This window comes from Bos grunniens, chromosome 4 (genome assembly GCF_055505025.1).
Source record: "Bos grunniens cultivar Pamir isolate PY7600 chromosome 4, Bosgru_T2T1.0, whole genome shotgun sequence".
Classification (NCBI taxonomy): Eukaryota; Metazoa; Chordata; class Mammalia; order Artiodactyla; family Bovidae; genus Bos; species Bos grunniens.
In genome coordinates, this window is record NC_141168.1 from 85,719,918 (window position 1) to 86,008,275 (window position 288,358).

The following is a 288,358-nucleotide window of genomic DNA, read 5'->3' on the forward strand; positions in this document are numbered from 1 at the left end:
AGGCAATTGCACTTCATCTCATACTAGTAAGGTTATGCCCAAAATCCTCCAAGCTAGGCTTCAGCATGAACTGAGAAATTCCAGATGTTCAAGCTGGATTTAGAAAAGGCAGAGGAATCAGAGATTAAATTGCCAGCATTCACTGGATCATAGAGAAAGCAAGGGAGTTCCAGAAAAACACCTACCTCTGTTTCATTGACTATGCTAAAGCCTTTGACTACATGGATTGCAACAAATTGGAAAATTCTTAAAGAGATGAGAATATCAGGCTATCTTACCTGTCTCCTGAGAAACCTATATGTGGGTTAAGAAGCAAGAGTTAGAACCCTTTATGGAACAACTGACTGGTTCAGAATTGAGAAAGGTATACAAGAAGGCTATTTATAGCCTTTAAACCTATTGGTTTAACTTACACACAGACCACATCATGGGAAATGCTGGGCTGGATGAGTTACAAGCTGGAATCAAGATTGCCAGGAGAAATATAAACAACCTCAGATATGTGGATAATACCACTCTAATGGCAGAAAGCAAAGAGGAAATAAAGAGCCTCTTGATGAGGGTGAAGGAAGAGATTGAAAAAGCCAGCTTAAATCTCATTATTACAAAAACTAAGATCATGTCATCCAGTCCCTTCATGGCAAATAGAAAAGGAAAAGCAGTGACATTTCCTTTTCTTGGGCTCTAAAATCACTGCAGATGGTGACTGTGGTCATGAAATTAGAGGACAATTGCTTCTTGGCAGGAAAGCTAAGACAAACCTAGACAGAGTGTTGAAAGCAGAGACATCACTTTGCCACCAAAGATATGTACGGTCAAGGCTATGGTCTTTCCAATAGTCATGTACGAATATGAACGCTGGACAATAAAAAAGGCTGAGCACTGAAGAATCGATGCTTTCATACTGTCGTGCTGGATAAGACTCATGAGAGTCCTTTAAAGGAGATCAAAACAGTCAATCTTAAAGGAAATCAACCCTGAATACTCATTGGAAGGACTGATGCAGAAGCTGAAGCTCCAATAATTTGCGAACAGTTGACTCTTTGGAAAAGACCCTAATGCTGAGCAAGATTAAAGGCAGAGGAGAAGAGGACGACAGGATGAGATGGCTGGATGGCATCACCGATTCATTTGACATAACTTGGGCAAACTCTGTGAGATGCTGAGGGGCAGGGAAGCCTGGTGTGCTGCAGTCCATGGTGTCACAAAAAATGAGACATGACTTGGCAACTGAACAAAAAAATGTATGTATAATTTAAATACTTGGCCTTGCTGATAAACTAGCTATGATTGGAAAACCATTAGCTTACTTTAAGAACTTTATGTTCTCTGAGGCAAGAATATTTTCTCCTCTTCTACTGACACTTGGATCATCTGTATTGTGATTTTACATTAGCAAATTTCAGAAAAACTATCAAAGTATAGCTAATTTAATATACAGCTTTTTTTTTTTTTGGTAGTTCCCATTAGCAATCCGAGGTTTGATGGTTCACTATGAGAATTCACAGGATTCTAATAGTCTTATTCACAGCTCATTAAAGTGAAAGAATACAAAACATAGTTGACAATGAGAAAAGTCTTATGGAGCGAAGTTTGGGGCAAAATAGAAACCAGCTTTCAATGATCTTCTCCTAGTAGAGTCTATAAGGCACACTTACTCACCCCAGTAACAAGTTGTGAACATATATGTAAAATTTGTGAGAGACCAGTGAGCAGAGATTTTGCAGGGAGCTATTCACATAGGCAGGCCCTGCTGGAAGTAATCCAAATTCCAGAGCCCCAGAAGGAAAGAAGGTGTTTATTTAACATATACCATACTGTTTGTTCAGGGCTTTCCTGGTGGCTCAGACAGTAAAGAATCTGCCTGCAATGTGGGAGACCTGGGTTTGATCCCTGGGTTGGGAAGATCCCCTGGAGAAGGAAATGGCAACCCACTCCAGTATTCTTGCCTGGAGAATCCCATGGACAGTGGAGCCATGTGGTTGCAAAGAGATGGACACGACTGAGTGACTAACATAATATAACATAATACTGTTTGTTCAAGGAGTTTAGGCATAGTAAGTCACTCTTATCAATTAATGTCAGGGACGCTTCCCAAATCCAAGTTCCCAAACAGCAGCCAAAGGCAAACCTTGAGAGCAGGCCTTCCAAAGATAGCAGTCAAACCTTCTGTGTTAATTCTTTTTTGCACATCCTAGTATTCACAACTTAAAAATATAACTGAAAAATAACCAAAGCTGTTGCCATTGATGTTAGCATCTAAAGTTCAGGCAATTCCTGTTACTTTAGGAATGCTGTGGAGAAAGAACAATGCTTCACTCCTTCTAGGATCTGATGAGATCACAATGCTATGTATAATAGCTGGAGAGCAAATGGAACAGCAAATATATTTTCCAGTTGATACACATTGGTTTCACAGTTGATTTTCCAATATTAAGTACTCAATGAGATGGTTTAACTTGACTTACAGTATTGCATTCTGGTTGATTGTTTTTTGGTTTTTGGTTTTTTTCCTTCTGATTTTGGAGTTTTTAATTTTTTACATTTTGTTTTGGTCTTATGAAAATAGAAAAATGTGTATATCACTGTTGTCGCATGGTTCATAAACACTATAAAACCAAAAACACAGTTTTACCATCTTTTCCACACCTGCTTAGCAGTTAGGTATTTCCTTCCCTGGTACCTGCAGCTATCTGAATGTTTCTGTGATTATATATTAAAAATGTTGTTATGTGAAAATTCATTATTGTGTATCTGTCTTCTCCCATCCCTAAGCTGTGAGTTTCTCAGAGATTATGACTGGATCCAGAATTAGTACATCCAGAAATAGTAGCTACTACTAGATGTTCAAAAATACTTATTCTCTAATGAGTGAACTATATATATATATATATATATATATATATATATATATATATATTTCTGTACTAAAGTAACAGCTGCTGGAACAAATAATAGTCACTGGAAAAATAATAAATCAGGCCTCATAAACCTAAACTAAAAATAAGGAGACAAATAGAAAACGGATAACAGACTAAATGATATATTGAATATATCCAGTGTCCCTTTTGTGTTACTGCATGATTTATTTCAAATAAGAAAATGACTGATCTTTAGATATTTCAGGATTGTTATAAGAAGTTGATATTACGGTAAAAGATGACAAATATTCTTGAAATATTTAAACTGTAAAAATTCAGAGAAAGTAAAATGATAACTTTTATAACCCCAACAACTAGAAAGAATACAGTGCAAATTACTTCTAAGTAAATTGTGGTTGGATAAAGTGGAGAGAAGAATTCTCTCTCAAATTGGAAGAATGTTCACTTTCCACCAAGAGCCAGGAAATCTTATATAAGCCCTCCTACAACAGCAGACATTTAGATTCAAACACTCCTTGGTATTTACGAACAGCTGTAGCTAGCAGAACTGGAGGAGAGATCTACCTCCTGGAGTTTTAGAATTTGCAAAGATCTGTGCATAACAAATAGGAACAGAAATAACTAGAGCTATGAAATGAACTTGATGAAAACAGTTCTTAAAATTGGTACTTGAATCAATTTCAATCCTGGAGCCCAAACATTCATGGCATTTATAATGAAAATCTTCGTACAACAACATGACCAGTTGATAAGGCGCTTTATTGGATGCATCAAAACAAGGGACATGACAGATTAGAAAAATGGACCAACAGATTGTCTATTTCAATAAGCACACCCTGGTTGAAGATTTTTATAGATACCTAGCATATAATTTTGGTAATAAATATCAGAACCCCATTACAATTACATTTGTTTAAGTTCATTTAAAAATGAGTAGCCATTAGTTCTTTCTTCCCCACAAACCATATACTATGGCTGGGGTTTTACTGATGGCTCAATGGTAAAGAATCTGCCTCCCATGCATGAGAGTTGGGTTCAGTCCCTGGGTCAGGAAGATCCCCTGCAAAAGGAAATGGCAACCCACTCCAGTATTCTTGCCTGGAGAATCCCATGGTCAGAAGAATCTGGTAGGCTACAGTCCCATGGTGTCACAAAAGTGTTGGGCAAAATTTAGCAACTGAACAACAATACTGCGGCTGCAATCTGCGCAGATTCTTCAGTCTTCCAGTCCCCTATACCCCAGCTTTATTGAGGTGATAATTGGTATGTAACTTTGTGTAAGTTTAAGGTATACAATGTGTAGTAATGCAACATAATTACCACGATAGGGTTGGTTAAACATCTGTAACTCAATTAATTACCTTTGTATGTGTGTGTGATGAGACCAATTAAGATCTACTCTCTTAATAACTTTCAAGTATGTACGGCAGTATTGTTGACTATAGTCACCAAGCTGTACATTATATCCCAAGAATATATTTATCTTATAACTGAAACTTTGTACACTTTGGCTGACATTCCCATTCTCCACACCCTGAGATCATGCAGTATTTATTTTTCTCTGATTTATTTTGCCAGCATAATGGCATCAAATTTCAACCCTGGTGTTGCAAATAGTAGTATTTCCTTCTTTCTCATGGTTGAACAATACCTTATTGAATAAATGTGAATATTCATTTATCCATGGATAGGCTTAGGTTGCTTCCATGTCTTGACTATTGTGAATGGTGTTGCAATGAACATGGGGTGCATATATCTCTTCAACTTAGTGATTTCATTTCCTGAGGAAATTCCTTAATGATTTCATTTCAGTCCATATCAATGTGTAGAGCTGCTGGGTCATCTGGTAGTAATATTTTTAACTTTTTGAAAAACCTCCATACTATTTTCCTTAGAAGCTGTACCAGTTTATATCACTACCAATTGTCTACAAATGTTCTCCTTTATCTACATCCTTGCTAACATTTATCTTTTGTCTTTTTGCTAATAGTCATACTAACATTCTAACAAGGGTAAGGTGATACCTCAGTATTTTACATGCCTTTCCCTGATGATCAATGCCATTGAATACCTTTTCATGAACCAGTTGACCATATGTATAACTTCTTTGGAAAAATGTCTATTCATATCTTTTGCCCACTTTATAATTTGACTTTTTTTTTCTTTTCTTTTTTTTTTTTTTGCTGTTGAGTTGTATGACTTCTTCACATACTTTGAATGTTAACCTCTTGTGGCATATATGGTTTTCAGATATTTTCTCCCTTTCTGCAGGTTGTGTTTTCACTTTATTAGCTTTTCTACTTTCTGTGAAAAAGCTTTTTACTTTGATGTAGTTCAAATTGTTTAGTTTTTATTTTATTTCTTGTAATTCTGCTGTCATATCCCAAAATTTGTTGACAAGACCAGTATCAAAAAGATTTTCCTTTTTTTTTTTTTCCAAGCAATTTTATGGTTTCAGGTCTTGTTCCACTTTGAGTTAATTCTTGTGAGTAATGTAAGATAGGAGTCCAGTTTCATTCATTCACATGTAGATATCTAGTTTTCCCTGTACCATTTAACAGTCTACTCTTCACAGTAAGTATTCTTGACTCTTGCCAATTATGAGTTAACTTAAGTGTTCAATTTTATTCATCTTTATATGCTTAACACATCTTTTGTTTCTTTTCTTATAAAAATCTAGGTATAAGCTATGTGTTTTCGTCCACTTGAAGGTTATTTTTTTGGGATAGAGGAAAATTTTCTTATATTGCACTGGACTCAGTGACTTGGTAGCTATTCCTCCTTCTGCTCATTAGATCCCCCACCACCACTGCTTACCCTGTGGCCTTTGCTCTGGGAATTCCTGGATTTCAGTACTCCTGATATTATGCTAAAATACTTTTTGGGGCCTTCGAGGGGTAGAAGTGTGGGATAGACCACACCTAACATAGTCTATTCATTCACATGTTTAACTAAAAAATATCTACAAACTAGTAGAACTGAATAGTTTATATTTAAAAAAAAAAAACAGCAGTTTTCTTCTAGATTCCTCTTTCTTTACTCTCACTTCACTTTGAGAATTTTTGTTTGTTTGTTTTTTGAGGTAGCTGCATCTAAATCTCTTTAAAAATGTATTTGTAGTATTATTCTTTAAGTTAGTACATTCTGACTTATCTATTGGTTTTTCTATGTCAGATGAGGCTTTAGCTACTGAATTATTACTCTTCTCTTGGAATGCCTACCTTCGTAGTATTGCTGTTACTTTTTATTCACTTTTCCATTTTTATAGGTTTAAATGTTTATAATGTATTTCTATTTCCTTTAATGCCAACTGTACAGAGTCGGACACGACTGAAGCGACTTAGCAGCAGCAGCAGCAGCAAACAATACTGTTTTACATTTCTGTTTAGTCCATTTTGTCCACTATAACAAAATACAGTGAACTGAGTGGCTTATACAACAGTTATTTATTAATATTTCTCACATTTCTGGAGGCTGAAAATTCAAGATGGAGGCACCAGCAGATTCAGTGTCTGGTGAGAGCCTCCTTCTTGATTCACAGATGGCTAACGTCTCCTTTTGTCCTCATATGTGAGAGAGACCAGGGAGCTCTCTGGCACTTATATATGGATACCAATCCCGTTGGGGTAAAAGTGAAAACAGTAACAGATTTTATTTTCTTGGGCACCAAAATCACTGTGGCCTGTGACTGCAGCCACAAAATTAAATGATGCTTGTTCCTTGGAAGAAAAGATATGACAAATCTAGACAGCATATTAAAAAGCAGAGATAACACTTTTCTGACAAAGGTCCATATAGTCAAAGCCACAGTTTTTCCAGTAGTCACATATGGATGTGAGAGTTGGACCACAAAGAGGCTTAGTAATGAAGAATCGATGCTTTCAAACTGTAGTGCTGTAGAAGACTCTTGAAGGTCTCTTGGACTGCAAGGAGATCAAACCAGTCAATCATAAAGGAAATCAACCCTGAATATTCACTGGAAGAACAGATGCTGAAGCTGAAGCTTCAATACTTTGGCCAACTGATGAGAAAAGTCAACTCATTGGAAAAGATCTTGATACTAGGAAAGATTGAGAGCAGGAGTAGAAGGGGGAGACAGAGGATGAGATGGTTGAATGGCATTCACCAACTCAATGGACATGAGTTTGAGCAAACTCCAGGAGGTTGTGAAGAACAGGGAAGCCTGGGTTGCTACAGTTTATGGGATCCCAAAGAGTCAGATACAACCTAGAGACTAAACAACAATCCCATTCATGAGGGCCCCACCCTTGTGACTTAATCATGTTCCAATATCATCACTTTTGAGGTTAGGTTTCAACATGTGAATGACGGGTGGACACAAACATTTAGACCATAGTGACTTTACTCCAGAAAACAGATAGTAGTATTCTTTTACCGTAATTTTGTTTCTTTTTCTTGCCATTTATTAAATTCTGTCATCTGTGCTTGTCCTTTAATATGCCTCAAGTTAAGTCATATTTCCATTCTCTTTTAAAACCACATGAAATCTTTTTTTATGTCTAGTCTGATTGTGAAATTCCCAAATCAACAAAATTGTCTAGCTAAATATGTCTATGTAAAAATCAAGGGCATGTGTGCTATGTATCCGACTCTGTGATGCTATGGATCATAGCCAGCCAGACTCCTCCATCCATGGGATTCTCAAGGCAAGAATACTGGAGTGAGTTGCCATGCCCTCCTTCAGGAGACGTTCCTGTCTTCCTGACCCAGGGGCTGAACCTGCATCTCTTATGTCTCCTGCATTGGCAGGCGGGTTCTTTACCATTAGCACCACCTGGGAAGCTAAATATATCTATGCAAAAATCAAGGACAATAGAACCAAATGATGTACTGTGATAAAAAGGTGAAATATGGCCATATATATATACACACACACACACATATATATATGTATATATTCACATTCTTTTCATTGACAGTGTGGTTGAAGACTCTTACTTGAGTCAGTCTGGGCTTTGTGACTATTTTGACAAATAGAACATGGCAGAAGTCATGGAATGTTGGTTTCTAGCCCCAGAATTTAAAAGATGGCAGCTTTCATTTCTGTGTCTTAGAAGATCATCTGAGATCCCTCATGTGCCAATGAAATACTTCCTGCTTCACTGCTGGAAGAGAGGATCTGTAAATACTTTTTTGACAGTCACTGTGGGACCTGCACTTTCATCCATTTCTTCCAAAATAATAGATATATGAGTGAATCAGTCTCGTACCCTCCATACTAGCTCATCTACCATCTGAGCACCACTGAATGACCTCAATTGATACTACATGGAATAGCAGAATTATCCAGCTAAACAGTGTAGGCATTCCTAATCTATAAAATTGTGAGATTAGTACACTGATTGTTGTCAGTCACCAAATTTCAGTATTTTGTTCTTTTATGTTGCAAAACATAACTAGGAGAGTTATTTCCTTATTTGTTCAAGATTTTTCTTTTCCCAAACTCTTTATTGGATTTTCCTTTTAAAGTTGCCAAACCTGTATCTATTATATCATGAATTATTTTCAAATGATCCATCATAGCACCTATTCTCAGGATTCCTCTTAATTCCTGGAAATCCCCTTCCACCTGCTTGCCATCTTCCTTCTACAAACTAAAATATTCGATTTTTAGATCTGTTACAAATCTGTCACCTTGGGACTTCCTTTTGCTTCCCTCTTTAAATGAAGTGAAAATTTCCTGAATCCTATATCTTCCACTTTCATGTTTTACTTACTTGCTTTGATAGAGTATGTTCAGGAGGAATTTGCTGAGAGAATGCTTCCAAGGTAAATGTTCTTATTCTTTGCATATTGAATATATTTTTGGCTCTTGCCTGTGACTAAATGGATTTGGAATTTAAGATTCAAGTATATTTTCTCTGATCTTTGAAATATTTTTTCATTGTATTCTAGAATACTGCATGCATTTTATATGAGAAAATCAATGTTAGTCTTATTTTTATTCCTTCTAGATAATCTCTTTTGTGCCTCAGGTGTCTCTTTTCATTTCTTATACTGGGCTATTTTATTATTTTATTAATAGCAAGTGAATTTTAGCAAGTGAAGAGGTTTTCTGGCATATTCAAGTAATAGATAAAAGGAGAAAAGCATCCCTGCTACTTTTCTCTCTCTCTCTCTCTCTCTTTTTTTTTTATTGTTGTTTCTTGCAGTGTGTAGAAATTGTTTTAAAATTGTGTTTGAAAAAATTAGTGTTATGGATCTGCTATGAGTTGATGACTGATTGAGGTGGTGATTACTGTAAAAATGACTTTTGAAAAAGTAGAAATTAAGAGCTATTCCACAGGCTATTCCATTAACATCATTACACACAGTCAGCGGCTAGCGGCCCTGATTAAAATCAAGATGCTTTACTCTTGAAATACACCATCTCACTTTACTAGACAGCATGATGCCCTCTCAGAAGAGATGGTATGTTGTTTCTGAATGACTTAGTGGATCACTGGAAGGACTGTGAGTAATGACAAAGATTTTAGGAATTATTTAATACATTTTCCATGCTTATATGAATAATCTTGAGTTCCCCTCGCCTCTCATTTCTGTTATTAAATATTTGCTTTTCCTTCAAAGCTCATTTGAGAGAGCTTGGCGAGGTACATAAAGTCCTACATTTGTGAGGGTTTAGCATTTTGGAGTTGTAGACCACTCTGCTTTTCACACTTTAAAGGGCACTAATGCTCAAGAGAAAAGAAAAAAATAAATAAAATGAATTCAAGTGGAAGATATATAGGATTTCAATTCCAAGCAGATGTTGGTAACATAGACAAAAATAACAATAATTAGCCAAGACACATAAAAAAAGAGCCAATGAATCAACTGGTTATAAAAAAGAGAAAATGAATGCAATGCAAGTCAGAATAAAAAGAGGTAAAACTTTCAGTTGCACACATTATGATTAATGTGCCTTGTACACACAGAGTTAATTGTTTGGCATTACCAAAGGCAAACCTCATGAATAGAGGTTAAAAAAATCAAAGTTACAATGAATTAAGAATGCATTCAACATTTCTTCTTCCCGTCTTTTAAATGAACTTTTTTTTTTCTTCCTCCTTTTGCTTTTTAAACCATTTTCCTGTCTTCTAAGCTAAAAAGTAAGATACTGATTGACTCTCCCCGTTAAATAAATTTTTTTTTGTTTTGGTCTTCAAAAATGACTGCTTTTACAGTTTTCAATCAGAAAACAATTTACTCCCATATCTGCAACTTCTAGTCCTCCATTGGAAGAGAAAATATGGAAAACTCACTAATAATAGAAGATGTAGAAAATAGATTATAGTTATCAGAAAAGAGGAGGGTTAGGGTGGTTGAAATGGGTGAAAGGGACAAACTAAGTGGTCGTAGATGACAATGGTGATGATCACTTTGTAGTGTTTATACATGCTGAATTATAATACTGCATATTTGAAACATATATTTCAAATTATATATTAAAAATAAATGAATATGTAAAATGAAAATTGATGCTGAGATACTGATAGAGGTTTACAGGGTTTTGTATGATGATTATTTAAGCAAACTGATTTTCATAGATCTTTTAGCAAATTTCCATCTTCAGTCTTCCTCATCCTCACCTAATACCCAATACATATTGCAAATATTTACAAGTATAATTATCAGTAAAGTTTTGAGCTACAAATTTAAAAATATCAACCCTTATGTGAAATGCCATTAAATACATTCCTTCTTCTAACTTGAAAAAATATTAGTTGCTCAGTAGTGTCTGACTCTTTGTGACCCATGGGGCCTATAGCCCACCAGGCTTCTCTGTCCATGGAATTCTCCAGTCAAGAATACTGGAATGGCTAGCCATTCCTTTCAACAGGGGATCTTCCTGACCCAGGGATTGAACCTGGGTCTCTTCCATTGGCAGGCAGATTCTTTGCCATGGGAGCCATCAGAGAAGCCAATTCTAACTAGAGTCTCCACCAAATAACTGTAAGGATTATAAAATAATATATAAATGAAAAACTTTTAAAATACAAGTATCATATCACTCTAAACTGTTTTCTCTTTTATTATCTAAGATTTTCAGCAAAAGTTTTGAAGAGAAATCATGCTACTAATGAAAAGGAAGGCAGATAAGATCCCTGATCAAGTCTATTGAGAATGCTAAAGATCTTTGTAGACTCTTCCTTGGACTGAATAAGGCCTAATTCTTGTAAGCCTCCTCACCACACATGTATCCACTGCTCCTGGCCCCCAAATATAGGTTATTAGTGAGGTGTTAGGGCCACTTTAGAACCCTCTTAGTCTTTATTAATAGTTGGTCTTAGAGTGTACCCTGACACTTGAAGTCAGAGGAAGGCCATCTGGGTTTCAATTAACTTGAAAGGCATATTAGAACGTATTTGAAATACCCCATCAAGTTGTAGTGGTTGTTTTACTAGCATCAACTAAAATAAGTTACTCTTTTAGTACATATATCTTCTCCAGCAAAATGAAGGATACATAATCTCCACAAGTAGGAACTATTTGATACACTAAAAAAAAATAAAGGCAGCCCTAAAATTGTGTCCAGTGATATTATTAGAGTAATAAATACTTATAAAAACTGTATTGCCAGGCTGTAAATATTAATGGAAAGCTATCCATGTCTTCAGTCAAAGTAAATTGACCTTTAATTAAAATGATATACTTTTTGTCTCTCCCATGACTCTGTACACAAGTGATGAGTCAGTTTGTTCTTGATTTATCCCTCTTTCACCTCAGTGTATACCCTAGTATTCCCTGAATACCCAGATCCTAAATACTGAATTTAACACAGCGTCAATAAATATTAGTTGAATTGAACTGTACTTATTAGGCACTTAATGAACTTTAGGATGGAGACATTATACTTCGAACTTTTTGGGTGAAGGATGGAATTATATTGATTCTCTGACTGAAAGCTACCATGCTCACATATTTGAACTATTTGAGATTTCAAAAGTTCCCAGCAAATGATTACTAGCAAATCCATTTCTTACAATTAGTCTCTTTTCAGCCATATCTTAATAGCTGCTCCTGTTGCTGACAGGTGATCTATCACTTTGTCTCAAGATATTGTAGCGACAGAGTGAAAATTGCTAAGTGAAGCACTGATATGATGTAGAAAGAAGGGGGAAAGTGAATGGACATAGTTTGTAATTGCAATGTCACTTCACAAATCCTGAGGCATTGACATTAAAGAAAGTACTGTTTACTGGTTTCTAGAAACCAAGGTACATGGCAAGACTATTATCCTTTTAGAGATTATGGATTACTTAACCTGATTCCAGAACTATTTTCTACGTATTTGAGGCATTTTTATGAAAAGAACACTATTAATTATTGATAAACATGGCAGACAGCCAGCCCACCTGGTTATAATCCATGTCTTTATTGTCATATTCTTTTCCATTTCATTTAATGAATAGTTCTTTTTCACTTGATTATTTCCATTTTCTTCCCTCCTAAATAATTTCTAAAAACCTTTAAACTTTTTTATTTATTTATACTCCAATCAGTTTCTAAAGGAATTTAAAGCTGCTCCATTCAAATAGAGAGAAATAGCCATGCACAGACTTCTGCATGGTAATGTTAAAATACCATATTTGAAATTACAATAGCAAGGGAACATTATTAAAAATATACATTTAATTACTATTAATTTTTTCCTGAAAATATTTGCAGACCACTAATTTTAAGATGGTGAAATTTAGCAGTTAGTCTAAAGACATTGAGATAAAAATGACATTGTGCTAAGGTTTGAATCTAGGTTCCAAAATGCCTTTCTGTATGACTTTACACAAGTCATTTAACCTTCTTGGATCAACTTCCTTAGGAGAACAATGAATGAGTTTATAATAAAACCTACCTCAGATTCTTTTTTTTTTTTTTCATGTGGGTGAAATACACATCAGCTTCTTAGAATGTTATTAAGTCTTTAAGAAGTTAATAAATATTTTCTGCACTCATGTTACTTATACTTGATCTGAGTTGTATATCCATTAAAAAAGATATTGTCAGAAAAAGAAGCCTTCAGAATGGGAGAAAATAATAGCAAATGAAGCAACTGACAAACAACTAATCTCAAAAATATACAAGCAACTCCTACAGCTCAATTCCAGAAAAATAAATGACCCAATCAAAAAATGGGCCAAAGAACTAAATAGACATTTCTCCAAAGAAGACATACAGATGGCTAACAAACACATGAAAAGATGCTCAACATCACTCATTATCAGAGAAATGCAAATCAAAACCACTATGAGGTACCATTTCACACCAGTCAGAATGGCTGTGATCCAAAAGTCTACAAGCAATAAATGCTGGAGAGGGTGTGGAGAAAAGGGAACCCTCTTATACTGTTGGTGGGAATGCAAACTAGTACAGCCACTATGGAGAACAGTGTGGAGATTCCTTAAAAAACTGGAAATAGAACTGCCTTATGATCCAGCAATCCCACTGCTGGGCATACACACTGAGGAAACCAGAAGGGAAAGAGACACGTGTACCCCAATGTTCATCGCAGCACTGTTTATAATAGCCAGGACATGGAAGCAACCTAGATGTCCATCAGCAGATGAATGGATAAGAAAGTAGTGGTACATATACACAATGGAGTATTACTCAGCCATTAAAAAGAATACATTTGAATCAGTTCTAATGAGGTGGATGAAACTGGAACCTATTATACAGAGTGAAGCAAGCCAGAAGGAAAAACATAAATACAGTATACTAACGCATATATATGGAATTTAGAAAGATGGTAACAATAACCCGGTGTACGAGACAGCAAAAGAGACACTGATGTATAGAACAGTCTTATGGACTCTATGGGAGAGGGAGAGGGTGGGAAGATTTGGGAGAATGACATTGAAACATGTAAAATATCATGTAAGAAACGAGTTTCCAGTCCAGGTTCGATGCACGACACTGGATGCTTGGGGCTAGTGCACTGGGACGACCCAGAGGATGGTATGGGGAGGGAGGAGGGAGGAGGGTTCAGGATGGGGAACACATGTATACCTGTGGCGGATTCATTTTGATATTTGGCAAAACTAATACAATTATGTAAAGTTTAAAAATAAAATAAAATTAAAATGTGAAAAAAAATGTGAAGAATGAGGGTTACATGGAAATGCATGCAAAGGCTAATACCTTGCATGTTGAATGCAACCTTAATACTGATTTAGTTTAATTAAATTAAACCAACCTTGGAAAACCCAGAAGTGGCTACAGGATTGGAAAAGGTCAGTCCTCATCCCAGTTCCCAAGAAGGGCAGTACTAAAGAATGTTCAAACCACCAGACAATTGCGCTCATCTCCCATGCTAGTAAGGTATGCTCAAAATCCTGTATGCTAGGCTTCAGCATTATGTGAACTAAGAATCCCAAGATGACCTAGAGGGGTGGGATGGGGAGGGAGATGGGAGGGAAGTTCAAATGGGAGGGGAGATATATATATATATATATATATATATATATATATATATACACATATACCTATGGCTGATTCGTGTTGAGGTTTGACAGAAAACAACAAAGTTCTGTAAAGCAATTATCCTTCAATAAAAAATAAAAAAAAAAGAATTACAAAATGGTTTGAGAAGAGGCAGAGGAAACAGGGATCAAATTTCCAACATTTGCTGGATCATAGAGAAAGGAAGTGAATTCTGGAAAAACATCTACTTCTGTTTCATCGACTATGCTAAAACCTTCAACTGTGTGGATCATAACAAACTATGGAAAACTTTTAAAGAGATGGGAATACCAGATCATTTTACCTATCTCCTGAGAAACCTGTATACAGGTCAAGAAGCAACCGTTAAAACTGTGTATGGAAGAACTGACTGGTTCAGGATTGAGAAAGGAATATGACAAAGCTGTTTGTTGCCACCCTGTTTATTTAATTTACAGGCTAAGGGCATCATGAGAAATGCTGGTCTGGAGAAGTTACAAGCTGGAATCAAGATTGGCAGGAGAAACATCAACAACCTCAGATATGCTGATGATACCACTCTAATGGCAGAAAGTGAAGAGAAAATAAAGAGCCTCTTGATGAGGGTGAAGGAAGAAAGTCAAAAAGTCAACGTAAAACTAAATATTAAAAAAAAAAAAAAGATCATGACATTTGGCTCAATGACAAATAGAAGGGGAAAATGTGGAAGCAGCGATAGATTTCCTATTCTTTGGTTCTAAAATCACTGTGGATGATGCCTGCAGCCATGAAATTGGAAAATGATTGCTTCTTGGCAGGAAAGCTAAGAGAAAACTAGACTGTGTTAAAAATCTTTGCCAACAAAGATACAAATGGTCAAGGCTATGGTCTTTCCAGTAGTCACATACAGTTGTGAGAGCTGAATCATAAAGAAGGCAGAGCACCAAAGAATTGGAGCTTTTGAACTGTCGTGCTGGAGAAGACTCTTGAGAGTCCCTTGGACAGCAAGGAAATCAACCCTGAATACTCATTGCAAGGATTGATGCTGAAGCTGAAGTTCCAATATTTTGGTCACCTGATGTGAACAGCCAACTCATTAGAAAAGACCCTGATGCTGGGAAAGATTGAAGGCAGAGGAAAAGAGAGTGTCAGAGGATGAGAAGGTTGGATGGCATTACTGATTCAGTGGACATGAACTTGGGCAAACTCTGGGAGATGTTGAGGGACAGGGAGGCCTGGCATGCTACAGTCCATGGGGTTGTAAAGAATCAGACACAACTAGGCGACTGAACAACATCAACCACAACAACCTTGTTTGAGTATGTGTTACATCCTGGTCCTTGCATTTTTCAGATGAGAAAACTAAAGCTTGATATAACATAAGCACTTTCTCAAGTTAGTAGAAAATGTATAACACCACTATAAGCTACAGCCCTCACTTAGCTGCCTCTTAGGTAATCTCCTTCTGTAAACTTTACGTGGACCACTGGGAAGGCCACATTAGCAAATTTTCTTTCAAAAGCCCCAGAGCAATTTTCCTGAAGCAAAGAGAAAATGCACTTGCACTCTGAAAGTATCGCATATTGGATTGCATATGCTACTCTGGTATTTGAACTTAAACAGGTCATTTAGCTTGTTTGGATCAATTTTCTGAATAAAAACAACCACCATAAAACAGGAAAAGATAAACCTAAGAGTAGATATCTCAAATATTTCATAAAAAATTGTTGTTTAGAAAAGGGTGTTAGCCTCAACAGGGGTAGTATGAAAGTCTTACTTGAAGTAAAATGATTTTTTCACCCCAGGATTCATTTGTACTATCAAGGGACTTAAGATCTCCCTGTAAAGTATTTGAATTTTTTTCTGTATTTGTCATTGCTATGAAACAATGAAATTGCATACTGTTTCCAATAGTGCCAATATTCACTTATTATGTACATCAAAGAAGTGAATATTTTATACTGCTAAATAATCTTTAAATGAATAATCATAATAATGCATCTAATTCATTTTAAATCTCATTTCAGCACACTTGATTTCTCAATAAAACAACTTTATAAAGGAAAATATTTAACTGGTTCTGTAAAAAATATAATATTCATTTACATGAAAAACAAACTATTCTATGTGCTTTTATGATGGATATTATTAGTCTCATATAGGCTCTCTATATATCCATATACATATTATTCTTATATCTGCTTACAAAAAATACTTTTCTATTTTAAGTTACTGAAAGCATTTAAAAAACAAAGTTCATTAATTGTATATATTTCAGCTATATAGCTGGAAACTCGTTTTACCTGTACCAGAAACTCTCCTAAACTGTGCTAAGTCACTTCAGTTGTGTCTGACTCTTTGTCACCGCATGGACTGTAACTCGCCAGGCTCCTCTGTTCCTAGAATTTTCCAGGCAAGAATAGTGGAGTGGGATCTTCCCACTCCAGGGATCGAACCCAAGTCTCTTATGTCTACCAGTATTGGCAGGTGGGTTCTTTATCACTAGCACCACCTATGGAGCCCCTCTCCTGAAAAAGATTCAGTTAAAGAAAATCAAAGATCAGTAAGTTAGAAAACCAAGAATAGGTACATTTTAAAAAGTTGAGAGTATGTTTTGATGTCGCATAGATCTCAGCTTAAAATATGTTTGTTGCTACTTTAGGCTATTTGAGCCTCAATCTCCATCACTCTAGAATGTGAATTATAATGTAAGCACACTGACTGATTCCCCAGAACCAATTTCTCTCTTGCCTCTTTCCAGTAATCCATGGTTTTAACTTGCAGAATCTGGTGGTGGCTCTATCTTCTTTCTAAGGGTAGAAGATAGACAGAGACTTAATCAATTAGTGCATCCCTTCTCCAGTTCAAGTTTATGACCTAAATTGCTCAACTCAGAGTGAAAGTTAGCAGCCTGGCTTGATATGTGGGAGCACAAAGCACTGCTTCTCTCTGTAGACAAAGCAATCCCCACAGCTGCTATGAACTGTTGATCCTTGAGCCCTCCTGAAAACTCATCTGGATAGGGGCAGAGCTCAGAAAATTCCAGGGGGAAATTTAGAGCTTTGATATCACTCTGATCCATCTTTTGTGAAGCCCATTCTACTTCTAGTCTTTTCAGTAATGTGTACCAGTACTTTTGCTTTATCTTTTCAGAACATTTGAGATGAATTTTCAGGTATTTGTAATATAAACACTTGACTTAGTGAGAAAATAATCCCTCCAGTCTGTGGGTTGTAAGGTTTAACAATACAGGTTGACAGTCCTCATCTTTATTCTCAGAGGAAAGGTATGCTTTAGAATTCTTTCTTTTTTTTTTCTTATTTTTAAACAGGCAATGTAGCTCGTATACTATACAATAGCTAACACCGCCAGAAGGATAAGTGGCAGAAACCTATAATCAAACTGAGCATTTCTGCAGGAAAATGTGTGAGCAATCACAATTAGTTTTCCTCTTTTTTTTTTTTTAAAGGCTACAAATAGCCTAGTGATTGTTCATTTCAGGCTTTGCTAAAATGTGAATTTTGAAGAAAATTCTTGATGTATAGCTCTCTGGATTTTATATTTACATCTAAGGATATGTATTCCTTCTCTGTCTCTCTCCTCTCTATACACACACACATGCACATATCTACATATGTAAACATATGTGTGTGTAAATGTAATACTATAGGTTCTTATTTGGTATATAAAAATCATTTTATTAGTTCAGTTACTCATGATAAAGAATGCTTTTTATGAATAAAATTTATAGCCAAATTACATCATTATTTTCTCATCATCTATATTATCAAAAAGATGGATTATAATTTACTCTATCCTGTTTCTGAAATGTACCTAGACTGAACTAAGAGCAGAGTTTGCTGCAATGTTAAAAAAAAATGTTTTGGTCAGATATATTTTAATTGGAGTTTTCACCGTTTCCTTCCTTTGACACAAATCCTATTAAATATCATTCTGACATTCATTATGATAAGTAACTGAGCTCTTGGCAAACATTTGCCATGTAAGCAATGTTGGATCTGTTTCTAATGACTGGTAAAATGACACGTTAGTCCTTGTTAACAAAAATTTTCAGCAGATGAAAAATAAGATTTTTACTCTTAGAGCAGTTTTTTCCTAATAAAATCATATGAATTATGCTAAAATAGATATAACATTCATGATATAGCTAAGAAAACTGGGAACAAAGGAGTAAATATTGTTTTCAGAGAGTAATAGATAAACTAAAACTTTGTATTTTTTCTATTATCTATATTGATCATTTTTAAAAATTTAATCTGTGTATTAAGGAATAATATGACACTTAACCAGAGATAAACAATACTTTTTTCAAAGTTTTCTAAAACTTTATTAGTTACTCCCAATAATCCTGGATGTCTCATTATTATTTTTTTATATAAAGAACTATTAAATAAGAAAACAAATGGCAGTATACTTACTCTGAATGTATTTTCTTATATAAATTTAAACAGTATTTGTAACCTAGAAGAAAATAAATTTGCCCTAAAAGATTGTGGTTGTCCTTATTAATAAAATTATATGGCAAATATCTAGTTTTAAAAAAAACACCTGTCAGAGCAGCGTTCTAACCTAGCTTGAATTTTGCCTTTCAAATAGAACTAATTTGCTTTTTATACTATTTTGCTCTTTGAAGGGCTTTTATTCAAGTCTCTACTCAAATATTTAGTATTCTAACTATAGCTGTCTGGACATAATTAAAAATCATAAATCCCACTTAGCTAGTTTAAGCAAGACATAAATTCATTAAAATGTCAAGAGGGTCTAGCCAATATCCTATACTGCAGAGAACGAGGCCGCCACGTACACAGCCAAGAACAATGAGCACGTGACACCACTTGTCCGCCCTAATGAGCAATCTGCTTCCGTGGCTGCTCAAGAGATGAATGACAGCCTCTAGCAGCACTGCCAGTCTGACCTTGCACATTGCTACACCTGCACATTGGCTGTTTCTCCACCACACTCATGAAAATGGATTCCCCTGTAGTGTCTCATTTATGTACCTCTCCTCTTAACCAATATTCCAGGGGATGTATGCAAACTCTGAAGCCGGTATCAATTATCTGAGCTTGGCCTCAAGGGAAATGGAAATAGGTTGCTGGGTTTAACTTTACAGAACAGACATTCTTAAAATGGATATTCCTAAAATTTAGAAAAGCATTTCAAATTCCTGGATGACTAGATAGCAGAGGCAATTGTGGTCAAAGGGCTTCCCAAGGTTCACTAGTGGTAAAGAATCCACTTGCCATTGCAAGAGACATAAGAGATGGGTGTTTGAACTCTGGGTCGGGCAGATCCCCTGAAGGAGGGCCTGGCAACCCACTCCAGTATTCTTGCCTGGAGAACCCCATGGACAGAAGACCCTGGCAGTGTATAGTCCATAGAGTTGCAAAGAGTCGGACATGACTGAAGCGACTTAGCAAGCACGCATTGTGGTAAAAATAAGAAGACTTGAAAATGATTTACAGCTAAAAAGAAAAAGCCTAAAAATGATATGATTACAATGCTGATGTGGAAACAGCAGTGTTTGTAGTAGAAATATTAATTATAAAATTGCCATGTTGGTGGTGGTGTTGTCTATGCAAAGCCCATGCCAGGTTGGACGGTCATGTCATTCTGATGACAGGGTAAGTGGATATGTTGGGTAAGTTGCATATGTTGTTCCTGGGCTTCATTGCTCTTACCTGAGCAAATTTCAGCCATATCTTAATCTTGGGCAATGATAAATTTGTCTTTGACATCAGCAACAAAACCATTGTTTTGACAGTAATGAGAAGTGATGGCATTGTTTTTGATGGTCAGTGGTAAAAGAGCCTCATGTTTTCCCAGAACTAAAGTGAATCATCCATAGGCAGGCCAGCATTGCAATTACAAGTACTTGACATATTGAAAAGAATTGTTTCTTGGTGAACTAACAGGACTCCTCTGAAGGACTCTAGCATTGTTTGGAAGGAAATGGTGGGAAAGTTAAAGTCCCCACCAAACAGCTAATGTTCATTTTGTTTCAATCCCATGATACATGAGTTCTGACATTCACATTGATATCAGTGTTTCAAAGTGACTGCATTTACATTATGAGGAAAATTATTACCAGTAAGACACAGTCTCTGAATCTCTAAGTGACTTGAAAATATTTAGAGTTGTGATATACTATACTGACTTTTAAATACTTTTAATAAAATTGAAATCTCATATGTGAGGCCAATTTAGAGAAGAGCTAAATGGAAAGGGTCTAAGTGCAGAACTTCTCTGGAAAAATCAGGATTTAGGGGTGTGAGAAAGGATATCACTCCCTCCACTAACCTCCACTTCCCAATGTCTTTCTCTCTTCATCACACTCTCCATCTCCATTTCTTTCTCCCAACAGAGGTTTCTGGGACACTTCTCAGGAACATCTGCAAAAATTAAAAACAAGCAAAAAACACAGAATCCCCAGTGGCAAAGTAGATTGAAACTGGAGCCTCAAGGATGTGAAATGCAATGTGGAAGGGAGGAGTCCCGTTTGTTCTGTGTGAAGAGTATAGGTTTTGGAATTCAAAGCCAATGGGAGTATATTTCAACTTAACAGAGAGATGTTGATAACTTACAGAGCTTTCTAAAAATGAAATTGGTAACTTTATGAGATTAATTCCCTGACTACTAAAGATACTCCAAGACCAGACAGTCACTAATGGTGTTCAAAGAGATTTAGATCTCAGAAAGTGGTTGTCTTTAGGTTCTAGCATTATATGGAGTCATTGTCTATATCATCTGCAAAATGATCATACCTTAACTTCCTGAATGAACATCAAGTAAATTAGAAATATTTTAAAAAGTGTTTCCATGTATTTTATACATCTTAAAATTCCAGTGGTACACTAAACTCCACTTGGCTTTTTTTCTTTCTCTTTTTTTTCACTACATGAAGACCTTTATTTTTTGATAATCTTAATTATTATTAGAAATAATAAGTATTGTTTTGTAGATGCTTCTAAGAAAAGTAAACTGTAGGTAGAAGTATAAAATGTCAGTGCATTTTCCCACAAATACTGCACTACTATGCCTATTTTTCTTATTTGAGAATCCTTCCAAAGGAAAGAGAAGAGAACATTTGTGAACAAGATGAGATGAACTGAGAAGCACAACAGCATTACACGATAACATCAATTTAACCGATAAACCAATTCAGGAAGCACTTTAATTCTGAAAGTAATAGATACAGAATTGTCAGATTACAAAAACACATTGTGTCTTTCTTGTTTTGGAAAAGATAGGAATCTTTTTCATCTGTGATTATGCCACATAGCTTTGCTTTAGGAAAAATACAAATTCTTGCTCCTATACTGTCTTGCACCACTATAATATGTCTATTTCTCCATGAGTTTTTTGGAATAAAGTATTCATTTTATGTAAGATATAAGAAGAAACATTGTAATCACAGGATAGAAAATTTATCAGAGAAACATGAAAGTATGATAGAGCAAACATTTTACTTGTTGATGTATAGCTTTCATTGATTTGTTATAACAATCTAAGATTTAACATTAATTTTTAAAATTTCTTTGAAGGTGTCTTCTTAATTCTGCCTTTAATCAAACTTTAGTTCATTAAAAATAAAAGTGATTATATTTCACATTTTGCTTTAAATTGATATCATTTTCTGTTTCTAGAATATATTTGTATACAGCTAAGGATGTAATAAAAGAGTTATTCTAAGAACCAAGAAAATAGTGATTGAAAATTCTTTAAAGAATGAAAACTTAATACTTGTGAGAATAAGACCACTGTTTTAAAGTATCATTACTCTAAGGTACCTCTGTCAGTGGGGCTATTAGGTCATAGTATACATACATGCATACAGGAGGTATCATGGAACAGCATGGTGGAGGGCAATTTTATAATAGTGGTTTTTCCAATAAAAATATAATAGTGATTTTTCACTTTGCTTTAGAGTTTATAGATATCCTATTACACCACTGTAGCAAACAAACAAACAAACGTATTTGATGATTGAATCATACCCATTTTTAGCATTCTGTGATTTTATCTTTCAAATCCTTCAAGTTTGTTAATTCCCTTCTCTTTTACAAATGTTGAGGGTACATGACTAAAGGTCTGGATATTGTCATAAATATATTGAATAAGTGACTTAAAGTTTTATGTGCCCTCTCACTAATGCATATAAGCATTTATATATTTTAAAGTTAAATTCCATATTAATTAAGTTTTAGTTGCACATCATAGAAAACTACTTCGATATAGGCAAAAGTGCATTCTATTAGCAGAATACCCACTTGCAGATGACAAGAACCATTAGAGAAGGCGGGACCTAAATACCATCCAGAACCACTGTAGCAAAAACAGAGGAATCTCAAGAGTGTGATTTAGTTTAGTTCAATCCGTTTGTGTCTTCTGTCAAGCTTCAAATTGCATAGAGTGATAACTCTATTTGAACCAGTTTGGGTTGGATATTTCTAACTCCACATTAATCTTTGGAGGATTTAACTACTGAAAAGAACAATTAGAAATCAGTGAATCAGGCCAAACTATAATAGGTCTTTACCTTTCATTTGTTTTTTTGAACAGCTGTATTGAGATATAATTTACATAACAAAAAAATCAACCACACTAGTATACAATTCAGTCATCTTCAGTATATTTATAAAATTGTGAAACTAGATCTAGAATTGACTTTTAGAACATTTCCAGCATCCTTAAAATTCCCCGTCAGCTAGCTTACAATCTAACCTTGCTTCCATTTCCAAACCCAGGCAACCACTGATCTCTTTCTACCTCTATAAATGTGCTTGCCAATTGTATGTAAACATACAATATGTAGAATTTTGCATCTGGCTTCTTTCACAAAGCATGAGTGTTTTCAGTTATGTCCATGATGGATGAGTATTTGGCTCTCTGTATGGCTGGGTAGTATTTTACTGTAGAGATGCATCACATTATGTTTACCAGTTGATGTTTATATCAGGTCCAGATTTTAGTTACTATAAATAACATAGTTATGAGCATTCACACACAAAGCTTTTTGTGAGCATAAATACTTTTTTTCCTCTTGGATAATATTCATAGAAATGAAATTGCTTTATCATATGATAAATTTATGCTTAACTATTAAGGAAACTGTTAGAGGACATTTGATTTTATTCCAAGGTGATTATACCAGTTTACATTTCCACCAACATTATATGAAGATTTTAGTTTCTCCATATTTCTGGCCAAAAATTAGCATCGTCTATTATTTTGGTATATCCCTTCTAGTGGGTAGAACATTTATGTCATTGCACTTTAAATTTGCATGTTCCAAAAGAATAATGGTGTTGAGGACCTTTACATGTGTTTATTAACTGTTTATATATCTTCTTTAGAGAAATGTCTATTGAGTTATTTTCCTCATTTTTACTTGGAATATTTGATGTTTTGATATTAAATTTGGAGGTTATTTATGTATTCTCTATCCATTTTTATATAGTTTAGAAGATATATGATTCATTTGATTTATATAGCTTGATAATAAATTACCACAAATTTAGTGGCCAAGCATCACACACATTTATAATCTTGCAATTTCCATGGGTCAGAAGTCTGGGCATGGCTTAGCTGAGTTCTCTGCTCAGGGTCTTAGAATGATGAAATCAAGATTTTGACAGGACAGTAATTTCCTCTGGAAGCTCAAATGGGGAAGAATCTGCTTCCAAGTTCATTCAGGTTGCTGGTAGAATTCTTCTTATTTTTGATGTATGAGTGTTGGTCCTGGTTTATTGCTGGCTGGTGGCTGGTGGCTGGTGTCTTCTCAGTTGCTTAATACATGAACTTCCTCATCACGGCTGTTTAGTTCATCAACCCAGTAAGGAGAAGCTTGCCATCTGCCAAGAAAGAATCTTACCTAACATAACTAACACTGAGTGTTATTTCATCACTGTTAGATATTTTAAGTTGCAAGCATGAAAATGTGCTGCCTACACTGAATAGAAAGGAATTAAACAAAGATATAGATATCAGGAGGTAACTATGGGGGTGTTATCTAATGTCTTTCTCCATGTATTATTTGCAAATATATTCTCCCAGTCTGTAGCCTGTGTTTTCATTTACCTAAGGGTACTTTTTGAAGTGTAAGATTTTACTGAAGTCCAACTCATCTTTTTCTCCCCTTCATTTAAAGTTTATACTTTTGGTATTGTATCCAAGAAATCTTTACCAATTGAAAATCATGAAGGTTTTATCCTTTGTCTCTTTCTGGCAGGTTTGATATTTTAGCTCTGAAATTTAGGTCAATGATCCAGTTTAAGTTCATTTTGTATATAATGTAAGCTTAGTGTTTAGTTCATTTTATTGCAGTTGGGTATAAAAATGGTCCCAGAACTATTGATTGAAATGGCTGTCTTTCTTCAATTATGTTTTTCTTAGTACCTTGTCATAAGTCATAAATGTGAGGGTTTATTTTAGACTCTTTTTTAAAATATAAATTTATTTATTTTAATTGGAGGTAATTACTTTACAATATTGTAGTGGTTTTGCCATACATTGACATGAATCTACCACGGGTGCACATGTGTTCCCCATCCTGAACCCCTCCTCCCACCTGTCTCTCCATCCCATCCCTCTGGGTCATCCCAGTGCATCAGCCCCGAGCACCTTGTCTCATGCATCGAACCTGGACTGGCTATTCATTTCACATATGATAATATACATGTTTCAATGCCATTCTCCCAAATCATCCCACCCTCACCCTTTCCCACAGAGTCCAAAGGACTGTTCTATACATCTATGTCTCTTTTGCTGTCTTGCATATAGGGTTATCGATACCATCTTTCTAAATTCCATATATATGCGTTAGTATAGTGTATTGGTGTTTTTCTTTCTGGCTTACTTCACTCTGTATAATAGGCTCCAGTTTCATCCACCTCATTAGAACTGATTCAAATGTATTCTTTTTAATGGCTGAGTAATATTCCATTGTGTATATGTACCACTGCTTTCTTATCCATTCATCTGCTGATGGACATCTAGGTTGCTTCTATGTCCTGGCTATTATAAACAGTGCTGTGATGAACATTGGGGTACACGTGTCTCTTTCAATTCTTGATTTCCTCAGTGTGTATTCCCAGTAGTGGGATTGCTGGGTCATATGGCAGTTCTATTTCTAGTTTTTTAAGGAATCTCCACACTGTTCTCCATAGTGGCTGTACTAGTTTGCATTCCCACCAACAGTATAAGAGGGTTCCCTTTTCTCCACACCCTCTCCAGCATTTATTGCTTATAGACTTTTGGATCGCAGCCATTCTGACTGGCATGAAATGGTACCTCATTGTGGTTTTGATTTGCATTTCTCTGATAATGAGTGATGTTGAGCATCTTTTCATGTGTTTGTTAGCCATCTGTATGTCTTCTTTGGAGAAATGCCTATTTAGTTCCTTGGCCCATTTTTTGATTGGGTCATTTTTCTGGAACTGAGCTGCAGGAGTTGCTTATATAGTTTTGAGATTAATTCTTTGTCAGTTGCTTCATTTGCTATTATTTTCTCCCATTCTGAAGGCTGCCTTTTCACCTTGCATATAGTTTCCTTTGTTGTGCAGAAGCTTTTAATTTTAATTAGGTCCCATTTGTTTATTTTTGCTTTTATTTCCATTACTCTGGGAGGTGGGTCATAGAGGATCCTGCTATGGTTTATGTCAGAGGATGTTTTGCCTATGTTTTCCTCTAGGAGTTTTATAGTTTCTGGTCTTATGTTTAGATCTTTAATACATTTTGAGTTTACTTTTTTGTATGGTATTAGAAAGTGTTCTAGTTTCATTCTTTTACAAGTGGTTGACCAGTTTTCCCAGCACCATTTGTTAAAGAGATTATCTTTTCTCCGTTGTATATTCTTGCCTCCTTTGTCAAAGATAAGGTGTCCATATGTGCATGGATTTATCTCTGGGCTTTCTATTTTGTTCCATTGATCTATATTTCTGTCTTTGCGCCAGTACCATACTGTCTTGATGACTGTGGCTTTGTAGTAGAGACTGAAGTCAGGCAGGTTGATTCCTCCAGTTCCATTCTTCTTTTTCAAGATTGCTTTGGCTATTCGAGGTTTTTTTGTATTTCCATACAAATTGTGAAATTACTTTTTCTAGTTTTGTGAAAAATACCATTGGTAGTTTGATGGATATTGCATTGAATCTGTAGATTGCTTTGGGTAGTATACTCATTTTCACGATATTGATTCTTCCAATCCATGAACATGGTATATTTCTCCATCGATGAGTGTCCTCTTTTATTTCTTTCACCAGTGTTTTATAGGTTTCTATATATAGGTCTTTAGTTTCTTTAGGTAGATATATTCCTAAGTGTTTTATTCTTTTCGTTGCAATGGTGAATGGAATTGTTTCCTTAATTTCTTTTTCTGTTTTCTCATTGTTAGTATATAGGAATGCAAGGGATTTTTGTGTGTTAATTTTATATCCTGCCATTTTACTATATTCATTGATTAGCTCCAGTAATTTTCTGGTGGAATCTTTAGGGTTTTCTATGTAGAGGATCATGTCATCTGCAAAGAGTGAGAGTTTTACTTCTTCTTTTCCAATATGGTTTCCTTTTCTTTTTCTTCTCTGATTGCTGTGGCCAAAACTTCCAAAACTATGTTGAATAGTAGTGGTGAGAGTGGGCACCCTTGTCTTCTTCCTGACTTTAGGGGAAATGCTTTCAATTTTTCACCATTTAGGATAATGTTTGCTGTGGGTTTGTCATATATAGCTTTTAATTTTGTCCTATCCACATGCTATTTTTATTACTATAGCTTTGTGATAAGTTTTGAAATCTGGTAGCTTAAATCTTCCAATTTGCTCTTCTCTTTATAAGTTGTTTTGACTATTCTAGGTCCTTTGCACTTCTCTCTCTATGTATAAATATATATACATACATAAATATGTATGTATATATATTTTAGAATTAACTAACCAAGTATATTAGAATTCTTGCTGGAATATAGATAGTGATTCTACTATATCAGTACATTAATTTGGGGATAATTACTATCTTAATATCAAGTCTTTAGCATACAGTATTAAATGTCTTTATAATTTTTCTTACATATTGATTTTGTTATTATGAATAAAATTATTTTGTTGGTATTAATTTTGTTGTTAGTTGATTTTTTTTCCATTGTTCAGTTGCTAAGCCATGTCCAAACCTGCAACCACAGGGACTGCAGTACACCAGGCTTCCCTGTCCTTCACTATCTCTTGGAATTTGCACAAATAAATATCAATTGAGTTGGTGATACCATCCAACTATCTCATCCTCTGTTTCCTTCTTTTCCTCCAACCCTCAATCTTTCCCAGCATCAGAGTCTTTTCTAATGAGTCAGCTCTTCGCATTACATGGCCAGAATTTTGGAGCTTCAGCATCAGCCCTCCCAATGAATATTCAGAATTGATTTTCTTCAGTATTGACTGGTTTGGTCTCCTTGCTATCCAAGGGATTATTAAGAGTCTTTTCCAGTACTACAACTCAAAAGCACCAATTCTTTTGCACTCACACTTCTTTATCATCCAACACTCACGTCCATACATGACTATTGAAGAAACTACAGCTTTGACTATAGGGACTTTTGTCAGCAAAGTGACATCTTTACTTTTTAATATGATGTCTAGGTTTGTTATCATAATAGGTCTGTCTAGGTTTGACATTATATGTCTAGGTTTGGAGAAGGAAATGGCAACCCACTCCAGTACTCTTGCCTTGAAAATCCCATGGACGAAGAAGCTTGGTGCAGGCTACTATCCATGGGGTCACAAAAAGTCGGGCATGACTGAGCAACTTCACTTCACTTTCTAGGTTTGTCGTAACTTTTCTTCCAAGGAGCAAGCACTTTTAATTTCATGGCTGCTGTCATTGGGCACAGTAATTTTGCAGATCAAGAAAATAAAATCTGCCACTGTATCCAATTTTGCTCCATCTTTTTGCCATGAAGTGATGGGATCCGATGCCATAATCTTTTTTTTTTTTTTTATTTTTGAGTTTTAAGCCAGCTTTTTCACTCTTCTCTCTTACCTTCATCAAAAGGCTCTTCAGTTGCTATTCGCTTTCTGCCATTAAGATATCTGCCATCTGCACATCTGAGGTTGTTGATATTTCTCCCAGCCATCTTAATTCCACCTTGAGATTGGTCCAGCTCAGAATTTTACATGATGTAGTCTGCATATTAGTTGAATAAGCAGGGTGACCATATACAGCCTTGACATACTCTTTTCCCAATTTTGAACTAGTCCTTTGTTCCATATATTGTTCTGTTGCTTCTTGACCTGCATACAGGTTTCTCAGGAGGCAGGTACAGTGTTCTGGCATTCCCATCTCTTTAAGAATTTTCTACAGTTCATTGTGATCCACACAGTCAAAGGCTTTAGCATAGTCATTGAAGCAGCAGTAGATGTTTTTCTGGAATTCCCTTGCTTTTTCTGTGATCCAACAGATGTTGGCAATTTGATCTCTGGTTCCTCTGCCTTTTCTAAATCCAAATTATACACCTGGAAGTTCTTGGTTCATGTACTATTGAAGCCTAGCTTGAAGGATTTTGACAATTATCTTGCTAGCATGTGAGATGAGCACAATTGCACAGTAGTTTGAACATTCTTTACCATTCCCCTTCTTTGGGATTGTAATGAAAACTAACCTTTTCCAGTCCTTTTGCCACTGCTGAGTTTTCCAAATTTGCTAGCATAGTGAGTGCAGCACTTGAACAACATCATCTTTTAGGATTAAAATAGCTCACCTGGAATTCTATCATCTCCACTAGCTTTGTTTGTATTATTGCTTCCTAAAGCCCAATTGACTTCACATTTCAGAATGCCTGGCTCTAGGTGAGTGACCATATCATCGTGGTTATCTGGGTCATTAAGAGTTTTTTTTTTTTTTTTGTACAGTTCTTCTGTGTATTCTTGCCATGTCTTCTTTTTTTAAAATTAATTAATTAATTAATTTTACTTTACAATATTGTATTGGTTTGGCCATACATTGACTTGAATCCACCATGAGTGTACACGTGTTCCCCATCCTGAACCCCTCTAATCTCTTCTGTTTCTGTTAGGCCCTTCTGTTACTGTCCTTTATTGTGTCCATTTTTGCATGAAATATTCCCTTGGAATGTATGATTTTCTTAAAAAAAGATCCCTAGTCTTTCCCATTCTATTATTTTCTCTATTTCTTTGCATTGCTTTCTTAAGAAGGCTTTCTTATATTTCTTTGCTATTCTCTGGAACTCTGCATTCAGCTGGGTATATTCTTTCCTTTTCTCCTTTACCTTTCATCTCTCTTCTTTTCTCAGCTATTTGTATGGCCTCCTCAGACAACCATTTTGCCTTTTTGCATTCCTTTTTCTTGGGGATGATTTTGATCACCACCTCCTGTACAATGTTATGAACCTCTGTCCATAGTTCTTCCAGCACTCTATCAAATCTAATCCATTGACACTTACACTGTATAATCATAAGGGATTTGATATAGGTCATACCTGGATTGCCTAGTGGTTTTCCCTATGTTTTTCAATTTTAGTCTGAATTTTGCATTAAGGAGCTCATGGTCTGAGCCACAGTCAGCTCCAGCTCTTGTTTTTGCTGACTGTGTAGAGCTTCTCCATTTTCAGCTACAAATAATATTGTTCCTATATATAAATATATATTTGTTTTAATATGTGTGTACACACACACACACACACACATATATATGTATGGCATTCTGTGACCTCTCTAGTGTATTAGTTCTAGCAATACTTTTGTGGATCCCTTAGGATTTTCTACTTATAAAATAGCTTATCTTTCTCTCTCTCTCTGTCTTTCTCATTTGTCTCTGTCTCTGTCCCTCTCTCTTTTTTGTTCTTTTCTCACATCTTCTAGTACCACCAATACAATGTTGAATAGAAATGTCAGGAGTTGACATCTTTTCCTTGATGCCAAAGAGAGTGGGAAAACACTGCCCCCATTCAGTGTAAGATACATGCCTTTCAAAAGTGGCCATCCTCAGGTTGAATAAGTTCCCTTCTAGGTCTAGTTTGTTAAATATTTTTACCATGAAAATATAGAGAATATTTTCAAATGCTTTTTCTGAGCTTATTGGAAATATCATGTGGTTTTGTCATTTATTCTATTTCTGATGCTAATGTGACCTTGCATTACTAGTAGAAATTATGGTTGGCCATAATTTATAAACCTTTTTATGTTGCTGGACTCCATTGGCTAATATTTTATTAAGAACTTTGATTCTATTTTCTTAAGGGCTATCTATAATTTTCTTTCTTTTAATATCTATATCTCTCTTTTTTATGTAATAGTAATACTCCCCTCATAGAATGAGTTTGTGAATGTTCCATTTTTTGTGTGCTTTCTGAAAGAGTTTTTGAAGTACCAGTATCATTTCTTTAAATACTTCATTTCTTTAAATACTCTAGTAGAAATATCTGGCTTGGGGTTTTCCTTTGTGGCAAGATTTTAAAAAAATAATTCAATATCTTACTCCCTGCTGCTGCTGCTGCTGCTAAGTCACTTCAGTCATGTCCGACTCTGTGCGACCCCAGAGATGGCAGCCCACCAGGCTCCCCCATCCCTGGGAATCTCCAGGCAAGAACACTGGAGTGGGTTGCCATTTCCTTCTCCAATGTATGAAAGTGAAAAGTGAAAGGGAAGTCGCTCAGTCGTGTCTGATTTTTAGCGACACCATGGACTGCAGCCTACCAGGCTTCTCCACCCATGGGATTTTCCAGGCAAGAGTTCTGGAGTGGGGTACCATTGCCTTCTCCGTCTTACTCCCTAGGAAATTCAAAATTTTCATTTCTTCTTTAGTTAGTCAATCTTAGATTTTGTATTTATCAGGCATTTGTTCATTTCATCTAACTTTTTGCAGAATGTTGGTCATAATATGTCATTATAATCTTTTTGACTTCTGTACCTCATAGTGGTTCCTCTTTCATTTCATTTTAATCTTTTAAATGTCAGTATGCTAAATGTTTGGCAGTTTTCTTGATTTCTTAAAAAAAATCTTCAGTGTACTGATTTTTCTCAGTTTTGTCTGTTTTTCTCTATTACATTGCATTCTGCTTTAAGCTTTATTTTTTCCATTATTCCTGCTTGCTTTGAAATTTGTTTATCTTTTTTTTTTTTCTATTTTTCCTTCAGTGGAAATGTAGTTTATTGATTTGAGATGTTTTATCTTTATTGATAGAGGAGATTACAATTATGAATTTCTCTCTAAGCACTGCCACAGCTGTACCTAATAAATTCTGATATATTATATTTTCATTCTCACACAGATTAAAATATATATTTTAAGCTTATTTTGTGATTTCCTTTTTTACTCATGGGTTATGTAGTAGTGTTTTTAACTTCTAAATATTATAGGTTTTCCCTGATATTAATAGAACCATTCTCTCTCTTTTATAGTCATCACATGATTTCTTTTTTCCTTTAGTTTCAATTTTCTTTCTCACTATATCTGAGTAGTGTTTCTTCTAGATATCATATATTTGAGGTTAGCTTTTTATTAAGTCCATTAATATCTCTTTTTTCCTTCTGAGTGGAGTATTTAGCCCACTCACTCTTTGTGTCATCACTTTAATGGTGGATTTCAAACCAGCTATGGCCTCTTTGCTTTCTATTTTATTCATGCAGCTTTTGCTCACTTCTTCCTCTAAAAGAGGAAGAAAAAATATCCTATTTTGTGTCAAAAATATTTTTGTCTATTTCTTCTGCTGATTTAAAAAAAAACAAAAACCCTTTCCATTTATTTTCTTTCTCATTTTTGAGGAATTAAAAATAGATCTTAACATATCATACTTTAATTAGGAATAATACTGACTTAATTCTGTTAAAGTATAGCACTGTTGTTTCAATATATTTTCTTCCCCTCTCCTTTGTGCTTTATTCATATATGGTACATCTATATATATAATAAACCCCACTATAGACAATTATACTTATTGCTCCATACAATTTTATAATGTTAATGAAAAAAATGAGAAATATATCTATAGATTATTTTATACTCACCCTATATATATGATGTATCTGATTTTCTTCACTTCTACTTAGAAATTCATGTTATTTCCTGATATCACTTTCTTTAGCCTGAAGGACAACCTTTAGTGTTTCTTTTAAGATAGGTTTGATAGTGACTAGTTCTCTAAATTTCTTTTTCTGAACATAATGTTATTTTATCACTTTTTAGGGGAAGGGGGTGTTGCATGTGGGATCTTAGTTCCCTGACCAGGGCTTGAACCCATACCCTCTGCAGTGGAAGCACAGAGTCTTAACTACTGTACAACCAGGGGAGTCCAAATTTTACCTTTATATTTTATAGATAAAATATTTTCCTTCCACCATTTAAAAAAAATCTTTGCAATACATTTTAACTTCCATTTTTTTTCTAATAGAAAGTCAATCCCAAATTACAGTTTTGTTTTCTTATACATGATAATTTGTTTTCATTTTATTGCTGCTTTCAACATTTTCTTTTTTTCTTTGAATTTTATCAACTCATCTGTGATGAATTTCTGTGTAACTCTTTCTTAGTTTATTTTCTGAATCTTATCTTTTAAGCCTGGTTTCCTGAGGTTATCCCTGTGTCAGCACAGCTGGTGACCAGCCAGAAGTTGACAAGAGACTGTGCAAACCCCTAAAGTCAACAGGGCTCACACTCTGAAGATAAATCTGTGTGCGTCTTATAGAGTGTATTCAAAAGCCAGGCCATTTTTAAATCTTTCCTTTAGTATTTTAGTTTCTCCCAAGCAGTCTCATCTCTCGTTCTCTCTCTCTCTCTCTCTCTCTCTCTCTCACACACACACACAGACACACACACAAGTTGTTCAACCACACAGAGAGAGTTGGGGTGAGATATGGGAAGAGTCTTCCTCAAAGACCACTGTAAGACTAACTCATTTTTAATGCAAACTTTTAACAGTTTTCAAGAATAAATACCTCTTTGTATATCTTTAGTTAATTTCCAATATGCTGAAATACTTGTTTATGACAGTTTCATCCATGTTTACAGTTGCTTTCTGAAAAAAAAAAAAAAAGACTGTCCATTTTCTCTTCCCATAAGGTAAAGGTTCTCTACATGTTCAACTAATTAAGGTTTAATAAAACTAATTAAAATCTAATTAAATTAGTTAAAATCTAATTAACTAATTAAAGCCTACAACTCTTAATTACTTCAATGATACCAACAAACAATGTGAGGAACATGAGGAGCCCAAGCAAAGATTGTGAGTAGCCAAGGTGCAATACTAACAAATAGGTCCTATACTAGTAGAAATTTTTCTTGTTAGAGGGAATTAAGCACATAAAAAAATGTAGGGGATTTTGTTACAATTAAAAATGTTTTTATGTACATTTCCTAGTACCTCTTGCTGGTATTTAAGTATATAATTAGATGTCATATATTAACTTTTTATACAATAATTTGTTTTTAATTCTTTATTTTTTTCAAGTCCAATAATTTTCTTTAGCTTATTTGAATCAATAGTGTGAAATTTTTCATTATTTGAGCCAATTTTACTTCTTATTTTTGCATTCTTTTTGTTGGTTATCCTTTCTTGTCTTCACATATTAATTCCAATGTCCTGCAACTGCTAAATACAAATGGTGTGAGCAAGTATGTTAATTTTTCCCCTTGTTTTTAAAAGAATGTCTCTAACATATATTATCATTAAATATGATACTAATTGTAAATTTAGGATAGACACATTTTTTCCCCAAGAGAAGGAAGTCTTGGTTTCCTGAGAGATTTTATCATGAATAGATGTTATATTTTAACATCTCTATAACAACTGAGATAATTATGTGCATTTTTTTCTTTTAATTTATTAATGTGCTAAATTACAACTTATGATTTTGTCTTTTTTCAGTTCATAAAATTTATTGCAGTTAGCATACAGTTTAAAAATTCACCAACACACCAATAATACAAAACCAAACCAGCATTATAAGTTATTCCTCCCTCAGGAAAATAGAACATACAATGACAGTTAAAGCTAGCTGTCAGTCTAAGTTTTAGAACAAAGGAAAAAGTGAAATTAATAAAAGGAAGAGGTCATTTCACTCATAATGACCATGAGAGGAAATCCAAAAGCCAATTTTTTCATAGACATTATCTTCTCTATATTAATGACATTTTATATATATAATATATATTATATTTTAAATATAATATAAATATAAATATATAAATTATATAGGAATGCAAGGGATATAAATATAAAATAAATATTAATATATTTATATTAATCATATATTAATTAATATATTCATTAATTTTAACATAAATTGTATTTTTTAAAAACTAGAAACTCTGCAAGTAACTAAAAATAATACTCCAAGGCCATTTTCACAGATTTTTTTGTTTGTTTTAAAGGCCATTACTGCCAAATTAACACACATTTGACCAAATATTTCCAAAACAGTCCAGCAACACACAACGGAGTTTTCCATTCAGTATCTTAAGCACAAAAACAGGCTGTTTACAGAAGTGAAGGTGCTCAAATTCTAATATTAAATTATCCTTTTATTTTTCATGTAAATCAAATGTTCTAATGTGTATTTCTATATACATTTTAGTTATACTATTTATGAATATTTTATTTAGAAATTTTGCATCTACGTACATAACAGGGTAGGTCAGAGGTTATCTATTCTTCTGCTAATCCTATACTATATTGTTTATACTATACTTGTATTAATTTATTCTTTAAATATCTACAAGAACTCTTTCATATATATTTGGATGAGTAATTGTTGACTTTGTAAAACTTATTTCTAGATCATTTTAACCTGGAATAGTTTTGAGGTGTGAGATGTATAGGCATATATTTTCAGTTCAGTTCAGTTCAGTCATTCAGTCGTGTCCGACTCTTTGCGACCCCATGAATCACAGCACACCAGGCCTCCGTGTCTATCACCAACTCCCAGAGTTCACTCAAACTCATGTCCATTAAGTCAGTGATGCCATCCAGCCATCTCATCCTCTGTTGTCCCCTTCTCCTCCTGCCCCCAGTCCCTCCCAGCATCAGGGTCTTTTTCAATGAGTCAACTCTTCGCATGAGGTAGCCAAAGTATTGGAGTTCAGCTTCAGCATCAGTCCCTCCAATGAGCACCCAGGACTGATCTCCTTTAGGATGGACTGGTTGGAACTCCTTGCAGTCCAAGGGACTCTCAAGAGTCTTCTCCAACACCACACTTCAAAAGTATCAATTCTTCAGTGCTCAGCTTTCTTCACAGTTCAACTCTCACATCCATACATGACCACTGGAAAAACCATAGCCTTGACTAGACGGACCTTTGTTGGCTAAGTAATGTCTCTGCTTTTTAATATGTTACCTAGGTTGGTCATAACTTTCCTTCCAAGGAGTAAGCATCTTTTAATTTCATGGCTGCAGTCACCATCTGCAGTGATTTTGGATGTACTGATTAAATGTATTTAATAGTAATGTGTGGATTTTACTTTTCAATTAACCTATTGCTTACTTGATATATATTGTTGAGGTCCTTTAATGGACCAGAACCTGGTGGTCCAGGATCGACGATAAGAAAGTAAAGGAGAGACAAAGAGGCTGATATTCCTTGGTTTATACAGAAAACCAATAAAGTCCCTGACATGGGGCTTGCTCTGTTCACGAAGGCCTCAGGCGCCCTCTTGATGGGGTGAAGCCACAGAGCACCTTCTCGAGAGGGTCTTAGAAGCCGGAGCAGGAAAGTGAACCCAGATGGCCTCTGTGCTCCAGAGAATTAGCCTGACAAAGAGAGAGAGAGAAAGAGAGAGAGGAGGAGAGAGAGAGAGAGAAGACACAGGGACCAAAGCTCTGATGGAGCAAAGGTGTTTTAATCAACATGGTGTGGGCATATATACTGTCTTACAAGGTAGCTATTCTCAGCAAAGATAAAGATTACAATTTCAGACTTACAAAACATAGGCGATCCATATTAAAGAAAGAGAGTTGTAAACAATCACTTTTACTGTATGCTTCATAAGAAGGAAGAGGGAACTTATTACCGTATTGAAAAACTAATGAAGGAAATGCCTGGATTCCTCAGCCCCGGGAGAGGCTTGCCGCTCCTCTTAATTCCTGAATATTCAGGAATTAATAAGGAACAGAGGATTCCTGACAGATCCAAAACAGCACACAGGGAGCCTCCTGTTAGATGCTTCCTGACAATATATAGTATTTAATTAGTGTTACAACTGTGTATGTTTTTGTACTTATTTGCTTAAACTATTTTATATATTATTACTCATTTAATCTATCTGTGGTTTATTTTTTTTTAATAGTTTAGAAGATGTATGTTCCTCATTCTGTCTCATCGAAATTCTCAGTTTTTTGTCCATTTCGTTGATCCTTTCAAAGAACCAAACTTTGGCAGTTTTGAACTTCTCTATTACTTCTAAGTTTCATATGCATCCTGTTTTGATGTCATAACTTTTCTTTTTATGCTTTTTTTCTCAGTATTTTCAAGTTTTATTATCATGTTTTCTTTACACTAGCAATTATATAAGAATGTTTACTTTGTAACTTATATATACACGTATGTATGTATCAGTTCAGTTCAGTTCAGTTCAGTCGCTCAGTCGTGTCCGACTCCTTGCGACCCCATGAATCGCAGCACACCAGGCCTCCCTGTCTATCACCAACTCCTGGAGTTCACTCAGACTCACATCCATCGAGTCAGTGATGCCATCCAGCCATCTCGTCCTCTGTCGTCCCCTTCTCCTCCTGCCCCCAATCCTTCCCAGCATCAGAGTCTTTTCCAATGAGTCAACTCTTTGCATGAGGTGGCCAAAGTACTGGAGTTTCAGCTTTAGCATCATTCCTTCCAAAGAAATCCCAGGGCTGATCTCCTTCAGAATGGACTGGTTGAATCTCCTTGCAGTCCAAGGGACTCTCAAGAGTCTTCTCCAACACCACAGTTCAAAAGCATCAATTCTTTGGCGCTCAGCCTTCTTCACAGTCCAACTCTCACATCCATACATGACCACTGGAAAAACCATAGCCTTGACTAGACGAACCTTTGTTGGCAAAGTAATGTCTCTTCTTTTGAATATGCTATCTAGGTTGGTCATAACTTTCCTTCCAAGGAGTAAGCGTCTTTTAATTTCATGGCTACAATCACCAGCTGCAGTGATTTTGGAGCCCAAAAAATAAAGTCGGACACTGTTTCCACTCTTTTCCCATCTATTTCCCATGAAGTGATGGGACTGGATGCCAAGGTCTTCGTTTTCTGAATGCTGAGCTTTAAGCCAACTTTTTCACTCTCCACTTTCACTTTCATCAAGAGGCTTTTGAGTTCCTCTTCACTTTCTGCCATAAGGGTGGTGTCATCTGCGTATCTGAGGTTATTGATATTTCTCCCAGCAATCTTGATTCCAGCTTGTGCTTCTTCCAGTCCAGCATTTCTCATGATGTACTCTGCATATAGGTTAAATAAACAGGGTGATAATATACAGCCTTGACGAACTCCTTTTCCTATTTGGAACCAGTCTGTTGTTCCATGTCCAGTTCTAACTGTTGCTTACTGACCTGCATACAGATTTCTCAAGAGGGAGGTCAGGCGGTCTGGTATTCCCATCTCTTTCAGAATTTTCCACAGTTTATTGTGCTCCACACAGTCAAAGGCTTTGGCATAGTCAATAAAGCAGAAATAGATGTTTTTCTGGAACTCTCTATATAGGTATTTATTGAAATAACTATATATATGTGTGTGTGTATACATATATATGATTTTAAAGTATCCTATATGCATACTAATTTGAGGATACTGTTATAACAGTTACTGTGATTGTTGTGCTATAATTTCCCACTATGTTTGTGTAACACTCCATTTTTCTTTTAACTGTGTCAATTTTTTTCTCAAATCTTTCCATATTCTGTGAGGCCAGAATAAGGTTTCTCTCTCAAGAGGATTTCCCTCTACCAGCACCCTTCAGTTCAGTTCAATTACTCAGTCATGTCTAACTCTTTGCAACCCTATGAACCGCAGCACGCCAGGCCTCCCTGTCCATCACCAACTCCAGGAGTCCACCCAAACCCAAGTCCATCGAGTCGGTGATGCCATCCAACCATCTCATCCTCTGTCATCCCCTTTTCCTCCTGCCCTCAATCTTTCCCAGCATCAGGGTCTAGCACCCTTACAATGCTATAAAACATTAACAAAATTTAAATTGACTTTGACTGATATATAGTCAAGAATTGTAAACTCAAACTAATGTCTACCTGAGGTCACCCATAGCATTATGAATGGTCAACAAAATTTACTTTTCTATATTTTAAAATCTGCCTTGATATAATTTGTTGTTGTCAGATATTATCTGTAGGACTTTTTTATCCATTCTTTCCTGACGTTGCATGTCTGCAATGTTCTTCTTTTAGGCAGAAGTCTTGTTTCTAAGTAACCACCTTACTGTGCCTGAAGCCTTGACTTGTGTCCCTTATACAGATGCTCAAACCCAAAATTCAGCTACCAAACTCAATAAATGCCCTCAGGGCATTCCTGATTTCAGGGCTCACTAAATGCTCCAGTTTTCAGCTTCTTCTTCATTTTCTGCTTCTGGGAATTTCACTCAACATTTTACAAAGTAGCTATGCATTTAGAAATGGCATTTCTAGACATTTTATACCAGTAGTTTTGTTTTTGCTTTGGTTTTTCGGGGTGTATGGTCAGCACTGTTACTGGAAATAGAAGTTACAATACAGCTTTTCAACCAAAACAAAAAAATTTTTTTTCAAGCTGTGAAAATAACTATTTTTAAAAATCTTTTATGAGTTCTCATTTTTAAAATTGTAGACACTAACAGAAAGAAAAGATAAAATATAATGAAGAACATTTGTAGATTATCACTTGTGACTAAAGTGGCATTCTTATTCCATATAACTGGATATTTCCTGTTTGATTTAGGAATTATTCACAGAACTTTCCTCGAGATTAAGATAGGACTTCTGGGGACATAGGGTAGAGTGATAAATCTGATGTGTATTTAATTCCATACTAATATTTGTGATTAATGATTACAGTTTAAATACCTTTAGCATGCTTTCTTATTATGTGTAAATGGTTTGACATTTTACAGACAATTGAAATGGGAAGCTCTCAGCATAAAACTTCACTCCTTCTCTGTCCACCCATATCCCTTGGTAGAAGAAGTTCTCTACATAGGATTTCTAAGCCATCTCAATTATCACTCTTTCAATGAAGCCTCAAATTTTTCATATAAATAATTATGATTACTTTCTAAATAACCTCTAAAAACTCATAAATATCAACAATATCAGGCTATGTGGAATATATATATATATATATATTACTATTCAATATCTCTGTAAGAAATTAGTTGCTTACATCTCATATGTTCTAACATATTTGGCTGATGCTGGGTTATGTTATTTTTCCATATCTACCATCGTCAGAGGAAATCGATGTTGTTTTAAGCAATAGTAATGTATTAATAATAAGACTTTCCCTTGTTTCCCACTCCTCTATGACCTAGGCAGGTGTCCCGGAAAAACTGATATAAACAACCAAGGTGAGCAAATAAAGCAGCCTATCATGCCCTGCTTTCACTGCTGACAAAAGGAGAGTAGTAAGAAAACATTGCATTCAAATAAACTTTGTAGATTTGACTGTCCCTGAAATGAGATTATACTTGTGATCAGAAATGACAGGAGGAATTTTTGTCATCTGAGCACGACTGTGTAAATCATTGAACATGCCCTAGATTTTTTCTAAGGTCAGGAGAAAATGGGACAGAGGAAAGGAAAGAGAAAATAATAATCTTGGTTTCTATTCATACCCTTAGGATTTGATTTATAACAGTTACTTCTATAATGCTAGGACCCAGCATAGAGTATGACATGTAATAGACACTTGAGAAATTATTTATTGATTGAATGAGTTATTCTATTCTGTACCATCTAGACCAAGTTTCTGTTCAAACCATAAAAGCCATTTGAAAATTAAGATAATAATATTTGGGTACATTAATGAAGAAAGTAATACACTTCTCCACTTTCCTCTGTTAACATATTCATCCTAGGAAACCAATCAACATGTGGTGAGGGCAGGTCACCTGGAGACACTGCATATAGGCCTTGCAGCAAACAGCCTTAGCTAAGATCCAGGCTGACAGCCAGTGTCATTGGCGGGTGTGAGTGCTCACGTTTGAGTGAATGAACTTTCAGACAACAGGCAGCCTTTAGGCACTGAGTCACCCTCTACAACCTAGTGTAATTATCTCAATAGGAAACCTATGAACTCATCTCAGAGGTCAAGAATTAGAACACTGACAACATCCCAAAAGCATCCTCATCACTATGCCTCAGTCCTCTGAGGCACTAATTACTACTTAGACTTTTGGCACTATATTTGAATTTTGCTGTTTTTCAACTATGCATCAGTTCAGTTCAGTTCAGCAGCTCAGTCATGTCCAACTCTTCATAACCCAACTATATATAAACTATTTCAAACAGTGAGAACATTTTTTATTTCTAGTTACATTTGCTGAATATTTTTAAAGAAATCTCTTTCTTTTGCCTATAATTTTGGCTTATTTCCATTATGGTATATTCCCTTTTTGAGTAATTTATGATTTTTGTGCATTCTGCTATTTAAGGATATTTGGTTTCACATAAATAGTTTTGGTATACATCTGTGTGTGCAAATGTTCAATATGTTGTTGGATGTACCTAGTAGTAGATTTGTTGTCTTAGGAGCTAACTGTGGCTCAGATCATGAACTCCTTATTGCCAAATTCAGACTTAAATTGAAGAAAGTAGAGAAAACCACTAGACCATTCAGGTAGGACCTAAATCAAATTCCTTATGATTATACAGTGGAAGTGAGAAATAGATTTAAGGGCCTAGATCTGATAGATAGAGTGCCTGATGAACTATGGATGGAGGTCCCTGATATTGTACAGCAGACAGGGATCAAGACCATCCCCATGGAAAAGAAATTCAAAAAAGCAAGATGGCTGTCTGGGGAGGTCTTACAAATAGCTGTGAAAAGAAGAGAAGCGAAAAGCAAAGGAGAAAGGAAAGGTATAAGCATCTGAATGCAGAGTTCCAAAGGATAGCAAGGAGAGATAAGAAAGCCTTCCTCAGTGATCATTGTAAAGAAATAGAGGAAAACAACAGAATGGGGAAGACTAGAAATCTCGTCAAGAAAATTAGAGATACCAAGGGAACATTTCATGCAAAGATGGGCTCGATAAAGGACAGAAATGGTATGGACCTAACAGAAGCAGAAGATATTAAGAAGAGGTGGCAAGAATACACAGAAGAACTGTACAAAAATGATCTTCATGACCCAGATAATCACAACGGTGTGATCACTGACCTAGAGCCAGACATCCTGGAATGTGAAGTCAAGTGGGCCTTAGAAAGCATCACTACAAACAAAGCTAGTGGAGGTGATGGAATTCCAGTTGAGCTATTTCAAATCCTGAAAGATGATGCTGTGAAAGTGCTGCACTCAATATGCCAGCACATTTGGAAAACCAGCAGTGGCCACAGGACTGGAAAAGGTCAGTTTTCATTCCAATCCCAAAGAAAGGCAATGCCAAAGAATGCTCAAACTACTGCACAATTGCACTCATCTCACACGCTAGTAAAGTAATGTTCAAAATTCTCCAAGCCAGGCTTCAGTAGTATGTGAACTGTGATCTTCTAGATGTTCAAGCTGGTTTTAGAAAAAGGCAGAGGAACCAGAGATCAAATTGTCAACATCTGCTGGATCATGGAAAAAGCAAGAGAGTTCCAGAAAAACATCTATTTCTGCTTTATTGACTATGCCAAAGCCTTTGACTGTGTGGATCACAATAAATTGTGGAAAATTCTGAAAGAGATGGGAATACCAGACCACCTGACCTGCCTCTTGAGAAATCTGTATGCAGGTCAGGAAGCAACAGTTAGAACTAGACAAGGCACAACAGACTGGTTCCAAATTGGGAAAGGAGTACGTCAAGGCTGTATATTGTCACCCTGTTTATTTAACTTACATGCAGAGTACATCATGAGAAACGCTGGACTGGAAGAAACACAAGCTGGAATCAAGACTGCCGGGAGAAATATCAATAACATCAGATATGCAGATAACACCACCCTTATGGCAAAAAGTGAAAAGGAACTAAAAAGCCTCTTGATGAAGATAAAAGAGGAAAGTGAGAAGTTTGGCTTAAAGTTCAACATTCAGAAAACGAAGATCATGGCATCCGGTCCCATCACTTCATGGGAAATAGATGGGGAAACAGTGGAAACAGTGTCAGACTTTATTTTCTTGGGCTCCAAAATCACTACAGATGGTGATTGCAGCCATGAAATTAAAAGACGCTTACTCCTTGGAAGGAAAGTTATGACCAACCTAGATAGCATATTCAAAAGCAGAGACATTACTTTGCCAACAAAGGTCCATCTAGTCAAGGCTATGGTTTTTCCAGTGGTCATGTATGGATGTGAGAGTTGGACTGTGAAAAAGGCTGAGCACCAAAGAATTGATGCTTTTGAACTGTGATGTTGGAGAAGACTCTTGAGATTCCCTGGGACTGCAAGGAGATCCAACCAGTCCATTCTAAAGATCAGTCCTGGGATTTCTTTGGAAGGACTCATGCTGAGGCTGAAATTCCAATATTTTGGCCACCTCATGGGTTCACAAAGAGTTGGACAGGACTGAGCAACTGAACTGAACTGAATGTACATATTCCCTTAACCTTAATAAATAAAGCTGTTAATGATGTCTGAGATGACTTCACAGTGTTCCTAACTGAGGTCATTATGTTGTGGGAGGGTGACTCAGTACTTAATGGCTGCCTGTTATCTGAAAGTTCATTACTTCAAATGTGAGCACTCACACTTCACCAGTGATATTGGTTGTCAGTCTGGACCTTAGCTAAGACTGTTTGTCGAATGACCTTTATGCAGCCTTTCCAGGTACCTGGGTTCATCATATGCTGATTGGTTTCCTAAGAAGAATATCCTAACAGAGGACAGAGGAGAAGTCTATTACTTTTCATACTTAATCCATACATCACCATTTCTGTTCTATTATCTCTGTAAAAGGAGTCAGGATACCCCAGCAAGTTTCAATGGGAAGGAGAATTGTTGTTTTTCAATCACTGAGTTGTGTCCAACTATTTGTGACCCCATGGATCGCAGCACACCAAGGCCTCCCTGTCCCTCACCATCTCCTGAAGTTTGCCCAAGATCATTTCCATTTCATTGGTGATGCCATCCTGTCATCTCATCCTCTGATGCCCTCTTCTTTTGCCTTCAATCTTTCCCAGGATCAGGGTATTTTCCACTGAGTCAGCTCTTTGCATCAGGTTGCCAAAGTATTGGAACTTCAGCTTCAACATCAATCCTTACAATGAGTATTCAGGGTTGATTTCCTTTAGGATTGACTAGTTTGATCTCCTTGCTGTCTAAGCGTCTCTCAAGAGTCTACTCCCTTGACAAATAGCTAAAAGAGAGAGAATAGAAGCCAAATAAAGATTGGGAAGTGACAAGTTTCTAGAAGGTCATGTATGAACTGAATATTGCTTGATCTGTAAAAGAACTATCAATTATTGATAGAATTTAGTAGTACAGACACAGGGTCTTTTGTGTTTGAATTATAAAATTCTGAGAACCTTTTTAAGTGTTTAAGACATGGCAAAGAAAATGCTAGAGGAGTCTCTAGCAATAATCAAGGGAAAGGTAAGAGACTGAAATAAGTCAGTAACCTTTAAATTTTACATAAGGAGATGGAATTGCAAGATATCAGGTAACCAGAAGCAGTCAAACCTAGTCATCTATTTATGTCAAGATTTGAGTGAAGAGGAAAAGAAAAGTTTTCAGTTTTCTGACATGGGTGATTGAACAGATGGTAATGCCATGTGTTCAGATACAGGAGAAAAAAATAGATATTTTTAGATATTCAAATCGAGGATTTCCCAGGAAAGCCCAAAAAGAGATGTGAACAGCTAGATATGTGAATCAGAAGACTGAAAATTTTTGGATGTAGCAAATTTCCTGTCTTGAGAATACAGATAGTTTTTAAAACCCCAAGAACGCATTAGATAATCCAGAGTCTGTGTAGAGTAAGATGATCAAAGACCAGGCTTTTGTGAACAACAGGTAAATAGATAAGAAGCCTGCCAGAAAGACTGAGAAGGACCTATAAGAAAGAGGAGAATCGTGGCAGAGAGAAATAATGAAGATAAGAGAGGGATCTTTGGCAGGGAACAGTCACTGGTGTAAAATATTGCGGTGTAGTTAAAGCCTGAAAAGACCATTAACCCTTTTTTTCCCTTTTTCTCCAAAATTTCTGTAGAGGATTAAAAATAGTTCAGGTGGCAAAATATGCATTCTTCTGGATTGAAGTGAATATCTAGAGTGAGAAATTAGAGACTGTAAATGTATATTAGTTTTTTTAATCAATGAATGTGTGAATGAATGAATGTATAAATACATACATGAATGAATGAAAGTAAGTGTTCATAGTTATTTCATGGTGGTTAGAAAACACCTTAGAAGGTCACAGTGGAAAATTTTAAATGAAGATTATGAGTAACGTTATAACAGGAAATTTTGTTTTACTTTATTTAATTCAAAAGTTCTCCAATTTAAATCTTGTCATTTTGTCATGAAATATTTGTAGAAGTATTATTTTCCTAAAAAAAATACTGGCATTAACTGGGCTTAACATTTTTTGAGCCCAGCAACTCAACACTTTGAGGAAGAAAAAACAGCAGTAGATAAATGGTGTTTGTTAGAATGCAGAACAAATTCATTTCATTTTATTTTATTTTGTTTTATAATGGGAGAAATTTAAGATTATCATTATCTCTGGAGAAAAACAAATAAATTTATAAGGAAGTTGAAAATATGGGGGCAAAATTACCTGATAATGCAAAGTTCAGGGACCAGACTGGCACCATAATAAGGGTGCATAGTGCCATTTGGCAATTTGAAGTTTAGGTATTTCATGGGAAAATAAGTTACTTAAGTGATCAAGAATTTCACCATACACTTCACAGTTATAAATCCAAAGTTGTCTCTAGCCAGAGGTCAGAGTGACAGCTATAACCCACTCTTCACGTAACTCTCAGAAGAATGAACACTAGGACACAAGCAAAATTATTTAAATGTTTATCACATGAAGAAGGCCAAGCAATTAAATACCAAATAAGAATTGATTGTCGTAATCCTATCTTCCTTAAAAGTTTCTCTCCAGTTAGACAGCAGCATTTGCCCCATTCCTTGAAAATATCTCTTCCAGAGAAGTTGGGAATTGATGAGTTCTTTTTTCAAAGCTGACTATCCTTGTTTCTCAAGTCCACCTAGCAGTGAGCTCTCTCTTGGTAACTATATGTTAGAAGGGAGAAGACTAACTTCTGCTACCAAACCAGCAAACCAGCATTACCTGCACATATGTACGTTTGTTTGTATGAGTTTCGATTCTTAAGGTGAAAAGACCACCTAAATATAAAAATAAAAATGGGTTCTTGTTTTCAGAAACATTCATATATAATTATTTGATCAATCAAGGCTATTAAAAAATAATATGATTCTCATTGAATTTATGAAACATTTTAAAACAACTTGATTGCTACCTAAATTGCACTTAAGTGCTTGCACATTTAACCTTTTTTAAAAAATTTTATTGTTTAGGTATAGTTGATTTACAACATTGTGTTAATTTCTGGTCACAGCAAAGTGACTCAGTTATACATATATATTATTTTTCACATTCTTTCCATTATGGTTTATCACAGGATGTTGAATATATTGCATATGTTATACAGTAGGATCTTGTTATTTATCCCTCATATATATAACAGTTTGCATCTGTAAACTGAAGCTCCCAGTACTTCCCTCCCCCACCCCCACTCCACTTGGCAACCATAGGTCTGTCCTCTTTGTCTGTGCTTCTGCTGCTGCTGCTAAGTCACTTCAGTTGTGTCCCTGCGACCCCATAGACGGCAGCCCAACAGGCTCCCCCATCCCTGGGATTCTCCAGGCAAGAACACTGGAGTGGGTTGCCATTTCCTTTTCCAATGCATGAAAGTGAAAAGTGAAAGTGAAGTCGCTCAGTCATATCTGACCATTCGTGACCCCATGGACTGCAGCCCACCAGGCTCCTACATCCATGGGATTCTCCAGGCAAGAGTACTGGAGTGGGATGCCATTGCCTTCTCCCTTTGTCTATGAGTCTGTTTCTATTTCATAGATATGTTCGTTTGAGCTGTATTTTAGATCCCGTATGTCAGTGATATCAAGCGGTATTTGTCTTTCTCTTTCTGACTTACTTCACTTGGTATAATAATCTCTAGGTACTTCCATGCTGCTACAAATAGCGTCATTTAATTATTTCTAATGGCCAGGTAATATTCCATTGTGTATACTGACCGTATATTCTTTACCCATTCATCTGCCAATGGACATTTAGGTTGTTTCCATGTCTTGGTTATTGTAAGTAGCACTGCTATGAGCAGTGCATGCATGCATCTTTTAATTATAGCTTTGTCTGGGTATATGCCCAGGAGTAGAATTGCTAGATCATATTGTAACTCTATTTTTACCTTTTTGAGAAACCTCCATACTGTTCTCCATAGTAGCTGCACCAATTTACATTCCCACTAACAGTGCAAGAGAATTCTGTTTGCTCCACACTCTGTCTAGCATTTATTATTTGTAGACTAGGGTGGTACTATATTGTAGTTTTGATTTGGCTTTCTCTAATAATAAAGGCGAAAAGGAAAGATATATATACCCATTTGAATGCAGAGTTCCAAATATAGCAAGGAGACATAAGAAAACCTTCTTCAGCAATCAATGCAAAGAAATAGAGGGAAAAAATAGAATAGGAAACACTTGAGATCTCTTCAAGAAAATTAGAGATACAAAGGGAACATTTCATGCAAAGATGGGCACAATAAAGGACAGAAATGGTATGGAACTAACAGAAGCAGAAGATATTAAGAAGAGGTGGCAAGAATACACAGAAGAACTGTACAAAAAATATCTTCATGACCCAGTTAATCAGGATGGTGTGATCACTCACCAAGAGCCAGACATCCTGGAATGTGAAGTCAAGTGGCCTTAGGAAGCATTGCTATGAACAAAGCTAGTGAAGGTGATAGAATCCCCGTTGAGCTATTCCAAATCCTGAAAGATGATGCTGTGAAAGTGCTGCACTCAATATGCCAGCAAATTTGGAAACTCAGCAGTGGCCACAGGACTGGAAAAGGTCACTTTTCATTCCAATCCCAAAGAAAGGCAATGCCAAAGAATCCTCAAACTACCTCACAATTTCATTCATCTCACTGCAGATGATGATTGCAGCCATGAAATTAGAAGACACTTATTCCTTGGAAGGAAAGTTATGACCAACATAGATAGCATATTCAAAAGCAGAGACATTACTTTGCCAACAAAGGTCTGTCTAGTCAAGGCTATGGTTTTTCCTGTGGTTATGTATGGATGTGAGAGTTGGACTGTGAAGAAAGCTGAGCACCAAAGAATTGATGCTTTTGAACTGTCGTGTTGGAGAAGATTCTTAGTCCCTTGGACTGCAAGGAGATCCAACCAGTCCATTCTGAAGGAAATCAGCCCTGGGATTTCTTTGGAAAGAATGATGCTAAAGCTGAAACTCCAGTACTTTGGCCACCTCATGCAAAGAGTTGACTCATTGGAAAAGACCCTGATGCTGGGAGGGATTGGGGGCAGGAGGAGAAGGGGATGACAGAGGATGAGATGGCTGGCTGGATGGCATCACCGAGTTGATGGACATGAGTTTGAGTGAACTCCGGGAGTCGGTGATGGACAGGGAGGCCTGGCATGCTGTGATTCATGGGGTCGCAAAGAGTCGGACACGACTGATCAACTGAACTGAACTGAACTGAACATGCTAATAAAGTAATCCTCAAAATTCTCTAAGCCAGGCTTCAGCAATACATGAACTGTGAACTTCCAGATGTTCAAGCTGGTTTTAGAAAAGGTAGACAAGAGATCAAATTGCCAACATCCTATGGATCATCGAAAAAGCAAGAGAGTTCCAGAAAAATATCTATGTCTTCTTTATTGACTATGCCAAAGCCTTTGACTGTGTGGATCACAATAAACTGTGGAAGATTCTGAAAGAGACGGGAGTACCAGACCACCTGACCTGCCTCTTGAGAAACCTGTATGCAGGTCAGGAGGCAACAGTTAGAACTGGACATGGAATAACAGACTGGTTCCAAATATGAAAAGGAGTACATCAAGGCTGTATATTGTCACCCTGCTTATTTAACTTATATGCAGAGTACATCATGAGAAATGCTGGGCTGGAGGAAGCACAAGCTTGAATCAAGATTGGCAGGAGAAATATCAATAACCTCAAATATGCAGATGACACCACCCTTATGGCAGAAAGCAAAGAAGAAATAAGAACCTCTTGACGAAAGTGAAAGAGAAGAGTGAAAAAGGTGGCTTAAAACTCAACATTCAGAAAATGAAGATCATGGCATCTGGTCCCATCACTTCATGGGAAATAGATGGGGAAACAGTGGAAACAGCATCAGACTTTATTTTTTTGGGCTCAAAAATCACTGCAGATGGTGACTGCAGCCATGAAATTAAAAGACCCTTACTCCTTGGAAGGAAAGTTATGACCAACCTAGACAGCATATTAAAAAGCAGAGACATTACTTTGCCAACAAAGATCTGTCTAGTCAAGGCTATGGTTTTTCCAGTGGTCATGTATGGATGTGAGAGTTGGACTATAAACAGAGCTGAGGGCCCCAAAATTGATGCTTTTGAACTGTGGTGTTGGAGAAGACTCTTGAGAGTTCCTTGGACTGAAAGGAGATCCAACCAGTCCAACCTAAAGAGATCAATCCTGGGTGTTCATTGGAAGGACTGATGTTGAAGCTGAGACTCCAATACTTTGGCCACTTGATGCAAAGATCTGACTCATTTGAAAAGACCCTGATGTTGGGAAAGGTCGAGGGCAGGAGGAGAAGGGGACGACAGAAGATGAGAATGTTGCATGGCATCACCGACTCAATGGACATGAGTTTGGGTAAACTCCAGAAGTTGGTGATGGATAGGGAGGCCTGGTGTGCTGCAGTTCATGGTGTTGGAAAGAGTCAGATGCAAGTGAGCAACTGAATTGAACTGAATAATAAGCAATACTGAGAATCTTTTCATGTGCCCATTGGTCATCTGTATGTGTTCTTTGGAGAAATGTTTGTTTAGGCCTTCTGACTATTTTTTGATTGCTCTTTTTTTTCCCTGCTGAATTGTATTAATTGTTCATATATTTTGGAAATTAAACCCTTATTGGTTGTATCATTTGCAAATATTTCCTCCTAGTATGTTATCTTTTCTGTTTATCTTCTCCTTTGCTCCTGTGCCAAAGCTTATAAGCTTAATTAGGTCCCATTTATTTATTTTTGCTTTTATTTATATTGCCTTTGAGTCTGACCTAAGAAAATACTGGTGTGATTTATGTTAGAGAATATTTTGCATATGATCTCTTCTAGGAGTTTTATGATATCTTGTTTTATATTAAGTCTTTAAGCCATTTTGAGTTTATTTTTGTGTGTGGTGTGAGGGTGTATTCTAACTTTATTGATTTATATGTGACTGTTCAGCCTCCCTACATCACTTGCTAAAGATACCATCTTTTCCTCATTGTATATCCTTGCCCCCTTTGTTAAAGCTGAATTGTCCATAAGTGTGTCTGTCTTTCATTTTAATTATTTAATACCAGATCCATAGCATGTAACAGTTCACTTATCTAAATCCACTAAAAAGGCAAATTATTGTGAGAAATTTGGCTCCATAGAAAACATATAGATTTTTACAGTTTCTAATCAAATAAGAGTTTTACAGTTTGAACTTTCATAGCAACATTTTCTTGGTATAGGTAAGCAAAGCAAGGTGAGTAGTGTTGTATCAATCAAGGGTCTGACTAGTAGAAGCTGATGGGATCAAAAATGACTTGAAACTATTCACCTAGAGTGAAATGCTAACAACTGCAATGAAGTAATAATTATCATCTTTTGATTTTACCAGGGAACACGTTCTTGACTGAATAATCAATTAAAAAATGACCTTTTGTTATTTATTTTTAGAGATGTGTGGTCCTTACTGAGGTTAACATGGCAGTAAAGTTGTGTTTTTTATTTTGACTTGTGGAGTGTTTGGTGGAATGGCAGGTTGAGAAAAATCCAAAAGCATTTCCTTCTACAGTGTGAAGGCAGTCAATTCAAAACCACAAGGCTGATTTAAATTACATGTATGGTGATCTAGATAGTACGTTGATGGCTTTGAACGTTTGTACTGGCCAGAGTTTTTCACAGAATCAAGTGGGATGAAAATAAGATAGAGTTAAGGGGTAAAACTGAGCTAGCAGGTACATTCAAGTGAAAGAGGAGTGATAGAGATTGAAGCGATGTTTTCTTTCAGATACTCTGGGGTCATGACTGTTCTCTGTACTTCCTTAATGATCTATACATAGGTAATCGGCTTGATTTGAAATTCTGAGTATCTAGGGGTCTGGGAAAAGTATCTGGAAAATCTGTTAAAAAATAAATTGAAAGTAACAGTTGGTCAAAATTCTAGATAAGAAGTTAGCTAATAAATAGAGGGTATGGGAGAGAATTCAAATGAGTAGGCTAAGTCCTGAAAATACTTGACGCAGGTTGTCATACAGAAGATTATAGACTGTATTTAGTAAATAATATAAAATCAACTCCAAGATGCTGTACATCTTTACAACTTTCAAATATATAATACAATATTATTAAGTATAATCACTATGCTGTACATTAGATCACTAGAACTTACTCATCTTTTAAATGTAACTTTGCATTCTTTGACCAACATATCCCCCTTTTTCCCACCCCCCAGCTCCTGATAACCACCATTCTAACCATGATACAAGTGTAAGCTAATATTATGATGGTAGTTATTTTACAATATAGATGCGTATCAAATCAGCGCTTTAAACATACATAATGTATCAATTATATTTCAATAAAGCTTGAAAAAATGGGTGCTTACCTCATAGTGTTGTTTCAGGATTAATAGACTGCTTGTTATAGTGCCTAGAATATACTAAGCATTCATAATAACTCTCGTTTTTGCAATGACATCAGGACTTGGAGTTGAAAAGCATTAATATTAACTGAGAGAGTGATAAAATAGGCCAATAGGAAAGTACATCAAAAATAGGCAGTGGTGAAAAGAGAACAGAATCCCCTGGTCTCTTGATGAAATGCCATATACTGGAAGAATATTGTGTTAACTGTCTTTTTTCTTCCTCATTTTTTGGGTATATGGAATAAGGACTATGCTTCCATGGAAAGGGGTGTGGTGGGATATGGTATCATGGTAATTGCATTACAAAGTTTATGAGGACATAACAGGAGGTGAATTTTGGAGGAGAGTTATTTTTAGTATTCTACTCTAAGCACAATTATGGGGAGGGTCTGAGGCACAGTTGTTAAATTGATGACATTATGCCTGGATGGAACATTGAATTAGAAGGTCTTTTTTTATTTTTGTAGCCACATCTCAATAATCTGTAGAAGAACATGGACAATTTAAAATTTTCCAACTGTCTGTATCTTTAGTCACTCATTTGCTTCTTTCAGCTGCCTAATAGTGTCTACTTGATGAAAGATGAGCTAAGCTGAGTTGTGGATTTTAAGGACATTTACCATGTCATAAAATAATTTAAAAATGGGAATATTGTGAAGAAATAGATTGGCTTCAAGAAATGGGTAACAAATGTAGTACAGATATTAGGTGCTATTGTAATTAAAGGGAGAGAGAGAACTAGCATTCTGGGTTGCACACCTTGAAAGTCTTCACCAAAACACAGGAACTCCAAATTGTTGTAAAGCAGATCTGAACAGTTATACCTAGTTTCTATTCTAGGTAGAAAATATTTAATAGAAGGTCTTGAGAGCAAAGAAATTGAAACTAAATCAAAACAAGACACCAGGTGTCCCCTCCTAGACATCCCCACCCCTCTAAGAAAAACCGCCACCTGACTTCTAACATCAGAGATTTGCAACTAAAATTTCTAAAAAAATAATGTTTCTGATATTTATAAGTCAGGAAATCTGCATTTCTGTCATTCTTTGAGGCAATCAGATGCTGTAACTCTGGGCCATGCATGCCCTCTGGGCCGCTGCCTGCAGCAGAGTGGTCCCTCAGTGGCGGCATGGCCTTTCCAGGCCAACCCGACTCACTTCCTCCTTTTGTCAGTGTAGGCTTCCTTGTGGAAGAGCTTGCAACGTCTGCTTTTCTCCATCTCTTGATCCCGATTTCAGTGTCTTTGTAATTTTGACCACCCTGAGCCTTCTGTATAAAAGGTATTATTAGATAAGTAAATAAGTAAATTAAAAGCTAGTAAAAAAGTATTTCCTGTCTCTTTTTTCACAAACTGCACACACCCATGTTCTCAGCCCAGATTCAAACAGGACACATTCCTGGCAAAACCTCCTGGCTTCAGGCATTCAGATCCTGTCACTATGGGCCATGCATGCCCACCAAGGGGTTTTGCTAGGAATGTTTTGTGTCTGGATTTAGGTTGAGAACATGGGTGTGTGCAGTTTGTGAACATTTCATGGAGAACCACATTTACAATTTGTGTCTCCCCTGAGATAAAAAGGTGAAAAAAAGAATAAACAGAATCATTCTAAGATACGAACACCGCAAACATAAACGTTCAGTGTTTTGCAACTGTTGAGTTATTGCTAGTTTTATTGAAACATTAGACATTTGAATGCTTTATATTATAATTATACACAAGCCTGCAGGTCATGTTTGTTTACTCGTGACTCTCATTTGAATGAGAGAGTAACATAAGCAACTGAACAACATCCTGAACAAACACAGAAAGCAACAATCTTAGTGCTAGACCCTTTTTTGGCTAATATTAATACTTATCACTACTTGTTGCTGTTCTCTGTGATTCTTTTGGATTGTCTGCTAACCATTTAGCCTCAAACTGACTAAATTCCTGACTAGCCCTTTGTTGCTACTTAAATAAATTGTGTGTGTGTGTGTGTGTGCGCGTGTGTACCCAGTCACTCAGTTGTGACCGACTCTTTGTGACCCCATGGACTGCCATGGACTGCCATTATAGACATTCGCATGAATTAGTTTGCTGAGTCATCTTTATTGTCATTTTGATTTCTGTTAATGGACCAATTTCTGCCTTGACCTTCACATTTCACTTGATATTCACTTTCTTGGTTTCCTGTGATATTGAAACCTTAGCAAATTTTATCATGGATACTCTTTTGATAATGTCCAAATTAAGTGTCGGAGAAGGCAATGGCACCCCACTCCAGTACTCTTGCTTGGAAAATCCCATGGATGGAGGAGCCTGGTAGGCTGCAGTCCATGGGGTTGCGAAGAGTCGGAGACGACTGAGTGACTTCACTTTCTCTTTTCACTTTCATGCATTGGAGAAGGAAATGGCAACCCACTCCAGTGTTCTTGCCTGGAGAATCCCAGGGATGGCGGAGCCTGGTGTGCTGCCGTCTATGGGGTCATACAGAATCGGACACGACTGAAGCGACTTAGCAGCAGCAGCAGCAGCAAATTAAGTGTAGATTCGTGGCAGCTCTGTAAAAATGACACCTAAAGGAAGATGTGACTGACAGTTTGTCCACCCCAATCATTGAGAACACTGACAATTTTTACATTTCAGCAGGAGGCTAGAAAAAATATGGATAAAATGAATGTTTTTATGGCATTCAGTTTGAAAAAGAATAAACAGCATGTAAATAAATGAACAGCGGCAACAAAGATAGAAACTTGAGCAATCTCTCTCTTCTGATAATCTAAAAATGTTCCTTTTGATCAAAAGAGCCAAAGTAGAATATAGCTCAGAGAGCAAATGCACACCTAAGCCTGACAAAACCTGAGAGAAGGTTGAATAGAACTGAACCTGGAGGAATGCACACACGCATATGCACACGCACATACCCATAGAATTAAGAGTGAATGTATCCATGCATTCATTCAACAGATAGTTATGGAATGCCCAATATATGTCATCTGCCCTACTAGGCATGAAAAATTTGAAAAAAGAAATATGAATAAAACAATTCCTAATAAAAAGGAATTCAAATATGTGTCTAGAGATAAGCACACGCATTAACAAGCAATGCAGCTTTTACAGTAATAGATAAATGTATGTATTAACAAGGGAGCACTGTGGAGAGGCATGTAATTTAGTTTGGTGGTACTAGGGGAGAAGCACGGAAGCCCTTCTATAAGAGTAGGCCAAAAAAGTTAAACTTTAAAGATTTCTTTCATTTATTCATTTCTTGAAAACAAATTTTTTTTGGAGTACCTACTATATGCCAGACAATGTTGCTGGTAATATGGCAGTGAAATAAACACTCTAGGGGATGACTTATATTTACAGTTTACAATTTAGTGGATGAGAGTCGAATGAGGCAAATCACAGGATACAAGTGAAGAGAAATCACCAGGTGATTTAATCTGGGCCTTAAAACACAAGACAAGGAGCAATGAGAAATTAAGCAGGAGGGTGGGGAAGGAGAGTGACATTAACGTGGAAAGCATGTAGCTCATGTGAGTGTTTGGTATTGCTAGGAATTCAAATCACATATGGTTATGCATATATAATAGTAAATATTTATTAGCAACTGTCAGAGTCATATTATTTTTCTGATTGATTCCCTTAGGAATTATATGGAGTATGACAGGAATTATGGAAGAAGTGTATAAGGAGCCATGTAACAGTATATTTCAGCATCTGCATATTAAATCTTCACAAGTTGTCATCAAGTCATCTGCTCTTTAAACAATCTCTTAAGAATGAGGCAAAATATGAGAATCTCTGGTTGAAGAGACAAGAACTACATGGACGCATAATGCACGGTGTTCTCTCAAGGTACTGTAGTAATTTATAATTGCAGGATTGCAGAAATCTGATGTAGAAGCCTGTTACAGAATATGAGCAATGAGAGGGTGTTATAGCACCCAGAGTTTACTAAACAGATATACTTTTCTTTCCATGGCACCATGTTATTTTGCAACAATTATATAAAAAAGAACAAAGTAAATATTTAGATGCTGATCACTGGACTAGATCAAAATATAATCCAATGTAATGCTTATAACACTTGCTTTTCCAAAAACTTTGAAGTGTTTGGGTGCAAGAGCACATCATCCAATCTTGTCCCTGAATCGATCCCATCACATATGTTTAAAAGCGTTCAGGCCAGACAGCATCTTTTCCAGAAACCTAAGATGTTTGATTGCCAGGGAATTATATTCAGACTTGTTTCAAGTGTATCATTTAATAGGATACAGAAGACATCCTTCTAAACTGCTACTGGGAGAGGGCAGTCCTGACCAAGAAACTTGACACAACGTGGTTGAACTCTTCCGAAGAACTCTTTAACTGCAAATTGTCTAATGATGGCATGTCTAACATAGAACAGGACTTCAAAGAGTAAGCAATCAATAAATGTTGAGCTACAGCAGTCCACAGTAAAATGGTCCTTAAAAAAAAGTGAATCAACTTCACTGCCACCAAGATCTACTTCTTGAAGAGCAAAGGTGACGCACACAGATATTCATCAAGGCATATATATTGAAACAAAACAAATGAAAAAAGAAAATATTTATAAAGTTAGGGATTGAATACCTAATTTTTCACCAAGTTAGTGCTGCTTGTTTTTTTCCATGGAATATGACCCTTTTTTAGTGATATTGGTGTTATGGCTATTTCACAGACCAGGATCTATTTCATAGATCTTTAGATGTTTGATAGGCTCTGGCATACATGAAATAAATTTCAGATAATTTATACCTGTATCTGTCTATCAGTCTAGTCTTGATAACACTTTCATTTCCTGGCTGTCAAGGGCAAGATATTTGAGAAACACTGACAAATTTCCAATGGAAAACTGGTTATGATTTTTACTACTTAATTTTTACCCAGTATCGCACATATAAAGAAGGGCTCTCTTACATATACTACCCGTATGTATCATAGTTAGTTCTAAACATCAAGCTGTAGTTTTACAACTTGAGGGAATGCCATAGTCTTTACTTATTTAAGGGTCATCTGGGGAAAAAAATCAGGAAACCTGTAAACTTGTAGAAAATCAAGAAGCATCTTTTATTAATGAATATATATTTTATATTCTGTCTCATAAAGCTTCAACACAAAGTTTATTCTTATTGTAATAGTTCAAAGTTTCAACACTAAAATAGTCTGTTATTCACTACCTCTTTATTGTGAACCTTTGTAAATGCTTGGAAATAGATTTTATTGACTCATGTATCATTCTTCCACTCACTTTTTCTCATCTTTTTAAAAAAGTTTTTAGAATGTATTTTACGTTCCTACATACATAATCAACTACCTTTATACTTCGTTTTGCATTTAAATTCTCAGCTTTTAAAACTCAATTCATTAACATAAACTGTCTACCTACTTCTCAGCATATTTACCATTAGTAATTCCTGTTATAACATTGTTAAAATACTCACTATTTGAAATGCTACTTTATATAACTCATAATTTTTGAGGTTGCAGTCTAGTTCATGGTGCCAGCATCTGAATTATTCAGCCTTCCCTGCACTCTTCACAGGAGGAACCATTAAAACACATATCTTATTTTATTTCCCATCTGTGCCCAGTTCTCAAAGTTAGTCTCATTGGTTCAGAACCAGTTCTTACTAATGCTGGAAGCTATTGTGTTGCTCTAACCATAATCATGTGATATCTAGACAGTGTCGCACTAAGACCTGGGCTCCTCAGTGATAATCAAACTGCTTAGATATTTGCTACCAACAGGAGTGACGACCCAGGTCTCTTGTAATGGGGCTCTTGGGAGGATCAAAGCTTTTCCTATTTCCAAAATTTTCAAGTAAAATAATCTGCTTTTGTATCCTAGAACTAGAGACATATCTTGAAAACTTGTCCTTGTTTTAAGATGATCAGTTTCCTTTCTTTTTGTCATTTCCTCTTATTAGAAGATAGCACTATTTTTCACTTCCAAACTCTTTAGAAATTCAATTCCAGGTACTTTATTTTCAAAGATTAGAAAAGTGAGTTAAATGACATTTTGGAAATGTTTCAAAATGATGAGACTTTAAATAGAGATTTGTGAATCAGATTTATGTCCTATAGATTACTTGGTTCAGAGAGGTTCATAGTAATTCTGAATATTAAAGGGTTCAATTTTCATTGAAATAATATTCATAAATCTTACAGAAAAAATCAGATAATAAGAAGTTAGAGAATAAGGTGGATGTGAAGCAGTAGGAGGGGAAAGGCGAGAAGGAAAAGAAGGAAAAATAGGGAAAGCAATACTCTTTTTAGTTCATTCTGAGAGTCCTTTTTATCCTTAAGCTTTATATATTGTGTAATACTAACATCCCTGAGACATTAGCCACTGTCTCCACTACTTTAAGGAAACATAAAGTTGGGAGTTAGGATGTGCTCAACACTACTAATTGGTAGTATCTATTTCACAGTTGGTTTCCAGTATTGGAAAAAAGTTCAGAACTTCATAGTCTATCATTTACTACATGAGTAAGCAGCTGGGAGCTATTCATCATGAATGTGACTGAAAGTAGAGGCAATTCAATACTTCCTTAAAGATTGCAGTGTGTATTTATGATTTTAAACCTATTGATTTTTGAAAAGTGTACCATCTTTCTTTGATTTTATATAGATTTGTCTTTAATTATCTTGTAGTTCATGTTCTGATATATCATTACTGTGAAATGCCACTGCTGATCTTGTTCTCAGACTGAAATGACTTTGTCTACCCAGTCATTTCTTATTTCATTTATTTTTCTGGGATGGTGAAAATGACAAGTGCTAGCCAACTTCTGTAGATTGATGGAAAGGAAAATTAAGAATGATTTGGACTGGCACTAAAAATAACTCACTAAATCCTCAAAGTGTCAAAACACTATATTCATGTCCTCTGAAAATTTGTTTACTTTAAGGGATACATATTTAACTTTTTTTTTATTATTTTAAAGAGTAGAGCTGCATTTAGACAAACTGACATAAAGGTTTACAACTTCATTTATGCATTAAAATAAACTGTCATTTAGGGAGAACGTAGTAACATAAAAAATAATACAAACAACAATATGATTAAACCTCATATATTTAACCAGTAAGTGATATCACACATGTAACTCGCTTCAGACTATTAATTTTTTCTTCCCTCTTTACTGTATTTTACCTTCGTTTTTGTTGTTACGAACAACCCTGAATCAAAAAACACACAAGTAAATAGCAATTGTATCCTCAATGAGCACAATATGGAAAAATAAATCCATAGTCCTCCAAAGGATATGAAATGCTTTGATTGCTATGAATGTCTCTTCTCCAATCACTTTCAAGCTTCTAGTATGAATGTCCCCAAGAGATTCAATTTCCCAAGTATATCAGTTAAATTTTGTTCAGTATGCCACCACTCCAACACTTGTGGTTTAAATCAATAATTTTATTTTGGTGGGAGGGGGTGGTAGTGGCGGTCCCAATTCTATGAATTCACTGGAAAGTTCTAATTCAGATAGTCCAGCTGATCACTGGTTAGTAGGCAGCTTGACTGGGTCACTGATGTCCCAAACCATGTCTGACAGCATATTCAGTGTCAGTTTAAGAATGAGGATGATTCGGGTAGTGTTTCTCGTCATCCAGGTGCTGCTTGCCTCACTCACAGAGTAGCTGGTTGTGGAGTTCCCAGGAGCAGCGAGATCAGGCATGCCTTGCTCAAAGCAGGAGCTCTTTTTCTTTCTCTGTGTCACATTTCCATGAATCCAGTTAAGTCACAGGGCTAGAGGTACAAGTCAATATGGGACAGGGATATGCAAAGGCAGAATGAAAGGGTGGGTTATTGTTATTTTTTTCAAATTCATTTTTACATTCATTGGGAGATACGATTGCTAGAAATATTTACTTAATATTTATTTAGTATTTAATAATTCTATTACAATTAAAATATTCCTAACATATGCTGGGCTCCAGAGAAACATTGGTAAAGATAAAAAATATGCAATGGATAGCCTGGGAATTATAGGTTTTAGTATCTTCAATACCTTTGACAAAAATACATCTTACATGCCAAATGACAGTGTATTCCCAAGATTATATGATTATTGAAAAACTCTTTATACTAAAATGTCACTAACTAAAATGTCTACAGAAGCAAGATAGCATGAATTTTGTCAGTCAAACAAGGTATACGATGAGGAGGATAGGTGAAGATATTTTGATCTATTGAGTATGGGTTCTGTGTATTATTTTAAAAGCAAAATTTTCAAATATTGAGACCTCTGAGAAAAATGTGATGACAGAATAAGATTCACATGCCACCAGATGTGATTTATATATATATATACATATACTGAATACATATATTCTTTTTCAGATTATTTTCCCTTGTAGGTTATTACAAAATATTGAATATAGTTCCCTGCATTATACAGGAGGTCCTCATTGGCTATGTATTTATATATAGCAGTAGGTATCTGTTAATCCCAACTTCCTAATTTATCCATCCCTAACCCCTTTCCCGTTTGGTAACTATGTTTGTTTTCTATGTCTATGGGTCTATTTCTGTTTTGTAAGGTCATTTGTATCATTATAAGATTGTACATATAAGCAATATCGTATATTTGTCTTTCTCTCTCTGGTTACCTCACTTATATGACAATCTCAAGGTCTAACCACATTGCTATATATGGCATTATTTCATTTCTCTATGGCCGAGTAACATTCCATTGTACATATATATCCCATCTTGTTTTTCAAGTCATCTGTTGATGAGCATTTAGCTTGTTTGCATGCCTTGGCTATTGTAAATAGTGCTGCTGTGAACATTGGGTGCTCTGTTGTTCAGGCGCTCGGTCATGTCTGACTCTTTGCAACCCCATGGACTGTAGCACGCAAGGCTTCTGTGTCCTTCACCATCTCCTGGAGCTTTCTCAGACTCATGTCCATTGCCATCCAACCATCTCATCCTCTGTTGTCCCCTTCTCCTGTCTTCAATCTTTCCCAGCATCAGTATCTTTTCCAATGAGCTGGCTCTTCACATCAGGTGGCCAAAATATTGGAGCTTCAGCTTCAGCATCAGTCCTTCCAATGAATATTCAGGGTTGATTTCCTTTAGGATTGACTGATTTGATCTCCTAATACCAGAGTTCAAAAGCATCAATTCTTCAGCACTCAGCCTTCTTTATGGTCCAACTCTCAAAACTGTACAAGACTAATGGGAAAACCATAGCTTTGACTGTATGGAGCTTTGTTGGCAAAGTGATGTCTCTGCTTTTTAATATGCTGTCTAGGTTGGTCATAGTTTTTCTTTTAAGAAGCAAATGTCTTTTAATTTCATGGCTGCAGTCAACATCTGCAGTGATTTTGGAGCCAAGAAAATAGCCTGTTACTCTTTCTATTGAAGTGATGGGACTGGATGCCATGATCTTAGTTTTTTGAAAGTTGAGTTTTAAACCAGCTTTTTCACTCTCCTCTTTCACCTTCATCAAGAGGCTTTTTTGTTCCTCTTTGCTTTCTGCCATAAGAGCAGTGTCATCTGCATATCTGAGGTTACTGATATTTCTCCTGGCAATCTTGATTCCAGCTTGTGCTTTATCCAGCCTGGCATTTCACATGATGTATGCTGCGTGTAAGTTAAATAAGCAGGGTGACAATATACAGCATTGACATGCTCCTTTCCCAATATTGAACCAGTCTGCTGTTCCATGTCTGGTTCTAACTGTTGCTTCTAACCTGCATACAGGTTTCACAAAAGGCAGGTAAAGTGGTCTGGTATTCCCATCTCTTTAAGTCTTTTCCACAGTTTGTTGTGATCCACAGAGTCAAAGGCTTCATCTTTTAGAATTTGAAATAGATCAGCTGGAATTCAATCACCTCCACTCGCTGTGTTCACAGTGATGCTTTCTAGGGCCCACTTTATTTTGTATTCCAAGATGTCTGGCTTTATGTGAGTGATCACACCATTGTGGTTATCTGGGTCATGAAGATCTTTTTTTGTATAGTTCTGTGTATTTTTGCCACTTCTTCTTAATGTCTTCCTCTTCTGTTAGGTCCATGTTGCTTCTGTCCTTTATTGTGCCCATGTTTGCATGAAATGTTCCCTTGGTATCTCTAATTTTCTTGAAGATATCTCTAGTCTTTCCCATGCTATTGTTTTCCTCTATTTCTTTGCACTGTTCACTTATGAAGACTTGCTTATCTCTCCTTGCTATTTTTTGGAACTATGTGCATTCAGATGCACATATCTTTCCTTTGCTCCTTTGCATTTTTCTTCTCTTCTTTTCTCAGCTATTTGTAAGGTCTCTTCAGATAGACATTTTGCCTTTTTAAATTCATTTTTCTTGAGAATGGTTTTGATCACCACCTCCTGTACAATGTTAGGAACCATTTATCAGATCTAATCACTTGAGTCTATTTTTCACTTAACTGTATAATTGTAAGGGGTTTGATTTAGGTCATACCTGAATAGCCTTTCTCTGGGATTGGAATGAAAACTGACCTTTTCCAGTCCTGTGGCCACTGCTGAGTTTTCCAAATTTGCTGGTATATTGAGTGCAGCACTTTCATAGCATCATTTTTCAGGATTTGAAATAGCTCAACTGGAATTCCATCACCTCCACTAGCTTTCTTCATAGTGATGCTTTCGAAGGCAAACTCGACTTCACATTCCAGGATGTCTGGCTCTAGGTGAGTGATCATACCATCGTGATTATCTTGGTCATGAAGCTCTTTTTTGTACAGTTCTTCTGTGTATTCTTGCCACCTCTTCTTAATATCTTCTGCTTCTGTTAGGTCCATATCATTTCTGTCCTTTATGGAGCCTATCTTTGCATGAAATGTTCCCTTGGTATCTCTAATGTTCTTGACGAGATCTCTAGTCTTTCCCATTCTGTTGTTTTCCTCTATTTCTTTGCATTGATCGCTGAGGAAGGCTTTCTTATCTCTCCTTGCTATTCTTTGGAACTCTGTATTCAGATGCTTATATCTTTCCTTTTCTCCTTTGCTTTTTGCTTCTCTTCTTTTCACAGCTATTTGTAAGGCCTCTTCAGACAACCATTTTGCTTTTTTGCATTTATTTTCCATGGGGATGGTCTTGATCCCTGTCTCCTGTACAATGTTATGAACCTCCATCCATAGTTCATCAGGCACTCTGTCTATCAGATCTAGTCCTTTAAATCTATTTCTTTTGTATAATCATAAGGGATTTGATTTAGGTCCTACCTGAATGGTCTAGTGGTTTTCCCTACTTTCTTCAATTTCAGTCTGAATTTGGCAATGAGAAGTTCATGATCTGAGCCACAGTCAGCTCCCAGTCTTGTTTTTGCTGACTGTATAGAGCTTCTCCATCTTTGGCTGCAGAGAATATAATCAATCTCAATTCGGTTTGACCATCTGGTGATGTCCATGTGTAGAGTCTTCTCTTGTGTTGTTGGAAGAGGGTGTTTGCTATGACCAGTGCATTTTCTTGGCAAAACTATATTAGCCTTTGCCCTGCTTCATTCTGTACTCCAAGGCCAAATTTGCCTGTTACTCCAGATATTTCTTGACTTCCTACTTTTGCATTCCAGTCCCCTATAATGAAAGAACATCTTTTTTGGGTGTTAGTTCTAAAAGGTCTTGTCGGTCTTCATAGGACCATTCAACTTTAGCTTCTTCAGCATTACTGATTGGGGCATAGACTTGGATTACTGTGATATTGAATGGTTTGCCTTGGAAACGAACAGAGATCATTCTGTCGTTTTTGAGATTGCATCCAAGTACTGCATTTTGGACTCTTTTGTTGACCATGATGGCTACTCCATTTCTTCTAAGGGATTCCTGCCCACAGTAGTAGATATAATGATCATCTGAGTTAAATTCACTCATTCCAGTCCATTTTAGTTCACTGATTCCTAGAATATCGACGTTCACTCTTGCCATCTCCTGTTTGACCACTTCCAATTTGCCTTGATTCAAGGACCTAACATTCCAGGTTCCTATGCAATATTGCTCTTTACAGAATCGGACCTTGCTTCTATCACCAGTCACATCCACAACTGGGTATTGTTTTTGCTTTGGCCCCATCCTTTCATTCTTTCTGCATCTCACACACTAGTAAACTAATGCTCAAAATTCTCCAAGCCAAGCTTCAGCAACACATGAACCGTGAACTTCCAGATGTTCAAGCTCGATTTAGAAAAGGCAGTGGAACCAGAGATCAAATAGCCAAAATCCGCTGGATCATCAAAAAAGCAAGAGACTTCCAGAAAAACATCTATTTCTGCTTTATTGGCTATGCCAAAGCCTTTGACTGTGTGGATCACAATAAACGGTGGGAAATTCTGAAAGACATGGGCATACCAGACCACCTGACCTGCCTCTTGAGAAATCTATATGCAGGTCAGGATGCAACAGTTAGAACTGGACATGGAACAACAGACTGGTTCCAAATACAAAAAGGAGTACATCAAGGCTGTATATTGTCTTCCTGCTTATTTAACTTCTATGCAGAGTACATCATGAGAAATACTGGGCTGGAAGAAGCAAAAGCTGAAATCAAGATTGCCAAGAGAAATATCAATAAACTCAGATATGCAGATGACACCACCATTATGGCAGAAAGTGAAGAGGAACTAAAGAGTCTCTTGATGAAAGGGAAAGAGGAGAGTGAAAAGTTGGCTTAGAGCTCAACATTCATAAAATGAAGATCATGGCATCCGGTCCCATTACTTCATGGGAAATAGATGGGGAAACAATGGAAACAGTGTCAGACTTTATTTTTCTGGGCTCCAAAGTCACTGCATATGGTGATTGGAGCCATGAAATTAAAAGACACTTACTGCTTTGAAGGAAAATTATGACCAACCTAGATAGCATATTGAAAAGCAGAGACATTACTTTGCTAACAAAGGTCTGTCTAGTCAAGGCTATGGTTTTTCCAGTGGTCATGTATGGATGTGAGAGTTGGACTGTGAAGAAAGCTGAGCACCGAAGAATTGATGCTTTTGATTATGGTGTTGGAGACGACTCTTGAGAGCCCCTTGGACTGCAAGGAGATCCAACCAGTCCATTCTAAAGGAGATCAGCCCTGTGTGTTCATTGGAAGGACTGATGCTAAAGCTGAAACTCCAATACTTTGGCCACCTCATGCGAAGAGTGGGCTCACTGGAAAAGACCCTGATGCTGGGAGGGATTGGGGGCAGGAGGAGAAGGGGATGACAGAGGATGAGATGGCTGGATGGCATCACTGACTCAATGGACGTGAGTTTGAGTGAACTCTGGGAGTTGGTGATGGACAGGGAGGCCTGGAGTGCTGCAATTCATTGGGTCGCAAAGAGTCGGACATGACTGAACGACTGAACTGGAACTGGAACTGGATAGCCTAGTGGTTTTCCCTACTTTCTTCAATATAAGTCTGAATTTATGAATATGGAGTTTGATCCTGAGCCAGGGTTAGGTCCTGGTCTTATTTTTGCTGACCATTAGAACTTCTCCATCTTCAGTTGCAAAGGATATTATCATTCTGATTTTGGTATTGACCATCTGGTGATGTCCATGTGTAGACTCATCTCTTGTGTTTTTGGAAGAGGGTGTTTGCTGTGACCAGTGCAATCTCCGGCAAAACTCTGTAGCCTTTGCCCTGCTTCATTTTGTACTCCAAGACTAAACTTGCCTATTACTCCAGGTATCTCTTTACCTCCTACTTTTGCATTCCAGTCCCCTGTAATGAAAAGGACATCTTTTTTTTGGTGTTAGTCCTAGAAGGTCTTGTAGGTCATCATAGAACTGTTCAACTTCAGCTTCTTTGGCATTAGTGGTTGGGGCATAGACTTGGATTGTTGTGAAAGTGAATTTTTTGCCTTGGAAATGAACAGAGATCATTCTGTCATTTTTAAGATTGCATCCAAGTAGTGCATTTCAATGTCTTCTGTTGACTCTGTGGCTACTCCATTTTCTTCTAAGGGATTCTTGCCCACAGTAGTAGATATAATGGTCATCTGAATTAAATTCGCCCATTCTAGTCCATTCTAGTTCACTGATTCCTCAAATGTCAATGCTCACTCCTGCCATCTCCTATTTGACCCCTTCCAATTTACCTTGATTCATAGACCTAACATTCCAGGTTCCTATGCAATATTGTTCTTTACAGCATCAGATTTTACTTCCATCAAGAGTCACACCCACAACTGGGTGTTGTTTCCTCTGGCTCAGCCTCTTCATTACTTCTGGAGCTATTTCTCTGCTCTTCTCCAGTAGCATATTGTGCACCTACCACCCTGGGGAGTTCATCTCTCTATGTCATATCGTTTTGCCTTTTCATACTGTTCATGGGGTTATCAAGGTAAGAATGCTGAAATGGCTTGCCATTCCCTTCTAAGAGGATCACATTTTGTGAGAAGTCTCCACCATGATCCATCCATCTTGAGAAGTCCTACACAGAATGGCTCATAGTTTCATTGAGTTAGACAAGGCTATGATCCATCTGATCCATTGGTCAGTTTTCTGTGATTGTGGTTTTCCTTTTGTCTCCCCTCTGATGGATGATGATAAGAGGCTATGGAAGCTTCCTGGTGGGAGGGACTGGCTGTGGGAAAAACTGGGTTTTCTCTGTTGGGCAAGGCCATTCTTAGTCAATCTTTAATCCAGTCTTCTGCTGATGAATGGGGTTGTGTTCCTTCCCTGTAGTTTTGCCTTCAAAAGGACTTATGCCAGCACACAACTATTGTAGTCAGTGCCCATGACCCTGTGGCACAGCACTATTGACCCATGCCTCTGTCGGAGACTCCCAGACACCCACAGGCAAGTCTGGCTCAGTCTCTTATGGGGTCATTGCTCCTTTCTCCTGGGTCCTGGTGTGCCCCAGGCTTTGTTGTGCCCTCCAAGAGTCTGTTTCCCCAGTCCAGGGGAGGTTCTGTAATCAAATCATACTGGTCTTCAAAGTCAAATTCCCTGAGGATTGTCAGTCCCTTTGCTGAATCCCCAGGTTGGGATATCTGTTGTGGGCCCTAGAATTTTTGCAACAGTGTGACAACTGCTTTGGTATAATTGTTTCCAGTTTGTCTACTCAGCAGCTCCATAGTGGAGCTTATGGATACCTCCTCCAAAAGGACTTATGCCACAGGCCATGCTTCCCAGGCCTGCAGCCAGAGCCCCTGTCCCTGCGGCATGCCACTGCTGACCCGTGCCTCCACAGGAGACACTCAAATACTTAAAGGCAGGTCTGGTTCAGTCTCTTGTGGAAGTGACTGCTCCTTTTCCCTGGGTCCTGGTGTGCACAATGTTTTGTTTCCACCCTCCGAGTATCTCTGGCGTGTCTGAAATTTGATTTTAAACATGACTGTGTCCTTCCTACAACCTTGTTGGGGTTTCTCCTTTGCTTTTGGATGTGGGGTATTTTTTTTGGTGGGATCTGACATTCTCCTGTCCATGGTTGTTCAGCAACCAGTTTTGATTTTGGTGTTCTCTCCGGAGAACATAAGTGCATGTCCTTCTACTGCACCATATTAGATTATCATTGGAGTGCATGCATCTTTTCAAATTAGAATTTTCCCCAGATATATACCCAGGAGTGAGATTGCAGGATCATATGGTATCTCTACTTTCAGTTTTGTCAGGAGTTGCCATACTGTTCTCCACAGTGGCTTTACCAATTTGCATTCCCATCAACATTGCATGAGGGTTCCTTTTTCGCTACACCCTCTCCAGCATTTATTATTTATGGACATTTGATGATGGCCATTCTGACTGATGTGATGTGATACCTCATTGTAGTTTTAATTTGCATTTCCCTAATAATTAGTGATGTTGAGCATTTTTCCATGCACGTGTGTGTCTATTTAGAATGATACAATAACTTCTAAGTACAAAATCATTTCATAAAATGTATGATGAGATGATTGCAAAGATTAAAAACTCTCAAAAAGAAGTAGCCAGGTAGTTTTGGAACATTTACAACTAGATAGGCAAAACCCATTGCTTAAAAGCACAAATATATTTGTTAGTCTTATTTAGGAATGAAAGGGCTTCCCAGATGGTGCTTGTGGTAAGGATACCTGCCTGCCAATGTAGGAGGCATAAGAGATGCAGGTTCAATCCCTGGGTTGGGAAAATCTCCTGGAGAAGGGAATGGCAACCATTCCAGTAATCTTGCCATGGACAGAGGAGCCTGGCAGGCTATACGGTCCATATGATCCCAAAGAGTTGGACACAACTGAAGTGATTTAGCACATAAGGGATGAAAGGAAAGTGAAAAATCAGAAGATCCAAAAGTCTTCATTAGATTTGTGAGGAAATCAGGTTCTTTAAGATTTTTAATATTTGTACTGGCTGACCTCCTTGCCCTTCCCCCAATAAATATATCCCCATAAAAATAAAGCTGAGAGATACATGTGTATAGATTAATTTATGAAGCTTATATAAGTAAGATTATTTATTTTAATATACTTTATCTTAGAACAAATATAGATGCCACAGGCATACTGCATGTGCCAAGATAGTAGAGCAGAATGTTTTTCTAGACATTTTTTTGTGCTCTAGTTTGTTGCATATGAAAGAATTTTCTATCCTTCCTGTATTAGTGAGGATACTTATATTTGGACAGAACATCAACTTAAATTGGCTTAAACAAAAGCGATAATTTATTGATTTATTTAATTAGAAATTCAGAGAACAGCCTGGCTTTCACCATGCCTGTCTGTATCCAGATCCTAGGACTTGCTTTCTTTTCCTGTGGCTTGCTTTTCAGGCATGCTTCCATTATATTTATGCTGGCATAAATAGGCAGCAGTGGCTCCAGACTTATCTGTAACAATGTACCAAACTCAGGGAAAGAAAGAAGCAAAATTTGGGGATGGAATCTGATTTGGTTTAGACTGGATAACCCAGCACCATCTGACCTAATCACCAAGACCAGCATAATGAAATGTGCTGATTAGCCACACGGTATGTTGCTCATGTCTGGAGATGAGGGGTGTTTCGAGCACCATTCAATCCATTAGAAATGAAAATGGGAAAGAGAACCAGAGTATTGTTACCAGAAAGGCCACAGAAATTCGTCAGGCAAATACACTAGGCTTTGTAAAAAATATAAAAAAACATGATATATATTCAAATTCATGGTTTACATTTATCTTGGTATTAAATGCCATAACAGAAAAATAAACAATAGAAGAATGAAGTAGTGTATCACTTATAGTGCATTTCCACTAGTATGAATAAAAAGCTAGTATGGTGGGATTTGTATAGATATATATTGAAAAAATAAATTCCAGTGAAATACAACTGTACACTAATATGAGGTATTTTTCAATCATATTATTTTTCTACTCTGTTGCTTCTATTTTAATAGGCTAGTCAGCACAGTATTACTTAAGGGCATGGCATGATACTTAATAGCTGCTAAAAACAATACTTCCTATTTTAATTACATGAATACTCTAATTCCCATCATATCAATATATTTTCATTTAAGAAGCTGACAACTCTTTCATTAGGAAACACAATTAATTAATTGAACTCTCATCTAATTATGTAATTGTTCCTTTTGACACAAAAACTAAAGCTTCTATTTCAGAATGTAGCTGAGAAACAGAACTCAAGAGGTCAAATATTAAAAATTTTGACATCTTACATGTATTGGATTTAATGATTTAACATCATTTAATATTGTACATTCTGGGGTATGCAATCATTAAGTCTTTCATGTGAGTATATTAAAAATAAAACACATCAAAATGAAAAAAATCTACTGTATTTAGTGTAGTAATACTTAGTAATTATACTACTTTTTAATCTTAAAATCTAAATGTCTATGATTGTCATCTTTCTCCTGCTGCCAAAAAAATTCTCAGCCAATCTACAATGTTAAGTAATAACTAATCCCCAATTTCTTTTTTGTGTGTGGGGGAAAGTACATTTTGATGCAGATGCCTTTCATTCAATTTAAAATATGTGATATTTATAGAAATATTCTAATGCACTTTCTTTACTTAAAAAAATTTAGAAAGTCTTAGATGATGAGAAAACATATTTACTTCTCTACTGAGGCCGATAAAATTCTTTATTTTCCCTACTTTTATATATGTACTATATTTATTTTAAAATGTTAGGTACCAAGCACACAATTTGAGTACTCAGCTACTCAAAACTTATTGGTGTCTCCAGCATTCTGCTATTGCTTTTAGTATTCTGAACTATTAAAAAATAAAAATGATGTGCATATAATGCTTACATAGCTCATTTATCAAAGATATATCGTGTTTATTTATCAAAGAGAAAAAATGAAACACATTTTGGCATTTTATCATATGCCAAAAGAATTGCTTTTGGAAATATGCACTGAAGAGTAGAACTCTTTAATGATTTCATGATACCCCTTCTAAAAAAAGTAGACTGATATGACTTTTCATATTCCTTGTCATGACAGTAATAGGACACATGCATATTTTGGTTATTTGAGAATTTGAATTACCACATGCAGTATATTTATTTGGTTCTCTTCTAGGTATATGATTTTTGTCTCTCATAAAAAATCTCTCATACTCACACACTATGAGTATGATGAATGCTATCTCTTCTCTTATGTGTATGTATCTTAAATGTGTATTTCTCCTCTGATACAGATGTTCTTAAATCTGTTTTTGTCCTGATAACAAATAAGTGAATCTGCTGCCATAAATACTATATAAAAATACTATATAAAAATGTATTGAAAATTTGTTTCTCCCACGTACCATGTCAGAAAGTCTACATCATTCATGATTTCTGTCACAAAAATTAAAGGTATGAATTACAATTTCTGTTTTACACATAAGGAAACCAAGCTTCACAGAGGTCAAGCAACTTATCTAACTTAGATGTCTTACTAAATCCTGGAATTAAATAATAACCCAAGTTTCAGTGACTAAAATCTACCTTCCTTCATGTGACATCTTTCCTCTTCTGAAAAACACATGCCTATATTAAAAAAGAAAGATGTCAAATCAGTAAACTAAAAAAAAGAACAAACTAAATTTAAAGCAAACAGAAGGAAATAATTAAAAATATTAGAATGGGAACTAATGAAATAGAAATAGAGAAATAGTGCTCAGTAAAGCAACAAAACTGATCTATTTTTTAAAAGATTAATAAATTGATAAAACTTTACCTGGCTTTACTAAGCAAAGATAGTGAGATAGCAAAAGAGCAAAAAAGCAAGGGAGAACAAGGCTAAATATTTAAAGTCAGGAATGTAAGAGGAAAACCTATTACTAATATAGAAACAAAGAATGCTATGAAAATAAGGGGATAATATTGAGTTTACTCTCAGTCGTGTTCAATCCTTTGTGACAACATGGACTGCAGCAGGCCAGGTTTCCCTGTCCATCACCAACTCCCTGAGCTTACTCAAACTCATGTCCATAGAGTTGGTGATGCCATCCAACCATCTGCTGTCCCCTTCTCCTCCTGTCTTCAGTCTTTCCAAGCCTTAGGGTTTTCTTCAATGAGGTCAGTTCTTCACATGAGGTGGCCAAAGCACTGGAGTTTCAGCTTCAGCATCAGTCCTTCCAATGAATATTCAGGACTGATTTCCCTTAGGATGGACTGGTTGGATCTCCTTGCAGTCCAAGGGACTCTCAAGAGTCTTCTCCAGCACCACAGTTTGAAAGCATCAATTCTTTGGCTCTCAGCCTTCTTTATGGGCCAACTCTCACATCCATACATGACAACTGGAAAAACCATAGCTTTGATTAGACAGACTTTTGTTGGCAAAGTAATGTCTCTGCTTTTTAACATGCTGTCTAGGTTGGTCATAACTTTTCTTCCAAGGAGCAACTGTCTTTTAACTTCATGGCTGCAGTCACCATCTGCAGTGCTTTTGGAGCCCAACAAAATAAAGTCTGTCACTGTTTCCATTGTTTCCCCATCTATTTGCCATGAAGTGATGGGACTGGATGCCATGATCTTCATTTCTGAATGTTGAGTTTCAAGCCACCTTTTTCACTCTTCTCTTTCACTTTCATCAAGAGGTTCTTATTTCTTCTTCTCTTTCTGCCGTAAGGGTGGTGTTATCTGCATATCTGAGGTTATTGATATTTCTCCCAGAAATCTCAATTCCAGCTTATGCTTCATCCAGCCCAGCATTTCACATGATGTACTCTGCATGTGAGATAAATAAGCAGGGTGACAATATACAGCCTTGACATACTCCTTTCTGGATTTGGAAACAGTCTGTTTTTCCATGTCCAGTTCTAACTGTTGTTTCTTAACCTGCATGAAGAGGCGGTCTGGTATTCCCATCTCTTTCAGAATTTTCCACAGTTTGTTGTGATCCACACAGTCAAAGGCTTTGGCATAGTCAATATCAGAAGTTGTTTTTCTGGAACTCTATTGCTTTTTTGATGATCCAACAGATGTTGGCAATTTGATCTCTGGTTCCTCTGCCTTTTCTAAATTGAGCTTGAACATCTGGAAATTTACAGTTCACATACTATTGAAGTCTGGCTTGGAGAATTTTGATCATTACTTTGCTAGCGTGTGAGATGAGTGAGATTGTATGGTAGTTTGAACATTCTTGGGCATTGCCCTTCTTTCGGATTGGAATAAAACCTGATCTTTTCCAGTCCTGTGGCCACTGCTGAGGTTTCCAAATTTGGTGGCATATTGAATGCAGCATTTTCACATCATCATCTTTTAGAATTTGAAATAGCTCAACTGGAATTCCATCACCTCAACTAACTTTGTTCATAGTGAAGCTTCCTAAGGCCCACTTGACTTCCCATTCCAGGATGTCTGGCTGTAGGTGAGTGATCACACTATCATGGTTATCTGGGTCATGAAGATCTTTTCTGTACAGTTCTTCTGTGTACTCTTGCCACCTCTTAATATCTTCTGCTTCTGTTAGGTCCATACCGTTTCTGTCCTTTATTGTGCCCATCTCTGCATGAAATATTCCCTTGGTATCTCTAATTTTCTTGAAGAGATCTCTAGTCTTTTCCATTCCATTGTTTTCCTCTATTTCTTTGCACTGATCACTGAGGAATGCTTTCTTATCTCTCCTTGCTGTTCTTTGAAATTCTGCATTCAAATGGGTATATCTTTCCTTTTCTCCTTTGCCTTTAGCTTCCCTTCCTTTCTCAGATATTTTTAAGGCCTCCTCAGACAACCATTTTGCCTTTTTGCACTTCTTTTTCTTGGGAATGGTGTTGATCCCTGCCTCCTGTACAATGTTGCGAACCTCCATCCATAGTACTTCAGGCACTCTATCAGATCTAATCCTTTGAATCTATTTGTCACTTCCGCTGTATAATCATAAGGTATTTGATTTAGGTTATACCTGAATGGTCTGGTGGTTTTCCCTACTTTCTTCAACTTAAGTCTGAATTTGGCAATAAGGAGTTCATGATCTGAGCCACAGTCAGCTCCCAGTCTTGTTTTTGCTGACTGTATAGGGCTTCTCCATCATTGGCTGCAAAGAATATAGTCAATCTGATTTCGGTATTAACCATCTGGTGATATCCATGTGTAGAGTCTTCTCTTGTGTTGTTGGAAGAGGGTGTTAAAGTATACTAACAAATTAGATAACTTAGATAAAATGGATAAATTCTTGTTAAGACACAAACTATAAAAACTGACAACCTGAAAGGTAATCTAATTAGATCTAACAAGTAAAGCAATTGAACTGATAATTTAAAAACTTCCAAGAAAGTAAAGCTCAGGCATGGACAGCTTAATTAGTGGATTCTACCAAATGTTTATTGAAGAATTAATAACAAACCTTCTCAGACTTTTCCAAAAAGTACAGGAGGGTCACTTTTCCATGGAATCTAAGAGATCCATATGTAACCTATACCAAAGTCAGACAAAAACCCAAAATTATAGTCAGTATTTTTTAGACATAAAAATCTTCAACACAATACTAGCAAAGTAAATCTAGCAACATATAAAAAGGATTATACAACATGACAAAGTGAAGTTTCTCCCAGAAATGTAAGGTTTGGTTAGCATATGAAAATCAATGTAATGCACTATAGGACAAAAATCTGCATAATCCTCTAGATAGACTCAGAAACAAATTTTGACAAAATATACACCTCTAAAAAAAAAAAAAAGGATTCAACAAAATAGAAATAGAAATTAATTTCATCCTGATAAAATAATGTATGAGAAAACCACAGCTAGCAATATGGGAAAGACTGAATATATTGCCCCTAAGATCAGGAATGGGACAAAAATGTACTCTCCTGTCACTTCAGTACACAGCTGGATTTACTAAGCAGCGCAATTAGACAAGAAAGAGAAAAATGGTCTAGATTGGAAAGGAAGAAGTAAAACTATTATAGAAATACAATGAGATCTAGGTATGATCTCATATACAAAAACTCCTTAAAACCCATAAACATTTGTTAGAAGTTATGTATGAGTTCAGCGGATTTGCAGGATAAATATCAATGTATAAAAAAAAAAAAAAAAATTGTTTTTCTATATACTAGCATAAATACTGGAGAAGGCGATGGCACCCCACTCCTGTACTCTTGCCTGGAAAATCCCATAGATGAAGGAGTCTGGTGGGCTGCAGTCCATGGGGTCGCTAACAGACAGACACGACTGAGTGACTTCACCTTCACTTTTCACTTTCATGCATTGGAGAAGGAAATGGCAACCCACTCCAGTGTTCTTGCCTGGAGAATCCCAGGGATGGGGAACCTGGTAGGCTGCCGTCTATGGGGTCACACAGAGTCGGACACGACTGAAGCAACTTAGTAGCAGTAGCATAAATACAATGATGAAATCAATTTTATCTGTAAAAATGCCTAAAGTGCAGCTTCTAAGTAGTATGACAAGTAATTTTTTTAATTCTGTAAGAAACAACCTTACCCTTTCCAGTTGCATTCAGTTTTACCAGCTTTATGTTTTGAGTATCTATTACAGGCTAGGCTTATTTCAGACTATACTTTAAGGAGCTTGAAAAAAAGCAATGCATAAAACATTTTTCATGTAACATTCTTGTTGGAGGAGATACTTAACAAAATAAACAAGCAAATAAAATATATCAGATCTTAAAAAATGCAATACAGATAAAAAAAAAAAGATGAGCTAGGAGCATAAGGAATGTGGGAGTTTGGAATATTTTTATAGTAAGGGCAAGGAAGAGCTTTGGGAGAGGACATAGGTAGAAATTAATCTCATGTAGTATAAAGTTTTAAATGTTCTTATTTCCTGATGCTTCAGTATCCCAGTGAACATCTGGTGAGCACCCTGCCCAGGTAACCAGATGCAGCACTGTGATAAGTTCCCCTTCTCACTCTCCCTGACTTTGACCTCCTGACATTCGCATAGGCCCATGAAATCCCCTCATGCCGCTTCCTTGTATATTTCACTCTGCCCCACAATAAAGGCACTTGCCCATAGTCTTCACTCTCTCATGGCTCCTTGGAACCCATTTCACTCACATGGTCCTACCTGACAGTTCATCTTAAAACCCATTTAAATTATAAAAAGTATTCCTTACAACACACCTAGGCTATTTGAAAAAATCAAGTTCCAGATATTCCTTGACAAGTATAGGGTAATTTCCTCAGAAAGCTTCAGGAGCAGGGCTCTCCTGGCCACCAGGCCCTTGAGGCAGAGTGCCTGGAGCCCACAACATTTTTTAGGGACCCATAAAAATTTTACTATTTAATTTCTTCTAAAATCATGGAAAAATTAATGTATCAGGTCTGATGTATCCTGGAAAGAAGCTGAGTGCATGAGGGGAGTGAGGTATAGAGAAATTCAAATCGTTGAGAGATTACTGGGAGAGATCTTTAAGGCTATATTTACACTTGAGTTTTTACCCTGAGAGAGATGAGAAGCAATTAGAGAATTCTGAGCATAAATTAACATTTTAAAACAATTATTATTGCTGTGCTGTAGATAGTAGATTGCAAAGGCAAGTGTAGTATTGAAGATGCAAAATCAAAGTGAAATCATTCTCTGGCAGAGATGACATAAAGTAGTCAATTACTGAATGCATTTATTAGTGTCCAACATCCAGAAATAGCAAGACTAAAATGACCATATCATTAAAATAGTAATTAGCAATAGTTTATTGTGCACATAAAAACAGTTCCTGGACTGGAAACTCTCAAACCCTCATGGGAATGAGGCTCAGAGGTATTGCTATAGGAAAGCTTGCAAACAGGGGCTGTTTATGCCGTATAGTAATAGGTGATAGCACTGGCGCTCCCCTACTGACAGGGGATTGTTTAAATGTGGACACCACTTGCCAATTTAGGGGAATAGCTTAAGTTCTGTTTATGACTTTTAGGGGCATTTGCAAGAAGTCAGTATGTTTTGTTGGTTCTGTAAAGTAAGCTAAGTTAAGTTATGCTTATGTGGCTTAATTGGTTTTGCCTGTTTATGGAATTTTCAAGTCTGGTCTCTAATTTGTACTTTAGCATAAGTGAGAATTAAAAGGATTTGCAAATTGTTTTAGTCTGGAGTCATGAAAAGAACAAGAGTGTAAAGAGATGTACTTAGTTCTTCCACTAAAGGAAAACTAAGGTCAAACACTGTCTGCTTTTAACTTCTCCAGTAAAAGGCCAAAGATCTTTAGCATCAGCTGCTGCTTCTATATTCAGACAAATAAATGCAGAAATATAAACTAAAAGTGTGATAATGATTGAATAGTGACAGTGACAACAAAAACTGTGGTCCTTTCTCCAATCAGAAGGCATTTTTGCATTTAATTTAATGTTTAGTCGCTCATGATGGTGTTAGAAGCAGTATTGGTGCATATCAGATGTTATCAACATTGATGTCCATGCCAGTGATTTTCAAACAGAAGAACACTATTGTCACTGCAGAGGGAATGGGATTGCTGAGAGAAGTGTGTTAAGGGCATAGCCCAGAGGGAGTAACTGGGGGACAAGGTGGTGATGGGAGAAAAAGATGGGGTGCCGTGTGGAATGGAAGAGCAGAATTGCCAGGGGAAGCACACTGACTGAAACCGCCCACTCTGACCGGGCACCATAGTAACTATTTGCATGAGTTGTTTTATAACAGGAGGTTCTGGTAAGGAACACGGAACTAATAAGCCACCACCAACCAGAGGAGTTCGGGAGGTAAAAGGAGACACCACAAGTCCGACCACTTCCCAGAATCCTTCTCACTGGCATCCATCTTGGCTGAACAAGGCATGTACCAACAGGAAGGACTCTGAGTCAGAATGATTGGCTAAAGACAACCTGAAAACTAATTCCATCACCATAAAACTGTGAGCCATGTGGCAGAGTGGTTCTCCTGGGCTCCCTTACCCTACTGCTCTCCGCCAGGGTGCCCTTTCCTGATAAAATCTCTTGCTTTGTCAGCCCAGGTGTCTCCTTGGACAATAAATTTCTGAGTGTTGGACGAGCCCACTTTGGGGCTGTGGAAGGGGCCTGCAACAGAATGTCTGGTAGTATCTGAACATTTTACTTAGGATGTGCTCGTTCCATTATAAGTAACAGCCCACTATCAGCATTTATATTAGGTTTCATAGTGTTTCTTTGATCTAACTCATTCTCTTCCCCTCTTGTGGGAGAAAAAAATATATTCAATAGTATTCAAGTCAGATTTCCAAGGGAAAGAAAAAGAACAGTAAACTCTCTAAAATGGACATTGAAATTATAGTTTCATTAGCAGAATACTCAATGAACTGAACCACAAACAAGACTCACTTTTCTGTAGATTAAAACACAATCAGAATGACTTCTGAAATTTAAGGTTTGCTTGAGAGTTGTGGGCTATCGAAATTGTTGCCAAGAGATTATGAATTTACATTGTTTTCTGGTTAATGATGGAAAGCCTAATGGGAAAAAAAAAAATCCTCCAGGGGATGACATTCTTAAGCCTAACCCAGTCAGCCGGTCAAGAAACTTCTATCATCTTGCAGTAAATTGATTTGTTTTAATTATAGCTTAAAGGAATTATTGAGGAAACACCTAGAAACACAGTAATTAGTCAAAAAAGATAGAGATGCCCCATTAAATGTTTTATTTTTAAGAAGATGTGTTTCATATAGAACAAGGAGCCCCAGGTGCTGATGATATAATGAGAGCACTTTACAATATTAAGGCATGCAGTCTCCAAAAGAGAGAAAGACTCTAGCCACTTCTGACTTTTATACATATTTTGTCACTTACTGGAGTTTGCTTTAGTTTCTGGCTTTTCTGTTGACTTGATTTAACTTGGTATTTAAATTTTATTTATTTATTCATTACTTGCTTCTGCCAATTTCCAAAAAAGGATTTCAGGTGAACTTAACTGGAAGGGCCTTCACAGAATGCTGGCATTGTTCCTATTTGTAATTCAGAAATCATCCACACCTTTGTAGAAGATGGCCTTATCAGATCTCAGGACATTTGCATTTTATACACGGTATTCAGACACGACTGAGCCACTGACCACCTGAGATGTTCTCTCTGCGCATTTCCTTGTAGTTCTGATGTTTCATTTGGCCTCTTGGATTTACCTGTTCCACAGGAACACTTTCATTTGTTTGAATGCTTTCGCTCATGCTGTCCTACCTCCAGTGGGCGTGGTGGGGGAGGAGGCGGAGTCAGCGGAGGCAGAGGTACTGGGGTGTTGGGGGCGGGTTGCAGGGAAGCCAAGAACTAGAGAGCAAGCGGCTGGGCAAGTTTACTGGCGCAAGATGGTGAGAAGGAGGGGCCTACCTCAAAGGAGCCAGGTCTCCAGGCTGGCCCGCAGCAGGCACGGCGGACCGGGACTTGCTCACCTCTGAGACCCAGTTTTTGCCGAGCTTCCAGCTCAACCGGACTGGCTGCACCTTCTTCCTGGACACGACCAATTGGAAGCTAGGAGCAGCAGTTATATGACTTTGAGAGCCCAAACATCACTGTCCCCTCTGCGTCCTTTGTTGAAGATGTCACCCTGGGAGAAGAGGAGTCCATACCTCCTGATGCTCAGTTTATAAAAACCTGGCAGATGGAGAATTCTGGGGCAGAGGCCTGGCCTCCACGGGTTTGTCTTAAGTATGTCAGGGGAGACCAGATTGGATGTGTGAACGTGGTGATAGTGACATCGCTGGAGTCCCGAGAGATTGCAGGATTCAGCGTCCGGTGTACAGCCGGGGAGCAGGGATGAGTCAGGACCGGCGCTGATGAGCGCTGCTGCAGGCTCTACCGTGGAGGCGCCAGCCGAGTCCTCCTTGTGGAGGTGGGTGGACTTTTAGGAGTGAGAAGTGTCACCTTTTGAAACAGTGTGCGACACGCAGCCCCATCATAAGGGAGAGCGAAACTTCAATCTGTTTGCCTCGCCCCAGAAGAACAGAAAGTCAGGTGAAAAGAATTTAAAAGACGCCGGGGATTCTGGTTGGAGTCCATCAGCAAAAACACCTGGGCTCCCGCACCTGACCAAACCCAGCAAGATGAGAAGAGACACTCACAGAGCTCTGTAAATCTGTCCCCTGGCCGACACACACACAGCTTCTCAGTAAGGTAGGTTGAAGACGAGAAGGGGGAGGTGGTGGGCCTTGTATTTTGCGATACTCCTTCATGGCAAACTGAGAAGCCTAGAATGTTCCTTAAGACGGCTTAGCTCTCCTGCCAACAGCAAAAAAAACCTCCTTCCACCCCATCTCCATGTACTGTGGATATACTCACTCCATCCACGTTTGTAGTTTACTTCTGCCTCTCTGCTCTGGTTTGGGTGTTGAAAGAACAAAGTTCTTTACCTTTTGCGTTAAAAAAGAAGAAGAAGAAAAAAAAAAAAAAAAGTCAAGAATATCACCAGCCATTCTCCCAGTGTAAATGTGTACTAAGTGTTGAGCAACAGCACTCCTTTGGAATTCATTCCTACTGTTTCTTGTTTGTTTGTTTTTTTTGGTGTGGGGTGGGCTATTTTTTCTGAGGAAAAAGGCTCAGTTATTTATCCTAAATGTTGTTGAGCTTCCCCTTTACCTTGTTGGTGTGTCTTTTGTTGATACCCTCACCCACAGTCTGTCTGGAATGGCTCAAAAGATATTTTATATTTTCATGTGTGACAAGTTAGTGTGAGAATTGTTTGAGTTAATCATAATTTTAAGTACTCTGATTCTTCTATGACAGTCTTCTGGGTATTTGATTTCTTGTTCTATTTCTGCCTATGCTTCCTGATTAAACAGTGCCTTACATGCTCTGCTAAAGTGATGGTGGTTGGTTCCTGGTGGTTGATTTTGGTTAGTTGAGTAAAGCCTCTGATGCTGAGAGCTTTAAAAAAAGAAAAAGTTTTTAAAATTCATAATCTCTCTGACAAATTATTTAGTAGAATAGCAATTTATCTTATTTAATTTGGCATGCATTTGGAGAAAGAAGAAAAAAAGTTTAGACCTTAGCACTCAAAGAGCATCTGACCTAAGTTAACTATATTGAATTCTCCTTCCGTGAATTTAGACAGGTAGAAGCTGCTGAAACTTTTATTTCTATATTGTAGTGCAGATTGTGGTTCTTAAACTTTGACATAGCTTAGAGTCTCTTGCACTGTTTGTTAAAACACAGATTGCTGGGCTCCACACTTACTGTTTTTGACTCAATATTAGAGTTGGGTTTGGGAATTTGTTTTTCTAGTAAGTTCCTAGGGGAAGGTGATATTGCTGACCTGAGAACTGCAGATGGCTGTCGATTATATCAAGGTTTAGGATAAAAATTTCACTCTTAAAAATTGTCTCTTTGCTGAAAAAAAAAGTATATTACTCCATGCAGGCTGTTTTCCATGGTAAGTCTATACTGGGTGGCTGAAGTTGTTTAGCATTTAAATACTAAATACAAAGCAGTTTATTTCTAGGACATTTACTAGATACAGAGAGAAAAAAGCCTTGTAAATACAGAATTCTGCCTGTTGTAAGAAATAAATCATTGATTTACTGACATTTTATGAATAATCAGTAACAGTTAAGAGTAGGTAAATTTAAAATATGGTGTAAAATATAATATAAAACCAAATGTTTATAACTTCACACACCCAGAGATATTGATTTTAAATTTTAGCATTTAACATTACAGATTGTATATGTGTATATTTTGTATACATTTATTTATGTAATATATATAACATTTAAATATTTTACTCCTGATTGATTTTACTGATAATTACATAATAATTAGTTGTAATTACATTTTTTGCCAAAATATTCTTAAATAATTTTTAAGTAGTTACATAGTAGTTAAAATATATCAAAATTCCATTTCTAAACAGATTTTGGCTTTTAATATTTAGGCTGTAATGAGAATTTTATCAAACACTCTTATCACATACTTGTTGTCTATACCTGTGAAAATATCTACTGAATGCCTCATCTCTGTCTAACCAAAACTGTTTAATCCAGATCCATCACAGCCTGTAGAACTCTCTATGACTCAAAACTTGTTATTTTCTAGAATGATACTCTGATCACTTGTGAGATTTTAAATTATTTTGCTAGTTAAGTCTCTCCTCCTATGTAAAGTAAGATCTCTGTCCACACAGATCCATAGCAGCCTCAAGTAAATGTATCATATTTCTACCTGTCAATGAGCTTTGAGAACATTTCTGCTCACTTGCTCTATGACAACCTGGACACCGTGTGTCTTTGGGAAAATATAGTCCCACTTAAATGTCTTCCTTCTAAATCTCCTGTTCAAGGACAGCCAAGGTACCCATTACCATAAGGCCAGGGAGTTTTGACAATAGATCATGGCAGGGTCTTGTCAGAAACAACTCATTTAGCAAAACTTCTGGCATATGGCATTTATTCAGCTAGATGAATTTATACTCATGAGGAATGAAACTTTTCTGTCCTTATAATTTGATATTTTTGCTTTAACCCATTTAGCTCTTGGTAAGATTCTTGTATGTCTCATCTCTACAAAGAAAACATTATTTATAGTGAAGCTCTTCCAACTCAAAACTCAGCATTACCAGTAGACCCCCCTCTTTGATATACACCAGATTAGACAATGATGCTGTCTGTTATCTGGCCCACTCTCAATACAGCAAGGACATTTCTTCTGGTGATCCTTGTCCTTACAGATTTGAAATTGCCTTGAGAACTAATCTGAGAACATCAAGATTTATCTCCCATCTTGATTTGTATCCAAGGTCTAGGAAAAACTGTCCTGGAATGGTGCTTGGCACATACTAGAACAACCAATATTGGTTGAAGGAATAATTTGTTAACACTATTAAAACTTAGCAGACGTTTTATTTTTTTACAAAATTAGCTTTCAATTAACAGTGGTTCTACTAGATTTTCATGACATTGTTTACTTATGTATGAATTTACACATCATCTGCTTCCAAAAAGAATTTGAAGTACAGTATATCAATACAAGCATAATGAATGATTAAAGAACATATTATATTCCTCTTGAATTTATTTAAAATCAAAAATAGGTTTAATTTGTCTTCCACATGCAAAATTAATAATGAATGGTGGCTATTTGTGGTTAGAAAAAACAGATCAACTTTAAATAAAAATACCACTTAGTGATGGTAATTACAACACATTTTAAATATGAGTTATGGGCTTCCCTGGTGGCTCAGATGGTAAAGAATCTGCCTGCAATGCGGAGATGGGAGTTTGGTCCATGGGTTAGGAAGACCCCCCTGGAGAAGGGAATCACAACCCACTCCAGGATTCTTGCCTGGAAAATCCCATGGACAGAGGAACCTGACAGGCTACAGTCCATGGGGTCACAAAGAACTGGACACGACTAAGCTGGAGAAGGAAATGGCAACCCACTCCAGTACCCTTGCCTGGAAAGTTCCATGGATGGGGGAGCCTGGTAGGCTGAAGTCCATGGGGTCGCAAAGAGTTGAACATGACTGAGCGACTTCATTTTCTTTCTTTCTATAGTTCCTTTTGGAGAAGGAAATGGCAACCCACTCCAGTGTTCTTGCCTGGAGAATCCCATGGACAGAGTGGCCTGGTGGGCTACAGTCTATGGGGTTGCAAAGAGTAAGATACAACTAAGCAACTAATACACAAAAGCTATTAACACACACACAATGTGTATGTTTAGCATTTATAGAATAAAAATTATGAAAGATTTAGATATAGTGATGTTTCTAGTTTAAAATTGTAGCAAGTCTAATGTCATCAAATATGTACTGTTCTTGGCATTGGGTATGAAAATACTGCCGAGCCATATATTTTCAAAGTGTAATGTTCATTTCAGCCAATCTTAAATGTGGGGATTAAGACAGTTCTTTTTCAGAATAATAAATTTATAATTCAATTGGCTTGCATCCACAGTTTCCCCCAATATATGCAAAGGTGTTCGGATATTGAATTTGAAATAGCTTGACTTTCTATTTGAATGTTGGTGAGTTAATATTAAAAAGAAGCAAGTACCTTGGCCAAATGCCAATGTTCTGTTGGAGTTTTGTTTTAATGGAAGTTTATTTTTTATTTTTTTTTCCTCCTGGGAGATGAGGTTTAGAGTTTAACATGACCCCTATAATTTATCAGTTACTTTATGAAGTAATTTGCATTTAATTTTGAGTCTCAGTTTTATGTTTCTCTTATTCCCTTTTTTAATGGCATTTATTCTCTTTCTGCTTTTGCAGGTAGTATGTATTCATTGCAGTCACCTAGAAATACATAAAAACATAAAGTAAAATTAATAATCACCCATTATCCTCACCCCATAGAGATAACAGTCATTACCATTTTAATTCATTTCCTTGCAGTATCTACATATTTTTTAAATTGACCTACAACATTATCAGTTCTAGGTATACAACAGAGTGATTCAGTATTTCTATACATTATAAAATGACCACCACAGTATGTCTGGTTATCATCTGTATCATCATACAAAGATAGAGCAGTTATATATTTCTAAATGTGCAGAAAATAAATGCCAGCTCTATGGACAGTTATAATGATTGAATAAATTGTTACATGAAATGATTTTTCTAAATACATAAAAGATTAGTTGTCATAGTATTTCCCCCAAGTTTTATTTTATTGTCTTCTAGGATTTCTGAGGATGGGAATGGTACTAAAGCTACTTCTAAAAAATTCAGAATACTCAAACAGAGAGAAAATTAATGCAGAAATCTTGAAGAGACAAAATAGCATGGGATTTTTGAGGAACACATGTAAATTGGTAAAGCTAGAGAGAAGAGATAATGAAAGGAAGTAATCTGAATACAGTTGGAAAGTGAGATACCTTCCATTCATACCCTTTGATGACTAAACGTGTCCCACAGCGACACTGTATTTACTGATCCCAGAAACTATCCCAGTTTCCCCCTATACCTGGACTGCCATTGGTCATCTCTCTATCTGTGAATCTGGTACTGGGTACACAAAAATCCATTCATTACCTAACTTTTCATTGAGGCTTCACAGATAGAAGTAGCCTTACCTTTTTCTCCATAGTCTCTTATGTTTTAAGTTATAACTCATTGTATTATTTAACACATCCTGTATGTTTTATTTTTAGAGATTCAGCTGTATGGTCACCTCATAAATGTAAGCTTGTCTAGTACAAGTATTTAACTCCTAATCATTCTAATATTTTCAAAGCATAGATCATATTGCAGGAAGTAGATACAAGAGACATTTTTAAGCTGACTTATAAAATTTGTAATTTTATTAACAAATTGTATTATTTTATATTATTTTTATGTAGCTAATTTTTATTATTTCTGTATCCAGAGGCATGCACAGTTACTATGTGTGTGCGTATGTGCTAAGTTGCTTCAGTCACGTCCAACTCTTTGCAACCCTATGGACTGTAGCCCCCCAGGCTCCTCTGTCCAAGCGTTTCCCCAGGCAGGAACACTGGAGTGAGTTGCCATGCCCTCCTCCAGGGGATCTTTCTGATCCAGGGATTACACCAGTATCTCTTTTCACCTCCTGCATTGGCAGGCAGGTTCTTTATCACTAGGGCCACCTGGGAGGCCTGTACAGTTACTACTTATTTAAAATTAGTGGGAGAGGAAGGCCATTTTGCAGGGCATTTCTGTTACTGTTCAGTACATACAGGAATTTCACATATATGCATGCACACATACATACACACACATATATATATATAAACTATGAATACATTATTTACAGAGCATAAGATCTATCTTGTGGACTCAGGTTACAGCATTGTGGAGGAGCATTAGTAAACTTACTTGCTTGGAGAAAAATATCACCTTCTTAATCTAACTTTATCAGGAATAATAGTGACATTTTAGTCTTAATACTTCTGATTTCTCTTCCACTGCCTTTTTTCATAGAAGGGATTCATGCTATATATAGATTCCCTGCTTTGGTCAATATCATCTCAAGAAAAAACTATTATTTTTTGTTTTAGATTTATGTTTGCTTTTTAAAACGTTTTATTTAATCCTGGAGTATAGTTGATTTACACTGTTGTGTTAGTTTCAGGTATATAGCAAAGAGGTTCAGCTATACACATACATATATCCATTCTTTTTCAGATGTTTTCCCATATAGGTTGTTACAGAGATTTGAATGTCCTCTGCTATACAGTAGGTCCTTGTGGTTATCTATTTTATATATAGTAGTGTAGATTATCTATTTTATATATAATTGTATGCATATGTTAATGCCAGCGTCCTAATTTATCCCTCTGTTCTACTTTGCGCCTTTGAAAGCCTGTTTTATTTTTTTTCCCAAAGTCTCTGAGTCTGTTTCATAAATGTTTATTTGTATCATTTTTTTTTAGATTTCACATGTTCGTGTTATCATATGATATTTTTCTTTCTCTGTCTGACTTAAATCCCCTTCACTTACTCTGATAATCTCTAGGTCCATTTGTGTTGCTGCAAATGGCATTTTTTCATCCTTTTTATGGCTGAGTAATATTCCATTGTGTATATGTACCATATCTTTATCCATTCATCTGTCGATGGACATTTAGGTTGCTTCCAAATCCTGGCTGTTGTAATGAACATTGGGTGCATATCTTTCTGAAGTATGGTTTTCTCTGTATATATACCTAGGATCGATTGCTGGACCATAAGGTAACTATTTTTTGTTTTTTAAGGAACCTCCATACCATTCTCCATAGTGGCTATACCAGTTTACATTTCCACTAACAGTATAGGTTGGTTGCCTTCTCTCCACACCTCTCTAGCATTTATTATTTGTAGATTTTTTTGATGATGGCCATTCTGAACTGGTGTAAAGTGATACCTCATTGTAGTTTTGATTTGCATTTCTCTAATAATTAGTGATAATGGATCTCTTTTCATGTGTCTTTGATCATTTGTGTGTCTTCTTTGAAAAAAAATGTTTATTTAGAACTTCTGACCATTTTTTGATTGGGTTAGTTTTTTCTTTTTTTGTTGAGCTGTATAAGCAGTTTGTATATTCTGGAGATTAATCTCATCAATCACAGCTTTTGCAAATATTTTCTCCTATTCTGTGGGCTTTTTATTTTGTTTATGGTTTCCTTTGCTGTGCAAAACCTTTCGAATTTAAATTTAATTAGGTCCTATTTGTTTATTTTTAAAATGTTGTTAATCTAGGAGATGGAGCCAAAAGATAGTGCTACAGTTATGTGAAAGAGTGTTCTGCCTATGTTTTCCTTTAAGAATTTTGTATATACAGTTTTACATTTGGGTTTATAGTACATTTTGAATTCATTTTTGTTTCCAGTGCTAGAGAATGTTATACTTTCATTGCTTTATATGAAGCTATCTAGTTTCCCAGCAACCAGTTACTGAAGAAACTGTCTTTTCTCCATTGTATATTCTTGCTTCCTTTGTCATAGATTAATTGACGATATATCTGTGAGTTTATTTCTGTGCTTTCTCTTCTGTTCCATTGATCTGTAGTGACTTGGACTCTAAATCCACAAGAAGAAATAGAGAAACCAATACTCATAACTGGTTATTTTCAGAAATATGGGGATCTTTTATATAGGTCATCTCATGATGTATTTACCAGTGGAACTAAGGGTTATTATAGGGTATATTTGAACTCTTACAGGGATGATAAGCAAGGTGCATGTTTTTTTAGCACCTAATAATATTTTGTTAAAATAAAAGAGAGAAAGATACATGATTTTTAGTAAGCATATCTTCTCTATACTGAATCCATTTTTGGATTCTCTGATTTTTTAATGCTGGGAGAAAAATTAGGTACTTATATTTATATAAAGTATACTGAGTCCAACTAGATGTGGGCTCAAAAATCCAGTTTAGCCATTGACTGCCTAAAAATGGGCAGAGTAAGACAATATTCTCAGTTTTTTCATATGTTTATCTCAAATTACGCATAGACGACTGTTCATTATATCTATCTCATAGTAAGTAAAATAGGCAGTTTATGGAAGGCATATAAAGGCATTGTCTGGCACAGAAATGCTGCCTAAAATATCATCATCATTATTATTATGCTGGAAATGTGGAAATTACAAAACATAAATTTTGGAATAATAAATTTAAGTAGAAAAAGAAATAAATAATAAATGATTGCATATGGCATGTTACCTTATCCTGTAATATCCAAAACAAAGAATACTAAACAAGATATTTTGTAGGCAATAAAGAATCTGAATAGGGGAACAGAATTGGAGTAGAGTAGAAGAGGAACACATAGAATAAGTAAATCGATGCCAATATGTTAGTCCTCAGACGAGAGGGCTAAACTAGTGCCAGTCATTGTGATTCATTCTCTCCTGTTTACCCATGCAAGCTACAAAAGGAATATGATTAAATTGCTGTGCGAGAAAAGGATATGAAAAGTGATTGGAAGGGGAATATATAAACATATTTTTTTTTAATCTAGTGTTTCATAAAAGGAAGGATTCAATATTATAGCTAAGTTGTGGGTCCTGAAAAAGTCCTTTCAAAAACCCATAACAAGAGAATTGCAGCTTATTGTTCATGAATGAAAAATATGTAGGCCAGTTATGTAGGTATTTATGGTCTGACCTGCTTCAAGTTAATGATATTTTAGGAATTAGAATGCCTGAATCTAAAAAGTTTTAAAAGGGCACAGTGTTCAGTTGAAGATACTTTATGATAAAATGAATATATTTGAGCAATTGTAATTCATTGCTTTAAAACAGTTCTTATCTAACAAATCACATGAATGACTCTGAACTAAAATAGAATTCCTGCCAAGAGCATGATTTTATTGAACTTCTCTATTATAACTTGTACTGTTTTTTTCAAAGTATTTGACTTAGAACATTATAACATTATAGACAGAAACTTTTTAGCTCAGTGAATTCTTCTTTAATTATTAAGTGACATATATCATATGTTTTAAAAATGGATTATCACTAAAATTACTTTGGATGGTTTTCATTTTTTTAGATGCTTACTGAACACAGTTTTTTTTAAAGCATGACACTGTGGACATTGGGGCCAGAAATTCTTTGTTGTGGAAGGCCATTTCACTTACAGAAAGATGTCTAGCAACGTCCCTAACCTGAAACCACTAAACAACAGCAGAACATACCAGATGTGACAACCAAAAATGTCTCCAAATACTGCCAGTTTTCCCTTAAGGGCAAAATTGTTTCTGTCCCTGTTGAAAACCACACTCTAGTGATGGACTCTCAGATAAACCTTTTCAAGTGTATGAGAGAAGAAGGGTTAAATATAGATGGGATTTCAGGAAAACAGGTAGTATAGAGTCGAATGAACAATGTAATAGATATTTTCTTAATTTCTATAAAATAAGCTGTTTATGTGATGAAATTTAGACCAGATACAGTCTAAAAATGGAGAATGAGGGAGAAAAGGGTTGAAGTGGCAAGTGATTTCAGAAAGATAACCTGTGAGTTATAAGACATTGATTTGAATAGCTCAGCTCTCATTCTGGGTGATCTACTCAACCTTGAAGGAGGAACTGCTGAAACCTAAGATGAAATGGTCCCCTGGAAAGAAAAGATGTACTTTGACTCTTACTGTTGGCTGCTGTGGGGCCTTCCTCCTGTCTCCCACCCAGAGAAAAATTCAGGAAAATTAATAATTTTTCATGAACTGTTATGGTAAAGTTTTTAGAAGTAATAAGCAAACCTCAGAGGAAAACATTACCCCAGAAAAAGGAAAACAAACCCTTTAAAAAAAATTTTCAAAAACATCACATGTAAGAGAAATACAACTTTCAGAACATGTATTATAAAAATAAATATTGAGCACCTGCAATATGCCAGGAACTGAAAAATGTGGAATGCAGCAAAGAATAATGAGAAAAACAACCTTGTTTATAACATGTGTATTTTTGATAGAGATAAGAAAATAAATTGTATCTCGTCAGCCTTCTATAACCTCAGGTTCCTCAACCACAGATTCAGCCAGCCAGATTTTGCACTAACTTTCTGATTGGTGGTTTGATGAATCTGTAGATTTGGATCCTAAAGGATATGATAGGACAACCCTGGGACTTGAGCATTTGTTGATTTTGGAATTTCTGTTGGGTCCTGGAACCAATATCCCACTGATATGTAGGGACAACAGTGGTTTATCAGGAGGTGATAATTGCTAGTAGAGAAGTAAAATTAAGGAGTGAAAGGGTAAAGATGCACAAAGTTTTAATAAAATTACTCACCAAAGAGGTGTTATCTATACCAGCATTAAAAGGCGGGGGTGGGGGGGAGGAGAATATCAGGTACCAGTCTGAGAAAACAGCAGGGGCAGAAACCCTGAATGGGAGTGTGTCTGGACCATCCAGAGAACCCCAAGAAAGGCAGAATTGCTGGAGTGGACCATTAGTGAGTGAGAGTAGTGGAGTACTAAGTCAGAGAGGTAACCCTCTGCTGCTGGGAAGGTCATTGTAAGGCCGCTGGGTTTTACTCTGAGTGAAGTGGAGAGAAATAGAGGGTTTTGAACAGGGCTTAAGCAGGGTCTGTGTTATATAGGCTCATCGTGGCTGTTACTCTGTTGATTTCAAAAGGAAGATGTATCAAGCTTAGAGACAGCATAGTTACTTAAGAGATAAAGCAATAATTAAGTGAAGCATTGAGGCTTAAGCCTTGTTGTAGCAGTGGAGGTGATGAGAAATTTGTGAATTCTGGCACAAATATTTTGAAAGCAGAATCATTTTATTTGCTGACAGATTAGATCAGGGAGATGAAAGGGTCGACCAGAACATCACCACAGTTTTTGGCTTTAGGTAGAGTTAACATTGTAGCATTAGGGGAGATTGCAGGTGGGGCAAATTGTAGGAGTGAGAGGTGATTTCCAGCTTTAAATTATATTAGAGAGGCTTAGTAGACTCCCAAATGGAGTTTTCAAGGAGATTGTTCACCACAAGTATAAATATCAACATACAAGCATTTAAGCCAGGGTCTGGATGGTATAGAAAAGGGAGAGCATGTTCAATGGAGGAGATATTCAAATAGGGAGCCCTGAGATTTTCCACCATTAAAGGGGAAGACAGTAGAAGGAGGACAACCAGAGCATATTGTCTCTTAGAAATCAAGTGAAAGCAGTGCTTCAGTGTCCAAGGAACACTGGCAGTGTATTCCTGTTTCAAATACTGGTGATGGTTCAAACAAGATGAAGAATGAGAAGTCATCTTTAGATTTGGCATTTAGAAGTCTTTGGCAAGCACTCATTAACAGAATCTATGTTTTGATGCCAGTAAAAGCCTCATAAAGGGAGGTTTATGAGAGAATAAAAAAGAATTTGAATACAGTGAGCACATGTAATTATCTTGAGAATTTTCCTGTAAAGGAGAACAGAAGAATGGAGTAGTTGCTGGAGGAGACATGAAGTAATGGGGGTGCTTATCAAGACAGAGTAGAGTGTGATTCAGAACTGATGAGAAAACCTAATGGACAGAGAAACCATGATTATGTGAGAGAATTCTGAAATTTTGTTCTTAAGTAGGTTGAGTGAATGGGATCTGGTTCTTAGGTGGAGGCACTCACCCAGTGCAATAGCCCTGCAGCCTTAGTTACTGAAGGAGACAGAGTACAAGTGCTTAAAAGCAGTTATCAGTTCATACGTAAATGTGATGTGAAAGGATATGGGTGTTCTCCTCTATTTTTATTGTATTGGTTAAAATAATAAAGTGAAGAATAAGAGTTGAATGCCTGAAGAGAGGGAAGGTAAGAAGTAGTCATCCAGAAAAGGAGGAAAGTGACTGACCAGAGAAATGTAATGTTGTTAGCAGCTTCAGTAGTCTCACGGACGTAATAATCACAGTTCTGTATTTTTCTCCAGTCATATTGTTTCGTGGAAACAGGCTTGGGGTAAGTGCCAATTGCATTAAAACAAAGCAAGACAAATGGCAGAGGTTTCTTGACGAAGCCAAGAAGGGCAAGGGATTTAAGGTAATGTACAAGGGAGGATTATAATAATTGACTATGGATTTTAAAATGAGGAAAGAAAAAATTGAGAATATGTGGCTGTCTGTCGTCTAGTAAGTTCAACTTTGGGGTCATATCATCTTCATTTTCTATTAACTACTTATATGTAGTTGACTGTGGATCAAATTTTCTTTCTATATATGCTTATTTGTATTGAACACTGGCCATTGTAGAGACTTTGGATTCTGTTTTCTTTTGAGCATCTTGATTCTTATTCAGATGGCTAGCTAATCACTTTGAATTTGTGTACTCATAGATTTATACTTTTTAATGTGAATCTGTGTAAAGTTCCAGGTATTCCCCAAACTGCTCAGAACTCATTCTCCAAAAGGCTTAACTTTCATAATACCTTATTAATCCCTATTTTAAGCTTTGTTAAAATCTAGTAGAGTGTGTTCTAGGAAATCCTTCTATAGTAAGGATTTTCTATTAATTGGTTTTTAAAGGAGTTAAGGAGGTTATAACAAGGATTCTGCAATCTGGCAGGACCAGAATTCATGTCCTCAATACTGCTCTTCACTTTAGTATCTCTGTTGTTAACCCACAGCAGCTACTCTCAGGAAAGCCTTAAACAACTTCACCCTGTCGATGTAGAACCCAGCCCTGAGCCACAACTCTGACCCCATTACAAATATTATTAGAATCTGATTCTTGTTACTTGAGTAGCAGTAGAATATAGTTCTTGTCACATTTCATTGTGGTTTTTATAAAAAGTTCCTTGATCAACCTGTTTTTATTTGGATTTTTTCTTCTTCCTTGCTAAATTTTGAGCCATAAATATTTTATATTTTGTGATAATTGTCCAAGTAGCATTTTTTCATTGTCTACTTATATTCAAATATGAGTCAGAATACATGTTAAAATTAATGTTCATGGATGAAGAGAAATACTTTTTATAAAAATAATGTATTCAGTCAATAACCATCTGCTTTTATTTAACTTATTTTCTTTTAAGTAAATATACTTTTTATTAAAATATTAGTCTACATTTAGAGTTCAGCCTTTGTGTGTTCTAGTTACTTTCAAAAATATTTGTTAAGTCAGGAGAACAATAAAAATAAAAGGGCTAAAATGCATTCATAGGTCTTAAAATTTATATTTAAATACTATAAAAATGCCAATTGAAACTAACTCACTATCTTATTTTAACCCTTGAAAAAATATGGTGGGCTATGATGAATGTATTTTTTTTTTAAACATGAGCTCAATCGAAAACTTATCTGCCTGTATATTAGTCTCTCTATGTCAAATAAAAAATAAGATAGTGTTGTCTTAAAACATATCTTAATAAATCTGAATATTATGTTTTTTCCCTTACCAGATAATTGTACAATACTCTTCTTGTTACACTGAAAGATGCAAGTAGTTTTAAAATGTTTTATTGTAAGCATGTATATTTATATCATCAATAATAAGCAAATATTTCTGTGACATAGTGACTCATGATTAATTTCTGATCCAATCAATCATAAACATTTGAAATATCTCTAGACTTGTAAAAATAGAGAAAACATAATTTCTGCTGATTTTCTTTGTCTCTGTAACTTATATTCATCGATCAAATTTTGGGGTATCACAGAGCAGCTTCTGGCTAAGTTCATGATTCCCACCTCATTGCAATTATGAGCATGTCTTCAGGCTTCCTTTTGCATTCCATACTGTTAGAATTAGGTTTTCATAACCCTCATTTTTATGACTAATTAAAGATTTATCTAGCAAGCCAGGAACAAGATAGTATTTATCTCTCTCCCTTTCTTTCACTTGTCCCTTTTTCATCCCCTTCTTTCCTTTTTTGTTTCCTGGTCTCCCACAAGGAAGTTGATTTTTCCCTTTGTAGGAAGGTAAAGCTTTCCTGGATTTATTGCATGGTACATGTGCATGATCAGTTGTGTCCAACTCTGCAACCCCATGGACTGTAGCCCACAAGGCTCCTTTGTCCATGGGGTTTTTCAGGCAAGAATACTGAAGTGGGTTCCATTTCATCCTCCAGGAAATCTTCCCCACCCAGGGAATCGAACCCACGTCTCCTGCATTGGCAAGCAGATTCTTTACCACTATGGCACCTGGGAAGCTCTCATGAATACTTTAGTGTTCCTTAAAAAGTCCAAGCTTGCAAAGGTTCTTGATATCCCAGGAGAATTACATCGCTAATCATTTGTCTAGCTAATTAATATGAAAGAATAATAGGATTATCTTAACCTGTAATAAAGTGAAAGTGAAAGTCACTCAGTCGTGTCCAACTCTTTGTGACCCCATGGACTGTAGCCTGCCAGGCTCCTCTGTCGATGGAGTTCTCCAGGCCAGAAAACTGGAGTGGGTAGCCATTTCCTTCTCCAGGGAACCTTTGCAACCCAGGGATTGAATCCAGGTTTCCCACATTTCAGGCAGATTCTTTACCACCTGAACCACCAGAGAAGCCCAACCTGTAATAAGTGCTCTAAAAAGAAAATGAAAGACAGAATAGTAGAAGTTATCTACTTCCAAGAAGGTAAATGGTTACAGCCCGGGAATAAGCTCCTTCTTTAAGCCTCCGAGTTTCCAGGAAAACTGGAGGGGCCTAACCTAATGTATTTACATTTCAAGGTCCTTGAAGACCTCAGTGTGTCCTAAAAGACCTGACATATGGGGCTATGATTAACTTGGCTCCAGATTCTGTAGATTACTGGAGGAGGAAATGGCAATCCACTCCAGTGTCCATGCCTGGAAAATCCCATGGATGAAGAAATCTGGTGGGCTACACAGTCCATGGGGTCGCCAAGAGTCAGACTTGACTTAGCAACTAAACTTCACACTATCACCAAGATTTTGGGGAGGCCAAGTGCATTCCACAATTAACTGTAAAAAGAACAATCTCTGCTTCTGTCATCTTAGCTATAGAACCACCCCATCCTTTTTTTTCTTTTTTATTTCCTTCTGTCAATGCTGAGAATATTTTAGATTCGTGTAGAGAAGAGAATCAGGGACTATGGCTCTACTATTCATTAAATAAGCAGATGGGGCTCCCAAGTCTCGTTGTTCTAGTAGCTTTGCTTTAGTTCAGCTGTAAAGATACTGGAAACCTAAAGGGCTGCAAATAAAAATGCCTGTCAACCTCAAATCAATCAGTAACAGATCATTCTATGGAATTCAGTTGTTCTTCCCATCACAGTAAGTGGAAATAGGGATAGTAAAGTCACCCATTGGCAGAACTTTGAGCAGTGTAAGGAAACTATCCACTCTGGCAGAATCAAACTATGTATGGGATTGATAATGTGTGTCAAAATAAAAGTTATGATAGCCATCCCATGACAGAGGGGGTAGGCAAGTGATAAGTTTGATACTGTCAAGTGTGAAATAATACTTATTTGAAAGTATAAAAAGGTAGTGTCTTAAATGTAATTAGATTCTGATAAGTAAAGGATGTACATCGTTAGCTCAAGATTAGTCACTAAAATTGTTTCAAATCATCGGAAGATAAGAAATAAAAGTGATACTCTAAAAGCTAATAATTTGCTCTTTACATAGCAGATTAGTCAGGGTACTTTTTGTTTAAAGACTCAGTAATCTAACTGGAACAAGCTGCAGCCAAAAGGTAAATTTATTGTTAGCATACTGAGGAATCTCAAATTATCCACAAAAAGTTTGAGTTATAAAACAGCAGAAAGGTCCATGATGCAACTAGGGGTTAATTTGGTATACCAGTCACCCTGTTTTTCTGTCTTTTGTCCTTGTGCTCCATGATTGTCAGCTTTATTTTTTCTCAGTGTTCAGTGGCTTGATGATGGAAAAAATGGCTGAAGAGAACTTCCACTTCTCATATCCCAGAGCAGCCACTCATAAATGAGTGACCCTTTCTCCAGTGGCACTGTGACCAAGGATGAGGAAGGACTTTGATTCACTGCTTTTATGTCATGGTCACCAATGGACAAATTGGTAGTGGCCAGTAAGAGGGTGCCATGTGCGCTAACTCAATCATTATCACACTTTTACCTTATATTTCTGCATTTACTTGTCTGAATATGGAAGAAGCAGCTGATGCTGATGACTAAACTGTTGAAGTTAGCAATAGGAGCTGTTCACTGAAACAGCTGGCAGAATCACCTGAAGAAAAATTGAGGGTGAACGAATTGTCAGACAAAAAATAGTTCTCCAGTACACACAGGGAGATGGGAAGAACAAACACCAGGACCCCTATGCAAGACAGACTCTGTTTCTTACTAAATGGTAGATTTTAGTTGAGTCAAATAATCATTCTGTCTCATTCTAATCTATAAAAGGATATAGTAGGACTTTTCTCTTGTAAACCTAATTTTGTTATCATGATGAAATGAGAGAATGTGAGCGAAAGTGAAAGTGAAAATCACTCAAATACCATAAAGTTGAGCTATTTTGATGTCATATTTTTATTATTTATGATATTCTGTTATTCTTTATTGATATATTATCTCCTATATACTAAAGTATAAGGTACTAAGATTCTGTTCCCCTTTAATTAAGAATTTACTGGTGTCCTCTTTAGTTATGAAGATAATAAAACTAATCAAGAAGTATTCAATGAAACTGTCAGAGAGATTTTGACCTGCAGTTAAAAATATTTAGGCAATTGCTGTCATCAAAAGCAGAAAAAAAAAAAAAAAAAAGAGGAAGAGAAGGAGAAGAAATCTATTCACATATATAGGCATCAAACTAAGATTGAATTCTGTAATTAAATGGAAGGTACTGTAGGCCAGAGCACTATGATAAACTTGGAGTTGAGCTTAAAAGATGGCATATAAATTATTATCTTCAAACTCACAACTGTGTTTTTTTAATGGAAAAAATGAACTGATTGAATTAGCCTCAGTTGTAGGACATATTAAAATACAGTCTTTCATACATATAGGATACATTCATAAAATCAGCAAGTTAATGTTTTGATAATGGAAACATGGTATGACTTTGAAAGACAACATTTGCAAAGTGAGGCACACTGTACTCAATAGTAAGCCACGGTTCAACAAAAGAACGACAAGAGAAATTGAAATAGAGAAGCTTAAAGGAAGTACATGCCACACCTCAAGGGGTGAGCCTCAAGAAGTTACATGGTGAGGTCAGGGTAGGCAAGGGAGCAGGCAGAGAGAGAGAGACCTGGGGCCCATGCCTTTATTAGGTCCACAAGTGAAGTGTGTTTGGGTTCCTGGGCTAAGACGGCATTGGTCAATTCAAACCAAAAGGAATGTGGTTTTGGTAGTCTCCTGCAGGGGTCTTATCTAAGTGGTGTATAATGAGAAGGCCTGGGAGATGGGGAAGACTGTTTATTACAAGGGCTATTGGGAAAGTCATTTAAGAAATGTACATTTACTTATGACTCTGTGGACTGTTACCCAGGGTTTTGGCTTGCGTGATGGAGTTCTCGTCAATTTAAGGTCCCTACAGGCCACTTGGTCAGACAAAATGGATACCTTAGCAGCAATACCACAGAATAGTTTAGCTGAGCATTAGACAGAACAAAACCCAGTTCAAAGTTGGTGATATTAGCAGTTCTTGCTAATGGATTAAGAAAGATTTCATAAACCAAAAGTATTTTATATGTAACTGATATTAGAGTGAAACATGCTTTCTGATGAAGGAAAATTAAAAACTTGCTATATAACTTGCTTAAACGCAGGGATTTACTAATGCTGTTGGAGACTTCTTGAGCGAGGTAGGATAACAGTGGTAAGGAAGAATAGCTCTTGGGAAACCTTGTGATCCAGACGTACAACTGGCATGTTTTCTCACGGGATACCGTTTAGCCTGCCAAGAGAGCGTGTTAACACAAAATGCTGAAGACACATTTATGATCCAAGCTAACCCTGCATCCAGAGGGCAGCCTGGTATTTTGTCGACCCCTGTGTACCTATGGAGTGTTTCCAGAAAGCAAGGAGCGTCAGTGGTCTTGACTGGCAAGTATGTGAACCAAAATGCTGAGCTGTTCCATTAGGACCTGCCATAAACCACTGAAGTAAGAGTGCAGAAGCACAAGAATATAAATCATTAACAGTGATAATCCCACAGATTATCCAGATGGTTATTAAAGCAAGTTCAATGATGTGTGGGGCAAGGGGTATATGTAAGTAATTACTCTCCCCTCAGTGTAGCTATAAACAGCTTCTCTAAAAAGTAAAGTCAAAATATTAAAAATAGATATTGAATTGCTTCTTACTGGAATTAACTCAGCGATCCAGTATAGAATATCTGAAATGCAAAATGAACCCAAAGCACTTCAGTGTTTTCCTAAATATGATCTATTCCAACAGATTTTGTTATAAATATTATCTGTCTTTACTTGCTTGTGTCCTTTTCTAACAAATATTTGGAGAGGTGGTTAAATATAAACTGTGTGACTAAGCAACTTCTGTGACACAAACATTCTGGCATACACTGCTGATGATCTCCAGACCGAATCAATACTTTAATAATTTATAATAAGTAGTCTAAAATGCATGTAGAAACAAACGTACCATAGTTCTGAGATTTAAAAATTAAGTGCTCATTAAAAAAAAAAAATTAAGTGCTCATTAAAACTATTCACTAAAAGTCTTTAATATTGTTAAAGCTGCAGGTTCAGAACAATTGTTGGAAAACCAAGGAGGTTTCATAATATAATTTGGCAACAGCCATAATTAATAGGCAAGCTGCTTTTTTATTGTCTCCTCCTTTAAAAATGTCAGATTTTATTGAATGTAATCAATGGGAATGCAAATGTCATCCTAACAGCATCTTGAATAATGAGAAGGTCAAAGAAGCACAATCCTCAATCTTTAATATTTCAAATATAAAGCATTTAGGGAATTTGAAATGTTAGACTTCAGATGTTCTCTGTTTATGACAACATTATCAATGAGGGAGCAAAGTGGAAACACAGTAATATATTATCCTGACAAAGATTGTAACTACAGTGGAAAAGGGAACATTTTCCATTCTAATTATTTCTGTATCTTTTAAAATTGTTGCTCCAAAAAGGCAGAGCACAAATGAAAATGAGAACCTGAAATACTTTATTAAAAGTAGATTGTAGTTAATATGTCAGACAAAAACATAGACCTTCATTTGGGCATGGACAGCATTTTTCAACTTTTTATTTTGATCTAATTTTAAATTTATTATAGAAGAGTCACAAAAATGTAGAGATTTCTGTTTACCCTTCATCCAGCCTACCCTTATGGTATCTTTTTACATAACAATAGAATCTTTATCATAATCAAATAATTAATTTGGGATAATAATACTGATTAAAGTGCAGAAGTTTTTGGCTTTTACAAGCTTGTTCACATTACATTTTTGTCTTTACTTTTTTTTTTTTTTTTGCATCTTGAAGGTAAATGATGAGGTACTGTGTAGAGTGTATCTGAATTTGTTTTTTCATGAATTTTTTATGATTAAAAGGAAAGTATTAGTCACTCAGTTGTGTCCAACTCTTTGTGACCCCATGGACTGCGGCCCAGCAGGCTTCTTTGTCCTTGGAATTCTCCAGGCAAGAATACTGGAGTGGGCAGTCATTCCCTTCTTCAGGGGATCTTCCCAATTCAGGGATCAAACCTGCATCTCCTGCATTGCAGGCAGATTCTTTACCATCTGAGCCACCAGGGAAGCCCAATGAAATAAAGGTTATGCATTGTTGGGAAGGATACCAGAGAAGTGATATGCCCTTCTTATTTCTCAAATTACAGAGTATAATGATGTCAACATTCATTACTGATAATATTAACCATGACCATGTGAATAAAGTGGCATATTTCAGCATTCTCTGACTGTCAGCTAACCACATTTCCCTTTTTAATAACTAAATGTTTTGAGGGAGATACTTTGAAATTATGCAAATATCCTGTTTCTATTTAAAATCTCACCATTTTAGTATCCATAGTAGTGTTCTCATGGCAATTTTCTATATCCCTCTTTCCTTCTCCATTTAATCATTGGAATCCATTTATAAGGATTATCCATTCATAATCCATTTATTACTTATCCCTTAGTTATTTGACTTCAGCATTGATTTGAATTGGTATAGATTTATGGATATTTATCTCTGGTGGGTCAGACAGTAAAGAATCCACCTGCAATGCAGAAGACTAGTGTTTGATCCCTGGGTCGGGAAGATCCCTTGCAGCAAGAAATGGCATGTGAAATCCCATGGACCGAGGAGCCTGGAAGGCTATAGTCCATAGTGGTCTTAAAGAGTAGGACACGACTAAGCAACTAAGCACATAAAACAACATGCATTTTATTTTAGATTATAATTCAATATTGTTGTTACTTATTTTGTGGCTCAAGCCATTCCAACTTTGGGCATTTGGAACTTTTCCCCCTAGTTTTATTGAGTTATAATTGGCATATGATATCTGTGCCCTTTTAATTTACCATTACCAACTTACCATCCTCCCCCAAAACAAACTTATTGTTTTAGCACTTTCTAGCAACACAAGAGACTCCATGCTCATCTTATACTTCCCTTGCTCTACTTCTGGATATCTTTTTCTAAATTGCAGTATGATATTTAGACACTGAGATTTGGGAACAGATAGGTTTGTTGCTATGGCAGTGTCACTGATTGTTACTTTTCTTAGTGAATTGAGCTAGGAAATACACGTGTATGTGCACACAAGAACCCAGGCATACATACAATTATACATACACTCACACAGACCTTTGTGTATTTGTTTGTCTGGATATATATTTTAATAATATTTTCAGGAATCAGTATTGACACCTCCACCTTAAATTAAGTATTCCAGTGTTCAGTCTTTGCCCTTTTCCTTATAACTTCTTTTTCCTACAGTGAGAGATCTGTGCATTCTTGTCTGTCCTGCATTTACTTACACTTTCCAACAGGTTTTATTAATAAAGTACCTTCATAGATTCATAAACCATACCCCTGTTTGCAAAAAAGTTTGCCCAGGAAAATACCCATGCAGTTCTTTTTGTTTTTGTCTTTACAATATTCAATCAAAACATTTTTTTCCATTACATAGGTTAGCTACTTTCTTCCCCATACTCTTCAGTTTAGTATTTGATTCACAGAAAAACAGTTTGAGTCATTTGTGACAGATTATGTTTCACTTTCCCCCCACATCCTAGTTTCTATTTTAAAATCTAAAATAGAGTAAATCTCATCTTTTTGCAGTGTATTTTTCTGTCAGTTTTGACAAGTGCATAGACTGCATAAGCAACTGGTGTATTGACCCCCCAAGTTCCCTATGCTAACTCTGTGTGCAGTACTTTATCCTCTCAGTCCTTGGCAATCACTTGTATTTCCTGAACTCTGCCTTTTGTAGAGTTTCATAGAAGTGGAATCACATGACAGGAATCTTTAGATAGCCTTTCACTTAGAGAAATGCACTAGGATTCATCCATGTTGTTCAGTTCAGTTCAGTCGCTCAGTCATGTCCGACTCTTTGCAACCCCATGAATCACAGCACTCCAGGCCTCCCTGTCCATCACCAACTCCTGGAGTTCACTCAACCTCATGTGCATCCAGTCGGTGATGCCATCCAGGCATCTCATCCTCTGTCATCCCCTTCTCCTCCTGCCCCCAATCCCTCCCAGCATCAGGGTCTTTTCCAATGAGTCAACTCTTCACATGAGGTGGCCAAAGTACTGGAATTTCAGCCTCAGCATCAGTCCTTCCAATGAACACCCAGGACTGGTCTCCTTTAGGATGGACTGGTTGGATCTCCTTGCAGTCCAAGGGACTTTCAAGAGTGTTCTCCAACACCACAGTTCAAAAGCGTCAATTCTTTGGCTCTCAGCCTTCTTCACAGTTTAACTCTCACATCCACACGTGACCACTGGAAAAACCATAGCCTTGACTAGATGGACTTTTGTTGGCAAAGTAATGTCTCTGCTTTTCAATATGCTATCTAGGTTGGTCATAACTTTCCTTCCAAGGAGTAAGTGTCTTTTAATTTCATGGCTGCAGTCACCATCTGCAGTGATTTTGGAGCCCCCCAAAATAAAGTCTGACACTGTTTCCACTCTTTCCCCATCTATTTTCCATGACGTGATGGGACCGGATGCCATGATCTTCGTTTTCTGAATGTTGAGCTTTAAGCCAACTTTTTCACTCCTCTTTCACTTTCATCAAGAGGCTTTTGAGTTCCTCTTCACTTTCTGCCATAAGGGTGGTGTCATCTGCATATCTGAGGTGATTGATATTTCTCCTGGCAGTCTTGATTCCAGCTTGTGCTTCTTCCAGCCCCGCGTTTCTCACGATGGACTCTGCACAGAAGTTAAATAAGCAGGGAATATATCTCAATTGTTGGTCCCTGCTTGTTTTTCAAGTAACATTTTCTTGGAGAGCATGCCTTTCTGTGTTTACCAGTTGAGGAACGTTTGAGTTGTTCCCTGTTTGGGGAAATTACAAATAAAGGTGCTATTCAGTTTAGTCATATTTGAATCTTTGCACTCTTTAAATATTTGTGTTGTGATGGTAAAACTGCATTCTAAAACTTTTTCAGTGAAATAGAAAACTTTGAGGGCTTTCATTTGTGTTTGTGAACAGATTTCAGAGCTACTCTATCAAATTTATAAACTTTGTGTCCCTTGTACATCTTTTATGACAATATAATTTAAGAACAAACTAAGATTTGAGCCTCCGTGGTACTAAGTATTTAATTTTCTCAAGAAATATTGACAGTGTTGTAAAAGATTATTGAAAATAATATTCATACTGATTTTATTAACTCTAGTAATAATAATTAGTTTTTAATTATGTAGCTACTGCGTAAAGTCTGAATTCTTTATACAAATCTGTACTGGTATTTAAAGTAGTTCAGATTCCTTGTGTATAATTTGAACTAATTATTTCAGAAAGTTAAATTACTTTGTAAAACCTATTTCATTCCAATTCCCCAAACTATTTTGGGAACAGGGAAGATAAGCTTTGTCTTCAAAAACTTAGTCACTATCTATCCTTTTCCTCCTAAAATGCATTTGAGAAATAAAGATTTTTAAAAAGCTGGTTGCTGTTTCACAATGCAGCTGTTTAATAACCTTACAAATTATACTGATTGAATGGTTACAAGACTGAGAACTAAGGAAAGATAATTTTAATAATCCTTCCTTTGTCTAGACACACTGGTGCTTTTTATTTCCTAAATGAAGTTTTTCCTTGATTAACATTGTAAAAAGTTAAATGCCTTGCAGAAGCTAACATTTGTCAACTTCAGTTAAACTTCAGCATGACTTCTGTGTTAAGGACATTCCTAGAAAAGATTTATACACATACACAAACACATATACACACATATTTATTTTTTGCCAACTTTGTAATTCTTGTATTGCTCTCATTAATTTTTATGTGATAAAAAATTTAGTAAATTTCTGTGCTTTTTGGCATTTTCACTTTTAAACTGGCTATGAATCTATGAGTTTTAATGTTATTTAAAAATCATTAATTATAGTGTTTATTAGATATAAACTTAAAAATAGGTAAATGTTTTTAGATTATACCAAATTACTGATGGATTCTTTAATTTTGTGTAAAGTGAAATAATAATACATTATTTAATGGAGACATTAAATATTGGAGAATTTCTATTTTATATCATTTTAAAAATTGGGCCAATTATTTTTCTTTAAAAATCTATTATTATTAAACTATCTTTGAGTGTTGTGGGAAATATTATATGAGTTCTATAAATGTCCCAAAGATTTATAATACAACCATTTAATTTCTTATAAATTATAAAGTTAGATATATTGAGCAAAATTTAGCCTGGGAATTTCCCCTTAAATGGATGTATTTATATTTACATATGTATATATATATTTCATTTCAGCTAAAATTCAGCAGTGCTCAAAGCTCATATAATCTGTGAAATAAGAGTATATGTTTTTAAATAATTGACACCAAAAAATAGGGATAAAAATAATTTCCCACTGACAAGAGATTAAAATAATAAATTTACTCTAAAATACTATTAAATTATGAGTTCATTTCATAATTATGAGTTCATATGGTAAGCTCACTTCACATTCCTCTCATGCTATCTCTGTACTGTTTTTTCCTTTTTAAATATTATTATTAATATTTAAACCAAACACTGCTAATGTTATTGGTATTCTTAAAATATTTGGTCAGTAATAATCTCCTCACATATTTTATTGTTGTGAATAATGAGTTACAGCAATTATAATCCATAATCACATGCTGACATACCTAGATGATGTACTTAACTTCGTTGGATGCTCTGCGTGAATAATAAAAGAAACTGGATAAGCTCTTGATTGGAAGCACTATCAAATTTTGCAGTGTTCACATTACTCTGTTATCTAATGCTAATAATAGAGAAAACTGAAGATAGATTAATTCTGCTGCCTAAAAATACTATTTTATATTAAATGGCTCAAAATATTGTAATATAAGCTAATATGAATAGAAATGATTTTGCAAATATTTATAAACTCATTCAATGTTCTTTTAAAATGGTGTATGTTGAGAATAAGTACCGTAAAGAAAAAGCATAACAATTTCCTCTACACTTTAGCCTCAGAGTTTCATTTTTTGCTATTCTTTTCTGCCTCTTTAATTGCACTGGTAGGTGGTCCCTGCCATTTCGCTAGCTTTCATACAAATAATATGAAAGTTGGCAAATTGTTTTTATAATTATAGAGTATCTGTCAAATATCCTTGTCAGCACCATTTGAGATCTTCTGTTCTTAGCCCAAATGATTTACAACTTAGACTGTTCCTTATTCTTGTCATCTTAAAAACTTTGGCCAAATTTCTTGATAACTGACTAAAATGGTCTCAAATTTATGAGTTCTTTTTTCTGTTCTTTCAGCTTCATTATTCCTAATTCAAAAACTATATTTTCTTATTTTTAAGAAAAGTAAAATCATTTTGAGAATGCCAAAAAATCGGATTGTAGATTCTTATAATAGGTAAGAAAAGCATACAGTCTGAGATGAAGATGATAATCTTAAGGTTTTTAATTTTTTCAATTTCCTGAATTTTTCTAAATAAGCAAATGTTACTTATATTTTTGTACACTATCATATGTTTCCTGAATTCAGTGAGTATATATTCCTATACTGGAAACTTTTACTATATGGCTGGTGTCTTTCCTAAATAAATGCATTATATGGCATCTTTTTGCTTTCATTTCTGATATACAAGTCTTGATCATTTGGTTTTCAGTTGTAGGTTCTTGTTTGTTTGTTTGTTTGTTTTTTGGTTGTGTGGCTCCACATGTGGAATCTTAGTTCCCTGACCAGGGATTGAACCCACACCCCTGCTTTGGAAGCTCGGAATCTTAACCACTAAACCACCAGGAAAGTCCCAGGTTTATGCTATTTTGATGGACTTCTAGTATTCCTTACTTTTCTGTAACTTTGAGTGCCAGCACACTAAAATCCATTACCATCCCACTTCCCCTTTGGAGCAGTAGGGAAGCATAGTTAATTGCCTTTTTCTAAAAAATTGCCCTTCAGTAGAGAGGCAGCCATAGTGGCAGCCTTAGGGCAGACATGCAGAATACTTAAAGATTTCCTTTTGGACAATAATACAACTTCGGGTTTGAATGTTGTTGGTCAGTCGACAAGTCAAGTCCAACTTTTCGTGACCCTGTGGAATACAGCAAGCCAGGCTGCCCTGTCCCTCACCACCTCCTGGAGTTTGCCCAAGTTCATGTCCATTGAATCAGTGATGCCATCCAAATATCTCATCCTCTTTGCCCTCTTTCCTTCTGCCTTCAATCTTTCCCAGCATCAGGGTCTTTTCCAGCGAATCAGCTGTTCACATCAGGTGGCCAAAGTATTGGAGCTTCAGCTTCAGCATCAGTCCTTCCAAAGAGTATTCAGGGTTGATGAACGTTGAGATTGACTGGTTTGATCGCCTTGCTTTTCAAGGGACTTTCAGAAGTCTTCTCCAGTACCACAGTTGGAAAGCATCACTTCTTTGGCCCTCTGTCTTCTTTATTGTCCCACTCTCACATCTGTACATGCCTATTGGAAAGAACATAGCTTTGACTATATGGACCATTTTTCGGGAAAGTGATGTCTTTGCTTTTTAACTCACTGTCTAGGGTTCTCCTAGCTTTCCTGCCAAGAAGCAATCATCTTCTAATTTCGTGGCTGTAGTCACCATCTGCAGTGATTTTAGAGCCCAAGAAGAAGAAGTGTGTCACTGCTTCTGCCTTTTCCCCTTCTATTTATCATGACATGATGGGACCAGATGCCATGATCTTAGTTTGTTTAATATTCCATTTTAAGTGCGCTTTTTCACTCTCCTCTCTTTACCCTCATCAAGAGGCTCTTTAATTCCTCTTCACTTTCTGCCATTAGAGTGGTATCATCTGCATATCTGAGGTTGTTGATATTTCCACTGGCAATCTTGATTCCAGCTTGTAACTCATCCAGCCTGGCACTTTGCATGATTTGCTCTGCGTATAAATTAAGTAAACGGGGTTACAATAAACAGCCTTGTCAAACTCCTTTCTCAATCCTGAACCAGTCAGTTGTTCCATACAGGGTTCTAACTGTTGCTTCTTGACCTGCATACAGGTTTCCCAGGAGACAGGTAAGGCAGTCTGGTATTCCTGTCTCTTACAGAGTTTTTCACAGTTTGACTACCTCAGGAACAAGATGGCGGAGGAGTAGGTGGACATGGAGTACATCTCTCTCCACGGATACATCAGGAATACACCTTCAAACACAGAAGTGCATGCAGAACACCAGCTGAGAGCAGACAGGTGTATCTGACCAGCAGAAAAGAATATAGAGAACCACACAAAACTCGATAGGATGAGGGAAATAGGGGGAAAAACAGGAGTGTTATTAGGAATGGCCCTGCCCTTGGCGGGTGAGGGAACTGAAGCAGGGGTCCGATCCCCACATTAGGGCAATTGTCTGAGTCAAAGGAAAAACATTTAAGGCTGAGAGTGAAACACCTGATCTCTGGCAGCCTAAATAGAATTAGAATCAGGCAATCCTTGCCATAGCCATAAATACCTGAACAGGAATGCAGGTCCCTTGGAAGGCACCGAAGCTGGGAGCTGGAGTTTAGGGACAAACAAGGACAAGTCTACTGTTGACTATGGAGAGATGGAATGAGGGGATGTGAAGCAGGAGATTGTGGTGGGAAATACCTGTGGAGGAAAGCTGTGCTGCTGAGTCACACATACTGGGTGGAGCCGTCAGCTTCACCTCTCTCTCCCCACATACCAGCATTGGCAGCTGAACCGTAGAGAGGCTTGCCCATCAAATCCCTGGTGCACTGAACTACACAGTAAGACCCCACTCAGGGTACTCCTTTAAGTGACCAATATGCTGAACTACAGAGTAGGACCCCATCCAAGGGGGCCCCTCTATGTGCCTGACACTCTGAACAACAGAAGGACACCAGGCAGGGGAGCCCTCTAAGTGCCTGAACAGGCAGAGCTACAGAGAAAAGCTGGCCAAAGAGGCCTTCTGATTGCCAGCTACAAGAGACTCAAAAAAAAAAACTCTGATAGGGCCATAACTCCTACTGCAGAGGCAGTCCAAGTCCCGGCACACTTGGTGCCACCAGGGTACCCACAAACCAAGCAGTTGCATTACTTTCATGCTCAACTCTCACTGGGACAAAAAAATATCTTGTGTCTGTGCGTTCAGGGTTGCTTTGGTCATGTCCATCTCTTTGCGACCCTGTAGACTGTGGCCTGCCAGGCTTCTGTGTCAGGGATGGGGGGTCTCCAGGCAAGAATACTGAAGCATGATGGCCAATACTGGTTGGCACACCCTTCTGGAACATTATATTTCCTGCTGTCCTAGCCGCCGACTCCCCCTGAGTACCTGGTGCTGCCAGAACCCCTGCAACCCAAGCAGCTGCACCACTTCCACAGCTGGCCTCACAGGGGCAAACCCCAGTGGACGATCCACATGCAGAGGTGGGAATAAAACACAATTGAAACCAAGGGGCAGTGTGGCTAAGGAAGAAGACCCAAAACCTTCCCACCAGCTGTACAAGCTGCATATTAAATCCACATGATCAACTAGGCAGATTCTGTGTCTATGGAACATATAAAAGGACATTGAGTGCTCCTACAAAAGAAAATACACTAGTTCTGATAGTTGTGGATCTTGGAGGCAAACACACACAGGAGTAGGACCAAATTAGAATCTGAGCTGCCCCCACAGCAGGTCCAGAGGTCAGCAGAGTGTTGGGGTCATCCTAGGGAGGTGAGGTGGACTGTGACCCCGACCGAGGGAAAGGACTCTGACAGCAGTGACTCAAGAAAAACATATATTATTCTTATAGTTTGACTTGTTCTGTAGATTCTCCCCCCTCCTTTTTCCCCCTTCTGTTGTAGTTGTCGATTTTATTGGCACTATGAAATCTAATGAAACTTTTGAGCTTTTTTATTTCCTCCTCAGTCACATTTTTTATTGTTATTATAAACCTCTGTCTCTACATTGGGCTTTTGTAGTTTTGTGAAGTTTTCCTTTTTTTTTTTTTTTCTATTTTCTCTTTTTTTAATTTTAATTTTTTAGACCTATTATTTTTTATACATTTATTCCTTTGTTTGCTTTTCCTGCTGTTCTTTTCCCCTTGTAATTAATCTTTAAAGTATATAAATCTTCTTCTGCTAAGTTGCTTCAGTCGTGTCTGACTGTGCGACCCCACAGACGGCAGCCCACCAGGCTCCCCTGTCCCTGGGATTCTCCATGCAAGAACACTGGAGTGGGTTGCCATTTCCTTCTCCAAGGCATAAAAGTGAAAAGTGAAAGTGAAGTCGCTCAGTCCTGTCCGACTCTTAGCGATCCCATGGACGGCAGCCTACCAGGCTCTTCCGTCCATGGGATTTTCCAGGCAAGAGTACTGGAGTGCGGTGCCATTGCCTTCTCTGATAAATCTTCTTAATCTACATCTATTTAATTTTGCATATCTACTTTTTCTTTCTTTACATCTCAACATATTTGTTAGTTTTATTTTCATAACTTTATTTCCCAATTGGCACCTTGGTTTAATTTTGTTTTCCAGTTTGTGCTTTGCTTAGTTTTGTTCTTAACTGGTATATATAATTTTGGGTTTCTTTTCCTCTGGGTAAATCTATTGTACTTTATTTTTTACACTTTGGATTTTGCTTATGTATATGTATATAGGTATATTAAGTCACACTTTTTATTGTTGTTATAAATCCCTGCCTCTATGTTGGGCTTTGCAGTTCTGTGGAATTTTCCTTTTTCCTTCCTTCTTTTATTTTTAAAATTTTATCTTTATAATTTTAATTTTTAATTTTTTAAAACTATTATAATTTTTCTACAGTTATTCCTTTGTTTTCCTTTCCAACTGTTCTTTTCCCCTTGCAGTTAATCTTTATATAAATATTCTTCATCTACCTCTATTTAACTTTGCATATCTATTTTTTCTTTCTTTCCTGTCTTCTCAACATATTTGGTAGTTTTGTTTTCATTGCTTCATTCCCCACTTGGCACCTTGCTTTAATTTTGTTTTACAGTTTGTGCCTTAGTTAATTTTGTTCTTGACTGGTGTATATAATTTTTTATTTCCTTTGTTCTCTGGATAAATCTATTCTACTTTATTTTTGTTGGACTGTTTTGACTTTGCTTATGTGTATATATCTATATGGGGGCTTCCCTGGTGGCTCAGAGGGTAAAGCAACTGCCTGCAATGCAGGAGACCTGGGTTTGATCCCTGGGTCAGAAAGATCCCCTGGAGAAGGAAATGGCAACCCACTCTAGTACTCTTGCCTGGAAAATCCCATGGAGAGATGCCTGGTAGACTACAGTCCATGGGATCACAAAGAGTCAGACACGACTGAGCATATATATGTATATTCCATTATTTATTATTTGCCTGATTTTGTAACTGCCATTTGTCTGGGATTCATCTTTGGTTTCTCCTTTTGGGGTATTTGTTTTAATCTCACTTAATGCCATAACAAACCACTTGTGGAATCTTCATTCCTGACAAAGGATCAAGCCCTGAGCCTTTGGAGTGGGACTGATTTCAAGACCATAGAATACCAGAGAACTAACCCTAGAGAGTATCAAATAGTGAGAACTCACACTAAGGAAACCACTTGAATACAAGACCCAGCATCAAGGAACCACCAGTAGCACCATATGCAGGATGCTTCATCTAAACAACAAACAAAAAACATACAGACCCAATCATCAGTAGACAGGATTACCACCTCACCCACCATTGCCCATCAAAGGAAAAACAAACAAACAAAACTCAACACAAATCTCACTCTATACAAAGCAGCTTGCGCAAACCACTGGACAAAACTTAGGAGAGTAGAAACCAAAAGGAAGAAAGAATACAATCCTGAAGCCTGGGGAAAGGAGATCTCAAATACAATAAGTTAAAAAAAAAATCATGAAAAGCCAGAGGACTACTACTCAAATGAAGGAACAAACAGAATCACAGAAGTCCAAATAAATGAATAGGAAATGGGCAAACTGCCTGAAAAACAATTCAGAATAATGATAGTAAAGATGATCAAAAACCTTGAAAACAAAATGGAAAAAATGCAAGAATCAATTAACAGAGACCTAGAAGAATTAAAGAATAAACATGCAGAGACAAACAACACAATTACTGAAGTTAAAATTACTCTAGAAGGAATCAATAGCAGACTATCTGAAGCAGAAGAATGAATCAGTGAGCTGGAAGATAAAATGGTGGAAATAACTTCTGAAGAGCAGAATTAAGTAAAAAGAATGAAAAGAACTGAGGATAGTCTCAGAGAACTCTGGGACAATATCAAACACACCAACATTTGAATTATAGGGGTTCTAGAAGAAGAAGGGCTTCCCTTGTAGCTCAGTCAGTAAAGAATCGGTCTGTAATGCAAGAGACCTGGGTTTGATTCCTGGATTGGGAAGATTCCCTGGAGAAGGAAATGGCAACCCATTCCAGTATCCTTGCCTGGAAAATCTCATGGACAGGGGAGCCTGGTGGGCTGCAGTCCATGGGATCGCACACAGTCGGGCACAATTGACTGACTAACACTTACTTACTTACTTGAAGAAGAAGAGAAAAAGAATGAGAAAATTTTTGAATAGATTATAGTTGAAAATTTTCCCAACATGGAAAAGGAAATAGTCCATAAAGTTCAAAAGGCACAGAGAGTCCCGTACAGGATAAGCCCAAGGAGAAACACATCAAGACACATACTAATCAAGCTAACACAGACTAAACACAAAGACAGAGTATTAAGAGGAGCAAGGGAGCAGCAACAAGTAACAAAGGAAACCCTATACACTTAACAGCTGATCTTTTGGCAGAAACTGTGCAGGCCAGAAGGGAATGGCAGGATATATTTAAACTACTGAAAGGGAAAAATTTATGACCAATATTACTGTACCCAGAAAGGATCTCATTCAAAGTTGATGAAAAAAGTTTTTCAGACAAGCAAAAGTTAAGAGAATTCAGTACCACCTAACCAGCTTTACAACAAATGTTAAAGGGACTTATGTAGTCAAGATGTACAAGAAAAGAAGATCTACAAAATCAAGATCTACAAAATCTACAAAAAACAAGATCTACAAAATCAACCCCAAATAATTAAGAAAATGGCAATAGGAAGATATATACCATAATTATTTTAAATGTAAATGGACTGAATGCTCGAACCAAAAGACACAGACTGGCTGAATGGATACAAAAACAAGACCCATATATATGCTGTTTACAAGAAACACACTTCAGACCTCAAGACACATAAAGACTGAAAATGAGAAGATGGAAAAATATATTCCATGCAAATAGGAAGCAAAAGAAAGCCAGAGTAGCAACCCTTACATCAGACAAAATAGACCTTAAAGAAGATTATAAGAGATAAGGAAGGACACTACATAATGATCAAGGGATCATCAATCCAAGAGGAAAACATAACAATTGTAAATGTCTATGCACCCAACATAGGAACACCTCAATACAGAAGACAAACACTAATAGACATAAATGGAGAAATTGACAATAATGCAATAATAATAGACTTTTACACCCCACTCACACCAATGGACAGATCATCAAAACAGAAAATTAATAAGGAAACACAAGTCTGGAATGATACATTAGATGAGATGGATCTCACTGATATCTTCAAGACATTCCATCTAAATGCAGAAGAATACACCTTATTCTCCAGTGCAGATGGAACATTCTCCAGGATAGATCACATCTTGGGTCACAAATCAAACCTCAGTAAATTTAAGAATTTGAAATCGTATTAAGTATCTTCTCAGACCAAAACGCTATGAGACTGGATATCAATAACAAGAAAAAATCTGTAAGAAACACAAACACATGGAGACTAGGCACCATGTTTCTAAATAACCAACAGGTTACTGAAGAAATCAAAAGGGAAATAAAATTTCTAGAAACAAATGATAATGAAAACATGACAGTTCAAAACATGTGGGATGTAGCAAAAGTAGTCCTAAGAGAAAAGTTTATAGCAGTTTAATCCTACCTCAATAAATAAGAAAAACATCAAATGGACAAATTAACTTTACGCTTAAAACAACTGGAAAAAGAACAAAAAAATCCCCAAAATTAGTGGAGGGAAAGATATCATAAAGATCTGAGTAGAAATAAATGAAAAATGAAAGAAACAATAGTAAAGATTAATAAAAATAAAAGCTGGTTCTTTGGGAAGATACAAAAAATTGACAGACTTTTGGCCAGACTTATCAATTAAAAAAAGAAAGGAATCAAATCTACAAATTTAGAAATGAAAAAGAGGTTACAACAGACAATGCAGAAATACAAAGGATTATTAGAGACTGTTATGAACAACTATACAGCAATAGAATGGATAACATGGAAGAAATGGACAGATTCTTAGACAAGTTCAATCTTCCAAGACTGAACAGGGAAGAAACAGAAATTATGAACAACCCAATTACAAGCACTGAAATTGAAGCTGTGATCAAAAATCTCCCAAAAAACAAAAGCCCAGGACCAGATGGCTTCACAGGAGAATTCTTTAAAGGTTTAGAGAAGAACTAATGCCTATCCTTCTGAAACTCTTTCAAAAAATTGCAGAGGATGGCACACTTTCAAACTCATTCTATGAGGCCACCATCACCCTGATACCAAAACCAGACAAAGACAACACAAAAAAAGAAAACTACAGATCAATATCACTGACAAACATAGATAGAAAAATCCTCAACAAAATTTTAGCAAACAGAATTCAGCAACACATCAAAAAGCTCATACATCATGATCACGTTGGGTTTATTCCAGGGATGCAAGATTTCTTCAACATATGTAAATCAATCCATGTGATACACCATATGAACAAATTGCAAGATAAAAACCATATGACAATCTCAATAGATGCAGAAAAAGCCTTTGACAAAATTCAGCACCCATTTATGATTCAAACTCTTCAAAATATGGTCATAAAAGGAACCTACCTTAACATGGTAAAGGCCATATATGATAAACCTATGGCAAACATTATTCTCAATGGTAAAAAACTGAAATCATTCCCCCTAAGATCAGGAGCAAGACAAGGGTGACCAGTTTCCTCACTATTATTCAACTTAGTTCTGGAAGTCCTAACTACTGCAGTCAGAGAAGAAAAAGAAGTAGAAAGAATCCAGATCAGAAAAGAAGTAAAGCTCTCACTGTTTGCAGGTGACATTATACTGTACACAGAAAACCATGAAGATAGTATCAGAAAATTACTAGAGCTAATCAGTGAATTTAGCAAAGTTGCAGGATACAGAATCAATACACAAAAATCAGTTGCATTTCTATATACTAACAATGAAAATTCAGGAGGAGAAATAATGGTATCAATCCCATTCACCACTGCAACAAAAAGAATTAATATCTAGGAATAAACTTACCTGAGGAGATGAAAGAACTGTACACAGAAAATTATAAAATGCTAATGAAAGAAATCAAAGATGACATAAACAGATAAAGAAATATTCCATGTTCCTAGGTAAGAAGACTCAATATTGTGAAAATGACTATACTACCAAACGCAATCTACAGATTCAGTGTGATCCCTATCAAATTACTTATGGCATTTTTTCACAGAACTAGAGCCAAAAACTTCACAATTCACATGGAATACACAAAAGACTCCAAATAGCCAAAGTAGTCTCGAGAAAGAAGAATTGAGCTGGAGGAATCAACCTTTCTGAGTTCAGATTATACTACAAAGCTACAGTCATTGAGAGAGTATGGTATGGGCACAGAAACATAGACCAATGGGACAAGATAGAAAGCCCAGAAATTAACCCATGCACCTATGGGTACCTTATTTTTGACAAAGGAGGCAACAATATACAATGGGGCAAAGACAGCCTGTTCAATAAATGGTGCTGGGGAAACTGAACAGCCACATATAAAAGAGTGAAATTAGAGCACTTCCTAACACCATACACAAAAACTTAAAATGGATTAAAGACCTAAATGTAAGACCAGAAACCATAAAACTCTTAGAGGAAAACATAGGCAGAACACTCGATGACATAAATCAAAGCAAGATCCTTTATGATCCACTTCCTAGAGTAATGGAAATAAAAGTAAAGAAGGACCTGATTAAACTTAAAAGCTTTTGCACAGCAAAGGAAACTATAAGCAAAGTGAAAAGACAACCCTCAGAATGGGAGAAAATAATAGCTAATGAAACAACTGACAAAGGATTAATTTCCAAAACATACAAACAGCCCATACAACTCAATGTCAGAAAAACCCAATCAAAAAGTAGGAAAAAGACCTAAACAGACATTTCTCCAAATACGTACTGATGGCTAACAAACACATGAAAAGATGCTCAACATCGCTCTTTATTAGAGAAATGAAAATCAAAACTACAATAAGATATCACTTCATATTGGTCAGAGTGGCCATCATCAAAAAGTCTACAAATGGTAAATGCTGGAGAGGGTGCGGAGAAAAGGGAATGCTCTTGCCCTGTTGGTCGGAATGTAAATCGATACAGCCACTATGGAAGATGGTATGGAGATTCCTTAAAAAAACTAGGAATAAAACCACCATATGATCCAGCAATGCCATTCCTAGGCATATACCCTGAGGAAACCAAAATTGAAAGAGACACATGTATCCCATTGTTCATTGTAGCACTATTTGCAACAGCTAGAACATGGAAGCAACCTAGATGTCCATCGACAGATGAATGGATAAAGAAGTTTTGGTACATATACACAATGGAATATTGCTCAGCCATAGAAAGAAACACATTTGAGTCAGTGCTACTGAGGTGGATGAACCTAGAATCTATTATTCAAAGTGAAGTAAGTGAGAAAGAGAAAGGTAAATATCATATTCTAATGCATATATACTGAATCTAGAAAAATGGTACTGAAGAATGTATTTACAGGGCAGCAGTGGAGAAACAGACATAGAGAACTGACCTCTGGAGGTGAGGAGAGGAGAGGGTGAAATGTATGGAAAGAGTAGCATGGAAACTTACTTTACCATATGTAAAGTAGATAGCCAATGGGAATTTGCTGTATGGCTCAGAAAACTCAAACGGGGCTCTGTATCAATCTAGAGGGGTGGGATGGGGAGGGAGATGGGAGGGAGGTTGAATAGGGAGGGGATATATGTATATCTATGGCTGATTCATGTTGAGGTTTGACAGAAAACAACCAAATTCTGTAAAGCAATTATCCTTCAAGAACATAAAATTAAAACAACAACAACAACAAAGAATTTTTCAGTTTGCTATGATCCAGACTGTCAAAGGCTTCAGCATAGTCCATGAAACAGAGGTAAATGCTTTTCTGGAATTTGCTTGCTTTCTCTATAATCCAGCGAATGTTGGCATTTGGTATATTCCTTTTCTGTATCCAATTTGAAGATCTGGAAGTTCTCTGTTCACTTAATGCCGAAGCCTAGCTTGGAGAATTTCGAGTATAACCTTCCTATCATGGGAGATGAGTGCAATTGTATGGTGGTTTGAACTTTCTTTAGCACTGCTCTTCTTGAACATTGGGATGAAGAATGACGTTTTCCAGTCCTGTGGCCACTGCTGGGTTTTACAAATTTGCTGACATACTTCACACAGCACATTAATATCATAATTTAGGATTTTAATAGCCCTGGTGGCATTCCATCACCTCCACTAGCTTTATTGGCAACTGCGCTTCCTGAGGCCCACTTAACTTCACAGTCCAGAATGTCTGGCTCTGAGTGAGAGACTACTCCTTTATGGTTATCAGGTCATTAAGATTTTTTTTGTACAGTTCCTCTGTGTATTCTTTCCATCTATTCTTGATTTCTTCTGCATCTATTAGATCTCTACCATTTCTGTCCTTTATTATGTCCATCTTTGGATGAAATATTCCCTTGATAGTTCCAGTTTACTTGAAGAGATCTCTAGTCTTACCTTATTTGCTGTTTTTCCTCTGTTTCTTTGCACTGTTCATTGAAAAAGGGCTTCTTGTCTCTCCTTGCTCTTCTCTGGAACTCTGCATGTAGTTGGGTGTACCTTTCCCTCTCTTACTTGCTTTTTGTTTCTCTTCTTTCCTCCACTATTTGTAAAGCCTACTCAGTCAGCCACTTTGCCTTCTTATATTTCTTTTTCTTTGGGATGATTTGTTCACTGCCTACTATACAATATCACTGACCTCTGTCTATAGTTCCTCGTGCTCTCTGTTTACTAGATCTAATCCTTTGAATCTATTTGTTACCCTCCACTGTATATTTATCAGAGAAGGCAATGGCACCCCACTCCAGTACTCTTGCCCGGAAAATCCCATGGACGGAGGAGCCTGGTAGGCTGCAGTCCATGGGGTCTCGAAGAGTCGGACACGACTGAGCGACTTCACTTTCACTTTTCACTTTCATGCATTGGAGAAGGAAATGGCAACCCACTCCAGTGTTCTTGCCAGGAGAATCCCAGGGACGGGGGAGCCTGGTGGGCTGCCGTCTATGGAGTCGCACAGAGTTGGACACGACTGAAGCGACTTAGCAGCAGCAACTGTATATTTATAGGGGATTTGATTTAAGTTGTTCCTTGCTGCCCTAGTGATTTTCCTCCCTTTCTTTACTTTAAGCCTGGATTTTGCTATGAGGAGCTGATGATCTGAGCCACAATCAGTCCCAGGTCTTGTTTTTGCTGACTGTACAAAGCTTTTCCATCTTCAGTTACAAAAAATATAATCAATCTGATCTTGGTATTGACCATTTGGTGATGTCCATGTGTAAAGTTGTCTCTTGTGTTGTTGCAAAATGGTGGTTACTATGACCACTGTGTTCTCTTGGCAGAATTCTGTTAGTATTTGTCCTGCTTCATTTTGTGTTCCAAGGCCAACCTTACTTGTTTCTGCATGTATCTCTTGACTTCCTACTTTTGCATTCCAATCCCCTGTGATGAATAGGACATCTTTTTTTGGTGTCAGTTCTAGGAGGCCTTCTGGATTTTCATAGAAGTGATCAACTTGAGCTTCTTCGGCATTTGTATTTGGGGTGTAGACTTGGATTACTGTTGAATTGTTTACCTTGGAAAAGAATTGAGATAATTTGTTATTTTTAAGGTTGCATATAAGTACTGCATTTCAGACTCTTTTATTATGAGGGCTACTCCATTTCCTCTGTGGGATTCTTGCCCACAGTTATAGATGTAATTGTCATCTGAATTCAATTTGCCCATTCCCATCCATTTTAGTTCACTGGTTGCTAAGCTGTCGATGTGTTCAACTCTTGTGACCCTTTGTAGTCCACCAGACTCCTCTCTCCATGGGATTTCCCAGGCAAGAATACTGGAGTGGGGTGCCATTTCCTTCTCCAGGGGATCTTCCTGACCCAGGAATCAAACCTGAGTTTCATGCATTGCAGGTGGATTCTTTACCTGAGATAATGGTCCCTGCTTGATATGTATTCTGGTTACCTTGGTTTCTTTACTTTTTGAAATTCATTTTAATATACAGATGCATATTAACAGTTCATATAGACACAAATATGTACATGAGTCACACTATCAAAATTATTTGTGTTTTTACCTGGTAGGTAGTGATTTTAATCAGAAGACCTCAACATTTTTTTTCACAGTATTTAAATCCACAGGGAAGTAGTGGGCAAGGAGTAGTCCTTTTCTAGATTCCAGGCAGCAGTCTAGGGCTTGTTTCCTATCTAAGCAATCCACTTTTGCTACATTTAGATAAATTTCAGTTCAGTTCAGTCACTCAGTTGTGTGCAACTCTGAGATCCCATGGACTGCAGCATGCCAGGCCTCCCTGTACATCACCAACTCCTAGAATTTGCTCAAACTCATGTCCATTGAGTCGGTGATGCCATCCAACCATCTCATCCTCTGTCGTCCCCTTCTCCTCCCACCTTCAATCTTTCCCAGCATCAGGGTCTTTTCAGATGAGTCAGCTCTTCGCATCAGGTGGCCAAAGTATTGGAGTTTCAGCTTCAGCATCAGTCATTCCAATGAATATTCAGAACTGATTTCCTTTAGGATTGACTGGCTGGGTCTCCTTGCAGTCCAAAGGACTCTCAAGAGTCTTTTTCAAACCACAGTTCAAAAGCACCAATTCTTAGCACTCAGCTTTTATTAGATAAATTTACTAATACATGAAACCTGTATCCAATGCTGTCATCAATCTCTAATCTTTATCTCTAGTATCTATTTTCCTCAATTTCCCCTTACTTAGTGTTGCTTAGAGATGGTTAGATAGCATCACTGACTCAATGGACATAAACTTGAGGAAACTCCGGAAACATTGGAAGAGGGAAGCCTGATGGGCTGTAGTCCATGGGTTCACAAAGAGTTCGACATGACGTAGCCACTGAACAAGTGTTGCTTAATACTAGACACTTAAGCTGAAAATGAAATAATTTCATCCCATGCTGTTACTGAACCTGCCTTACATATTCTCCATTCCACATCCTTTTCATTGTTTCAGTATTCCAAGTGCAAGTAAATAGTCATAATATAGACCCTTCAGTTCAGTTCAGTGGCTTAGTTGTGTCTGACTCTTTGCTACTCCATGAATCGCAGCACACCAGCCCTCCCTGTCCATCATCAACTCCCGGAGTATACCCAAACTCATGTCCATCAAGTCAGTGATGCCATCCAGCCATCTCATCCTCTGTCGTCCCCTTCTCCTCTTGCCCCCAACCCCTCCCAGCATCAGAGTCTTTTCCAATGAGTCAACTCTTCGCATCAGGTGGCCAAAGTATTGGAGTTTCAGCTTTAGCATCATTCCTTCCAAAGAAATCCCAGGGCTCATCTCCTTCAGAATGGACTGGTTGGATCTCCTTGCAGTCCAACGGACTCTCAAGAGTCTTCTCCAACACCACAGTTCAAAAGAATCAATACTTTGGTGTTCAGCCTTCTTCACAGTCCAACTCTCACATCCATACATGACCACAGGAAAAACCATAGCCTTGACTAGATGGACCTTTGTTGGCAAAGTAATGTCTCTGCTTTTTAATATGCTATCTAGGTTGGTCATAAATTTCCTTCCAAGGAGTAAGCATCTTTTAATTTCATGGCTGCAGTCACCATCTGCAGTGATTTTGGAGCCCCCCAAAATAAAATCTGACACTGTTTCCACTGTTTCCCCATCTATTTCCCATGAAGGGATGGGACCAGATGCCATGACCTTAGTTTTCTGAATGTTGAGCTTTAAGCCAACTTTCAGAGTTCCTTCCAAAGAACTCTCCTCTTTCACTTTTATCAAAAGGCTTTTTACTTCCTCTTCACTTTCTGCCTTAGGGTGGTGTCATCTACATATCTGAGGTTATTGATATTTCTCCCGGCAATCTTGATTCCAGCTTGTGCTTCTTCCAGCCCAGCATTTCTCATGATGTACTCTGCATATAAGTTAAATAAGCAGGTTGACAATATACAGCCTTGACGTACTCCTTTTCCTATTTGGAACAAGTCTGTTGTTCCATGTCCACTTCTAACTGTTGCTTCCTGACCTGCATATAGGTTTCTCAAGAGGCAAGTCAGGTGGCCTGGTATTCCCATCCCTTTCAGAATCTTCCACAGTTTATTGTGATCCACACAGTCAAAGACTTTGGCATAGTCAATAAAGCAGAAGTAGATATTTTTCTGGAACTCTCTTGCTTTTTTGGTGATCCAGCAGATGTTGGCAATTTGATCTCTGGTTCCTCTGCTTTTTCGAAAACCAGCTTGAACATCTGGAAATTCATGGTTCACATACTGCTGAAGCCTGGCTTGGAGAATTTTGAGCATTACTTTACTAGCGTGTGAGATGAGTGAAATTGTGCAGTAGTTTGAGCATTCTTTGGCATTGCCTTTCTTTGGGATTGGAATGAAAACTGACCTTTTCCAGTCCTGTGGCCACTGCTGAGTTTTCCAAATTTGCTGGCATGTTGAGTGCAGCACTTTCACAGCATCGTCTTTCAGGATTTGAAATAGCTCAAGTGGAATTCCATCCCCTCCACTAGCTTTGTTCATAGTGATGCTTTCTAAGGCCCACTTGACTTCACATTCCAGAATGTCTGGCTCTAGGTGAGTGATCACACCATCGTGATTATCTGAGTCATGTAGATCTTTTTTGTACAGTTCTTTTGTGTATTCTTGCCACCTCTTCTTAATATCTTCTGCTTCTGTTAGGTCCATACCATTTCTGTCCTTTATCAAGCCCATCTTTGCGTGAACTGTTCCCTTGGTATCTCTAATTTTCTTGACAAAATCTTTAGTCTTTCCCATTCTGTTGTTTTCCTCATTTCTTTGCATTGATCGCTGAGGAAGGCTTTCTTATCTCTCCTTGCTATTCTTTGGAACTCTGCATTCAGATGCTTATATCTTTCCTTTTCAAATCCTTTGCTTTTCACTTCTCTTCTTTTCACAGCTATTCAGGGATCGAGACCATCCCCATGGAAAATAAATGCAAAAAAAAAAAAAAAAAAAGCAAAATATAGATCCTTACAAGATTCCAAATTTAAAGCATAATCAGCAACAGTAATATACCCAATCTGGCATTCATTGTTTCCTGGTACCTGGCAAGTCTTCTCAATTTAAAAAAATTTTTTTAGGTTTTGGTGGTAATGATGAAGGAAGATTCTCAGTAACAACTCCACAGATTAGAATAGTGAATTCTCAATTTAATTTATGAAATTTAATTTATGGACAGTCAGGATTGAGCTATGTATTATATGCTGGGTAAACTGAAGAAGACATATGTTCAAATGGTATCATTAACAAGCCTATCTGATTCTTAACTTTTTAATTAAGAAATCACAGTGGTCTTTTTATGTTGGCTTCTTCATAAAATGAGTTGAAAGCCTTCATTTTAATTTTCAAAGAAATAAATGACAAATTTATTTTCTCCATTTTAAGTTTTGGAAGAATTCACCCAGAGACACCTAAGGCTGGGGTTTACTTTGGCAAAACATTTAATGATGAATTCAATTTCTTCAAGAGATACCAGGCCAGAAAAATTTTTGATTCCTTCTTCTGGTCAGCTCAGTAAGGTATATTTGTCATCCAAATGTTCAAATTTATCAGCAAACTTTTTGCTAGCATTGTGTTATATCTCCTGCCACTGGGCTTACTCTTGTGAGGAATCACCCCATATCCTCACTACTTTCTTAGGACTATCTGTACTTCCTTCGGAGAAGGCAATGGCACCCCACTCCAATACTCTTGCCTGGAAAATCCCATGGACGGAGGGGCCTGGAGGGCTGCAGTCCATGGGGTCGCTAGGAGTCGGACACGACTGAAGCGACTTAGCAGCAGCTGCAGCAGTACTTCCTTGCTTTGGGCAACTGCTTTGTTGTTGTTTTAATCTGTGAGTGTTATCTTCTCTGAGATTAACTGAAAATGCATTTGTTATTAGTTTGTCATTTCACTTTTGCACAACAGGCAAGATAAGGCTAGTTCTGTCTCTAATCACTCTGTTCACAACAGAGGTTTTCCCTGTTTGAGAATAAAATTAAGGAAAAAATGTTTCCTTACTCAAATCTCTTCAGTGTTTTTACCTCTAAAAATTGTGCCCAGACTTATCAGAAATTCAGGTTATTTCCAAAGTAGCATTTCCCAGGCTCGGGAATTTTCCTTGTACAAGGAAATAAATGTATATGAGAGATAGTAATAAATTTGGGGGAAACAGCAATGAGTGCAGGAAATAGCAGTAATAAAACAGTAAACCTCAAAAGTATTGAAAGTATGAGTTGGAGTATATTTTGAAATGGGAGAGAGAAAATGAAATCTAATGTGGCACAGATTTGACTCAATGTCTGAGGCAGTGGGTTTATAATGCTTTATGAGATGCTTCTTCAGTCAACTCAGAAATTTGAGATGACTGCAAACCAATTTCCGATGATTGTGACAGTTGAAGAAACAAAGTTTCATAACCTATAAGTAAGAAAAAGGAATAGTAAATCCTTTTTACAAGAAAATTTCTATTCTTTTAATGTACACTGTTTGTCCTAGATGAAATAATATCTGATTACTCGGAGGTGGTATGCCTTCGGCACTTTCCCCTGTCTTCTCATGCCATTTTGATGATTCTCCCTTTGTTTCTTATCACCTCTATTTCTTCCCAATTTCAAGGACAGAAGCTCTCATTTATTTTACTTTTTAAAAGATTGAAATGTAGTTAATTTATAATGTGTTAGTTTCTGATGTGATTTAGTTTCTGTAAAGTGATTCAGGTAAATACATACACATATATTCAATATTTTCCTCTATAGTTTATTACAGTATATTGAAAATGGTTTCCTGTGCTATGCAGTAAGACCTTGTAGTTGGTATATTTTATATATAGTAGTTTGTGTCTGCTAATCTCCAACTCCTAATTTACTCCCTCCCTTTTCCGTTTGGTAACCATAAGTTTTGTTTTCTATGTCTGTCAACCTGTTTCTATTTTATAGATTAAAAATTCTCATTTATACTCAGGGCTCATTTAAAATTGTATGTCATTGCACTATTTATATTTTTGATATATCTCTAGAAAAAAATCATGAAAAGCTTAGTATTCTGTGAATAAATTACAAATATCCCTACGAGGCAAGTAATCTATTTTAGGCTTGGAGCCCTGTTTTGGTATTTAAGATCTAATACCCAGAGAACTGTCATTTATGTGAATGCTGGCACTGCTTTTACCTCCAAGGTAGAATGCTCACCAAGTAGAACTGATTCTTTTGGGGCAGCAAAATATGCCTCTGAAAAGATATATCAGCAAAGAACAATTACTGTGCCAGCAGTTTTCACCCTCTGTGCTAAGTACTGAATTGCTCTTTTATCCTTTTTTCCCCTCCTGATAGTGTGGACATTGGCGGAATAGAGCTTATTGTTTTAAAACACTACCAATGTAAAGATTGTCAGGAAATTTTTCTAAAATGAGATTTAACATGAAATCTGTTATATTCCTTAGCTTGATGACTATATTTACTGAATATGGTAAGTTTACCAAAAATACTGATTCATCAACGAAAGAGAAACATTGAACTCATTTCAAATGGTTAGGTTTACATTTCATTTATTCAATTAAACACTCATTCTCTTTTTCTTTTCTCTGGGAAAAGAACAAGCCTAGAGGCATAAAAGAGGAAGCTATGATTATGAGTCCTAAAATATAATTCAAAGTACAAATTCTCAACACCATATTCACATCATAAAATATGATTTCCCTGAAGTGTGCTGTCAAGATGCAAACATCAGAAGTTAGATATTTCTTATATCTACTTTGAATGTTATTTCAAACATTCAGAATAATCCCTTCTTATCTTTGGAACTCAACTAAAAACTCTTACATTTTTCCTTTTCTACACAAAGAAGTGTTAAGGAAAGAATAAACATATTTTGAACATGTTTTAAATGAAATTGTTTAAAATAAATACTAATGAAATTTAACGTTGTGTATAATAACTGTCATCACAGTGAAAAGACTAGTTAATTTTATCCTGTTTTTTTTTTTTTAATATATCTTCCTATCAGTATCTTTTTTTTTTTTTAAGAAAATATACATGGATGGGGCCCATATTTGACTTTTATAATTATTTCTCCCTACAAGCAATTAGGCAGATTATTTAAAATTCCTCATGGCTTCAAAATGGTGTTGCACATAAAAGTTGCTACTGGTGATTAACTTGATATCTGGCAAAATCTCACCTTATTGCATCTCATCTGTTCCCTTATATACTCTGACAAAGGACTATTTGAAACTTTAAAATATGATTGTAACTAGAACTTAAAGGAAATAACGTACTAGTGCTAGAAGAGTTTTCCCAATTTCAGTTCTAGTCATATGAGATAAATAACTGGAAGAATCCTTTTATCTCCCTGAAAATTGAGGTTTATACTAAGCAGAAAACTTCTCATTTCCTCTACCTTGTAGTGTGTATTAAATGACTGATCACTATCTTATGCATCCAAATTAATTATCCTTTCCATGAAAAACTCTCATCTTTAAAAAAAAAAAAAAAACTCATAGTTTTTTGTGTTTTTTTTTTTTAAGATTACCTTTTTTAAAAAGAAGTATTAGGTTTACAAAAAACTACAGCAATTTCCTGTATCTTCCCTGTCTCTACAATTGTGTGGCTTCCCCCATTATCAATGTTCCTCACTCAGATGTTATTTTATTATATTTTATTTACCAAGGATGAACCTACCTACACTGACCTCAAGATCACCCAAAGTCCATAGACTTCACTCTTGATGTTGTACATTCTATGGATTTTGGCAAACTGGAGAAGGAAATGGCAACCACTCCAGTATTCTTGCCTGGAGAACCCCATGGATGAGGAGCCTGGTGGGCTACAGTCCATGGGGTCCCAAGAGTCAGACATGACTTAGCTACTAAACCATCACCATGATCACATATATCCATTATTAGCATACAGATCATTCTGACTGGCCTAAAAAACCCTTTGTGTGGTCTCTGTTCATTTTTCCTTCCCCCTTTGCCTCATAACCAGTGATCTTTCCTTTGTCTCCAACATTTTGCCTTTTCCAGAAGTCATATGGGATTTAGTCTTTTCAGAGTAATTCTTTCATATATTAATATGCATTTAAGCTTCTTCTATATCTTTTCATGGCTAAATAGCTTAATTCTTTTTAGTGCTAAATAATAGTTCATTGTCTGTATGTGTCACAGTTCATCCCATTTACCCATGGAAGCACATCTCTTTTTTTATATTTTTTTAAAGTATAGCATATGTATAATGTAAAGCAAAAAGGAAATACAGCTCCAAGAATCTTTACAAAATGAGCTTATCCATGTAACTAAAACACAAAGGTGGGAGGGAGTTCAGGATGGGGAACATATGTCCACCCATGTCTGATTCATGTCAATGTGTGGCAAAAACCACTACAATATTGTAAAGTAATTAGCCTCCAATTTAAAATTAATTAATTAATTTAAAAAAATACTGACCGTTCTCTTGTGAGAATGCCTTTTGGTATCCCTTCTGATCATTACCCTCCCTCAAAAGTAAAGTACTATTTTGATTTCTAACAACATAAGGTAGTTTCTTTTCTTTTTTAACTTTATAGGAATGTAATCATGCAGCAATGTTTGCCATTGTTATTGCATATAATTGTAGGTTTTTATTCTCATTGTTGAATATAGTATTCCATTATTAATCTGTCATAGTTTATCCAGTCTACCAGACAAGAGATTTGGGTTGTGTCCATTTTTGGCCATTTTCTAAAGGTCCATGTATTTCAGTAATCATAACTAAAAGTTCCTTTGAGTAGATGCTAAAGAGTAAAACTGCTGGGTTACAGGGAATGTATATGTTCAATTTACTAAATAATGTGTATTTCCACAGTGATTGCACCAATTTATGCTTCTAATGGAGGTGTATAAAAGTTCTAGGAGTACAGGGTATTTTATATTTTTATTTTTTATTGAAGGACAGGGAAGCCTGGTGTGCTGCAGTCCATGGGGTTGCAAAAAGTTGAACATAACTGAGGGACTGAAAAACAGCAACAATTGAAGTCTAGTTGACTTACAACATTGTGTTAATTTCTGCTGTACAGCAAAGTGATTCAGTTCTGTGTGTGTGTGTGTATGTATATATATTTTCATATTTTTCCATTCTGGTTTGTAATAGGATATTGAATATAGTTTCCTGTGGTATATAATAGGACCTTGTTGTTTATCCATTGTATATATTAGTTTGCATTTGCTGGCCCCAACCTTCCAGTCCTTTCTTCCAATCCCTTTTACCCCTTGGCAACTATAAGTCTGTTCTTTATGTCTTTGAGTCTGTTTCTGTTCAGTAGATAGGTTCACTTGTCATATTTTAGATTCTACATATGAGTGAAGTCATACAGTATCTGTCTTTCTCTCTGACTTTCTTTGCTTAATATGATAATCTCTAGGTCAACAATTTTCAGCTTGTATATATTTGGTCAAGTTATTTAATCTTTATCTGTCACATCTTCCTTATTTTTAAATTACAGTAAGTAAATTGTTTCTCATGTGGCTGTTGCTTAGAAGAGGTACACGGAAAATTTAGTCTAATGTTAGTACATACTGAAAATAACTACATTGTGACTTTTTAAAAAATATTATTCTGTTTTAATCCAAGTACTTTAAATTTCACCAGTCACTGTCATGTGGGCTATGAGCTAGGCACATTGGATTATTACTAAGTTGAACAATTGAAGAAAGGAGTTCTACTGGGACACATGAAAGTAGAAATAGACCTGCAGGATATGCAATTTCATTCCTATACAGAATCCTGCATGTGGGATCTATGGGACCTTTAGAAATAATTACCAAATAAAGTATAGTAAAATTCATACCGGATGTGTACATCTCTGATAATATAGTGAAAGAACAAGGGAAAAAACAGGATGGCTGTATTTTCAAGGATGTAAGGATACATTATTTCTCAAAATGTCAATCAGAAGCCATCAGAACATAACAGGAAAAAGATAAAGACGTCTGGGTGTTTTGGTGAAAATAGGTTAGAGAGGTAAGATGGCAAGACACAAGGGTGAAAACAGTATTATAGATAAGAGATGCTGATGGCTGGACCAGTGCAGTAGCATTGGGAGAATATAAGTACTCAGAATTCAAATTCAGAAATAATTTTAAGGTAAAGCCACTATAATTAGTTTACAAAATGTGCATGAAATGTGAGAGGGAATGAGATAGGAGTCAAACCACTGTCAACTGATACGGAAAAGATAGTTTGTGGAACAATTAGAAGGGGGAGTTTAGTCCAGTTTTGATTTTATTGACTTCTGGAAACTTAAAGACATCTTGGTAGAGGTGTAGAGTTAGAAATACAAGATTGCAGTTCATATTTGACTGTGGACATATATTTGTACATCATGGGTAAATAGGTAAAATGAAACTGAAAAGACATCATCTAGGAGTGAGTCTTGTTGTTGTGGTTCAGTCGCTCAGTCATGTCCGACTCTTTGTGACTCCATGGACTGCAGCAGACCAGGCTTCCCTGTCCTTTATCATCTCCCAGAGCCCGCTCAAATTCATGTCCATTGAGTAGGTAATGACATCCAACTGTCTCATCCTCTGTCATCCCCTTCTTCTCCTGCCTTCAATTTTCCCAGCATCAGGGTCTTTTCTAATGAGTCAGTTCTTCGCATCAGGTGGCCAAAGTATTGGAGCTTCAGCATCAGCCCTTCCAGTGAATTTTCAGGACTGATCTCCTTTAGGATGGACTGGTTGGATCTCCTTGCAGTCCAAGGGACTCTCAAGAGTCATCTCCAACTCCAAAGTTCAAAAGCATCAATTCTTCAGCATTCAGCCTTCTTTATGGTCCAACTGTCATATCCATACATGGCTACTGAAAAAACCACAGCTTTGACTATAAGAGTGAGTATAGATAAAAAATTAAAGAGCTTCCAGATAAAGAAGTTGGGTAGCAAAGGTGACTGGTAAATAAGTGATGAAATTGGGATTGACAGATTTTTTTCTCCGGCATTATAAAAATATTCTTCTACCATCTTGTAGCTTCCATTTGTGTCTAATGTGAGGTCAGTGATAATTTGGGTCTTTTGAATCATTGTTCACTGCATGGATATGTTATTTTTCTCTTTGTTCTTTTCAATATTTTCAACTCATTTTGGTTTTCAGCAGCTGGCTATCATGTGCTTAGGTTTGACTTCTTTTTGTTAATTTTCTTTGGTATTTACTGAGTTTTTGAACTTATATACCTCTCAGTAAATTTTCCCAGACACAACTGAGTGATTGAACAACAACACTAAATTTTTGAAACATTTTAGTGCACTTTTCATTTTTGTGTTTCCATATGAATTGTGAAATTTTTGGTTCTAGTTCTGTGAAAAATGTCATTGGTAATTTGATAGGGATCACTGAATCTGTAGATTGCATTTGGTAGTATAGCCATTTTCACAATATTGATTCTTCCTACCCAGGAACATGGAATATTTATTCATCTGTTTATGTCATCTTTGATTTCTTTCAAAAGCATCTTATGATTTTGTGTGTATAGTTCTTTTGTCTCCTTAGGTAAGTTAATACCTAGATATTTAATTTTTTTTGTTGCAGTGATGAATGGGATTGATACCATTATTTCTCCTTCTGAATTTTCATTTAGTATATAGAAATGCAACTGATTTCTGTGTATTGATTCTGTATCCTGCAACTTTGCTAAATTTACTGATTCAGTTCAATTCAGTTCAGTTCATTTCAGTCTCTCAGTCATGTCTGACTCTTTCCAACCCCATGAATTGCAGCACACCAGGCCTCCCTGTCCATCACCAACTCCCGGAGTTCACTCAGACTCATGTCCATCAAGTCAGTGATGCCATCCAGCCATCTCATCCTCTGTCGTCCCCTTCTCCTCCTGCCCCCAGTCCCTCCCAGCATCAGAGTCTTTTCCAATGAGTCAACTCTTTGCATGAGGTGGCCAGAGTACTGGAGTTTCAGCTTTAGCATCATTCCTTCCAAAGAAATCCCAGGGCTGATCTCCTTCAGAATGGACTGGTTGGATCTCCTTGCAGTCCAAGGGACTCTCAAGAGTCTTCTCCAACACCACAGTTCAAAAGCATCAATACTTTGGTGTTCAGCCTTCTTCACAGTCCAACTCTCACATCCATACATGACCACAGGAAAAACCATAGCCTTGACTAGATGGACATTTGTTGGCAAAGTAATGTCTTTGCTTTTGAATATGCTATCTAGGTTGGTCATAACTTTCCTTCCAAGGAGTAAGCGTCTTTCAATTTCATGGCTGCAGTCACCATCTGCAGTGATTTGGGAGCCCCCCAAAATAAAGTCTGACACTGTTTCCCCATCTATTTCGCATGAAGTGATGGGACCGGATGCCATGATCTTCATTTTCTGAATGTTGACCTTTCAGCCAACTTTTTCACTCTCCTCTTTCACTTTCATCAAGAGGTTTTTTAGTTCCTCTTCACTTTCTGCCATAAGGGTGGTGTCATCTCTATATCTGAGGTTATTGATATTTCTCCCACCAATCTTGATTCCAGCTTTTGTTTCTTCAAGTCTAGTGTTTCTCATGATGTACTCTGCATATAAGTTAAATAAACAGGGTGACAATACAACAGCCTTGACGTACTCCTTTTCCTGTTTGGAACAAGTCTGTTGTTCCATGTCCACTTCTAACTGTTGCTTCCTCACCTGTATACAGATTTCTCAAGAGGCAGGTTACATGGTCTGGTATTCCCATCTCTTTCAGAATTTTCCACAGTTTATTGTGATCCACACAGTCAAAGGCTTTGGCATAGTCAATAAAGCAAAAGTAGATTTTTTTCTGGAACTCTCTTCCTTTTTCCATGATCCAGTGGATGTTGGCAATTTAATCTCTGGTTCCTCTGCCTTTTCTAAAACCAGCTTGAACATCAGGAAGTTCACGGTTCATGTATTGCTGAAGCCTGGCTTGGAGAATTTTGAGCATTACTTTACTAGCGTGTGAGATGAGTGCGATTGTGCGGTAGATTGAGCATTCCTTGGCATTGCCTTTCTTTGGGATTGGAATGAAAGCTCACCTTTTCCAGTCCTGTGGCCATTGCTGAGTTTTCCAAATTTGCTGGCATATTGAGTGCAGCACTTTCACAGCATCACCTTTCAGGATTTGAGAGAGCTCAAGTGGAATTCCATCACCTCCACTAGCTTTGTTCGTAGTGATGCTTTCTAAGGCCCACTTGACTTCACATTCCAGGATATCTGGCTCTAGGTGAGTGATCACACCATTGTGATTATCTGGGTCGTGAAGATCTTTTTTGTACAGTTCTTTTGTGTATTCTTGCCACCTCTTCTTAATATCTTTTGCTTCTTTTAGGTCCATACCATTGATTAGCTCTAGTAATTTTCTGATACTATCTTCAGGGTTTTCTGTGTATAGTATCATGTCATCTGCAAACAGTGAGATCTTTACTTTTTTTCTGATCTGGATTCCTTCCACTTCTTTTTCTTCTCTGATTGCTGTAGTTAGGACTTCCAGAACTATGTTGAATAATAGTGGGGAAACTGGTCGCCCTTGTCTTGTTCCTGATCTTAGGGGGAATGCTTTCAGTTTTTCACCATTGAGAATAATGTTTGCCATAGGTTTGTCGTACATGGCCTTTACTATTGTTGAGGTATATTCCTTTTATACCCATTTTTGAAGAGTTTTAATCACAAATAGGTTCTGAATTTTGTCAAAGGCTTTTTCTGTGTCTATTTAGATTGTCATATGGTTTTTATCTTGCAATTTGTTCATATGGTGTATCACACGGATTGATTTGCATATGTTGAAGAAATCTTGCATCCCTGGAATAAACCCAACGTGATCATGATGTATGAGCTTTTTGATGTGTTCCTGAATTCTGTTTTCTAAGATTTTGTTGAGGATTTTTCTATCTATGTTCATCAGTGATATTGACCGGTAGTTTTCTTTTTTTGTGTTGTCTTTGGTTTTGGTATCAGGGTGATGTTGGCCTTGTAGAATGAGTTCGAAAGTGTGCCATCCTCTGCAAATTTTTGAAAGAGTTTCAGAAGGATAGGCATTAGTTCTTCTCTAAACCTTTGATAGAATTCTCCTGTGAAGCTGTCTGGTCCTGGGCTTTTGTTTTTTGGGAGATTTTTGATCACAGCTTCAATTTCATTGCTTATAACTAGGTTGTTCATAATTTCTATTTTTTCCTGCTTCAGTCTTGGAAAATTGAACTTGTCTAAGAATCTGTCCATTTCTTCCATGTTATCCATTTTATTGCTATAGTTGTATAGCAATTTATGGTATAGTTGTTCATAGTAGTCTCTAATAATCTTTTGTATTTCTGCATTGTCTGTTGTAACACCTCTATCATTTCTAATTTTGTTGATTTGATTTTTCTCTCTTTTTTTCTTGATGAGTCTGGCTAAAAGTTTGTCAATTTTGTCTATCTTCTCAAAGAACCAGCTTTTATTTTTATTAATCTTTACTATTGTTTCTTTCATTTCTTTTTCATTTATTTCTGCTCAGATCTTTATGATTTCTTTCCATCTACTAATTCTGAGGGTTTTTTGTTCTTCTTTTTCCAGTTGTTTTAGGTGTAAAGTTAGGTTGTCTATTCAATGTTTTTCTTGTTTCTTGAGGTAGGATTGCACTGCTATAAACTTCCATCTTAGAACTGCTTTTGCTGCATCCCACATGTTTTGAATTGTCATGTTTTCACTGTTGTTTGTTTCTAGAAATTTTTTGCTTTGCCTCCTGATTTCTTCAGTAACCCGTTGGTTATTTTTAAAAGTTTTGTTTAATCTCCATGTGTTTGTGTTTCTTACAGATTTTTTCTTGTAATTGATATCTAGTCTCATAGCATTGTGCTCAGAGAAGATGCTTGATATGATTTCAATTTCCTAAATTTACTGAAGTTTGATTTGTGACCCAAGATGTGATCTATCCTGAAGAATGTTCCATGTGCACTTAAAAAGGTGTATTCTTCTGTATTTGGATGAAAAGTCCTGAAGATATCAATGAGATCCATCTCATCTAATGTATCTTTTAAGACTTGTGTTTCCTTATTAATTTTCTGTTTTGATGCTCTGTCCATTGGTGTGAGTGGGGTGATAAAGTCTCCTACTATTATTGTGTTACTGTCAATTTTTCCTTTTATGTCTGTTAGTGTTTGTCTTACATATTGAGGTGCTCCTATGTTGGGTGCATAGATATTTACAATTGTTATATCTTCCTCTTGGATTGATCCCTTGGTCATTATGTAGTGTCCTTCCTTATCTCTTGTAATCTTCTTTATTTTAAGGTCTGTTTTGTCTGATATGAGGTTTGCTACTCCAGTTTTGCTTTGCTTTCCATTTGCATGGAATATGTTTTTCTATACTCTCTCTTTCAGACTATATGTCTCTTGAGGTCTGAAGTGGGTTTCTTGTAGACAGCATATATGTGTCTTTTTTTTGTATCCATTCAGCCAGTCTGTGTCTTTTGGTTCGAGCATTTAATACATTTATATTTTAAGTACTTATTGATATATATGTTCCTATTGCTATTTTCTTAATTATTTGGGGTTGATTTTGTAGATCTTCTTTTCTTCTCTTGTATTTCTTGACTATATAAGTCCATTTAACATTTGTTGTAAAGCTGGTTTGGTGGTACTGAATTCTCTTTAACTTTTGCTTGTCTGAAGAGCTTTTTATTTCTCCATCACTTTTGAATGAGATCCTTTCTGTGTATAGTAATCTTGAGTGTAGATTTTCCCTTTCAGTACTTTAAATATATCCTGCCATTCCCTTCTGGCCTGCACAGCTTCTGCTGAAAGATCAGCTGTTAAGCATATTGGGTTTCCCTTGTATGTTACTTGTTGCTTCTCCCTTGCTGCTTTTAATAGTCTTTCTTTGTGTTTAGTCTTTGTTAGTTTGATTAGTATGTGTCTTGATGTGTTTCTCTTTGGATTTACTCTGTATGGGACTCTTCCTTCATGCCTCTTGAACTTTATTGATTATTTCCTTTCCTATGTTGGTAAATTTTAACTATAATCTCTTCAAAAATTTTGTCATACCCTTTCTTTTTCTCTTCTTCTTCTGGGACCCCTATAATTCGAATGTTGCTTATCTGATATTGTCCGAGAGTTCTCTGAGACTGTCCTCAGTTCCTTTCATTCTTTTTACTTAATTCTGCTCTTCAGAAATTATTTCCACCATTTTATCTTCCAGCTCACTGATTCATTCTTCTGCTTCAGATAGTCTGCTATTGATTCCTTCTAGAGTAATTTTAACTTCAGTAATTGTGTTGTTTGTCTCTGCATGTTTATTCTTTAATTCTTCTAGGTCTCTGTTAATTAATTCTTGCATTTTCTCCATTTTGTTTTCAAGGTTTTTGATCATCTTTACTATCATTATTCTGAATTGTTTTTCAGACAGTTTGCCCATTTCCTATTCGTTTATTTGGACTTCTGTGATTCTGGTTTCTTCCTTAATTTGTGTAGTATTCCTCTGCCTTTTCATGATTTTTTTTTTTTTTAACTTATTGTATTTGAGGTCTCCTTTTCCCAGGCTTCAGGGTTGAATTCTTTCTTCCTTTTGGTTTCTACCCTCCTAAGTTTGGTTCAGTGGTTTGTGTAGGCTTTGTATATGGTGAGATTTTGCTGAGGTTTTTTGTTTGTTTGTTTCTCTTCTGAAGGTCAAGGCTGAGAGTGGTGGTAATCCTGTCTGCTGATGATTGGGTTCATATTTTCGCTTTGTTTGTTTTTAGATGAGGCATCCTGCACATGGTGCTACTGGTGGTTGGGTGATGCCAGGTCTTGTATTCAAGTGGTTTCCTTTGAGTGAATTCTCACTATTTGATACTTCCTAGGGTTAGTTCCCTGGTATTCTACGGTCCTGGAGTCAGTTCTCCCTTTCCAAAGGCTCAGGGATTGATCTCTGTTCAGGAACAGGGATTCCACCAGTGGTTTGTTATGGCATTAAGTGAGATTAAAACAAATACCCAAAAATGAGAAACCAAAAATGAAACCCAGACAAATGAAAGTTACAAAATCAGGCAAATAATAATTAAAATAATCGAATATACACATATACATATACACCCATAAGCAAAATCAAAACTATCCAACAAAATAAAATACAATAGATTGACCCGACAAGCAAAGGAAACTAAAAATCATATCTACTAATTAAGAACAAAACTAACTAAAGCACCACAAACTGGAAAACAAAACTAAAGTGAGGTGCCAAGTGTGGAATAAAGCAATGTAAATAAAACTAACAAATATGTTGAGAAGAAAGAAAAGAAAGAAAGAATAGATATGAAAAGTTAAACAGACAAAGAAGATTTATATACATTAAAGTTTAACTTCAAGGGGAAAAGAGTAGTAGGAAAAGCAAACAAATGGGAAAATATATAAAAATAATAATTGGTTTAAAATATTAAAAATTTAAAAAAGAGTAAAGAAAAAAAGGAAAACTCCACAGAGATGCAAAAGCCCAAAATAGAGGTAGAGTTTTATAACAACAATAAAATATGTAACTGAGGGAAAAGGAAAAAAGCTCAAAAGCTTCATTAGATTTCATAGTGCCAATAAAATCTACAACTACAACAGAAGGGGGGGAAGAAAGGAAAAAAAAATCCAAAAGAATCTACAGAACAAATCAAACATAAGAAAAATGTTTTTCTTGAGTCACTGCTGTTAGAGCCCTTTCCCTTTCTGGGAATTACAGTCCACCTGGCCTCCCTAGGTTGCCCTCCAACACTGTGCTGACCTCTGGACCTTCTGTGGGGCAGCTCAGATTCTAATCTGGTCCTACTCCTGTGTGTTTTTGCCTCCCAGGTCCACAGCTATCAGAACTAGTGTTTTTTCTTTTGTGGCAGCTCTCAATGACCTTTTATATATTCCATAGACACAGAGTCTGCCTAGTTGATGGTGTGGATTTAATCAGCAGCTTGTACAGCTGGTGTGAAGGTTTTAAATCTTCTTCCTTAGCCACACTGCCCCTGGGTTTCAACTGTGGTTTTATTTCCACCTATGCATGTGGGTGGAGAAGGCAATGGCAACCCACTCCAGTACTCTTGCCTGGAAAATCCCATGGGCGGAGGAGCCTGGTAGGCTGCAGTCCAGGGGGTCGCTAAGAGTCGGACACGACTGAGCGATTTCAATTTCACTTTTCACTTTCATGTGTTGGAGAAGGAAATGGCAACCCACTCCAGTGTTCTTGCCTGGAGAATCCCAGGGATGGGGGAGCCTGGTGGGCTGCCATCTATGGGGTCCCACAGAGTCGAACACAACTGAAGCGACTTAGCAGCAGCAGCAGCATGCATGTGGATCACCCACTGAGGTTTGCTCCTGGGGCTGCCCTGGAAAACTTGGATTTTCCCCTGTGAGGGCAAGATGTGGAAACGAAGCAGCTGCTTAGATCACAGGGGTTCTGGCAGCACCAGGTACTCAGGAGACTTGGCGGCTAGGGCAGCAGGCAATACAGTGTTCTAGAAGGGTATGGCAACCAGTATTGGCCAATACGCTCTAGTATTCTTGCCTAGAGAACTCCTCTGACATAGAAGGCTAGCAGGCCACAGTCTACAGGGTCACAAAGTGTTGGACATGCCTGAAGCAACCGTGTACACATAGACGCAGGACTTTTTTGCCTGTGGCAGCTCTGCCCTAGTGAGAGCTGAGCATGAAGATGGTGCAGCTGCTTGGCTTGCGGGGACCCTGGAAGCGGCAGGGACATGGACTGCCTCTGCCACAGGAGTTATGGCCCCATCAGAGTCTTTTTTCAAGCCTCTTATAGCTGGCGATCGGAAGGTCTTTTTGACCAGTCTTTCTCTGTAGCTCCACCTGTTCAGGCACTTAAAGGGCTCAATTGCCTGGGATCCTTCTCTGTTATTTGGCGCGTCAGGCACATAGGTGGGGCCCCCTTGCTGAGGTCCTACTCTGCAGTTCAGTGTGTCAGGCGTTGAATGGGCCAGCCTCTCTATTGTTCAGCTGCTGATTCTGGCATGTGGGGAGAGACAGGAGATGGTGATGGCTCCACCCTCTATGTGTGACTCAGTGGTATCGTTTTACCTCCATGGCTGCCCACCTTTCCTCCACAGGCATTTCCCCCCCAAGTCTCCGCCCTCATATCCGCTCCATCTGTGTCTCCCCAGTCAACAGCAGCCCTCACCCTGGAATTGCTCCACAATCCCTAAACTCCAGCTCCCAGCCTCTGCACAAGTCCATGGGACCTGCATCCCTGTTCAGGGTGTGTATGGCTGCAGCAAGGACTGTCTGATTCTCATTCCATTTAAGCTGCCACAGATCAGGTGTATCACTTTCAGCCTTAAATGTTTCTTCTCTGACTAATACAATTGCCTGAATGTGAGGATCAGACCCCTGCTTCAGTTCCCCCACCCACCAAGGGCAGGGCCAGTCCTGCTAAGACTCCTGTTTTTCCCCCTAGTTCCTTCATCCTACCAAATTTTGTGTGGTTTTATATATTATTCTCTGCTGGTCAGGTAGTCCTGTCTGCTCTCAGCTGGTGTTCTGCATGCACTTCTGTGTCTGAAGGTGTATTCCTGATGTATCCATGGAGAAAGATATACTCCACATCTGCCTACTCCTCTGCCATCTTCTGCTTTTCATTTTTTGAAAATTATTTTCTGGTTATTTTAAAGAGTTTATATTTCTATTTTGAAATTTGCTTTTAAATCTAAGTGTGTTTTTTTTTTTTTAATGCCCTTGAGCGTAGTTATATCAGTTCTTGTCTGTTTTTTGGTGTTTTTTTTTGGTATGTTAAATCATTTTGTAAGGTATCCTCAAACATTGCAAATGATGTGATGTATAAAGTCCAGATTAAATTTTTTAATTGGTATGCAGCTAATTTGGCTAAACTCAAACTGTTCAAACTCTCATTTCAATGTCTGGTAAGCCAAATTTCAAATCAGTGATTTTTATCTTAGCCAAGATCTTCAAGTTTTGCACTCTTCCCCCCCGCCCCCTCCCCGTTCAGAGGTTAGTTACACATTTGGACATAGATGCTTTCTGGAAATTTTCACCTTATTTTTAGTTTGTGTGTTTGGCCCTGCTTTTCCAAGTGCAAGAGATAAGGATTTAACTGTTACATAGCCACACCAGAGTCTGCCCTTAGTATAAAATATATAGAAACAGGACACTCATAATTCCATTTACTACTTCCACGTGATGACTCTTTCTAGTATCTGCTTTGTTCATTCTCCATAGACTCTGCCAATCTCTTTTGTTGTTAATAGTATTGCCTTTTGTTGTTATTTTTTAGCATGCATATTTTTCATCTGTTAGAAATTTGGATTGATCAGTTCTTTGGCCATTCTAAAAGTAAATGTTTAATTATTTGCCTTTCAAATCTTATTTTTAACTGTAAAATGAAAGCCTCAGGCCCCTAATGAGGGCATTAAGGCCTAATCAGAAATCTTGTCACTGATACAATATATAGTGCAGTTTTTACTAATAATACTTGGTGGTGAAAGAGAGAAAAAAGATATGGCCTTTCAATTATTCATTTCTTCCTCATTATTCATTTATTCATTGACTTATTTATTCAGTATACATTTATGAGCCACACATTTGCCTATGCTCTTGGGATAGAACTGTTAAGAAATACAACATCTGTCCTTGTGGAGTTTGTATTGTAGGAGAATGATAGAAAAATGAAACAGTAGGCAATAAGTAAGAAAATTGTATTCTCTGGTAGATGGTGAAAAATACCTTGTAAAATAGGGGGCCTAGAAACATAAGTGTGAGAAATAATGGTGCTTGAGAGTTTGTAGTTGTAAATAAGGTTCTACTTCATTGAAAAGTGGGGTTTTGAGTACAGTCATAAAGGAGACAAGTGAGCTAACCACATGGATATATGACTTTCAACAAGGGGCACTGCTATGTGCAAGAGAGGTCTCTAGAACCTGCAAGGTTGTCAGTGTACCTGAAACAGGAAGGGTTCAAGCTCTGTTATTGTTGTTCAATCACACAGCTGTGTCTGACTTGTGAGCCTATGGACTGCAGCACACAGCACTACAGGCTTCCCTGTCCTTTACCATCTTCCAGAGCTCACTCAAACTGTGTCCATTGAAATGGTGATGCCATCCAACCATCTCATCCTCTGTTATCCCCTTCTCCTGCCTTTAATCTTTCCCAGCATCATGGTCTTTTCTAATAAGTTGGCTCTTCACATCAGATGGCCAAACTTTTGGAGCTTCAGCATCAGTCCTTCCAATGAATATTCATGATGATTTCCTTTAGGATCGATTGGTTTGATCTCCTTGCTACCCAAGGGACTCTCAAGAGTCATCTCCAACAACACAGTTCAAAAGCATCAATCAATTCTTCAGTGCTCATCCTTCTTTATAGCCCAACTTTCACAATCCATACACGACTACTGGAAAAGCCATAGCTTTGACTATATGGACCTTTGTTGGCAAAGTAATGTCTCTGCTTTTTAGTACACTGCCTAGGTTTGTCATAGCTTTTCTTCCAAGAACTAAGTGTCTTTTAATTCCATGGCTAAAGTCACCATCTGTAGTGATTATGGAGCCCAAGAATATAAAGTCTGTCACTGTTTCCATTCTTTCCCCATCTATGTGCCATGAAGTGATGGGACTGGATGCCATGATTTTATTTTTCTGAATGTTGAGTTTCAAGCCAGTTTTTTCACTCTGCTCTTTAACTTTCATCAAGAGGCTCTTAGTTCCACTTTGCTTTCTTCCATAAGGGTGGTATCATCTGCATATCTGAGGTTATTGATATATCTCCCAGCAATCTTGATTCTGGTGGTGCTTCATCTAGCCCAGCATTTTGTGTGATGTACTCAATATATAAGTTAAATAATCAGGGTGACAATATACAACCTGATGGACTCCTTTCCTAATACTGAACCAGTCTTTTGTCCATGTCCGGTTCTAATTGTTGTTTCTTGACCTGCATACAGGATTCTCAGGCAGCAGGTAAGGTGGTCTGGTATTTCGATCTCTTTCAGAATTTTCCACAGTTTGTTGGTTTCCTTATAGTCAAAGGCTTTAGCATAATCAATGAAACAGAAGGAGATGTTTTTCTGGAATTCTCTTGCTTTTTCTATGATCCAGTGGATGTTGGCAATTTGATCTCTAGTTCCTCTGTTTTTACTAAATCCAGCTTGAACATCTGGAAGTTCTTGGTTCATGTACTGTTGAAGCCTGCTGCTGCTGCTAAGTTGCTTCAGTCGACTCTGTGCGACCCCATAGATGGTAGCCCACCAGGCTCCCCCGTCCCTGGGATTCTCCAGGCAAGAACACTGGAGTGGGTTGCCATTTCCTTCTCCAGTGCATGAAAGTGAAAAGTGAAAGTGAAGTAGCTCAGTCGTGTCTGACTCTTAGCGACTCTATGGACTGCGGCCTACCAGGCTCCTCCGTCCATGGGATTTTCCAGGCAAGAGTACTGGAGTGGGGTGCCACTGCCTTCAAATGGAGAATTTTGAGCATTACTTTGATAGTGTGTGAAATGAATGCAATTGTGTGGTAGTTTGAACATTCTTTGGCATTGCCTTTCTTTGGGACTAGAATGAAAACTGACCTTTTCCAGTCCTGAGGTCACTGCTGAGTTTTCCAAATTTGCTGGCATGTTGATTGCAGCACTTTAACAGCATCACCTTTTAGAATTTGAAATTTTTCCGTTGGATTCTGTCACCTCCACTAGCTTTGTTCATAGTGATGCTTCCTAAGAGCCCCCTGACTTTGCACTCCAGGATGTCCGACTATAGGTGAGTGATCATACCATAGTGGTTATCTGAGTCATTAAGATCTCTTTTGTATAGTTCTTCTGTGTATTCTTGCCACCTTCTTAAAATATCTTCTGCTTCTGTTAGCTCCATACCATTTCTGTCCTTTATTGTGCCCATCCTTGCATGAGATCTTCCCTTAGTATCTCTGAATTTCTTTAAGAGACCTCTAGTCTTTCCCATTCTGTTGTTTTCCTCTCTTTTTTTGTGTTGATCAATTAGGAAGGCTTTCTTATCTCTCCTTGCTCTTTTTTAGAACTCTGAATCCCAATGGGTATATCTGTCTTTCCTTTTTCTTTGCCTTTCATGTCTCTTCTTTTGTCAGCTATTTGTAAGGTCTCTGCACACAACCATTTTGTCCTTTTGCATTTCTTTTTCTCAGAAATGGTTTTGATCACCACCTCCTGTATGATGTATGAACCTCCATCCATAGTTCTTCAGGAACTATGTCTATCAGATTTAATCTCTTAATTCTATTTGTCACTTCCACTGTATAATCGTAAGGGACTTGATTTAGGTCATATCTGAATGGCCTAGTGGTTTTCCCTACTTTCTTCAATTTAAGTCTGAATTTGGCAAAATGGAGTTCATGATCTGAGCCATAGTCACCTCCCAGTCTTGTTTTTGCTGACTGTATAGAGCTTCTGCGTCTTCAGCTGCAAAGAATATAATCAGTCTGATTTCAGTATTGACCATCTGGTGATGTGCATGTGTAGAGTTGTTTCTTGTGTTGTTGGAAGAGGTTGTTTGTTAAGACCAGTGCATTATCTTGGCAAAACTCTGTTAGGTCTGCCCTGCTTCACTTTGTAGTCCAAGGCCAAACTTGCCTATTACTCCAGCTATCTCTTTACCTCCTACTTTTGCATTTCAGTCCCCTATGTGTAAAGGACATCTGTTTTTTGGTGTTAGTTTTAGAAGGTCATGTAGGTCATCATAGAACCATTCAACCTCAGCTTCTTTGGCCTTAGTGGTTGGGGCATAGACTTGGATTGTTGTGATATTGAATGATTTGCCTTGGAAATGGACAGAGATCATTCTGTTGTTTTGGAGATTGCACCCAAGTACTCCATTTGGTCTCTTTTGTTGACTATGGAAGCTACTCCATTCTTCTAAGGGACTCTTGCCCACAGTAGTAGATATAATGGTCATCTGAATTAAATTCACCCATTCCAGTCCATTTTAGTTTGCTGATTCCTAAAATGTCGATGTTCACTCTTGCCATCTCCTGTTTGACCACTTGCAATTTACCTTGATTCATGGACCTAACATTCCAGGTTCCTATGCCATATTGATCTTTATAGCTTCAGGCTTTACTTTCCCCACCAGACACAGCCACAGTTGGGCATTGTTTTCGCTTTGGCTCAGCCTCTTAATTCCTTCTGGTTTCCTCTCTTATCCAGTAGCATATTTGGCACCTACTGATCTGGGGAGTTCATCTCTCAGTGTCATATCTCTTTGTCGTTTCATTACTATTCATGGGGTTCTCAAGGCCAGAATGCTAAAGTGGCCTTCCATTTCCTTCTCCAGTTGACCATGTTTTTGTCAGAACTCTCCAACATCTGGGTTGGGTAGCCCTACATGGCATGGCTGTGGTGGTGGTGGTGGGCAGGCGGGGCGGGGCGGGGGAGGGTGGCGGGTAGCCCTACAAGGCTGTAGGGTTAGCTGGGTCTTGCTCTGATGGGCAGTCCCAGGCTCAGTAAATCTTTAATCCGATTTTATACTGATGGGTGGAGTTGTGTTCCTTCCCTGTAGTTTTGCCTGAGGTCAAACTGTCTAAGGGTAATGGCAACCTCCTTCAAAAGGACTTAGGCCAGGACTTTTGTATTCAGTGCCCTTGACTGTGGACCCATGCCTCCACCAGAGGCTCCCAGATACTCACAGGCAAGTCTGGCTCAGTCTCTTGTGGGGTCCTTGCTCCTTTCTCCTGTGTCATGGTGTGCACAAGGTTTTGTTGTGCTCTCCAAAAGTTTGTTTCCTCAGTCCTGTGTTAAGTTCTGTAATTAAATGCCACTGGCCTTCAAAGTCATATTCCCTGGGGATCTCAGTCCCTTTGCTGGATCTACAGCTTGGGAAATCTGTTGTGTGCCCTAGAACTTTTGCAAAAGTGCAAGAACTTCTTTGGTATAATTGTTCTCCTGTTTGTAGCTCCTCTGCTCAGTGGTTCTGTGGTTGGGCTGATGGCAACCTCCTCCAAGAGGACTAATGCCACACTCTGTGCCTCCCAGGTCTGCTGCAACCAGAACCTGGTCCCTGCCACAGGCCACTGCTGACCCATGCCTCTGCAGGAGACGCTAAAACACTCAAAGGCAGGTCTGGCTCAGTCTTTTGTGGGTGTCACTGCTCCTTTCCCTGGGTCCTGGTGTGCACAATGGTTTTGTTTGCACCCTCTGATCATCTGTGGCAGGTATGAAGTTTGATTTTAAATGCGATTTTGCCCCTCCTACCATCTTGGGGCTTCTCCTTTGCCCTTGGGTGTGGGGTATCTTTTTTTGGTGGGATTCAATTTTCTCCTGTCAATGGTTGTTCAGCAGCTGGTTGCGATTTTGGTGTTCTCACAGGACAAGATGAGCACATGTCCTACTCCACTATCTTATTTATGTTGTCAGGCCTTGGGGTGACATTATCTAACTTCAGCAAATGATCAACCTGATTGCTATGTTGAAAATAGACTGTAGAAAACAAATTTATTATGAGGTTATTAAATTAATCCAAGTTATCCACACTGGGGATGCATGACAGGCTACTTATTACACAGCAGTAGTGGAAAGTAAGTTTAAGCTATGGATGTATTTTAAAAGTAAACACAAAAGGATGTCATGATGGATCAGTATGCGTGGGGTGTAAGAAAAGTAGAGGGGTCAAGATGACTTTCAAATTACTGGCTTGAGCACCTAAGAATATTAAAATAATCTTATTAGGGGTCTTAAGATTGAGTAGCTATAAGGGGAAAAAATCAAGAGTCCAGTTTTGACCAGGGTACACTTGAGAGGTCTTACTGGCCATCAAAGTTAGGGAGGTTGAATAGGTAGCTGCATATGTGAATCCGGACTACAAATCTAGATATGTGAGTCATATAAAAGTGTGAACTAGAGATATTTAAGTGAGACATAATGCAGTATTAAAGACCATGAGAGTGGTTGTCAAGGGAGTGAGTGTGATCACAGTACAGACTAGTCCACTCTGCCCTGGAGCACTCCAACATTAACTCCTGGAATCTTCAAGTTATCTTGGCATAAATCTGTGACTCTTTCAGACGGAACATGAAAATCACTGATTTGTGTAAGATCCTCATTTTACTTTTGAACAAATTGAAAAACAGAAGTGTAAGTTTATCCAACAGCTTATCCACTGTCAGAGAGCTACGACTTATCTGACTAATAATTAAAAGACTACTTGTAAAGCAAGAGGGAATACGGCAGGAAGTGTTTCATCAAATACCCAAAGAATAGATGTCTGTGCTTATTAAATATTTAATTACAGTCTTTCCTGTGCTTTAATTAAGCACAGACTTTGAAAACTTTTGATAAAAGACTCATAGCCCTGTGTAAATTCAAAACTATCAGATTGAGGGAGTGTGATGTGTGTGTATTCAGTGTCTTTCATCACACATTACCGTTTCTTGTTAGTAAAAGAACAAGAGAGAAAATAAAATTTTGTTGTCATAGCACAGAAAATAATATATACAAATCCATATTGATGGTCTATTTGAATTTTATAGAAGTATTTACTGAACTTCTGGTAGACTCATGCTTGAAGTCCTGAATTCTCCTTTTATATATTAGATGAAAACGTTCTGCTATAAAGTACTTCATCTTTGAATAGAAAGATAAAACTCTCCCGATAAAATAACATTTTATATTTATATGGAAGCTTTTATAATAAGAATATTTTCCTCACTTATAAATAACATCATTTTACATACTGTTGGATTTCAGCTGTTATTAAGACACTTAGCATCACTACCAGGCAGTAATTCTCAGACTGTTTTTTTAAAAAATAATACCACATCCTATTTAGTAAACTGGAATCCTAAATATATGGAGTATGTTTACTTTTTTCCCCAGTCAGCAAAAGAGAAAATCTGTTGAAGTCTCAGGGCCATGGGGCTTGGACAGGAGGCCATTTTGCAGGCAAAGGAGAAGCTGGTGGAGGCGCCTTTTTGACCTTCGTCTTGCGGTGCAGGTTGTTGGTGTGGCCACACTTCCTGTGGCAGTGGGCAGCGTGGGGCTGTAGGCAAGCACAATACTTGCAGCAGATCGTCTTGTTGCCGCTGTATTTCTGAGTGAGTTGGCAAAGGGAAGGCTCAATGATGCTGGCTTGCACACGAAGCACCAAGAGCCGGGCAGGCTCTTTCTGGATATTGTGATCTGACAGAGTGCTGTCATCCTCCAGCTGTTTGCCTGTGGAAATCAGATGCTGCTAATCAGGCCAGTTGCCCTCCTTGTCTTGGATTTTAGCTTTGACATTGTCAGTGATGTCGCTGGACTTGACCTCGATGATGATGGTCCTGTCAGGATCTTCACAGAGATCTGCATCTCTGCATCTGCTGCTTGGCTGCCTGTTGAAGAGAAAGGGAGGAGCAATATACACCCAACAGATTATAAACAATAGTGTTATTTTCAGGAGTACCTACTTGTCTCTAGAAGAATGATAGAAATGGATGGTTTTCATTGTCTATTGGGTAACTGTGTCATACTCCCTAAGTGCAATAAGCCTGCAACACAGGCTTTATTCATGTAACATGATTGTAAAGTTCCAAGATCAACATTAAGCTACTAAGAAAATAAATCAAGAATTATGTTTATTTCTATACTTTCAAATATGTTCCATAGGCTGTAAGTACTGTCAACCAAAGTGGAGTTGAAGCACATGACATGACTAAGCTTCTTCCTTGAATACTTCTCATGCAGCCCTTCTAGGATGAAAATATTATTTTCCTTGTTTTACAGATAAAATAAATGAGGATAATAAAATATAAATAATTTAGTTGTCTTTTTAAAATTACATAGTGTAGGTAGTATAGAAAAAAATAGAGTCTCTCTGGGTATTTAACTCATCTTGTCCTTTGCACTTATTCATTTTTTTTAAATGGTGTTGCCACTTGTTACTTTTGACACAGAATATTCTGAATGTTTTCATTTAGTCCTATCATTTATATTATGAACATATTTTTGAAATTTAACATTGTGTCTATGTGTGTGTGTATGTGTGTGGGTATGTGTGAGAGAGACAATAGATTGATCTCATGTGCCTTTAATTTTTTGTTAATTTCTTTAATATTAATAAAAATTTAGATACCTTTTAGATTAAAATCCTCATTTGTTAAACAGGTCAAAATTACTTGTCAAAGGTAATGTTACTAATATATTTACTGGAATATACAAAGCTTTCCTTATTGTATTGTACTATATATTTCTTAATGTTTCTCGATGATGAATTTGGGTTTCGCAGATGGCGCTAGTGGTGTAAAGACCCTGCCTGCCACTGCAGGAGACATAAGAGACACAGATTCGATCCCTGGGTTGGGAAGATCCCTTGGAGGAAATGGCAACCCACTCCAGTATTCTTGCCTGCAGAATCCCATGGACAGAGGAGCCTAATGTGCTATAATCCACGGGGTTGCACAGACTTGGACATGACTGAAATGACTTAGCACACACACATAATGAATTCATTCTTAAGGATTAGACTTATAAACCTACAGTACTCTGAAATCTAAAACAAGAATGTGAATCAAAGCCATTTTTTTCTGTTGAAAAAAGTAAGAAAATTCAAGATGGGAAAAGAACAGGCAGGAGAGTGTAAAAACATAAGAAAAAGCAGTATATCATAGTCATCATTTCAGATGACCAAAAAATATGGTAAAAATATAAAGTAAATCTTTTACATTTACTTTTAGAGAAACTTTATTATTTCTAACTTCCCTGAATTTCTCTGGCATTTTATTCCACCAGTATCATTCATATATTTTAATACAATTATATATATATTAAATTCCTTTAGATAGCTAAATTGCCTTCAAGTCAACTTGTATACCAAATCACTCACCATATTGTACAGCTGTTTTTTGTATAAAGTAGGAATTCAGTATTGTCTGATGTTGTTCTTAATAATTTTGAAAATGAAAGAGTAAGTGAGTGAATTTATCAGTGAGCTAATAGTTCCCACCAAGTGTCAATAGTGGTATGTGGTTAATAATTGACTATTACTGATTGAAGATTGCCAGCCTGAGCTGGGTGGGGCTCAGAGACACTGGGTAGTTCTGTGTCACTTTCTTCCATGCCCTTCAATTCATTGTCCAACTTCCTCAAGCCTCTATTACATGGTGAATATTAAAGTCAGTAAACTCGGGTCTTCCCTGGCAGTCCAGTGGTTAAGACTCTGTGCTTCCACCAGAGAGGGCACAGGTTCGATCCTCAGTTGGGGAACTAAGATCCCACATGCTATAAGCCACGGCTAAAAGAAAAAAATAAATAAATTTAAAACATAAATAAATAAATAAAGTCAGTAAACTAAAACATTCTTAACTATCTTACTTTCCCTCTATAGTCACAGTTTTTAGTACCATCTTTCATTGTGTGAGTGCATACATATACTTCAATTTAGTTATTGTGTTAATAGACAATTGTCCATTGTTCTTATGTTCATATCTCATATAGGTATAGCACAGTTGTAGTATGGACAGTCTTATATGTTCCCTAGAGTTCTTGGGCATGAGTTTAAGTAGGCCATAGAGAGAAGGCAGTGGCACCCCAGTCCAGTACTCTTGCCTGGAAAATCCCATGGACTGAGGAGCCTGGTGGGCTGCAGTCCATGGGGTCCCAAAAAGTTGGACACGACTGAGCGGCTTCACTTTCACTTTCATGCACTGGAGAAGGAAGTGGCAACCCACTCCAGTGTTTTTGCCTGGAGAATCCCAGGGACAGGGGAGCCTGGTGGGCTGCTGTTTATGGGGTCGCACAGAGTCGGACACGACTGAAGCGACTTAGCAGCAGCAGCAGCAGCATACCTAGCAAACAGTTGGACATGACTTAGCAACTGAACAACAGCAGATAGCTAGCAGTAGGATTTCTGGGTCAGAGGATATGCACAACTTCAGGTTTGTTAGATAATGCCAAGTGGTTTTCCAAAACAGCTGAACCAGTTTGCATTCCTAGCAATGGAATGTGAATCATCAAATTGCTTTTCGTCTTTGTCAATACTTGATGGTGTCTAATAATTTGTGAATTTTACCAATCTTGCGGTGTGGAAATTATCTTCTCTATTTTAGGTATGCAGTCCCCTGATCACTAATGAAGGGCAGTATTTGACACACAAAAAAAATACCTATTGATAATTCTGATTCCATCCTTTGTAGAGAAACTATTCCTAATTTTCTTCTGTCTTTTATTGCTATGCTGACATTCTTTATATAATCTTGATACTTAGCCTTTGTCAGTTTTAAATGTTGTAAATATATTTTGGCATTTGTATTTTGTGTACTCATTTACTTCAGGGTTGTTTTGATGAATAACATTTTTTTATTTTAGTTCAGTGTTTAGTAATTCTCTTCCATTATCATATTGTCTGTAACTTGTCAAATTATGCCCTCTATTAGTTTAGGTAGTTATACATGACTCTTGGTATTTGATAAGGCAAATAATTCCCACATTTTCCCATTTCATTTAATGATCACAAAATTTTCCTTATATTCAAAGTTAAAATTATTCTTTTTGAGCTTGGATTTCTATTATTAATCTCTTTTAAGCTCTTTAGATTTAAAGAGCTAAATTTAAACTAAATTACCATAAACATGGCATATTTTTCTATATTTTGTTTGACAGTATTTTGTTCCAGATTTGTTCCATCTATTTTGCCAATGAGCTTGAAAACCAGGCTGTATTATCAAGGTTATTCTGGCCTCATAATTGGTTTCTTTATCTCTCTCCCTCTCTTTCTCTTTCCTATTATCTGGGGGAAAAAAGGAGATTTGTTTATTTCTTAAATATGTAGAAGAATTCAACAGGGAAATATCTAGGACAAGTGTTTTCTTGGTAGAAAATTCTAAGTTTTCTTTACAAAATTTCATGAGATTGCTGCTTAACCCATTTTTTGTTAACCTTTCTTTTTTTGTGGTGCTTCCCTCTTGGCTCAGGTGGTAAAGAATCTACCTGCAATGCAGGGGACTTGGTTTTGATACCTGGGTTGAAAAGATCCCCTGAAGAAGGGAATGTCTACCCATCCAGAATTCTAGCCTGGAGAAGCCCATGGACTGGGAAGCCTGGTATTCTGCAATCCATGGGGTCGCAAAGAGTTGGCCACGACTGAGCAACTAACACTACACTACTAACACTTTTCTTCTTTTGTAATATGTAGATTGTAAGCAGCAAGACCTGAAGCACATGTTTTCTTTGTAAGAAAGTTGGTTTATATTTTTCAACCATAGGTTTTAATTTCTTTATGATACAACATCTTTTCGGCTATGTATTTCCTTCTATGTATGACTTTTGCTACATCCATCATGTTTTGAAATATCTTTTTGAGTGAAAATGTCTTTTAATTCTGTAGTGCTTTACAATTCCCAAAAGTTTCACACATACAATTACATCCTATGCTGCCCCTCCCTCCTTCCTTCTCTGCATTGGTGACCACTACTGTTCTCTATGTCTGTGTTTCTTTTTTATTTTATTCACTAGTTTGTGGTATTTTTTAGATTCCACATATAAGTGGTAGCATATAGTATTTGTCTTTCCCTCTCTGATATATTACATTTAAAATTATTTCACTTAGCCTTATGCCCTTCAAGTTCATCTGTGTTGCTGCAAGTGACAAATTTTATTTTTTATAGCTGAGTAGTTATTCCATGATATAGATGTAGATAAATAGAAAAATATATACTACTTCTTTTTATCTGCTCATCTGTGATGGACACCTAGGTTGCTTTCATTCCTTGGCAATTGTAAATAATGCTTCTATGAACAATGTGGTGTATGTTTTTTTATACTAGTGTTGTTGTTTTTAAAATACATACTTAGGGATAGGGAGATTCCCTGGTGGCTCAGATGGTAAAGCGTCTGCCTGCAATGCAGGAGACCTGGCTTCAATCCCTGGGTCGGGAAGATCCCCTGGAGAAGGAAATGGCAACCCACTCCAGTACTCATGCCTGGAAAATTCCATAGATGGAGAAGCCTGGGGGGATACAGTCCATGGGGTCGCGAAGAGTCGGACACGACTGAATGACTTCACTTTCACTTTACTGGGTCATATGTTCTATTTTTATTATTTTGAGTACTGTTTCCTCAGTGGCTGCACCAATTTACAGCACTGCCAACAGTGTACGAGGGTTCACTTTACTCCACATCTTTGCCAACATTTGTTATTCGAGTTCTTTTTGATGGTAGCCATTCTCCCCAGTCCACTCGAGAAGGGAATGGCAAACCACTTCAGTATTCTTGCCTTGAGAACCCCATGAACAGTCCTGGGGTGCTGTGATTCATGGGGTTGCAAAGAGTCGGACACGACTGAGCAACTGATCTGATCTGATTCTCCCCAGTAGGTAGTTATACTTCATTGTGGTTTTGACTTGCGTATCTTTGATTAGTAATGTTGAGCATCTTTTCATATGCCTTTTGGCCATCTGCAATTCCTCTTTAGAAAAATGTATATTCAGTTCTTCTGCCCACTTTTTAAAATATCTTTTTCATTGTTTAAATTTCAAAATATTTTCTAACTTCTAATGTGATTTCTCTCTGATACATAAGTTGTTTAAAAGGTTAACATTTTCCTCAAAATTGTAGATTTTACAATTGTTTTCTGGTTGCTGATTTTTATCTGACTTCTAAAATGTGCTGAGGACATACTATATATTATATTTAAAATTGATGATATTTATTTTATCTCACAGCATGCTCTATTACAGTAAATTGTGCAGTATCACTGAGCCTTCTTTATGGTCTACCTCTCAAATCCATGCATGACCATTGGAAAAGCCATATCTTTGACTAGTTGGACTTTGGTGGCAAAGTGATGTCTCTGTTTTTTAATTCAATAAGTTTGTCATAGCTTTACTTCTAAGGAGCAACATCTTTTATTTTTATGGCTGCACTCACTATCTACAGTGGTTTGGGGGCCCAGGAAAAAAAATCTGCCACTGTTTCCACTTTTTCCCTTTCTGTTTGCCTTGAAGTGATGGGAATGGATGCCATGATCTTAGCTTTTTCAATATGGAGTTTTGACCCAGGTTTTTCACTCTTGTCTTTCACTGTCATCAAGAGGCATTTTCTGCCGTTTGAGTGGTATCTTCTTCGTATCTGAGGTTGTTGATACTTCTCCGAGAAATCTTGATTCCAGCTTGTGATTTATCCATTCCAGCATTTTGCATGATGTACTCTGTGTAGAAGTAAAATATGCAGGGTGACAATATACAGTCCATTGTTCCAAGTCTGGTTCTAACTGTTGCTTCTTGTCCTTCATATAGATTTCTCAGGAGATAGGTAAAGTGGTTGTCATCCCTATGTCTTTAAGAGTTTTCCATAGTTTTTTGTGATCCACACAGTCAAAGGCTATATGCAGTCACTGAAGCAAAAGTAGATGTTTTTAATGCAATTCCCTTGCTTTTTCTATGATCCGGCAGATGTCAGAGTTTGATCTCTGGTTCCTCTGCCTTTTCTAATCTCAGCTTTTACACCTGGAAATTCTTGGTTCATGTAGTACTGAAGCCTAGTTTGAAACATTTTGAGTGAACCTTACTAGCATGTGAAATGAGCCCAATTGTACAGTAGTTTGGACATTCTTTGGCATTGCCTTTCTTTGGGAGTAGAATGAAAACTAACCTTTTCCACTCCTGTGGCCATGGCTGAGTTTTCCAAATTTGCTGACATGTTTGCAGCATTTTAATAGCATTATCTTTTAGGATTTGAAATAGCTCAGCTGGGATTCCATCACCTCCACTATCTTTGCCCATAGTGATGCTTCCTAATGCCCACTTGACTTCACAACCCAGGATGTCTGGCTCTAGGTGAGTGACATCATCATGGTTATCTAGGTCATTAAGACCTTTTTTGTATAGTTCTTCTGTGTATTCTTGCCACCACTTCTTAATCTTTTCTGCTTCTGTTAGGTCCATATCATTTCTGTCCTTATCATGCCCATTCTTGCATGAAACATTCCCTTGATATCTCCAATTTTCTTGAAAAGATGTCTAGTCTTTCCCCTTTCATTGTTTTCCTCTATTTCTTTGCTTTGTTTACTTAAGAAGGCCTATTTTTCTCTCCTTGCTCTTCTCATTCTACATACAACATTCTCAGTAGTATTTCTAAAGTCTAATTTGCTTGACATTTTTATAGCTGAGACAACTTTGTTTTTGGTAGTGTCAATTATCTCATTTTTCTTTCAAACATTTTGGGTTCTGATATTCATGATATGTCTTTCATAAGCAGTGTATTTTTAAAGCCAATCTGGTAGTTGATATATATGTTAAATAGTTATTCATATATCTGATTTAAATCTACCATTTTACTCCTTTTTTCTCATTTTATAACATTCTCTATGTTCCTTTTCTCTGTCTTCTTATCCTCTACTAAGTTAATATTTTTAATTTTATCTTTACTCTTTCATTTTCCTTTTTAACTCATTCATTATATATCCTTGCACTCTTGTTTTTGTGGTTACTCTAGAGATTACCACATTCACTTTTAATTTATTAGATTTTGAAGTGAATTAACTCTCAATATTGCACTGTCTAGAGATTTTTCCACAGTATTTTGACCTCAGTTATCCTCTATCACCATTTTTAATTGATATATCTCATATTAGATATATTATAAGGTCCATGTGATATTTTTATTATTTTACAAAGTTAATATTCACATACTTACCCACATATTGACACATTTTGTTGATAATCATTTCTTCTGGCCTATCTTTTCTTTCACCTGAAGAATATGATTCAGGATTATCTATAAGTTATGTCTCCTATGGGCTTTAACTGGTGGCTCAGACATAAAAGAATCCACCAGCAATGTGGGAGACCGGGGTTTAATCCCTGGGTTGAGAAGATCCCCTGGAGAAGGGAACAGCCCCCCCACCCCAGTATTGTTGCCCGGAGAATTCCATGGATGAGGAGCCTGGCAGGCTACAGTCTACAGGGTCACAAAGAGCTGGACACGACTGACCAACTTTCACGGACTCACGCACTGCTGCTAATGACTGTCTGATTTAGTCCTTATCTAAAAATTTTTATATTGCATAGGCTGAGTGATCTGTTTAGCAACAATATATTTTAAATATGCTATTCCGTTTCAAGTAATTGTTTCTTGTCTTATCTACTGTTTCTTTTGAGAAGACACGTATTAGTCTTGTTGTTCCTTTGAGGGAGTTACATTTTATGGTTGACACTTGAATAGCATGGGTTTGAACTGTATGGATCCACTTAGACATGAATTTTGTTCAACAAATATGTACTAAAGTTCCAGGTGATTCACAGTTGGCTGAATTTGAGAATGCAGAAATGTTGATAGGTGGGCCAGCTGTAAACTGTGTGGACTTTCGATTGTGCAGTGGGTCAGCAACCCTAACGCTCTTATTGTTCAACTATATTTGTGTTTTGTTTTCCCTGTGTTTCTTGTGTTTCCTTCTTGTCTAAAGTCTTAAGCAGATTTATTATGATCTATCAAGTATGGTATTATTATATATATCCTGTTTGGGCTTCTCAGGAATTTTTATATTTAGCTTCAGTTCAGTTCAGTCACTCAGTCGTGTCTGACTCTTTGCAACCCCATGAATCGCAGCACGCCAGGCCTCCCTGTCCATCACCAACTCCCGGAGTTCATTGAGACTCACGTCCATCGAGTCAGTGATGCCATCCAGCCATCTCATCCTCTGTCGTCCCCTTCTCCTCCTGCCCCCAACCCCTCCCAGCATCAGAGTCTTTTCTGATGAGTCAACTGTTCGCATGAGGTGGCCAAAGTACTGGAGTTTCAGCTTTAGCATCATTCCTTCCAAAGAAATCCCAGGGCTGATCTCCTTCAGAATGGACTGGTTGGATCTCCTTGCAGTCCAACGGACTCTCAAGAGTCTTCTCCAACACCACAGTTCAAAAGCAGCAATTCTTCGGCACTCAGCTTTCTTCACAGTCCAATTCTCACGTCCATACATGACCACTGGAAAAACCACAGCCTTGACTAGATGGACCTTTGTTGGCAAAGTAATGTCCCTGCTTTTGAATATGCTATCTAGGTTGGTCATAACTTTCCTTCCAAGGAGTAAGCGTCTTTTAACTTCATGGCTGCAGTCACCATCTGCAGTGATTTTGGAGCCTAGAAAAATAAAGTCTGACACTGCTTCCACTGTTTCCCCATCTATTTCCCATGAAGTGATGGGACCAGATGCCATGATCTTCATTTTCTGAATGTTGAGTTTTAAGCCAACTTTTTCACTCTCCTCTTTCACCTTCATCAAGAGGCTTTTGAGTTCCTCTTCACTTTCTGCCATAAGGGTGGTGTCATCTGCATATCTGAGGTGATTGATATTTCTCCCGGTAATCTTGATTCCAGCTTATGCTTCTTCCAGTCCAGCATTTCTCATGATGTACTCTGCATAGAAGTTAAATAAGCAGGGTGACAATATACAGCCTTGACGTACTCCTTTTCCTATTTGGAACCAGTCTGTTATTCCATGTCCAGTTCTAACTGTTGTTTCCTGACCTGCATACAAATTTCTCAAGAGGCAAGTCAGGTGGTCTGGGATTCCCATCTCTTTCAGAATTTTCCACAGTTTATTGTGATCCACACAGTCAAAGGCTTTGGCATAGTCCATAAAGCAGAAATAGATGTTTTTCTGGAACTCTCTTGCTTTTTCGATGATCCAGCTTAATGTCTTTTAATTTTGGAATGTCTAGCCTGTTCTCTTCAGATATTTATTTTGATGATTCTCTCTTTCTTAAAGACCTCTTCTTACACATATAGTACCGTTTATCACTCTAGTATATTTTTCTATCTTTTTTTTTCTCTCTCTGTTTCAATTTGGATATTTTCTTAAGTCTTACTATGAACTCAATATTTGTGTTCCCTCAAGTTTACATATTGAAATCACACTCTCCACTATGATGATATTTAAAGGTGGAGCCATTGGGAAATAATTAGGTCATGAGGGTGGAGCCTTCATGAATGGGATGATCTCTTTCTGTCACTTGAGGATATAGCCGGAGGGTAGTCATCTGCAAATCAGGAGGAGGGTTCCTACCAGGAACTGAATCTGCCCCTACCCTGGTCTTGGAATTCTTAGTCTCAGAACTGTGAGAAATAAGGTTTGTCATTTAAGTGAAGTGAAAGTCACTTAGTCATGTTCTACTCTTTGCGACCCCATAGACTATACAGTCCATGGAATTCTCCAGGCCAGAATACTGAATTTAAGTCACCCAGTAAATAATATTTTTGTTATACCAGACCAAACTCATTAACATAGGATTAATTTTCCAATTTAATTTTTTAATCATGCCCAATTAGCTACTAACCTTATCTACTGAATATTACCTTTTAGTTATAGTATAGGAAAATCATAAAGTTATTACCTCTTTTCTTTTCTTTCCTATTTTTCTGTGTGCTTAGTTGCTCAGTTGTGTCTGACTCTTTTCGACTCCATGGACTATAGCCCATCAGGCTCTTTGTCCATGGGGTTTTTCAGGCAAAAATACTAGAGTGGGTTGCCATTTCCTCCTCCAGAGGAATCTTCCTGATCCAGGGATGAAACCCATGTCTCCTGTGTCTCCTGCATTTCAGCCAGATTTTTTAACCTTTATAATTATCTACTAATATTCTTACCACGTAGTTTATTTCATGAATACTAATTCTAGGTATTTTAAAGTCTTTATTTGATAATTCTAATATGTTTTTTCTCTTGTTAGTCTGTTTCTTTGTTATTCTTAATTTAAAATAGGAAAAAAAACTTTAAAAAATTCATAGAGAATTCACTCTTAATTTTGGGTAGCAGTTGATATAGGCATATACTTTTCCTCTAAGTGAAACCAAGGGTTGAAATGATTTAAAGGTCAGCTTAAATCTTCTATTTTTGGTCTATCCCTACTCTTACGGTGAGAACTGTCAGATATTCCACCTGAGGGATTTTTCCAGGAACTATCTTCTTGGGTAACTGAAGTTCAGAATTTTTTATATATTTCTTCATGTGGTTTCTATTCTCAATCCACCATCAACCTTTTTAAAACTGGAAAATACCTCAAGGGAAGAAGCTCTGCTAGATTTTGGGATCACCTCTCTGTAATTCCCTTCTATTCAAGTCTTTGCTGTCTTGAAAGGTATGTAATGAAAATATTTCAACCAATCAAGTATCTATTGCTTAAATATTTTAGCCAGTTTTTAAAACATTACTTTTTATTTGTTTTATGGGAGAATATTTCTTCAACAACAAGACATCCATATTTATCTTGAATGTCTTCAATGCTATTACCCATTTTCTACTAAATCTGAGCTTTTTCTATTCGGTATTCATGCTCCACCAGTGCATGGTAGTTAACACTGCATTTACTTGCTACTGCAAATGCCATCAAGTTGAAAAACAGTTGAAGTAACAATCTATTTTTCACAGTTTTTCTTAATTTTTTCCTTAAAAATATTTATTGTATCTTAGTTGATTGATGAATTTAGCATTTTGCAGTATATATTTTCCCTAGCTTATTTTTCCTGCCCCCTCATTCCTGGCAAGGGATTGTCAACGTATACTTGTCATACAGTTGCAAACAATGGACAAGTATAGTAATTACTTTATAAACAATATATTTTAAAAATAAATGATTACTCTGAAATAGTAAAATAATAGCTACAATAGAGAAAAATATTATTCAAAGTATTTATATTTGTGGAGATATTTCTGGGCTTAAGAAGTGACTTGTATAACTTATTCCATAACTTATATAAAGTTATAGAATTATAAAAGTATTAAAGCAATCTGTCAATTCCAGATTTATATGTCCAATCTACTGAGTATGGAGATTTAACTTTAATAATTTACCTTCTTAATATATTTGGCTTTCTTTCAAATATGTGGTCATCTTTTTAGTATTGCTGCTTATTAATGTTTCTTTTTTATGTTTTATTTAAGTGCTTATTTTAATTCTGCCTCTAAAGACTCCAGTATGTGAGAATTGTATGGATCTAATTCTCCTTTTTATTTCTACTGGGCTTCATTCTTGCTAACATATTTTTCTTTGATTTTGCACTATTCAGTTGTGCTCTCAATCATTTGATTTTTTGTCAATTGTAATATTTTATGGTCTAGTTTGATTTATCTTCCTCCAGTGAGGATTTGAATATGCTTCAGTCAGATAAATCATGCCACTAACATCCAAGAACCCTTTAAATTAAATTTTAGTCCCACTTATTTTCATAGCACCCACTGTGAATTTGGGCAGCTGAGTCCTTTGAAGGGAGGCCTTTAATCATGAATTCACAAATGAAATTTCTACATCCTTTCATAAGTATAAGAAAAAAAGGAAATAATATTTTTATTTTTCATTTAAAATTTACTGATATAAGGTAATAAAAAGACTTATACTAGAATTGTAAAAGTAGAGAGAGATAAGAAAAATGTGTGAAGCAAAGTTAACTGTCTTAAAGGCAATATAATCATAGGACGTTTCTGTTTTAAGTATTTTCTCTGAAAACACTACACGAGAAATGCTTCATTGTTTATGGAACCAATAAAAATTAATTAAGATTTCAGATGTTACACTTCGCTCCATAGTGTCCATTCCTAACAGAGATATGACACTAAGCGGTAGCCACCTCTGTTTCTTGAGATTCTTTAAACATAAGCCTGCATAGAGAAATCGGCTCCCCAGGTGGCGCTAGTGGGAAAGAACCTGTTTGTCAACAGGAGACATAAGAGATGAGGGTTGATCCCTGGGTTGGGACTGAAATGACTTAGCACACACACAGAACATAGAGAAATATATAAATGAAAATTTGTATATATGAAATGTAGAAATGTAAATTATTGCAGGAAAAAGAAAGTACTTGACATGAAATATTAAGCTGGTTTTAAATATAAAAGGTTACAAATACAACAAATATTGACAAACATTTAATTAACAAATCAAATTTAGAATGTCATTTTGGTTTTCATTGACGTTTGCATTATTGAGGCTGTAATGTCCTTAAATTTAATTATGTCAAATGAGACAAAGTGCCTAATATATAGGAAAAATAAACTTTATAATAGCAAAGTCATTTAATATTCTTCAGATTCGCTGTAGAAATACTGTTTTATTTTTTAACAGCCTTTTCCCCTAACTAACAACATATAATCTTTATATCTTACAAGATATAGAAATTGTCAAGAAACCCAACAGGTTGCTTCAAAGTAAAAGTCCTGGACATCAGAGATAAAATGGGACTCATCATAAACTCATTGAAAATAGTTTTCTGTAAAATGAATTTTAATTCACAGGCAGTTGTTACATAAGCTTTGACCATTCACCCACTGGCTGCAGGTCTCCCCTTCTTTGCTTAGTAAAGAACAGATATTAATTGAGATTTGAAGAATGTCACTGAATAACAAAATTCTATTTCTTCTTTGTAAAAAGTATTGTACATTGGCATCTTAAAATTCCCTGGCTGGTAAGTTGGGGGAAAAAAGACTAATGAGTTTATTTACTTCAGCATCTCTTTGAGAAAGGCTAGGATAAATTTTAAAAATTAGTATATAAACTTTTTTTTTTTACTTTCACTAAGTGTTAAATTCAGAGATTCAAGGAAATATATAGAACCTTATCTGAGTAGTCAGATTATGAATAGCTATAGATATTTATTGCTTTCTGGCAGCAAAGATATACTGTTTTCATGATAAAACTCAAAGAAAAGAATATATTTTATTTACCTGACTTAAGGATGAATTTCAAAGTTAAAAACTTGGCTCAGCTCTTTAAAGGTAAGCTTATCTGCTAAAAATATGCTTCTTTCATGCATAATATGTAAGAATATAGAGAGAGCTTAAAAAATAAAAAAGGAAACTGAACTTTCAACATGTTTTTATGCTAAATGCTTCCCAGAAATTTGTGAAAAAGAGCAGATGATAGTTATATTTAATTAAAGCACTACTAGAATTTTGTCTCTTATTGGAATACTTCCAGTCTTTTGAGAATTTATGTATTTCACATCGATTATTTTTAGGCAATATTAAATCTAGAGTAAAACTAAAACTTATTTTTCTTAGCCAAATTAGAAAAAATTTTAATTTATTGGTGTTTTTAAAACAAAAGTATTATCTATAATTTTTTTCTCTAAAGAAGTAAAATTCTGTTTTAAAAATTCATGGGCATTATTTATAACATAGTTTCAAAGCACAATGGATATATCAATTATATATAAAAGTTGTACAGGAACATGTTGATTAACATTCAGTAATGATATTTAATGGAGCAAGAAGTAATTGTTAGGATAGAGCATTCTATAAACATTAAAAGAATGGAAAATTGTATATTAAACCAATAGTAATCAAGAGAAAGGGCTTCCCTGGTGGCTCAGTGGTAAAGAATCCAACTTCAGTGCAGGAGACATGGGTTGGATCCCTGAGTCAGGAAGATCCCCTGGAGAAGAAAATGGCAACTCACTCTACTATTCTTGCCTGGGAAATCCCTTGGACAGAGGAGCCTGGCAGGAATCCATGGGGTTGCAAAAAAGTCAGACACAACTTAGAAACTAAATAACAACAATAAAGAGAATATGATTTATAAAAAGTGAGCAAAAATATAAATTAGCAACAAACCTCATTAACATTTAATTTTTTGAGGTAGTGATGATAAATAGCAACTGAAGTAGAATGTATGTAGTCATAATTTCAAATGAACGTACAAGAGCAATGTTTAGTTACATAAACTATTATAAGAAAAAACAAACACTGAAATTTAAAACATATTAGCAATTAAATCACCCCTACTAAACTAAATAACACCCCCCAAAAAAGCTATAAGATACAATAGAATGAATTAAATGCCTCAGCGAATGTGGGAATATGGAAACACTCTAAGAAGCTCAAATACTAATCATAGATGTAGATTTTAAAAAGTAAATGTAAAAACGTTGATCAAATTTGGGAAATTTCTTTAAGAAATTAAAGAGAAAGAAAAGGCATCTTGGAAGATAAGACTAAAATAGAGGTAAACCAAAGAATAAAATTGAAAATAATGCTGGAAAATAACCAAGAGAATGAACAAAAATAAAGAAGTGATATTTGTCTGAATTACTTCACCTAGTATGATCATCTTTAGGTCCGTCCATATTGCTGCAAATGACATTATTTCACTTTTTCAATGGCTGAGTAATAATAGTTCATTGTATAATGTGCCACATCTTCTTTATCTGTTCCTCTGTTGATAGACATTTAAGTTATTTCCTTGTCTTGACCATTGTAAACAGCTGCAATGAACATTGGAGTGCATATATCTTTTGAAACCATGTTTTTCTCTAGATAAATGCCCAAGAATGGTATTGCTGGATCATATGGTAACTGTTTTTAGTTTTTTAAGGACCTCCACAGTATCCTCCATAGTGGCTGTACCAATTTACATTCCTACCAACAGTGCGGGAGAGTTCCCTTTTCTCCACACCTCTCCAGCATATGTTGTTTTATAGACTTTTTGAGGCTGGCCATTCTGACTGGTGTGAGGTGATACCTCATTGTGGTTTTGATTTGCATTTCTCTGGTAATTAGGAATGTTGAGCATCTTTTCATGTGCCTCTTGGCCATCTGTATGTCTTCCTTGGAGAAATTTCTGTTTGAACTTCTGGCCATTTTCTGATTGGGTTGTTTTATTGATATTAAGCCACATGAGCTGTTTGTATATTTTGGAGATTAATCCCTTGTTGTTCACATTGTTGGTAAATATTTTCTTGCATTCTGTGAGTTATCTTTTCATTTTTGTTTATGGTCACATTTGTTTATTTTAACTAGATTCCATTCATTTACTTTTGTTTTTATTTTCACTACTTTTGTAGATGGCCCCCAAAAAATCAGTCCAGTTGTTCAGTCTTGTCCAACTCTTTGCGACCACTGCTGTAATTTATGTCACAGATAGTTCTGCGTTGGTTTCCCTGTAAGAGTTTTATAGTATCTGATATTACATATAGGTCTTTAATTCACTTTGAGTTTATTTTTGAACATGGTGTTAAAGAATATTCTAATTCCATTTGTTAACATTTAGCTGTCCAGTTTTCCCAGGACTGTTTATTGAAGAGTCTGCCTTTTCTCCAGTGTATAGTTTTGCCTCATTTGTCATAGATTAATTGACCATAGATGCATGGGTTTATTTCTGGGTTTTCTGTCCTGTTCCATTGATCTGTATTTCTGTTCTTCTGCCAGTATCATACTATTTTGATGACTGTAGATTTGTAGTATAGTCTGAAGTCAGAACTTCTTTGACATTTATTGCTCAAGTCATCCTGTCCTACCTGAATTCTTGTGTCTTCCCTACAGTCTCTCATGGATATTAACATGAGAAAAAGTTTCACACTCAGTACACTCACATGAATACATTTATTTTTTGTACTTCTTGGTCTCTAATTAATTTCACTTTCCAGGCTGTTGATCAACTAGCCATGACAATCAGTTTATCCTTACTTCAGGCCAATATTCCTTCCCAAGAAATATACACGCAAGAGTACTTCTCAAAGCTCATTAGCCTGGGTACTTTTCTATCATCATTCACTATTATAGCCCTCTTTCAATAAGTCTTTAGCCAGTCAGAAGTCAGTTTTTTGACTTGTACTAGATTGAACCATTTCTAAACCAATCCTGAGATTTTTCTCAATTACCAGTTGGTTACAGGGAAAGCTTTATAAGGATTTCAATGGTAATTGAGGGAGATGTTTCAGTGTTAACAGGTAGATGAAGTAGAGGTGAGGACTGTACTTAACACTGGAAAAATCCACTCAGTCATGATATATTCTTTCGTTAATGCTGCATGCAATTAGCGAACATATTATTGAAGAATTTTAGTCTGTAGAATTATTTTTGTCAGGTTTTTGTCTACTCTGGGGGCTTCCCAGGTGGTGCTAATAGTAAAGAATCTGCCTGCCAGTGCAGCAGACACAAGAGGTTTGATCCTTGGCTGGGAAGATCCCCTGAAGAAGAGAATGGCAGCCCACTCCAGTATTCTTGCCTAGAAAATACCATGGAGAGAGGAGCATGTAGGCTACAGTCCTTGGTGTCTCAAAGAGTTGGACACAACTGAACATGCATCAATGTCATTTGTTATCCAGATAATGCAGCTACATACAGTGAAATTAGGAGTGTTTTCTTTTATGTTCTGAAGAGTTTGTGTAGAATTATGAAGTTCAGTTCATTTCAGTTGCTCAGTCGTTTCCTACTCTTGGCAACCCCATGGACTGTAGCACTCCAGGCTTCCCAGTCCATCACCAATTCTTAGAGTTTGCTCAAACTCAAGTCTATCAAGTCAATGATGCCATCCAACAATCACATCCTCTGCTGTCCCCTTCTCCTCCTGCCTTCAGTCTTTCCCAGCATCAGGGTCTTTTCCAATGAGTCAGTTCTTTGCATCAGGTGGCCAAAGTATTGGAGTTTCAGCTTCAGCATCAGTCCTTCCAAAAAACATTCAGGACTGATTTCCTTCAGGATTAACTGGTTGGCTCTCCTTGCAGTCCAAGGGACTCTTAAGAGTCTTTTCCAACACCACAGTTCAAAAGCATCAATTCTTCGGCACTCAGCTTTCTTTATAGCCCAACTCTCACATCCATACATGACTACTGGAAAAACCATAGCTTGGAGTAGATGGCCCTGTGTTGACAAAGGAATGTCTCTGCTTTTTAATATGCTATCTATCATGGTCATAGCTTTTCTTATAGGAACAAGCATCTTTTAATTTAATGGCTACAGTCACCAGCGACAGTGATTTTGGAGCCCAAGAAAATAAAGTCTCTCACTGTTTCCATTGTTTCCCCATCTATTTGCCGTGAAGTGATGGGACCAGATGCTATGATCTTAGTTTTCTGAATGTTGAGTTTTAAGCCAGCTTTATCACTCTTCCCTTTCACTTTCATCAAGAGGCTCTTTAGTTCTTTGCTTTCTGCCATAAGGGTGGTGTCATCTGTATATCTAAGGTTATTGATATTTCTCCCGGCAATCTTGATTCCAGCTTGTGCTTCAATCCAGCCCAGCATTTCTCATGATGTACTCTGCATATAAGTTAAATAAGCAGGGTGGCAATATACAGCCTTGATGTACTCCTTTTCCGGTTGGAACCAGTCTATTGTTCCTTGTCCAGTTCTAACTGCTGCTTCCTGATCTGCATATGGATTTCTCAGGAGGCAGGAGAGGTGGTCTGCTATTCCCATCTCTTTAAGAATGTTCCATAGTTTCTTGTAATGCATACAGTCAAAGGCTTTGGTGTACTCAGTGAAGCAGAAGTAGATGTTTTTCTGGAATTCTCTTGCTTTATCTATGATCCGGTGGATGTTGGCCATTTGATCTCTAGTTCCTCTGCCTTTTCTAAATCCAGCTTGAACATCTGGAACTCACGGTTCACATACTGTTGAAGCCTGGCTTGGAGAATTCTGAGCATTACTTTGCTAGTGCAATTGTGCGGTAGTTTGAACATTCTTTGGCACAAATTACAAATATCAGGAAAGAGAGAACATCAACACAAACTGACAATAGGGGTATGGTACAAACCCATGACAATAAACAGATAAATTTACCAAATCACTTGATAAAGCTTCCATAGATAACGAAGAAGAAATGAAGATGCTAATCTGCCCTGTATCTTCTAAAGAAACTGAATCTGTAGTTAAAACCTATCCCACACAGAAAACTCGAGCCACAGAATTGCTGCCCAATATTTACTGGGATAAAAACAGTACTAGTTCTAGAACTAACACCCCCCAAAAGATGTCCTTTTCATTGTAGAGGACTGGGATGTAAAAGTAGCAAGTCAACAGATATCTGGAGTAACAGGCAAATTTGGCCTTGGAGTACAAAATGAAGCAGGGCAAAGGCTAACAGAGTTTTGTCAAGAGAACACACTGGTCATAGAAAACACTCTCTTCCAACAACATAAAAGACTCTACACACAGCATCACCAGATGGTCAATACCGAAATAAGATTGACTATATGCTTTGCACCCAAAGATGGAGAGGCTCTATTCAGTCAGCAAAAACAAGACCAGGAGTTGACTGTGGCCCAGATCATGAACTTCTTATTGTCAAATTCAGACTTAAATTGAAGAAAGTAGTGAAAAACACTAGACCATTCAGGTATGACCTAAATCAAATCCCCTGTGATTATACAATGGAAATGACAAACAGATTCAAGGAATTAGATCTGATAGAGTGCCTGAAGAACTATGGATGGAGGTTCATGACATTGTATAGGAGGCAGTGATCAAGACCATCCCTTAGAAAAAGAAATGCGAAAGGCAAAATGGTTGAGGAAGCCTTACAGATAGCTGAGAAAAGAAGAAAAGCTAAAGGCAAAGGAGAAAGGAAAAGATATACCCATTTGAATGTACAGTTCCAAAGAATAGCAAGGAGAGATAAGAAAGCTTTCCTTCCTAAGTGATAAATGAAAAGAAATAGAGGAAAACAATAGAATGGAAAAGACTAGAGATCTCTTAAAGAAAATTAGAGATATCAAGGGAACATTTCATGCAAAGATGGGCTCAGTAAAGGACAGAAATCGCATGGGCCTAACAGAAGTTGAAGATGATAAGAATAGGTGGCAAGAATACACAGAAGTATATATAAGAATGATCTTCATGAGCCAGATAAGCACAATGGTATGATCACTCACCTGGAGCCAGACATCCTAGAATGTGAAGTCAAGTGGCCTTAGGAAGCTTCACTATGAACAAAGCCAGCTGAAGTGATGGAATTCCAGTTGAGCTATTTCAAATCCTAAAAGATGATGCTGTGAAAGTGCTGCATGCAGTAGGGCAGCAAATTTGGAAAACTCAGCAGTGGCCACAGGACTCAAAAAGGTCAGTTTTCATTCCAATCCTAAAGAAAAGCAAGGCCAAAGAATGCTCAAACTACTACACAATTGCACTCATCTCACATGCTAGCAAAGTAATACTTAAAATTCTCCAAGCCAGACTTCAACAGTACGTGAACCATGAATTCCAGATGTTCAAGTTGGATTTAGAAAAGGCAGAGGAACCAGAGGTCAAATTGCCAACATCCATTGAATCATTGAAAAGGCAAGACAATACCAGAAAAACATCTACTTCTGCTTTATTGACCATGCCAAAGCATTTGACTGTGTGGATCACAACAACCTGTGGAACCTTCTTCAAGAGATGGAAATACCAGATCACCTGACCTGCCTCCTGAGAAATCTGTATGCAGGTCAGGAAGCAACAGTTAGAACTGGACATGGAAAAGCCAACTGGTTCCAAATTGGGAAAGGATTATGTCAAGGCTGTATATTGTCACCCTGCTTATTTAGCTTATATGCAGAATACATCATGAAAAATATTGGGCTGGATGAATGGGAAAAATATCAGTAACTTCAGATATGCAGATGACACCACTCTTGTGGCAGAAAGTGAAGAACTAAAGAACCTCTTGATGAAAGTGAAAGAGGAGAGTTAAAAGGTTGGCTTAAAACTCAACATTCAGAAAACTAAGATCATGGCATTCAGTCCCGTCACATCATGGCAAATAGACGGGGAAACAACGGAAACAGTGAGAGACTTTATTTTGGGGGACTCCAAAATCGCTGCAGATGTTGACTGCAGTCATGAAATTAAATGCCGCTTTTTCTTTGGAAGAAAAGCTATGACCAACCTAGACAGCATATTAAAAAGTATAGACAACAAAGGTCCATCTAGTCAAAGCTATGGTTTTTCCAGTAGTCATGTATGAATGTGAAAGTTGGATTATAAAGAAAGCTGAGCACTGAAGAATTGATGCTTTTGAACTGTTGTATTGGAGAAGACTCTTGAGAGTCCCTTGGACTGCAAGGAGATTCAACCAGTCCATCCTAAAGGAAATCAGTCCTGAATATTCATTGGAAGGACTGATGCTGAAGTTGAAACTCCAATACTTTGGCCACCTGATGCAAAGAACTGACTCATTGGAAAAGACCCTGATGCTGGGAAAGATTGAAGGCAGGAAGAGAAGGGGACGGCAGAGGATGAGATGGTTGGATGGCATCACTGACTTGATGGATGCGAGTTTGAGTAAGCTCCGTGTGTTGGTGATGGACAGGGAAGCCTGTAGTGCTGAAGACCACAGGGTTGCAAAGAGTCAGACACAACTGAGTGGCTGAACTGAACTGAACTCCTTTGTATTTCCTTTAGATTTATTTTTCTTTAAAAAAAACCTTAAGTGGTAGATTTTTTATTTAGACCTTTATTCTCTCTTGTATTAATTAATGATAGAAATATTCCTTTAAATGATGTTTTTAGCTTCCTTCCTAACACTTTAATGTATATTTATAGTTCTTATTAAATTATTTTACAATTTTCCTTTTGATTCACTTGTAATTTAGAAATGTTCTATTTAGTATTTCCAAATATTGCAGGTAATTTTTAGCTAACCTCTTTTTGTAATTTTGCATTGAAATCCAGTAGTATCCCTAGAACTTACATTAATTATTATTTTTTTTTAATGTATGATTTGTTACACAGAGCAAAATATGGTCTATCTTAGTGAATGGCCCATGTGCACTTGAAGTAATAGATTCTGTATTCCTGTTGGGCTCTATAGATGTTAATTAGATCAAGATGGCTGATAGTAATTTTCAGGTCTTCTATCAGGTCTTTCTAATGTTCTGATGTTGTACACATTTAGGTGTGTTATGGATTTGGGGCTAATTGATATCTTTATCATTATCTACTTATCTATTATAATTTCTATCATTATCTATTCTTCTTTATCCTGGGGAATATTTCTGTGCTGAAGTTCATTTAATCAGATATTAATCTAACTATTCCCATTTTCTCTTGATTGTTGTTTAGTTGCTACGTCGTGCCCAATTCTTTGTGATCCAATGGACTACAGCCCACCAGGCTCCTCTGTCCATGGGATTTCCCAGGCAAAGAATACTGGAATGAGTTGCTATTTCTTTCTCCAGAGGATTTTCCTTACTCAGGGATTGAACCCACATCTCCTGCTTAGCAGGCAGATTTTTTACCACTGAGCCATCAGGGAAACACTTTGTCTTGATTACTGTTAGTTTAATATATAATTTTCCATTCTTTTAATGTCTTTATGTTTGAAATGTATGTTATGGGATGTATATGTGTGTGTATGTGTGTTTGTCCAAGTTGACAAATGTGGTTAGTTTTACCTTTTTCCTCTCATGATTGTTTTCTGATTTTTATATCTTAACAGTTCTTTTTAAGTCTATTACATTTGTTATAATTATAGATGTCATTGAATTAAAATCCACCTTCTTGGTAGCTGTTTTCTGTTTGTTCCTTCAGGTCATTATTGGATTTTTTTCCACTTCTTTTTCTGCCTTTTTTTAAAAAATTTTTAGTTGTGTCAAGTGACATATGGGATCTTAGTTCCTTGACCAGGGATCAAACACTTGGACCCTGCATTGGAAATGCAGAGTCTTAACCACTGAACTGCAAGGGAAATCCATATGCCATCTTTTTAATGAAATAATTTTAGCATTTCATTTTAACTCTCATAATCTTTTTACTTACTATTCTTTATAGAAGTTTTTCAGAGTTTCCTTTGTATTTACTTCTTTATTAATCAAAGTGTACCTTCAAATAATATTATAACACTATTTCATTATAGTTTAAACAATTTTCAATATACTCTAAATTATTCCCTTGCAACTTTTATGCTATTCTTGTTGGACATGTTAATGATACTTGTGCTTTAAATATACACTGAAGCATGACTATTTTACTTTACAAAGTCAGTTATTTTTACATGTATTAAAAATTAAGAAAAAAAGGAAATTTGTAGTTACCTCCACTTATTTCACTTCTAGCTCTCTTTGTTTCTTTCTACAAGTCCAGGGTTCTGTCCAATTTCTAAATGTCTAAAAGAATTTTCAGTAGTATCAATATTTTCTACAGTCCCAATCTGGCAACAAATTCCTTCTATAATCATTCATAAGTGAAAAAATCTACTATCATCTTCCTCTTTTTTTGCCTGCATGTAATATATTTTGGTTCTGTGACTGTCTTTAAGATTTTGTCTTTCACTTGGGTGGTGATCAGTGTATATAAGTTATGCCTAGATATGCTGGGATTATTTGCTTTGTTGTTTTTGGAGTTACTGGAGTTTCTTGGGTCTGTGAGATTCTTGTTATTAATTTTGTTAAAGTTATTTATGCTGCTGCTAAGTTGCTTCAGTCATGTCCGACCCTGTGTGACCCCATAGATGGCAGCCCACCAGGCTCCCCCGCCCCTGGGATTCTCCAGGCAAGAACACTGGAGTGGGTTGCCATTTCCTTCTCCAATGCATGAAAGTGAAAAGTGAAAGTGAAGTCGCTCAGTCGTGTCCGATCCTGTGCTACTCCATAGACGGCAGCCTACCAGGCTTCTCTGTCCATGGGATTTTCCAGGCAAGAGTACTGGAGTGGGTTGCCATTGCCTTCTCCAAAAGTTATTTATAGTATTTCTTTAAATATTTATTTTGCCCTTTTCCTTCTTCTGGGATTTCAGTTCCATTTGTTAGACTGTCCATAACATCACTCTTTTTTCTATTGTTGTAATTTTTTATTTCTAGCATTTCCAAATGATTATTTCTTACCATTTTCATCTCTGTTAAAATTACTTTGAAAAGTCTACCTTTCTTGCCAGAGCCCTTAACATGCAAAGCATTGTCATTTTAAAATCTTATGGTGTAACTGGCATTTCTACACAGTCAAATTGAATCCCTTTCATATTTCTAAATATTGCTCAAGATTTGATGTGTGTGTGTATATATATTGCATATATATGTGTACATACACTATGTATGTATGTGTATATACATATGTGTATATATTTGCATTCTTATAGAAAAATTAAAATGAATGCTCAGAATTAGTGCTGATTATTAATGGTATCAACAAACTTAAACAGCCTATAAATATTATAGTCATGAAGCAGTTAGGTACAAATAAAATCTCAATTAGTCCCAACACTCTGATTTATGTAAAGCCAAAGACAAATCATATGTGGAATTAATGAGGTGGCCACTATATATCTACTTAATCTGATTTTAAATTGACAACACTGTCATCTATTAACTTTAGGAGAAAATAATCAAACACACCAGCAAGCAGTATTGGTCTGAAATCTATTTATATAATTTTGCCTTCTGGTTATGGATTATAAATAAGAAATTTAACTGTAAAATGAACTTTAATAAGTCAAATATGTTTTATTTGATTATGAACCTTGATTTAAACCAGTTTCCTAGTGATGAATTCACCACACATTTTATATTTTTCTGACTTAATTGGGGAAAGTAAAATTGCTCCCAATATTGGAATCAGACTTTCTTCTGAAGGATACAACATTTGTGGCAGTTCTTTATCTCAATTACCAGAGAAACACTCTGGCAGAGAATATGTTTACAATTCCATTTTTATCACTCAAAATACTAAATGTTATCTTTAAACGTACAGCCTTAAGCTTGAAAGATTATGCTTTATCTTTCATACAAGTCTGGAAAGATTAAGATGAAACCTTTTATTCTTTAGCAATTTCCTATCTAGTATATATGACCAGTGAAATTTGAAAGCAGTAGCATGTTAGTAATATTCTGTTTTGAATTTTAGAATTAAATCTTCAAGTAGTTTTTGCATTTTTCTTTAAGGTCATCTAGCAATATCCAGGGAGCTTAATATTCCAGAGTTAAATATTTAATTCTAATGTAGTACTTTGCAATTGACCTTAAGTATACCACTTACCTTTTCTACTTCAGATCTCTTTCTCTAGGAGAAAGAAATAAATTTTATTATGGTAATTAAGTTTTTGTTAAGGATCTCTGGAAGGCATGGCTATGTAAAACATGTACATTTTGGCCTTTATATTAAACTGCTATAATGATCACTGATTTTTATGACTTTTAACTTTAACGGATTAAAATTAAATGTAGGCAAGAGAACATAAATACTGTCATTTCAAAATATGACTTGCCAAGTTATGTGGAGTGTTCTCACATAATAATTCACCGTCCCTTCAATGAACATGGAAAATTTTATTTTTACTACCGATAAAGCTCTAAATGTGAATGAGGACATTGCATTTACAGACTATTAAAAGTCTAAATATGAACAAGAGTTCCTGAGTATCACCTCAGATTTCACCATCTTGTCCAATTCAGGATATTTAGAGTAAGACTATAAAATTAGGACATGTGAAAACTTTATCATCTTAGTATAAATTATGTAACTTCTGAACAAAGATTCACTAAGACCATAATAGGAGCTGCAAGATGTCTTAGATGCTAAAAGATAAGGTAACTGAAAAAGTATCCTAGAGTAAAAAGAATTAAAGGAGTCAAAGGCAAATTTGTGAGAGTTCTTCCTGCTACAAAAGTTTTGCAGCATTACCGTTATCTCTGAATCCTAAACACTGGTCCTTCCAGCATAACCAATAATACACATACAGGTAGTAATACTAGTTATGGCTTGCACTTAATATCATATTCAGTATATACATCTTACTATCATGACCCTTCATTCCCTGCCCAACATCTCTGAAAAACAAGAATTTCAATTTTGAAACTATTTTGTAGGTAGGAAATAGAAGCCCAGAGGATAAGTTACTTGCTTACATTCACTCAGTTAGGATCTAAACATACTACTCTCTTTTTACACTATCGCATTTTATTTTAAAATTGAAATAGAGGCAATGGGAAAAAGTATGTCCTGTCTTAAACAATTAAAATTCCACTTCTGCACTGTATTCATCATCATTTTCCCTCTTTTGCAAACAAGAGGGAGCAATTGTTGACGTCTTCAACAATTTTGAAGAAGTCATTGACATTTGACAAATCAGTTCAGTTCAGTCGCTCAGTCGTGTCCGACTCTTTGCGACCCCATGAATTGCAGCACGCCAGGCCTCCCTGTCCATCACCATCTCCCGGAGTTCACTCAAACTCATGTCCATCGAGTCGGTGATGCCATCCAGCCATCTCCCTCTGTCGTCCCCTTTTCCTCCTGCCCCCAATCCCTCCCAGCATCAGAGTCTTTTCCAATGAGTCAACTCTTTGCATTGAGCAAAAACACTTTCACTTTTCATTGACATTTACTCATTCATTTATTCATTTTATTTTTTTTTATTTTTTGGCCCAATGGCATGTGGGATCTTAGTTCTCTGACTGGGAATTGAACCCCAGGCCCTCAGAAGTGAAACCACAGATTCCTAACCACTGAACAGCCAGAGAATTCCCAGGGAGTCATTGACATTCACCTCATTCACACTTGCAGCTACCAAAATACTGTTCTTTCTTTCTTTGAAACATCTATTAAATATGCCCTTTTCTCTTTAATTCCATCATAGTAATTCATATACCAATCTCAGAACACCATAATAGTCTCTCTTTGCCTCTAGCTTCAAACTCATAATCCTGCCAGCTAAGTCTTTTAAAAATATAACATTCAGCAAATGCCCCCAAAGACTGAATATCAAGAAAATCTCCAAGATTCCTGGTATCGTTTAGGCTTTCATTATTGTATCGCTCATGTAAATTAGTGACGCTAGCTCATGATCTCCGATTTTGTTCCCTTTTAATATACCAGCCACTCTGTTTCTATAGTAACCATATTGAAAGGCAAATTTGGCCATGCTTTTTCCCCTTATACCAGTGATTTAGTCACTCCCAAGAAAAAGAGATGCAAGAAGGCAAGGTGGTTGTCTGAAGAGGCCTACATATAACTGAAGACAAGAAGAGAAATCAAAGGCAAAGGAGAAAGAGAAAGATGCCACTCAGCTGAATCCAGAGTTCCAGAGAATAGCAAGAAGAGATAAGAAAGCCTTCTATAGTGAACAATGCAAAGAAATAGAAGAAAAAAAATAGAATAGGAAAGACTAGAGATCTCTTGGGGCTTCTCAGGTGGTACTAGTGGTGAAGAATCTGCCTGCTAATGTAGGAGATGCAAAAGACACAGTTTTGATTCTTGGGTCGGGAAGATCCCCTTGAGTCAGAAATAGCAATCCACTTCAGTATTATTGCCTGGGAAATCTCATGAACAGAGGAGCCTGGTGGGCTACAGTCTGTGAGGTTGCAAAGAGTCATACATGACTGACTCTTAGTCAGTCTAAGAATACTATGAGTACACATACATACTATGAGATCTCGTCAAGAAAATTGGACATACCAAGGGAACATTTTATGCCAAGATGGGCACAATAAAGGAAAGACCTAATAGAAGCAGAAGAGATTATGAATAGGTGGCAAGAATACACAGAAAAACCATACAAAAAAAGTCTTATGACCCAGCTAATGATGATGGTGTGTCACTTATCTAGAGCCAAACACCCTGGAGTGTAAAGTCAAGTGGGCCTTAGGAAGCATTACTATGAAAAAAGCTAGTGGAGATGATGTAATTCCAGTTGAGCTATTTCAAATCCTAAAAGGTGATGCTATGAAAGTGCTGAACTTAATATACCAACAAATTTGGAAACCTCAGCAGTGGCCACAGGACTGGAAAACATTAGTTTTCATTCCAATCCCAAAGAAAAGCCATGCCAAAGAATGTTCAAACTACCACACAATTGCACTCATTTCCATTCCATGAACACTATTGTCTGATTTATTAAGGTCTTCTGCTTCATTGATTACACTAGAGCCTCTTTGTGGCTCACAACAAACTGTGGAAAATTCTAAAAGAGATGGTAATACCAGACTACCTACCTGCCTTCTAAGAGACCTGTATGCAGGACAAGAATCAACAATTAGAAACTTACATGGAACTATAGACTGGTTCAAAATTGGAAAAGGAGTATGTCAAGGCTGTATATTATCACTCTGCTTATTTAAGTTCTACACAGACTACATCATGTAAAATGCTGAGATGGATGAATCACAAGTTGAAACAAAGATTGCCAGGAGAAATATCAACAACCGCAGATACGCAAATGATACCACTCTAATGGCAGAAAGTGAAGAGGAACTACAGAGCCTCTTGATGAGGGTGAAAGAGGAGAGTGAAAAAGCTGGCTTAAAACTCAACATTCGAAAACCTAAGATCATGGCATCTGGTCCCATCACTTCATGGCAAATAGATGGGGATAAAGTGGAAATGGTGACAGATTTTATATTCTTGGGCTCCAAAATCACTGTGGACTTGGACTGCAGCCATGAAATTAAAAGACATTTACTCCTTGAAAGTAAAGCTATGACAAATCTAGACAGTGTATTTAAAAGCAGAGACATCACTTTGTTGACTAAGGTTCAAATAGTCAAAGCTATGATTTTTCCAGTAGTCATGTACAGATGTGAGAGTTGGACCATAAAGAAGGCTGAGCACCAAAGAATTGATGCTTTTGAGCTATGGTGCTGGAGAAGACTCATGAGAGTCCCTTGGACAGCAAACCAGTCCATCCTAAGAGAAATCATCCCTGTATATTCATTGGAAGGACTGATGCTGAAGTTGAAGCTCTAATACTTTGGTCACCTGATACAAATAGCCAACTCACTGGAAAAGACCTTGATGCTGTGAAAGATTGAAGGCAGAAGAAGAAGAGGGCAACAGAGTATGAGATGGTTGGATGACATTACTGACTCAATGGATATAAGTTTGAGCAAACTCTGGGAGACAGTGAAAGACAAGGAAGTTTGAAGATTGCTTCCATGGGGTCACAGAGAGTTGGACGTAACTTAGTGACTGAACAACAGTGTCCAAACGTTAAAGGTTAAATCCAGACATTTTGCATGGTGACAAGGACCCTGTTATCCTCTTAGCCATTTCACAATAGTTGATTTTTCCTCAAAACTCATATGTGATTTCTTAACCAAGAATCTTTTATACTACTATTTTTCCCACCTGTAATTCCTCCCTCTCTCCTTCTCCTTTTACACTTCTCATTTTTCAGGGTGCAGCTTAAGATCCATCTACTAAATAAAGCATTTCTTTCCTTATTCCCATAATGCAGATTGGATTGAATTTTTTTGTATTAAGGTCAAATTAATTTAACATTAAATTAGCCATTTTATTTGTACAATTTAGTGGCATTTAATACATTCATAACATTATGTAATCATAATTTATATGAACATCAAAGATATTTTCATCATTCCCTAAAAAAGTTATTGAACTTGAACAATTGGTGTCATATCTAAGACTCTGTAAACAACCCCAAAGTCGTGAAGATTTACCCTTATGCTCTAAGAATTTTGTAGTTTTACCTGTTAGATGTAGCTCTGTGATCTCTTTTGAGTTAATTTTGTTATATGGTGTGAGATAGGAATCCAACTTCATTCTTTTATATGTGAATATTCAGTTGCCCCATCACCATTTGTTGGACTATTTTTTTCCTTATTGAATAGTTTTGGCACCACTGTTTCCCTGGGCAGAGATGTATGGGTTCATGTCTGGACTTTCCGTGCTCTTGGTCTATATGTCTATTCTATGCTAGGAACACATTCTTCTGATCACTGTAACTTTGTAGTAAATTTTGAAATCTGGAAGTGTGAGTCCTCATCCTTTTGCAATATAGTTTTGTTTAAGAAGCCTCCTGCAATCCCCTGTGAATTTAAACATCAGCTTTTCCATCTCTGGGAAAAAAAAAAACAAACAAACTTTAATTTTAATGGAGATTTATATAATGGGATCCTTGGATATCTTTGGGTACTATTTCCATCTTAACAGTCTTAACTTTTCCATTACACGAACACTATTGTCTGATTTATTAAGGTCTTCAATTTCTTTCGACAATGTTCTGTAGTATTTATTTACTCCTAGGTATTTCATTCTTTTAGATGTTATTATAAGTAAAGTTGTTTTATTATCTTCCTTTTTTGGATTGTCCATTGATGGTGTATAGAAATACAACTGATATTTGTGTACTGATCATATGTGTTGCACTTTGCTGAGTTTGCTTATTAGCTTTAAAGGTATTTTAAGGAGGTCCAACCAGTCCATCCTAAAGGAGATCAGTCCTGGGTGTTTGTTGGAAGGACTGATGCTGAAGCTGAAATTCCAATACTTTGGCCACCTCATGCGAAGAGTTGACTCATCGGAAGAGACCCTGATGCTGGGAGGGATTGGGGGTAGGAGGAGAAGGGGACGACAGAGGACAAGATGGCTGGATGGCATCACCAACTCGATGGGCGTGAGTTTGAGTGAACTCCGGGAGTTGGTGATGGACAGGGAGGCCTGGCGTGCTGCGATTCATGGGATCGCAAAGAGTCGGACATGATTGAGCGACTGAAATGAACTGAACTGAGGTTTTTAAATATAACAAATTATGTCATCTGCAAATAGTTTTACTGTTTCTACTTTGATGAATTTTACTTATTTCTCTTGCCTAATTCTCTGGCTGACTAGAACTACCAGTACAACAATGAATAGAAGCAATCAAAGTGGGTATCCTTATATTTTTTCCTGATTTTAGTGAGGCTTTCAGTTTTTCAACATTGAGCAATATTAGTTACAAACTTTCCTTAAATACCCTGAGACTGAGGAAATTCTCTTCTAGGCCTAGTTTGTTTAGTGTTTTTATTATAAATGCATGTCAGATATTTTCAGATGAGTTTTCTGGAATAATTATTGTGATGCCTAAATTTTTGGTCAAATGGACTTGTCTAAGCAGTTCCCAGGTAGTTGATAAACATTATTTCTAGGTGTGTTTGTCAGAATGTCTCTGAGAGAGATTAGCATTTGAACCAGTGGACTAAGGAAGAAATAAAGCCCTCGTCAAGGTGGGAGAGCATTATCCAATCTGTTGAGGTCCTGAATAGAACAAAAAGGAGGAGGAAGGATGAATTTACATTCTGTTTGAGCTGAGATATCCACCTCCTTCTGCACTCAGACAGTGACTCTCCTGATTTTTGGTCATTTGCACTCAGACTTGGACTTACATTGTTGGTTCTCCTCATTCCCCAGTTCTCAGGTCTTCACACTCAGACTGTTGTATCTTTACCTTTCCTGGTTTTCCACCCTTGGGATAGCAGGTCATGAGACTCTTCAGTCTTCAAAACCATGTGAACCAAGTCTTATAAATTCTTCACAATATATACCCTACTGATTTGTTTTTCTGGAGAACTCTGAGATAATCATGTTTTATTGGTTTTTTTCCTCTTTCTATTAATGCAGTGTATTGATGTTTCTTTTTTATTATAGTATACACTTTTTATAGTATACCATTTCAATTACTTTCTTATTTTAAATGTATATTTAGCTATTTTCTTAGTTGTTATCTTGGAGACTATATTTGATGTCTTAAACTTAAAACAATCTATTTTGAGTCAACACTACTTTAGCTTCAGAGAATACACAAACTTTGCTCCTGTATAACTCCTTTCCTCCACATTCATGTTATCAAAATCATTATACCTTTATGAATTGTGTGTCCTTTAACATCCTTTAATATAAATCTGTAAATATTGTTTTGTGCATTTGTCCTTTAAATGATATTGTGAAAAAAAAAGGAGTTAAAAATCAAAAATTCAGTAATACTGGCTTTAGAATTTACTTATGTAGTTACTTTTGCTGCTGCTCTTTATTTCTTCATTTGCCATCTAGTGTCCTTGTACTTATTCCTGAAGAATTTTCTTTAACAGTTATAAATACGTCTAGTGGGGAAAAGACACTCAACTTTTGTTTACCTGGGGATGACTTATTTTTTTCTTCAAATCTGGAGGATAACTTTTTCATACCTTTACTCATTGCTGTTACTGCTGCTGCTGCTAAGTTGCTTCAGTCGTGTCAGACCCCATAGACAGCAACCCACCAGGCTCCCCCGTCCCTGGGATTCTCCAGGCAAGAACACTGGAGTGGGTTGCCATTTCCTTCTCCAATGCATGCATGCATACAAAGTCGCTTCAGTCGTGTCCAACTCTGTGCGACCCCATGGACAGCAGCCCACTAGGATCCTCTGTCCACAGAATTCTCATTGGGTGTCCCTTAACATAAATTTGTAAATATTGTTTTGTGCATTTGTCTGGCCTCCTTGGTTTCTGCTAAAAAACTAGCTGTTGATCTCTTTAAGGATTCATTATGTGTGATTTGTCACTTTCTTTTGCTGATTTCAAGATTGTCTTTGGCTGTTTAGGTATCATTTGTACTCTGTGGTATGTAGTTTATAAAGTCTATTTTTTTAGCTTGTGGTCAGCTAGTGTCTTGACAGAAATTTCCTTTAACATGAGGAGTACAAACAAGACAGAAAACAAAGAGGAAAAAAGGAAGAAATGAGAAAACATCCTCTTAAGTATTTGCAGATGGAGCACACCTTCAGTGCTTAGCCAGGCCATGTTGAACTCTGCCTTAGCTTCAGTGCTTTCACTGAGACCAAATTCCAGTCAGAAGTGGAAGTTTAAGGATGTCTCAGGTAACTCTGAGTGTGCTTCATGCTCTGGGTATATGCACGGATTTTTTAATTTCCTAGTATCCATGGTGCCTTCCACATTGTACTTTCCCAAGGGCACACTCTCTCAGGCTTGTCCTCCGAGACATTTGGCATGTTTATTGTTTCCTCACCTGGAAGCTTCTGCTCAGGGTTGTTGTTGTTCAGTTGCTCAGACATGTCAACTCTTTGCAACCGCATGAACTGCAGCACATCAGGCTTCCTTGCCCTTCACCATCTCCCAGAGTTTGCTTAAACTCATATCCCTTGATTAGATAATGCCATCCTACCATCTCATCCTCTGTCATCCCCTTCTCCTCCTGCCCTCAATCCTTCCCAGCATCAGGGTCTTTTTCCAGTGAGTCAACTCTTCACATCAGGTGGCCAAAGTATTGGAGCTTCAGCATCAGTCCTTCCAATGAGTACTCAGGGTTGATTTCCTTTAGGATTCACTGGTTTGATCTCCTTATTGTCCAAGGGACCTCAAGAGTCTCAGAGTTGCATTGGTTCATTCATTTGCTTTACAGTGTTACTGAGGAATGTATTTTATGTAATCACATTTCCATCCTGAGAAACTTCCAAGGTTAGGTAAAACAATGTGGTCTGCAGAGAAGTCCAAACAAATGCATTTTTATCTACAACCAGAGACCAGGGACCTACACTGGAACACTGACTACCGTTGCTTTCAGGCTGTCATGAACCTAGAGTGGAGCATGGGGCTACAACAAGTAAAACTGCTATAAAGCTTTTCAGCAATTTTTAAATAACCTTTTTCTTGATTTGTTTATTTGCTTTGTTGCCATAAACCTTTAATATTTTATTTTTTCAGACTTTAGACAAAGCTGGTTCCACAGTTTTTGCTTTTTTTTTTTTTTTTTTTTTTAACGTGTGTCTACTGAGCTACCCACTTCCCCAATTTCACTGATGTCTACCTGGATTGGGCTTCCCTGATAGCTCAGTTGGTAAAGAATCCACCTGCAACACAGGAGACCCTGGTTCAATTCCTGGGTTGGGAAGATCCCCTGGAGAACGGAAAGGCTACCCACTCCAATATTCTGGCCTAGAGAATTCCATGGACAGTCCATGGGATCGCAGAGAGTCAGACACGACTGAGCCACTTTCACTTCACTACCTGGATTAACCACTTTTGATTATGTCCCGTTTTTTTCCCTACATCATTCATAATTTTATCATTAACATATTCATAAATTTATTTCTTCACACATTAGTATTCCACTAATGGACAATAACTTCCTTAACTGTAGAATCTTTCCCAAATCTAACAAACTGGCTTCTATCTCTGCTCATGGATATTTAGTAAATGAACTAACAAGTGTGACATATAATTGACCATAACAAACAAAAAGACTCTACACATTTAATCGTATGTAAATTTATCATTCAAATCACATTGTAACTGTTGAAAATATTATGAAACTCAGAGTTTGAAATCAGATACATTTGCTGAATAAAGAAATTTTGTCATGAATTATGAAGTCTAGTAAGGTTTAGGTCATGTATCAAATTGTTGACACCTGTGAAAACATGGGTCACAATTTGTAGTGTTGGATTATAGCTCCAATCATTAAGCCAACTCTCTATGAAGACTAAAGTTTTTTACTCCTAAAACACCAATAACAAGGCTTTCAAAAATTAAAAGAATGGAAATGAAATAATAAATTTTATAAATATAATCTTAAAAGAATCATTGTTGAGGTTGCAACTATTATTATTGAAAACATTAATATGTTTTAAATGTTGAGACTTAACTATCCAAATTATAATGGATTTACTAGCAGCATCTGTTTTAAAAATTTAGTTCTTTTTTTAAAGTGAGTTTTATTTAAATAATTTGTTTTAAAAGCTTTATTGTAAAAACAGATACTGCTAGAAAATATTTTGTTTTTCAGAATCCAGAAGTGTTTAGGCATAGTAAAATTACTTTAAAAAATGGTCACACTGGTATTTTTCAGTCTCAAATCAAGTGTTTATTTGTGTCATTATAACAAGGAGAGATAAGAAAGCCTTCCTTAGTGATCAATGAAAAGAAATAGAGGAAAACAATAGAATGGTAAAGACTAGAGATCTCTTCAATAAAATTAGAGATACCAAGGGAACATTTCATGCAAAGATGGGCACAATAAAGAACAGAAATGGTATGGACCTAACAGAAGCCGAAGATATTAAGAAGAGGTGGCAGGCATACACAGAAGGACTATACAAAAAAGATCTTCATAACCCAGATAATCACGATAGTGTGATCACTTACCTAGAGCCAGACATCTTGGAATGCAAAGTCAAGTGGGCCTTAGGAAACATCACTATGAACAAACCTAATGGAGGTGATGGAATTCCAGTTGAGCTATTTCAGATCCTAAAAGGTGATGCTGTGAAAGTGCTGCACTCAATATGCCAGCAAATTTGGAAACCTCAGCAGTGGCCACAGGACTGAAAAAGGTCAGTTTTCATTCCAATACCAAAGAAAGGCAATGCCAAAGAATGCTCTAACTACCACACAATTGCACTCATCTCACATGCTAGCAAAGTAATGCTCAAAATTCTCCAAGCCAGGCTTCAATGGTACGTGAACTGTGAACTTACAGATATTCAAGCTGGATTTAGAAAAGACAGAGGAACCAGAGATCAAATTGCAAACATCCGTTGGATAATCAAAAAAGCAAGAGAGTTCCAGAAAAGCATCTATTCTCCTTTATTGACTATGCCAAAGCCTTTGACTATGTGGATCACAATAAACTGTGGAAAATTCTGAAAGAGATGCGAATACCAGACTACCTGACCTGGCTCTTGAGGAATCTGTATGCAGGTCAAGAGACAAAAATTAGAACCAGACATGGAACAACAGACTGGTTCCAAATCAGTAAAGGGGTATTTTGAGGCTATATATTATCACTCTGCTTATGTAGCTTATGTGCAGAGTACATCATGAGAAATGCTGGGCTGGATGAAGCACAAGCTGGAATCAAGATTGCTGGGAGAAATATCAATAACCTCAGATATACAGATGACACCCTTATGGCAGAAAGCAAAGAACTAAAGAGCCTCTTGATGAAAGGGAAAGGGAAAAGTGATAAAGCTGGCTTAAAACTCAACATTCAGAAAACTAAGATCATAGCATCTGATCCCATCACTTCATGGCAAATAGATGGGGAAAGAATGGAAACAGTCACAGACTTTATTTTTTTGGCTCCAAAACCATTGTCCCTGGTGACTGCAGCCATGAAATTAAAAGATGCTTGTTCCTTGGAAGAAAAGTTATGACCAACCTCAATTCATATTAAAAAGCAGAGATATTACTTTGCCAGCAAAGGTCAGTCTAGTCAGAGCTATGGTTTTTCCAGTAGTATGTATGGATGTGAGAGTTGGGCTATAAATAAAGCTGAGCATTGAAGAATTGATGCTTTTGAACTGTGGTGTTGGAGTAAACTCTTGAGAGTCCCTTGGATGCAAGGAGATCCAACCAGTCCATCCTAAAGTAAATCAGTCCTGAATGTTCATTGGAATGACTGATGCTGAAGCTGAAACTCCAAAACTTTGGCCACCTGATGCAAAGAATTGACTCATTGGAAAAGACCCTGATTCCGGGAAAGAGTGAAGGCAGGAGGAGAAGGGGACAACAGAGGACGAGCTGGTTGGATGGCATCACTTACTCAATGGACAGGAGTTTGAGTAAGCTCTGAGAATTGGTTATGGACACGGAAGCCTGGCATGCTGCCATCCATGGGGTCACAAAGAGCTGAACACAACTGAGTGACTGAACTGAACTGTTAGCAACAGTAACAATTTAAACATATTTTCTTTTCCTTAGGATATATTTATTTTGTTTCAATTATGTATTTACATTTATATAATATTTATACATTTAATCATCTCTACAAAGTTTATTTTGTTATTTAACTTGAACTCTTGATAAATAGTACATTGCTGAATTTCAGATTTCATATAAATCTTGCAAAATTACCTAAAAATTTTAACAAAATAAATTTATCAAAGTTTTGGATTATATGAGGTTAGATTTCAGCTATTGATAGCTGATCCAAATCTGATTCACAGTTGTTCCTAGGTTGTGTATCATTAGTGGTTCCAACTCAAAGTCTAAACTGTTAAATGAATCATCGACCTTTTGGTGCAACCTAAATTCTGTTCTGCTCATTTCCCACTGCCCAGCACTATGAGGTTGCTAAACACAATTTAGGTCATAGCCTTTTAGTGGCTTTGATTGGCTTGCAGTCTCCAGAGAGAACTCTCTTTGTAAATCTATTTCCGTATCGCCTGTTTCTCTTAAATCTTATTTTTCTAACCCTAGGTGACTTGATATGCCAGAAGTTGAATTTTTATCTCCTCTGTCCTAAAACGCTGGAAAATCTTTGGTTAGCAGACACATTACTGAACTTCTCAATCACTCATTCTGTGCTGTTTATGAATGAAAATACTGTTGAATATTGTTGAGGTCCTTTAATGGACCGGAATCTGGTGGTCCGGAGTCGACGATAAGAAAGTAAGAGAGAGAGAGAAGGAGGCTAATATTCCTTGGTTTATGCACAAAACCAATAAAGCTCTTGACACAGAGCTTGTGTCACTCACGAAGGCACAGTACGCCTTCTTGAGAGGGTCTTAGAAGCCCCCGCAGGAGAGTGAGCATGATGGGTTTCTACCCTCCAGAGAATTAGCCAGGGTGGAGGGGTGGGGGGGGGTGGTGGGGGGGGTGGAGAGAGAGAGAGAGAGAGAGAGAAAAGAAGAAAGACACGGGGACCCAAGCTCTGATGAAGCAAAGGTGTTTTATTCAACATAGTGTGGGTATATATACTGTCTTACAAGGTAGTTATTTTCAGCAAAGATAAAAATCAAAAGTCCAGACTTAAAAATTAACAAGGAAACATAAGGTAATCCATATCAAACAGAGAGGGTTGTAAATAATCACTTTTACCTTATGGTTCATAAAAAGAAAGAGGGTAGTAAATATTTACTTATCACCATGTGGAAAAACTAACAAAGGTAATGCATGCATTCCTCAGCCCCAGGAGTGGTTTGTCAACTCCTCTTAATTCCTGAATATTCAGAAATTAATAAGGGACAGAGGATTCGTGACAGATCCAAACAGCACACAGGAAGCCTCCTGTTAAATGCTTCCTGACAGAATATGAGTCTTACCTCTGAGTATATTCTTTTTTCTAGAATCTTAGCCCTTTAAAGCCTACCAACGTTGTTAGCTCTCTAATGCCTTCAAACAGAATTTTTTTTTTTTTTTAGATTAGGCCCTTTTTGATGGAAGCAATTGTTGTTTGTATAAGAGACACCATCATATACGAGGAAATTTTTGTTTTGTTATATATCCTTCTTGAATGTTAATGCTAAAACTCCTGTAATCTTTCATTAAGAAATTATTTTAAAAAATTCTAGGGTATAGAATGACTAATGTTTGTATGTGCACGTGTTTATTCTGGAGTGTAATAAACAGAGTAAAAATTCTTCCTATGACAATATTGAACAACAAGAAAATGTCTTTTAGTTAAAAATGTATTACTCAGCCATTAAAAAGAATACATTTGAATCAGTTCTAATGAAGTGGATGAAACTGGAGCCTATTATACAGAGTGAAGTAAGCCAGAAGGAAAAACATAAATACAGTATACTAACGCATATATATGGAATTTAGAAAGATGGTAACAATAACTCTATATACGAGACAGCAAAAGAGACACTGATGTATAGAACAGTCTTATGGACTCTGTGGGAGAGGGAGAGGGTGGGAAGATTTGGGAGAATGACATTGAAACATGTAAAATATCATGTAGGAAACGAGTTGCCAGTCCAGGTTCAATGCACGATGCTGGATGCTTGGGGCTGGTGCACTGGGACGGCCCAGAGGGATGGTATGGGGAGGGAGGAGGGAGGAGGGTTCGGGATGGGGAACACATGTATACCTGTGGCGGATTCATTTTGATATTTGGCAAAACTAATACAATTATGTAAAGTTTAAAAATAAAATAAAATTAGAAAAAAAAATGTATCTGTTAAGTTTACAACTAATCAGTGTTTCTAGTAGCTCAATAATTGTTTCTTCCTTTTTGTTTCTTGTATTAAACTCATTGTTTTCATAGTCAGTTTAAAACATAATCAATTAAGTTTTAAATTCGTTTTATTTTCCTTTATATATAATTAAAAGTACCTCCTTCTTAATAATTAGGCATATAACTTAATTGAATGTGGCTTATTAGTAAGTTAGTGACTATAGCTATGACATGGCTCATATACCATAAAATTCTTGCTGATCTTTTTTATGAGCATATATCTTGGAGTAATCATCTGACTGGAAAAGCAAATACTTGTTTTCTTTCAATATCAGCTTTTCCAATATCTCTCATAATGTAAATGAGTCAATTTTGCAATGTTAGGTGTATGTCTAGAATTTTTAAAATGATAATATTTATTACATATTGTGCATTAACACGTTTATTATATATAATATACATGCTTATTACATGTATAATGATGCTGATTTAGCAAAACTTTATTAGTTCAGTGAAGTAATTGAAATCTGTTGTATTTTAGGCAAATTACTTCTATGGACCTTAGAACAGAACATAATAGAAAGCACCTTCTTATACACTATGGTGAAGACTAAATCAGTAAACATGCATAGAGTATATACAAATTTATTAGAAGAAAATCTGGTACACAGTAAGCACTAATATCTGTTGTTATCATCATTATCATGATCATAGTAGTATACAGGGTTTTTGATACGAATTGTGTAGACTTAATTGGGTAATTTAAAAATATTTAAAAGATAATCTGAACTGCACAAAATTTTTAACCTACATGCCAAATTTAAAACCAGTCCCCTTGTAAGATAGGTTTCCAAAGTAGTAAAATTATTGATATTGTCATCACTGTGTATACACATGCTTATTTCAGGGTGGAGGCCAGAAAAACATATTGTTTTTCATATTGTTCAAGGCTCACTAAATGAAATGTTTAATTTCTCCGGGTAAGAAGTATGCCTAGTTAATTTGTATAAAACAGATAATCAGATCAGTCGCTCAGTCGTGTCCGACTCTTTGCGACCCCATGAATCGCAGCACTCCAGGCCTCCCTGTCCATCACCAACTCCTGGAGTTCACTCAGACTCACGTCCATCGAGTCAGTGATGCCATCCAGCTATCTCATCCTCTGTCGTCCCCTTCTCCTCCTGCTCCCAATCCCTCCCAGCATCAGAGTCTTTTCCAATGAGTTAACTGTTCGCATGAGGTGGCCAAAGTACTGGAGTTTCAGCTTTAGCATCATTCCTTCCAAAGAAATCCCAGGGCTGATCTCCTTCAGAATGGACTGGTTGGATCTCCTTGCAGTCCAAGGGACTCTCAAGAATCTTCTCCAACACCACCGTTCAAAAGCATCAATTCTTTGGCGCTCAGCCTTCTTCACAGTCCAACTCTCACATCCATACATGACCACAGGAAAAACCATAGCCTTGACTAGATGAACCTTTGTTGGCAAAGTAATGTCTCTGCTTTTGAACATGCTATCTAGGTTGGTAATAACTTTCCTTCCAAGGAGTAAGCGTCTTTTAATTTCATGGCTGCAGTCACTATCTGCAGTGATTTTGGAGCCCAGAAAAATAGGTAATAGCAAATATATAAAAATTGTCAAATAATGTCCAGTACTATGATTTAGCTCTTTATTATTGTACCTTGTGAGGTGATATTACCAGCATGATATTTGATCTTTTTTCTTGTTTTTTTTCCTTCCTCATGTAACAAGAAACTCATTAACATCCATATGTGATTACCATGAACAAACATCTCCTATCATATTTACAGAAATTCTTAAACATTAATCATAGCTAGAACGTAGGACTATGGAATCATAAGCTATATTATTATGTAGATTTTTAGTAATTCACAAATTATTTGTAACCATCAAAAGAGATACATCATAGTGTAAACTTTGTAGCATTGTTTTAATACATTTTTTTGTCATAATACTGATTTCTGCTTGACTATGGTGCTGTCATGCCTTGTTAGTTCATTTAGCTCTCTTTGCTTGCAGTAGGTCCTTGTTGGTTATCTGCTTTGTATATAGTAGTGTGTATGTTTTAATCCCAACCTCCTAATTTATCCCTCCACCCTTTCCCCTTTGGTAACCATAAGTTTGATTTTATGTCTGTAGGTCTATTTCTGTTTTGTATATAAGTTCATTGTATCATTTTTTTAGATTCCACATATATGTGGTATCATATGATATTTGTCTTTCTCTGACTTATTTCACTTAGTATGATAATCTCTAGATCCATCCATGTTGCTGCCAATGGCATTATTTTATGGCTGAGTAATATTCTATTGTGTATATGTGTCACTTCTTCCCTTTCCATTCATCTGTTGATGGACGTTTAGGTTGTTTCCATGTCTTGGCTATTGTAAACAGAGCTAGTGCTGCAGTGAATGTTGGGGTGCATGTATCGTTTCAAATTATGATTTTCTCCTGATATATACCCTGGAGTGAGATCGCAGGATCATTTATTAGCTCTAGTTTAGACAAACAATCTTATAAAGGATCGGTTGATAAACATATCCATCCTCAGATTTTATTAATTTCCTATTTAGCTGTAAATGCCCAACCACATTTGTTGAACGAGTTTATAGTCTCTTGTCAGATTAATATAAATTTCTTAATTCCCCTCACATCATTAAAAGGAATGAACTTCATTAATGGTACTGAGACTGAAAAGATATACAACATTAGAAAATCAAAACTCCTGGATCTCACTGTAGCAAGTGTTGAAATAAAATAGTCCAGGTAAATAATGTTGGCGTGCTTAGTGTAAAATCTTCAGTGTCTATCCTTACATAGTTGATACACATTTGTGTTGCTTCAAATTTTTCACTATTATGGATAAAGCTTCTGTAAGTATTGTGGTACAGACTATTGTACTAACATGTAATTTTATTTCTCTAGGAAAAATACGTAGGAGTAAGATTGAGGACCATATGGAAAGTGAATATTTAAGTGTATATGACATTAACAATGTTTCATAAAGTAGCTAAGTTGTTTTGCACTACCACCAAACATGTATGATATTCCAGTTGGTACACTTTCTTGTCAACACTTGGTGTCTTCAGATTTTGAAAATCTAGCCATAATGATTTTAATGGATATGTAGTGCCATCTCTTTGGAATCTTAATTTGTCTTTCCCTGAGAAATAAGTATGTTGAATGCTTTATTCAATTCCTATTCATATATGTTTCTTGGAGAAGTACGTCCCAATTTCCTGTTAGGATTTATTGAACTTCTTATCAAATGTTAAGAGCTTGTGTACTGCTAATTTGACCCGGTTACCTAGGAGAGAGATTTACAAGGTTTTCCTGATTTGTCTGATAAGAATGAGACTTTTCACACTTTGTATGAGTTTCAGGGATTGTTCATCTTACTACTTTCTGTGTCTTTTTTTTTTTTTTTAACCTGGCTTCAGATAAATTCTTTCATTCATGTGTAGATATTTAATACCTAAAGTTATGAATGCAAAAAAGCATACAGTTTATAGCTTGGCTAATGCTCACTGTGTTAAGTTCATAAAATATTGTCTTCATTATTTAACTATAAATTTTATAACTCTTCTAAGTATTTAAAATACCAGATTAAGAAAAAACAAATAGGAGTGTGATTAAAGTTATTTTATCTGCTACATTCATTGCACACTGTTTTATTTCTTTATTATCCCTGTAGTCATTTAAATCTTACTGACATATAGAAGTGTTTATGTATCCAGTCTCAAGAAATAGGAATAGTGACTTACAGATTCTGAGTCAGCAAGGCCAGAGTGATTTTCAATTTATTTCCATGATAGGAAAAAATGATTTCTTGAGTCTTCCATATTAATTTGATTTATGGTTTCTTAGACTGTTCCTACTTAAATAACATCCGTCTTTTGTAGTGTCACTAAGACTTTTCAAGCCCAGAGCATTTACTCCAGTCAACTTCCTTTCCAAGTCTCCCAAGGTATATACATGGTTTTTGGTCCTGTTTAACATTTATATCTTCATTACTCTGTGTATCACAGGCTTCATCAGAGGGTTCTATCTCCCAGAAGTGAGAGACTGATTTTATTTCATATCCATCTATGTACACTGGCTAATTTATTTAGTTGCTATATTCCACACACCTGAACATGGGTTTATTTGCTAAACTTCTCCTTCCTACCTACTAGGTTGGTTTATTCACAGTTACACACCTCTCTCTGTCCATCTAGGAGAAAATGTATTTTACTCTATGAAAAGATATATAATTAGTAAAAGAAACTAAACACTGCATATTATACATATATATGTATATGCACATATGTATATATAATTATAGCATAATTCTGTCTTGATATGGTCAAACTTTTTAGCAAAACTGTTTTTGGTATTTTTTCTGTTTATCTTGATTATTTGATTATCAACCAGTTCTCACAACTTTTTTATACTCTTACCTTCTTTGAATAAAATATACTTATTTTTCGGTATTTGATATCAAATTATAACAATTTAAGCAGGGGGAGGTCCTGTTGGCTGAGCTTTGTCCTTTGAAAATTATCTAGGGATTATTTTTTTTAAAAAGGTTTTAGGCAGTAAGTACATGTATATCTTTTTTTTTTTTAATTACAACATGGAATGAGGTACTCTTTAAGTAATGGACATTTCTTTTAAAAGATAATATTTCAAACAAAATCTTGTTAATAGGGATATATAATAGATTTATTTCATTTAGTTTCATTTAGCATATATTATACACAGAGGGTTGTTTTTGATACAACCAAATAAGATCCTTCCCTCTTGATTTTATATTAAATTTAGTTCAAGTGGAATTATAATTTATTTTTATTAGTATTTTTAGTGTTGTTGCACTTATTATTAATAATTTTATCAGAGGACTGTGTTTATTTTCATTTATAGCACATAATATATAAAGGATTTAGGGTTATATGTGTTCTTAATATTTAATACAAAAATATTTCAAGGAAGAATACATAGGGCTGAAAGTCATAGTTTCAAACTTTTTTTTTTTTCATTTTTTTCTAAACAAGGATTTTACACAAAAGAAAAATGTATTATCATAATGTGTAGGCAGTTACTTACCTTGACAGGGCGTGTTGCTGCAAGTTTCAGGGTATCTTGGAAATATCTGAAAGAATTAGGAGCAAATGATATGCCTTCTTATGCAGCAACTTGGCATGTTGATAGATTAGTATTCCCAACAAAACGCCGCTGTAATTACACTGTAATCACAGAGGTCAACATGCAGATCTTTTTGATCACACTTCACATCTTACGCCTTGCTAAATCAATAATTTAATGTGGAACTCTAAATGCGAAGCTCATCACCTTCCCCATTTATTGGTCTACCCCTGCCTATTTAGCAAGTAATAATAGAAAGATTAAAATACACACACACGCACAAGCAGGCTATCAAATATTTCTTTTTCTTTGTATTACTCCATATGCATTTGTTAATTTGTTTAGAGTTTTGTTGGAGAGAAGGAAATGGGAGGAGATTGGCCATTACATTTGCTCCAAAGTCAAAACTAGAAAACATTTGCTAATTGAGAGCAGTGTTTCTAGTAATCTAGTAAGTATAGAAACATAGTAATAATAAAGTGTTCTTTCATTAGAGATAGTGGTAACTCAGTTATTTGCATTAAACTTTGTAAATATCCCAACATTTCTTGAAAATAGAAATGAGAAATGAAATCCTCAGTTTGTCAGATTTAGCCTGATGGCAAACAGTTTATAAATGAAATTTAGTCATATGTTGCTTAATTTCCTTCTTAGAACACATAACGTAGTTAATTTTGACTCTTCAGCAGAATAAAGTTTGGGGGTGGCGAGATATTTAGGTAGTGCGATTGGTCTGAGTAGCATGAGTGACCAGATATACTGGGAACAGACAAACCTGTACTGTGGTCCACCTTTTTTTCCTACTAAATAGAATGTCATTTTAATCTCCAGTGACTTCATTTCCTTATCTATAAAAGATGGTTGCTGAGCTAGATAATATTTAATATTCTTTTGTATTTGATCATTCTATTATTAAGTTTTCAAAGAACTTCTGGTAAAAGTTGGTCTGAAAGAGAAGAAAATGGGGAGGCTGGTTTAGGATGGTGAGGTGATGATATTCCATCCATATAAAATGCACAAAGGATAATCCCGTTTAATATGTGAATTCTATATTTTATTTGTTCTGCAATATGTAAGATAACTGCACACTAAATGTATGTCAAGGCACAAAATATTCATCAGTAAAGCAGAATAAGAAGAAAATGTATGTGTAATCAGTGTAGCTACCCAGATGACATCTTGTCACTATATTAAGAATTATAATACCCCTGTGTTTTCCCATAATATGATTTTAGTCATCTCAAGTCCAGATATATTTTCTCCTTAAAGTATTCATGTCGAATAAATAGTCCTTGAAACCCAATCTTCCAAATATTTAATTTCAAGTATTTCTCACCCACCGATTTTCATAATGACTTCTATCACTTAATCTAATAATACAAGGTCTTCAAATTTTGGACATCACTCCCACTTACAATTCTACTACTGGGAAGTATTTTATTATCAAATTTGGCCTCAGTCCCTTGACAATAATCTTACTTGCTTATGTCCAAACATTATATATTTACATTTAAAGCAAAATAAGTGATGGATTAGAATACTGTGTAGCAGGAGTGTGGGGATGTTGGGAGGTAGCTTAGGATTCTCCCCTTTCATTAGCATGAGAAAGGGAAATTCTGAAAGCAGATAGAACTGAAATGACCTCTGGTGGGCCCAATGCACAGGCAGTCCAGACACACTCTTCTTGAGCCCCACAACCAGGCTCATGGCCTGTAAGAATCCACATCTTCCCTAAAGATTTTTGCTAATTTTGACAGCACTTTCATTCTCCTGGCCTCCTCTGCTTCTTGGGTGGTGACTTCTTAAACTGTCACCTTCGTTCTGTTCCACGCTGAAGCACTTGTGAATTTTAGTTGCCTTTTCTGTTCTCTCAATCAAGATACTCCCATAAAACATTCATTTCTTTGGTAGATGTATTTAATTCTTTGCAGGAGTTTTAGATGGAATCACATCACACATCACAGCAGCTAAGCCATCTTTATAAAACCCACATTTGTTGGTTCCTTGTCTCTTTTCTCTTCACACTGTCTTATTATGCAAAGCAGTTCAATTCTTAACTGATTTTACATCCTCATTTGCACACCCATGTGTTTGAGATACACAGCAGGGAAAATGCTCTTCTGTGCAGTACACTAAGGAAGAGAGTAGTGCTTGTGGATAATTTTCTTCTTACAGAGACAGTATGTAAATGGGATGTATTATCATACAGAGCTGGATCAAACCTGATTACACTGAGGGGAGAGAAGCTGTAGTAATGAACATCTGGGTATGATTTTAGGAGCCAATCCAAGTAGAATTCTTTAGCAAGAACTTTATCAAAGAAGCTATTTCTAACTCCTGGTAATTAGCATATACTACAATGACTGAATGATTGTACATTGGCTTAGTTCCCTAGCAGTTAGGCCTTCTATAGGCATGTTGATTCCATCAAAAGATTTCACAGAAATAGAACATGATAAGCTAGAATCAAAAATTGATTGGTTACTCTAATCACAATCTTAAAGAATCTTTGCCCTAAAGGTGGATGCTTACTGCCTCCTGTTCGCTGTAGCGTGTGGAGTGCTGGAGGGATTCACCTCATTCTGTATTCCTCTATTCCATCCTTGGATACAGAATGACTGATGTATCTGTGTTTCTTTAAAAGTCTTTCTCAGCCTGTGAGTTTTTATACCTAACTCCAAGTCTTTGTTGTAAGCATTCTGCTATGGCCCTTAGGGAAGAGTCAGCAACTGTATGCAGATGAACGCTGAATCTGGGACCCCCAGAGAAAATAAACTGTAATCCATGCTTTCCTTGAAAGTTGAAAAACATTGTTAAATGTTGATCTACTTTGTTCTCTCCAGTGTTTGATGACTTCCCTCTCCATTCATTGCTGCCAGAGTGAAAGTTACCTGTTACATCTTTTCTTAAAGGAACTTGTCATATTTTGGATTTTTAGTAACTAGGTGGTCACTTTGCCAAATATCTCTGGCTTGTTTAACATTTTTGTTTGCAAATTATAATAATTATTCTCATTGTTAGTGTTGGAATGACATTTCCCTTATTTCTGTATTCTAGGGGAAGCAGCAGTTTTAAGCTGTGCTTTTTAAAACAGTTATCTCACTTTGAAAATTACACATTTAGTAATAGCAGGATATTTTACTAAAACATTTAAGAGAATTCTTGTTGTTTTAATCCTTAAGTCGTGTCTGACTGCGACTCCATGAACAGTAGCCTGCAAAGTTCTTCTCTGTCCATGGGATTCTCCAGGCAAGAATACTGGAGTGGGTTGTCATTTCCTTCTCCAGAGGATCTTCCTGACCTTAGGGATCAAACCTGTGATGGCAGGCAAATACTTTATCACTGAGCCACCTGGGAAGCCATTTAGGAGAGTATAGTATTTTTAGTATAAAGTAAGGTGCTCTCCTGATAATGAATAACTGATAGTCCAATATCTAAGAAAATATGATTTATGAGAATATTATAAAAATATTAATAACATAACATTAAAGATGACTCCTTCTGAATGAAATTCTCACACATGCTAACTATAATGTGGATAAAATTTAAATATATTATGCCAACCAAAATAAACCAGACACAAAAGGAAAAATATTTTATTATTCCACTTACATGAGGTACTTAAAGTGGTGAAATTTATGTGGACAAAAAAATTAAAAAGCTTCAAACTTTCTCTGGTGGTTGCCAGGGGTGAGTTATTGTTCAACGGAGACAGAGTTTTAATTGGGGGAACATAAAACAATTATGGAAATGAATGATGGTGTTGGTTACACAACAGTACAAGTGTATATAATGCCACTGAAATGTACAGTAAAAATGATTAAAACGCTAAATTTTATGTTTTGTATGCTACTGCTAAGTCACTTCAGTCGTGTCCGACTCTGTGAGACCCCATAGACGGCAGCCCACCGGGCTCCCCCGTCCCTGGGATTCTCCAGGCAAGAACACTGGAGTGGGTTGCCATTTCCTTCTCCAATGTATGAAAGTGAAAAGTGAAAGTGAAGTCGCTCAGTCGTGTCCAACTCTAGCGACCCCATGGACTGCAGCCCACCAGGCTTCTCCATCCATGGGATTTTCCAGGCAACAGTACTGGAGTGGGTTGCTATTGCCTTCTCCGATGTTTTGTATATTTGACCATAATAAAGACAAAAATGTTATTTGAAATATATATTAAAGCCATTGACAAGTTGTTTCTAAACCTGAGGTTAGGGAAATATAAGAGGAAATGAGAGCATCTTGTTTTGCCAGAAAGTAATACAGCACTCAAGAAAAAGGAAGATACAACGTCACAAAGATAGAAACCAGACTAAAAATATTCCCAATGGCCAAAATTAGAACAATTTGAACAACAAAGTAAATAGTAGCATTGGATTATGGCCAAAATAATAAAATAAATATGTATGAATCCATACTGATGATAGTAGATGATTGAATGAAGGCATAAAATGGGAGGAAAGGGACAACACCTCTTTGCAAAATTAATAAATATAGAAAGAATAAAATAGAAAAACAACATTAGTAACCACCACAGTAATAATTGCTGCAGGCAAGATCCACAGATCATGCTAATACTAGAGGGCAAAAGTTTAAAAAGAAAATATTTTCACAGTCTCAAAAGATATTCCTTAATATATTTTTGGATTATAGGTGGAAACAACATATTGGAGAAATGTGTTTGACAGTGTAGAATTACTATTTTTTTCCCTTTGCAATAGATAGATAGATAATCCCCCTTGATGTCATGACTAAGACGGCACATCACCCCTGTGGTATTCTCCCCCTAGATTCATAATATCACCTGCATCATGAAAAAAAAAAACCCTCAACACCCCAGAAGTTGATGGAATCTACGGAATTCTAGACCAGTATTTTTCAAGCTTGTTAATATCAAGAAAAATCTGACATAATTTGGAGGATGTAAGATGTATGATCATTGAATTCAGTGTAGATACTGAATTGTATCCCAGAATGGAAAGAGGATGTTAGTAAAAATATGGTGAAATATGAATAAATTGTGTAGTTAATAACTAATTTCTTTATTTCAATAATTGTGCCATGGGTATACAAGATGTGAAAATTAGTGCACACTATACCCTGTTTTTGAAGCTGTTCTGTTACTTTAAAATTACTTCCAAATAAAAGAAATTTAAAATATAAATATCATCCACTTATTATGATAGGACTTTGGAGGCAATCATTTCTCTGTTTTTTAGATATTTGAAAGTAACAAAACATTATTTATTTATGTGTGTGTACATTTATTGATCATTCATCCATTCATTAAAAGGTACTCTAATATTTAATTTTCACTGAATTACTTAGGTTTTCCACCTTAAAAATAAATATAGGGATTATTAATCATCTTATTTTAGAGTTTTTAAACAGTACATAAAGTAATATTGACCAGTTTCTCATTTTGGAGTCTTGTATGCTATTATACAGGTAATAAAATATACATTTTATCCTTTAAATACCTAGAACTTTAACTACCTAGGAAAAGTTTTCACATTAATGTTACTCTGTTAAAGTCTGATTCTTGTTCTGAGTGATGATTGTAACTAATTTAATTGTTAATAATCTACCAAACCTTTATCAAGGTGGTTGTTACTTTGTCATTATGTACTGTTCAAAATGCTCAGAAAATAGAAAAAATATATCTTAGGAACAACAGAGCAATCTAAAAGGAATACTTTCTCTGCTCTCCTGTCTAATGTTTAGTTACAACCATTTTAAAATGAAAGAATATTTTCTAATCATGAACTCAAAATCTACAATGAGAATATTAAAAGCAAGATGCTACAATTTATTCTCTAACCAAACAAAAACAGATTTAATGAAGACATAACATCCTGTCTTCATTCAAATAATTTCACTCTTCTTCAAGGAAGCTTTCAGTAACTAAGCTATCAAAACATAAGTTGTGTACAAACCACCAAAATAAATATATAAAAACACTTCTTTGGGGATATAGAACCATCTGTTTATCTTGCATACTCGCAGTTGCTATAAGAGTTGATTTCTGACTTGAAAGATTCATTCCCAAGGGCTGTAAGGCTATCTATCACTATGCTTGACAAAGAGTAGAAAATCTGACAGTTGTCAGAAAGGATTTCTATGAGCTTCCTAAAAATGAAAGGAAAGATCAAATTCTTTTGATCTTTGTCTGAGTGATCTTAGCTCTAGAAAGTGCCAGAGAAATGATTAGAAATGATCATTTTGTTTTGAAAGATATTGCCAATTGATAATGAAATTATAGTAATGTCATCTGCAGAGTAGCCTTGAATCAAAACTGTAAAGTAGATGAGTTTTAAAACTGAGAGCTCTCTTAGTGGAAATTATTCTACATTTTTTTCCCACTCTACCAAGGTTTCTGGGGCTTCCCTCAGAGCTCAGTTTGTAAATCATCTGCCTGCAATGCAGGATACCCAGGTTCGATTCCTGAGTCGGGTCTTGCCTGGGGAATCCCATGGACAGAGGAGCCTGACAGGCTACCGTCCACAGGATCGCAAGAGTCAGACACGACTTAACAACTAAACCTCCACTGCCGCTGCCATGGTTTCTAATTCTGCAGTCTTTGTGCCTTCTAGTGCCAGCCCTGCAATTCTTTATTGCTCATATATACTTTTGTGTGGAAATTTGACTTGTGCTGCCCTTCTGATCCCCCTTCTTTCTTTCCTTCCTTCCTGTATTCTTTCCTTTTGAGAAGTATCTATAGAGTGTTTACTATGAACTGGGCTCTAGGTTAGTGTCCCTGATTCAGGCAGTGAAGAATCTGCCTGCAGTGAGGGAGATCAAGATTCAGTCCTTGGGTTGGGAAGATTCCCTGGAAAAGGAAATGGCTACCCACTCTAGTACTCTTGCCTGGAGAATCCCATGGACAGAGGAGCCTGGCGGGCTACAGTCCATGGGGGTCACAAAGAGTCAGACATGACTGAGTGACTAACACTTTTATTTTCAGGCTCTAGGTCAGAAGATCAGTACATCATTGTGAATAAAATAGTCACAGGTCTTAATCATATACAGATTGTGGCTTACTGTCTAGCAGGTAAGAAAGATCATAAAAAAGTAAACAAATATAACGCATTGCTTATATTCTGCAATGTATCTCCTTAGCTTGCCTCTGATACTAGCATTAGTTAATGTCAGTTGTGGTAGGCAGTTCTGGTGAGACCAGACTTACCTGGGGCTGACACTGTTCCACTTCGTACACTGAGCAGCTTATCCTGTTTCTTCTGCAGTGCTTTCTCCAATATCACTAGAACTATATTGACATCTGTGTATGTGGTATGGAGAAGGTTTGCAGAGCAGAAGCTCCAAGTAGGCGATCTCCAGCCTGTGGAAGAAAGCAGCAGGTGAGTAAATACTCCAGGCTTTTATCTGTTGATAAGAGGAAGTAATTTCTGGGATCCTTTTTGAAAATTCTCAAGGGCGGATAGTAGAGTTGAGCTTCTGTAGCTCACTAATGTGAAATATATAATGTTCCCTGATAGAGGACTTTCTTGCTTCTGTAACTTATTCACTTTGTTCCATTACATCTCTCTTCTGGACTTAATCTCCCCCACCCCCAAATATCTACACCTAAGTCCCTATCTCAGGTTCAGCTTCTGGAGGATCAAAAATTTAAAAACTGTACATTCACTGAATAAATGCATAATTATAAGTCAGATTCATTTTAATGACTAATAAGAAAAATGCGGTGCAACAGTGAAATATTGGTGCATTTTTCTGGGGAGTGAGGAGGTTTGTAAGGAGTTAATTCTGTAGTTCTGGAATTGCCCTGAGCAGGTTTTCTTGAAATAGCTATAGGGTAACAGCCCCTGATAAGGTATGAAATGCACTGGTTAATACAGTGGAACCTGTGATGAGTTTGGGGATGATTTGTTTAAGCTTGCTATTGGTGTTTATTGAGATCAGTGAGGTTGACAATTTGTACTCTTGAGATACCTGGAGGGCTCTGCCAACAGCACTCTTTGCATAACAAGAAATATGCCCACAATACAAGCAAGGTGTAAGAAGCTCCATCTGAGACTCCATTTCAGGCTTGCAGGTATTATGAGTCCACCTTGGTGGTTTCTGATCAGAGAGAGATAGTATATAGTCTATTATGGTTATTAGAAAGCAAGAAAAATTCAAGCTTGAGTCTCTAATGCAATCACAGATCAAGATGCATACTCTTATTTTAATGCTTTTGCTGTATTCATAAAATAAATAATTAGTGAATTTATTAGATTTATTAAAATTTAATGTTATTAAATTTATAAGAATAAATTCATAAAGTAAATAATAAATAAGTGAACATAGATATTTTGGGTCCTCTAAGTCTTCTCTTAACAATCAAATCCTGTCTAACTCTCAGTGTTATACAGGAGGAAATCATATATATCAATGAGGAAGCTACATTATTCCTTGGGACCTAACCAGCATATAGGCACATATTTATAAATATTATATATGTAATCATCTGTATCTATTTGAAATGGAATATGAGTACATTCTGATACTACCACCCCATCTACTACCACATAGGTCATTCTCATCTCATCCCCCTGCTCATCTATAAACTCCAATGTCAAAATGAAGAGAACTGGCTCCCACAAACCACCAGCTGTTTACTTAATTTAATTCCAATGTGTATATATAGTAGAATCACAATTACCAACCCATATCCACATTTCCTGGTGGCTCACGTGTTAAAGAATTTGCCTACAATGCAAGAGACTTGGGTTCGCTCCCTGGGTTCGGGAGATGCCCTGGAGGAGGAAATGGTGACCCACTCCAATATTCCTGCCTGGAGAATTCCATGGACAGAGGAGCCTGTCAGGCTACAGTCCATGGGTTGCAAAGAGTTGGACACAACTGAAGGGACTTAGCACTTACACATGCATATGGATTTCTGCAATCACATGGTCTGTTCAACTATTGAAGAACATCTTGGTTGCTTTGAATTTTAAAGAAAGTATGACTAGCTGTTATAATTTACTGCATGCAGTTTTTTTGTGTGGACATACATTTTCAAATCAGTTGGGTAAATAAATACCTAGGAATGTGATTTTTGGATCGTATGGTAAGACTATGTTTGGCTTTGTAAGAAACTACCATATTGACCTCCAAAGTGGCTGTCATTCATCTCACCAGGAATGACAGTTTTTGCTGGTCTGAATTCCCATCAACATGTCATTTTGTCAAGTTTTGTCATTTTAGCCATTGATATTGATGTTTTAATATTGCTGTTGTTTTAGTAGTTCTAATTGGTGTGTTGCCTCTAAGTCGCTTCAGTCGTGTCCGACTCTGTGCAACCCCATAGATGGCAGCCCACCAGGCTCCCCCGTTCCTGGGATTCTCCAGGCAAGAACACTGGAGTGGGTTGCCATTTCCTTCTCTAACGCATGAAAGTGAGAAGTGAAAGTGAAGTCGCTCAGTCGTGTCCGACTCTCAGCGACCCCATGGACTGCAGCCTACCAGGCTCCTCCATCCATGGGATTTTCCAGGCAAGAGTACTGGAGTGGGGTGCCATTGCCTTCTCCGAATTGGTTTGTAGTGGTTTCTAATTTTTAAATGTACGTTTCTCAATAATGAATGAGGTAGAGCATCTGTCCTATTCTTAGTTGCATCTTTGTATCTTCTCTAGTGAGTTGTCTCTTCAGATGGTTTGCCCGTTTTTTCCCAGCAGATTGTTTGTTTCATTATCGTTGAGCTTTCAGATGTCTTTGCATATTTGGATGCATGTTCTTTATCAGATTTGTGTTTTGCAAATATTTTCTACAAGTTATGGCTTGTTGTTCTCTTAATAGTGTCTGTTATGGACATCCATTTGTTCTAACACCATTTGTCAAAAAGACGAGCCTTTCTCCATGGAATTGCCATTTTTGTTAAAAAAAAAAATCAGTTGTCTCTGTTCGCGTGGATCTGTTTTGGGGCTCCCTTTTCTGTTCCATTGATCCATATGTCTGTTCTTTCACAGTACCACACTGTCTTGTTTACTGTAGCTTTATAGTAAATCTTGAGTTTGGTAGTGACACTTCTGTTGATCGACAGGTTTGTTTATTCACTAATATTACACTTCTTAAATACATACCCTTCTAATAAATCTTGAAATCAGACAATGTGAGTCTTCCAATCTTGGCTTCTTTAGTAACATGTTGCTGATTTTCATCTTTTAGCTTTCCATGTAAACTTTAGAATCAGTTTATCAATATTTTGAAAATTCCTTGCTGGGACTTAGATTGGGATGACATTGAATCCATATATTAAACTTTGAAGACTTGACATCTTAGTTATGGTGAGTTTTCCAGTCTATGAACAGAGACTCTCCTCATTTATCATTAATTTTTCTTGAGGATCTTTTTAAGATCTTTGTGTTATTTAGAGATGTCCTACTTAAATTCTAAATATGTAAGAGTTATCCTGCTTAATTTCCATTATTTACTTCTGGTTTACTTATTTGATATCTATCATTTCAGACATGTTAGAGTTTGTGTTTTAACCCAGAGTGTGTATATGTTGGCCAATGATTCATTATTCTTGAGAAAAATATGTATTCTGCTATTGTTGGGTGGAGTACTCCATAAATGTCAGTTAGGTCAATTTATTTAAAAATAGCCAAACAATTTAACTTTATAGGATTCACATTTTTCTTTTAAATTCTGTAAAATGCTAGCATTATAGTTTGAAAGTTTACCAAATCTGTTTTGTATTCAGTAGGTTATATGTTTCTACTACATAGGGATAGAAAAGCGATTAGATAGGATTTTTAAAAGATGAAACATGTTCATTTCAATATACTACATCCTGGTGATTTTAATTATTATATTCAGCATGAGGAGGGCACACATACACACAAGCAAATGAAAAAAACAGTAACAGCAAGATCTGTTTTATGACCAAGTGGAGAAAAAAGTTAAAGGACCCCCAGTTCTATATAGGTGATACATTCATGCATAGTAGAAAATACTGGAAAACCCTCATCATTCCCTAGAAAGTTAAAGATTAGCAATTTAGGATAAGTCAGAATCCTCTAGTTCTGAAAAGGTTAACCTAAGCCAAGTTCTTCGGCATCTTTTGCTTTAAAGCAAAAGACTATAATCAGAAATCACCTAAAGACCCTATAGGTCCTTTTCTTTTGTAATCACAGAATTGAAGATGTCCTAAAAATCTACCAACAATTCTTAAGCTATTATAAATTCCCTTTCATACATTTTTCTCTTATTATAATGTTTATTTGAATATATATTAAATTGTTGATTACCAGTTTCTCACTTCTGTGCTCTGAATGTCATTTGACTTGTCCTAAGTATCTGAAGGGTCAGTAATGTTAAAATTAATTTTTTAGCTGATAGTGCCTGTGACTGACACTTAAAAGGAGGCTGCATAATTTTTAGACTTTTATTTCTCCACTTAAAAGCATGTTCTCTTTTGTTCTCTTCCATCTCAAAGTCATGCAGTTATTTTCCATTTTTAGCACTTTTATTCTATTTACTCTTGAAAATTATCTTTTAACACACCTCAATTTTCAACTAATGTAAACTTACTATATTCTGAAATGAACAAAAACTGAAGGTTGTTTATACTTCAAACTCTCTTCAATAAATTGAATATATTGTTAAAAATCATACATAATCTTAATTCAATCAAAGAAATTCAACTCCATTAGAACCTTATTTTATCATGTAAAAGGTTGCAAAAGATGACATGAAGTTTTTAAGACCTCTCATTCCTTTCACATAGCATGTAGCATAGATTCATAATATCTTAGATCTGTTTGGGTTATAAAACAAATTGTAATCTCAATAAATGTTCTTGTTTTTACAATAGACAATTTGTTCATTTATACAAAATACATTTTCAGGTATCACCAGCTATTCACAGCAGAGACTAGGCTTAAGTAAAATTTCATTTTTTTTTTCTTTTCTTTCCCATGTCAGTACATAATTTTCCATTTTGTTAGCTCCAGGCTTGTTTATTTGATTTACCTCTTGGGCAGAGGGAACGCATGTCCTGCCTTTCCTTGAAAGTATAGCATTTGACTCTGCCACGAATGGTAAGAGATTAATAAATAGCTATTGTGGTTGTCTGTAAAGAACCTGCCTGCAATGCAAGAGACCCTGGTTCAATCCGGGGTAGGAAAGATCCCCTGGAGAAGGTAATAGTAACCCACTTCAGTATTCTTGCCTGGAGAATCCCAGGGACAGAGGAGCCTGGTGGACTACAGTCCATGGGGTTGCAAGAGTTGGATACAACTTAGCGACTAAACCACCACCATTGTGGTTGTGGCACTTTGATCACTTCAGTTTACCTTTAAAACAACCCCGTGAGTTAGGGGAAACTACTGTAGTTTTTAAATTTTATAGATGATTACATAGACAAACAAAGCTTTTTAGGACTAGTAGTATGGTCTTTGTGGAGTTATGTCAAAAATTCAGTTCATTTTGACTTCTAATAATCATGCATTTTCCACTGAAAAATGTTTCCTTGTCCAATAATATTTGATTATTTTTCTCTTATACTTTGGAAATGTTCATCATATTGGTAACTGGGAAAGGGAATAGCCTCATCCCCAGAGTACAGTACTATAATAGGACAAGGGGGAGAAAAGATTTAGAAAGTAAAAGATTATTGGAATTTCAAAGATGATATAATTCATTCATACAGGAACTATGAAGTTGTTTAGTACTTCTGTAGTTTTTTAGGAAATTTAAATTAAGCTATCAAAAATTAAGAATTACCTATCTTTTGGTCCTCTTTAATGATGCATTGATCTTTCAACATTTCTTAAAGCCTCTTAATCAGAATTCTTTTCATGTGAGATTAAATATTTTCCTGATATCTGGCTTCTAAATTTAATTGCCTTGAAGTACCTTACTATTACAAGTAATAACCTGATAAAAAATAATAAAGAATGGTGACCTGGCACATTTAGAATAACCAACAGTATAATACAATATCTCTTTTAGATTTAAAATATAGTTCTAAATTATGTTGTAGTGTAAAAAGCAAATATAACAGAAGTGGCATTAGTGATCATTGTACCAAAAGTAGTAGTTTATATAGTGAGAATATTGGCACAAATGCCAAGAAGCCTGCATCCTCATCACCTATCAATAATTGTCGCTGTACTCTTGGCCAGGTCTTTTATAAAACTTTAAATCATTTTTGTGTTGTTTCTTTTCTCCTTATATGACATGACTGACTTTGCCTCTACATTCCTTTCCAACTCTAATATGTTGAATCTACCACCTCGACATCTGTGTTTTGCTTAGAGGTGTTACCAAATTCAGTTATTTACAAATGAAGGTTTAATATGCTTTGAGAAGGAAGTTGGGATGTATGAAATGTGACCAAACCCATCATTGGTAATGAACTAATAAAGAAGAAACAATAAGCCAACAAAACCACATTGGAAAAACACTGAGTTGTATAAACTTGAAACTTATGGAGAAGATAAACCATTTCCAACAGCATGTTTCTTTGAATTCTGAAGACATTCTATTATGGGAATTTAGCAAATGTTTAATGAATGAAAGAAAAGAGAGTGTTAATTTGAAACAATGAATGTAATTAGATTCTGAAAGTTAGGTTAATTGAATCTCCTTGAGCTATGAAAAAGAATCTGAATTCAGGAAATCAGAGGTCCAGTTCAAATTTAACTCACGTTTAGTTCATAAGCCTTTTACGGCCTCAAGTCACTTTCCTCCAGGAGCTATTTTTCAAAAGTGAAAAATGAATGAAGAGAGCTTTTCTGAATGTGGAGTGAATTTAGGCCAAGAATCATGGAAAATAAAATGAAAGAATGTTATAAAATGGATTAAGTATAACTTTGTGACTTCAGTCATATTGGGGGAGAAGAGTGTACGACAGATGCCTAGTTTAACATGTGAAATACAAAATGTGTAGAAAAAGCTTCTTATGACAGCACACCGTTACATATGAGGTCTCAAATAAGGAACTGTACAGACTGTTAACTGAGACTATGAAACTTAAGGGGAGTTAGATCAAATGTATTCCTTTTTAGATAATTTTGAAACTCTCAGTTGTCTTCATTTTTCATTTTCATGTAGTTTTTGCTATAAATCTTAGTGTCATAAGCATAGCACAACTGATGGCAATATCATTTGAATTACTAGGTTTTTAAAAATTGTCCTTACTAGGTAACTGGAATTTTTAAAACTAAGGTTGTAAAAAAATTAAATATCATAACATATTTTCAGAGAACATGAATATAAATATGGCAGAAAATGTATAAAAACTCTTCATGTATTTACTTGATTTCATGAGTGCAAGTTTGTTTTCTAGAATGTATTTTAGGTTTTAACAATGATTACTTAGAATTTATAATCTTCGTGTATGCATTTTCTGAGAACTGAGTGATTATAGTTGCAGAATGGTGAATGAATGGAATAATGGTGTACTTTTGTTCAGAGGTGAAAACATGTTATACGTGTGTGAGAGAGATAAGGATACAAATAGTTGCCACTTGTGAAAATAGACACCTTTGTCTTAAAATACTATATTCTCCATTTGTTCCTTTTTTGCTTTCTCAAAATGTTATTTAAGAAAAAAAACAAACACATGTGGAATAAAAATCTGGAGTATCAGGGATTTTAGTTGCAAACAGCATAATGAAAGTATATTGTATAACCTAAAGATTATCTGCTGCTGCTGCTGCTAAGTCGCTTCAGTCGTGTCCGACTGTGTGCGACCCCATAGATGGAAGCCCACCAGGCTCCCCTGTCCCTGGGATTCTCCAGGCAAGAACACTGGAGTGGGTTGCCATTTCCTTCTCCAATGCATGAAAGTGAAAAGTGAAAGTGAAGTTGCTCAGTCATGTCTGACTCCTAGTGAACCCATGGACTGCAGCTCACCAGGCTCCTCTGCCCATGGGATTTTCCAGGCAAGAGTACTGGAGTGGGTTGCCATTGCCTTCTCCAATGCAGGAAAGTGAAAAGTGAAAGTGAAGTTGCTCAGTCGTGTCTGACTCTTAGCGACCCCATGGACTACAGCCTACCAGGCTCCTCCGTCCATGGGATTTTCCAGGCGAGAGTACTGGAGTGGGGTGCCATTGCCTTCTCCGAAAGAATATCTAGGTGGGCTAAAACCTGGGAGTCCACACAGCTGGAGATAGTGACATGGAAGAGACATAGCTAAAGGCAGGTCTGCTGCCTTCAGTGGGCACAGACTCTGCAGACAGTGAGCAGTGGACACAAACTTCACACAGTACCTCTGATATGTCCACTTCTGGAAGCCAGATTGCCATGATGCCTGATTTTGTGTCACTAACTTATGATTGATATCAGTGCGTGTGTTTGCCAAATGCTAGGTGACTTATCTATGTCCTCACTTTACTGAACTATAAGGCTTTGAAATGTGTGGGTGACATAATATCATGTCCAAAGGCAAATACCTACTCCACTGGCACCAGCAGACCATGTGGTAATGTCTTTGCTCTAAAACTGGGACAGATTAAAATCACACAAGTTAAAAATTCACACATCTTTACTATCTGCAAGATGTAAGCCTGTTGAGCTATCATATCCGAGGTTTCAGTGGAAAGAATGTTGGAACTGACACTGCTGTTGTTAGGTAGATAAATATCTGTTGAGAAACACTCCCAGTTTCTAATTCTGCACATAAGGAACTTGGAAGGCACCCCTCCATCCTAACAGTAAGTAAAAAGCTAAACAGACTAAAGACATGATAACTTACTGGATCTGTAAGAGAGGAGAGAGCACAGGGAAGACCACAGCCCCCAAGATTGGAGAAACAAGTGAATATAGGGAGTCACAGGGGGAAACTCCCATGGGCATCAGCGCTCCAGTAGGAAATCCTGAACTGGAATTGATGAATTTCTGGAGGCTTAGTGCAGTCAACTCTGAGAGAGAAAAATTCCAGAGGGACACAGTCCTAGGAAGTTTCCACCTTAGTAACCTTTTTATTGGGCTCCAAAGTCACTGCAGATGGTGACTGCAGCCATGAAATTCAAAGACGCTTATTCCTTGGAAGGAAGGTTATGACCAACCTAGATAGCATATTCAAAAGCAGAGACATTACTTTGCCAACAAAGGTTTGTCTAGTCAAGGCTATGGTTTTTCCTGTGGTCATGTATGGATGTGAGAGTTGGACTGTGAAGAAGGCTGAGCACCGAAGAATTGATGCCTTTGAACTGTGGTATTGGAGAAGACTCTTGAGAGTCCCTTGGACTGCAAGGGGATCCAACCAGTCCATTCTGAAGGAGATCAGCCCTGGGATTTCTTTGGAAGGAATGATGCTAAAGCTGAAACTCCAGTACTTTGACTCATTGGAAAAGACTCTGATGCTGGGAGGGATTGGGGGCAAGAGGAGAAGGGGACGACAGAGGATGAGATGGCTGGATGGCATCACTGACTCGATGGACGTGAGTCTGAGTGAACTCCGGGAGTTGGTGATGGACAGGGAGGCCTGGCATGCTGCGATTCATGGGGTTGCAAAGAGTCGGACACGACTGAGTGACTGAACTGAACTGAATCTTTAAACATTAGGGCAAGGTAAATACAAAGTATGTAGAAATGTAAAAGAATGAGAATTAGAGCTGAAATAAATGAAATTTTCAAATGGAAATTAATGAAGAAAATCAATAAAACCAAAAGCTGTTTCTTAGAAAAGATCAATAATATCAATAAGCCTCTAACCCAGGCTAAGAGAAAAAAAAAAAAAAAAGAAAAGGCCAAAGTTCTAATATCAGTAATGAATGAGAGAAGAACATCACAATAGATCTCAAGGAAATTAATAGGATTCTAAAGCAATAATATGGACTGCTTTATGCTTACAAATTTGATAACCTAGATGAAATGGAACAATTCCTTTAAATACATGATCTTCCAGACAAGAAAAAGATCAGCGGTTGTAGGGGAAGGAGAGAAAAGAGATGAACTGGCAGATCACAGAGGAATATTGGGAAAATGAAAACCTCTGCATGATGTTATAATGGATATATGTGATTATGTGAAAGTGAAAGCATTAGTCGCTCAGTCATGTCTGCCTCTTTGTGACTCCATGGACTGTAGTCCCTCAGGCTCCATGAGATTTCCCAGACAAGAATACTGGAGTAGGTTGCTATTTCCTCCTGCAGGGGATCTTCCTGACCCAGGGACTGAACCTTTGTCTCCTGCATCTCCTGCATTGTGGGCAGATTCTTTACAGAGTAAGTCACCAGGGAAACCCATATGTGATTATGTATTTGCTGAAATCCATAGAATGTGAGGCTTCCCTGGTGGCTGAGATGGTAAAGAATCCACCTGCAACGCAGGAGACCCGTAAGAGATGCAGGTTCAGTCCTTGGGTTGGGAAGATCCTCTGGAGAAGGGAATGGATACCCATTCCAGTATTCTTGCCTGGAGAAGCCCATGGGCATATGAGCCTGGAGAATGATGGTCCATAGGATTGCAAAGAATCAGACATGACTGAAGCAATTTAGCATGCGAATTAATGCGTAGAATGTGCAACACCAAGAATGAGCTCCAAGATGTATTATGGACTTTGAGTGGTTATAATGTGTCAATGCAAGTTCATTCTTGATAACAAATGCACTGTGTACCGTTCTGGTTAGTAATATTGATACTTGTGGCATCTATACATGTATGGGGGCAAAGTGTACATTGAAAATATCTCATTTTTTTGGTAAATCTAAAACTTGTTTTTGAGTCATTAATTAATTTGTCATTCAACACACTCAGAGAAATATATAGGGATATGAGCTTAAGACAAAGCAGGACTACCTCACATCTACTCACCCAAACCTCATTCTTCACTGTATGTACTTATCACATATTTAATTATTTTGGTTAGGAACAAATAAGATAAAACATTTAGAAAATATGATTTAGTCTTTTTTCCACTGCTTTTTATATTGATAACCTACTATAATTCAGCAAATAATAGTATTTTATAATAATTAATAATTTACTACATGCTAGTGCAGCCGTGAAGTTAAAAGACTCCTTGGATGGAAAGTTATGACCAACCTAGATAGCATATTCAAAAGCAGAGACATTACTTTGCCAACAAAGGTCTGTCTAGTCAAGGCTATGGTTTTTCCAGTAGTCATGTATGGATGTGAAAGTTGGACTGTGAAGAAGGCTGAGCACTGAAGAATTGATGCCTTTGAACTGTGGTGTTGGGGAAGACTCTTGAGAGTCCCTTGGACTGCAAGGACATCCAAGCAGTCCATTCTGAAGGAGATCAGCCCTGGGATTTCTTTGGAAGGAATGATGCTAAAGCTGAAACTCCAGTACTTTGGCCACCTCATGCGAAGAGTTGACTCATTGGAAAAGACTCTGATGCTGGGAGGGATTGGGGGCAGGAGGAGCAGGGGACAACAGAGGATGCGATGGCTGGGTGGCATCACTGACTCGATGGACGTGAGTCTGAGTGAACTCCGGGAGTTGGTGATGGACAGGGAGGCCTGGCGTGCTGCGATTCATGGGGTCGCAAAGAATCGGACACGACTGAGCGACTGAACTGAACTGAGGCACTGTTTTGGGCTTCCCAGATGGCACTAGTGGTAAAGAACCCACCTACCGATGTAGGAAACATAAGAGATGGGGGTTCGATCCCTGGATTGGGAAGATCCTCTGGAGGAGGCAATACTAACTCCAGTATTCTTGCCTAGAGAATTCTGTGGACAGAGGAGCCTGGTGGGCTACAGTCCACAGGGTCACAAGGAGTCGGACATGACTGAAGCGACTTAACATGCACACATAGGCACTGTTTTACATATTTTATAGCTAGTAACTCAGTCATCATAAATTACAAAATATTTACTGAAGTCTTTGGTCCTATTTTACAAACAGAGGAATAAAGTGTTGAGTTGAACTACATTGCCTAAGACTGTGCAGCTAGTAAGTGGAGGAACTGAGGTTGAAGCTATGCAGGCTGGGTGGAGACTGTTCCTTGGTTCAGTTCTATTTTGCCTAAACTTGACCCTAGAGCAGGAATCAGGAATGCAAAGGGAAGGCAATTAGCAGCTGTGAATTTAGAAATGGATATACTGATAAAGTGTCAACAGTTGTTTCATAATTAAAGTGACTGTACATCCATGTTTGCCTGGGACTATCTTGAGTTATTAAGAGTCATGTTTTGTTCTCAAAATTCCTTTGTTTGAGAAATAACAAATTTATAAGTAATGCATTTGTACTGTTAGAATACAGGCTTACATTTCAGAGTTATCAATAAACAGAACATGAAGTATTGAAATTCAGATTACCGGACAGCCTCTTTTTCTTATTTTTTGGAGGATAGCTGTTATACACACAAAATTAAAGCATGATAACATAAATATATGAAATATTTGGGGGTACCCATACAAGTAGAGATTATTTATTGATATGCTTGATGGAATCAATGCATGCTAAATTTTTATTTCACATATTTACACAATAGGGAAAGCATTCACTGACCTACTTTCCTGTTTTTAATTTAGTGTTGCATTTTAGTGAATGAAAGCTGTGGGTTTTAATCTTATCTCCCATTTGATAAATTGTTAGAGAAACACAAAACTAGAAGAACAGAGCTTCCAGTTTGTTTTAGGGAAAATATGTTTTATTAATTAAAATATTTTCAAATTTAGCATCATTCCTCATATGAATGATGTGACCCTTTATTTAAAGTGTGACTAGAAAATTTCAAACACCCTTTGCGAAAGGAAATATTATAACATACGTTGATTGTATCTATAATAAGTTTATTATTTTATCAACTGAACAACCTTGTCAACCCTCATCTCCTCCCAAAATAAACTTAGAAAAAACCTTTCAGGAATAATTTATAGATCATGAATTAAATAATAAAATAAATCCCTCTCATTCATATAACATGGTGATGATAATAAATTATGTATTTTTAATTTGACCCATCAAATTAATTAAGTACCTCTGTAAGAGATCAACAAACATTTACTATAAAATATTTTAAACCTATTTATATAAAACCAGTAAGCTACTGACCTAAAAAAGTAGCACACATAGAAGAACAAGATTTTCATAAAAGAACAATAACACATTTTTGACAAGCTTACTCTAAAAATAAAGCTTGAATGTAAATAATTTGCATTGGGTAATTGGTATCATCACTCAGGGTTGGCTGGCAATAAGTTTTTGTATGTATGTATGTATTTCTTAAATCTCATGTTTTTCATTTTTGTCTTTTGAGTAATGTTTTCTGTGCTTGTTATTTGAGGTTATGAGTGATGTTAATAAGAGCATCTCTTATAAACACATGAAGCATCAACCTTGTCATCACCAGGGCACTGGTTAACATTGCCTTTTAAAAAACACAGGAGGGAAATCAGAAGAAGTGATTTAGTATTCTGAAGTAGAAAATTAGCTGTTTAAAAGTATTTTAATATTGTAAAGAAATTTTCCTCCAGTTAAAAAATAAAAAATTATTACACATTTTCTTAAAAAGTATTTTACAATGTTGGTGTTAGTTGCTAAGGCATGTCCTACTCTTTTTGGTAACCCATGGGCTATAGCCCGCCAGGTTCCTCTGACCTATGGGATTTCTCAGGCAAGAATACTGGAGTGGGTTGCCATTTCCTCCTCCAGGGGATCTTCCTGGCCCAAGGATTGAACCATGTCTCCTGTGGTTCCTCCATTGGCAAGTGGATTCTTTACCACTGAGCCACCTGGGAAGCCCATTTTACAATATATCAATACTATTTCCAAATGAAAAGGAAAATCATGAGTGTTTCAAAAGAGATAAGAATAAAAATAAAATAAAAAAAGTTCTCTTTTAATTCTCCAAAGCCTATGTGGTTTTCTAACAATATTCCGATTAATTGTAATGGGTGTTTGCAACTCAAATGCAAATCAGTACTAAAGAAAAAATTCAGAAGTCAATTTTCAGTAGTGTTTTGTTGAAATACTATTAACAGAAAATTCCCATTTATTGACTTTTCTAGTTCATGGCTGTTTTACCTCTAAACATCTTGTTTCTTTCTAAAGATACTTCATTTCTACTTTATATACAGAAGGGTAAGAATTTTCTTACTAGATAAATAATTGAAATGAACATTTCAAAATACTATATCAGCTTTCTATATTTCCGTTTGATGAAGCCTCCTTTTGGAGAGAAAATAAACAGTAACTGTATCCACTCTAAGCAGTATCGGTGTATTAATATATGCAGTGGGTTTCCCATTCAAAGCCTGAAAGTCCCTTAGTCAATTTACTTATCATCTGGTCATTGAAAACAGAGCATGAATTCTTCCACCTTTCTTCTTTAGTTTGCAGTGCTTTGCAATACTATTGACTATGCCAAAGCCTTTGACTGTGTGGATCACAATAAACTGTGGGAAATTCTGAAAGAGATGGGAATACCAGACCACCTGACCTGCCTCTTGAGAAATTTGTATGCAGGTCAGGAAGCAACAGTTAGAACTGGACATGGAACAACAGACTGGTTCCAAATAGGAAAAGGAGTACGTCAAGGCTGTATATTGTCACCCTGCTTATTTAACTTCTATACAGAGGACATCATGAGAAACGCTGGGCTGGAAGAAGCACAAACTGGAATCAAGATTGCCGGGAGAAATGTCAGTCACCTTAGATATGCAGATGACATCACCCTTATGGCAGAAAGTGAAGAGGAACTCAAAAGCCTCTTGATGAAAGTGAAAGTGGAGAGTGAAAAAGTTGGCTTAAAGCTCAACATTCAGAAAACGAAGATCATGGCGTCTGGTCCCATCACTTCATGGGAAATAGATGGGGAAACAGTGGAAACAGTATCAGACTTTATTTTTCTGGGCTCCAAAATCACTGCGGATGGTGACTGCAGCCATGAAATTAAAAGACGCTTACTCCTTAGAAGGAAAGTTATGACCAACCTGGATAGCATATTGAAAAGCAGAGACATTACTTTGCCAACAAATGTCCATCTAGTCAAGGCTATGGTTTTTCCTGTGGTCATGGATGGATGGGAGAGTTGGACTGTGAAGAAAGCTGAGCGCCGAAGAATTGATGCTTTTGAACTGTGGGATTCTTGAGAGTCCCTTGGACTGCAAGGAGATCCAAGCAGTCCATTCTGAAGGAGATCAGCCCTGGGATTTCTTTGGAAGGAATGATGCTAAAGCTGAAACTCCAGTACTTTGGCCACCTCATGCAAAGAGTTGACTCATTGGAAAAGACTCTGATGCTGGGAGGGATTGGGGGCAGGAGGAGCAGGGGATGACAGAGGATGCGATGGCTGGGTGGCATCACTGACTCGATGGACGTGAGTCTGAGTGAACTCCGGGAGTTGGTGATGGACAGGGAGGCCTGGCGTGCTACGATTCATGGAGTCGCAAAGAGTCGGACACAACTGAACAACTGAACTGAACAATATTATAGTCAGACCAGATCAGGAGTAGAAAGAATATATATAGATAGGTAAGTGGAAAACAGAAATTGGAAACACAAGAATGAGCAGGGTTTGGTACTAATTAATATTGTCAGCCTTTGGTCATGTGCACCCCAAAGAGATAAGAATAAACTAGTTTGTATGACTAGCATTCCTGGGATTGGATTTCAGTGGTGCTGGTTTTGGGGATGGCAGGAATGGAAGTCCAGAGCTTGGGACTAATTAAACAAGAATTCATAAACATGGGGCCACTCTCAAACATGGAGTTTAACATCCTGGCAAAGCCTCAGAGTTTGGGACAAGTTCACTGCTAGGGTATCTCTTAGAAACCTGGAGAAAATAATTGTCCACATTGAGCAAAGTGGAAATGCCTGAGTTTGCTTAGCATGCAGTACAAGAAGAGATCAAAATGGTTCAGAAAAGTGATCTTGCAGGAAGCAAGATATTAGGTGAGACCACACCACCCACCAGAGGGTTCTGTTCTGCAAGAATGCCCAAAGGTTACATTCATTCACCAAAACCCTCAGAAACACATTGGTGAAAGTGATACTGGTACCATTTTGTTCAGCGGTAGCTTTCTTGTGTAGGCCAGCACTGAAGGTAGGACAGGTGATCACAAAGCTTGATGGTACAACCATAGAGAAGCTGGGACCCCAAAGCAGGAGAGAGGAGGTGGGAGTTTATAACTTCCAGAAGCCAGGGGACAACAACTGCTTATAGTGACTGGCACATCCGAAAGATCAGCCAGGGTCCTGAGCCATGGGAATTAAGGAGAAGGTTACTAGAACACAGTGTCTTTCAGAGCAAATGAGGAAATTCCCTGGTGGCCTAGTGGTTAGGACTCAGTGCTGTTACTAGCAGGGCCTGGGTTCAATCCCTGGCTGGAGAACTAAGATCTCACAAGCTTTGGGTCAAAAGAGAGCAAATTTATTGGATAGAAAATAGATTCAAATGGAAGTATCACTTCTTTTTCTTCTTAAATCACTTGTGTTTGCATATCTTCCTTTTTCTTTCATTGGGAGTATATTTATTCTGTTGTATTATAAATGTCTTCAAGATTTTGTGTATATATATATATATATATATTTATCTTATATATGTGAACATATCAGTGTTCTCTCTCTCTCTCTCTCTATATATATATATATATATATAATTCTTATATATACAGACATATCAGTCTTCTCTGTCAAACCGAGAGAAGCTGATGGTGTAAAGAGAAATCACCATAGTCTATTCATCTTTTCATTATTCAGTGTATGTTTCTCCACCATTTGTGAGCACCCAAATTTATTCATTCATTCATTCATTTATTCAGTCACTTATTTGATGTCTATTGAAGGTGTGTTACCTGCTAGGTTTACTGGAGATAAAATAGTAAAGACCACAAAATTTCTGCCCACTTGGCTTTTAATGTTCTGGGAAAAAAGGAACAGTAGAGAAATTTTTGTGTAAAGTATCAGTTAGTGATTGTTATTCTAGAGAAAAATGAAACTGTGCTAGCGGGATGGGTGGCCAAGAGTTCAAGTGGGGTATAGCTTTATTTCACTCTCCTCTCTCTGACCCCATTAAATTATGGTTTCAAAGTGAATAATTTTCATCCTTGTCTGCATAAACGTTTTTAAAATTTATAAGGTATATTAGTATTCACAAATTGTATTAATTATGGAATAAAAGATCCCATCATTGTTTGGTAGAGGAAGCATTTGAAGAAATCAGATAAAAAAATTTACTTCTCTGTGGACCAGCACTGGGTTACAGCAATGTCTTGCACCCTTTAGGATAAATTATAAGGCTTGTGAAAACAGAATTAATTTAAACTTCTATTTGATCATTATAATAAATGTGTTCAGAGCATCCAGCTCGAAACTGATTTCTTCAAAGATGTAGATTTGAATATTCATGGGCAAGCAAGTAAGTCAACCAGACATCCGGGTGCTTGTCTCAGGTTTTGATTTCCATGAAGTGTTTAAACACTGACAGAGTAAATTACTGTCATCGCCAGTGAAAGCCGGTGCTACAGCCTTTTTTCTCTCTTAACCGTAGCCAGACAGTGATGGCTGCCACTTTAGTGACAACACGCTAATAATCTCACACACTGTTAAACTCTATCACACTAATAGCCTAATTTAGTCAAAGCCAATGCCACACTGATCTTACAGGAGTTTCCAGTTCAGAGAAGATAGAAATTATCTCCAAAATAGATACAGTCAATGGCTCTTCTCTCTCTTGCACACCAGAGAACATGTAATGTTTTTCCCCTTGCTATTTGAAAGGTAGTTATCCTGCCCACTAACAAATACCTCAGTCTTCACTGGCATTTGCTGCTGCTCTGAAGAAGGCATTTGAAAGCAATTTGAAAAATGGCAGTGGGGTTATTTGGAAGACCTGATGTTCCATGGCATTTTTTATCATTCTGCCTTTTCCCAGTAGCTGGGTAAGAATGGTAGTGTGACAGCAAGCTTCCTAACCTTATGTGACCTGGGGTTAATTAGCTTGCCTGGGCCTGTGGAATCATCTAACATGAGCCAAATAGAAAAGAAACGACAATATAAATTACAGAACATTCAATTTTGAACTGAATTTTTGCTTTGACAGATGCATTCCATACTGTAAGTTCATTGTTACTTAGAAAAACAAGATTTTAATCTTGAAAAGATAGTGGTTATATATTGTGATTAGCTTAGGGATTTTGCTAATAATATGAGAGAAACATAGCTTGTTGGTAAGTATTGCTCTTACATCACCAGTAAAGTGATCATATAACAGTGCTGAGTAACTTAAAATTGCTTAAAAGTCTTATTTCCAATTGGATCAAATGCGCTCTGCTGTAGCCATCTGCAGGCAAAACTATGTTAGGTGACGGGAAAGTCAAGGAAAACGCTGGAGTGAAAAGCATTCTTTAACTAGATGCTGATAATTGTGACCAGATTGCTTGTGCTCTAATGTCAGTATAATCCTCAGTTTGTATTTATTCAAATATGATAAGGCAACAAAATAAAAAGAGGCTAAATTTGAGGGTTCAGTGTTAAGAAATATGCCTGTGTTGAAATAGCTTAGAACTGAGAGAAATATGATCAGGGGCACGGGTAAGACTACTGGTGAGTAAGAACTGAAAAAGTATGGTTTGCATGTTGTTCTTTCTGGTTGGCCCTGTAATGAGAGAGCAGATATTCAGCCGATAATACCTCTTCTGTCATCCTAGTAATGGGTGCTTTGGGCTACAGCTCTCTGGTTACCCCCAGATGCTTGACTCCATAAAGTATATTAATGGCATCAACAACTAGGATGAGAATAAATGGGATAAATGAAACTCTATCACCAGAATCAGTACATTGGGTACAACAAAATCCGAACATGGAACAACATGCTTCCAACTTGTAAATTATTGACCTTCTTCATCCGATTGTTTCTGTGTCATTCATATTAAATACACCTAGAAATCCAGTATTTCTCCATAAGGTTAGCCAGAAATTATTTATTAGATTGTCATTGTTGTGTAAGCGATAATTGTTCTCTTTCTCTGAATATAGGTCTGCTGCTGCTGCTGCTAAGTTGCTTCAGTCGTGTCCGACTCTGTGCGACCCCGTAGACGGCAGCCCACCAGGCTCCCCCATCCCTGGGATTCTCCAGGCAAGAATACTGGAGTGGGTTGCCATTTCCTTCTCCAATGCATGAAAGTGAAAAGTGAAAGAAGTCGCTCAGTTGTGTCCGACTCTTTGCGGCCCCATGGACTGCAGCCTACCAGGCTCCTCTGTCCATGGGATTTTCCAGGCAAGAGTACTGGAGTGGGTGGCCACTGCCTTCTCCATCTAGAAAATATCAATTATACACAGATCCTTTACACAAGTTTTGATTTTAGTAGTTTTCTCTGAGTAATTAAAATCTTGGAAAATGTTTCTTCATGGCCATGGAATAGGGAAGTGATTTGTAGGCTTCCCTATTTTTCAGAGTTAAATTTACCCTAAAGCATTTCTGCAAGAAATTGTAAAACAAGATATTCAAAAGGAACCAAAATACAGAAAATGCAACAAAGGGTTTCTGGCATATACTTCTTTATTCTGAAGCCTAAGATTAATGATAAGTAGCATAATATTACAGAAAAACATTGTGGAAATATTCCAAGTATTCCTGCCATGTTCAACAATCACTTCTTATTGCCTAAACAAGTACGTCATTCTAGCAGTGCTTTTCTCTTCCCTGCATATTTTATTTTTCCTTTCTACTGGGTCATTACCATCAGCAAACTTTTCTATTTCAAAGTCCTTTGACCTGACCTTTGCCTCAAGTTTCTGTCCATTCCTCTGTTACTGTTTATAGCGAAGTTCGTTGAGACTGTTCACCACAGTTGTTGATTACGATGCCTCTTCAAGCTCCCTGTAACCTCTTCTAATCAGGCTTTTACCCCAACATGACACTGTAACTCTTGTGAAAGTAACCAGTCACCTCCATGTTATTAAATTCAGTATCAGTTCTCAGTCATAATCTTAATTAATGAGGAGTTTCTGGAACACTCAGAAGCTTTTCTTGGCCTTCAAGAGACCACTGCTCAACTTCCATGGTGCTTGCTATGTTCTCTGTTATTCATCTTTTATTAAAGCTCATAAATGTGGTACTGAATGAAGGCTACTGTGCCTTATGAGTTTGATTATCTACCAAAATTCAAGACTCTTGCTACTACCTGATCATTTGTAGATATTAAAAGTTGGTGTCATGAATAGAATTGTCTTTCAGACCTCAGGCTATGAAGTAAGATAAAGGAGAGAAAACAATCTGTGAGGGGCTTTTGATCCCAGGGTAGTTACTGACTCATTCTCAGTATGAAGCAGCAAAACCTCTTTGTCAGAGGTTTTTTGCTAGTTTGTTATTTATGAATGAGAAATTTCAACTCCTGTGGTATTGGCCAAAAAAAATCATAAAGAAAGGAAAATTTGGAGAAGAGTGAGGAATATTAGTTGCTGCCTAATCGTTTACGTTAAAGTGAACAAATTTTCTAAAAATGTAAGAAAAAGTAAGGAGTCAAAAATATTAGGGAAAAGAGTAAAAAAGAGAAAAGGATATTTCTGTACACCAAAAGTTCTATTGGGTGTTTGGAAAACACAAGCTTCAGTTATGATTCTATTCAGGTATGGCCATTAGTCCCTAGCCATCCTCCTAGGCACACAGTATAGTAGAGAGGTGATCATGGAAAGTTATGAAGAGTTCAGAGGAGAGTGCCATTGCCTTAAAAATACTATGATAGAAACTGCCTGATGAATCTTTGCTATCTTTTGTTGTTTTTCAGTCGCTCGGTCATGTCCAAATCCTTGAGACCCTGTGGACTGCAGCACGCCAGGCCTCTCTGTCCTTCACCATCTCCTGGAGCTTGCCCAAACTCATGTCCATTGATTTGGTGATGCTATCCAACCATCTCATCCTCTATCACCCTCTTCTCCTTCTGCCTTCAGTCTTTCCCAGCATCAAGGTCTTTTCTAATGAGTCAGTTCTTTGCATCATGTGGCCAAAGTATTGGAGCTTCAGCTTCAGTATCAGTCCTTCCAATGAACACCCAGGACTGATCTCATTTAGGATGGACTGGTTGGATCTCCTTACAGTCCAAGGGACTCTCAAGAGTCTTCTCCAACACCACACTTCAAAAGCATCAATTCTTTGGTTCTCAGCCTACTTTATGGGCCAACTCTCACATCCATACACTACAACTGGAAAAACCATAGCTTTGATTAGACGGACCTTCGTTGGCAAAGTAATGTCTCTGCTTTTTAATATGCTGTCTAGGTTGGTCATAGCTTTTCTTCCAAGGAGCAAGTGTCTTAATTTCATGGCTGCAATCACCATCTGCAGTGATTTTGGAGCCCCCCAAAATAAAGTCTGTCACTGTTTCCATTGTTTCCTCATCTGGTTGTCATGAAGTGATTGGGCCATATGCCATGAACTTTGTTTTTTGAATGTTGAGTTTTAAGCCAACTTTTTCACTCTGCTCTTTCACCTTCATCAAGAGGCTCTTTAGTTCCTCTTCACTTTCTGCCATTAGGGTGGTGTTATGTGCATATCTGAGGTTATTGATATTTCTCCTGGCAGCCTTGATTCCAGCTTGTAATTCATCTAGCCTGGCATTTCTCATGATGTGCCGGGGACCAGCCCCAGCTGATCCAGGGTATTCGAAGGAGAGACGGCCTAGGCGACTATTTATATGCTAATTAGAGATATAGAGAACAATAGAATGAGGATAGCTCAGTAGGAAAATTCAGTGGAGAAAAGAAGCTGAGTAGCTTGGTTTACGCGGGAGACCAATAAAACTTCAAGACAAGAAGTTTGCACCACTTACGTAGGCCGCAGGCGCCCTCTCGAATAGCGGAAGGTGTCTCACCCTAGACTCCTTCTCGAGTGGGTCTTAGAAGCCCAGGCATAATTAGTAAGCGTGGTGGGTTCCGCGCTCCAGATGGAGACTCAGCTGGAAGTTAAAGGGAAGAATGACATGGGGAGACCAAGCGCTGGTGAACAAGGCCCGTAGCTTTATTTTTAACAGGGGCTTTTATACCCTAAGTTACACATAGAGGATAATAGGGGATGCAAAGTCAGCAGTCTTTGATTCTTATCAAAAACCAAGGTTTCTTTCCTGCAAATGTATCGTATACAAATGGTTTAGGTGATTTACATCATCTTCTGGCCAGAAGGCCTACTAACATTTTATGACTCTTGACAAGGACTTATCAACAAAGACTTATTTTCTCTAAGAGTAATTATTTCAAGGTTTGGCACCATCTTCCAAAGATAAAATTGCATTCCTATAGGGCGGATGTGTAATGGGTTTACAACAAAGAAAGAATTTATTACCTTAAGGGTCTAAAGTTACTAACACCAAGGCCACTACTTATTTTTTCTACATACCCACTATTAATTGATACATATTCAAGGATACAATTCAGGGGATGTGAAAACTTGGCAACAAGCATTGACTCATCAATGAAATCCTTTACTAGTTTATTCTGACAGTTTTTAACTCTCTGAGAGGCTCTAAGCTATTTGAATATCTTAAGCTTCCCATGCCTCTCGAGGCTGGGAGACTGTAAACAATCGTATGCATAGCTGCAGGAGTCCGGGTAAACTTGTCAGGCGAGTTAGAGAGCCATCAGAGGGGTTTGGATTTAAACACTCCTAATTGCCCAGGAACTTTATTAATTGGAGCTGTAAGTTAACTCTTTGACAGAGAGAGAGAGAGATGGTGGTAGGGGACAGCCCCCAGTAAAGTCAGAGGTGAGAGCACAAAGCAATAAAGTAGGCAGACTCTGGTTTTTTGGGGGAAAATGCTCGAGAATATCCGGGGGGACTCCTGAGGCTCGATCCCGCCTTTGCGTATGCCGAGCCTCCTTCCTCATGACCTTTGTCATGAGTGGAATGCCTCACCGGCTCCCCGCAATGATGTACTCTGCATTTAATTTGAATAAGCAGGGTGACATTATACAGCCTTAATGTATTCCTTTCCCAGTGTGGAACCAGTTCATTGTTCCATGTCCCTTTCTAACTGTTGTTTCTTGACCTGCATAAAGGTTTTGCAGGAAGCAGGTAAGGTTGTCTGGTATTCCTGTCTCTTTAGGAATTTTCTTCAGTTTGTTGTGATCCACACCATCAAAAACTTTAGTGTAGTCAAGGAAGCAGAAGTAGATGTTTTTGTGGAACTCTCTTGCTTTTTCTATGATCCAACAGATGTTGGCAATTTTATCTCTGGTTCCTCTGACTTCCAAATCCAGCTTGAACATCTGGGATTTCTTGGTTCATGTACTATTGAAGGCTAGCTTGGAGAATTTTGAGCATTACTTTGCTAGCATGTGAAATGAGTGCAGTTGTATGATAATTTGAACATTCTTTGGCATTGCCCTTCTTTGGGACTAAAATGAAACCTGACCTTTTCCAGTCCTGTGGCCACTGTGGAATATTCCAAATTTGCTGGCATACTAAGTGCAGCACTTTCATAGCATCATCTTTTAGGATTTGCAGTAGCTCAGCTGGAATTCCATCATCTTCACTAGCTTTGTTCGTAGGAATGCTTCCTAAGGTCCACTTGACTTAACAGTCCAAGATGTCTGGCTCTACTTGAGTGATCACACCGTTGTAGCTATCTGCTATCTTAGATTCTTTAATTAAATGGTCAGAAGACTATTTCATGGTAGACATAACTGAATAAGACTAAACCATATGAAAGGAGTGATGGTATGAATAGATCAAGTTTATTACAGAAAAGGCTGTTTGACTTTCTTACCTTCTATAAACAATGGAATATTCCTGAAGCCCTTGATATGTTGCTTGTGCAACCAAACTGAGATTAATTTTATGATGACAAGCAACAAGCCAATCACAATGATGTCTCTGTTCCAAATAATTATACATCTTGTGATAAAGGCAGTTCCTTTTGCTTGAGCCCCTTATTTCTACCTCAGCGTCAGAGAGTGGTAGATAAAAAATGACCCTCCACTGACCACATCTGCCATGCATTTGCTTTAATTATGAGAAAAAGGATTGAGCTATTCACAAGAAAAAAGTTGACCAACAGAAAAATAAGAATGTAATGAGAAACAGAACAAGGAGAAGAATGAAGTAGGTTGGCCATGTTGAGTCAGTTCTTCAGGTGACAGAAGAGGAATTAAAGAAGGAATTGGTTTGCTACATTAAAGAAGACTTTTCCATTGCTTGCCTATGGCTGGATATTGTGAAATATTAATTTTTAATGGTCAGTGGTCATCCCAAAGTAAACATTTTTGTTAACAGTTTGATTGAGATTCTTATACCATATAATTCATTCAAACTTGCCTTTGTAATTAATATTGCTCAGTATCAAATTTCAGGGTTTAATGCCTTAATTCTACTCTATTGTACATTGTATTAATAAATTCCCCACCACCCATATTTTAGTTATATAATTTCACATCCCTTTGATTTTAGAATTTTGAAAATATATTTTCGTTAAATAAATCTTTTGTAGATTTACTATATGACAGTTTTATTTTCTCTCTTAATTCATTCTAATAGTCTCTTCCTTTAACTGGATATTTTTAATATACCTACATTTTAATCCTCCCATGAAAATTTCTTTCAGTTATTTTCTAACTTTTCAGCTGTATAATTCACTGTAAGTATCTCTTCCCAGCTTCAAAATGTCTCTTGCAAACTCCAGCCTTTTTTTTTTTTTCAGATTCTTCCATCTTTCTGAAAATAACCAGGAAATTAGCATCTATCTGCCCACAGAAAAACATATATTCTTCTTATGACTGTCTAGCGTTCCATCATTTTAAAGTATAAAGTTATTTTACATTAAACACCATTTACCAATGGTTTCTGTTTTCTTTTTTAATTTTTAATTGCATTTCTTAATCTTTAAAACAAATTCTTTAAAATTTTAATCTGTTGTATCTCAGCATTCACTTTCAGTAAAACAAATAAAAATCTTAGAAGTTAACAAATTTATATCTTAAATGTTGGTTTCATCTGGCTCCCTGATTTTGTTTCCTGCTGCTGCTGCTTCTGCTAAGTCGCTTCAGTCATGTCCGACTCTGTGCGACCCCATAGACGGCAGCCCACCAGGCTCCCCCGTCCCTGGGATTCTCTAGGCAAGAACACTGGAGTGAGTTGCCATTTCCTTCTCCAATGCATGAAAGTGAAAACTGAAAGAGAAGTCGCTCAGTCATGTCTGACTCTTAGCAACCCCATGGACTGCAGCCCACCAGACCCCTCCGTCCATGGGATTTTCCAGGCAAGAGTACTGGAGTGGGGTGTCATTGCCTTCTCCGATTTTGTTTCCTAAGTACTCTTTAAGATACAAACCAACAGAGCTTTCCTTTTTAATGTATATATGGAATAAAGCTTTTCATTAAAGTTTTGAAAATTAAAGAATCCATTGGTAGACAAACCTGAGCTACATTGATGACATTACTGATGATTATATTATTTATATTTTGAAATTTTTTGAAGGCTTCTATTGGTATACCCTCAGAGATCCTGTCTTTCACCATATCCAGACTCAGTCTACTAACAAGCTAAAAGCCCATCAAAGACATAATTTCAGTTACAGGTGTTTTAACTCCAGCATTCCTCTGTTTCACCTTAGGATTTCCATCTCCCTGTTTACCTTGTGTGTGTGTTTTCTCATGCTGCCTGCTTTATCTTTAGCATATTGATCATAGTTGTTTTAAATGCCTGATCTGGCCGTTCCATCACTCCTGCCATGCCTGGTTCTGATGCTTACTGGGTCTTTTCAAATTGTGTTTTTTTGCCTTTGGTGTGCCTTGTAGTTTTTCCCTTGAGAGCCGTACTTAATGTGTCCAGTGAAAGGAATAGCTGAATTAGGGCCTTTAGTAGTGTGGGGATATGGAGGGAGGGGAAGCATTCTGTACTTTTATGATTAAGTCTCAGAGTCTGCAAGTTAGTCACTTAATCTTTTAGTTAACCTGTGCCTCTGAACTGTGAACTTCACAAGCATTTCTCTGTTTTTACTCTCCCCTCTTAGGTGGAGCAGGATAGCTGGAGTGGACTCTATATGGGAATTTCCCTTTTCCTACGTGGAAAGTAAGAGCTGGATGGAGTTGGGTATTTCTTATTCTCCAGGTCAGCTGACTTTGATAATATTCCAAAAGGTTAGGCTCTGGTTAACCAGCTGCCCCTGAGCGCAGGCCTTGAAGCCCTGTGCTGTAGTTAGTATTTTCTTTTCTTCCTTTCTTTTGCCTTTTCTTTTGTTTTAATGTTCTATCTTAGTTTTTATTATTTTGAAAATTCCCAGACATTCAATATAGTAGAAGGAATAGTATAATGAGCTCTAATTTGTACTGAGTAATCATCATTAATAATTAGCAATATTTGCCAATTTCAAAATGATTCCTTTTCTCTCCCCCTACTGGAAACACAAAGAGTTTCTCCATATACTATGGGAACCTTGCCAAGTTCCTGGGGGTACATTTTGTGGGGAACTTCCCATGACTGGCTCTATCTGGAATTTTTGACGCTCAGAGCCGTCTGCACAGCTCTCTTCATCTCCAGCAGTACGTCAGTTACAGTTCAGGGTTTCCTATCCTGGCCCTCCCTGGTGTTTTCTGCTAGTCTCTGCTCTGGAAAGACATGACTCCCTGTATTCACCAGTCTCTCTTCAGTCTTGGGGGTAGCAGTTTGTTTGCCCAGTGTCTTCTCCTCTCGTACAGATCCAAAAACGGTCATTGAATTTTCAGTGTTAATTTTTTTGTTTTGTCATTTGGACAGAGTGAGGTCTTCGAAACTCCTTACTTTCAGAACTAGAACATTTTTAAATTAATAGACTGTTTTGGAATACTTTGGGATTTACAGAAAAATTAAACAGAAACTAGAGGATTCCTATATACCTTTTTCCCCTCCCTATAGTTTCCCCCATTATTCACATCTTGCTTTCATTTGATGCACTTGTTAAAATTGATGAGTCATTATTGACATGATAGTATTTCCCAAGGTACAAAGTTTACATTAGGGTTCACTCTGTGTGTTATAGTTCTGTAAGCTTGGATAAATGTGTATTATGTATATACCATTACAGTATTATATAGAATAGTTTCACTGCCTTAAAATTCTCTGTGTTCCACTTATTCATCTCTCATGCCCTGCCCACCTTCTGGTCCCCAGCAACCACTGATATTTTTACTGTATTCATAGATTTGTCTTTTCCAGAATGTCATTTACTTGGAATCATACAGTACGCTATCTTTTCAGATGGGCTTCTTTCACTTAGTATTAAGCTGGTAGAATTCACCAGTGAAATCCTCTGAAACTGGGTCTTTTTGTTTTGAAAGGTTATTATTAGTTATTTTAATAGCTGAAGACCTACTCAGGTTATCTTTATCTCCTTTTGTGTGTTTCTTTAGATTATGCCTTTCATAGAATGCTTTATTTCATCTAAATTATCAAATTTGTGAACAAAATAATATTCCCTTATTAACCTTTTTTTTTGTTGTTGTTGTTGGCAAAGTGTTGTCTCTGCTTTTTATTTATTTTTTTATATTTTATTTTATTTTTAAACTTTACATAATTGTATTAGTTTTGCCAAATATCAAAATGAATCCGCCAGAGGTATACATGTGTTCCCCATCCTGAACCCTCCTCCCTCCTCCCTCCCCATACCATCCCTCTGGGTCGTCCCAGTGCACTAGCCCCAATGGCCATGAGCTCAGTAGAGCTCAGGTCACTCTCTAACTACTGATACTTGTAATTTGTGTCTTCTCTTATAATCTTTTTTTCCTTCGGTGGACTGACTAGAGGCTTATAAATTTTATTGTTACAAGGGACTGGAAAAGTTGTGATTCATGTTTTGCTTTGGCAAAATAAAACTATCAGCTGAGTTAAAATAGATACAGAAAATATACCTAGTGAATTTACTTTTGGAGAAGAAGTTTTGAGACAGAATGTTGCTACAGCAAGTCATTTATTTTTTCATATTATTGATGACTACAAGAAGTTTAATTCAGAAAGTCATGTAGCTGTTTGTAATCAGGGTATAACTGATAGAAAAACAGATATTCTAGAACTTTCACCATGGAGTGTTGTGACTCTTTCTTTTATACAAACAGATAAGGTTGAAAAGTGAAATGAGTAACATTTTTGCCACTTAAGTTATCTTCTTGGAACAAAGAAAACATTAAAGGAGGCATGGTTATAAAATTCATTGTAAAGATAACCTAAATGGGTTGATGTACTTCCCAGAGAGTATTTTCATTTGGACATCCCAATTCAAGTATTCTATAAACCGAAAAACCCAGGAGAACCAGAAAAATTGAACCAGTTTGTCTGAGGTACAATCATCTTGCCGACATCACATAAGAAGTTAAAAATAAATGTTATTTTTGTAAGTCACTGAGATTTTGAGGTTAGTTTTGCAAAAGAAAATAAGTTGTGTAGTCTAGGATAAGAGAAAGGGAAGCATTAGAACTATTATCTCTGATATTTTATGTATGTTTTTTGTAGTTCTTATTATTCAAGAAATGCTTTAATGCTCGTGGCATCTGGTCCTTATAAAAAGTGTTGAATTAGACCAAATGTAATATTTTGTCCTCAGAGTTTAAAAGTCTAGAAAATTGAGCTTTGTCGAAATAATTGTACCTTGGAAAGACAATATTACTCCTAGTATATTTCATCATACTGTCATTCAGTTGCTCAGTCATCTGGCTCTTTACAGCCACATGGACTGCAGCATGCCAGGCTTCCCTGTTCTTCACTATCTCTCAGAGTTTCCTCAAACTCATGTCCATTGAATCAGTGATGTCATTCAGCCATCTCTATCATCCCTTTCTCTTTGTGCCTTCAATCTTTCCCAGTATCAGGGTCTTTTCCATGAGTCAGCTCTTCTCATCAGGTGGCCAAAGTACTGGAGCTTCAGTTTCACCATCAGTCCTTCCAATGAATATTCAGGGTTGATTTCTTTTAGGTTTGACTGGTTTGATCTCCTTGCAGTCCAAGGGATACTCAAGAATCTTCTCCAACACCACAAATTGAAATTCTTCAGCACTCAGCCTTATTTATAATACAACTCTCACATCCATACATGACTACTGGAAAAACCATAGTTTTGACTAAAGGGACCTTTGTTGCCAAAGTGATGTCTCTGCTTTTTAGTATACTGTCTAGGATTGTCACAGCATTTCTTCCAAGGAACAAGCATCTTTTAATTTCATGGCTGCAGTCACATCCACAGTGATTATGGAGTGCAAGAAAATAGTCTGTCACTGTTTCCAATTTTTTCCCCATCTATTTGCTATGAAGTTATGGGACCATATGCCATGAATTTAGTTTTTTGAATATTGAGTTTTAAGCCAGTTTTCACTCTCTTCTTTTCATCAAGAGACTCTTTCATTCCTCTTCATTTTCAGCCATTAGTAAGTACCATCTGCATATCTGAGGTTGTCAGCAATCTTGATTCCACCTTGTGCTTCACCTAGCCTGGCATTTTGCATGATGTACTCTGCATATGAGTTGAATAAGCAGGGTGACAATATACAGCCTCTACATACTCCTTTCCTAATTTTGAATCAGTCTGTTGTACTATGTCTGGTTCTAACTGTTGCTTCGTGACCTGCATACAGGTTTCTTAGGAGTCAGGTAAGGTACTCTGGTATTCCCATCTCTTTAAGAATTTTCCACTGTTTGTTGTGATCCACATGGTCAAACTACTGTATAATTGCACTCATCTCACACACTAGCAAAATAATGCTCAAAATTCTCCAAGCCAGTCTTCAACAGTACGTGAACTGTGAAATTCCAGATGTTCAAGCTGGATTTTAAAAAGGCAGAAGAACCAGAGATCAAATTGCCAACATCCGCTGGATCATCGAAAAAGCAAGAGAGTTCCAGAAAAACATCTATTTCTGCTTTATTGACTATGCCAAAGCCTTTGACTATATGGATCACAACAAACTGGCAAATTCTTCAAGAGATGGGAATACCAGACCACCTGACCTGCCTCCTGAGAAATCTATATCCAGGTCAAGGAGCAACAGTTAGAACTGGACATGGAACAACAGACTGGTTCCAAATCAGGAAAATTGGTTCCAAATTGTCACCCTGCTTATTTAACTTATATGCAGGGTACATCATGCGAAATGCCAGGCTGGACGAAGCACAAGCTGGAATCAGCATTTCTGGGAGAAATAGCAATAACCTGAGATATGCAGATGATACTACCCTTCTGGCAGAAAGCGAAGAAGAACTAAAGAGCCTCTTGACAAAAATGAAAGAGGAGAGTGAAAAAGTTGGCTTAAAGCTCAGCATTTACTTGAAGGTAAATGTCCAGAGCTGCCCCATTGCTATTTAAATCCATTTACAAATCAGTGTACCGTGGCTCCACCGTAAGACATGGTGGTCTGTCTGTCACTCTATATTCAAGAACATAGTGAGTATGGTTGGGTCCTCAGAGAGTTGACTAAATGCAATCTCAGGAGTGTTCATGCATTCACTAGCAGTATTAGACATCTGTATAGATATTCAAGTCAATAACTGTATTTGAAATTGTGTTTATATAAACATTTTCACATTAAAGGTTAATATTATTATTTGAGCTATTAAAATTATATACAACTCTGCAGATCAAATTTTTTCTTGGCTGCTACAGAGTTCTTCAGGGTTTTTCTAAACCACTATGATCTCTAAATCCTCCTCACATGGCTTTTGCTGTTTGGTTCATATCTTTATATTAGATTCTTAAAAAAAAAAAAAAAAACCTTGTTCTTTTGTACCTTGGATTCAGGAATGACTAATTTCCCCTTACATTTTATTTTAACTAAATTCAAAACTCCTATATTTAGCTAGGAACTGTGTTTGACTCTGATGACTAGGCCGATTTGGCCATTATAAGAATTTCCCTTGGAAGTGGAGAAAGGAATAAGAGAACAGTTGTGAAAACAATTATTTATTGTAGTAATGGTTTAGCAGAGTTTGATAATGTTTGATTTATGTGGAAAAGGACAGTGCTACTAATTCTATGTAAGAAAGTATTCAATATTTATATTTATGTGCTACCAATAACCTTCTGATTGTCCCATAGAGTTGTAATCTATAAATCTGTATAACACTTTCTTTCACTGCAAGTTAAATTGTTTCCTTATTTTCTTTCTTCAAGCATTCAACAATTTTAGCTGTATCATTTGATATCTTAAGCAATTTTACTAAGAAGAGTATAGTATATATTATTTAGCAAGTGGGTTAATGGCTATTATAATCATTTTCATTTGAGGCCAGAAGTCTGAAATTATTAACTTCATCTGTTGTTAACGTTCTGAGTTATAGATAAATTAGGAAGCACCACAAAAATTATTGCCAAAGGTTTTATTTACATATGTGTATAGAGATGTGTATGGTATGTGTGTGTGTGTGCAGGAGAAAATGAGAATAAGAACCTTAAATTATTTTTTCTTACTTTTTTCTTTGTTTTTGTTAATCTTATTAATATCCTTCTTAAAAATCAACTTGGTTCCTATTTTTTGGATTTTTTTGAGCTGTTCAGTTCAGTTCAGTCGCACAATTGTGTCCGACTCTTTGCAACCCCATGAACCGGAGCACGCAAGGCCTCCCTGTCCTTCACCAGCTCCTGGAGTTCACCCAAACCCATGTCCATTGAGTCAGTGATGCCATCCAGCCATCGCATCCTCTGTCGTCCCCTTCTCCTCCTGCCCTCAATCTTTCCAAGCTTCAGGGTCTTTTCAGATGAGTCACCTCTGCATCAGGTGGCCAAAGTATTGGAGTTTCAGCTTCAACATCAGTCCTTCCAATGAACACCCAGGACTGATCTCCTTTAGGATGGACTGGTTGGATCTCCTTGCAGTCCAGGGGACTCTCAAGAGTCTTCTCCAACACCACAATTCATAAGCATCAATTCTTCAGCACTCAGCTTTCTTCACAGTCCAACTCTCACATCCATACATGACCACTGGAAAAACCGTAGCCTTGACTAGATGGACTTTTGTTGACAAAGTGATGTCTCTGCTTTTGAATATGCTATCTAGGTTGGTCATAACTTTCCTTCCATGGAGTAAGTGTCTATTAATTTCATGGCTGCAATCACCATCTGCAGTGATTTTGGAGCCCAGAAAAATAAAGTCTGACACTGTTTCCACTGTTTCCCCATCTATTTGCCATGAAGTGATGGGACTGGATGCCATGATCTTTGTTTTCTGAATGTTGAGTTTAAGCCAACTTTTTCACTCTCCTCTTTCACTTTCCTCAAGAGGCCCTTTAGTTCTTCTTCACTTTCTGCCATAAGGGTGGTATTATCTGCATATCTGAGGTTATTGATATTTTGAGCTGTAATATATGCATATTTGAGTTGCACAGATTTTAGATGTACCGATTGGTTAGTTTTGACAATGGATTTACTCAGTGAGATTCACATAACTTTAAAAACATAGAACATTGTCATTACTCAAGAAAGATTCCTCATGCCCTTTTCCAGTTTATTCTTCCCTGCTCTAAAAGCTAGCATTGTAGGTTATTTTTATTTATTGCCTTTTCTAGAACTTCATATGAAGGGAATCATAGGGTGTATACTGTTTTGTAATTGAATTTTTCTCAACTTAATTTGTTTTATATTTATTCATGTATTTGCATGTATCATTAGTTGGCAATTTTTAATCTTTTTTTTTATTTTATTTTTAAAATTTTATTTATTTTAATTGGAGGCTAATTACTTTACAATATTATACTGCCTTTTTGCCATACATTGACATGAATCAGCTGTGGGTTTATATGTGTTACCCATCCTGAACCCCCCTCCCACTGCCCTCCCCATCCCATCCCTCTGGGTCATCCCAGTGCACCAGCTCTGAGCACCCTGTTTCATGCATTGAACCTGGACTGGTGATCTGTTTCACATATGATAATATACATGTTTCAATGCTATTCTCTCAGATCATCCCATCTTCACCTTCTCCCACAGAGTTCAAAAGACTGTTCTATACATCTGTGTCTCTCTTGCTGTCTTGCATATAGGGTTATTATTATCTTTCTAAATTTTTAAATTATACAATGATCAAAAACTTTTTCCATTGTCCTATTGATGGACGCTTGGACTGTATCCAGTTCTTACTATCATGAACTAACTTTGTTTAAATACTGCTACACAGGCTTTTTGAAGACATGTATTTTCATATTACTGGAGTAAAATTGGAGTAATACGTAAAGGTTCTTACCATATTTTAAGATACTGCCTAACAGTTTTCCAAAGTGCTTGCAAATTTTACATTCCCCCAAACCATGTATAAGACCAATTTCTCCACATTCTATGTAACATTTGATGGTGTTAATCTTTTTCTTCTTAGCCACTATAGTGATTTGTTGCTGCTGCTGCTAAGTCACTTCAGTCGTGTCCGACCCTGTGTGACCCCATAGACGGCAGCCCACCAGGCTCCCATCTCTGGGATTCTCCAGGCAAGAACATTGGAGTGGGTTGCCATTTCCTTCTCCAATGCATGAAAGTGGAAAGTGAAAGTGAAGTCGCTCAGTCGCGTCTGACTCTTAGCGACCCCATGGACTATAGCCTACCAGGCTCCTCCGTCCATGGGATTTTCCAGGCAAGAGTACTGGAGTGGGGTGCCATTGCCTTTTTGCATTTCCCAAGTGATTAATAGTGTTGAGCAAGTTTTATGCTTATTGATTATATATATGTTTATTCATGAAACTTCTGTTTAAGGCTTTACCCATGTTATATTAGATTGTTTATTTTTATTATTGAATTTGAAGAGTTATATACTCTAGAATCAAGTTCCTATTTAATATGTATATTATAGGTATTTTCTTGGTAGTCTGAATTGCTTAAATATTTAATGATGGATTTTGATCAGAAATTTTTAATTTTGATAAAGTAAAATTTATCAGTATCTTCTGAAACTTTTTTTCTCATGTGGCATTTTTATGGAAACTTTATCCCAAATTTACAAAGCTACTTTCTGTCTTTTTTATAGAAGTTTTCAAGTTATAGTTTTATATTTAGCACTGATTCATTTCCAATTAACTTTTATGTATGGTATACAATAGAGGTCAAAGCTTTTTATCACATTTTTAATTTTTAAAACTAGGTAAATATATAATTGTCTCAGTACCATTTATCAAGGGATTATTTTTTCCTTAGTGAATTTCTTTGGCAATCTCATTGAAAATTAACTGTTTATGTGTTGGTATATGGCTTCACACTTGTTTTATATTAAGCTATGTGTTTATTCTTTTCTAAAACCATACTATCTTTATTATGATATCTATAATCATGTATGGAAGCCAGATCCTTTTAGGTCTCAGTTTTGTCCTTATTTTCAAGATCACTTGATTCTTGTAGGTCATTTGGATTTTAAATAAAATTCTACCATCATATTGTCAAAATCTATTCCAAGACCTATTAATAGATTTTTTAATTGATCAAGTATTGACAAGCAGTACTCCAAAGTCAAATTTGACCACGGTTTTTATAATTAAACTTTTATCAAAAAAAGACTGTGCTCATTCACATACACATTCCATGTTTCTGTGCTAACACATGCTATGGTATGTTGAATAATTGTGACAGAGATCATATGGCTTATAGAGGTTAAAATATTTGTTATTCCTCTTCAGAATAAAAGAATTGTTGATTCTCATTCTACATTAATCTGAAAAGAATATATATGTTAAATTTTGAGTTTTCAAGTCCAAGAATATTTTATTTTTTATTTACACAGATACCCTAACTTTTTCTTTGAATGACTTTTGTTAAATTTAACCATAAATGTATATATAATTTGTTTTTTATATTATAGCATTATATGAGTGTTAAATTTCATTTTCCAGACATTCATATTTAGAAGTTCAAGTTAATTTTATATTTTGACTGTGTATCTGTGATATTACTAAATTCACATATTAGAGCTGGTTTTCTTTTTTTGTCTGTGGCCTTTTTTTATATAGGCTTCTTAACATTTCTGAGTACATAATTTAAGTCATCTAAAAATAAAGGCACTTTTACTTCTTTCCTTTCAATCTATGCATCTTTTACTTATTTTTTCACGATGTCAGTATTTATAAATTTTTTAATTGGTGGAAAATTGCTTTGCAATGTTATGTTGGTTTCTGCCATACCGAAGTGTTGAATCAGTCATAATTATATACATATATACTCTCTCTCAGGTGCCGTCCTCCCCGTCCCCAATTCTACCCCAGTGGGTCATCACAGAGCACCGGGCTGGGCTCCCTGTGTTATATAGCAACTTCCCACTATCTCACACACGATAATGCACGTATCTCCATGCTGCTTTCTCAGTTCATCCTACCCTTTTCTTCCCTTGCTGTATCCACAGTCCATTCTCTGCTACTTTTATCAGTATCATTTTTTCTAGATTCCATATGTATGTGTTAATGTGAAATTCTTGTTTTTCTCTTTCTGACTTATTTCAGTCTATAGGGGAGACTCTACGTTAATTACAACTGACTCAAGTTCATTCCTTTTTATGGCTGAGTAATATTTCATTATACATATGTACCACATTTCTTTATCCATTCATTTATCATTCATCCTAGATGAACATCTAGGTTGCAGCCAAGTCCTGGCTATTGTAAATATTGCAGCAGTGAATATTGGGATACATGTGTATTTTACAATTGTGGTTTTCTCAGGTGTATGCCTAGTAGTGGGATTGTTGGATAATATGGTTGATTTTTACCTAGTTTTGTAAGGAATCTCCATACTATTTTCCATATTGGTTGTATCAGTTTACATTTCCACTATCAGTGCAGGAGGGTTCGCTTTTCTTCACATCCTCTCCAGCTTTTATTGTTTGTAAGTTTTTTGATGATGGCTATTCTGACTGGTATGAAGTGATCCCTCATTGTAGTTTCCATTTGCATTTCTCTAATTGTGACTGATGTTGAGCACCTTTCTGCGTGTTAATTGGCTATCTGTTATGTCTTCTTCGGAGAAATGTCTATTTAGGCCTTCTGCCCATTTTTTGGTTGGATTATTTTTTATATTAAGCTATATGAGCTGTTGATATATTTTGGAAATTAATCCCTTCAAAGTCACATTGTTTGCAAGTATTTTCTTCCATTCTGAGGGTTGTCTTTTCATCTAGTTTATAGATTCCTTTTCTGTGCAAAAGGTTTTAAGTTTTATTTGGCCCCATTTATTTTTATTTCCATTAATCTCAGAGGTGGCTCAAAGAGAATCTTTCTGCCATTTATGTCAAACAGTGTACAGTGTATGTTTTCTTCTAAAAACTTTATAGTTTCTGGCCTTACATTTACGTCTTTAATCCCTTTTGAGTTTATTTTTGCGTATGGGTTTAGGAAGTATTGTAATCTCACTCTTCTACATATAGCTGTCCGGTTTTTCTAGCACCACTTACTGAAGAGGATGTCTTTTCTCCATTGTATATTTTTGCCTCCTTTGTTGAAGATGAGGTGCCCCTAGGTGTGTGGGTTTATCTCTGGGCTTTCTATCTTGTTCCATTGGTCTGTGGACAGTACTATACTGTCTTAATGATTGTGGCTTTGTAGTATAGTCTGAAGTCAGGGAGTTTGATTTCCTCCAGCTCCGTTCTCTTTCTCAGGATTACTTGAGCTATTTGGGATATTTTGTGTTTCCATACAAATTGTGATTTTTGCTCTGTTTCTGTGAAAAGTGCCACTGGTAATTTAATAAAGATTACATTGAATCTGTAGATTGCCTTGAGTTGTATAGACATTTTGACAATACTGATTCTTCTAGCTCTGGGAATTGGTGACAGACAAGGAAGCCTGGCATGCTGCAGTCCATGGGGTCACAAAGAGTCGGATATCACTGAGTGACTAAACTGAACTGATCCAAGAACATGGTATATATCTCTCCATCTGTTTGTGTTGTCTTTGATTTCATCAGTGTCTTATAGTTTCCTGAATTCAGAAAACTTTTGTTTCTTGAGGTAGGTTTATTCCTAGATATTTTATTATTTCGTTGCAATGATGAATGGGATTATTTCCTTAATTTTTCTAATTTTCCATTGTTACTATATAGGAATGCAAGAGATTTCTGCATATTTTATATCCTGTGACTTTGCTAAATATATTGATATGCTCTAGTAGATTTTGGGTGGCATTTTTAGGGTATTCTATGTATAATATATGTCATCTGCAAACAGTGAGAGTTTTACTTCTTCGTTTACAATCTGGATTTCTTTTCTTTTTCTGCTCTGTTTGTCATGGCTAGGACTTCCAGATCTGTATTGAATAATAGTGGTGAGAGTGGGCACCCTTGTCTTGTTCCTAATCTTAGAAGAAATGCTTTCATTTTTTCACCATTGAGAATAAGGTTTGCTGAGGGTTTGTCTTATATGGTTTTTATTATGTTGAGGTATGTTCCTTCTGTGCTGATTTTCTGGAGAGATTTTTTTTTTGTATATATGTACTGTAAATGGGTGTTGAATTTTGTTGAAAGCTTTCTCTACAAATGTTGAATGATCATACAGATTTTACCTTTTGATTTGTTAATATGGTGTATCTCATTGATTGATTTGCTTATTTAGAAGAATCTTGGCATCCCTAGGATAAACCCCACTTAATCATGGTGTGTCATTCTTTTAATGTGTTGTTCGGTTCTGTTTGCTAGAATTAAGGATTTTAGCATTTATGTTCATCAGTGATATTGGCCTACGCTTTTCTTTGTGTGTGTGTGTGTGGTGTCTTTGTCTGGATTTGGTATCAGGGTGATGGTGGCCTCATAGACTGAGTTTGGGGGTTTTCCTCCTCCTGCAATGTTTTGAAACAGTTTGAGTAGGATGGGTGTTAGCTCTTCTCTAAATGTTTGATGCTATTTGCCTGTGAAGCCCTCTAATCCTGGGTCTTTGTGGAAGATTTTGTTCACAGTTTCAATTTCAGTGCTTGTGATTTATCTCTTTCTAATTCTTCCTGGTTCGGTCTTGAAAAGTTGTGCTTTTCTAGGAATTTGTCCATTCCTTCCAGGTTGTCCATTTTATGGGCATATATAGTTACTCATAGTAGTCTCTTGTGATGATTTGTATTTCTGTGTTGTCTGATGTAACTTCTCCTTTTTCATTTCTAATTTTATTGATTTGAGTCTTCTTTCTTCTTGATCAGTCTGGCTAATGGCTTGTCAATTTTGTGTATCTTCTCAAAGAACCAGCTTTTATTTATTTATTTATTTGATCTTTGCTATTGTCTCCTTCATTTCATTTCTGTTCTGATCTTTAGGATTTCTTTCCTTCTACTAACTTTGGAGCTTTTTGTTCTTCTTTTCCTAATAGCTTTAGGTATGAGATTAGGTTCTTTATTTGACATTTTTCCAGTTTGTTTGCTTTTTGAGCTAGACTGTACTGCTATAAACTTCCCTCTTAGCACTGCTTTTACTGCATCCTGCAGGTTTTGAATTGTCATGTTTTCATTATCATGTTTCTAGGTATTTTTTTTTACTTCCTCTTTGAATTCAGTCCTGAATATTCATTGGAAGGACTCATGTTGAAGCTGAAACTCCAGTACTTTGGCCATCTGATGCAAAAAACCAACTCACTGGAAAAGACCCTGATGCTGGGAAAGGTTGAAGGTGGGAGGAGAAGGGGATGACAGAGGATGAGATGGTTGGATGGCATCACCGACATGATGGACATGAGTTTGAGTAGGCTCTGGGAGTTGGTGATGGACAGGGAGGGCTGGCATGCTGCAGCTCATGAGGTCGCAGAGTTGGACACAACTGAGCTACTGAACTGAACTGGGCTTGGTTGCTTCAGCAACCTCTGGGCTGTTTAGAAGCATATTGTTTAGCCTCCATGTGTTTGTGTTTTTTACAGTTTTATTTTTCCTGTAATTGATATCAAATCCTACAGCCTTGAGGTCAGAAAAAAAAATGATTGATAAAACTACAGTTTCCTTAAGTTTACCAAGGCTTAATTTGTGACCCAAGATGTGATCTACACTGAAGAATGTTCCATGTGTACTTGAGAAAAAAATGTCTTTTGCTGTTTTTGGATGTAATGTCCTATAGTTATCATTAGGTCTGTTTTGTCCATTTAAGACTTGTGTTTACTTATTTTCTCTCCAGATGATCTGTCCATTGGTGTGAGTGGAGTGTTAAAGTTTCCCACTATTATTGTGTTACTGTTGACTTCTCCTATGGTTGTTAGCATTTGCTTTGAGGTGCTCTTATGTAGGGTACATATATATTTATAATTGTTAAATCTTCTTGGATTGATCCCTTGATCATTATGTGTTCTTCTTTGTATCTTGTAATGGTTTTTATTTTAAAGTCTGTGTTATCTGATATGTGTATTGCTACTTTTGCTTTAATTTCCATTTGCAAGGAATGTCTTTTTCCAGCCCCTCACTTTCAGTCTGTATGTGTCCCTTGGCCTGAGATGTGTCTCTTATAAACAGCATACACAGGGTCTGGTTTTTGTATCCATTCAGCGAGCCTGTGTCTTTTGGTTGAAATATTTAATCCATTTACACTTAAGGTAATTATTGACAGGTATGATCTTATTCCCATTTACTTTGTTGATTTGGGTTTTTGTTGGTCTGTTCTTTCTTTTGTGTTTCCTATCTAGAGAAATTCCTTTAGCTTTTGTTTTATAACTGGTTGGATGGTGCTGAATTCTCTTAACTTCGGCTTATCTGTAAAGCTTTTGATTTCTCTTTCGAATCTGAATGACATTTTTTCGGGTAGAGTAATCTTTTATTTTTTTAGTCTTTTAAATTAATTAATTTATTTTAATTGGAGGCTAATTACTTTACAGTATTGTAGTGGTTTGTGCCATACATTGACATGAATCAGCCATGGGTGTACATGTGTTCCCCATCCTGAACCCCCCTCCCACCTACCTCCCCATCCCATCCCTCAGGGTTATCCCAGCGCACCAGCCCTGAGCACCCTGTCTCATGCATCGAACCTGGACTGGTGATCTGTTTCACATATGATAATATACATGTTTCAATGCTATTCCCTCAAATCATCCCACACTTGCCTTCTCCCACAGAGTCCAAAAGTCTGTTTTTTACATCTGTGTCTCTTTTGCTGTCTCACATATAGGGTCATTGTTACCATTTTTCTAAATTCCATATATATGTGTTAGTATACTGTATTGGTGGTGTTCTTTCTGACTTACTTCACTCTGTATAATAGGCTCCAGTTTCATCCACCTCATTAGAACTGATTCAAAAGCATTTTTAATGGCCGAGTAATATTCCATTGTGTATAGGTACCACAGCTTTCTTATCCATTCATCTGCTGATGGACATCTAGGTTGCTTCCATATCCTGGCTATTGTAAACAGTGGTGCGTTGAGCATTGGGGTACACGTGTCTCTTTCAATTCTGGTTTCCTCGGTGTGTATGCCCAGCAGTGGGATTGCTGGGTCATATGGCAGTTCTAGTTCCAGTTTTTTAAGGAATCTCCACGCTGCTCTCCATAGTGGCTGTACTAGTTTGCATTCCCTCCAACAGTGTAAGAGGGTTCCCTTTTCTCTGCACCCTCTCCAGCATTTATTGTTTGTAGACTTTTTGATAGCAGCCATTCTGACCGGCATGAGATGGTTGTAGGTTTTTCCCTTCATCACTTTAAGTATATCCTGCCACTCCCTTATGGCCTGCAGAGTTTCTGCTGAAAGACCAGCTGTTAACCTTATGGGGATTTCCTTGTATATTATTTGTTTCTTTTTCCCTTGCTGCTGTTAATATTTTTTTTCTTTGTGTTTATTTTTGTTAGTTTGATTAATATGTGTCTTGGCATGATTCTCTTTGGTTTTATCTTGTATGGGACTGTCTGGGCTTCCTGAATTTGGGTGGCTATTTTCTTTCCAATGTTAGGGGTGTTTTCAACTATAATCTCGTCAAATATTTTCTCATGCTCTTTCTTTTTTTCTTCTTCCCCTGGGACCACTATAATTTGCATGTTGGTGTGTTTAATGTTTGTTCCAGAGGCCTCTGAGACTGCCCTCATTTCTTTCCATTCTTTTTTCTTTAATCTGCCCTGCTTCAGGTTATTTCTACCATTTTATCTTCCAGCTCACTTATCCATTCTTCTGCCTCAGTTATTCTGCTATTGGTTCCCTCGTGTGTATTTTTTATTTCAGATATTATTTTGTTCATTATTGATTGTTCTTTATTTCTTCTAGGTCCTTGTTAAATACTTCTTGTATTTTCTGAATCCATGCTTCCATTCTGTGACTTCCATATCTGTGACTCCATTTTATTTCTGAGGTTTTGGATCATCTTTTCTTTTTTTTGTATCATCTTTATCAGCATCACTCTGAATTCTTTTTCAGGTAGACTGCCTGTTTCCTCATTTATTTGGTCTGGAGGATTTTTCCCAAACGCTTTCATCTGCTGCATGTCTCTCTGTCTTTTCATTCTGTTTGATTTACTGTGGTTGGGTCTCTTTTCCACAGACTGCAAGGCTGTAGCTCCTCTTACAGAATCTGCCCCCGGGGGTGAGGCTGGCCCACTGCCTTGTGATGGTTTCCTGGTCTGGAGGGAGAGGTGTCTATATTCTGATGGGTGGAGCTGGATGTTGTCTCTATAAAAGGCAGTGTTGTGTCCATTGGTGTGTTATGGGGTATCTGTGGGCTTTGGATGACTTTGGGCAGGGTTGTGTTCCTGTTTTGATAGTTGTTTGGGATGTGGTGTCTGGCACTGTAACTTGACCTCTGAGTGGGACCAGGTCTTAGTGTTGAGATGGAGAGCTCTTGTTCATTAATATTTGATGGAGTTGAGAATTCTCTGGTGATCCCTTTTCCTGGACTCAGGTCTCCCACCTCAGAGGTTGAGGCCTGATGCCTTGCTGAAGCACCAAGACTTCACAAGCCACACAGAGCAGAAGGGAAAAGTAAAATAAGAAATATAAACAAACAAACAAAAAATAACAGAAAAGCCCCAAGACAAAAAAGCAGCATGAATCAGACAGGAATGCATAAAGAAGCTCAGAGACTCACACTCATAAAAAGAAAAAACAAAGAAAGAATGAATAAAGAGAGAAAACAAAAAAAGAGAGCAGGAAAGCAATAAACAAACCCATAAATGAAAACAAACACTAAAAACTAGAGTAGCAAAAAGACAGAAACATGAAGGAAAATGCAGTATAGTGAAAAGGTACTATAGAAATAGGAAAAAAGAAAATGAGTTTAAAAATAAAATAAAAGCATTAAAAAAGGGAAAAGCAAAAATTAAAAAGGATTACTAAAAAAGGAATAGGAATAGAACAAAACAAACAAAAAATATAGAGAGGAGTAGTAGTAAGAAAAATACTATCCTCTGACATATCCTTACCATGTAGTGAGCTCCAGTCAATCTGCCTACTCAAAAAGTCCTCCACTCTTTCTAGAAAGGTCTCTGGACCTACTGTGGGCACTGTGGGGTTAGCTGCGACTCCAATCTGACCTTACTCTAGCTTGCACTTGCTTCTAAAGTCCACAATTGGCCCCAAAGTCCACAGTATCTAGCTAATTGTGAGGATTCAATCTCACGTACCTGCTGCTGCAGAGGTGCATCCCCTCCCTCTTCTTTGGTCCCAGTCCCTAGTGTTTGTCTTTGGTTTTGGCCCCACCTCTGCTTGTAGGCTGCCCTCCAACTTCTGTTCCCTGCCCAAACAAGAGGGAGCGAAGGCTGAGGGTTATTAGGGCTAACTTGCTCAGTTGGGCTGGGGAGAGGGAGAGGTACGGCACCCACAATTAGCTTGTGTGGGGAGCGCCTGCAGTGGTGAGGACCTTTTAGAGACCTGTTGGAAGTTGCTACAGTCTGTGGTGGGTTATGCACTCTCCCAGAGAAATTGCCCCTATGTCACGGGTCTCTTGGAAGAGCCAAGCTGCATAGGCTCCCAGAAAGTTTTGGGTAGTGACCTGTACCTGTTCACCGCTTGCCCACGGCTGCTGCAGCCAGCTTCTGGAATTTCAGACCCCAGCCTTGTCTCGCCCGCCACCTCTGGCACTTGTGCCAGCCTTAGTGGCGACAGGTGTATGGCCGTGTCCAACCCTGCGTTCACAGACAGCAGCTGGCTAGTCCCAGCTATGGCAGTCATGAAGGTGGAGTCCTGTGCTCTGAGAACACATAGAGTTAGAGGTCCACAGAGTTAAGGTCTCTTGCCTCTCTGGTAGGCCTAGGCTTTTCCTTGGACTCCCTTGGCTGTGTTGTACTAACTTCCTCAGAGTATCTTCAAGGCCGTCAACCCCAGTCCTCTCCCTGGAGTCTGAACCCCAAGCATTAGCACCCACGTCTACTCCCTGAGGTGGGTGTGCAAACAGCTTCTTTGCTGGGGAACGCTTATAGGCAGCAATCACCGTGGTGAGTTCTCTCTGTTTTGCCGCCTTAGCACCCGTTGCTGTGTTCCCCTCTGAGGTTATGTCCCTGCACCCTTGAGAGTGTACAGAAACTTTTCCTCCTTCACAGCTCCCTCCCTAAGGTGCAGGACCCATCCAATTTCATTGGTCTCTTTTTTTTTCTTAGGTTTCCCTACCACTTTGTGTGAGGGTTAACTTGCCTTTTCGTAAGTCTGAGGTTTTCTGCCAGCATTCGGTAGGTGCTTTATAGGAGTTATTCCACAGGCTGTGATTTTGATGTATCTTTGGAAAGAAAGATGATCTCTACATTTTACTCTGCCACCATCTTCCACCAGGCTCTCATCTTTTATATATTATTCTTGCTTGATTGTACTCACTATGACCTTCAGTACAGTATTGAATTATGCTGATAAGACTTGAATGCCTTGTCTTCCTCCTGATCATAGGGGAATATGGTCCATATTTTACCATTAAATATGATAGTAGGACTTATTGGGAGAAGGCAATGGCATCCCACTCCAGTACTCTTCCCTGGAGAATCCCATGGATGGAGGGGCCTGGTGGCCTGCAGTCCATGGGGTTGCTAAGAGACACGACTGAGCGACTTCACTTTCACTTTTCACTTTCCTGCATTGGAGAAGGAAATAGCAACCCACTCCAGTGTTCTTGCCTGGAGAATCCCAGGGGCGGGGGAGCCTGGTTGGTTGACGTCTATGGGGTCACAGAGTCGGACACGACTGAAGTGACTTAGAAGCAGCAGTAGGACTTATTTAGTTTTGTTATTTAGCCTTAATTTATCAGGCTGAAAATAAAACACAGCTATTCCTACTTAGAAGTTTTATCATGAATGGATGTTGAATTTTATCAAATGTGTTTTCTTCGTCTTTTACAGTTATCATATAATTTTCCTCCATGTTAGTTTTCATCTAGCTTCTTGCTGTCAAAGTTCATATCATTCATTTTGTGTCTTTTTCTTTCTCTATATTGCATATAATAATATAAATCTAAGTACTAATCAGCTATAATCAAATTTTAACAAGTTGTGTTTTCATCACACAATTTATTGTGTTTTTTTTTGAGATATTTTCTTGATGCATGATCTACTAGATGTGTGCTGTATAATCTTCAAGCATATGTAGATTCTCTGGATATATTATACTTCAGTTCAGTCGCTCAGTTGTGTCCAACTCCTTGTAACCCCATGAATTGCAGCACCCCAGGCCTCCTTGTCCATTATCAACTCTGGGAGTTTACTTAAACTCATGTCCATCAAGTCAAGTCCATCAAGATGGCCATCCAGCCATCTTATCCTCTGTCATCCCCTTCTCCCCCTGCCCTCAATCCCTCCCAGCATCAGGGTCTTTTCCAATGAGTCAACTCTTTCCATGAGGTGGCCAAAGTATTAGAGTTTCAGCTTCAGCATCGGTCCTTCCAAAGAACACCCAGGACTGATCTCCTTTAGGATGGACTGGTTGGAACTCCTTGCAGTCTGAGGGACTCTCAAGAGTCTTCTCCAACACCACAGTTCACAAACAACAATTCTTCAGCCGTCAGCTTTCTTTATAGTCCAGCTCTCACATCCATACATGACCACTGGAAAAATCATAGCCTTGACTAGACGGACTTTTGTTGGCAAAGTAATGTCTCTGCTTTTTAATATGCTGTCTAGGTTGGTCATAACTTTCCTTCCAAGGAGTAAGCGTCTTTTAATTTCATGGCTGCAGTCACCATCTGCGCTGATTTTTGGATTCCGAAAAAATAAAGTCTGACACCATTTGCACTGTTTCCCCATCTACTTGCCATGAAGTGATGGGACCAGATGCCATGATCTTCGTTTTCTGAATGTTGAGCTTTAAGCCAACTTTTTTGCTCTCCTCTTTCACTTTCATCAAGAGGCTTTTTAGTTCCTCTTCACTTTCTCCCGTAAGGGTGGTGTCATCTGCATATCTGAGGTTATTTATATTTCTCCCGGCAATCTTGATTCCAGCTTGTGCTTCTTCCAGCCCAGCGTTTCTCATGATGTACTCTGCATATAAGTTAAATAAACAGGGTGACAATATACAGCCTTGATGTACTTCTTTTCCTATTTGGAACCAGTCTGTTGTTCCATGTCCACTTCTAACTGTTGCTTCCTGACCTGCATATAGGTTTCTCATGAGGCAGGTCAGGTGGTCTGGTATTCTCATCTCTTTCAGAATTTTCCACAGTTTATTGTGATCCACACAGTCAAAGGCTTTGGCATAGTCAATAAACCAGAAATAGATGTTTTTTTCTGGAACTCTCTTGCGTTCTCGATGATCCAGCGAATGTTGGCAATTTGATTTCTGGTTCCTCTGCCTTTTCTAAAACCAGCTTGAACATCTGGAAGTTCACGGTTCACATATTGCTGAAGCCTGGCTTATAGAATTTTGAGCATTACTTTACTGGCGTGTGAGATGAGTGCAATTGTGCAGTAGTCTGAGCATTCTTTGGCATTGCCTTTCTTTGGGATTGGAATGAAAATTGACCTTTTCCAGTACTGTGGCCACTGCCGAGTTTTCCAAATTTGCTGGCATATTGAGTGCAGCACTTTGCAGCATCTTCTTTCAGTTAATGATTTATAGTTTAATACCATCATAGTTCGAAATTATACTCTGTACAATGTCTATCCTAAAAAAAATTTTGTGACTTGTGTTATGGGCCAGCATATGCTTTATGTCATTGAGTGTTTCATTATGTTTGAGGAGAGTTATGGTTTTGCCAGTATTGGGTGCGTCATTATAAATTAAGTCAAATTCTTTGGCAGAGTTGGTCAAATCTTCTATACATTGAATAGTTTTTTGCCTTATTTCTCTATCAACTATTGAAAGAGGGATACTAAAGAGTACCACTATTAATTTATGAAAAGATTTTTTGAAAAGGGATCGTTAGATTTAGCATATATTTGCTTTTCCAGGCATTATCCATGACATTCATCAGAATCAGTTTTCTATATGGATTATTTATGTTCAGTCTAAAAAAATCATTTTTAACATTATGTTCTTGCATTCTTAATGTAATATTTGATTGAATGTCAGAAAGATTGAATAAAGGAAAATACAGTTGTTATAAATGTCAGTATTTCCATAAAAACTCAGACCATTTCATTTGCCAAGGCATAGGGTAAGATTGAGGGGTAAAGGACTGTTACTGAAATCGCAAGTCCATGTGCCCTATGCACATGCGGCCCTTCGGTACTAAACATTAGAGTTTGGAACAGAGAAAGATTTATTGTTCTGAAGAGACTGGAATGGATTAAGTTTGGAACAGATTCATACAAAGAGGTTCATGCTCTAAGAACCCCAAAGTTACTAAAAGCTTTTAGCAAGTCCATTTAAAAGCAAAACGTGAAGGATAGGCGTGGTTGTTGCAGACTTCTCGGTGTCAGATCCTTTGTTCTTGAGGTCTGGTCATGGTCAGGTAATAATATTCCTATAAACCTCTACCAGATGAATGTTATTCTCTGTCCTGACAAGAAAGGAGGAAGTCCCAAGGCCCAACACCCTCCAAGATCCAAGTCCTGGCTAAGAGGAGGCAGATCTCACCTGGCAGCTCCTTCAGGGCCAGGTTCCCATATCCTGCCTAGCTGTCATCCTTGAAGGAGTCAGGCATCCAACCCAACTGGCCCTCGGTCTCCTCGTGGCGCCTAGATGGGGAGACTAGATTTCATGGGCTGTGACCGAGACAGATGGCCATTGCTATTAGGTTGCAGAGACAGGGATGGGGAGAGGTTCACTGCTCCTCAAGGCCTGGGCCACAGCTAATGGAGGGTCTTAGTGAGGGCTCTGGAGCCCTGCAGGACTTAGTCCCAGTCTGTTCCCTGGGCCCTCCAGCTCACTTGCTGGCCCAAGGCTGGGCAAAAACTGGAGGGCCTCCAGGAGAAGGCCTGAATCTGCCTCTTACCTCACTTTCCACTGATGACCACCACGCCACTGACCTTGACTGAATCACTTCCCCAGGGTCCCTCACTGACAGTTACCAGGGGACAGGGCCCACTGCTGTGCTGACCAATAGCTGAGCAGAACAACTAACAATCATTCACTGACAGTTAGTTCCTTGTGGGCAGGGCCCACTGGGGCACTGACCAATGGCTGAGAAAGACCTGTTGCCTAGTAACAGGATGCAGAGTAATGGCTGTCTGCTCAGGGCTGTGCTCATCCTGCTCTGTTACAGGACCACTGCCTGATGCTGTGTGAGACTCATATAACCTGATTATTGTTTAGTTGGTAAGTCATGTCTGACTCTTTGTGACCCCTTGAACCGTAGCCTGCCAGGCTCCTCTGTCCAGGGGAATAACTGGAGTGGGTTGCCATTTCCTTATCCAGGGGATCTTCCCAACCCAGGGATTGAACCCACATCTCTTGCTTTGGCAGGGAAGGGTTCTTTACCACTGAGCCACCAGGGTAGCCCTCATATAACCTGGTAGCTTTCTCTTTTCTTCCCCCATGTACCCTCCAGTATCTTCAGGCCCCCTATTGCCCCTTGGCAGCAAGTGACTCACTTCTGTTTCAACTCTAGGCTAGTCAGTCATCTCCTTGTTAAATCTGCAGTTGTTTTCTTCTTACCAGCATCCAGGGCTGTTTCTTCCTCCTCTCACTACTCTGTTAAAGATTAAATATACCATTGATCTCATCTAATAGGGGGAGGTTGCTTTTTTGGATTTTAGATTGTTAGGTTTACATGCCAATATCAACTTTCTAATGACTTAAAATAACTAATTTTGAGGATTATTTGTTTTGTACTCATTTAGGATTTAAGTGTCATTATCTAGTGATTTTTTTTTTTTAAACCAACCATGCTGCTATCTCAAAATAGCATTTGTATAGAAGGTCTTAAATTAGGTTTTCTCATCTATCAATAAAAAATACTTATGTCAATATAGGAAAAAATGAAATCTTCGCTTGAAACTCTAGTGACAATGTTGCAGTACTTCTGCCAACAGCCACTATGGAGGTGACTCAGGTTACTTCCTGCAAATTATAGTTTTCTCAAGCAAATTGTTGGAAGTGATAGGAGAAATAGTATAAAGTATATAAAAATTCAGAGAATCAGCCAATATGGTTTCCAATTGACTCCAATAGAAACTCATACAAATATAGACAAGAAGAATCGGGCTATTTCATATGAACAAGCACTGCTGCTTTAGGAGTGAAAAATAAGTATGAAACAGCATGTTGGAAGTCACTGAATGGACAAACCTTATAACTCTGTGAAATATGTATTAATCTAGTTATCTTCATGATATATTAGGCACATAAGAAAAAACATCCCTTTAAAAAAATCAACAAGCACATAAAACATGAGTCTACAACTACATGACTAATGGAATGGTATGTTGCTCTGAAAAAATGGAGCCAGGCCTGTGTTGCAAAAGTAATTTGCTATAATAAAGATAACTTAGGAAATGAATTTCAGTTCAGAATAGACTATAGATAAATGAATTCATGAAATTCAAGCAGAAACTCATAAAGAGAGAACATAGATGGTAAGAAAAATATAACATAAAAAGGAAATTTATTAAGCAAAGCAAAATTTTAAAAATAGAGATAAAATAAATATACTCTTTATTGGGAACAGTTTAAAGCAGATTTTTACGTTTAAACTATCAAATCACATAGATGCTGACAATTGGAAACAAAAGAAGTGAGAAAATATAATGGTTGACGTAAAGGTCATAAAATCAAGATTCACTTTCAGGATGAGAGTTTTCTCAGTTATGGAACATACAGAAAAAAAAAATGTAAATCAGAATTTAAGAAATTGGTCAATTGAAATAATTGTATTTGTGGTTTTATTTTTTAAGTTATTACAGTGAAGTCATACTTCTAGAAAAAATTTTGAAATACAAAAAACAAAAGTATTCTTTCTCATCATGCAGAAATAATCTGGTTTTCAAGTACAAAATTTTACAGAATTGTCATAATCTAAACTTAAAGTATTTTATTTTAAAATAAAAATTATTGTAAAATTATAAGCTCCATGATATACTCTTTTGTTCACTTTTTGTTCACTTTTCAGAACCTAAAACAGTAATGTCTATATAGTGTATATATATAGTAGATGTTTCTTACATTTGTGAATGAATACTATCACTGTTTAAAAAATAGACCTATTTATAATAAAGGAAGAAACAACATGTAAAGTCACAGTTAGCAATAATCGATGCTAATGTTTGATATATGTCCTCCTAGATTTTAAAAAATATTAAAGTGTATTGTATATTTTAAATGAGATATTATATGTATACTAAAATGCATATTGAATGCAGTTTCAATACATTCCTCAGTTCTTTTTAGCAAGCACAATTTTTCGGAGAATCTTAAAGCCCAGGGTGATTTTCGGAGAAGAGATATCCATCTCCTAACTGTGGGAGAGGCAGGGCCAAAATCTTGAGGAGCTAAGTAGGGACTATCAAATAGATTTGTCTGTTTTCTGATTTTTACAGGCTTTAAAAGGCCTCTGATATTTTATTAAGTTCAAACTGAATTTTTTTTCTAAAAGGAAAACATAAATGTGAGGGTATTACAGCAACCATGAGTTATATTTTAATTAAGTTATTTCCATTTAAAATGTTTTACTTTCTATTTAGCACATTGAGTAGTAGAAATTTGCTTTCTTATATAAAAATAGTTGGAGGATTCCCTGGTGGCTCAGTTGGTAAAGAATCTGCCTGAAATGTGAGAGACCTGGGTTCAACTCCTGGGTAGGGAAGATCCCCTGGAGTAGGAAATGACTACACACTCCAGTATTGTAGCTTGGGTGAAATCCCATGGCTGGCCGATCCTGGCAAGCTACAATCCATGGGGTTGCAAAGAGTCAGATATGACGGAGCAACTAATACACACACATATAAAAATATTTACCTTGCATATCTCAGAGAATTGTGTAAGTATGTGGTAAAATGCCTTGTTTGAGATAATATTAAAATTTAATTTAATGTAAGTAGTGAGTATTTTTTCAAAGAAGAGATCTTTAAAAGATCCTCTATAGAAAATGGGTTATGCAACTGTATCAGAAATAGATGTGTTTTAACACTCTCCTAGTGAAATGATCTCTGCAGCAGTCACACAGTGTGTTATACCAAATATTCTTTATGTTCAAGAATGATTCTTGCACTCCATATCCACATGGTATCTACACCAGCCTGTGATAACACCATGACTGATTGCATCTGATTTGAATTATAGCTTTATGAGCCAGTGCAATGTGCATTTCTGACACGTGTGGTACAAACTGCATTGCAATCTGAGGCTGGAGAGATATTAAATTCTTGACTTACCTATCTGCACTTTATAGTCATGGAGTTCATATCTTAACTATCCTTAAATAAAAATAGCCATAATGATGGTACTAAAAAGTGTTTCCTCAGTTCAGTTTAGATCAGTCGCTCAGTCATGTCTGACTCTCTGTGACCCTAAGAACTGCAGCACACCAGGCTTCCTTGTCCATCACCAACTCCCGGAGTTCACCTAAACTCATGTCCATCGAGTATGTGATGCCATCCAGCTGTCTCATCCTCTATCGTCCCCTTCTCCTCCTGCCGCCAATCCCTCCCAGCATCAGAGTCTTTTCCAATGAGTCAACACTTCGCATGAGGTGGCCAAAGTATGGAGTTTCAGCTTTAGCATAAGTCCTTCCAAAGAACACCCAGGACTGATCTCCTTTAGGATTGCCTGGTTGGATCTCCTTGCAGTCCAAGGGACTCTCAAGAGTCTTCTCTTATACCACAGTTCAAAAGCATCAATTCTTTGGTGCTCAACTTTCTTCACAGTCCAACCCTCACATCCATATGACCACTGGAAAAACCATAGCCTTGACTAGACGAACATTTGTTGGCAAAATAATGTCTCTGCTTTTCAATATACATCTAGGTTGGTCCTAACTTTCCTTCCAAGGAGTAAGCGTCTTTTAATTTCATGGCTGCAGTCACCATCTGCAGTGATTTTGGAGCCCCAAAAAATAAAGTCTGACACTGTTTCCCCATCTATTTCCCATGAAGTGATGGGACCAGATGCCATGATCTTAATTTTCTGAATGTTGAGCTTTAAGCCAACTTTTTCGCTCTCCTCTTTCATTTTCATCAAGAGGCTTTTTAGTTCCTCTTCACTTTCTGCCATAAGGGTGGTGTCATCTGCATATCTGAGGTTATTTGATATTTCTCCCGGCAATCTTGATCCCAACTTATGCTTCATCCAGCCCAGAGTTTCTCATGATGGACTTTGCATACAAGTTAAATAAGCACAGTGACAATATGCAGCCTTGACATGCTCATTTTCCTATTTGGAACCAGTCTGTTGTTCCATGTCCACTTCTAACTGTTGCTTCCTGACCTGCATATAGGTTTCTCAAGGGGCAGGTCAGATTCTCTGGTATTCCCATCTCTTTCAGAATTTTCCACAGTTTATTGTGATCCACACAGTCAAAGGCTTTGGCATAGTCAATAAAGCAGAAATAGATGTTTTTCTGGAACTCTCTTGCTTTTTCCATGATCCAGCAAATGTTGGCAATTTGATCTCTGGTTCCTCTGCCTTTTCTAAAACCTCTTGAACATCTGGAAGTTCACGGTTCATGTATTGCTGAAGCCTGTCTTGGAGAATTTTGAGCATTACTTTACTAGCATGTGAGATGAGTGCAATTGTGCGGTAGTTTGAGCATTCTTTGGCATTGCCTTTCTTTAGGACTGGAATGAAAACTGACGTTTTCCAGTCCTGTGGCCACTGCTAAGTTTTCCAAGTTTGCTGCCATATTGAGTGCAGCACTTTCACAGCATCATCTTTCAGGATTTGAAACAACTCAACTGGAATTCCATCACCTCCACTACTTAAGTATAAATAAGGGAAGACAGTAAAATGAAGTGGTAATAACTTTAAGTCTTTTTTTTTTTTTTTAACTTACCTCACCTTGAATGTGTGAAGATGAATTGCATAAAGAACTGGCATGTTTTTATATGTAATTTATCTAAAAGTGGAATTGTTTCATTGTGTGTGACTAAATCGGCTTCTCAGGTGGCTCAGTGATAAAGAATCAGCCTGCTATTGCAGGAGATGCAGGTTTAATCCCTGGGTCAGGAATATCCCCTGAAGAAGGGAAAGGCTACCCACTCCAGTATTCTTGCCTGGGAAATCCCATGGACAGAGGAGCCTGGCAGGCTACAGTCCATAGGGCCTCGAAAAAGTCAGATACAATTACTGACTAAACAACAACAACAACATGTGACTAAATAACTCTGATTAGTTCATGTAATGAAATACAATAAACATCTGTATGTATCAGGATACCTTCATCTCTGCAATAGAATATTGAATGCAAATGTCAAGTTGGAGAAGTATCATTTCATTAATATAAATTCTTAGAATACACAGAACAGTACATCTATTTTTGTGAATACACAAATGAGCGTAAAAATGTACAATAGTTGCATCAAAATTATCAGCACAAAATTTCAAGAATATATTTGACTTAGGAAAGAAGAATTTCCCTTGCACCAGTAAAACATAAAGATAGGACACAAGTCCCCTTAGCACTCAGGGAGGTCATGGAGTAAGAGAGAGTATACTGGTATTTCACATTTAAATCTAGTAATAATAGCATGTATATTTCATTTGTCAACAAAGAATGACTTCCAGCACTATTTTTAAGTATATATATAATCCAAAAAAAATTTTTTTAAGTTACAACAGGGCAAAGAATTTTTTATTTAAGTTAATGTCTGTAACATATTTTCATTTTTTTTAAATAAGCTATTATCCAGAGCAGTTCTTTTATGTATTTTCTGCCTATATTTTTATAATTATATTTTTCAGAGAGATATTACTATAGACTGACATGTTTGTAGCCAAATAATCTTGACTTTTACAAAAAACATTGCAATAGTCAGCATCACTGACTCAATGGACATGAGTTTGCACAAACTCCGGGAGATAGTGAAGGACAGGGAAGTCTGGCATGCTGCAGTCCATGGGGTCAAAAGAGTCAGACATGACTGAGTCACTGAACAGCTACAATATTATGTTTATTTAAAATTATTATTATCAGCATGTAACCATACTTTCAGAATGTACTAAAAAAATCTCATTGAACTCAGTAGCATTTGCTCTGACTTATTTTGAAGGAAATGAAATTTTACTTATTTTTTAAATTAATTTTTATAGGCATATAGTTGTTGACTTTTTAAGTTGATTTACATTGTTGTAGTATTTTCAGGGGTACAGCAAATTGATTCAGTTATATACATATATATGTGTATGTGTGTGTATATATATTATTTTCTTTCTAGATTCTTTTCCATTATAGGTTATTACAAGCTAATGTGTTTAATCCCCTGTGCTAGACATTAGGTTCTTGTTTATTTTTGTATATAGTAGTATGTATATTTTTAGTCTCAAACTCTAAATGTATCCCCCTACCACCTTTCCCCTTTGAGAATCGTGTTTTTCCCCCCTTCTGTGACACTATTTCTGTGTTATATATATATATATATATATATATATATATAAATATACACACACACACACATATATATATATATTTCTCTTTCTCTGACTACTTCACTTAATATGATACCTCTAGGTCCACTTGCCTTGACTAAAGCCAGTACCTTCTCTGAGGCAGTATCTTTATTCCTCAAAAGGCAAGCAGATAAATCTTAAGTTAGGAAAACCTAAAAAGCTCTTTCTTGCATTATTATTGCCATTATTTCATGTGTGTGTGTGGTGTGTGAGTTGTACATATTCTTAAAGATGTGCTGTGCTTAGTTGCTTAGTCGTGTCCAACTCTTTGCAACCCTATGGACTGTAGCCTGCCGGGCTCCTCTGTCCATGGGGTTTCTCCAGACGAGAATACTGGAGTAGGTTGCCATGCCCTACTGCATGGATCTTTCCATCCCAGGGATCAAACCCAGTATATCTTCTATTAAACATAATAATCATATATCTTACCAACAGGTAAAAATTTTTTTTTTAAAGTTCATCTATACACAATACTTGTTTATTGACATGTCACATGTCTGAAATGTCAGCATTAAATGTATTTCTCATTTGGGTTAAATTATTGGGTTTTCCAAAAGTCTTGTTAAAATTGATTTACTCTGTTACCCAGGCTTCCCCAGTGTAGTAATTTACTAGTAGTTAATGAAAATTAGCATAGATTAACTCATTTTATTCTAGTACACTGAGCAGGTGCTCAATAAATGGGTGATATATTTACCTACATATATTTTTTTTATTTACCTACATATATTTTGTACAATATATTTTGTAAACATCATTAGAATCTGATAAATATGCCAAAATAATAAGAGACAGAACACATACTGATATACAGATAATAAAAAAAGAACTGTACAGGACTGTGTCTATCAAGAGACACAGTTGATACCCAAGCTCTGTTTTGAGAAACAAGATAAGTACATTAAAGGATATTTCTTGTTCTTCATATAACTTACACATGTGTTTGCCTGCATACACACATGCTTACTTGTATGTGTGTGTATATTCTTTTTGACTTTTCTTAAAATTATCAAAATTTCTCCTAATGTATGAAATGTAGGACAGTTAAATTCAATGCAGGATCTACTATTGTATTTTATCAATTGAGGCTCTAGAGTGTTTTATTCATCAGAACTGTTAACTTTGTCACTGTAAAATCATTAATTAACATAAAATAAAATGATGCTAAAACATGAAACTTACAAATTATTCTAATGTTAATTCATTCATGAACACTTAGGCTTAAGAGTTCCAATATTGATTTTCATTTTTGAGGAACTATTTTTTGTTTTTTAGTACTGTCTTTCACATCTTTCTTTTCTCTTCCAGTTTTCTTAATTATAAGGACTTTCCTGTAGCTCCCTGATAGCTCAGTTGGTAAAGAATCCGCCTGCAAGGCAGGAGACCCCAGTTTGATTCCTGGGTTGGGAAGATCGCCTGGAGAAGGCTACCCACTCCAGTATTCTTGGAGTTCCTTTGTGGCTCAGCTGGTAAAGAATCCGCCTGCAATGCGGGAGACCTGGGTTCTATCCCTGGGTTGGGAAGATCCCCTGGAGAATGGAAAGGATACCCACTCCAGTATTCTGCCCTGGAGAATTCCATGGACTGTATAGTGCATGAGGTGGCAAAGAGTCAGACACCATTGACCGACTTTCACTTTCACTTTCTTTATTATAGCATGTATGAGTCTATGTGTGTATAACCTATTATCTTTCTTCCACCACCCCTAAAACTCAAACTCCATGTTAGAAATTTCTTCATTTATTTTCCTCTGCTGCAGCCACAGGCTCTAAAAGTATTCCTGGTATTTAGGAGATGCTAAAAAATAATCCAATGAATAAATGAAAAGTGAATACAAATGGTTTATCTATATTTACTTTCTACATCTCAAAGGCACCCTCATGGACTTGATATGAAATGCAAGATATGAAATGCATGATTTATATAGAATTAAATATGTGTCTAACTTGTATATCTATAGAAAGAAAATATTTGCAGAAAAGCCAGTATAGTATTTGTATATTATACTTGGAAATAATACAATCTGAGTAAACTGTATTACCTGAGACGTAATTTTATCAATCTATAATGTCAGGTAAAAACCCCTGTAATTTTAGAAATTTTTCTCAACATCAGTACAGTTACATCATTAAACGTGTGAATTGAGGTCTCATGAACACATACGCACATGCACAAACACAAAAATAGCGAGTTGATCCAGCATTCTCTATAGAAGTTTGTGAGTATAGATAAAATCAGGTTGGCAGATTTATACCTAACATTGCGAAGTAAATCTTATCACTTAGGGAATACAGAGTTTTTTTTTTTTTTTGTAGAAAAACTAATATGAAAAAGTTTAATTGAAAAATTAACACTCAAAAATTGGGACAGATGAGTAATGACGTGAAAGCAGCTTAAGACAAAGTACTGAAGTGTTCAAACTGTCCGTACTGGTGTAAAGTTGTAGGCAATTTCAGTCTTTCCACCAAAAAACTGAAGTCAGCATCTCATTGGAATGTCTTTTTTTTTTAATAAGGCCATACTCTATAATCCTTATTCCTGTGTTATAGAATCATATGACAGAATGTTGATAAGAAGAAACCTCGGACCAGGAGGCTGACTAAACAAAATCAGTAAGCTGTATATTAGTCTCAAGAAAAAAGCAATCCTGTGAATAACACAGTGGTGCTGACTCAAGGAATCCTTCACCTTTCAGAACTGTCCTTAACTTGCTAAATATGATTGTCAGTTAGTGGTTGGCTAACAATAACAAAAGAATTCTAGGTTATATAGCATATTTAGAAACAAATTATGTTTGTAAAATGCTTCTATAAAGTTGTGATGTCACATTTATTAGTTTTATTCACATTCAGCTTTTTTCCCCACTGTGTAATAGAATGCATTTACCATCATCCAAACAGCTATAATTGAATCCTTGCAAAATGGTGCGCATGCTTGTCCATGGCTCTCCATTCCTCCAGGGCTCCATGAGTTTCTAGCAATGAGCCACACTGGGATTAAATCTGTCCTAGTCTCTCATTAGAGTTATTTTCTGGTTAACTGTGTAGGTATCCTAATACATATCCTGTAAGATTATACAAGAGAAAAAAATAATTACTAAGATAGTGAATGTATCATCTCTCTAGTGCAAACTTATAAATGTAGCACATATGGAGTCTGTCACATCTCTACCCAATAACTCTGTGAAGTACACATTGTAAAACTGAAGATCAGAAAGGATAACCCACCTGTTGAAAATCACACAACTAGTCTATTAAAGACTAAAAGCAAAATTCAGATCTAAGTTGTTCCATACAAAATCTCACATTGTTAATGAGATACTATGTTACAAGTAATGTTTTGGTAGTTATGAACTGTTTCTTTTTAGAATGTATAATCTATTAGTCTTAAAAGGTAAATTTTATTGATAGTTTTATTAATTATAAGAATAATTATACATTGGCTATTTGAGGGGATATATTTAATAAATAGCAGTTCATATCAATTAAAATGTTCCTAGAAGACTTAAAAAGTATAAACCTACAAGAGCCAAAGAAAATAGGAAGGTGAGGCTAACCACATGATTTAAGATGATGGAGACATATCATTAATGGAAGAAGAAAATGAATACTGGATCAGAAATAAGGAAAGTCAGGAAACAATTTCAAAGTATACACAGGAACCTTCAAAATTTATGACATTGGCACTTCTACAAGTGAAGTTTCAAATTGCTTACAGAGGATACTTTTTTAAAATTCTAAGATTTAAATGTGTGTGTGTGAGAGAGAGCTGAATACAGTCTACTTATGGAATACAAATAAGGTCATACCTGACCCAGTTAATCACGATGGTGAGATCACTCATCTAGAGCCAGACATCCTGCAATGTGAAGTCAAGTGGGCCTTAGAAAGCATCACTATGAACAAAGCTAGTGGAGGTGATGGAATTCCAGTTGAGCTCTTTCAAATCCTGAAAGATGATGCTGTGAAAGTGCTGCACTCAATATGTCAGCAAATTTGGAAAACTCAGCAGTGGCCACAGGACTGGAAAAGGTCAGTTTTCATTCCAATCCCAGAGAAAGGCAATGCCAAAGAATGCAAAAACTACCACATAATTGCACTCATCTCACACACAAGTAATGCTCAAAATTCTCCAAGACAGGTTTCAGCAATACATGAACTGTGAACTTCCTGATGTTCAAGCTGGTTTTAGAAAAGGCAGAGGAACCAGAGATCAAATTGCCAACATCTGCTGGATCATGGAAAAAGCAAGAGAGTTCCAGAAAAACATCTATTTCTGCTTTATTGACTATGCCAAAGCCTTTGACTGTGTGGATCACAATAAACTGTGGAAAATTCTGAAAGAGACGGGAATACCAGGTCACCTGAACTGCCTCTTGAGAAACCTATATGCAGGTCAGAAAGCAACAGTTAGAAGTGGACATGGAACAACAGACTGGTTCCAAATAGGAAAAGGAATACGTCAAGCCTGTATATTGTCACCCTGCCTATTTAACTTATATGCATGTACATTATGAGAAACACTGGGCTGGAAGAAGCACAGCTGGAATCTAGTTTGCTGGGAGAAATATCAATAACCTCAGATATGCAGATGATACCACCCTTATGGCGGAAAGTGAAGAGGAACTACAAAGCCTCTTGATGAAAGTGAAAAAGGAGAGTGAAAAAGTTGGCTTAAAGCTCAGTATTCAGAAAACTAAGATCATGGCATCTGGTCCCATCACTTCATGGGAAATAGATGGGGAAACAGTGGAAACAGTGTCAGACTTTATTTTTTCGGGCTCCAAAAATCACTGCAGATGGTGATTGAAGCCATGAAATTAAAAGACACTTACTCCTTGGAAGGAAATTATGACCAACCTAGATAGCATATGAAAAAGCAGAGACATTACTTTGCCAACAAAGATCTGTCTAGTCAAGGCTATGGTTTTTCCTGTGGTCTTGTATGGATGTGAGAGTTGGACTGTGAAGAAAGCTGAGCACCAAAGAATTGATGCTTTTGAACTCTGGTGTTGGAGAAGACTCTTGAGAGTCCCTTGGACTGCAAGGAGATCCAACCAGTCCATACTAAAGGAGACTAGTCCTGGGTGTTCATTGGAAGGACTGGTGCTGAAGCTGAAACTCCATACTTTGGCCACCTGATGCGAAGAGCTGACTCAGTGGAAAAGACCCTGATGCTGGGAGGGATTGGAGGCAGGAGGAAAAGGGGACAACAGAGGATGAGATGGCTGGATGGCATCACCGACTTGATGGACATGAATTTGGATATGAGTAAACTCCGGGAGTTGATGATGGACAGGGAGGCCTGGCATGCTGCGATTCATGGGGTCGCAGAGTCAGACATGACTGAGTGACTGAACTGAACTGAATTGAAATGACTGGTAAATAGAGGTATGATATTACTAGAAGATGGACTGTGTGTTGATTTACATGGGAAGTTTCCCATCATCTGATTAATTTGTACCATTAAGCACCAAGCAGTTCAATACAGTGTTCAGTGTCAACTGAAAGCACCAAGCCACAAAAATAGTTCACATACATGATGCATGTCTACTCCACTCCACAGTCTTCTTTTTTGTCAAAGGCTCTGACTCCGTGCTATTGGTGATCTTCTTCAGTCCTCCCAGAACTCAGCACCTTTATTTCTTCCTTATATCCCCTCTGTTGAGCTATCTGTATTATTATTTTTTTTTTTTTTGGAAGAGCATGTATTTATTATAGTACTCCATTTTTTGATGGTCTCCTGTGTCTTTAACTCTACTGATATTTTTACTTTGGAGTTGTTGGTGTTCTGGCCAGAAGTTTCATTAATATTCAGTATACTGTTCCTAATCTGATTTTTCACAGCTGTTTAATTTAGCAGCATGTGAAAATTTTTAGTAGCAAATATATTAAACTTTATACATATGATAAATGTTGAAGCTGCTGTGGAGAGATTTTCAAGATAAATGTATTATTTAAAAAAAGAAGTATTTAATTGCATGCACAGTGATTTCTGTTCTGTACAAAAGAGAGAAAATTAAACTGTATATAGATTTGCTTTTGCATCACAGTACATTTAAGAGACTTCCGGGTAGATAGGACAATAGCAGCTACCTGGTCTGCATCTTCCAGTATTTCCTCCTAAAACAAAATAAAGTAAGAAGAATAAAAGAAAAATTGCACTAAAATCATGCCTTGATCATAAATTGAAAATAAAGAATGCTCAAACTTTAAAACTAAAAATGGGAAAAATAAGTTGTTATTTAGTTGCTAAATCGTCCCCATGGACAGTAGCTCACCAGGCTCCTCTGTGTATAGAATTCTCCAGGCAAGAATATTGGAGTGGGTTGCCATTTCCTCCTCCAGGGGATATTCCCAATCCAGGTCTCCTGCATTAGCAGGCAGATTGTTTACTTCTGAGCCACCAGGGAAGCCCATGGAGAAAATAAGTACAGAGGGAAGTAGATCCAGTGTACACTATACCCTGCTGCAAACAACAGCTTTGTGTTGAAAAGAGCAGGCAGAAAGAGAGAATGGGAGAGTTGTAGGAGACAGGACAGGAGGATAGGGGGAAGGGGTGAGAAAGGGCAGAAGAGAGAGAAGTGCAGGAAAGAGAAAAGAGAAGAGCTACCAGGAGTCCTAAAGCTATTGTAAAGCTGCCATTAAAACTAAGACAGCTGTGGAGATGATTCTTTAAATATCCTGAACTTTCACAGCCTGATTTACAAAGAAGACTGAAGTTTTCACTTTGTGAAATGGCTTCTTTGAAACACATAGCATCTGAGAAAGAAAAAAAAAAAAAAACAGAATAAAAGGAAAAAAAGAGGTACTCCTTGGGGAAAAACAATGGTATATTACTAATATGTTAAACTATAACCCCAGATTCTTTTTAAAAATAAATGAAGACCTAAATCCACAAATTGAAAGGGCAAACCGGAGAAAATTAACTGAGAATGATTAGCTCTTAAAAGTACCCTAGTAAAAACCACTAAACTTTGAAGATAGAGATTAAAAACTATTCAAGTTCTTTAAACAAAAAGATCAAATAAGTTACAAGGTAAAAAGAATTAGAATGACATTCAATTATTTAAAAGTGACATTCAAAGCAAGGCCACAATAGAGTAGAATATGCAAAAATTCAATAAAAGAAGTGTAAACCAAGAATTTTGTATCAAGTTAAATATTTCTTAAGTATAAAGGTGGTAGAAAAAGCTTTAAACATACACGAATTCAGGGAATTCTCTGCTGAGACCTCCTTAGGAGAACTAGAATGAGTTTCATTAAAACGTGAGATACCAGGGAAAAATTCAGCAGAAGGACTGATACTGAGCATTTTAATACAGGAATTTAAAATTTAATGCTAAAACAAAAGTGGGGATGAAGGAGAACAACTAATGTACAAATTCTGTGTGTTGTGCCCAAGGACATTTTTTAAAAGGGAGGAAAAGAAAGTGGATATCTCTGAATGAGCCCATTGCTTTTCTTGTGCTTCTTTCCATCTGATTTTGGCCCAAACCACCTACCCTTCATCTTCCTTGATGACACCCCGAGCATGCTCCCAGCTCATGTTCTTAGGCCAGGCTGATCTTTGGCCTGCAAAACTCTTACCCCAAATGTCCACCTGGCTTCCTTGTGAATTCTTTTCTCTAACTGCTTAAGTAGCAAACTTCCTGCCACACCCTATCGTCTTTCCTGAATCATTTTACTCCCTAGACTTTATCCCCATCTAACAGGATATAGGCATAATTTTCATCATGTTTTTAATCCATTGTTGTATAAGCACAGCTTAAAATAACTATCACATGAGAAAACCTTGAAAAAAATTAAGAAATTAATATAGTAGTAAAAGTCAGCTTTTAAAATTGTAGTTACTCCTTTCAAGAAAAATTGTCTCGTTTCCTTTACTACTTTAAGTATATCTCTCATTTTGTCAGTTTTTATTTTTATGTGTAAATTGTGTTTTTTTCTTTGTGTTTGCACTGCCTTGTATTCATTTTGAATATTGTTACTTGATAAGTATCATAAATTTTGAAAAATGTTCAGCTTGTATTTAAAAACATTCATTCTTTCACTTTCTCTCTTCCTCAAAATATAAGTGCACATGTTTTGAATCTTCCGTATCCCACATGTTCCTTTCATACTTTTCTGTAATTTTTGTCTTTATATTTTATTTGTATTTCTACCAGGATGTTTTCTAATTATCAGTTTTCAAATTTCCTAACCTTCTCTCCTGTTATGTTTTGAATACCTAATTGTAGTTACTATATTTTTAATTTTGAGGAATTGTTTGCTTCCTTTTTTTACACATGAGTTTAGAATCTCTGGTTTAATTCATCTGTTTATCTATTTTATTTCAAATTATTAGTTGTAATTTAAGTCCATTTTTGATAACTCCAGTATCTTGATTACTTGGGTTTATTCCTTTAACTGTGTTCTTGATTTTTGTTTTTATTTTTGATAAATATGACATTTTGACATTGTATTGAATGCAGTGTGAATTAATGATACCAGAGGGTCTAGATGTTATATTTCTCCCCAGTAGATTTTACTTACTTCCTATGGGCAGGTGGAATGTAGGTAGATCATCTATTTTTTAGCTCAGGTTTATCTGGTTTTTCCCCTTTTGCTCTGTTTACCTCTTTCTGGGTCTCAACTAAAAGACTAAATTTTAACCATAGCCCCTCATTCTTGTTAGGCTCGTCATATCAGCTATTAGTCTTCCAGCACTGTGAATTCTCTAGAAACTCTTTTGTGTTATAGCCTTTAACTCTTTTGTGTTATAGCCTTTAGCATCTGTTTTGACATTCTCACGACCTCACTCAGTGGATGTATTGTTTAGAAGTTGATAAATATTCAAAGATGAAATCATGTGTAGAATTTGAGTTTCACTGAATTGTATTTCCCTCATAGTGATGCTCCTTAAGTCTTAGCTGTCCTTTTCTCTGATAAATTTAAACACCTTTTAAAAAACTTTATCTCATTTTAGTTCCTACCAGGAGAATTAATATTATACAAGTTACAGCAGTCTAAGTATAACCAATCATTACCTTGATAATTTGAAGTTTTCTTATTATACCATGGTAATTTACAGAAATAAACAAACATGTAAGTTAAAATGTGTGTGTGTGTGTATAGATAGATATGGATAACTTTTTATTATGAAAGAAATAGAATGCTCCTAAAAACAAAACAAAAACCCAAACAACAACTAATAATTCTCTGTAGTAAGCAAACAGAGAAGGCAATGGCACCCCACTCCAGTACTCTTGCCTGGAAAATCCCATTGACAGAGCAGCCTGGTAGGCTGTAGTCCATGGGGTCGCTAAGAGTCAGACACTACTGAGTGACTTCACTTTCACTTTTCACTTTCATGCATTGGAGAAGGAAATGGCAACCCACTCCAGTGTTCTTGCCTGGAGAATCCCAGGGATGGGGGAGACTGGTGGGCTGCCGTCTATGGGGTCGCACAGAGTCGGACACGACTGAAATGACTTAGCAGCAGCAGCAGCAGTAAGCAAAAGGAAAGCAAGAAGCAAGACTGACTACATGATTTGTCATTGTTTGACCCAGTGCAAAATGAAAACACAAGACCTTTGTTTTAAAATTAAGAAATTCAGGACACACATTAGTAGAGTATTAAGTAGATTCTTGAAAATAATAAGTATTCTTTCTTTACTTCTAAAATTTATAAATAAGCTAGAGTAAAAGCAACTATAAAAATTTTACTCATTGTTAAGTTTTGAGTGGTTTCTCTAATGAGTTATATGATGCCCAAAATAATATGCATGCTGTTATATATAAATCCACTGTGGAAAAAGACTGTGTAATGAGAATGTATATAAGTGGGATGGGATGGGAGGGAGGCTCAGAAGGGAGGGGACAAATATATACCTACAGCTGATTCATGTTGATCTATGCCAGAAGCCAACACAGTATTTACTGTAAAATAGTCATCCTCCTACTAAAAATAAAGTTTTAAAAAAGAAAAAAGTATGTATTTTAAAAGGATATATATTGGCTATGTGGGAAAATGATTTATACCTTTATCATAGAAAATAAATGTAAAAACAAACTTTATATACTAAACATAATGTGTATCTTCTTGACAGTTGCCTCTTTTTAAATTCTTGGAGTAGTTGTTTTTATTCTACTCTGTTCTTCAGAGCCCAGATATCCAAACATTATAACTTCCTCTTCATATAATGATCCTTTTTCTTGGTAAAACCTAATTTCCATATATAATCAGACAGTGGACTCTTAAAGTGCTTTCAGTTTGAAACAGACTTTGCAAAAATAACTTTCAACCATTCCTTAATAATAAATAGTAGTCGATGATTTAAAAAATTTCTCATACATCATGCTCTTTCATTCTTTTGAAATGGCTTGTTCTTTTCCCCTGACCTGGAATGCTTTTATCATCCTGATTTAACTGGCAAAACTTTGGTTTTATTGAGGACTCAGTTTAGACAGAAAGTCTTGTTGGAACTTGCTGGCTGAGTTCTGACTAATTTCCTGTGCTCGCATAGCACCTAGTACAGCCTTAGAGCATAGACGGGCCATGAGATGTAGAACATCATGTATTGTCATTCTGGCTGCCTTTTATGGAAGTGCCTTGCTTTATTAATCTTTGTTATCCCTGCCTGTAGTAGGTGTTCAGCAAATAAGTGTGACCAAACAGAAGTGAACTAGATTTTTAGTGTTTATAATTATACTCATCAAATGTTTCTTGAGCTCCTAACATTTTTCTGACAATGGACCAATACCACTGAGCAAGAGAGATTTGATCACTACCCTTTACAGAACTCAAAATACTAAAAAGAAAGATTAAAGACAAAAGACAAATAGCACTGTGATCATAGTTGATAAGGAGAAGGTAGGGTATTATGGGCATCTAACAGGACCTTGTTGTTGTTGTTCAGCTGCCCAGTCATGTCTAACTCTTCGTGACCCCATGGACTTTAGCATGCCAGGCCTCCCTTGTCTCCAGAAGCTGCCCAAGTTCACGTCCACTGCATTGGTGATGCCATCCAGCCATCTCATCCTCTGATGCCCACTTCTCCTTCTGCCTTCAGTTTTTCCCAGCACAAGGGACTTTTCCAATGAGTCAGCTGTTTGCATCAAACATAACTGTTTGAGTCAACAGTATTGCAAAATACTGGAGCTTCAGCTTCAGCATCAGTACTTTCAATGAGTATTCAGGGTTGATTTCCCTTAAGATTGGCTGGTTTGCTGTCTAAGGGACTCTCAGGAGTCTTCTCCAGTGCCACAGTTTGAAGGCATCAATTCTTTAGCTCTCAGCCTTCTTTAGGGTCCAGCTCTCAAAACCGTATGTGGCAACTGGGAAGACCATATCCTTGACTATACAGACCTTTGTCAGCAAAGTAATATCTCTGCTTTTCAACTCACTGTCTAGGTTTATCATAGATTTTCTTCCAAGAAGCAATCATCTTCTGATTTCATGGCTACAGTCACCATCCGCAGTAATTTTAGAATCCAAGAAGAGAAAAATCTATTAATACTTTCGCATTTTCCCCCTCTATTTGCCATGAAGTAATGGGACTGGATGCCATGATCTTAATTTTTTAATATTTAGTTTTAAGCAAACACTTTCACCCTCCTCTTTCACTCTCATCAAGAGGCTCTTTAGTTTCTCTTTGCTTTCTGCCAATAGAGTTGCATCCACATATCTGAGGTTGTTGATATTTCTGCCACCTATCTTAACTTCCACTTGTAAGTCACCCAGCCCAACATTTCTCATGATGTGCTCTGTGTATAGGTTAAATAAACAGGGTGACAGCAGACAGCCCTGTCATATTCCTTTCTCAATCTTGAACCAATCAGTTGTTCCATACAGGGTTCAAACTGTTGTTTCTTGAGCAGCATACAAGTTTCTCAGGATAAAGGGTAAGATGGTCTGATATTCCCATCTCTTTAAGAGCTTTCCACATTTTGTTATGATCCATGCAGTCAAAGGCTTTAGCATAGTTGATGAAACAGAGGTAGATGTTTTGCTGGAATTCCCATGCTGTCTCTATGATCCAGAAAATGTTAGCAATTTGATCTCTGGTTTCTCTGCCTTTTCTAAACCCAACTTGGACATCTGGAAGTTCTTGGTTTTCATAATGCTGAAGAATAGCATGCAAGATTTTAAGCATAACCTTGCTAACATGGGAGATGAGTGCAATTGTCTGGTGATTAGAACATTCTTTAGCACTACCCTTCTTGGGAGTTGGGATGAGGATTGACCTTTTCCAATCCTGTGGCCACTGCTGAGTCTTCCAGATTTCCTGACATACTGAGTGCAACACTTTGATAGCATCATCCTTTAGAGTTTTGAATGGATCTACTGGAATTCCATCGCATCCACTGGCTTTATTGACAGCAGTGCTTCCTAAGATCCACTTGTCTTCATACTCCAGAATGTCTGACTCTGGGTGACTGACCACACCATTGTAGTTACCTGGTTCCTTAAGATCTTTTTTGTACAGTTTTTCCATGTGTTCTTTCCAACTCTTCTTGATCTCTTCAGCGTTTACTAGGTCTCTACCATTTCTATTGTGCCCATCATTGGGTGAAATGTTCCCTTGATATTTCCAGTTTTCCCGATGAGACCTCTAGTCTTCCTGCTTCTGTTGTTTTCCTCTGTTGTTGTGCACTGTTCATCAGAGAAGGCTTTCTCGTCTCTCCTTGCTACTCTTTGGAACTCTGCATTTAGTTGGATGTGCCTTTCCTTTTCTCCCTTGCTTGTCACTTCTCTTCTTTCTTCAGCTATTTGTAAAGCCTCCTCAGATAACCACTTCACCTTCTTGTTTTTCTTTTTCTTTGGGATGGTTTGGTTTGCTGCCTCCTGTACAGTATTATGGGCCTCCATGCATAGTTCTTCAGGAACACTGTCTACTAGATCTGATCCCTTGAATCTATTCATCACTTCCACTGCATATTCATAGGGAATTTGAGTTAAGTCATACCTAGCTGGCCTAGTGGTTTTCCCTGCTTTCTTTAAGCCTGAATTTTCTCATGAGAAACATGATCCGAGCCGCAGTCAGCTCTTGGTCTTGTTTTTGCCGACTGTGTACAGTTTCTTCATCTTCGGCTACAAATAATGTAACCAGTTTGATTTTGGTACTGACCATTTGGTGATGTCCTTGTGTAAACTTGTCTCTTGTATTGTTGACAAAGGGTATTTGCTATGACCAGTGTGTTCTCTTAGCAAAACGCTGTTAACCTTTGCCCTGCTTCATTTTTTCTCCAAGGCCGAATGTGTGTGTTGCTTCAGGTATCTCTTGACTTCCTACTTTTGCATTCCAATCCCCTCTGATGAGTAGAACATCTTTTTTTGTCTTCACACTGCAGAATGTCTGGCACTGGGTGACTGACCCCACCGTTGTAATTATCTGGTTCATTAAGATCTTTTTTGTACAGTTTAAGATGTCTTCTAGGTTTTCATAGAATTGATCAACTTCAGCTTCTTCAGAATCGTTGGTAGGGGCATAGACTTGAATTAGTATGATGTTAAATGGCTTGCTTTGGAGATGAACCAAGATCATTCTGTAATTTTTGACTCTGTACTCAAGTACTGCATTTCAGACTCTTGTTGATTATGAGGGCTACTCTGTTTCTTCTATGGGATTCTTGCCCAATAGTAGTAGATATAATGGTTATCTGAATTAAATTTGCCCATTTGCCATTTTAGTTCACTGATTCCTAAGATGTAGATATTTATTCTTACCACCTGCTGCTTGACCATGTCCAATTTACCTTGATTAGTGGACCTAACATTCCAGGTTCCTTTTACAATACTTCTCTTTTACAGTATCGAATTTTGCTTTCATCACTAGACACATCCACAACTGAGCACCGATTCTGCTTTGGCCCAGCCGCTTCATTTTTTCTGGGGCTATTAGTAATTTTCCTCTGCTCTTCCCCAGTAACACTGGACACCTTCTGACCTGGGGAACTCACTCATCTTTCTGTGTCATATCTTTCTATCTTTTTATACAGTTCATGAGTTTCTCATGGCAAGTATACTGGAGTTGTTTGCCATTCCCTCCTCTGGTGGGTCACGTTTTGTCAGAGCTCTCCACTATGACCCATCCATCTTGGGTGGCCCTACACGGCATGGCTTATGGTTTCATTGAGTTACACAAGCCCCTTTGCCACAGTAAGGCAGTGATCCATGAAGGGGAACAAGAGCTGAGCACTACAAAATTACTTAGAATAAAGTTAAATTGTTAAACTGATGTATTGAGCATTTGCATTACAAATTATCAGAAAGATTGTGCAGGCAACTAATCTTGTTAAGTCTATTTTCTTTTGTTCTTACATAATGATGTCATCCCCCATTTCCTAATTTCAAACTTATTGATTGCCTTTGTATTTATGTGAACCTCAAGACAAAGAGATACACAACTTCTTATTTTAAAGCATATTTTAAATATCTAGGCTTTCTGTTTTTCCTATTCCAACTACATCCCATTATTAACACTCCCTGGCCTCCCTTTTATGATCCTAACTTACCCTTCCCATTTATAGGCACCAAATCAGCGTGGGATTAATATTGCCTCCCTTCAAACAGAAAGAAGAAATAGTTAGCTTCTGTGAAAATCTTAAGATATACCTGTGTAGTTGTCAGAAATCTATGACAACTTTTAAATTTGTATTACTATGACATGCCTTCCCATTATAAATATTTATTATATTTATGTGTCCTTTGATAGTATTCAAATGTAGTAACCTACAGATGTGAAAATAGGAAATCCTAGGTTGAATAAAAAGTGCAACATAATATTTTAGTGTTAAAGCTCCTGTTTTAAGACATAGGTAGAATTATAATGAGAGTCCCTTGGACTGCAAGGAGATCCAACCAGTCCATTCTGAAGGAGATCAGCCCTGGGATTTCTTTGCAAGGAATGATGCTAAAGCTGAAACTCCAGTACTTTGGCCACCTCATGCAAAGAGTTGACTCATTGGAAAAGCCTCTGATGCTGGGAGGGATTGGGGGCAGGAGGAGAAGGAGACGACAGAGGATGAGATGACTGGATGGCATCACTGACTTGATGGACGTGAGTCTGAGTGAACTCCGGGAGTTGGTGATGGACAGGGAGGCCTGGAGTGCTGCGATTCATGCGGTCGCAAAGAGTCGGACAGGACTGAGCGACTGAACTGAACTGAACCGATAATGACAGTACATCAAAAACCTTTGCTCACTCTGAAACTTTGTTATGGACATTGTTGTTTCAATATCATACCAAGTAGTAACATGTAAAATTACAAGCGAAATGGACTCCAGCCTGATCTTGTCAGTCTGATGTTTGTCATATGTGCTTAGACATAGTTTCATCTATGTATATTCATACTTATGGCGGAATTATTCTTCAAGTCTGGCTCTTCTTAATATAAAGACTGTATCTTGTTAGTTTATGTCATTTAGTGCATAATTTATATTAAAATACCATATACTCTGTTATTTTCATTTGAAGCATGAACATTCTTGACTTTGGCTGCCAATGACTAAAAACCACATATGATTTTAACTTAAGTGAAGAGTCTTAGAGTGCGTGCTAAATGAGAAATAATGCCTTTGCTTCCCCTACACCTGCCATTCGTTGTTGTCTTCTGTTTCCTAAGCATAGAGTTCCCTCTATGAATGATTTTTGTAATTTAATCTTAGTTATTTTGGAGAAATTTTTGTTCACGTAACTGAAAAATTGAATTATGTTTTTAAGCTGTTTGGTGGAAATCTAGGGGAACAGTTTCCTGTTTCCAGGTATACTTAGCTGAGTTCCTTTTCTTTTTGATGTTACTCAACTTATGTTTAATTTAAAATTTTTTTCAAGGTGTGCTTTGCTCACATACCAAGTTGTTGTTCCATTTTGCTAGAATCCTGGATGAATTCTACTACTACTGATAGTTTTCCTTCATTTTTACTTTTAACCTATCATCTCCTTGCATATGTGTTCAAAAACATTCTCAAAAAGAAGTTAAAATAGGAAGGGGAAGAAGGAGTAAGTGGAAAAGATAGTCTGTGGGAGCTAGAAGAGAAGAGAAAACATGTGGGAGGTAAAATTCTGAGTCTGCTTGTCCTGGTCTATACAGACTTTTTGGTTCCAAATCATATTTTATAATTCAGATATTGAATTATTGCACTATTTTATTAATAGAGTCCACTGTGATTGATGAAAATCTGGTGTATTTGATTGCACTTTCTCTCAAGAAACTTACTGCTCTGTAATTTCGGTCATGTACCAAGGTGAAGATTTGTTTATTTATATTTTTGAACCTATTCTTAAGGGTGCTTAGCTGACCCTTTTCATTGTGATATTTGTGATCCTCCTTCCCCAGATCTTATAAATCACTTCTCTTCCTACAATGGTTATTTCCTCTTCTCCATTTTTTCCCTATTCTCTCCTCAAATTCATGTCACTCATATGTTGATGCTATTGGAATGCTGCATTATGTCTCTTTCTCCCAAAAATCAAACTCAGTCTTTTTTAATCTCTAAATAAGATTTCAATAACTTTCTAATCTTTGGTTTTTGTTTTCTTTGCCTAGGAAGTCCTTAGTTTTAAAGATCTTTTTCCACCCCTTTTTTTTGGTTGTTCATTTTACATAACATTATGTTCTGGCTTTATGTAACCAACACATTTCTTCTTGAGTCATTCTGAAGATAAAAGTTTAAGATGTTTACATTTTCTTTTGAAGTCTACAATTCTAAGTTGTCTGCATTCTTTTTATTTCAGTTTGCTCCTCTTGGTCTCTCTTCTTCTCCTTACTCTCTCCTTGTACATTCTAATAGCTACCTAGAAATTTCTCTGTCCACATGTATAAAAATGAATTTCTATTTTTACTGCTGTTTATATGATGCATATCAGCAGAATGAATGGGCTTCCCAGGTGGCAGAGTGGTAAAGAATCCACCTGCCAATGCAGGAGACACAAGATTCGATCCCTGGGTCAGGAAAATTCCCTCGAGTAGGAAATGGCAACCCACTCCAGTATTCTTGCCTGGAAAACTCCATGAACAAAGGAGCTGGAGGACCACAGTCCATGGGGTCACAAAAATCAGATTTGACAGTACACACACCTGCACAAGGATTAGAATGAATAGATCGAAATTCTGAATTTAGCCAGAAGGTCCCTCAGCAGTCAATTAAGAAGGGATTTTTAACTCTGAAACCACTGTCTACCTTAGGATTCCTGATTCTTCCAGGAGTTTCAGTGAATTTCTCACAGCTTCTGTGCTTCTCTGCTGACCTGTGCAAAGTCTGTTCTCTGTGTAACCTACAGTGACCAGATACAAGAGAAAAAGTGTGACTAGAAGGGAGCCAGCTCTTCCCATTGTGTGCTTTTTCTTTTTTTTTTCAAAAATTCCACCAAACTATCAAGTATTAATCTCTGCTAATGTTGTCTCTCTCAAACTTCTTATTATTAAATTTCTATTATATTTATATGATACCTTTTCATTCTGTTTTTGATGTCTCTTGACCTATTTTTTCCTATTCTCTATTTTATTTTAGAAATGGCAATTGATGTGATAGAGGTATTAGCTAATGCTACAGTGGTAATCATGGAGAAGGCAATGGCACCCCACTCCAGTACCCCTGCCTGGAAAATCCCATGGGCAGAGGATCCTGGTAGGCTGCAGTCCATGGAGTCGCTAAGAGTTGGACACGATTGAGCGACTTCACTTTCACTTTTCACTTTTCTGCATTGGAGAAGGAAATGGCAACCCACTCCAGTACTCTTGCCTGGAGAATCCCAGGGACAGTGGAGCCCGGTGGGCTGCCATTTATGGGGTCACACAGAGTCAGGCACGACTGAAGCGACAGCAGCAGCAGCAGTAGCAGCAGTGGTAATCAAATTGCAACGTATAAGCATATCAAAACAATACTTACACCTTAAACTTACAGTGTTACATGTCAATTATATGTCAGTGAATCTGGAGGGAAAATCTCTATGGGCTGTGTTCAGGCCAGTTTATTCAGAGCTTTATCTGTTGAAGGTTTTCTTCAGTTTTATCTTTGTTTAAATTTTCTGCTGAATTTTTAACCTATGATAGCTGATTTTTCTTTTTTTTTTTTTTTCTCTAATTTTATTTTATTTTTAAACTTTACATAATTGTATTAGTTTTGCCAAATATCAAAATGAATCCGCCACAGGTATACATGTGTTCCCCATCCCGAACCCTCCTCCCTCCTCCCTCCCCATACCATCCCTCTGGGCCATCCCAGTGCACCAGCCCCAAGCATCCAGCATCATGCATCGAACCTGGACTGGCAACTCGTTTCCTACATGATATTTTACATGTTTCATTGCCATTCTCCCAAATCTTCCCACCCTCTCCCTCTCCCACAGAGTCCATAAGACTGTTCTATACATCAGTGTCTCTTTTGCTGTCTCGTACACCGGGTTATTGTTACCATCTTTCTAAATTCCATATATATGCGTTAGTATACTGTATTTATGTTTTTCCTTCTGGCTTACTTCACTCTGTATAATAGGCTCCAGTTTCATCCACCTCATTAGAACTGATTCAAATGTATTCTTTTTAATGGCTGAGTAATACTCCATTGTGTATATGTACCACAGCTTTCTTATCCATTCATCTGCTGATGGACATCTAGGTTGCTTCCATGTCTTGGCTATTACAAACAGTGCTGCGATGAACATTGGGGTACACGTGTCTCTTTCCCTTCTGGTTTCCTCAGTGTGTATGCCCAGCAGTGGGGTTGCTGGATCATAAGGCAGTTCTATTTCCAGTTTTTTAAGGAATCTCCACACAGTTCTCCATAGTGGCTGTACTAGTTTGCATTCCCACCAACAGTGTAAAAGGGTTCCCTTTTCTCCACACCCTCTCCAGCATTTATTATTTGTAGACTTTTGGATCGCAGCCATTCTGACTGGTGTGAAATGGTACCTCATAGTGGTTTTGATTTGCATTTCTGGACCACTTTCTAACACCATACACAAAAATAAACTCAAAATGGATTAAAGATCTCAACGTAAGACCAGAAACTATAAAACTCCTAGAGGAGAACATAGGCAAAACACTCTCCGACATACATCACAGCAGGATCCTCTATGACCCACCTCCCAGAATATTGGAAATAAAAGCAAAAATAAACAAATGGGACCTAATTAACCTTAAAAGCTTCTGCACATCAAAGGACACTATTAGCAAGGTGAAAAGACAGCCTTCAGAATGGGAGAAAATAATAGCAAATGAAGCAACCGACAAACAACTAGTCTCAAAAATATACAAGCAACTCCTACAGCTCAACTCCAGAAAAATAAACGACCCAATCAAAAAATGGGCCAAAGAACTAAATAGACATTTCTCCAAAAAAGACATACAGATGGCTAACAAACACATGAAAAGATGATTTTTCATTTATAGAAATTCTAATGGTAATATTAGCCATCTTCTTGCCTATTTCCCTGATGTGTAACTTTTAATTTTAATGTTTTCTTTTATAGTTTTATAAGCTTATAGTCTTAAAGTTTTTCTATTTCTTAATTTTCTGGGTGCTGTTCTTCCTTTCTAGGTGTGCCTTCTGACTCTCTCTTTGTTGTTGTTTGGGGGATCTTGTTTATTTCATTGTGAACTAATCTTCAGTGGTGATTGCTTAATTTGTAGGAATCCTGTGAAACCTGAATATTGGATACACCTCTCTACATGGCAGGTTGATGTGATCATATTAATATCTCTGCTTGGAGTATAAGTTCAAACTCTGAGTTTTGGTAGCATAGGTTTAGAGTTTGATTTATTGCACAGGTGATCATTAGTTTTGGTTTTACTTCTATATCCCCCTCCTTGAGAGCCTTGTCCCTGAGAGATGATCCTTCCTTGTGACTCCTTCATCACTGGGAGGAAATTCTTGTCTCCTGTCACTTAGAGGCAGCCTCCTGAGAATCTGTGCAGGGGTCTCACTTGTGGCTCCCTGCCATATGCAAAGTTTTATAATTTTTTTTGTATTTTATCTAGCATTTTAGGGTTTGTAGTAGAAAATGGTCTTATTAATTTTATTTACCTTGCTCTTAGATTGTTCTCAAGGGGAGCTACAAATTATTTCAACTTTCTAAGTCTATTTCCCAGGATGTAAAGAAGACTTTTGTTCTAGATTAGGTAACTTTTTCTTTAAATGTCAGGATTGCGGTTATTTTAGGCTTTGTTGTTCCTACAATCCTTGTTACAACAACTCATCTCTGGCATTTATAACATGAAAGAACCCATAAATCATGTATGACTAAGGCTGTGTTTGAATAAAACTTTGTTTTTAAAAACAGGCAGTGGGCTGAATTTTGCCCATGGATCACAATTTGCTGACCTCTGTTTGGATCACAGATTCTTATTCTTTTACTCCACAGACAGAACTCAGGACTGTACATGGTTTTATTTGAAATGTCTTTAAGAAATAAATGTACACGATTTTTTGTAAATATATTTAAGTCAGGATATATGCAGATATGTAAGTGTGAGAAGGGCAAAGAGAATATGTGTGTGTGTATGTGAGTGACTTTGATATGGAAGTTACAAGCATGCACCTATAATTTTTTCTCTGGGGAAACTTTACATCTTTCATCAAATGTTTGAAAGAGCCAAGGCTCTAAAAACATTAGTAAAATCACAGAAATATCCCTGAATTAGAATTTAGAAGTTCTAGAATTCTAGAAATTCTGGAACTCCAAAATTCCCTAATAAGATTTTATTGTAACACATTCCTCTTCTAGAATAAAAATAATTCTCTGCACTTCAAATACTAATACTTTGAGTCTTTTTTCACCTTAATATGAGCATTGGCATGAAAGGGAGAGCAGGTGGGAGACATGTGATGGGGAGTTTGATACATCATGATGCACACATTATTTCTGAATAATTCTAAACCCATTCCATGATATTTAAAGAACTTAAGGTCAGTTTATTGAACAAAATGCTTCCTCTCTCACTAATTTCAACTGCTAATTTTAACCTCCTCTCAGCAAAACTGTTCAACTCCTGATGCAGAGACCAAACCACCATCTGCACTCACTCTATTATTTCCATCATTAATTGTTGGCTACAAAAATATAAAAATAGTGCAGCTACAGCTTTTCCTTCTGAATGGAATACAAGCTTTCTTTTCAATTCCTTTATTTTTTTATCACCTGGGCTAAGAAAGATTTACTACTAAATGCAGGTGTTCATTTCTGGCTTTCAGCCAAAGTTTCTGCTTAAGGTGGCTGAATTGGAGTAGGTCATCACTGATGCACGTTTTTTGCTTTAACTGTTTCTTACAAAATGAAGGTAAATTATGATAATATTCTCATAATTTCTGAGCCTCTGAAATAACTTAATTCTCTTTTCTATGTAATTTTAATCATTAATAATCATAAGTAATACCTTACGATTGTCTATTTGTACATCTATTTGAAAATACTAGTATACCAATAGCTATCAATAAGGTTTAAAAATCTACCTTGGTGAACAGTTGGGCAGTCGAAAATGAATTACATATCAAAATTTGAATATTATTTTCTGAAAAAATGAAATTAAGGCATTCTCAGGATAACAGATTTCAGGATATTTTAGAGATTTATAAAAACTAAACATATTGCTTACACATAATAAACCACAGAAATATTCCTTCTCACAAATTAAAAAAAATGGAAAAGAAAAAAATATGGAATTTTGGCTCATCTAATTTCACCCAGGATACTTCTAGATTAAGTTCAGCAAGGTTGTTTGGATACTTAAAAAATGATATTTATGTTATGTATGTATATCTATGGAAGTTCAATTCAGTCGCTCAGTCATGTCCAACTCTTTGCGACCCCATGAATCGCAGCACGCCAGGCCTCCCTATCCATCACCAACACTATTAATCTTTTTATGTGCTTTGCATTTCACATTAATGCCAAATATATTACTGTTTCCTGTGTGTTGGTATCACCCAATAAATATGATCTGATCATTAGCTTTAATTTTATAAGTCCCAATAGAAGCACACTACATTTATTTTTTTTCCCTTATAGCTGCATATATTTGTGTAGATTTTGGAAAGTGAGGAAAGTGGTGGCCAGGAGCCATTAAAAAAGAAGCAGGAAGTGACTGTAACTATTTGAAAATATTTGCAAATATTTCTTGTTGGTTAAACATTCCAGAATTTAGAATAAAAATATCTGTCTATCTAAGAAGCAAAACAAATGAACAAAAATAAAGAAACAGGGTTGCAGAATACAGGATACAAAATGTGCTTGCCAGAGGGGAGAGGAAAGAAATAGGTGAGAGAGATTGTGAGGTACAAACTTCCAGTTCTATTATAAATGAGTATACCTTATGTTGTATACTTTATCAGTGCTGTATGTCAGTTATATCTCAATAAAACTGGAAGAAAAAAAATTAATCAAACAAGGAAGAAAAGAAGGAAAGGGAGAAGGAAAGGAAGGGAAAGAAGAAGGAAGGATGGAGGGAAGAAAGTGGGTCCTACATGGAAGGCAGAAAGGGTTTGGAAGGCTTCAGTTTAGTTCAGTTCAGTCGCTCAGTCATGTCCCACTCTTAATGACCCCATGTATCGCAGCACGTCAGGCTTCCCTGTTCATCACCAACTCCCAGAGTTTACTCAAACTCATGTCCATCAAGTTGGTGATGCCATCCAGCCATCTCATCCTCTGTTGTCCCCTTGTCCTAGTGTCCCTAATCCCTCCCAACATCAGAGTCTTTTCCAATGAGTCAACTCTTCTCATGAGGCTCCCAAAGTATTGGAGTTTCAGCTTTAGCATCAGTCCTTCCAATGAACACCCAGGACTGATCTTTAGAATGGACTAGTTGGATCTCCTTGCAGTCCAAGGGACTCTCAAGAGTCTTCTCCAACACCACACTTCAAAAGCATCAATTCTTCGGGGCTCAGCTTTCTTCAGAGTCCAACTCTCACATCCATACATGACCAGTGGAAAAACCATAGCCTTGACTAGACAGACCTTTGTTGGCAAAGTAATGTCTCTGCTTTTCAATATGCTATCTAGATTGCTCATAACTTTCCTTTCAAGGAGTAAGTGTCTTTTAATTTCATAGCTGCAGTCACCATCTGCAGTGATTCTGGAGCCCCAAAAAATAAAGTCTGACACTGTTTCCACTGTTTCCCCATCTATTTCCCATGAAGGGATGGGACCAGATGCCATGATCTTCGTTTTTTGAATGTTGAGCTTTAAGCCAACTTTTTCACTCTCTTCTTTCACTTTCATCAAGAGGCTTTTGAGTTCCTCTTCACTTTCTCCCATAAGGGTGGTGTCATCTGCATATCTGAGGTTATTGATATTTCTCCTGGTGATCTTGATCCCAGCTTGTGCTTCTTCCAGCCCAGCGTTTCTCATGATGTACTCTGCATAGAAGTTAAATAAGCAGGGTGACAATATACAGCCTTGACGTACTCCTTTTCCTATTTGGAACCAGTCTGTTGTTCCATGTCCAGTTCTAACTGTAGCTTTCTGACCTGCATATAGGTTTCTCAAGAGGCAGGTCAGGTGGTCTGGTATTCCCATCTCTTTCAGAATTTTCCAAGTTTATTGTGATTGGAAGGCTTAAAAAACAGCTTTAACTTAAGTCTTCAACTTAACCACAACCCTCCATTCTTGTTCATTCATTCAACTACTAATTAATTCATCTTGACTTAAGTTTATTACATATGAAATACTAGATTCTATTTCAGCAGTGAAGATTTATAAGTGAAGAGAGCAGACAGAAATTGCTACCATTTTGGGGTTTACATTCTAGTGGAAGAATCCAAACAAAGAAGCAATGCAGTATGTGCATAATCAGATGGTCTTGAGTGTTCCTTGAAAAATTTAAAGCAGAGAAGGAGAGTAAATAGTGTTCAAGGGAGGGATGGGGGAGACAAGAGAGGACCTGTGCAGGTCTTAGCACAGAGACATGAGGAATGATCTGGGAATCTGGGTTTCTTTGTAATGACCTAGAGGAACAAGGGTAAGGAGCATACTAATATTAGACCCAGTGGTATGGTCTAGAGACTGGTAATCATTTTCAAAGCATGAGGATCACTCTGGGGAACACTTGCTTCTCTTTTGATTCTCTCAACTTCCTAATTACTTCTGTGAGCTAATTTTTTTCCTTCTGTTCAACTCGGCTCTAGTAGAACCTTCATGTCATTTCTTGGCCAGCACAGGCCTCATTGTACTGCCTATTGGTTGTGCTACTTGCAGTTCCTGACCTTTTTATATGATATACCACTGTAAAGACTGTAGAAAGGTTTGAGATTTTCCCCTCCTTTCAAGGTAACAATTTCACCTGCCACAATTGTATAGGTGCTGGCAGATGAGACAGGACTCCTGGGCCAGAAGCAAAGGACTTTATTACCAGTGGCAGAGCAGGCCACAGGATGTGGTTAGGATGGCTTAGAAAACTACTGATTTTGTAACGGGGCTGCTGGCAAACCTGCCCTTCCTGTTCCGCAGAAGGAGACATTATGTTTAATAACCTGGCAAGGAAATTTCTTTGCTTTCTCCCCTGGAAGGAGATACTATGCTTTTCTTCCAAGGCCCTTTGTTATACAAAATCCCTTGAAAAAAAGGTAGTTCAGAACAAAAGCCTTCACGGCTCTTTATAAGATGTCAAATCACAGGAGACCTTTGGAGAATTGTCTCCCAACAGCTTCATAATCACTCACTCTAGAGCAACGGAATTGCCAAGATCTCACGCTACCATTAAAAGTTACAGTCCTGACTCACATCTCACTTTGCTAGGATGTCTTGATTCCTGAGTCAGCCTCCCTAATTCTGTGGCTCTTACAAATCCAGTATTCCATATGTGTTGTTCTTATGTTAAAATTTAATTCAAATTGTATTAAAATACAGCATGAGCTACATTTAAGAAAAATTTGAAGTAGCTGAAATTTGGTTTTAATATCCTAAACCTCTCGTGTAATAATTCTTGAAAATACCTGTTTCTTGCCTTTAGGAAGGTGTTGGAGGAGTGTGTAATTTCCTTGGTTCTGTCTTGCTGCAGCAAGCATTTGAAGTGACAGACAGACTTGTGTTACAACCCTGTATAATTTCCTCAGTTGCAGCAAAAATTTGATGTGACAGACGGACCCGTGTTACAGCTCTGTTACAGTTCAGTTTTATTTGGCAAGCAAAGGAAAACACATCCTCGAAGCCTGAGGGCAGCTCGACCCAGAAGACATGAAGAAAAAAGAAGCCCCCGGCTCAATTTTGGCTCCTCTTTTTATACGTTTTTTTCTTCTCTCCCTGAGCCTGCCCTATGGACTACCCAGAAGGTAGTTTGTTTTGTTTTACCGGAGGTCCTCATTCTGGTCCTTGGACCTTACTTTGTTCTATTTTTGTGGGCTTTTCCCTTTTTTGTCTTTTAGCCACTGCCATTCTGGACTCCTTTTTCCTATTCTAACTACCTAACAAAAAGATGTGAGCAATAATTTGTTCTGTGGCATTAAACATTAACGGACTGAATTAATTACCTTATCAAGGACATTTATGTTTTAACAAGTGTATAGTCATAACCAAAGGCATTATCATTATTTGTATAAGTAATAAAGATTAGTAGGAAACTTGTTTTGAATCAGAAAGGGTCTTTTGGAACATATCTATGGGTCTCTGACTCAGAAAAGGACTCCTTCCTAAGAGTATTGTATGTGGCCTGAGCTGCATGAAGCAGACCCCGAGATCTGCTTTATCCAGAGGCATAGTGCTTCTTTCTGTTATCTACAGATCCCCATCATAGATTTCATTGAATTGATAGCTTTGCAGCTAAAGAAAGAACATCATCATCTTCAACAATAGCAACAACAAAAGTCTTAAGGTCACTGGTCTAATTTATTTGTGGCTTGAAGCTGTCCATACCTTGACTTCTTTCCTCTTCTCTCCTGTTGTCTCTTAAATGTCATTAATTGAGGAGAGAGTTACTTGGAATAGACACTTCTCTCTGTGTTTCCTGTTAAGTATAGGAAGTGTATTTTTTCATGTAAACTACCTCAGTAAAATCTTGAAAAAGTACATTAGTTCATGATGGTTTCATGATTCTGTATTCTAGAGAATAACTGTTTGAAAAATGGGGTATGCAACTGTATTTTAAATTATTCAGATTAACTGAAGAGCATTTCATTTTACTTAAGGGGCATTTACAGTCAATTTCTACATAGAAAAGACATTTTGTCTCTGTTGTATTTGGTGTGACAAAAACTCAGTGTCCATGAGTACTGGAACCTAGTGACAATCTAAGAATGTGACTTATTACTTGTAGAAGAGAGTCAAGTATCATGGACATCATTGGTGGGAATTTGCATTATGACTTTCTAGAAAAATTGGAACTTCTTTCTGTGACTGTATTCCCTGAATACCCAATTACTTCAGTTCAACAGTTCTTCTTTCTGTCTTAGTGACTCAATCATTAAAACTACACAACAGAAAGAAACTTGATTTTAATATCCTGTAGAGAGGAATTAATATTCTTTCATTATATATAACAGATATATAATATTTTCTTTAGGATATTATTTTTCTTAGAAAAGTACATTAAAAAGTAACTGACTTCCCCCATCCCAATAATTATGTTGTTCAAAGCCAATTTTATTTTGATTACTATCCTTGAGGAGAAATGAACTTTTAAACCTCACTTACACATTGTCAGTGTTCTTGATGTTCATAAAAATTCAAGCTAAGCTATTCACCATCTACAGAAAATTCTTCTCAAGTCAGGCTCACACCACTGTCCCTTGCCTTCAGAGCATGTTTGCCTTTAGTTTGCATGATCATTTGCAATATACATTGTGATAATCTGTCTACTTTGATTGACAGCATTGAATCCTGTCTGTGCTAGCCTGCATCCCTCCAGGAGTTTCATAAATAAATCACTGTCACGTCTTCCACTGCCTGTTAAACCCTAGGAAATCAATATGCTTCTCCCTGTGTGTGGGCTTCCAGGAAGATTTCTCACAAAAATTGTCAAATAAGTAATGCTTGATAACTGAACTAGTTCCAATTTCAAGCATGTGAAGTCGCAATTCTGGAGCACACTATAAAAGCAGAGTGTTAATAAAAATTTAATCTAATTATTTAAACCACCATATGTATTCATAGGAATTCTCTTATGGTGAAGCCTACCTGCCCTAAAAAGCGAATAACATTCTATATTTTGTCTCATTGAGTTTTCCGACAGCTTTGTGCTATATATCTGTATAAACAATCCTCAAACAATTATAGCAAAAATTTTTTGTTTGCTTATTACTTGCTTATCTATTTAGTTTTGTCTTTATTTCATCTTTATTATACAATACTGAAATAATAAACTTTGTATTTCTTGAATCAATTTTGGCAGTTTATATATTTAAATTTGTATATTTTCTGTATACTTTCAAAGTTACTAGTATAGAGTATGCTTATTTATGAAAATTAATTTTAAAAATATATTCTCAATTTATATTATTTGGGTTTATTTTATTATCACTTTGCCAAAGGTTAGACCATTTAATTATTACTTTTTTAAATAGTGCCCTTGATTGCATTTTAATGGTTTATTTATATGTTTTTATTTTCTAAATTTCAAATCAAAGATGATGAATATGAAAACTGTGAAATGCAGCCAAACCTGAAAAGTGATCTATAACTTTAAATTGATAAGAAAAGGAAATAATTAATCAAATATTTGTTTCTTAGGGAGAAAAAAAAACACCTAAACCCAAAATGTAAAATTAAAAAATTTAAAGATGTGATGGCAATTAATAACATTGAAAACAAAAACATAAAGAATGGACAAGTCAATTAAAAAGTCCATTTTTCAAAGTTACTAAAAAATTGATGAGAAAAATAAAAGTCATGAAATAGGAAAAAATATCAAGATTTAAAAGGTATAATTAGTACCAAACATCTACATATATTTAATAATGTAAGAAAATATTATAAATAACTTTATAGTAATAACTGTAAAAAAGTATGGCATTTAAAATTTTCTTTAAAAATAAATCTTACCAAAACCGGACCAAGAAAATTTGAAATCTATTATCATGATGACTATTGGAGAAATATAACCTAAAATTCCAAATCCTCTTTCAAAGGAAATTCTGGACTAAGATAGCTGTATTGAATAAACAATGAAGAAATAGCACCAAAGTTATGTAGACTGTTAGAATAAAACTGAATGAAGCCAGCGTGAACTTGATGCTTAAGTATCATTCAACACTGTAAAGACGTAAATATTCCCCAAATTATTCTGTATAGTCAACGTAATCACAGTGTTTCAAACTTTATTGTATGTTTTATATAGAACTTGACAAATGATTTTAAGTTTATATAAAAACTTAAAGGCTGAGAATAGACATTTGGGAAAGAGAAGATGATGAGGGATTTGCTTTACTAGATATTAAAATTTTTATTAAAATCCAGCCATTATTAACATGAGTTTTAGGTCCAGAAAAAGGGAAATAGACTGGGGAAACTCAAAAGAGAGTGCAGAAACAGGCCCAGCACCTGATTTAGGAATACTTGGCATTACATAGCATTGGAAAAGAATGCTCCTTTTCTGTAAATAGTACTCAAACAGATTACCTTACAGAAGAAAATGAAACTGATGTCTACCTTACATCATATACAATGTTAATTCACAGCCTATTGTAGATCAGTATGTAAAGTGCAAAATTATTAAAGTTCTGAAGTTAGGAGATTATCTTTATGGTCTTGAAGTAGGCAAAGATTTATTAAATAGGATATATATAGTGGTAAAAACTGATAAACTATATCTGTGTGTAAGACATGTGTTCCAAACTATTCATAAATGTGATGTGTTCCAAACTGCATGATTGTAAGTTTGAGAGGGACTGTGATATGGTAGGGGCTTCCCAGGTTGCCCTTGGGGTGAAAAGCCTACTTGCCAATGCAGGACATGACACAAAAGACACTGATTTGATCCTTGAGTTGAGAAGACCCCTGGAGCTGGGTGTAGCAACCCACTCCAGTATTCTTGCCTGGAGAATCCCATGGACAGAGGAGCCTGGAGGGCCACAGTCCATAGGATCCTAAAGAGCCGGATGCAGTTGAAGCGACTTAGCATGCAGACATAAATGATGTGCTAGATACATCCTGTTTCTTTCTTTTCTTAATTCCCTTGGTTAACCACATGTTTACTTTGTGATATGTCACAAAGCTTATAAAATTCTGTGTTCTCCTTGTTTTTATTATATCCAGCACATAATGGGTTAAAGAGAAAGAAGGAACAGTGGGAAGGGAGAGAGGACAGAGAAGGAAAAGAGGAGAGGCACTGTGTTCTACTAGGGTAATTAGATGGTATTTCCACATATTTCTTCCAAAATATATGTGATATATTAATTTTGGTACATTTAAATTTGTGTATCTAGGTCCTAACTAAACCCGAGTTCATCTTTAGCACTATTTGTACAACTCTAAAACCAGACTTACCAATGTTATATTTTAATAACTTGCATACCTGAAAGAGTGAACTACAAAACATCATCAGCACCAAACATGGTATTTTTAGTTTAGGCTGGCTAATAGCATTTTTCATTTCATGGACGTTCCCATTCCCTGTTGTTTCGCAAAAGAGTTTTGAAGATATGAATTAAACTATGTTGCCAAGAAGCACTTTATAATCCTTATTAACTATATATTCTTATCTGTCTAATCTGTCCCTATCTCTGGACACAAATCAAAAAATGAAATTGTTGACTAATTGGTACTGTTTTAAGTCTTTTTGTTTTTTTTTTTTTTGCATTTTTCATTGAAGTGTAGTTGAAATACAATATTATATGTTACATATGTGCAATATTGTTTGCAAATTTTTAAAGGTTATATTCAAATTTATAGTTGTTATGAAACATTGACTGTATTCCCTGTTTTATAAAATATATCCTTGTAGTTTATTAGTACATAATATTAATAGTTTGTACTTAATCTCCTCCTTCTATCTTACCCCTCCTTCTTGCCTCTCTTCCCTGGTAACCACTAGTTTGCTCTCTATAACTGTCAGTCTGCTTTTTTGTTATGCTCCCTAGTTTTTTGTATTTTTTAGATTACACACATAAGTGATACTATGCATTATTTGTCTTTCTCTGTGTGACCTCTTTCACTTAGTATCATGTCCTTCAAGCCCACCCATGTTCCTGCTAATGGCAGACTTTAGTTTTTGTTTTCATAATATTCCATTGTACATATATGCCACATCTTCTTTATTAGTTCATCTGTTGATGGACACACAGGTTACTTCCACATCTTAGCCATTGTAAATAATGCTGCTATGCACATTGTGGGACATGTACTTTTTTCAAAATAGTATTTCTGTATTTTTCAGACATATACTGAGGAGTGGAATTGCTGGGTCATATGGTAGTTCTGTTTTTGTTTTTTTGAGAAACCGCCATACTGTTTTTCTCAGTGACTACACCTGTGTACATCCCTACCAAGAGTGTATGAGGGTTCTGTTTTCTCCACATCCTCGCAAACTTTCTTCTTTGTGTTCATTTTGATGATAGCCATTCTGACAGGTGGGAGGTGATGTTTCATTGTTGTTTTGATTTGCATTTCTCTAGTGATTAATAATCTTGAGCATCTTTTCATGTGCCTGTAGGCCATCTGCATTTCTTCCTTGAAACAATGTCTATTTAGTTCTTGTGCCTATTTTTAATCAGTTTTTTTTATTTTTATGTTGAATTGTGTAAGCTATTTAAACATACTGGATAATAACCCACTATTGGCCAAATCATTTGCATATATTTTCTCCAATTCAGTAGCATTTCTTTTTATTTTGTCAATGGTTTCCTTTGATGTGTGTAGCTTTTAAATTAATTAGATCACATTTGTTTATTTTTTCTTTTATTTCCTTTGCTTTATGAGGCAAATCCAAAAAAAATACTCTTGTGGTGTATGTCAGAGTGTTCACCCATGTCTCCCTCTAGTTTTATGATTTCAGTCTTACATTTAAGCCTTTAATCCAATTTTAGTTTATTTTTGCACATGGTGTTAGAGAATTTTCTAATTTTATTCTTTTATATGTAACTGTCCAGTTTTTCCTTTAGCACTTATTGAAAAAACTGTCTCTTCTTTATTGTATATTCTTGCCTTCTCTGTCATAACTTAATTAACCGTAAGTGTGTGGGTTTATTTCTGGGCTCTCTATTCTGTTTTATTGATCTGTGTCTGTTTTTCTGCCAGTACCATGCTAGCTTTGTAGTATAGACTAAAATCATAGCATGATTCTGTCAGCTCTCTTCTTCTTTCTCAAACTTTTGGTTATTCATAAAATAGTTTGGGTTTTCCATACAAATATTAAAATTTGTATTCTAGTTTTGTGGAAAAGGCCATTTATATTTTGATAGTGATTGCATCATATCTGTAGATTGCCTTGAGTAGTATGGTCATTTTAACTATATTAATTCAATCCACTCCAAGATCACAGTATATCTTTCCATCTGTTTGTTTTATCCTCAGTTTTTTTTTTTATCAGAATATTATAGTTTTCTGACTACAGGTCTTTTACCTCCTTAGGTAGGCGTATTCCTAGGTGTTTTATTCTTTTAATGTGATGGTAAATGGGATTATTCCCTTAATTTCTTTTCCTGATAGTTCCTTGTTAGTGTATAGAAATGCAGCAGATTTCTATATGTTAATTTTGAACAGACCAATTATCAGTCACGAAATTGAATCAGTAATTTAAAAACTCCCCACAAATGAAAGGACTGGATAGATGAAATCCACAAAACATTTAGAGAAGAATTTATACCTATCCTTCTCAAACTATTCCAAAAAATTAGAGAGGAAGGAATACTTCCAATCTCATCTATGAAGTCACCATTATACTAAGACCAAAAACAGACAGTGATATCACACAAAAATAAAATTGCAAGCCAGGATCACTGATGAACATAGATGCAGTTTTCTTCAACAAAATGTTAACAAACCAAATCCAACAATGGATTAAAAGGATTATACGCCATGATCAAGTGGGATTTGTTCTAGGAATGCAAAGATTCTTCAGTTTTCACAGTTTAATCAATATGATACACCATATTGACAAATCAAAGAATAAAGACTATATGACCATCTCAATATATGGAGGAAAAAGTAATTGACAAAATTCTACTAAAATTCAACAACCATTTATGATAAAACTCTACAGAAAATAGTCATAGAGGGAGTCTAACTCACCATAATGAAGGCCATATATGACAAGCCCACAGCTAACATCATACTTACTGTATGGCAAACAGTTTATTTCACTTTTGTCTGCTTTGAATTTGTCAGATGAGCTTCAGGGCTTTTCATTTGTTTTTAAGAACTAATGCCAAATTAGCAACTTCATTCAAAAACAGCAAAAGTGACTTTTAAAACTTCAAAACCTGAGCTAATTAAAATTTAATGACAGGAAAAAAAAGATCTTCACTAGAAGGTGAAGTTTAATAGTCACTTGCTTGATTTAGGTGCGTCCAAAGCAAGCAAAACATACACATTTGTATTCCATTCTCGTGAATCCTGGCAGCACAAAGCAAACAAATTCTGGCAGAGTTTCTAAGATCATAAAAATCTTGCATTTCATTGAAAACTATTTTTGTTTGGATTTTAAAAGCTGGCTTTGCTTTTATTATTTATATTTTCTTTATGCATTTGAGTGTCACAAGCTGTTCTTACTAAAGAAAGTTTGGTCAGCATTCTTGGCAGGCTACAGATTTAGATTTAAAGAATCTTTACTATGCTACTATTTCCACCCTCCCAATCCTGTTTGATCATCCATTGAAAACAGTCTTTATCCAACACCAGTAGAAAGGTAATAAAATATGAACAATATGTAATCTAACTATAATTTTATTTTTAAACTAGAACTTGATAACATATTTAAAGAGGCTAAAGATATTTCTCATTTTCTCTCCATACACTCATCCTGATTATAGTATTATACCTTTTAGTATAATAAGTGAAAATAATTTGACAAAAAAAGAAACCCTGATGTTTTGTGTGTTCATACTGATTGAAGGATAAATAAAGGATCCATTTTTCTCTTATGCTTTATTCATTTTGCCATTGTCTTATTTTCCTTGTCTCCTACAAGTCACTGTATTTTCAAACTTGCAATAAGCTGTTTAATCCCAGTCAAATTGACATTATCATAAACATAATGTTTCATTCTTTGAGTGTATACGATCATTTGTATTAATAGCCCATATTCTTGATAAAACAATGGTACCATTTGTACAACAGACATGTTCCTATAGTGGTTACAAGTTCTTGTACCCCAAATATTTCTAGTTTCATATATATACTTATTTAATCATTGTATAGAATCATTAGACAATTTCAAGCTTGAAAAATAATGGTCATTTAATTTATTTTTTCCACTTTATAATATACCAAAAACAAGTTTGCCACTTTCCATATCGCATAATTATTATCATTATCTTTCCAAATTTTATCTTCTCTTAAAGCTCAAGCACTGTAAGAATGATTTCTGAACATACCTTTCATTATAAAAAGAAAGGTTATTTATTCCAAAGTAAATTATCTTCTTTTTCTTATGTTTCCCAGATTAGATATTTTAAAACACATCATGAGGTTATATTCTGAAAACCAAAGGTTTAAGATTCTGCATCTAAAGATAGGATTTCCTAATGGAAGTAACCTTTAAAACACATTATTGGAAAGATCAGCAAACAAGAAACTGCAGATAAAATTTAATGCTGTAGGACTGTGGCATCAAGTGACATCAAGTCTGTGAACAAGAATTCCCCACTTAGAGTTATGTTCACTCAGCAGATGATTTTATGAGAGATGTAGATACTAAGATCTGTGGATGCTAACTTACAGCCTTTAAAAAATGTAGTTAAATGCACACATGACAATTTAATATATAGTAAGAATTATGTGGAGCAGCATAAAAAGGAAACAACCTTGTTTCATTTCGTTTCTTTTTCCTTTGGAAAACCTGCAGAAAATAAAACACCTTTAAAAAATTTCTTCTGTATATTGAGGCAATTATCATCTGTGGTCTGAAGTTTAAGTTTTATATCACCTACATAAATTCTTTTGACTTTTCTTTTATCTGTTTCAGTCTACTTCTCTGACATTTATGGGCCAGCAAATGGGCTCCCTATTGGCTAATTTAACACCTGCAGATTGGGCTCATTATAAGCATAAAATCTGAAGAACTGAGATGGTTAATACGCCTTACCCTGGTTTTGAAGATTCTACCTAGTCTGAAAGGTCCGTGGCAGTTGGGAACTCACTGAGTGAATTTTGAACACATATGTGCAATAGGTGATTGTCCCCATGTGATAATTCCAAGAGATTATGCTCCCTGATGATTTACTGCTGTATTTCTGAAATGGAGGATATTTCACATGTAAAGGATGCCTCTATTACTCAGGTTTAACCTCCCTAACTCAATGCATATTTATTAAACACTATTCATGGGCTGTTAGGAAAGTCTAGGTAGATGGAAGGTCACAAGATATAATCAGACCTAAAATGAACACAATATTCCAGGAAGTCGGTTATCTAATAGATGTGATAAGATACATGTGCTAACCCATTATTAAAAAGTTATATGTAAGTCCTTCTGTCCTAATACAGTGCAAGTGCCTAAGCATACCCAAGTTAAAGGGATATACAAAGTGGAATGGGGCTTCCCTGGTGGGTCAGTGGTAAAGAATCTGTCTGCAAAGCCAGAGATTTGGGTTTGATCCCTGAGTCAGGAAGATCCCCTGGAAAAGGAAATGGCACCCTTCTCCAGTATTGCTGCCTGAAAAATCCCATGGACAGAGGGGCCTGGCGGGCTAAAGTCCATGGGTCACAAAGAGTTGGATACAACTTAGTGACTAAACAACAGGAAACATCAACAAAGTGAAAAAGGATTAATCAAGTAAGATTTCTTAGAGAAATCATTACTTTAGCCAGGGTTTGGAGGAATCACGAGCACAGATTGGTGAGGGCAATTTGGCTACCTTCCAGTCAGCATCAATCTAATGAGGTATAAATCTATTAAATGGCCTCAGAGCATCATTTGTTTTACCTTTTTTAAAAAATCATGTATCATATTTGAGTTCTTTCTTTTGTTATTAAATTATTAAGATAATCTTCATGAAGGCAAAGACATAATATTTTTATTCATAATTGTATTCCAAGAAGTTATCATTGTGTCTATCACAGTGGCCAACAGATAGGTATTTGTTGTTTCATTTAACAAAGGGGCAAACAAGTGAGTCATAAACAGGGTTCAACGTGTAAGTAGAAAACAACCCTTCACATTGCAAATATATTGTCTCCTAAATTTGGACTTAAAACACTTTTCTCCAGTTTAGGTATAGGTATAGTGATGCTTCTTTCTTCCTGGGGAACATGAGGTAGACCTATTTATAGGTTCTATATGTTGGTGCAAATTGTTGTCATATAACAACTCAAAGAAACAGCAAAAAGCACAAAACTAAAATTTAATATAAATTAGAAATTACTTCCCTATCACATATTATTAATGAACCACCCAAGAACACAGAAAAAGTCCAGTTATAATAGATAAACTCTGCAAACAAACTGAGTTTCACAAAAGCAGATGACCAGCAAAAGGAATCAAGACTGCAGAATACTGAGTCGTCCTTTTTGGTGAAAGAATAGAGAAAATAATATTCATACAATTTCTAAACACTTAAGACTATTGGTATCAGATTCAAATACAAATATCCAATAAATGAGAAATGTTAATAGAATATGTTTTGCCTTTTTAAGATATATGTGTTACTACACTGGATAATAGGGACTCAATTCTTTTTCTTACTGGGACTGGGGATTTTAGATTTGATGTGATACAGCAGATGTGATAGAGCACAGGGTCATCTCTGAATGATGGGTACTTGTGGAAGTGCTGAATTTTGAACTAAATTTTAGGAAGGATTAAGAGCTGGAATCAGGTGTGGGTGAGTTCATCCAGATAAAAGAAATATTATTAGTAAGTCATGTCAATGCCTAAGCATGGCATTGACGTGATTAGGTTTGAATTATAGATGGTTTCCTTTGACAGCAATAGAGAGATTAAGGGGGCAGGCAGATAAACAGAATAATTTTTTATAAACTGAATATACTTTTGTAAAATAGCAGTGAAATCAAGAAGTGGGATGTTGTCCACACCCCAGAATTACCTGCCATGTTCCCTTCCAGTCACTACCCTGGAAAAACAGTCACAGGAAAACCACAGTTATAACTTCTAAGACGTTTGTTATTTTTTGCACTGTGTGTGAATAGAATAATACATAATGTATTTTTTAGCTTCATTATTTTTCATTCCACATTAAATGTATGAAATTTGGCCATAGAGTTGCATGATTTAGATATTTCTTCTTATTGGTGTGTAGGGGAATTCCCTGGTGGCTCAGAGGATGAAGCATCTGCCTGCCATGCGGGAGACCAGGGTTCTATCCCTGGGTTGGAAAGATCCTCTGGAGAAGGAAATGGCAACCCACTCCAGTATTCTTGCCTGGAGAATCCCATGGACAGAGGAGCCTGGCCGGCTACAGTCCACGGGGTCGCAAAGAGTTGGACACGACTAAACTGTGTAGTGTGACTGTAATACCATTTATTCATTCTACTGTTGATAGGTATTCAGTTAGTTTCTAGGATTTTGACTATTTCAGATAGTGCTACTGCCATGAACATTCTAGTACATATTTTTGAATGAACTTATGTGGATATTTCTTTTAGGTATAATCTAGGAGGAGAATTCCCAGAGCATGGGAACTGTGTGAATGTATGGTTTTAGTGGAGATTGCAAAACAGATTTTCAAAGGAGTTGTACCAATTTACACTTCCTCCAGGAAAGTAAGAGAGTTATTTACTATTCTCCAAAACTTAATATTTTTATCATTGTTATTATTTGTCTTCACCATTCTGGTAGATTTTGGTGGCATATCGTGGTGTTTTAAGTTTCATTTACCAAACAATCAGAAAAATTTATCAGATTTTCTATTTTGTATTTCTGTGTGTTCTTTGTACATTCTGTTTATTAGTATTTTTTCAGAAATACTGTTGGGAATATATTATTCTATTCTATTAACTTTTATCTCTCTTAATAGTTAACCTTATAAACAAAAGTTATTTTTTTTTATGAAATCCTTTAATGGTTAACACTTTGCATCAGGTACTTAAATCAATCTTGGTCTTCTCTAGTAACATGTACAGTCACCCAAATTTTTCTCTGAAGATTGTATTTCATATATATGAAATATATTTAAAGTATAATCTGACACCACTCTGAGTTCACTGTGTCATCTTGGGCATACAGTTTAGAATTATAAGGATATTGAGATTTTATGTTGTTTTTTTCTGGTCAGAGTTAGCATTATTTTTGAGGATTTTTCCCAGTTCAACCCGGTAATCAAGTTTATTAGCAAATATGTTGGTAATTATTTCATATTTTCTCCTCTTTAAATCTGTCATATTTTTTCCCTGTTCAATCATTATGGTTATAATTTGTAGCTTTCCTTTCCTTCTGCTATTTTTCTTGAACAAATTGCCCAGAGGTTATCAAATATATATTTTTTTAAACTTTTGGCCTTCTTGAAATTTCCTGTTATATATTTGTTTTTAATTTAAAAAATACACAACTTTTAAAAATTAGAACACACATTTTAAACTTACATTTATAAAATATAAATAATTTTATTCACTCTTATTCACATTCACTTGATTCAAGTGAATATATATATATATATATATATATATGGAGATAAATATATCTGTCTCTTGTCCAGCGCTAAGTGATGTCTCTGCTTTTCAACACACTGTCTAGGTTTGTCATTGCTTTCCTGCCAAGAAACAAATGTCTTCTGATTTCATGGCTGCAGTTACCATCCACAGTGATTTTAGAGCCCAACAAGAGGAAATCTGTCACTACTTCTATCTTTTCCCCCTCTATTTGCCATGAAGTAATGGGGCTGGATGCCATGTTCTTAGTATTTTAATATTTAGTTGTAAGCTAGCGCCTTCGCTCTCCCCCTTCATCCCCGTCAAGAGGCTCTTTAAGTCTTCTTCGCTTACTGCTATTAGAGTGGTTTCATCCACATATCTGAAGGTGATGAGGTTTCTCCCACCTGTCTTGTTTCCATCTTGTTACTCACCCAGCCCGGCATTTCTCATGATGTGCTAGCATATAGACTGAATAAGCAGGGTGACAGCAGACAGCCGTGTTGCACTCCTTTCTGAATCTTGAATCAATCAATTGTTCCATACAGGGTTCTAGCTATTGCTTCTTGACCAGCATTCAGGTTTCTCAGGAGACAGGTAAGATGGCCTGGTATCCCCATCTCTTTAAAAGCTTCCCACATTTTACTATGGTCCACACAGTCAAAGGCTTTTGCATAGTCGATGAAACAGGTAGATGTTTTTCTGGACTTCCCTAGCTTTCTCTGTGATCCAGCATATGTTGGTAATTTGATCTCTGGTTCCTCTTCCTTTTCTAAACCCAGCTTGGACATCTGGAAGTTTTTGGTTCGCATAAGGCTGAAGCCTAGCATTCAAGATTTTGAGCATGACCTTACTAGAGATGAGTGCAGTTGTCCAATGATTTGAACGTTCTTTAGTACTACTCTTCTTGGGAACTGGGATGAGGATTGACCCTTTCTAGTCCTGTGGCCACTGCTGGGTCTTCCAGATTTGTTGACATATTGAATGAAACATCTTGATAGCATCATTCCTTTAGGGTTTTGAATAGTTCTACTGGACTTCTGTCACATCCACTAGCTTTACTAACAGCAGTGCTTTCTAATGCCCACTTGGCTTCGCTCTCCAGATTATCTAGCTCTGGGTGGCTGACCACACCATTGTAATCATCTGGTTCATTTGGATCTTTTTTATACAGTCTTTCCATGTATTCTTTCCATCACTACTTGATCTCTTCAGCATCTACTAGGTCTCTACTGTTCATGTCCTTTATTGTGCCTATCTTTGAGCAAAAGTTTCTCTTTATATCTCCAATTTATTTGAAGAGATCGCTAGTCTTTCCCTTTCTGTTGTTTTCTTCTAGTTTTATAGGCTGTTTATTGAGATATTACTTTGCCAACAAAGGCCCATCTAGTCAAGGCTATGGTTTTTCCAGTGGTCATACATGGATGTGAGACTTGGACTGTGAAGAAAGCTGAGCACCAAAGAATTGATGCTTTTGAAGTGTGGTGTTGGAGAAGACTCTTGAGAGTCCCTTGGACTGCAAGGAGATCCATCCAGTCCATTCGGAAGGATATCAGTCCTGAGTGTTCATTGGAAGGACTGATGCTGAAGCTGAAACTCCAATACTTTGGCCACCTGATGTGAAGAGCTGACTCATTGGAAAAGACTCTGATGCTGGGAGGGATTGGAGGCAGGAGGAGAAGGGGACGACAGAGGATGAGATGGCTGGATGGCATCACCGACTCGATGGACATGAGTTTGAGTGAATTCTGGGAATTGGTGATGGATAGGGAGGCTCTCTGCTCTAACCCTTCCCTTATTATGACTCTGTGTGTGTGTGTGTATGTGTGTGTGTGTGTGTGTGCGCGCATGCATGCACACGCGAGTGTCATTCAGTCACATCTGACTCTTTGCAAACCTATGGAATATAGCCCACTGGGCTTCTCTGTCCCTTGAATTCTCCAGGTAAGGATACTGGAATGGATTGCCATTCCCTCCTCTAGAAGATCCTCCTGACCCAGGGATCATACCCAGGTCTCCTTCATTGCAGGCAGATTGTTTACCATCTAAGCCACCAGACAGCACACAAACTGTCAAATATCTCCATCTTTGGAGGAATTAACCTTTTTCCCTGTAATGATCCCATGCATACAGTATTAAAGATTAGTACATTTGGATACTTTTTCTTCTGTTAGTCTGCCTGTTTCAGTGTATTTAATTGACTTGTCTATGGAACCTTAGGAGGCTAAAGGGAAAGTCTTTCCTCCCCTACAACAGAATCCAGGACATCTGAGTTATAAATCATCAGTAGTAGGGAAGTCATGGCCTTCTTTCATAGCCTGTGCATTGGGGGATGAAAGTAGTAATCAGTACAGTTTTTACAGTTGGTTGTTTTATCAGTGCATGACAATGTACAGATCTTACGAAAACAAGACACTGGGTTTTGAACATTGTTTTTGAGAAGAGCATGGGTTAGTTGTTCCTTTTGTCTTTTTTTGCCTCCTTTTAAGAAAAAACAGTTGGTTTTTTGTTTTGCTTTGTTTTGCTGCATGGAAAGTTCTAGGATGACAGTATTCTCCTCATATCACTATATTGCTTTTCTTTCATTGCGTTTCTTTTTTGTTGAATTCTTTTATTTGAACAACAAGGAGCAGTTGTTTTGGTAAGATTTTTCTGATTAAAAACAAGCGCAATTGTTTAAAATTGATTAAAAATCTTAGAGCGCAATTAATAAAATAGCAAGCAATTGAGTTAAAGTGAAGAAAAGGTAGAAAATGTCTGAAAAAAATTTAGCCAGTTATTTTAAAAGTTAAGCAGATATCTACTCTCTGACCTTGTCATTCCACTCCCAGTTATGTATACCAGAGAACTGAAAATATAAGTACATTAAAAGTCTTGGAATAAAATGTTTATACAACACGTTTATTCATAGTAGACCAGAAGTGGTAATAACACAGATGTTCATCAATTGGAAAATGGATAAACAAACTGGAGTATAATCATAAAATTAAATTCCACTTACCCATAAGAAAGAATGAGCTACTGTTGCAACACCAAGAACATGGATGAATCTCAAAAACCATTACACTCAGTTGAAGAACTTTTACACACACACAAATATGTGTATGAGAATTTCTCTAGAATGGGTGAAACTAAACTGCAGTGATGTAAATAATATCAGTGTTGCCTTCTGAGTGTTTAGCCAGTAGGGGAGTGGCTGATGGATAAGAGATAGGGAAATGTTCTGCAGTTACGGAAATTATCAATGCCCCGATAGTGACGTGGGCTGTATGAGCATATGGATTTTCAAAGTCTGTTAGTAGTTTTCAGATCTGAACCTTTCACTGTAAATAAATTATATTTTAGTAAAAAAGTTAAAATGAATGTGCAAAAAGCTTGGAGAAAAACTTCATAAAATGTGCTCATCATCATTACTCATCAGAGAAAGAAAAATTAAAATCACAGTGAAATAGGAGCTCACTAATATCAGAATGGCTAAAAAATGAAAAAGAATGTCAGTTGATGTTGATGGCAATATAGAGAAGAAAATGATAAAATGTTATTGAAAAATAGTTGGCAGGTTTTTAAAAATAAGATGCAGTGTATATACTTACTCTACTATCCAGTAATTTTATTCCTAGTTATTGAGTCAGTCTGAGTCATCTATGTTCCTGGAGGCAGATGGTAAAAGGGAGGGAATACTTCATGGAATTCTAAGTGAGGGCACTAAACTCAGGCACCCAAGAAGGCTGGACACTGAGGGGGAGTGTTCCATGCTCCAGTGACAGTAAGGCAGTGCTGGGGTGGAAGAGCTGAAAGGAGATGGTGACAACCTTTCCTGGCAGCCTGGGGAAAGTTATGGTAAAAGATCACACATCAGAGGTGATGGGATGGTTGGAAGTTTGGTTACTCTGAGAAAATAAGTGTGTTGATTTGGCAAATAAATCAGTACATGAGGAATAATTGGATTTGCTATTATTATCTTACCTACTGAGAAATGATTTACAAACGAGGAGGGAAAAGTTAGAGCATTGAGGTTTTCTATTAGAATTGGAAATATGGGTGTGAACCCTTTTATAAAAAATACATAATCTAGTCATAATTATTCATGAATTCAGTATTTTAGAATTCACAGACTTGCTAAAATTTATCTGTAACCCCAAAATAAATATAGGATCTCTATGGTCATTCACAGACATGGACAGGACAGTAAACAGTTTGAGTTGCCTGACATAT

General features: G+C 36.8%; 2 pseudogenes across 1 annotated transcript; one reads left to right on the forward strand and one right to left on the reverse strand.

The window, feature by feature from the left end:
* The first annotated feature begins 78,009 nt into the window (after positions 1-78,009).
* LOC147374460 (protein ILRUN-like) lies at positions 78,010-239,978 on the forward strand (annotated as a pseudogene). The gene is made up of 5 exons (XR_015162781.1): positions 78,010-78,807; positions 193,073-193,186; positions 218,698-218,795; positions 222,785-222,978; positions 226,010-239,978. The product of XR_015162781.1 is annotated as a protein ILRUN-like (transcript).
* LOC147374461 (ubiquitin-ribosomal protein eL40 fusion protein pseudogene) lies at positions 142,096-142,787 on the reverse strand (annotated as a pseudogene).
* Positions 239,979-288,358: the final 48,380 nt, after the last annotated feature.